This window comes from Acinonyx jubatus, chromosome B2 (genome assembly GCF_027475565.1).
Source record: "Acinonyx jubatus isolate Ajub_Pintada_27869175 chromosome B2, VMU_Ajub_asm_v1.0, whole genome shotgun sequence".
In the NCBI taxonomy this organism is placed as follows: domain Eukaryota; kingdom Metazoa; phylum Chordata; class Mammalia; order Carnivora; family Felidae; genus Acinonyx; species Acinonyx jubatus.
Window position 1 is genome coordinate 117,031,887 of NC_069385.1, and position 237,407 is coordinate 117,269,293.

At 45.1% G+C, this 237,407-nt stretch overlaps 3 protein-coding genes, 3 long non-coding RNA genes, 1 other non-coding gene and 2 pseudogenes across 13 annotated transcripts; 5 read left to right on the forward strand and 4 right to left on the reverse strand.

Annotated features, from left to right (window-relative positions):
• Window positions 1–730: 730 nt before the first annotated feature.
• On the forward strand, window positions 731–126,044 carry NUDT3 (nudix hydrolase 3). The gene is made up of 5 exons (XM_027057956.2): window positions 731–1,073; window positions 66,173–66,283; window positions 117,586–117,630; window positions 122,431–122,515; window positions 125,318–126,044. The coding sequence occupies exons 1-5, from the start codon at window positions 975–977 to the stop codon at window positions 125,494–125,496; spliced, it is 519 nt and encodes a 172-aa protein (XP_026913757.1). The 5' UTR covers window positions 731–974; the 3' UTR covers window positions 125,497–126,044.
• On the forward strand, window positions 16,740–21,798 carry LOC128315655 (uncharacterized). The gene is made up of 3 exons (XR_008298642.1): window positions 16,740–17,992; window positions 18,164–20,794; window positions 21,040–21,798. It is a non-coding gene; the product is annotated as an uncharacterized LOC128315655 (long non-coding RNA).
• Window positions 96,295–96,379, reverse strand: TRNAR-UCG (transfer RNA arginine (anticodon UCG)). Its single transcript has one exon. It is a non-coding gene; the product is annotated as a tRNA-Arg (tRNA).
• Window positions 126,045–145,709: 19,665 nt separating the features above from the next.
• On the forward strand, window positions 145,710–145,808 carry LOC113598959 (uncharacterized; annotated as a pseudogene).
• Window positions 145,809–154,118: 8,310 nt separating this feature from the next.
• Window positions 154,119–156,796, forward strand: SMIM29 (small integral membrane protein 29). 3 transcript variants are annotated; one of them, XM_015073494.3, is made up of 5 exons: window positions 154,119–154,276; window positions 155,327–155,510; window positions 155,708–155,733; window positions 156,057–156,162; window positions 156,352–156,796. In XM_015073494.3, the coding sequence occupies exons 2-5, from the start codon at window positions 155,400–155,402 to the stop codon at window positions 156,415–156,417; spliced, it is 309 nt and encodes a 102-aa protein (XP_014928980.1). In that variant the 5' UTR covers window positions 154,119–154,276; window positions 155,327–155,399; the 3' UTR covers window positions 156,418–156,796. The 3 variants fall into 3 exon arrangements, with proteins under 3 accessions (XP_014928980.1, XP_026913758.1, XP_026913759.1); XM_027057957.2 differs by having other exon boundaries at window positions 156,096–156,162; XM_027057958.2 differs by having other exon boundaries at window positions 155,327–155,450.
• A 173-nt stretch (window positions 156,797–156,969) lies between these two features.
• HMGA1 (high mobility group AT-hook 1) lies at window positions 156,970–166,149 on the reverse strand. 4 transcript variants are annotated; one of them, XM_015073496.3, is made up of 6 exons: window positions 165,990–166,149; window positions 165,630–165,746; window positions 162,179–162,324; window positions 160,340–160,423; window positions 159,623–159,673; window positions 156,970–158,343 (listed from the first exon to the last, which is right to left on the reverse strand). In XM_015073496.3, exons 3-6 carry the CDS (start codon window positions 162,278–162,280, stop codon window positions 158,290–158,292), a joined length of 291 nt encoding a protein of 96 aa, XP_014928982.1. In that variant the 5' UTR covers window positions 162,281–162,324; window positions 165,630–165,746; window positions 165,990–166,149; the 3' UTR covers window positions 156,970–158,289. The 4 variants fall into 4 exon arrangements, with proteins under 4 accessions (XP_014928982.1, XP_053078896.1, XP_014928981.1 ...); XM_053222921.1 differs by having other exon boundaries at window positions 156,970–158,340; window positions 159,619–159,673; XM_015073495.3 differs by having other exon boundaries at window positions 162,146–162,324.
• A 16,745-nt stretch (window positions 166,150–182,894) lies between these two features.
• Window positions 182,895–183,702, reverse strand: LOC106976072 (40S ribosomal protein S20-like; annotated as a pseudogene).
• Window positions 183,703–197,135: 13,433 nt separating this feature from the next.
• On the forward strand, window positions 197,136–220,568 carry LOC106976096 (uncharacterized). 2 transcript variants are annotated; one of them, XR_003419661.2, is made up of 6 exons: window positions 197,136–197,293; window positions 198,714–198,931; window positions 203,287–203,436; window positions 205,481–205,633; window positions 207,401–207,568; window positions 219,530–220,568. It is a non-coding gene; the product is annotated as an uncharacterized LOC106976096 (long non-coding RNA). The 2 variants fall into 2 exon arrangements; XR_008298643.1 differs by lacking the exon at window positions 198,714–198,931.
• Window positions 201,464–203,292, reverse strand: LOC128315656 (uncharacterized). Its single transcript, XR_008298644.1, has 2 exons — window positions 202,958–203,292; window positions 201,464–202,407 (listed from the first exon to the last, which is right to left on the reverse strand). It is a non-coding gene; the product is annotated as an uncharacterized LOC128315656 (long non-coding RNA).
• Window positions 220,569–237,407: the final 16,839 nt, after the last annotated feature.

The window sequence follows — 237,407 nt, forward strand, 5'->3', positions numbered from 1 at the left end:
CTTATGATTTACATTATGTGTGTACGTACACACACACCCATCTTCCTTTTCTGGACCTTCTGTTTACCTTAAGAGAAAGCATTTGTTTTTGCACCAATCAAGGATTGCAGGATAAACATCTGTTAATGTTTATCCCAGCCCCCGAGACTTCCACAGCTTCTGGACGTCAATTGAATGTGCAACCGCCACCCCCACCCGCGTTGACGTGCAGTGCCTAATCCTAGATAGTTTAGGTTGCACACTCCAGGGCGTTTAATCGCATCCCACTTTTTCCTCCAGACCTTCCCCTTCACCCCCTCCCAGATGAACGGGCAAGGCCGAGAGCGGGCGGCCCGACCTTGGGTCATCTTCGGCCGTGGAACTGCGGTGTGACCTTGGGCAAGTCCCCCGCTCTCCCTTCTCCAGGCCGCATAGCTGGATAGCCGGATCTCCGCTCCGGCCGCTGCTCAGCCGAGCGGGGCGACCGTGCGTCCGCACCCCTTTCTCCCCGGACTTCCTCCGCGCACGCCCCACCTTCCCAACCCCTACGCTCCTGGCGTTGCGACCGCCTCCATTCGCACGGCCCTTTCATTCCAGACGCTCGTTTACGCCGCGCGGACTGGGAGGGTGCGATTCCCGGACGCGGCCTGCGCTGCGAGCGCGCGGCCGTCCCGCAGGCCGGCGCGGCTTTACGCCGCTGACGCAGCGCGCCCAAGATGGCGGCGCGGTCGTCGTCGGGGGTGGCGGCGGCAGAGGGGGCGGCGGCCGTGGCGGCAGCGGCGACGGCAGCCGTGACGGCGGCGGCGGCGCGGAACCTGGGCCGGGGGGAATGAGGCAGCCGTGGCGGGCCAGCGGCCGAGCCGTGTAGCGGAGAAGCGGCTTCCCCTCCCTGCTTCCCTTGGCCGAGCCGAGGACGCGCGCGCGCGTCCGTCCGGAGCGGGCTCCCCACCCTCGACTCCCGCGACCCGCTCCGCACCCCCACCCGGGCCCGGAGGATGATGAAGCTCAAGTCGAATCAGACTCGCACCTATGACGGCGACGGCTACAAGAAGCGGGCCGCGTGCCTGTGTTTCCGCAGCGAGAGCGAGGAGGAGGTGAGGCTCCGGGCCCGGCGGGCCGGGGGTCGCCGGAGTCGGCGGCCACCGCCAGCCGAGGCGCGGGGGGCGCGGCCGCCGGGGGAGGGTGTGCTGCCGCCCCTGGCAGGGCCGCTCCTTTCGTCTGAATGAAGTTCCGACGGAATTTCTTGAACCGAGGAAGAGGAGAGAGGAAAAAGGACGGTGGGCGGAGGGGAAGCGGGTCCGAGCGTGGCCACACGGCACCGATCCGGCCGAGGGAGCTTCAGAGCCCGTCGCCTGTCATAGGGGAGAGTGGCGGCGGAGAGAAGGCGGTGGGTGGGGAAGTGTGTGGCTTTCGGGCCAGGCCTCCAGCTTTGGATCCAGGAAGGGCAGCTCAGCACTTGTCAGCCCGCACATGTGTGCAGAGGCCGCGGTGCACGAGGCGCAGGCCGGCCCTTTGTGCCAGAGAAATAGTCCACTTCACTGGCGGGTTTCGGGGTTGCAGAGGGATTATGTGTGTCTGTGAGCCTAAGGGGGGGGGGGGGCGGTTGGGAAGATTTAGGGCGTAGTGCAAAAGCCAAAGCTAATTGTTTATTTTACAATGCGCTGGGTAGCCCCTTCTGGTGTAGCTGAGAAGAAAGGACATTTGATAAGATAATTTTTATGGGCTGAAAATATTTCATTTTCATTGGGAAGGCCAAAGGCGGTGTTTCAGATCTGTGCCCTGACATTGCCCTATAGGAAGGCCTTTAGGATTAAATTTGCTAGCTAAATAGAAATGCTTAAAATCAGTTTTTGCTTGGGGTACTTAAAAAAAAAATCTCAGCTTTTCAGAGCCGTTTCTGTGGTGATAAAGGGAATTTAGAGAAGGCAAACGTTTTTGTAAATCCACAAAGAATTAGCTGCTTTGGAAATTCATAAGATGCCTGTGGGAAAGCGTTTGTCTCCTGTGCATGGGGGTAAAATGGCAGTTAAAGTGGAAACAATGAAGGACAGTGAAATTCAATATGCTATATTCTGGCATTCAGCAGTGAGCTATCGCGGCAGGCTACAAGTACAGTGCATGGTGTTGAAATGGGGGGAGCGGAACTTGACCCGTTAGTTATGAAAAGAAGCTGTGATGAAAGAGACAGATGGATTGCCAAGAGTTGCTGTCCAGAGATATTTAGGAGGAAGTGGGACTTTAAATTATTGCCTGAAAAAATTTAGTAAAGCAGTAATTGTGCTGTTGAGGGACTGTGTGTGTGTGTGTGTGTGTGTGTGTGTTCCCTTTCAGCAAAACAGAAGGAAATGGAATTTGGAAATATATACTTTGTGTCCTATCATATATTGTAAAAGTCCCCCAAACAGATGCCTGGTAATAGAGGTACTAAGTAGGGCCATGTTGTAAATTACATAGTTTTGGAATACATACTTGAGTAAGGTAAAATTGTTGGTGGTGTTTACTGCTCCACAGGCTTTGTTCTCTTATCATATCATATTATGGGAAATCAGATGGGATCACAGGCTGTTTTAACTGGAGGGAAAATTAATTAGCATAATAACATGTCTTCAGTACTGTGGTTAAGTCTGTGAGCACCCCAATTATAAGTAGAAGGGTGTATAATTTAGTTGTGTGAAGGATGCAAGACTTTATTCATTTTTAAAAACTCATACTAGAAATTGAGAACATGTGAGTATTTTGGATAAATTGGCAACTCTTTATAGGCCATACGCAAACTAAAACTTGATTTTCCATTTTCTGTTAGTTTTATTATGTACTGACATTAGCCATTAGCAGGCTTAATGTTAAAACATTTGACTGATTGTGGAGTTTCCTTGAATTTCTTTTTGAACATTGGTTAATGAGCAGAAGATTCATGCAAATTTTTAATTACAGATTCAGTGGATGTTACAGCTAAAAGCCCAGAAAGAACAAGAAAATTAATGAAATGCACCCATTTTAGACTTGTTCAGTTCAACTAAACAAGTATGTATTAAGAGCCTACTCTGGGTGCAGAACCCTATAATGTGGGATTTAAAGATAAACATCCTTCCCTGTCCCCCCAAATTGAGTACTTATTGATGGGATCCCTTAATTGGGAGGGATTTTGGACCACAAAATAATCTCTAGGGTGTCGTTCAACTCTCAGATTACATAATTGTGTTAAGAAGGGAAGTAATTTGTTAGTTCCGGGAGAACTTTTATGTTCTCAATAGAAGTGCCAGAAACTGGAAGTATTAGCTGCCACATATTGTGGGAATGTGAAATTCAAACTCAGTAGGACATTCAGCCTGGTTTTATTTTGTAATGGGAACTTATGGCTTTAATCAAGACAGAATAGTTCATAGAATATTATTAGTATTAATATAACAGTAATATAAATATAAATGGAACTCTGGTTAATAAATTCAATTAACCAGTGTCAGGAAACATACATACCATGTAAAGAAAAAGAGATAGAAAATATTAGCAGGTAGTAGACTGTGAATCAGACCTTCTAACGTTTTTTTTCAGCCCCAGGAAATTTTACTTATGAGAGATCCACGTTAGGAAGTGGGAACATACTCAGCAAGTGAACTGAGCAAGTTTATTGAGATAAAAGGAAACAGACATGTAGGGAGCTTGGAGTCTAGTGGGAGAGATAGAAGAAACAGGCCCACCAGCATGAAGACAAGGAATTTCCTTTCCTTCAAACCTCTGGCTGTTTTTCCTGTTGATAAATAAGAATCAATAGCCGGAAAATCCCCCCCCCCCCCCCCCCCCCCCACTTACAAGTTTTACTGATTGTTAATTTTGGGGCATTCATGATAAGTAACATATTTATTACAGTACTTTGAGCCTGGTACACAGTAGAGAGTCTTTTACCGAGCCACTGCTTTAACCAACTTGGTGCACTGAATACTTGGTGTTGCCCTCTCCGCCACTGGGTCTGATATAACCCCCCAACCATGAGGCCTCCCAGCCAATTGTGTGCTTACAAAGATTCAGTTATATTTATTCCTGTATTTGTTTATATTCATCATTCTTGTTATTGTAATTCTGCAGTGTAATTAAATATGATGTAAGCCCATGAAATTTGAATTCAAAAAGAATGGTTTTGTATTTCAAATGCTTTATTTATTTATTAAAAAATTTTTTTAACGTTTATTTATTTTTGAGAGAGATAGAGACAGAATGTGAGTGGGTTAGGGGCAGAGAGAGAGGGAGACACAGAATCCGAAGCAGGCTCCAGGCTCTGAGCTGTCAGCACAGAGCCTGACGCGGGGCTCTAACTCATGAGCTGTGAGATCATGACCTGAGCCGAAGTCAGATGCTCAACCGACTGAGCCACCCAGGCGCCCCTCAGATGCTTTAGAATGACTCAATTGCAAGTCATTAAAAGAAATTACTGCTCAGTTATATGGGTAAGCAAACTGTAAGAGTTGGAAAGGGAGTCTTGAAAGTCTAGAAGGACTCTGCACATAGATCTGCACATGAATGTTTTCAGGGTGTTTTTTTTTCTTTATAGAAACCTGAACTGGAAAACATAGGTCATGATAGGTGTGGTATGTGAAAGACAACTCACAGTTCAATAGTAGGCCTACATTTAAGATAAGATCTTGGACCCACAAAAAAGATTAGCAAATACATATGCACGTATATTTTTAATCTGCCGTATCTTCCAGTTAATATTTTATCCAAAACAGTATAGAAGACTGAAACTGATCTCTTGAGTAAGACTTTATTATTCTGGATTGGGTAATATAACATTCATCTTTGTCCTGTTATTCAACTTTGCCTCTCCGAAAGCACTTCCAGTTGTGATTTTCCTTCTTCCCCCTTTTTGGAGCCTCTATAATGACAGGAAGTGAGACACACTAGGAGTGGGCTTGCTTTGTACCCTCCCCAGAGTGGAGTGGGGGGAGTATAACAGGCCTTTTAGACAGTTGAACTGTCTAGCAGTGTGAAATACTCACAAAGGCCAGTGACACAGGCTATACACCAGATGATGTCACAGTCCCTAGGAAAGTTAAAGCTGTGCCTATTGGGTCTGTTTTTACTCAAGGGAAAAAAAAAAGTACTGATAGGATCTTTCTCAGTTAGATTTCCCTGTATATTAAAAATTAAAACTGCTTCTATTATTTTTTAATTTTTATTATTTTTAAAATTTGTTTTTGAGAGAGAGAGAGAGAGAGAGAGAGAGAGTGAGAGTGCACGAGCAGAGGAGGGGCAGACACAGAATCTGACACAGGTTCCAGGCTCCGAGCTGTCAGCCCAGAGCCCGACGTGGGGCTCGAACTCATGGACCTCGAGATCATGACCTGAGCCGAAGCCGGATGCTTAACCGACTGAGCCACCCAGGTGTCCCTAAAACTGCTTTTAATAAGAAAGGACAATACTGTCTTTAAGGGTCTTAGTTTGGTTTGTTGGGCTTTTCCATCTCTTGGCAAGGGGTTGCCGTTTCATTTTCTCAGCTCCTTGAACTCATGAGGTTGGGTGTGTAGATGATTGATACAGGAGATCCTCAGTGGGCAGAGACTCTGGTGGCCTTAGTGTTTGTCAGTAAAACTGACTCCTAGAGGAGCAGGTGGAAGGACATCACTGCAAGACCACACCTTCCCCTGGGCTCTAGACAGGGGAGTAAAACACGGGTGGTAATCCCAGAGGCGATAACCATGACGAAGAGCTTCCAGTAGATCCCAGGCTGTTTGGAGAGTCTTTTTGTAACAGATCTTGGTGATTGTCCGGTATTACATTGTTCTAAGATCAGGATGGGTGCGTTGATCCAGTCACCTGACTGGACATTTCTGTTCCTCATTTCTCTGTCTTTCCTGGAGGCTTTCTTGTGTGTGTGTTCCCCTGTGCCTACCTAATAATACCGGTTAGTCAGTTAGACACTTCTCCCACTACCTCCTTTTCTGCCTGTTTCCTGAGATGTGACTTCTGTTCTGAAATCATACTGCAATCTCCATTTTCTCCCATTCTTTGCCCTAACCTTTTTTTTTTTTTTTTTTGCTTTTGAGCAATTCTCATTTCTCCGTAAATATAGTGTTGCCTGTCTACTTTGTGTGAAGCAATCTCTATTTTTCTTCATAGCCTAGTACAGAAAGGAAGGGCCCTTGTTCGAGAATACATTAGTTTATTCATTTTTTGAGAGCCCTATTATGGACCAGTCTCTGTGTAAGAACCTGGGAATTCCCAGGTAAATAAGGCTGTGGTTCCTCATGAAGCCAGCCTGTCTGCCTGCTGTGCATTTGTATGCACCCCCTCCCACCTGCCCAGGGGCCTCACTCTGATCGGTGTCCTGTCTTTCCTGCTTCATTGCCTTTCCTTCTCTACTTTATCATTCCCAGGGCAAATAGGCTATAGTATTTCCCATCTTTAAAGAACTGCTCCCTTGCCCCATGTTCCCTCCAGCTACCATCACATTTCTGTCTTTTCCTTTTACAGCAAAACTTTTCTGTACTTGCTGTCTCCACGATCCCGGTTCCCATTCTCTCTCGAACCCATTCCAGTCAGGCACTCTTTCCTGTGATTCTGCCAAAACCAGTCTTTAAGATAACAAGTTAACAAATCCAGTTCTCAGTCCTTGTTACCCCATCTTTCCTTTCTTCCTGAATCACTTTCCTTACCTTGCTTCTAGGGTATCTTTCTAGTTCTTCCCTTTCTTTCTGGTTGTTCCTTGTTAGTATTGTTGTATTCCTCCTCATTTTCCTGACTTCTTCCATTGCAGTGCACGAGGACACAGTCTTTGAACCACCCTCCACCCCAACACGCACTAGTAGGTGATCTCATCTAGTCTTATCTTTAAGTACCGTATTTATACTGATTACTTTCGGCTGTCTCTGTTTAGCCCTAATTTCTCTCCTGAAATCAGGGCTTGAATATCCTGCAGTCTACTCAGTATTTCCATTTGGGTATCTGATAGGCATCTCAAACTTAAAATACCCAAACTGAACTCTTGATTCCATCCACCAAAAAACAAACGGCAACAAACCTGCTTCTCCTACTGTTGTGCCTCTTTCAGTAAGTGAAGTCTCCATGCTACCAGTTGCTCAGGTTAGATATCTAGGAGTCATCCTTGACTTCTCCCTTTGTCATACCCACGTCTAACCTGACAGCAGATCCTGCCTAACCTTAACCCTTCAACCTCCACTGTGCTGTCCTACCCTAACCCATGATTGCCACTTGTCTGGACTACTGCTGAATCTTCCTGACTGGTCTCCTTGCTTCTGCCCTCACTCCTCTAGTCTTGTCTACCACAGCTGCTGGAGTGATTCTTCCAACACAGAAGTCAGATCATGTCACTCCTCTGCTCCAGTGGTATTCTGTCTCTGTGAATCCACAGTCTTCACCATGACCTCTAAGGCTCTGGATGTTTGGGTCCCCTGCCATAGCTCTGATCTCATCTCTTACCACTCTCCCTCTTACTCATTCCTCTCCTCCAGCCACACTGGCCTCTGTACTGTTTGTTCTCCGTATTGCCTGCATGGCTAGCTCCCTTCTTTTGGGTCTTTGCTTAGTTTTCGTCTTATCAGACAGGTCTTTAACGATCATGCTATATAATACACCAGTCCATTGTCACTGTGTCTCTTAGGCTTTGTTTTTTCTTGGCAGCACAAATCACCACCAAGACATGGTATGTACTCATTTGTTGTTGTCTGTTTCCTCTCACTAGAATATAAGCTAGTTCATGGGGATAGGAGTTTTTGTCTGTTTTATTCACTCCTGTATCCTTGTTGTTTAGGACATGGTATATGCTCAATACTATTTGTTGACTGTGCGAATGAATGAATGAACACATTGCCCCTGTTTTTAAGCTTACGGTCTAGTAGAGGAATTGAAAATACCCCAAATACACAGAATGCTAGGGTCTACCAATAATGTGGTGATAACAATGTTTCAGGGAAGTCTTCTCTTTTTTCCAGTATCTTAGTGACAAGGTGTCTGATAATGTTGAGTATCAGCCCAATGGGAGTGTATGTGTATTTGGTTGTAAATCTTTTTGGAATCTCAGTGGATCGTCCCATGACAGGGCACTTAGGATTTCTTTCAGATGTTGAACTTGTGAATCTATGCCATCTTGCAGGATTTGTGTTGGATGGTTGATAAAATGTACTGATCCTCAATCCTAGTGATTCATCACCTGAGGAAAAGGATTTTCATTTTGCTGATAGCTTGGAACCTTTTATTTCTAAGTAAATAAATACATCAACAAACTATAATCAAGCAGTGGATAGCCAGGGCGCCTGGGTGACTCAGTTGGGTAAGCATCTGCCTTCGGCTCAGGTCATGATCTCATGGTTTGTGAGTTCAAGCCCCGCATCAGGCTCTCTGCTAGCTGCACAGAGCCCACTTCAGATCCTCTGTCCCCTCTCTCTCTGTACCTCCCCCTCCCGCACGCTCTCTCTCTCTTTCTCTCTCAGAAAAAAAAAAAAAATATTGTGGTTCATAGCCAACAGTGTATGTCAAATCTGGATTCCAAAGTTTAGTTGATAGTAGAGTAATTAATTTGAAAATGAAGGTTGATAGGGATGGTCATAATATTTTCCTGTCATCATCATTTTGTTCCTTATCTAGGTCAAAGTGAAAGATATGATGTCAAGTTTGTGAGTGCTGAGTCTTGAAGTGTTTCCTTTATGGTGGTTAATGTACGAAACAGAACAAAGGAACCATCACAGGCAAAAAAGATATGTGGATAAAAGAATAAGGAATTGGATTTGGAAATAAAATCCCCAAACTTAAAACTTAGTAATAAAACATATGCACCTGAAGACAACTTGTTGAGTGAAATCCTCTCAGACCGAAGAAAACTTCCTTGAATCCAGTTTGAGAATTTCTGCCCTAAAGTAACATGGCTCAAGAATGTCCACAGTCTTTTTCCCAGCCTTCTTGAAACCCTTGCCTCCTAGCTTACTGACCCTTTGAGTAGGGAAAAATGTTCATTCTTATATTCATTCATTCATTTTACAAACTTTATTGAATGCCTGCTTCTGGGCCAGACACTGTTCTTGGAATGCAGCTGTGAATGAGGCAGAGTGGAGGCTCTTGCTCTTGTGAAGTTTCTGGTAACAAATGCGGGGAGACAGTCAATGAGCAGAAATATCAGTGAACTTGATTTTAGGCAGTGATGGTGCTGGGCAGGAGATAAGTGTGTGATGGTGCTGAGAGTGGGGAGGGGATTGGCAAATTGTGGCTGGGTAGGCTCTGAATGGCAGGGCAGGGGAAGAGCAATTACTGAGGCCCCAAGTGGGGGACGACTTTGGCCAGGAGGAAAAGCAGGAAGCAGGCCAGAGTGGCTGGCGGCCAAGTAGAGGAGAGTGGTGGGAGATATTGCAGAGGTGGGAGGCCACCATTTCCCATGAGGCTTTGTTACCCACCCTTCCAGTTCTCCTGGTTTTCCTTTACTCTGTCCTCCTCTGTCCCTTAAAGCAACCCAGCAGACGCGCCAGCAACAGCCCTCAAAACCACCTTCTTTCCCTTGACTGTGAGGCACAGAAGTGGTGGTGACAGGATGGTGAGAGTTTATTTAAAAAGGTTGTGGTTAAGAAATGTACAAGTGGAGAGAGAAGAAAGTACTGTACTACAATCTTTTTAAAAGAGAAATCTGAAAGGACCCAAAGAAAAGACCCTAACGTTTCTTTACACAATCTTAGGGTAGTTTAGTCAGAAAAGCTACTTTGGATAGATAATATATGTGCCCAGTACAAAATTCAGAAGGTACAAAGAACATGGAGTGAAGGACTCAGGTAGTTATCTTATAAAAGATAAGACTGGTGCATTGTAAATGAAGGATTGAGGGGTATTTTTGTTTAATCGAGGCTTGCCATTTTTTCCTAGGAATATATTTGAATCCAGGCCACTTGGGCACCTATGATTTTTCAGCACTTACCTAGTTTTATTGAGGTTTGGTTACCTTAAGTGCCAGGGATCCTTCTAGAATGAAGAATTGCTGGGAATGGAGTGGTGTGTGTGTGTGTGTGTGTGTGTGTAGAATCAGTGTTGGCAGTGGGCTGTGCGTGTGTCAGGAAAGCACTCCCATGTAGAAGCTCCTTGTCTAACTGGCCTTCAGGCCCCTGAAAAGCAGCTTAGCAGTTGTCTGGGTCAGATGGGGTTTGCTGATTTCTAAGCTCTCATTGTTTGGACTACTCAGAGTCAGCCTTTTAAGCCAAAGTACCTTCCTAGCAATGTGCCTCTGTCCCCAGCTGTGGAACGGGGGGTAGGCAGCATTCTGAGTGGAATTGTGGCCTTCCAGCTCTTCCTGAGACAGACTGTGAGATACTAGAAGGTGTGTGTTGGTCTCTGGCCCCACTTCCTGGCACAGAGCTCCTGATCCTCTTGTGATTTCTTATGCGATAACATTAGGAGCATCTCTTGCTCTAATACTGGTCTTTGATCTCTATTCCTGACGCAGGGCTCCTGAAACTCATGTAATTTCCTGGGTGATAGGAGGGTCTTTGGTTCTAATGAGGCCATTCTGGGTGGGCTCCTGGATAGTTTCTGAGTGAAGGCTGGTCGCTAGAAAGACCAAGCCATGAATAGAAGCTTGAAATTTTCAGCCCTGCCCCCCATTCCCTTGAGCAGGGAGAAGGGCTGAAAATGGAGTTAATGATCAATCATGCCCGTGTGATGAAGCCTCCATAAAAATCCCGATAGTACAGGGTTCGGAGAATTTCCAGGTTGGTGAACACATACTGGTGGGGGGGCTGGGGGGGGTGACACACCCCACCTCTACCGGGACAGAAGCTCCTTGCCCTGTGTATCTCTTCATCTGGCTTTTCATCTGTATCCTTTACCGTATTCTTCAATAAACTGGGAAACATAATGAAGTATTTCTCTGAGTTCTGTGAGCCACTCCAGCAGATTAATTGAACCTACGGAGGGGTTGTTGGAACCTCTGGTCAGTAGCCAGTTGGTCATAACCAACACCGGTGATAACGTGGGCTCGTGACTGGCATCTGAAAGGGCGGTGGCAGTCTTATGGGACTAAGCTCTTAACCTGTGGGATGTGATGCTATCTTTGGGTTGAGAGATGCCCGTCAGAATTGAGTTAAATCGTAGGACCCCTAGCTGGTGTTGCAGAGACCTGCTTGGTGTAGGGGAACCCCACTCATTTGGTGACCAGAAGTGCCCGAAGTGAAATGTGCTTTGTGAGTAGTGAAGGAGACTCTCAGGAAAGAAACACACAGTAGGGAAGAACTGGGGTTTTCCCTTTTCAAGTAGGAAGAAAACTGGGGTTTTTCCTTCTCATAAACTGTGCCTTACCCTTCTTTTCTATCTCCTTGCACCAGTCCCCCAAAAGGCTAACCCAGAGTTAGGTATGAGAAACCTAACTGAAGAAGATCATCATAGTGCGATGTCCTTATTTTATGAAATAGGAAAAAAAATTACCAGAATGATACAAAAATATTCATACGTGAGCACCAAAAGTATGTGCAAAACAAACATGAGTGGTTCCCCCCCCCCCGCCATTTTTGACATTTTATCATTTGTATTGTGTGTGCTGCTGCTTTCTTATTAGCACAGTTCCCCAGAAGTGGACTGTGTGCAAATCGGGTTATGTATCTGAGACAGATAAGATCATACTTTTTGTGTGCTTTATCCAAATATACTTGAAGAAATTCTGAGGCAGTTTAGGATACTTTTTAACTCATTTTCAGAATGGTAAGTTAGTAACTCGATTATCATGAAACATTTTTGAGCACTTCCAAAAGGAGATAGAGTGAATGAATTTCTACTCCGGGTAAAAAAAATTATTACAAAACAATAAAAACTTAAATCTGACACAAGTAGAAACAAACTTATAGAGAAGACAAGACTATTATAAACATAGAAAAGAAATGATCCCTTAAATAGTCTTTCTTTGTATACACTTAGTTGATCTCTTTGTTCATAAAACAGTCAAGTCCTTTTAAAGAACTGCTTGGAGGGACTCTTGGCTGGCTCAGTCGGGAGAGCATGTGACTCTTGTTCTCGGGGTTGGGAGTTTGAGCCCCATGTTGGGCTTAGAGATTACTTAAAAAAAAAAAAAAGGCTGTGTTTTAGATGATATTAAAAAAAAAAAGAACTGCCTGGAAAATCTTTTCTTAGTTGGTAATTTAACACTATTCTGATTTTCTCTTTGTTTCTTTCATTCTTTCTTTATTAAAAAAAAATGTTTTTAGGGGCGCCTGGGTGGCTCAGTCGGTTAAGCGTCTGACTTCGGCTCAGGTCATGATCTCACGGTCCGTGAGTTCGAGCCCCGCGTCGGGCTCTGTGCTGACCGCTCGGAGCCTGGAGCCTGTTTCAGATTCTGTGTCTCCCTCTCTCTGACCCTCCCCTGTTCATGCTCTGTCTCTCTCTGTCTCAAAAATAAATAAACGTTAAAAAAAAATTTTTTTAAAATGTTTTTAATGTTCATTTTTGCGAGAGAGAGAGAGAGAGACAGAGACCGAGTGTGAGTGGGGGAAGGGCAGAGAGAGAGAGGGAGACACAGAATCAGAAGCAGGCTCCAGGCTCTGAGCTGTGAGCACAGAGCCCGACGTGGGGCCTGAACCCACAAACCTCGAGATTATGACCTGAGCCGAAGTTGGAGGCTTAACTGACAGAGCCACCCAGGTGCCCCTCTGATGTACTTTATAAGAGCAGCTTAGCAGTGATGAACAGAAATGGATATGAACTCAGACATACAGTGCTTCTACTTCTGTTAAAAGGAAGAAATACATGGGGGCACCTAGCTGGGTCAGTCAGAGTGTGCGACTCGTGATCTCACGGTCATGAGTTCGAGCCCCACATTGGGTGTAGAGATCACAAAAAAAATTAAAAACAAAGGAAAGATAGTGATTTTCCTTTGAATATTTAGGAATCCTAATAAAATATGCTTTAAAAGAAGTTATAGAACACTTTATTTTTGTGAGTAGCTTGAAATAATATATTTTGAATCATTGGAATTTTAATTATATTTCCTTCCTCTTCGCAGAAATGACTTGGTTGTTAGACTTATATTCAGTCATCATTTGCTAAATGTGCTGAGCCCTCACTCAGGGCTTTTACACCTATCACTGTAGTGATTTTTTTCCTGGGAGGTTTTGTACTTTGGGGAGACTGCCTTTAATAAGATGAAACTTTTAGATTTTATTGGTAAAATGAGTTAGAAAAAGAATCCAGAAAGTTTCTGTGTGTAATAATTATATTTCTATGTTATTTAAATAAGTTCACCAACTATTTTTTTTAAAATGTTTTTAATGTTTTTTATTTTATTTTTGAGAGACAGAGGCAGCATGAGTGGGGGAGGAGCAGAGAGAGAGGGAGACACAGAATCTAAGCAGGCTCCAGGCTCCGAGCTGTCAGCACAGAGCCCAATGTGGGGCTCGAACCCACAAACTGTGAGATCATGACCTGAGCTGAATTCGGACGCCCGACCGACTGAGCCACCCAGGTGCCCCATAGGGTTCATCAACTACTTAATAAGGATGTAGCTTGGGATCATCCTTGTGCTAGACACCATGAGTGATTTTTTTCAACAGAATTGTTTTTTAATTACAAAAATAGTTGTCATATATCTATAAAGAATACTCTAAACTGAGGAAGTTAAGATGTGTAGAACAGAATGTGTGCTCCTAAGGGGCTGTGAGCTGTTGGCAGGATGTAGTGTAGAATGTAAAATAAAAGCCTGTTAGAGAAGTGATGGAGAGGAGTGTTTAAGGGAATTTGGGGGAGTCTGTGAAGATGAGCTGAAGTGTCAGGAGCAGTTTTATGGAGTGTGTGGGGCCATACCTAGAAGTCTCGGTTAGATTTGGGTAGCTGATGAAGAATATTCCAGGTGGAGGACATCGGGCCAGATAGGTGACCTCATGGAAAGTCAGAGGCCTTTGGAAACCTGTTTGCCCTGAAGAGTCATGAGGACCACAGACTGATGGCTCATGGCTGTGTTTGGGCTGCAAGATGATTAAACAATTTTTTAAAATTAGTTGCCAATATTTTAATATTGAAAATGTTCAAATAAGAAACCTGGTCTTTAGGTTTCTTGGAAAATCAGAAGATCTGGCAGTTCTGGGCCAGCTTTCCTGTATGATGGCTGTAGCCAGAGCTGCCCTTTGGACTGTCCACCCCTCTTGAGTTGGCCACAGTCCTTGCCACTCCGCGTGGTCCCTTTGATATCGAGGCCCAGCAACAGCTACCATTTATTGTGGTGGCTGAGGTGTTACTGCCTCCCTGAGGTAGCGCTAAGAGGAAGGTCAAATAGTTCTTGTACCCTTGTAAATTTCACTCTGAAGTGGAAGGGTCGAGATAAAAGGGCTACATGTTTCAAGAAAAATGGGAGAGTGCCTATTTCTTTATGGAGATGGAAATACTCCTACCTCTTTGCTTTGGACCCATGTTGAGTCCTTGTCAGAATAGTCTGACTGACTTCACACACTTGTGCCCCCTTGCCCAGGCCTCATAGAGTAGCATTTGAGTTTTGATGTTTGCAGTGGTTAAGAGCTTGGGCCCTGGAGTCAGACAGACATGGGTTGGAACCCTGGCTCTTACACTCACTACGCCGGTGATCTTAAGCAAATTACTTTATGTCTCTTTGCCTCGTCTTCCCTCTTGTAGCAATAATAGTACCTCCCTATTTTATTGTATTGTCGGAGAACTGAGGAAAATCACTTAATATATAGAACATTTAGCCCAGGGCCTGGCACCAGTTAACACTCAGTGTCAGCTATGTAAATAGAAAGCTAAGAAAAAGGCAGTTTCTGACTTCATTGTAACCTGCGCTTGTAGTGAATTGTGAGAAGAACTTTGTGGCATTCGTGAGCCCCGGTTTGCATTTGTTTATGAGTTCGGTTTGTGCTTCTCGAGCAGTACCGCACAGGGCTGCATTTCAGTGAATGAGGCCGACACAGGCCCTGCTTTCATGTTCTTGCAGTTTGACGGTGGAGATCGATAACTAAACCAGCAATTGCAGTACGGTGTGATATTTGAAGTAGAAGATCTTAAAACAGAGTCCTTCAGTGGTTCTCTGGTTTCGTCATCTTCTATGACAGTTTCAGCATGAGGAGAGGTACCAGACGGGGCAGAGTACTTGGTGCCGGTGGGTCCTATTCATAAGAGCACGGCATTGTTAAGTAGTATACATCTTTCCTCAGATCATCGTTTATGGAGCACCTACCATCATTTAGGCAAATGTCCAAGCCTGACAGAAAAAAGAGAAAGAAGCCTTTCTCTGGATAAAGAAAGCTTTTGTCCTCAGCCTGCCTACCCCCACTCTGTCCCAGATCTGTACTTGGAGAAAGAGAAAGTAAGAGGGTCTCACCCAACCAATGTCTGAGAGAGGAATAAAGACACTTCTCATCCCCAAGGACTTGAAAACAAGAAACTCCACAGAAAACCCTACCAGTTTGGAACCTTGGAGCTGCCACTAGAACCAGGAAAATCCTTCAGAATTTAACTTTTTATTTCATGGTATCAATACTTTGTACCATTAAAAACTAGTACTTTATTGCATGTCTAAGAAAGTATTTTAGGTACATAAAAGAAAACTGATTTAACAACTTACATTTTATTTAAAATAGTCCCTGTGGGGGCGCCTGGGTGGCTCAGTTGGTTAAGCGTCTGACTCTTGGTTTTGGCTCAGGTCATGATCTCACAGGCCCCACATGGGGCTCTGTGCTGACAGCCCAGAGCCTGCTTGGAATTCTCTAGCTCCTTCTCTCTCTGTCCCTCCCCCACTCATGCACTTGCTCGCATGCTCTCTCTCTCTCTCTCTCTTTCATAAAATAAATAAACTTTACAAAAAATTTAAAAAATAATCTTTGTGGATTAGTTTTATAATAAAACAAAATTTTTAAACTAGAAATACAGTGCTGTGTGAGAAAGAAGTGGGGGGATGAATTCTTTGGTTTTATAAGGTGTGCGTCTGGGAAGGACTTGGCAGAGGACTTGATTAAGGGACTTGGGGGGAGGGTATGCTGTGGCCAGACTGGGCAGAAGAGGCCAAGGGCAGCTGAGGCAATAGCACACACATTAGAGCCTCTGGAGAAGAGTTTGTGGGCCCTGGTGCAGGGATTTAGAGTGTATTGAACGATTGATTTCTCTGGCAGAAAATCGGAGCATAGAGTGTTTGTAGAGTCATTCTGAGAGTGACTCTGCAAGTGGGTATGTCTCTGACGAGAGGGATAAGTGCTTTTTATTTCTAGGGTCTCTGGTCAGCTCTTCTTTCCTCAAAGCATTCTTTTTTTTTGGAGAAATCCTCTTTTGGAGAGGAGGAGGGCCCACACTACCATCCCCAAAACTGAATGGCCAGTGCGCTAGCTCCCTTCTCTGGTGTGCCTGTGTGGATGCAGGACTCAGGCTCTGTTAGTTGGTGGCTCAGTGCTTGGAATCTGGGTCCTGAGAAGGCTGTGGGGAGTGTTGGGGAAGGGGAGTGGCTACCTTGCTAACCAGATATTTGTGTTTTAGATCCTGGCTGAGGCTCTAGCTGCCAGTCCTGGAGTGCCTTGGTGTGGGCTTATCTTCCCAGCCTGGCCTTCTAGTCCCTGCCTCTCCAATTATCTGAGCCTGTGGTATTTCTTTCAATACATCTCCTTTGGCTACAGATGGCCAGACTTGGTTTCTGTTGCTTGCAACCCAAGAACCCTGTCTTATGCCTTGGGTAGTTTTTAAGGTAACGTCCTCACTAATTCAGTACCCCAGAAGAAATGTGTATGCGTTGAGTCCAAATTATCTTATCTTATCTTATCTTATCCTATCCTATCCTATCCTATCCTATCTTTTATCTTATCTTTTCTGGGAGAGCTTTAACATTTTTCTATTTTTTTCTGTGGTAAAAATTTCTTCCTGCTAAAGTAATGGCCAAAGAATAATCCAGTCAGATTAGAGCCAGTGTAGCTAACATTGGCCTGAACACTGGTGTTTTTACTAAATGCTTATCAGCATAATCATACCCTCCCTACCCTTGATGCTTATAGTTTCTCTTTTTAGAATTGTCCTAAAGAATATCTGAGGATGTGTGAATTTTTAATATTTTAAACCTTGTGGATGTCAAGGACCAGATTAAAAAATTTTTTTTTAAATTAAAAAAAATATTTATTTATTTTGGGGGAGAGTATAAGCAGGGGAGGTAGAGGGGGACAGAGGATCCGAAGCGGGCTCTGCACTGATGGGCTGTCAGCACTGAGCCCAATGTGGGGCTAGAGCTCACAAACTGCGAGATCATGAGCTGAGCGGAAGTTGGATGCTCAACCGACTGAGCCACCCAGGCGTCCCAGTGTTTTTTTTTTTTAAGATTTTATTTTTCCAAAGTAATGTCTGCACCCAACATAGGACTTGAACTTATAACCCAAAGATCAAGAGTTGAATGCTCTACCTACTGACTGAGCCACCCAGGCACCTGAAAAATGCTTTTTAAATGCAGGTTTATGAAAGCTCTAGGATGTTTCTTAAAATACACATTGTAGTCTCCCAAGTTCTATCTTGATCAACAAGAATTTATTGAGGCCTTTATATAAAGCACTATTCTAGATGCAGTGATGATTTTTAATACTGGGGATGTGCTCCTTGGTCTCCAGGAAGAATGCTTTTCTATATTGATAATTAAATTTTCTTTAGGCATTTCAGTGCAGTTGAACAACCGGCTATTTTGTGTCTTAAGTGGGGGCAGATAGACAATTGGAAGAGACAGGACTAAAGTACATGGTACAATTAGAAGTATAGAGAGGCTGTGCTTTGGAGGGACTTCATGTTGGAGACAGAATGCTGAAGTAGTCAATCTTGGGCTTTAGGAGATGGATAGGATTTAGGTAGGTAGGAAGGAGGAGAACAGGTATGTTTAGAAGGGGATCCAGTATGGTTTGGGGTTGATTAAGAGTGGTTTCAGGAAAGAAGTGAATTTTAATCTGAGATAGCAGGGTGGAGAAAAGAAAAAACCTAGAGCCTGAATTATATTGATGTGAATTTGAGAAAACTCCTTCCAGATGGCCCCATCATTCTGAGAAGGAAAATGTATATACTGAAAGGGGTCTGGTCAGAGGTATTTTATTTTTTTTTTTGGCACAGAGAGAGACAGAGCATGAACGGGGGAGGGGCAGAGAGAGAGGGAGACACAGAATAGGAAACAGGCTCCAGGCTCTGAGCCATCAGCCCAGAGCCTGACGCGGGGCTCGAACTCACGGACCGCGAGATCGTGACCTGGCTATCAGAGGTATTTTAGAGGCGAGAAAAAATCTGACAGACTGGTATGGTTGGGATCAAAATGATTGTTTTTTAAGTTTGGAGGTTGAATGGTATGTATCCTCACGAGCAGTTGTGGGCCTGCTGTGTATAGAGCACCATGGAGAATAAACTATAAACAGGAAGGAGAATTTTAGAACTCTGGAAATTTAAACCCTATCTTCAAAAGAGAGGCTAGAAGCATTTATATTTTTTGTATTTCCCTATGCCTTTGCATGTAGGAGCTGTAGAGAGGAAGGGGAACAGAAGAGATGTTTCAAGGGTGGGGACTGATTCAAGAGCATTATGTAAGGTCAGAGGAGTCCGTGTTTTCATCTGTAAAGTGGGAATAAGTAGCACCTAACTCATGAAGTTCTGTGAAACTTGAATGAGGGAAGATAAAGCACCTCCCAGGTACTTGTGGAGCACTCAGGAATTGTTAGCCATTGTTACTAAGACAGGATCCACTGAAGGAATCACAGTGGTCAACAAATAATTATGAGGCAGTGAGATAAGTGTTGTAAAGGGACCCTGTCCAGAATGCTTAAGGCATGGTGGGGTGACTAATACTGAATTGGGAAGTTGGAAATAGTGGGAAAGGAGTGAATCTGGGTGTCGAAGGGTGAGTAGAGGTTTGCTTCCACTACATTAATACAGATTGTGCAGATCTTGAAAAAATATCAGATCCCGATCTTAACAGCCTAGCACACTGCACAAAGATAGGCTTTAGTGTGATGTGTGATCCAAAAGCGTAGGAATTGGAAAAGAAAGAATTTAAATGGAGCAAATCGTAAAAAGGATTTATTTATGGGGTGCCTGAGTGGCTCAGTTGGTTAAGCATCCGACTTTGGCTCAGGTCATGATCTTGCGGTCTGTGAGTTCAAGCCCTGTGTTGGGCTCTATGCTGACAGTTCAGAGACTGGAGCTTGCTTTGGATTCTGTGTCTCCTCTCTCTACCCCTGCCCTGCTTTCTCTCTCTCTCTCTCTCTCTCTCAAAAAGAAATAAATATTAAAAAAAAATTTTTTAAAAAGGATTTATTTATTTACTTTTATTTTTTTTAATTAAAAAAAAAATTTTTTTTAAGTTATTTTTGAGAGAGACAGAACACAAGCAGGGGAGGGGCAGAAAGAGAGAGAGACACAAAATCTGAATCAGGCTCCGGAGTCTGAGCTGTCAGAGGGCTTGAACTCACAAGCTGCAAGACCATGACCTGAGCCAAAGTCAGACGCTCAACCAACTGAGTCACCCAGGCTTCCCTAAAAAGGATTTAAATGCAGGAAATGAAGCTATATGAGTTTGCTTTCAAAGGGCTTTATCTTCGGAAGGAGGGAAGAATCTTTACATTTGTAAGCCTGGAAGTAACCTTAGACAAAATCCGGCCACTTCAGTGAGATAAGGGAACTGAAACCAAAAGGGTGTTCAGAGCTGTCTACTGTGGTATTTCTGGTGAAATAATGTGTCCAAAAGAAGAAAAGGGCACAGTTTTTTTCTGACAGATCCACAAGAAGAAGGTGAATAAGTGGAAAGGAAGAAATGTGAATAAAGATGTATTTCTAAAGCTGTCTCCCAGCACCAGCATGGAAAACAAAACAAAAAGCAGGTGGAATGAGAGGCTGTGATACAATTATAGAAATAAAATCTATACTGACTTTAGCAGCGTCTATTGGTTATTGTCACTTTTGGCTGCAGCTGCTCATACATCCCAGAGCCAGCACATGTGTGTTGTGGGAAGAAGTGAATTTATCAGAAACATGGATATTTTTGGCAAATTTTGAATGCCAAAAACTTATTTTGGAAGGCAGTTTTATTAGTCTTTCTTACATTATAATGATATTTCACGCTCATTGTAGTGAATTTGGAAAACTTCCCTTCTTTTGAGCCCACTGGGTTGTAAATTACCAGAGATCTAATGCGTCTCTCCTGCTTCTAGTTTATCTTCCCTGGTGCCTACATGGTGCTTTACACATGGCAGGCTCACAATTGTTGGGAGGATAAATACCTACTCTTAATTTCTTCCAAAACATAGGGAGGAAATTCTTTAATCATTATGGTTTTTGTTTTTTACAGCATTATGATTGGTTTAAATACAGTTTTGTAAACTGGTTTTTCATGTATGATAAACATTTTTTTTCCTAATCTGAACTCAGCATATACATTTTAATGTCTGTGTGTCCATTGAATAGATTAAATAATTTATTTAAATGTTCCTCTGTTGTTGTAAATGCCGTGTAAATGACATTGTTAAATCACAAATATAATATTGGCAGCCACAGTAATTACTGTTTTATCTTTCTCCAGTCTCACAAAATACACATTTTTTTTGAAGATGACAGCCCACCATCTTAAAGAATTGCCACCGTCTTCCCCCAGTGCTCATTAATAAGAAACAAGTGTGAGATTTAGTGAAAAGATTGGTGGTATTTTACACTTTTTACAAATCCACAAATATTCTTAGATAATTGATAGCCGGGTTTTCATATCTGCTTTCAGTACAGGTTCAGTGTTTTGATAGGTTGTTTTGAAGTATCTGAAGAAAATTGAGTCTCACACAGACTATGTAGTGAATTATTTTGTAGAATGTTTCTTAACTTGGGTCTCATGGTTTCTTATGATTAGATTGAGGTCATGCATTTTTTTTTTAATTTTTTTTTTTTCTCAACGTTTTTTATTTATTTTTTTGGGACAGAGAGAGACAGAGCATGAACGGGGGAGGGGCAGAGAGAGAGGGAGACACAGAACCAGAAACAGGCTCCAGGCTCCGAGCCATCAGCCCAGAGCCTGACGTGGGGCTCGAACTCACGGACCGCGAGATCGTGACCTGGCTGAAGTCGGACGCTTAACCGACTGCGCCACCCAGGCGCCCCGAGGTCATGCATTTTTGGCGATAATGTCTCAGAAGTGATGTCCCCTTGTCAGTGCATCATATCAAAAGGTACATGATGTCAGTATAACTTATTGGTGATGTTAACCGTGATTGTTGGGTTAAGGTGAGGACTGTCCGGTTTCTCCACTATAACATAGTTACAAATCTTTTTTTCTGTTGTTGAGCACTTTTGAGATTTACTTTCTTAGCAACTTTCAAATAACTGTATACAACAAAGTGTTGTTGTTGTTGTTGTTGTTTTTAAAGCAAACCTCACTTTATTTAGCTCACGATTTTGTTGGTCAGCTGCATAGTTTTTGTCCTCTGGATGAGCTCAGCCGATCTACATCTCTCATACATACTTCTATATAACCTGGATCATGTCGGGGGGGGGGGGGGGGGCCCATCCGTGTGTCTGGTTGTTGGCCAGTTCCAAGCTGCGTTACCTTGGTTTCCCTCCAGGTGTCCTCTTATCGTCCTGGGGGATAGCTCAGGTCCACTCACATGGCCATCTTGGAATTTCAGGAGTTTGCAGCCATTCTTTCAATCTATGTCAATCTTGATTTAAATGTTATTTACATGGGTGTATACACATTGTCCAAATGTATACTCAAAACCAGTATGTTTTACTGTATGTAAGATTTGTCTTTTTTTTAATTGTGATTTTTTTTCTTTTTTTATTATTTTTTCAGTATATGAAATTTATTGTCAAATTGGTTTCCATACAACATCCAGTGCTCATCCCAAAAGGTGCCCTCCTCAATACCCATCACCCACCCTCCCCCCCTCCCACCCCCCCCAGAGTATTGTTAGCTATAGTACATAACATCCCCAGAACTTTTTTTATTAAATTTTTTTAATGTTTTGAGAGCGAGAGAGACAGAGAGTGAGCAGGGGAGGAACAGAGAGAAAGGGAGACAATCTGAAGCAGGCTCCAGGCTCTGAGCTGTCAGCACAGAGCCAGACTCAGGTCTGGAACTCATGAGCTGTGAGATCATGACCTGAGCTGAAGTCCGACACTTAACCAACTGAGCCACCCAGGCACTCATCCCAAGAACCTATTTATCTTGTAACTGAAAGTTTGTAGCTTTTGACCCTGTTCACACCCTCCCATCCCCACCTCATAACCATCAGTCTGTTCTCAGTTTCTGTGAGTTTGTTTTTTAGATTCCACATGTAAATGAGATTATATAGTGTGTGTTTTTTATTTATTTTACAAAGCACAATGCCCTCCAGGTTCATCCATGTTGTTGCAAATGGCAGTTTCTCTTTTCTTTGGCTGAATAATACTCTTATGTGTGTGTGTCGCATTTTCTTTATCCATTCATCCATCTGATGGACACTTAGGTTGTTCCCGTGTCTTGGCTATTGTGATAATGCTTCAGTGAACATGGGCATATAGATACCTCTTCGAGGTAGTGATTTTGTTTCCTTTGGCTATACCCAGAAGTTGGATTGCTGGATCATATGATAGTTCTGTTTTTAATTTTTTGAGGAACCTCCATACTGTTTTCCATAATGGCTGCACCAGTTTACATTCCCACCAATAGCACACAGGTTCTCTTTTCTCCATATCCAATGCTTGTGATCTCATCATTTTAATGACAGCCATTATAACAGGTGTGAGGTGATGCTCATTGTGGTTTTGATTTATATTTCTCTGATGATGTTGAGCATCCTTTCAGGTACCTGTTGGCCATTTGTATGTCATCTTTGAAAAAATGGTTTAAAATTTCCCTCCCCAACCCCTGAAAAAAATGTTTATTTAGTTCTGCCCATTTTAAAATCAGATCTTTTTCTTTCTTTTTTGTTTTGTTGTTGTTGTGGAGTTATATGAGTTCTCTGTATACTTGGGATATTACCCTTATCAGATGTATGATTTGCAAATGTTTTCTGTTATTTGGTAGGTTGTCTTTTTATGGTTTCCTTTGCTTGCAGCTTTTTAGTTTGATGTAATCCCACTTGTTTATTTTTGCTTTTGTTGCCTTTGCTTTTTTTTTTTTAAGGAGTTTTATGATTAAAAAAATATTTTTTAATGTTTATTTATTTTTGAGAGAGCATGCACGAGAGTGAGGAACAGGGGCAGAGGATCCGAAGTGCGCTCTGTGCAGACTGCAGAGAGCCCAATGTGGGGCTTGAACTCAACAACCCTGAGATCATGACTTGAGCCAAAATCGGATGCTCAACCAACTGAGCCACCCAGGCACCCTAGCTTTTTTTTTTTTTTTTAAGTAAAATCTGTCCCCAACGCGGGGCTCAAACTCACGACCCTGAGGTCAAGACTCACATGCTCTACTGACTGAGCCAGAGTGGCACCTCTGTTACCTTTGCTTTTGGTCTCAAATTAAAAAAATCATTGCCAAGACTGATGTTAAGCAGCTTATCTGCTGTGTGTTTTCTTTTAGGAATTTTCTGATTTCAGATCTCACGTTAAAGTCTTTAATTCATTTTGAGTTAATTTTTGTGTATAATGTAACACAGTGGTCCAGTTTCATTCTTTGGCATGTGGCTGTCCAGTTTAACCAAGAGTTGGACGTTTAACCAACTGAGCCACCCAGGTGACCCTCCCAGCACCATTTATTAAAGAGACTGTCCTTTCCCTGTTACATATTTTTGGCTTCTTTGTCATAAATTAATTGACCATAAATTCATGGTTTTATTTCTGGACACTCTGTTCTGTCCCATTGATCTATGTATGTTTGACACCAATACTGTTTTGATTACTGTAGTTTGGTAATGTGGTTTGGAACTGGAACTGGATGCCTCCAGCTTTGTTGTTTTTTTTTCTTTTATAAAAAAAATTTTTTTTTACATTTATTTAGTTTTGAGAGACAGAGAGAGACAGAGCACAAGTGGGGGAGGGGCAGAGAGAGAAGGAGATACAGACTCCAAAGCAGGCTTCAGGTTCTCAGCACAGAGCCCGATGTGGGGCTTGAACCTACAAACCGTGAGATCATGACCTGAGCCGAAGTCGGACACCTAACCACTGAGCCACCCAGGCGCCCCAGCCAGCTTTGTTCTTCTTAAGATTGCTTTGGCTATTAGGGTCTTCTGTGGTTTCCATACAAGTTTTAGGATTGATTCTTCTCTTTTTGTGAAAAATGTCATTCAAATTTGGGTAGGGATTGCATTCAGTTTGTAGATTGCTTTGGGTAGTATGGAGCATTTTAATAATATTAATTCTTTCATCCATCGTCATGGAATATCTGCCCATTTATTTGTGTCTTTGGTTTCTTTCATGAATGTCTTACAGTTTTCAGTGTACATATCTTTCACCCCCTTGGTTAAATTTATTCCTAAGTATTTTATTCTTTTTAATGTAATTGCAAATGGGATTTTCTTAATTTCTTTTTCTGATATTTCATTTTTATTGTATAGAAACGCAGTTGATTTTTTGAATATGGAATTTGTATCCTACAACTTCATGAAATTTATTAGTTCTAACTTTGGCAGAGTCTTTAAGGTTTGCTTACATATAAGACCATGTTATCTGTAAATAGTCACAGTTTTACTTTTTCTCTTCTGACTTGGATGCCTTTTCTTTTCTTTTCTTTTCCTTCCTTTTCCTTTATTTTCCTTTCTTTTCCTTCCTTCCTTTCTTCCTCCCTCCCTCCCTCCCTCCCTCCCTTCCTTCCTTCCTTCTTTCCTTCCTTCCTTCCTTCCTCTCTCTCTCTCTCTCTCTCTCTCTTTCTCTCTTTCTTTCTTTCACCTAATTGCTTTGGCTAGGGCTTCCAGTACTGTGTTGAATAAAAGTGGCAACAGTGGGCATCCTTGTTCTGTTCCTGATTTTGGAGGAAAAGCTTTCAGTTTTTCACCTTTGAGTATGATGTTAGTCTTGGGCTTGTCATATGTGGCCTTTATTATGTTGAGGCACATTCTCTTTTTACCCACTTTGATGAGAGTTTTTATTATGAATTGATGTTTAATTTTGTCAAAAGCTTTTTCTGTATCTACTGAGATGACAATATAATTTTCAGAATTAAAAAAAATTAAAAAAAATTTTTTAACGTTTATTTATTTTTGAGACAGAGGGAGACAGAACATGAACGGGGGAGGGTCAGAGAGAGAGAGGGAGACACAGAATCCGAAACAGGCTTCAGGCTCTGAGCTGTCAGCACAGAGCCCGATGCAGGGCTTGAACTCACGAACCGCGAGATCATGACCTAAGCCAAAGTTGGACGCTTAACTGACCGAGCCACCCAGGCACCCCAAAAGTTTTTTAATGTTTATTTATTTTTGACAGAGAGACAGAGCATGAGTGGGGGAGGGGCAGAGAGAGAGTGAGACACAGAATCCAAAGCAGGCTCCAGGCTCTGAGCTGTCAGCACAGAGCCCGACACGGGACTCGAACCCACAGACCGCGAGATCATGACCCAAGCCAAAGTCAGATGCTCAACTGACTGAGCCACCCGGGCGACCCAGAGATGATAATGTAATTTTTGTGTTTTATTTTGTTAGTGTAGTGTATTGTATTGATATGTGGAGGTCAAACTATCTTTACATCCTGGAATAAATCCCACTTGATTATGGTGTGTAAAATATTCAGTTCCTTTTTTTTTTTTTGAATGATTAGTCTCAGTATGATGCTTCAGTAATAATATTAAAAAATACTTTGTTGGGGCATCTGGGTGGCACAGTTGGTTAAGTGACCAAGTCTTGATCTTGGCTCTGGTCATGATCTCGCAGTACATGAGTTCAAGCCCTGCATCGGGCTCTGCGCTGATGGTGTAGAGCCTGCTTGGGATTCTGTCTCTCCTTCTCTCTGATCCTGCTTGTGCTCAATTTCTCAAAACAAATAAACTTTAAAAAGGTTTAAAAAAAACAAAAAAACTTTGTTGCATAAAACATAATAAGGTAGATTATTAACATCTACAAATCTAAGGGTCAGATGGCTCCCATCTTCCATATTTTTGTTTCTTACTACAGTTTCATCCAGTTTGCTTGGAGTAGACTCCTCCCTTTCATGAATCCGACAACTCACTGATATGGTCAGTTTCATCATTTTCAGCATCTTTAGACATGGATGGTGCAATTGTGGGTTGAGAAATCAAGTCTCCTAATCTTCCTTTTTTAAAGAAATAGTCTATCCTTAAACATAAAAAAGTTATAGACACATTTTCTTTTATTTGAGAATAAAATATTGTTAAAGTAATAAAATGGTAAAGTAACGGTTTTAGATACAATTTAAAAATTTAGAAAAATTTAAAAATTTGAAATATACTATTGCCAAACTAGACTACAGAATGTATTCTTTGTGTTTTTGTGTAGGCATAAGCAAAGCTTCAGAATTTGGATTAATGATATGTGTAGGGCAATATTCAGGTTGTAGGAATTTATAGCAGGTGTAAATGACTGGTAAGAGCACAGAACGATCAAACTGAGTTAATCTCTGAGAAGCATATTTGTATCCTAAACCTGTTATCTTAGAAAATTCTAGATAACAAGACTATACAAGTACACATTCCATTAACGGTCGGAGTGATGACATTGTTACTTGTCACGTAGCCTCTGGAAAACTCCACTGTACACACATGAGAGAATAAGAGTGCAAAGGGCAGACAATATCTTAGTATTAATATGAAAATAGTATTGGCCCCTCAGGGACCTGTGCCCCCCTCCCCCCAAAGGAGGTTTTGAGAACCTCTTTTTCTGAGTGATTCTTAACTGCAGCCTAATGTGAAATTTTGGTGGGAGGAAGGGCATTGTTATTAGTCAAGTGCTTTTTTGTGCCAGACACTGTTAGGAATTTTATTAGATACAATCTCATTCAGTCAAGGTCTTTGGAATGGTGGCAGTGGAGGTCATATGAAGTCACAATTGGGTTATTCTTGAAGGTGGGATTTTGTTGACTGGTTGAGTGTAAGATGTGAGTAGGGTCAAGGGGGGCCTTAAGGTTTTTGACCAGAGTATCTGGAAGGGTAGAGCTGCCATTTCCCTGGAATGGAGTAAACGACTGAAGGAGCAGGTTTGGGATGGGGAAAAGATTAGCTATATATAGAAAATGGCATTCAGGGGAGAGGAATGGGCTGGAGGTATAAATTTGAAAGTTGTCAGCCTATCAGTGGTATTTTAAGCCGCAATCCTGGACAGAATCACAAAGAAAATGAGTAGGTATAGAAGAGAAGACACTTTGAGGACTAAGCCCTTCAACACTGCATGATTTAGAGGCTGAGGAGATAAGGAAAGAGTAGCAAGCAAGGGAGCAAGGAAATCGGAAGAGTATGTGTTCTGGAAGCCAAGGAAAAGTTGATTCAGCGCAGAGTGAGAATGTCGTCATGACAAGGGCTACTGATGGGTCAAGTGGATGAAGACTGAATTGGCCATTGGATTGAGCAACAAGAAGGTAATTGGTGACTTTGATAAGGGGGAAAAATTCTGTTTGCAGTGGATTCAGGAGTGAGTGGGAAAAGAATATAGATCAGTAGTTACAGACAATTTTACTGAATAATTTTGCTATAAAGGAGAGCAGTAGTTAGAAGGGGGATATGGGGTCAAGAGAGGGTTTTGTTTTTTCTTGAGGGAGAAATACAGCATGTTTGATGCTTTGGTAGAGAGGTAAAGTCGTTATGCAGAAGAGAGGGGGAGAGTTGCTGGAGCAATGTTTTTAAGTGGGGCATAGAAAACCACTGGGTTGGTTTCCACTTGGAGCACAGATAGTGCCTCTGTGGTACTAAGAGGAGAGACCCGGTTTATGGGCTTGGGTGCAGTAAGGTAGGGAGATGTAGAGATGGAAACATGTGGATATTCTTTTCAGATTGCATCTCCATTTTCAGCAAAACAAAACCAAGAGAGCGAGGGTGGAGCAATTAAGGGCAACGTGCCGCGTCAGGTATAGCTGTGAAATGGCAAAGAAGCCACAAAAGGACAGCGTAGGGTAATGTGATATAACCAGAAGTTAGGCCGCTTGTGAATTTCACATCTGATTACCTCATGCGAATTCTAGGATTATCTGTGACAGAGCTTCCATTTTGGCTCCATATTCTCACTGAGTGAGACGTACTTACATTTTTTTAATTTTATTTAAATTTTTGCATCTTACCTTTCGTATCAAGGAGTATTTTTAAATGTACTGCCTGATTAGTGTTTGATATCTTAATATTTGTGTTCAAACAATTAGCTTTTGCAGTCATGTTGTACCTTAGAATTATCCTTGTTTTAATGGTCGTGTTATACTTCACCGTTCTTGTAAATAATATAGAAAGGTGTCAGAAAACTTTATTAACTGGAAAGCAAAAGGGTAAAAACAGCTGATTACATCAAGTCTGTTTTATAGGCTACTAGCACTAATAAAAGCAGCAGGCATTAGTTATGGAAAATGTGTTTTTGAACTTCGATACATGATGCAGATCTGTAAAACCAATGGCCAGTTGCTTTCTAGTGAAGGAAGAAAAGCAAACAAACCCATAGATCACAGTTTTGTCAAGTCACCCATGTCTAGAACTGCTTAAGGACTTTGCCCAGAGTGGTCTGTTACACATTTGAAATTATGTTGCTTAATATTTACTCTTTTGTGTGAAGCTCAAATTCATTTTCATTATTGAAGTTATATCATCATAGCCTTCAAACAGTTACCTTTAGGAGAAGCAACAAAACAAAACCAACCCTCCATCATTCAGGCTTTTGCAGCTTTTCCTCTGCTCTTGATCTTTAGCGTGTCATACATATATGGTCATTTTTTTTTTTTGTATTTGCGATGTTGTAAACTGGTATTTGATGTGCAGGTTTGAAAAGACAAAGGTGATTAGCTGGTTTCTCACTCGCTTTGTTGCTATGTCGCTAAGTCCAGGACTTACGGAACTTGTTTTGGTGGTGGGTCACCTCTTACTGGTAGCACAACCCTTCTGAAATGGTCAGGCTGATCAGCTGTCACATTTCTTTCCCTTCAGGTCACATCTCTTGGCATTGCTGTAGGTTGAGTTTCAGTGCCCTTAACGTGTTTCTTTTGCATCCTGGATTAATGGTACAGGGGCTTCTTGAGAATGATCATTGCCTTGGTTGTGTACAGGAGGAGGACAGCCTATTCTGCAGAATTGGCACTATATTGTGGACTGACAGTAATCCTGAAGATTGCCGGGTATATAGCTTAGACTTCACTGGAAAAATTACATATACAGGCAAAGCTTTTCATTGTGAGTATGGAAGAACTGGAAGCTGTCACCTAATTCCACCTGTAGGCAATATGCTGAAAGATAAAGCAGTAGAAGACTGCTAAAAAAATTCTATACATGGGGCGCCTGGCTGGCTCATTCGGTAGAGCATGTGACTCTTGATCTCAGGGTCATGAGTTCCAGCCCCACGTTGGGCATAGAGCCAATTAAAAAAAAAAAAAAAGTTCTATACACATTTTAAGAAATTGGCAGGCAAGCTGTACAGTGAATGTGATATCAAGTTATTTGGTTCTGTGCAACGATAGGTATCAACAAACCTTCTTAAGGGCCCTGATACTGGAAGCTGGCTAAACACACTGAATGGCTGATTTAAACATTTGGTCAGCGCCACCTAGGAACACTAGTGCTGTGGTCGGTGCTCCATAGGAGCATATGATTAATTGGCAATATAGGGTTATCGCTTTAAGTCTTCTAGTAACCACCAGATAAACAGCCATACCTCCTTTTTTGTTTTTTATTTAAAAATTTTTAATTGTGATAAAATACACACAATGAAGTTTATCACTATTTTGTGCAGAGTTCCATAGTACTAAGTACACTTACATTGTCAAAGTTTACATTTACAAAGTCCAGAACTTTCTCATCTTCCCAAATGGAAACTATATTCATCAAATAATTTTCTATCTGCCCTTCTTCCTCCAGGAACCAGCATTTTACTTTATTTCTGAGTTTGATTGCCCTAGGTATCTCATATAAGTGGAATTATACAGTATTTATCTTTTTGTGACTGGTTTATCTCATTTAGCACAGTGTCTTCCAAGTTTCATCCGTGTTGTAGCATGTGTCAGAATTTCCTTTTTATTTATTTATTTTTTTAAGTTTATGTATTTTTGAGAGAGAGACAGAGCACGAGCAGGGGAGGGGCAGAGAGAGAGAGGGAGACAAATTTTCTGACACCAAAAACAGCCATACTTCTTAAAGAGAAAAACAGAAGAGGGATTACTTAGTGGCCTGGTATATATAACCAACTCAACCTCCAGTAAACACCAGAATGGGACTAATGTTACCAGGGGGAATTAGTGAAATACAAGGGCAAACATTTGACCCCAGTGATAATCAGGAAATAAATACTGTAATAGGCTGTCAAGTCTTTCCTTAAAGATAGTCTCCCACTGTCTGAAATTGAAATGCAGCCTTTCCTGCGGGTAGAGAATGGTCTAGTTTTCAGGTCTGCCCTTTAGCTCTGGTTTTATAATAGCAAATAATAAAGCAGTCTTTTCTTTTTTTTTTTTTTCCAGTTTATTTTTTGAGAGAGAGAGCGAGAGCATGCAAGCAGGGGAGGGACAGACAGAGAGGGAGAGAGAGAGAATTCCATGCAGTCTCCATACCATCAGTGCAGAACCTGATGTGGGGCTTGGACTCCTTAACCATGAGATCATGACCTGAGCTGAAGTTGGACACATAAGCTGCCTGAGCCACTCAGGCACCCCAATAATAAAGCAGTCTTAAGAACCCTCCTTATTAGATTAGGAAAGAATTTCTGTTAAACCTTTTTACTGAAAATTTCTTAGCAAAAAAATTTCTAAAAATGAATGAAAATCTTTTAATGCCCTTATTCAGGTTTCGAGTAGTCTTATTCTTACAAGTTTAGCAGTTGCTTAACGTTTATGAAGAGAGGTTACCCCACATTTTTACAAAGGAATTTAAAGTTTGCTTACTCCCTTGCTCTGCATTGGGGCCAATTTTGTGTTTTTAAACAAAAAATATGTAGAATCTTTTTTATTTTTTTAAGCAGAACCTTCTTAATTCAGACTCATTTTCCAGTAATTGCGAGTTAATAGTCTGGACTACATACAGGCATATCTCATTCTGTGCGTTGTAGATACTATGCTTTTTACAAATTGGAAGTTTGTGGCAACCCTGCATCAAGCAGGTGTGATTGGTTTATTTTTCCAATAGCATTTGCTGACTTTGTGTTTGTCGCATTTTGAAAATTCTTGCAATATTTCAAACTTTTCCATTATTATATTTGTTAGTGTAACCTGCGATCAGAGATTACAACTTGCTGAAATGAAAGCTCAAATGACAGTTAACATTTTTGGCACTAAAGTATTTTAAAATTAAGATATGTACTTTGTTTTTTGAGACACAATGCTATTGCACACAGAATGGACTACAGTATAACATATACATAGCTTTTATATACACTGGGAAACCAAAAAACTCGTTTGACTCACTTCACGGAGATATTCACTTTATTTCGGTGGCCTTTGGAAACCAAACCCTTAATATCTTGGAGATATGCCTATACTATGGAGCTTTCTTTCTTTCTTTCTTTTTTTTTTTAATTTTTTTTAAACATTTATTTATTTTTTGAGAGACAAAGACAGAGCATGAGCGGGGAGGGGACAGAGAGAGAAGGAGTCACAGATTCCGAAGCAGACTCCAGGCTCTGAGCTGTCAGCACAGACCCCAATGCGGGGCTTGAACTCACAAACCCCAAGATCATGACCTGAGCCAAAGCCAGACTCTTAACCGACTGAGCCACCCAGGCACCCCCTGTGGAGCTTTCTTGATTGATAGATACATATATACATAGGGTTCAAGTATTTCCTACTGAGTGAAGGGCCCTACCAGCTAGCTGTAATTGACAAGAAGAGTAATTAGTAGTTAACATGGATTATTTCCATATGAGCAAGTGCTTGAGGGTGCTTAAATTGTTTTTGGACTTTACTGTCAGTTTACTTAGCAGGTCATAGGTAGAATAAAAGTTAAATGTGTAAGCAGCTCCTCAGTTATAAATTTGGATTAATGGTGGCTGAATTAATTGGTGAAGTCTTTTCCACATACTTGATGCAGTCTTTATTTAAAAGATATTTTGATAAATTTAGTCTCTTGGCTGGCCATAAAATTATTTCTTAGGGTCCTAATAGCACTGTAGTTCTAAGAAATATTGAAATTAATGTTCAAGATGTCACTGTCCAGATACATGAGTTGTTACCCTAAATGTTCACACGTTAAAATAATCAGAATTATTTAAATCTCATTTCTGCCTGTCACCCAGGTGTTTTGATAAAATAAAAAGACAGACCCATTTAATGTTAGAGTTTCCCACATGAATTATACAATTTAAATGGCACTGTGACGATGCCTGGAATATATTACAGAAGGACTGTCTGTGGTGATCACGAAGGAAGCAGAATGGTGAAGTCCTGGGGCCTCTGTTGAAGCATTCCTAATAGAAAGCTGCTTGCCAGCCATCTGGAGCAGGACATGAAGGGAAGTTCCTGGGGTCTGAGAGAGAATTCATCGCCATGTGTCCTCTATTCCTTTGATCTTGATTTTGGGGAAGGAGGAGAAGCAACTATAAAAAGAGTGAAAAGAGACCGGGTTGTGGGTTTGTGTGGTTATTTTTGGTGGGTAATCATGATACTTCCATGATGGGAATGCTAAGGACTCCAATATCCCCAAAGAAAGACACTACTGAGGGAATAAATAAGAATGATTCCTCTGTGCCACTTGAAAACGGAGACCAAAATGGCAAATAGTTTTCAAAACTTTAGAATGTGTTTTGTTACAGGGAGTTTGAAAGCAGTTCCATTGATAGTCTTAGATAGTAAAATAGATCATTCAGCAGCTACTCTGCTGAGTAGCTCTCTTCCAAGTCCTGGGCTAGATGCTTGGTATTCACCGATAAGCAAAAACATGGACTCTGCTCTTATGAACTTTAGAGTTGTCACACTCAGAAATGTTTGATCACAAACTAAAGTGACATTGTCTGGGAAAAGAACACCAGTCAAGTGAGTGCATTTGACAGAAAACCTTGATGTGGACGTGGTGGGCAGGGGTGTATTGGGGAAAGCCGCCCTGGTCTCTGAAGAATGAGTAGGAGTTGAGTAAGCATTGGGAAGGGCATTCCAGATTGATGGAACAGCATGTGCAAATACTTTGTATCAAGCAGGAGTGCAGTGTTTAAAGAATTGAAATTAGGCCAGTGGTGCAGAGGTGCGGAGCACAAACATGAAGTGGGGCCAGACCGTAGAGGTCCTTGTCAGCCATAGTCTTTGGCCTTAGGTCTTTGTTTCTTTGTTGTTATTTACTTTCTAACTTTTTTTTTTATTCTTGTGGAAAATCTCAGACATACACAGAAGAGAGGCTAGTATTAATACACTCATCTAGCTTTCATCGGTACTTGGCCAATCTTGTCTCATTTCTGTTTTCACCCATCTAATCACAGTTGTGATTCTGAAAGTAATGGGAGGCATTGCTTTGAAGAGTTTTAATAAAAGCAGGGATGAGTAGGATATTTGACCAGATTTTTGTTTTGAAAGATAATTCGGGCTGCAGGGTAGGGAATAGATGAGAGAGGGAAGAGCACACATACTGGCGGACAGTTGGGTAGTTTACTGTAGTGGTCCTGTCAAGTACATACCTTGAATCAGGTTAGCTGCTGTGGAGCTAGGAGAATGGACAGATTTCCGAGGTGTAGAGGGGAAGATCCCCTGGACTTGGGAACAGGTTGGCTACAAGGGATAAAGGAGAGGGAGAAGGTGACCCCTTGGTTTCTGACTTGAACCTGGGATGGTTGAAAGATCCTGAACTTAAAGGATAGTTGTGTGCAGACCAAGTGCAGGAGGAAAGAAGGCAACCAGTTTTGCCATCTCCCCTCCCCACACTTCCCAAACTCTGCCTTTCTCCAGGTTGCATGACAGCTTGGCTTCTCACACTAAGACCAAAGAACCAAGCTGATTTGAACTGTGCGCTTTTTTTAAATTATATTTTTAATGTTTTTATTTATTTTTGAAGGACAGAGAGAGAGAGAGAGAGAGAGCGCGAGCGAGCATGAGCGGGGGAGGAGCAGAGAGAGAGGGAGACACAGAATCCGAAGCAAGCTCCAGGCCCTAAGCTGTCAGCACAGAGCCCGACGCGGGGCTCGAACTCACGAACTGCGAGATCATGACCTGAGCCAAAGTCGGACGCTCAACTGACTGAGCCACCCAGGCGCCCCATGAACTGTGCACTTTAAAAAAAAAATTTTTTTTTAAGTTCATTTATTGTGAGAGAGCATGTGCGCACATGTGCAGGGGAGGGGCAGAGAGAGAGGAGAATCCCAAGCAGGCTCTGTACTCTCACACAGAGCCCGACATGGGGCTCGATCTCACAAACCGTGAGATCATGACCTGAGCCAAAATCAAAAATCAGACACTCAACCGACTGAACCACCTAGGTGCCCCTGAACTGTTTGCTTTTAATATTTCTCTGGAGCAAAAAACATGGTCCTGTTTGGGTTCAAAGAACATCCTGGAGCTGTCTCATAGAATGGTGCCATGAAGGCAGCAAAACCAAGCTTAGGGCAGGTTTAAACTGTCAGAAATATTCTATGAGTAATCTGTTTAGATTTTGAGTGTTTGCCGTGTTCGTTCAGGAGTCACCAATTCTTAAAAATAAACCAGAAAAAAAGTAAGACTTTTTAAATATTATGTTTCAGGTCCTTATTTAGGTTAATAGATTTATAATAAACTTCCTCTAGGAAATCTCAGATTTGTTTCCAGGATTTTGAGTAGTATGTATTGTAGCACAGGTGCAAGCGTTAGTCATTCCAGGAAGAGGTCAGGGTTAGAGTTCCCGTCTTCAGAGTCCATACCAGCTAGCTGCCTGATAATTCCATGAGGTTCCTTAGAAGACCATCTGGGCACCTGTTCAGCTCATTGCTAGCTGTAATCTTCTGTAGGGATTCTTAAAAATCTTTTCACCATTCTGAGGTGGCATGTGATAAATGATGTGAAGTAATTAAGATGAATCCCTTTAGATCAGTCTGTTGGTTTTTTTCTGAGAGGTCTTGCCTGGCCCTCTTTCATGTAGCATTCCATCCACATCACACACTATCACATCATGCTCTTTCTTCTCCCTAGCACCTGTGACCGTCTGAAGTCCCCTTATTTATCTGTGACGTGACTCCCTGCCTTAACAGTGGACTCCACAAGAGCCGCAGTCTCCTGTCACTTTCATCTGTGTATCCCCAGTGCCCAGACAAGAAAGAGCCTCATGCATATACATCCTCAAGAGATAATTTTTGGATGAATAAATGAATGTTAAAATCTAAATATATTTCTACATTTTCCTCATTTACCAGATAATTCACATTGCTCAATTTAGTTTAATCATGTAGGAAAAGTGTGATTTCTCAACAAAGAAATTATTTGGTACCTAATACATGTTGAAATGTACATTGAAATGTAACTGTGCATTATGGTTTTACAGAATAGACAAAAGTTGCTTTTATGTTAGGACGTTTGGATTTTTTACCTTTGAATCTTAAAAAACTACTGGTTTATTTCATATTTTAAGAATAATTTTATTTCTAAATGATGAAAGAGAAGAGATTTCAGGATGCTTTTTGGAAGAATCTTTCAGTAAGCAACATGGAAGGTATGAATAACCTTTAATTCCCACTAAGAAAATTCCAGATGCACATATTCATCATTCTGTTTTTTCTTTTGCTATTAGTTTTGAAGTGTGGGAACATACTCCTGTTATATATTAGAGATTTTGCCCAGTTGAGTACAATTTGCACATCTGATAGATATTGTGGTGAAAGAAATTCATTCTTTCTGTATTCTATATTCAACTGATGGCCTGTTATAGGTTGTGACATGTGTTGAGCCTCAAAGGATGGATAGAATTTACATATAGATTTCTGTTGTTTGGATTTAGAAACTGTCCTTAGCAGTTTATTTAGAAATTATTAGTAAAAATACAAGTATTTTAAAATTTATTTATTTTTATTTTACTTTTATTTTTTTATTTTGAGAGAAAAAGTGGGCGGGGGGAGGGGCAGAGGAAAAGAGAGAGAGAATCCCAAGCAGGCTCCGTGCTCAGTGCAGAGCCCGATGTGGGGGCTCCATCTCACGACCCTGGGATCATGACCTGAGCAGCAATCAGGAGTTGGCTGCTCAATTGACTAAGCCACCCAGGTGCCCCCGAAATACAAGAATTTTAAAATACAAGTACTTATTTTTTATTTACTATTTAAAATTTTTTTTATTCAAGTATAGTTTACATAGTGTTACATTAGTTTCAGGTATACGGTATGATTCAGAAATTCTATACATTATTCACTGCTCATCATGATTAGTGTACTCCTAATCCCCATTATCTATTTTACTCCTCTCCCCACCTACCTCCCCTCTGGCAACCACCAATTCTCTGTATTTAAGAGTTGTTTTGTCTTGTTTAATTTGTTTCTTAAATTCCACGTATGAGTGAAATCGTATGCTATTTGTCTTTATCTGACTTATGCCACTTAGCGTTGTACCCTCTAGATCCATCCATGGTATTGCAAATGGCAAGATTTCATTCATTTTTATGACTGAGTAACATTCTGTTGTATATATATGTCTTCTTTATCCATTCATCTGTGGATGGTCACTTGAATTGCTCCCATGTCTTGGTTATTGTAAATAATGCTGCAATAACATCGGGATGCACATATCTTTCCAAATGAGTGTTTTCATTTTTGGGGGGTAAATACCTGGTAGTGGAATTACTGGACCATATGGTAATTCTATTTTTTAATTTTTTGAGAAACCTCCATACTGTTTTCCACAGTGGCTGCACCAGTTTGGATTCCCACCAGCAATTTCATGAGGGTTCCTTTTTCTCCACGTCTTTGCCAACACTTGTTTCTTGTGTTTTTGATTTTAGCCACTCCGACAGGTGTGAGATGATAGCTCTTTGTGGTTTTGATTTGTATTTCCCCAGGAGCGCCTGGGTGGCGCAGTCGGTTAAGCGTCCGACTTCAGCCAGGTCACGATCTCGCGGTCCGTGGGTTCGAGCCCCGCGTCGGGCTCTGGGCTGATGGCTCAGAGCCTGGAGCCTGTTTCTGATTCTGTGTCTCCCTCTCTCTCTGCCCCTCCCCCGTTCATGCTCTGTCTCTCTCTGTCCCAAAAATAAATAAACGTTGATTTGTATTTCCCTGATGATGAGTGATGTTGAGCAGCTTTTCATGTTTCTGTTAGCCATCTTTATGTACTTCTTTGGAGAAATGTCTGTTCAAGCCCTCTGCCCATTTTTAAATTGGATTATTTTGGGTTTTTGGGTGTTGAATTCTACAAGTGTTTTATGTATTTTGGATATTAACCCCTCATCAGACATACCATTTGCAAATATCTTCTCCCATTCGGTAGGTTGCCTTTCTGTTGATGGTTTCCTTTGCTATGCAAACAAGTCCTAATTAAAACAAAAAATGTTTTTTTTAATGTTTTATTTATTCTTGAGAGAGAGACAGAGCACAAGCAGGGGAGGAGCAGAGCGAGAGAGGGACACAGAATCTGAAGTGGGCTCCAGGCTCTGAGTCGTCAGCACAGAGCCCAATGCGGGGCTTGAACTCACAGACCGTGAGATCATGACCTGAGCTGAAGTTGGATGCTCAACCGACTGAGCCACCCAGGCACCCCAAGTCCTAATTTTTCTAAAAGCTTCTAAAGAAGGGATGCACAGGTTGAACTGCTGTTGGAAATATTGGAAATGATGCAGGAGCTTTTTTAGTGCTAGAGAACAAAGGGACTGAGCTTCTAAATGAGAGCATATAAATTTAGTTATATTTGCAATGATTGACAATAAGGGCAGCTTAAGAACTATTACTGTTTCCTCTGTCAGCCTTCATTTTCTGACTTTTTAAAATCTTCTAAAATATGTCTTTTGATTCTTGATGTCCAAAGTAGATTAAAAACAGCCTTTGTGACATAATAATTTGACAACAGCGGAAAATACCACCTGAGAATTTTGTGACCTAAGGCAATTTGTGGTCAAGCATAGTTTTACTTGAAAGCTTGACTCAATCTGGTTAGTTAGCAATAGCTTCCTTTTTTAGCCTCCCAAGGATGAAGCCAGGAACAGATACTGGGGGACAACTAGGAGTCATCTTTGCCACATTTCTCTTCTTTCCCTTCCTGCTTTCCTTAGGCTGCCCCACCATCATACCCACCTGCAAATCAGATGTGGAACATAGAGGTTCCTTTTGACTGGAGGCAGGGGTGCAGGGGAGAAGGTGTATGGTGGGGGTGAACACTGTCAGGGTGGCTTTACAAGGTTACAGGACAATGGCATAGTCGGTGCTGGGCTTTGAACTTGTAATTATTTCCATGGTGAAGACGGTTGTGGGGAGAGGAATAATTTTTCTGGCATTTCAAAAGACTGGTAGCTAAACTAATTTTGAACTGGGCATATGAATGCGCAATCACTAAAAATATGTGCTGATCAGAATTCTCACCTAGCTGTGTTTAATACATCTATTTTGGGCCCTCTTTTCCCACTGCCAAGACTCCCTAATCTCCCATGACTGCTGAGTTTGCTTCTTACCCTTAAATGACAAGCCTGCTTCTCTTACTCCCCCCCCCTTTTTTTTTTTTACTGTTTATTTCTTTTTGAGAGAGAGAGAGGGACAGAGTGCAAGTGGGGCAGAGAGAGGAGAGGAGAGGGAGACACAGAATCCGAAGCAGGCTCCAGGCTCTGAGCTGTCAGCACAGAGCTTGACGTGGGGCTCAAACTCACAAATTGTGAGATCATGACCTGATCTGAAGTCAGATGCTTAATGGACTGAGCCACCCAGGCGCCCCTTCTTTTACTCCTTTTAATGGGCAAGGATAAAAATTGAGTTTTCAGTGTTGTGGGTGGATGAGGAGTTAAGTCTGCTGTTGTGTTTTTATTTCTCTTTGGTTATTTCCAACTTTTGCTGATCTGTCTTATATAGCTGCCTTCCTCTAGTGGAAATGATGAAATACCAGTACGTGTTAACTTGTAAAAGGACCCAAGTAACCCTTTATCCTTGTTGAGGTGAGCATGGGCATCTGGAGGACTCCCAGGCTATGCAAGCTTAGAACAGAACAAACCTTGGTGTGGCTGCTAGCACGTAATGTAGCCACACAGTTCCTACACCAGCTATGAACATCTGTCAGCTTTTGGTTCCTTAGAAAAATGGAGAGGAGGATGATATTCTTGCTGGGTTGAGTATTCCGATGAATCATTATCATATACTAAGCATGTTTTGCGAATTGGCACCATGTGCTATAGAACTGAAGCTACAAGTGTAATTTGCTCTTCATACAGATGCAGACTCCCAGGATTCTCGTTAGCTAATGGTGGCCAGTGCTGCAGCATTCAGATGGAGTCAGTGTGGTGGAAAGAACGTGGTTTTAGGGTCAGGCCTGTAGTTCAGGGCTGAGTTACCCTCCTAAAACCACAGTTTCTTCAAGTGTAAAATAGAAATACATCCACTAACAGCATCTAATTCCCAGGGTTATTATGAGAATTACGTTAGATTATATTTACATGCATAGCATTTAGGACATTTCAATTGCTTGTAGATACATTAGTTACAACTGTTACTAATAATTCTATGAATTTAGGTTGAGCCTTTACCGAACCTTTAAAGTAATCCAGCAATTGTGTTTTAAAACAAATCCAGTACCTTTAAAACACATTTTAATACTCTTTTTAAGATTTTATTTTTAAGTAGTCTCTACACCCAATGTGGGGCTCAGACTTAAACCCTGAGATCAAGAGTCCCATGTTCTACAGACTGAGCCAGGCAGGTGCCTCTTAATACTTTTTATTTTTTTATTTTTTTAATGTTTATTTATTTTTGAGGGAGAGAGAGAGAGAGATGAGTGTGAGCGGGGGTGTGGGGGACAGAGAGAGACACACACACAGAATCTGAAGCAGGCTCCAGGCTGTCAGCACAGGGCCCGACACGGGGCTCGAACTCACAAGCTGTGAGATCATGACCTGAGTCGAAGTCGGACGTTCAACCGACTGAACCACCCAAGAGCCCCCGCCCCTTAATACTTCTTAATAGACTTTATTTTCTAGAACAGTTTTTGGTTCACAAAAAAAATTGAGTGGCAAGTGTAGAAAGTGCCCATGTACCCTCTTACTTCACACACTTAACACCTTCCCTACTGTCAACATCCCCCACCAGAGTGTCACATGTGTTACAGTCACTGAGCCTACATGGCTATATCATTATCATCCCAAAGCCATACTTTATATTAGTGTTCACTCTTGGTGTTGTACATTCGGTGGATTTTGACCAATATATAATGACATGTATCACCGTTATAGTATCGTATAGAATAGTTTCACTGCCCTAAAAATCTCTGCTTTTCCTGTTCATCCTTCCCTGGCTCCACTCCCTGGCAACTGTTCATCTTTTTACTGTCCCCATAGTTTTGCCTTTTCCAGTATGTCATGCAATTGGAATCATACACTATGTAGCCTTTTCAGGTCGTCTTCATTCACTTAGTAATATGTTTTTAAGGTTCCTTCATGAACTTTTCATGGTTTTGATAGCTCCTTTCTTTTTAACGCTGAATAATACTCCATTGTCTGGATGTACCACAGTTTATTTATCTATTCACCTGTTGAAGGACACCTTGATTGCTTCCAAGTTTTGGTGATCCTGAATAAAGCTGTTGTAAATGTTTGTGTGCAGGCGTTTGTGTGGTCATGTTTTCAATTCCTTTGGGTGAATATAACGGAGCATGACTGCTGAATTGTATGGTAAGAATATGTTTAATTTTGTAAGAGACTGCCAGATTGTCTTCCAAAGTGCTCATACCATTTTGCATTCCCACCAACAGCAGTTCCTCTCACTCCATGTCTTCCCCAGCATAGCATTTAGTGTCAGTATTTATTGTGACACCATATGGATTGTGGCCATTCTCAGAAGTGTGTACTGGGTATCTTATTGTTTTAACTTACACTTTCCTAGTGACATATGGGGTTGAGCATCTTTTCATATGTTTATTTGTCCTCTGTATAGCTTCTTTGGTGAGGTGTCTGTTCAGGTCTTATACCCAATTTTTTTTAAGTTGTTTTTTTCTTTTTTTTTTTTTTAAGATTTTAAGTAATCTATACACTCAATTGTGGGGCTCGAATTTACAACCCTGAGATCAAAAGTCGCATGCTCCACTGACAAAGCCAGCCAGGTGCCCCTCTTTTAACCATTTTATTTTTTATTAAAAAAATTTTTTTTTAATTTTTATTTATTTTTGAGAGAGAGAGACAGAGTGTGAGCAGGGGAGGGGCAGAGAGAGAGGGAGACACAGAATCCGAAGCAGGCTCCAGGCTCTGAGCTGTCAGCACAGAGCCTGACACAGGGCTTGAACTCAATGAACTGTGAGATCATGACCTGAGCCGAAGTTGGATGCTTAACTGAGCCACCCAGGTGCCCCCCTTTGACCCATTTTTAAATCAGTTACTTATTTTCTTCTTGTGAGTTCTAAGAATTCTTTTGGATGAGTCCTTTACAAGATATGGCTTTTTTTTGTTTTTTAATGCTTGTTTTTTAGAGAGACAGAGCCCGAACAGGTAGGGGCAGGGCGAGAGGGAAACACAGAATCTGAAGCAGGCTCCAGGCTCTGAGCTATCAGCACAGAGCCCAATGCAGGGCTCGAACTCACGAACTGAAAGATCATGACCTGAGCCAAAGTTGGATGCTCAACCGACTGAGCCACCCAGTTGCCCCTCAGATACGACTTTTGTAAATGTTTTCTCCTAGTCTGTGACTTGTTTTCTCATTCTCTTGATATCTAATACATTTTTACTTATTTTCTGGGAGAAAAAGTCTACTTATTTGAGTTTTCTGTGGGGTGGGGGGAAGAGGAGGAAATAGGAGTTTAATATTTCCCATTCCTGCTTATCACTATTCTACTTTCCTTCAGTATTTAAGTAATTATTAGGACATTCTTAGAACTAGGTTTTACACTTTCCACCCACTAGGATAGCTGTAATTTTAAACATGGGAAATAACAAGTTAGGATGTGGAGAAATTGGAAGCCTTGTACACTGCTGGTGGAAATTTAGAGTGGGTCAGTTGTGGAAACAGTTTGATGGTTCCTGAAAAAGTCAAACATTAAGGAATTATGTTTGACTTAGCAATTCCATTCCTAGGTATGTACCTAAAAGAACTGAAAACAGGTACTCAAATATTTGTACATAAATGTTTAGCACTATTCATGATAGCTGAAGGTGAAAACAGTCAGACGTTTATCAGTGAATGAATAAACAAATTGTAATGTGTATGTATAATGAGCTAATATTACCCATAAAAAAGAATGAAGTACTGCTACATGCTAATGCATTGCAGATGAACCTCAGAAACATGCTAAGTGAAAGAAGCCAGACCTCTTGTCACATTGATTCCATTTACATAAAATATGCAGATAGGTAAATCTGTAGATGCAGATAGCAAGATTGATGGTTACCAGAGGCTGGAGGTCTGAGGTCCTGGATGAGGAGTAACTGCTTAATGGGTATGAGGTTTTATTTTGCGGTGATAAAAGTGTTTTGGGATTAGATAGAGGTGGTGGTTTTATGACATTGTGAATGTGTTAAATGTCACTGACCTGTTTACTCTGAAATGGTTAATTTTAGGGGCACCTGGCTGACTCAGTTGAAGAGCATGCAACTCTTGATCCTAAGGGTTGTGAGTTCGAGCCCCATGTTGGGTGTAGAGATTATTTAAATAACTTAATAAAAACCAAAAAAAAAAAAAGGTTAATTTCAAGTTATGTGTATTTCACCTTTTTTTAAAAGGCTACTTTTAAGATTATAGTAATTTTTAAGAAGTATTCTCTTAAAAGTTTTCCTTTTAGAGTGGTCTGTTATTAAATGGCAATTGATAATTTAATATGATTTCATGGATAAAAAGGCTTTGTTTTCTACATACTTCATTGGGTGGGTGTTGTTGAGGGTATTTCATTCTCCACATGCTTTGAAGTATAATTGAGAGATAAATTTAGGGTCAAATTGTTACAGTAAAAGTTTTAGAGGCACTACCAAAATGTGGCCAAATTAATTGTTCAAGAATGATGCCTTTCCAGAGTAGAGCAGAGTAATTTTTGTTTTGGCCTCTTAATGGTTGAAAAAAGGAATGTCAAAAGTAATTTATAATTTTGGTTTTCTTTAAGAAAAAGATTTGTGAGAGTTTGCATTAAAAATATATGAAACAGATCAGCTAAAAGTTTTAAAAGATCAGTAGAAGAGATATTGCAAGAATGGGCAGTTGTCCACTAAATCTAGCTCTCTTATGGGTTAGCTAAAAAGAAAGAGGAAAATGTGATGGGACTAATGGCTTTTTAGTGACTGATAAAAGAACAAATGTAAGTTAGTCTAGAGATAGACTTTTACTTTAAGATTCACTTATGTAGGGAATTTGAGTGTTCTAATGATTTTTTTTGTTTTTTGTTTTTTGTTTTTTACTGTATTCATTTTTGAGAGAGTGAGCAGGGGAAGGGCACAGAGAGGAACAGAGGATCTGAAGTAGGCTCTGAGCTGACAGCAGCGATCCCGATGCGGGGCTCAAACTTAGCAACTTGTGAGATCATGACCTGAGTCCAAGTCAGACACTCAACCAACTGCACCATCCAGGTGCCCCAACAATGTCTTTAAGTGTTGTTTATAGAAGGTTCAGAATTGTTCTTCAGTTGGTCATTTTATAGCATCTAATGAGCCCTTTAAAAAAAAATTTTTTTTTAATGTTTATTAATTTCTGAGACAGAGACAGAGCATGAGTTGGGGAGGGGCAGAGAGAGAGGGAGACACAGAATCTGAAGCAGGCTCCAGGCTCCAGGCTGTCAGCACAGAGCCCGATGCGGGGCTCAAACTCACAAACTGTGAGATTATGACCTGAGCCGAAGTCGGTCGCTCAACCGACTGAGCCACCCAGGTGCCCCCCTGTAATGAGCTCTTAAAATTAAAAATTTTAAGCTTTTTATTTAAGTAATCTCTACATCCAACATGGGGCTTGAACTCATGACCCCAAGACCAAGAGTTGCATGCTCTTCTGACCTAGCCCGCCAGGTGCCCCAAAATGAAATTTATTTTTGAATAGGCAGTACATTTACTTGGTTTAAAATTCAAAAGACACAATTGGGATACAATGAAAATTCTCCTTCCCATACCTGTCCCCCCTTTATCCAGTTTCCTTCCTCACAGACAACCAGTGTTATAATCAGTTTCTTATGGTTCTTTTATTGATGTTTGATTATATAAGATTTATTCATATTAATTTTCTATGAAGTTGAAATAATTAAAACATCTTGGGTATAATGAACCCTCGCTCTCTCTGTTTACTCCTCTTTATTCTGAGTCTTAGAGCAATGGATTGTCTTCAGGTAAAGGACTCTCAGCCAGGATTTCTCAATCTTAATGCAGTTGCTACCTAGTTTTTTCTGATTTCTGGTGATACTCTCCATCTTCTACTAGAGTAAATGAAGCATAATTTATGGTAGAATAAAACAGTTTGACAGTTCAGTTATGTTAGAAACATGGAAAGTTGTAAAATACAGTATTTGAAATTACATGAAAATTATCTTTCCGTCTTAATTTTCTCATATATAGTTAAATATTTCATTTATTCTTGGTGCACCATATGTGTTTGGCCCTTTTTTGTTTTCGTTTTTGTAAGAATGGTAAGTTGGAATCTATAGATATGTGGTCAGAATTGCAACAGAATAGTTACTTGTGACCTGCCTGCCCCCTGCTTACTGCTCATCTGACCCCACCATATGATGTGGCTTTCCTGTACATCTGCTCGTGGCCATAGCTGGGCAGCTGTAGTCATGATGGAAACCATGATGGTTTATAGTACATTAGCATAAGGTAAAAATTGCTTTTTTACTGAAAATAATTTTCTCTTAATCATTTGTGCTTATGCATGGATTTAATATAATCTTAATAGTAATCTATAAAAAGTTGGTATGATTTTTTTTTTGAAATAATAAGCAGTAGAATAGGAGCTCAAGAGTAACAAAAAAGAATAAACTGAAGAAATCGGCAAGATCTGTGGAAAGAAAACTTTAAAAATGTCACTGAGAGGATTTGAATAAGTGGAAAAATGTACAGTATTCCTAGGTAGGAAGGTTCAGCATTGTAAGATGTCAATTCTTGCTAAGTTGATCTGTAAATTTAACTTGATCCTTGTAGAAATTACAAGTCAGTCATTTTTTTTAAATGTTCATTTGTTTTTGAGAGACAGAAAGAACACAAGTTGGGGAGGGGCAGAGAGGGGGAGATGTAGAATCTGGAGCTGGTGCCTGGCTCCAAGGCATCAGTGCAGAGCCTGTCGCAGGGCTCAAACCCACGAACTGTGAGATCGTGACCTGAGCCAGAGTCAGATGCTTAACCAACTGAGCCACCCAGGTGCCCCACAAGTTGTTTTATTTAAACTACTCAAGCAATTTCTGAAGGTCAAATGGATAAGCAATCATGGAAGAATAGCTAGTAAAATTATTGTTATTTTTTAAAGATTTTATTTTATTTGCATTTTTTTTAAGTTTATTTATTTTTGAGAGAGAGAGAGAGAGAGAGCGCGCACACGCAAGGGCAGGGCAAAGAGAGAGACAGAGAATCCCAAGCAGGCTCTGTGCAGTCAGTAAGAGCCTGATGTGGGGCTCAAACCCACGAACCGTGAGATCATGACCTGAGCTGAAACCAAGAGTCAAATGCTTAATGGACTGAGCCACCCAGGCTCCCCAAGATTATATTTTCTTTTTTGAATACTCTCTACACCCAACGTGGGGTTCAGACTCACAATCCCAAGGTCAAGAGTCTTGTGCTCTACCAGCTGAGGCCGCCAGGTGCCCCTGGCCACTAAAACTCTGAAACAGAAGAGTGAAGGGTGGGAATGTTAATGTCTAGTCCAATTAAACCATGTTGCAAAGCTATAGTACTTAAAATAGAATGCTTGGAAACTGGATCAGGAGTAGGCAAACTAATCAATACAACAGAATAAGTTGTCCAGAAATAAATTGGCAGGTCACCTAGAAAAAAAAAAGTTGGATTCTTTTTTTAGGTTTATACTAGAGTAATTTCCATTGTAGATAGGAAGTGTAAACATTTAGAAAGTTAAAACCATAAATTGCTACAGGAAGACATGAGGCAATTTTGTTATAGTCTTGGACAGGGGCAGGACCTTCTAAATTTATGCCATTTAATTCGAGTCATAAAAGAAGATTTGAAGAACAGCCTACATAAGTGGAAAACTACACCTCGCTAATGAATGAGAAGACATTATCGTTCTTACCAAATAATCTATTGGTTTTCCATTACTACTAAAAATCTCAGTAGGTGTTTTAAAAAAATAAATTCATTCCTGAATATATATGGAAGTATATGGCCAAGAATAACCAAGACATTTAAAAAAAATTGAAAATTTCAAATCTTTACAAAAGTAGACCAGATAGTATAATGAGCTCCTGTGTACCTCTCACTCAATGTCAACTGTTACCAACTTATGGCCAGTTTTGTTTCACGTGTATCGTTAACCACTTCTCTCCTCTTGTAATATCTGATCAAATCTTAGACAATAATTTCACCCATAAATTTTTAGAACATACTTCTAAAAGAGAACACTCTGCTTTTAGAAATCCCGTACAGTATCATAATCATACTGTAAGAAGTTCATATAGGAATGACAAGATAAATAGCTGGTATTTCCCCCTCAATTTACCATTATCGCTCAAATTAATGAGTTACTGTACATCAAGTATGCTTCAGTCCATGAGTTCATATTGATTTTTGACCAGGTAGAGCCTCTTGAAGTTAACTTCTAAGTCTTATTTATATTAACTAAATATTAGCAATTTGAATCCACCAATATACGAAAAGAGTAACATATCATGACTATCTAACTGGGTTTATTCCAGAAATGCAAGGCTGATTTAACATTTGAAAATCAATCAATGTAATCTACTGCATTAACAGACTAAAAAAGAAAAGTCATTTGACAGAATCCAACATCCATTTATGATAAAATGCCTCAGCAAACTAGGAATAGATAGGAACTTCCTCAACATGATAATGGGCTATTCAAAACAGCTAACATTATACTTTAATATTGAAAAAATAAGTACATTGGCCCTAAGTTGTGAACCAGACAAGGATGTCTATTCTCACCACTTCTATTAATCATTTTTCTGGAAGATTAATCATTAATCTTCTATTAATCCAGTACAGTAAGGCATGCATGCGTTAATTAATTAATTAACTAATTAATTTAAAATATAAATTAGGAAGAAGTAAAACTCTTGATTTTCAAATGACTTAATCTTCTGTGTAGAAAATCCTAAGGAATCTATCAAAAAGGAACTAGAACTATTAAGTGATGTTGGTACGGCCACAAGATAATAAGGTCAGTATGCAGAAATCAGTTGTGTTTCGGTACACCAGCAATTAACAGAAATTGAAATTTTAAAAGAGCATTAAAAGATAGTGTCGGACAGGGACTGGCAGATGATGACTCATTTTTGTAAGTAAGGTTTTCTTGAATCACAGCCACATTCATGTACATATTTAGTGGCCGTGATGCTTCTGTGCTGCATTGGTAGAGCTGAATAGTTGCGACAAGGTATACAGCCCACAGAGTTGAAAATATCAACCACCTGGCCATTAAAAAAAAAAAAAGTTTGCCAACACCTGATATAGAAGAGCTTTATGATCTCAGGGAAGGGGAGGATTTTTTATACAGGAAACAGAAAACACTAACCATAAAAGGTAATACAACGTCTTCATCAAAATTAGTAACTTGTGTTCATCAAAAGATACGAAAGAATGGAAGGAGAAGTCTTCAAGAGTGGGAGAAAATATTTGCAAAATATAGCAAAAATCTATAACAATCAGAAAAGAACACAGTAGGAAAATGGACCCTAGACTTGGCCAATAAAGCCTGTCATAAAAGCAGATGGTCTGAGAATATTTTTTAAAGTACTCCAACCCATTCATAATCAAAGAAATGCAAAAAAATCCCACAATGACATACTATTAAACACTCACCAGAGGAAATGTAAATTGAAACAGCCATTATGGAGAGCAGTATGGAGGTTTCTCCAAAAATTAAACTACCATATGATCCAGCAATTCTGTCTCTGGGAGCATCTGAGGGAAATGAAATGAGCATCTCAAAGAGATAACTGTACCCCCATGTTCATTGCAGCATTATTCACAGTAGTCAAGATACGGGAGCAACTTAAGTGTCTATTGATGGATGAATGGGTAAGGAAAATGAGGCATGTGTGCACTCACACACGGATATTATTCAGCTATAGAAGGAAGGAAATCCTGCCATTTGTAACAATTATGGATAAACCTTGAGGGCATTATGCTAAATGAAATGTCAGACAGAGGAAGACAAATACTGTATGATCTCACTTATATGTGGAATATAGAAGAGTCGAACTTGGAAACACAGTGGAATGGTGGTTACCAGAGTCTGGGGGATGGAGGAAATTGAGAGGTGTTGATATAAGTGTGTAAACTTTAAGAGTTTTTGTTTGTTTGTTTGTTTAAACTAACCTCTACCCTCGACATGGGGCTCGAACTCGCGACCCTGAGACTGAGAATCTCTACCAACTGAGTCAGCCAGGCACCCAAACTTTAAGTTATAAGATGAAGTTCTGCTAATGTATCACATGATGACTCTAGTTAATAATACTGTGTTGCATGCTTGAAATGGAATATTCTCGCCACACACTCACACAGTGGTAACTATATGAAGTGACGAAGTGAAGTATTAACTAACTTTATTATTGCAGTAATCATTTTACAATATATGTTGTACCCTGTAAATTTACACAATTTTTTGTCAATAAATAAGTAAGTAAGCTAATAAACAAACATTACCTCAGTAAAACTGGGGAAAACATCTGATTGGCGGGGGGAAAAAAAGAATACAATTAATTACATAAAAACAGAAGGCTTCTACACGGCAAAATCACTATAAGGTCAAATCAACAATCATCAGGTCAGCATTTATTAAAATTACAACTATGTCTTATATTTGACATAGCAGTTCTTAGGTTCTGTAAAGAAATACCTTTATCATGATACAAATGGCCTCTATGTTGTCAAATCCAGTGGTCAGTTCTTAGCCTTTATCTTACTTGATCTCTTAGTGGCATTTAATCTAGTTGATCATTCTTTCAAACACTTCACTTGGCTTCTCGTATGCCTTATGGTTTGGTTTTCTTTTGCACTTACTGTTGGTTCCTTCTCGGACTCCTTCGTTGGATCCTTCAAAAAAACATCGAAGAGCCCCAGGGTTCAGGCCAGCAGTGCTCCAGACTTTTTCTCTAAGTGATCTCATCCAGCCCCAAATTCTGCATACTGCTACATGTTAATCTCCAGCTCTGACCTCTTTGCTGAACAGCAGACTCCTCTCTCCAGCTGCCTTCTCAGCAGTTCCATCTATGTTGTCATTTAGGCAGCTCAGGCTTAACATGTGCAAAACTGAACTCCTGGAATTACCAAACCCTGCTCCTCCCATTGTTTTCCCACCTTGTCCATTTGCTCAGGTCAGGGAACCAAAGTCATCCTTGACTTCCTTCTTTTTCTCATAGACCAAATCAACAATTCTATTGGCTCTACCTTTGGAAGAAGTCAGAATGTTATGACTTCGCACTCTCCCCACTGTTACCTCTTTAGTCTAAAACCATCTTCACTTCTCTCCTTGGATTATCGTAGATCCTCCTAACTGGTCTGATCCCGCCTTCGTTCTACCTTGCAGTCTATTTTCTATGCTACACTCTGGTGATTCTGTTCCAGGTGTTTACTTAGAACCCCTAAGGGGTATCACTTCAGATCTTATCCCAAGTGAAGAAGAATTAACTTGTTCTGGGAAGCCCTCTTTGACCTGTCCCGCTCCTCCTCCTTTTTTCCTTGCTTATTCTGCTCTAGCCACTCTGGCCTTCTTACTTTGATCTTGTGGCCTCAGGGCAGGACCTATGTTTCAGAGGGTACCTTTCCCTAGAGAACCAAAGGCTTGTTTTCCTCACTTCAGTCAGATCTGTGCTCAAACCTCACCTCTTAGGAGAGAACTTCCCTGACTTCCCAATCTAAAAGAGTACTCTGTTAATTTCTGCTTCCTTATTTGGTCTTAGGTTTCTTATTACTACTTCTGACCACCTGACATTATTTTTGCTTATTGCCTGTCTTCTCCCATTAGATTGTACATTCCAAAAGACAGGGCCTTTGTTTGCTTATTGTTGTATCCACAGTGCCTAGAACAGTGATTGGCACTGAGTAGACAGTCAGTGAATATTATTTGAATGAATGAGTGAGTGTGCGAATTCTACCAATATTTTCACATTTGGGAAGTGATTCATGTATAGGGCTATTTATTGTAGCATTGTTTAATAGCAGAAATTGGAAATGCCCAAAATGTCCATCAAGAGGTCTAATGAAATAAATTGTGGTACAACCATATAATACAATCCCCTGTATGAACTCATTTATATGAAGATCCAGAACAGGCAGAACTGATCTGATGGTATAAATCACAATAGTGATTGCCCCTGGGTTGGAGGCATTGATAGGAAAGAGTCACAGGGAACTTTTTGGGGAGACGGAAACATGTATCTTTATGGGAATGTGTGTGGAATCAGGTGCATGTGTTAGACTTTGACCATCTGTAAATTCCAGTGAATGTGAATTGTAATTCAGTTACAACAAAATGCATTCCTTAAAATGGAAAACAAATGAACTTGTGTATCAAGCTAGTGGCATAATCCTACAGAAAATCTTTCATGTGACTCTAAAATAGTGTTTTGATTGAACATCTCTAGTGGGATCTGTCCTTAGGCTAAGAAAACTACAAAGAAACCTTAAACTGTAGTTAGTAGTTTTATGGTTAATAGTGCTATTAATTTGACACTATTAAATTATATTACAGGACAACTCAGATAATTCTATTAATGTTATTTTGAGCATAAAAGATACATAAGGATTAAATCCAAAAAGTCAAAAGCTCAGTAACTTTTTGTTAAAGATTTTTAAAGAATAATGTTTTTATTTTTGAGGGGAGGTGGGGAAGGGCAGAGAGGGAGACAGAGGATCCGAAGTGGGCTCCATGCTGAGAGCGGAGAGCCCTTTGTGGGGCTTGAACCCATGAACTGTGAGATCATGACCTGAACAGAAGTCGGGTGCTTAATCGACTGAGCCACCCAGGCACCCCTAAGATTTTATTATTTTAATTTTTTTAATGTTTATTTATTTTTGAGAGAGAGAGAGTGTGCATGTGTAAGTGGGGGAGGGGCAGAGAGAGAGAGAGAGAGAGACATAGAATCTGAAGCAGGCTCCAGGCACTGAGCTGTTAGCACAGAGCCCAATGTGGGCTTGAACTCAAAAACCGTGAGATCACGACCTAAGCCAAAGTAGACGCTTAACCGGCTGAGCCACTCACGTGCGCCCCTGCCTCAGATTTTAAGTAATCTCTACACTCACCATGGGGCTGGAGCTCATAACCGCAAGGTCAAGAATTGCATGCTCCACCAGCTGAGCCAGCAAGGCGCCCCAAAAGCTCAGTAACTTTATTTTTTTTTTCATTTTTATTTTTTTACCGTTTTTTTTAATATAATTTATTGTCAAATTGGTTTCCGTACAATACCCAAAAGCTCAGTAAGTTTAAACCAGAAATGGAAATATCGGTATAACCCATAATTCATTTTTCTTTTCAATTATTCTCTTTATTGTTTTTGTTTTAATAATACACGTTTCCTATCTGCTATTGAAAAGCCATAGAGCGATGACAAGACAACAGCGCCTGTACCTAAATTGAGGTCTCTAAATATCCTTTCCCACCAAGAACCAGAGCTCCTTAGAGAAATAGCTGAATTCAGATATGGGGCAGGCAATGCTTACAATGAGCCTGAGATGTTACAGTGACAAAAAAGCAAGACAAAACCAAGATTAAAGATTTATGTCAAAAGGATATGAGATAAACAAGATTTGTGCATCATTACTGGTAGAATATAAGTGGTAAGCATATGGGTGGTTACTGTACAGTTCTTTCAACTTAGCTGTATGTCTGTAAATTTTTATAATTAAGTGCTGGAGAAAAAAAAGACAAGAGCCAGTCTGAAGCAGCTCTTGCTAAAGGTGGGGACATCAAAGGATTAATGACTGCAGTAGATTGAAACACAGGAAGTATTAAATCTACTAGTTAATTGCACAACAGTAACAAAAAATATTTGGAGACTGCTTGGATGCTATCTCATTTTTCTTTTACCCTTCCTTCCTTCCTTCCTTCCTTCCTTCCTTCCTTCCTTCCTTCCTTCCTTCCTTTTTGTTTATTTTTGAAACAGGGAGAGACAGAGCACAAGTGGGAGAAGGGCAGAGAGAGAGGGAGACACAGAATCCAAAGCAGGCTCCAGGCTCCAAGCTCCAAGCTCCAAGCTGGCAGCACAGAGCGTTGACGCAGGGCTGGAACTCGCGCACCACGAGATCATGACCTGAGCCGAAGTCGAACACTTAACCAACTGAGCCACCCAGGCGCCCCTCATTTTTCTTAAAATTAGTAAATTAGGAAGAAAAAAATCAAGTATTTAGCTTGCCTTTCTTACATTAGGGTAATCAATGAGGAAATTTCTTCGTGGAAATTTCAGCTAATAAATATAAAAGGGACAATAGAACTAGAAAATAACCATTTGCATTCCCTAATGCGATTATGGATATAGATGGCTGTCATTAATAGACGATAAAACCAATAAAAGAAAGGCTGCTGATGTGTTCCGTAGTGGACAGATCATGTGATGGTACTTGAAACCAGTTTCATCTTCTCATCACTAAAGATGATGTCAGATCTTATTATCCGACAGTGCGATCCTATAGGAAGCATGTCGCACCGTCTGTGAAGTTTTTTTGCCAAAACAAATCCAAACCTGATCAGGCTTCAAGATCTAACAACCTGGATACAGGAACTATGAGAGAAGAGATTGAGGACCGAGTTGAATATTGCAACAGAGGGAGGGCATTAGCAAATGCAGGAATGTGGGAAATCCTACAAGATAATTAAATGATCTGTTTTCTTCAACAAATAAATGGCTTGAAAACAATGAGCCATGATGGGGAACTGTTTTAGAAGACTAAGGCTTAAGAGTCCTTCTATCAGTCAAATGCAATGTATGTATGGGCTCTGTTTGGATTCTTCATTTAAATAAACCAGTTGTAAAATAACATTTTTTAAACAGTTGGAAAAATTGTCATATGGCTTGTTTACTAGCTGATTGAAGCAATTGTTCATTTGCTAGGTATGATAAGGATATATTTTTCAAAAGTCCTTATCTGTTAGTGATATGTAACTGAAGTATTTAATAATGAAATATGTTAATGTCTGGGATTTGCTTTAAAATACTCTGGCATCTGGGGTGCCTGGGTAGCTCAGTCAAATGTTGGACTCTTGGTTTCTGCTCAGGTCCTGACCCCACATCAGGCTTGTGCTGCCTGCTTGGGGTTCTCTCTCTCTCTCTCTCTCTCTCTCTCTCTCTTTCTCTCTCTCTCAGAATAAATAAACTTAAAAAAATACTCTGGCATCTAAAATTAAAAAAGGAGGGGGACACCTGGATGGGTCAGTTGGTTGAGCTGCAGACTCTTGATTTCGGCTCAGGTCATCATCCCAGGATCGTGAGATGGAGCCCCTAGCTGGGCTCCGTGCTGAGTGTGGAGCCTGCTTAGGATTCTCTCTCTCCCTCCCTCTGCCCCCCTCCCCTGTTTGCATTCTCTCTCCTTCTCTGTCTCTCTCTCTCTCTCCCTCTCAAGTAAACAAAATACTCTGGAAATGGGTTTAGGTAAATGAAACATGATAGGCAAAATGTTAATAATTATTGAAGCTGGGTAATGAAAACATGGAGATTCATATGGATTTTCCTCTACTTTTGTGTATGTTTGGAATTTTCTACAATAAAAGAGTTTTTAAAAATACCACATGGTTGGGGCCCCTGGGTGGCTCAGTCGGTTAAACTGTGGTCTCAAGTCATGATCTCAGAGCTCCTGAGTTCGAGCCCCGAGTGGGACTCTGCTGACCGCTCAGAGCTTGGAGCCTGCTTTGGATTCTGTCTTCATCTCTCTCTGCTCTTCCCCTCTTGCACTCTATCTCTCTCTGTCTCTCAAAAATAAACGTTAAGAAAAATTTTTTTATTAAAAATATTACATAGTCTTTAAAGGAAAAAAGAGGCTTTGTGGTTATCTAGTGATAAAATGATTTCTGCGATTTAAGTTAAAAAATAAGGTAGAACAGTGTGTCTGATGGGTTACTATTTGATTTAACAGAGAGAAAAGAAAATAATAAATGTGTTTCTATTTATACTCCTATATGCTAAAATATCTCAAGAAGTCTTCATAAGCAGTGCCTCTGGGGAGAGAGGTAAGAGAGAAGGCTTACTTTTCAAGGAATGTCCCTTTGTACCTTTTTAACAAGTGCAATGTGTACTATTGAAAAAATAGGTCATAAAAGAAAGAGTAGAATTAGGAACCACTATTCCAGGCACAAACATGTGTGTAAATTTAGAGCAATAGAATGTTAATACTGGGAGGGGTTTTGAGGTTATTTGAACAGTCTCATAAAACTGAGAAAGTTGAAGTATGTGGATTTTTTTTTTTTTTTGCAGTTGTATGGCTGATTGGTGTGAGGCAGACCTGTAAGCCAAATCTCTGACTGTTCGCTATAAAGTAGACAGCATACAACTGTGGTTTTAAACTTTGACATCTCTGTAATTAATATAATCTCAAATTAGATTGAAACATGATTGATATGTTGATGGCTACTGTAGGGACACAATACATACCTGTCTTTGAGTCCACTGTCAACATCTTTTTTATGAACCTGTATTTTAGAAGACTTCATTTGTGTTTGGCTCAGCAAAATCAGTGTATTGATGAACAGTGATTTTACAGTGTATTCCCACAGTTCTAAGATCGTGTGTGGGAAAATAATGCAGTTTGTGGATGTCAGGAATGTTGTTGTTGTGGCTTCGTTTGTTTTAATGACCTCAAGAAGCTTGAATGTTCTAAATATTTCATTCACTCTCATTTGGCTTTCAGAAATTTCCTAGGGAATAATGCTTGGCATTCTTCTTGGCCAAATATAAAAATCTTAAATGCTTGTTCTAAAATATTCAAGCTGTACATGAAGTTTTAAAGAAATGCCTTTAAAGCAAATGCTTTCTCCTCCTTAGTGCCACCAGTTGTACTGTTACAGAGGCAGTCTTTGTTTCTGGGGTGAATGCTTTCAAATGGACATTTAAATTGAAGCTGTGAAGTTCCCATCACATAGAGTGCAGGAAGCTTCACTTCTCCTGCCGGTGCCTCAACCTTTTTCTCTTTTCCCATCTGCTCCCCTCCTGTTTGTCTCTTGAAAACTGGGTATCTGTGTCCATCTGCTAACCCCAGTAGGAAGCCATAGCCCTTACATCCCTTTTTAAAAAAAAAAAATCTTTAAGGTTTATTTATTTATTTTTAGAGAGAGGGAAGTGAAGGGGCAGAGAGAGAGAGAGAGAATGAGAATCCCAAGCAGACCCTTCACTGTCAGTGCAGAGCCGGATGCGGGGCTCGAATCTGTGACCCATGGGATCGTGACCTGAGCTGAAATCAAGAGTTGGACGCTTAACCGACTGAGCCATCCAGGTGCCCCGCCCTTACATCCCTTACACAGCACCCTCCTTTCTGATTAATTACCAGTCCCTGCCATTGCTGCCCCCTAAATGAGACGTAACGCACTGGTTGCTCCCCATCTCCAGGGATGCCGATTATATCCAGGTCCCTAATCCTCTCTAACCAACCCCTCCGCCCCAGCTCCAGCCCATCACTCATTCAGCCTTCAGATTCAGGCTTCGAAAAGAAATGAAGTTGCCATCTTCCTCTTCAAAAACCAAGGAGGATTCCTAGTTGCCTTCTGTTGCTGTAACTCTTTGGTATGCTTACTGTATGAGTTTTTTAGACTGGTTTCCAGTCTGATTAATCAGCCTCCTCCGTTGCCCTCTTTTTCTTTCCCATCATGCACCTTACACCATTATCAAACTGCTCGAATTGCTCAGTGTTCCCTGGATAAAATACACTGTTGGAGCATCGGTGCCTTTGCAGTTGCAGTGCCCCTGTCTGGAGCACCTCTCCTTACTGAGCTCGGGAAAGCCCTCCTCTAGGCCCCTTTCACACGTTCCTTCTGGAGGAGTGTCCTGGGACCCTCTCAGAGCCTTTTCTCCTCTCTCATACTCCTTGCTGACATGATGTTGGAGCTACTTGGGCCCTTCATTAGATCCAAGGTTGACAAACTTTTTCCTGTAAGGGACCAGATAGAAAATATTTTTGGCTTTGTGGGGACATGTTCTTTATCAGAACTGTTCAGCTGTACCCTTGTAGCTTGAAAGCAGCCATAGGCTGTAGGTAATGAACGAGCATGGCTGTGTTCCAATAAGCTTTATTTAGGGATACTGTAACTTGAATTTCATGTAAATCCATGTTCCCAAATATTCTTCTTTTGATTTTTTTCAAACTTTTGAAAATGTAAAGACCGTTCTTACTTAGGTCATGGGCCATACAAAAACTGATGGATTTGGCCCATGGGCCACAGTGTACCAGCCCTTGCATGAGAGAGATCAGGGGTAAGCTTTATATATTTTTACACATCTCTGCCTTCCCTTCACACACACTGCCCTTCCTCCATGCCTCACTTCACTTAGAAGCAAATAATGACTGAACCAACCGTTGTTTATGGAATAAATGTTTAAGTAAGGAATTACTTAAACTATGGTAGTATCTAAACAGATGTGAAAAATAAGAGACTCACGTTGCAAATTAGTAGCCATTTTTAATATTTATTAATAAACACTTTCACAAAAGAAGGTTACAGAAGTTGCACAATCTAGAGGAGCTCACAGTCCCCTCTATGTAGAAGACAGCTCTGGCCAGGAAAGATGTAATGAGCAAATAAATAGTCTCTGCTCAGAGAATTTTGAAAATTGGCCCAAATCTTTGAATTCAGTATCAGATTACCTTCTCCATCTTTTCCTTCTACCTGGCCTGGAGAAAGTCGTGTTGTACCTTTTATCCAGTGGTGGTTAAGCTTTCAGACGGTTTTTCATGTAGGACTTGATATGTCATGGGTGTGACAGGCTCTCAAGTGGCCCGGTGGTCAGAGTCAGACCTGGAGACTTTTGAATCCTGGTTCAGCACTGATCTTTTATGTGCCCTTTGCCACATCACCAGATCATCTTCAGGCTTAGTTTCCTCATTGTTTATAATGGCAAGTATTGAATAATACCCAGCTTATATGGTTGTTTGAAAATTAGGAATAGTGTAGTAAAAATAGATTATGTAAAAAGCCAGCACCTGGCCCAAAATGAGCACTGAATAAATACTACCTGCTGTTGTTATTTATTTTCCCCTAGGATTGGTCTGTTTTCTTTCAGTATATACAGGAGTTGTGGGAGTGGGTTAAGGTTTACAGAAATAGCCTGGGACATTCCAGTAAGTTATGTTGAAATAGTGTGATCCAGCAACTTTTAGTCTTTGTCTTTTCCTATAACCTGCAAATATAGCCAAGTTTATTGGTTTCTTTAGGCTTATTAAAAAAATAAAAAATAAAACAGTCATCGAATACCAGGCAATATAAAGTGCTGTATGTGGTTATCTTAACATTTGGACATTAATTGAGGAAGACCGGGCAGGGCGGGGGGCAATCTGACTTCGAAGTCTAGTATTACACTCTGTACCCTGGGACTTATACTTAAGAATGCTGTGTAGGATAGTTTGTGTCTCTGACCCACTTTTTCATATTGTTCTTAAAATACCTTGTTACTTCCAAAGTTAAACTGGCAGAATATCTGTTCACAGCACAGTGTGGTAGTTCTTTGTACTAGACAGGGAACTTCCTTTCATTAAATAAACAGCCTGATTAGCTAGATAAAGTAAAGGGATGTTTATAAGGCATTTTGTAAACTGACTGTTTATGTCTGCTTGTTCCTTATGTTAGTATTTTGAGCTCCTGTGTAGGAAAAAAAATCAAAGGGTAAAATGGCTTCAGAACTCTAGGAACTGATACTACTAATGCTTGGTCCTGTGATAATTTATTGATTTATCGTGCTTGCTCATCTTTACTTACCTTTTAAATATTTTTATGAGGTCCTGTGCACAGGAACTTGTGGTGGCTGTTCTTTAAAATATCCTGTTTTCAGGGCACCTGGGTAACTCAGTAAGTTAAACTTCTGAATTCGGTTTAGGTCATGAACTGGTGGTTGGTGAGTTTGAGCCTTGCCACGGGCTCTGTGCTGACAGCTCTGAGCCTGGAGCCTGCTTCTGCCCTCTCTCTCTGCCCCTCGCCCACTGGCAGTCTCTGTCTCTCTCTCTCATAAATAAATGCTAAAAAAATTTTTTTAAATATTCTGTTTTCGGGAATCTAAGCAGCTGCAGACAATTATTCATTATTATTTCGGTCTTATTTTTCTTTTTTTAATTTGTATTTAAAAAAATTTTTTTTAAGTTTATTTTTGAGAGAGAGAGAGAGAGAGCAAGTGCATGCGCACATGCACAAGCAGGGGAGGGGCAGAGAGAAGGAGAGACAGAATCCCAAGCAAGCTCTGCACCATCAGCACATGGTCCAAGGCAGGGCTTGAACTCATGAACTGCGAGATCATGACCTGAGCCAAGATCGAGAGTCAGTCGTTTAACTGACTGCGCCACTGAGATGCCCCTTCTTTTTCTTTTTTAAGTACAACTTCTTTTTTAATGTTTCATTTATTTTTAAGAGAGAGAGCACGCGAGCAAGGGAGGGGCAAAGGGAGGGAGACAGAGGATCTGCGCTGAGCACAGAGCTCAATGCAAGGCTTGAACTCACGACCATGAGATCATGACCTGAGCCGAAGTCAGATGCTTAACCGACTGAGCCACCCAGGCGCCCCTATTTTGGTCTTATTTTTAAGAAGGAGCGTAGAAATGATTAGAAAGGTTTGTCTGTAGAAGCAGTTTGCAGGGTGTATCACAGAGTTCATAGTGTGTAGCCCTTGGACTGTCTGGGATATCCACACAGCTCTCTGGCAGTAACGGCAATGCTGAGGGGCCTGCTGAATGTAGGAGGCATTGCATTGTTGGAAATGAGACCATGTTATATATATTACTGAATGTAGTTTTCTGGGAGTTGGTAATATGTCCGAGGTCTATAGCTTACCTATCAGAATTTCCCATGATGTAGATCGTTACTGTAGATATTCTCATTTTTTGAGGAAAATATTTCCAGAATTATACCTGAAATATATTTACCTCCATGATGCTCTTGGTGAGGGAAATGGAAACTTACCTGATACCAAGGGTAGTGCACAGGTAGGGAGAACAGGGATAGCTCCTCTAGCTAGAACTTTGCAAAGATACATATTCTGTCTTGTGTTAGTCTCATCCTGGTTGGAAGAGTCTAAGACCATTTTTCCCCCCAAATCTCTTTTTCCCTCTTCTCAGCTCCAGTCCCACATTTATATGCTGGTCCACTGAAAATACTCATTAGATATCTCATTATACTCTCGATTCATGTGTTCAGAGGATAGCTTCCTATGGTTCCCTCCTCCACTGATACTTTTTTCTCATTTTCCTTGGAGGGCAGTTCCTCCTTTGACCCAGCCCATGGCTATCAATCACTTGGTCCTCTGGATGCTTCTTTCTGTTTATCTGAGAACTTGTAACCCCCTTCCCACTCCCATGTCTGTCCTCATCCTTTCTCAACCTGAATTCAGTGCAGAAACCTATTCTGCTTCCAAGCTTGCCCACCTCCAGCTCAAGTAAGAGTGACCTTTCTAAAACCCAAATTGGGAGGAATGCTCCTGGCTACTTCTGGTTTGGCGCTGCCCAGAAGGAATTAGTTTTTGTTTAAATAAACTCTTAAAAATTAAACACAAAAACAAATTGGGTTGTGTTATTTCTTTGCTTAAACAACTTCCTGACTTACCCATTGCCTTTAGGTTTCAATCCAAACTCTTTATAATTAGACCCTTGCCTTTTTGTTCAACCTCCCTAAGTAACCCCTTCTGGATGCTTTCCGTGCTCCTTTTTTCAAGCACTTGTTTATTCATTCAGCCTTTGGTCCATTCTTTCATTTGCTCATTAAACTTTTATTGGCCACTAATATGGGTCAAGCTTTGTGCTTAAGGCTTGGGTCTGAGGCAGTCAACAGAACGGATCCTTAGACATTTCACTGACCTCTCACACTGTTAATCAGGATTGATTAGGTTATGCTGCAGTAACAAATTTACCCTGAAATCTCATTGTTTTAACACAACACAATTGTATTCCTTGTACGATGCCACTCAGTCTTGGGTTGTCAGAGGCTCTGCTCTACATAGGAACCCTTCCATTTAGAGGCCCTGGCTTATAGCTACACCAGCTAGAACTCACTGTGCTCCTGGGCACTGGGACAGAGGAAGAGAGAAGCTGGATGGGCTTCTCCCTGCCTCAGCCCAGAAGTGACATGTGTCCCTTCTGCTCACATTTCATTAGCCAGAACTAGTCAGATGGCCCCACCTAATAGCAGGAGGGCTTGGAATACCATCGACAAGAACATAAAATATCTGGTGAGCATGATGGTCCCTGCCACAGGCCCTGAAGTATAGTTACGTGACTTCTGGTCTGTCCTATCCACTGGACTTCAAATTTCTCAAGAGCTGGGATTATATCTTTCTTGCTTTTGTGTCCTAAACACGTGGGCACACAGTAGGCTTCTGATTTTTGTTGAATCAATGTCCTTCTTGAGCTTGAATTTAACTCAGGTCACTTCTTTTAAGAAGCCTTCCCTTGCCATCTCTCTACTGTCCTCCCCCCAGCCTAGATTAGGTATTTCTTTTCAGTGTCTTTGGGGTATCCTGTGCATACCTCAACCAAAGCACTCCTCACCCTGTATTACTACTCTTTTTTTCTTTCTTATTTTTTCTTCCCTCTCTCCACTAGATACTCCTTTCCTGGGTAAGGGGTTTTCTTTTATATTCTTCTGAGAAGTTGTATTAAGCATTACTTTTTTAAAGTTTATTTATTTATTTTGAGAGAGACAGAGACAGTACTGTTGGGGAGGGGGCAGAAAGAGACACACACACACTATCCCAAGCAGGGGCAGAAAGAGACAGACACACACACACACACACACACACACACACACACACACTCTCTCTCTCTCTCTCTCTCTCTCTCTCTCTCTCTCTCTCTCTCTCTATCCCAAGCAGGCCCCAGAAAGAGACACACACACACTATCCCAAGCAGGGGCAGAAAGAGACAGACACACACACACACACACACACACACACTCTCTCTCTCTCTCTCTCTCTCTCTCTCTCTCTCTCTCTCTCTCTCTATCCCAAGCAGGCCCCAAGCTGCCAGTGCAGAGCTCAACGTGGGGCTCTGACCCACGAAGCTGTGAAATCATGACCCAAGCCGAAACCAAGAGTTGGGGCACTTAATGGACTGAGCCACCCAGGTGTCCCTGGATTAAGCATTATTAAAACAATTTAAGAAACCTTAAAAAATAAAACTTTACTGTTCCAAGCTTAAGTCCATTATAGAAATCTTACCCTGTTAGGTTTATTATTCCCACAGATTTCCTTAGTCTTTCATTGTATACCTGTGTCCCTAATCAATATAATGATTTTCCTCTGTGTCCATGTGGATAACAACTTGTCCCAGCCCCACTGTTGATTTTTCCCTGCTCTGTAGGGCTAGCTGCATCATGTTCATATGTGGGTGGGTTAGCCATCTCTGCACTGATATCACCTGTCTTGGTGATAAGAGTTTCATGAAGGGTCTAATTAATACCTGGTTGTCCAGTCCCCTACTTTGATCTGCCTTAAAATTGCAGGGGTTTTCATCTTTGCAACTGCCATTCCTAGTTTATAACAGTGCTGAATGAATGTTTGTTGAATAAATAACAAATTCTGTGGTTGTTTTCCTTAGTGTGTTGTTTTCAGATTTAGGAGCTTTGCCATTTGATTTCTTTTCTGATAATTTTATATTTAAAAATCAAGCTTCAGAATCAAAATTTACTGACCAGAAACACCACTTAGTGTTTTATAAGACAGGAAGGAGTAAAGCCTCTGGCTAAAGGAAAGATGTTTTGTTTTTCAGTGGGTTGTCAAGGAAACTTAGGAGAACTGTTTACTGGTAATGGTGTTTGCTTTGAAGTGTGACTACAAAGTAATGAGGCTTATTTTTCCCAATGTCTGTATTATACATAGTCTGACCTCATGTAGGCCTGCTTTGAATGTGCAAAGTAGTAGTGACACTTGCAAGATTTACTAATTAATATTTCACATTGATTGAAATTTAGAAATGAAATTATACTTTATGGTAGAGGTTTCCTTTGCTTTAGCTTTAGTATTGTCCCCATGAAGTTCTTTCATTTGGGCTATAACCTAATTGAATGGCCCTAGTCAGCCTTTTAAGCAAATGCTTAGGTTCAGAATGGCTATGTAACACTGCCAACAAGTGGGAGAATTCTAGGAAGAAAGACTACATGTTCTTTATATAACAAATCCTTGAAAGATTAACCCATTTTCTACCCTTTCTTGAGTTTTCCTTGCAGGTTGGATTGGTATGATTTAAATGCCAATATCCAGAGAGTCTCGGGAGGACTTTTTAAAAAAAACTTTTTGGGGCGCCTGGGTGGCTCAGTCGGTTAAGCGGCCGACTTCGGCTCAGGTCATGATCTCACGGTCCGTGAGTTCGAGCCCCGCGTCGGGCTCTGTGCTGACAGCTCAGAGCCTGGAGCCTGTTTCAGATTCTGTGTCTCCCTCTCTCTGACCCTCCCCCGTTCATGCTCTGTCTCTCTCTGTCTCAAAAATAAATAAACGTTAAAAAAAAAAAAAATTTAAAAAAAAACATTATAAAAAAAAACTTTTAACTTAACAAACATGATTGCGTTTGGGCTTATTTTTATTTTGAGAAGGAATTTTTAAAAATATAAGATTTGCCACAATTATCACAAGATGGGAGGAGTGTGGCAGTGATTCCCTCACCCCTTTTTTTTTTCTTGAGAGATCAAGAGAAGAGAGAACACGAGTGGGGGAGGGACAGAGAGAGAGAGGGAGAGAGAAAGAGAGAGAGGGAGAGAAAGAAAGAATCCCAAGCAGGGTTCCCACTGTCAGCACAGAGCCGGATGCAGGCCTCAAACCCACACACGTGAGATCATGACCTCAGCCAAAACCAAGAATCGGATGGCTAACAAATTGAGCTACTCAAGCACCCTTGCCCTTTTCTTTTATGGAAATAGTGTATTATTTCAGCTTTATAATTTAATATGATGTAAAACTAAGGATCACTTCTTGGAAGGCTACTCCCCTGGAATATAGACTCTGAGGAAAAAAGTAGTGGCACTGACTCCTAAATTTAGCTTTTGAAAAGTTACTGTGGCCTTAAAACCAGTTTTATTTTATTGAGATGAAGCTCACATAACATGACATTAACCATTTAAAAGTGAACGAGTCAGTGGCATTTGGTACCACTAATTCAGTGGCATTTAGCAACCTTTGTATAGTTTCAAAATACTGTGGTCACCCCAAAATAAAATCCTGCTCTCCATTCTTCCCTTCCCCCAGTCCCTGGCAACCACCAGTTTGCTTTCTCTCCTCTCTCTTGATTTACCTATTCTGTATATTTCACATCAGCGGAATCTTACAGTATGTGACTTTTGAGCCTGGCTTTTACTTCGCCTGATATTTTGAAAGTTCATCCACACAGTACTTCATTCTTTTTTAATGGCAGAATAATATTCCTATGTGTGTGAATGCCACATTTTGTTATCCACTCACTGATCGGCATTTAAGTTGTTTCTACTTTTTGGCTAGAGTAAATAATGCTGCTGTGAATATTTGTGTGTAAGTATTTGAGTGCCTGTTTTCAGTTCTTTTGGGTGTATACCTAGGAGTAGAATTGCTAAGTCACGTGGTAATTTTTTATTTAACTTTTCAGGAACCACCAAACTTTCCACAGTGCCTGAGCTATTTTACATTCTTACCCAGTGTTTGAGGGTTCTGATTTTTCTACATCCTTGCCAGTTCTTGTTATTTTTAAAAATTATAGCCATTCTTGTGGGTGTGAAGTGGCATCTCATGGTGGTTTTTCTTTGCACTTTCCTAGTGACTAATGGTGTTGAGCATCTTTTCATGCGCTTCATGGCTATTTGTAGATCTTCTTTGGAGAAATGCTGCTTCTTTTGGAGAAATGTCTTTTTGTTATTGTTGTAAGAGTTTTTATATTTTCATGTACTTATATTTTGGATACCAGACCCTGATCAGATAGATGATTTGCAAATATTTCCTCCCATTCTGTAAGTCGTTTTTTCACATTCTTGATAATGACCTTTGATGCACAGAAGATTCTAATTTTGATGAAGTCCAACTTACCTAGTTTTAGTTGTTGTTCATACTCTTGGTGTGTCATGTGAATTGGCATATCTTGCCAAATTCAAGGTCATGAAGATTATTGCTATTTTATTTATTTTTTATTTTTTTAATTTTTTTTTAAGTAAACTCCATCCCCAGTGTGAGGCTCAAACACATGACCCCAAGGTCAGGAGTCACACATTCTACCCACTAAGCCAGCCAGGCATCTCAGATTTATTGCTGGTGGGTGTACAATGAGGACTCTTATTTTAAAAACAAAATTTCGGGGGCGGGTGCCTGGGTGGCTTAGTTGGTTAAGTGTCCAACTTCGGCTCAGGTCATGATCTTGTGGTTCATGAGTCTGAGACCCACATTGGGCACTCTACTGTCAGAGAAGAACCCACTTCGGATCCTCTGTCCTCCCCTCCCTGGCTTGTGCCCTCTCACTCTCTCTCTCAAAAATAAACATTAAACAAACACCCACAAAATTTCATAAAACCTCCACATTTTACTTTAACCTCCCTTAGATTATACATTTATACACATCACCCAAAAACTGTGGGTTTCATATTATCTTAAATTACTCTGCATTATGCAAAGTAGAACCTAAGTATACTTAACAAATGAAATAGTACTTGTAAATTTAAAGACATTATTTTCTCCACCCATGGGCTATATTTTGGTGACTATATATGGATTCATGGATTTTCTTTTTAACTCCAGACCCCCTCTGAGTCAGCAGATCACAGATTTTATAGAGGAGCACCAGGGGACTGTATCATGACATGCAGAAAAGGGATTAAGGATGAAGAAGAAAAAGGTAGCATTTCCAGGGGCCCAGGTAGTTGCAGAAATGTCAAGGGAGAAAGGGGAGATGACTAAAAGGTAGGTCACCGGAAGTCAGAGGTGGAATCTGTAAGGGCTCCAGAGGATGCAGCGTTTGCTTTCAGGCAACAAGAATGACTGCAGAGTGGAAGTGAAGTTCAAGGGGGAGTGTGTTGGGATCAGGGCTGGACACTCAAAAGACATCATCAGAAAGTGATGGTTTAGGGAGCAATAGAGGATTCCTTTAGTTTTAGAAGTAATGCCAACCCAGTTCTACCTCCAAAGGAGGAGTCCACCTGACTGTTTAGCTCCTGTCCTGGAGAAGGATAAGGAAAAGGAGCTGGGGAAATCCTAGATTTTATTTCAGCCGTGATTAGAATGCAGTTAATTTTGAATTAATAATACTGTAGTCTGTATCCGTATTTTGTGTGTGTGTTTGGTTGGTTTTCTCATTTCTTAAAATTTTTTCGTAAAAAGTATCCAGTTTTCTCTCAGCTGCAAGCATGATGAGGTTTTTCAACTTGACCTGTAGATGAGGGAGTTGGGTTCTCAGGACACTCTTAGAGCTTGGGGTGGTGATGGGCCAGGAGCTGGGACACACGGGAGTGAGGACCTGGGAGGGAAAGTGTTGGGACTGTGGTGCCAACCAGGGCTAAGGACTGCTTTCCTTCTGGCCAGCCCTTCACAGCGCTCACAGGCTCATCAGCGACTTTCCACCCCCCCTCCCTGCCCCCAGTCCTTGTCAGCTCGGTGTTCAAAAGGCTTTAGAGAAAGGAGCTAAGAAGAGGATAGATAGGCCTGAGGGGAAGGCAGAGGTAATGGCCATTGGTTCACATGCCCTTCTGCTTTTACAAGGCGGATTGTCTGCTTTTTCCAATAGAAATAAAAGCTACCTTACCAGAAGTGACCTGGAGAGATCTAAACAAAAAATAGGCTTAGGTACTTAGACTTTGGTGGTGTTTAAGAGTCTGAGTTTATACAAACGTGTCTTTTTTGTGTTTTTAACTGCTCATGTAATCTCTGTGACTTTCAGGTGCTACTCGTGAGCAGTAGTCGCCATCCAGACCGATGGATTGTCCCTGGGGGAGGCATGGAGCCCGAGGAGGAGCCGAGTGTGGCGGCAGTCCGTGAAGTCTGTGAGGAGGTGAGTGTTGAGAACAAAGGGCACGGCAGTACCTTGTAATCCTGCATCTGTCACGTCTGTGTAGTTCTTTATCACCACCCACTGACTAGACATGCTCCTGATCCCAGAAGGAAGGCATTTAACAGTTACCCTGTGCTTCCTTGATGACAGGGGTGATCGGGTTGTGACGTGGTCATGTTTGTCAGGCACTCTGTGCAGGGAGAGGGCTCATAGTAGTGACTATATCTAATTATTCCAGACAGTTTTTGTGATTTCCCATGGAGCTCTTTCAGCATCGCCTCTGTCACCTGTGGCAGAAGATCAAGAACAAATAGTTCATCAGCCCTAAGAAATCAGAGGAACAGGCAGTATTGATATAAATGGCTCATTCTCATTAACCTTTAGATGAGGAGGTGGTGGCCCTTATTTTCCTATGCTTCCTGAGTCCTGGCCTTAGAACAGTGGTTAACGCAGCAGTTCTGTTAGCCAGAAGATGTTATTAATGGTGCCATTAGATAATAGCATCTTCTTTGTTATTTAGTCACATGACATTCAGCATATGTGTACTGAATTCCTGGGCTATGCCCAGTATATCTTACTAGATACTCCAGAATAAGTAGTCGGAAGAAGTAAAGTCTTGGGCCCCTAGTTCCCTTACTTTGAGGAAACTAAGAAAGAGATTGCAGTTCAAAGCCAGGAGGAAGAAACTGACTAACATTCCTCCATAGCCTGCTGTGCTCTGCTTACATGATTTCACTTAAGGTTCCTAACTTGGTGGTGTGTTCTATCACCCTCATTTACTTGCCCTCGCCACATAGTTGGTGCTTTTTAGATCTATTTCTTTGTTCCAGAGGGAATTTAAAACTGATTCTAAGGACGTATAAAATCGCACTAAGAATGAGTCTAACTCCTACAGTTCTTCCGTGTTCAGCCCTTGCTGAAGTCCTCTGAGACTGACTTACTCTTGGAATACTCAAGGAGTTCTTTGCTTGCTCTGAAACTCCTGCAGACTTGTGTTGGCTCGTGTGCCTCTCCTTCTATCATATATCTGGTGTCCATAACTAGACTATAATCTCTGGGAGCAAAGAGTATGTTTTAAAGTTTAAATCCTCCCTTCCTGTGCCTCGTACACAGGTAGGTAAATGGAAAGTAATGAATACATGCTTCCATGACAGATGGAGTAATGGATGGAACAGTAAAAGTCCTGAAGAGTCCCCCTTTCTTATCAGACCTGGGATAATGGGGAATGCACAGGGGCAGGGTGGCCTGGAGGGGCAGATGTGATTCTGTACTCTGCCCTCCCATGCTGCAGGGCTGCACATCTTTGCCTGGTCCTTGGAAGATCTCAGAGGCTTGACTGTTTAAGTAAGTGGCAGGACCAGTTGGTGGACCTAAGCTGCACACTCTTAATTCAGATCCACTTGGCTCCTGTAGGTTCTAGGACACGTAAAGCAAAAGTGATGTTTGAAAGCTTCTGTGGCAGTTGTGGATTAAGAAAGGTGGTTGGAAGGCCTGAGATAGAGGGTTCTAGAACAGAGAGAAAGGAAAAGGTTCAGAAACTTTGCAAAACTTGCTGCTTGGTTTTAGGAGTCATGGGGGGAATCTGACAGCTGTACCATTGTGGAGCACGTTGGGATTGGCGTCTGTCTCTGGAGAACTTATATTGCTGTTACTGTTGTTTGATTTTGAGAGTTACAGTTGAGTCATCCCTGACTATACACATGCAGCGAAGATGGAGAGAACTAGGAGAAATGCAGTGAGGGGCAAGAAAGGGTGTAGGGCACCCCGCTCACCTTTGTTTCCTGGTAAATGCCATCCCACGCGCCTGACTTGGTGAGAGGGAGGCTGTGGTGAAGGAGGAGGCAGAATGCTTGTGATTTGAGAAGGTAGTGGCGCAGCACCGAAATGAATCATGTCCTCATATGTTCAGGATCCCCCTCCCTCCTGTCCGGATGGGGTCCTGAGCTTGAAGTTAAGCCCTGCTTGACTCTGAGCAGATTTCCCCCCCTCCCGTCAAAGGAGAGTCCTGCCACACTATATACTTTATTCTAGCATTATTGAGAGATAAAGAATGGGAACTGCTTGCAACTTTAGAATACGGTACCGAATAAATCAAATGTTTGCACAGACAGTAAACATTAGTGAAATATGTCATTACGAAAACAAACATTTCAGTGGCTTCTATCAAAATAGAAGGGATGGTTTATCCAATTCCACATCCGTCAACAGAGTACAAGACTTGGAATCAGAGAGGATATAGATAGATTTTTTTTTTTTTAATTGCCCTTGAAAGGTAGCTTTTGTAAGCAGAAATCGCTATTCAGGGAGTTTATTTAGGTTTCAAAATGTTATGACTTTTGTAAAAGTACACATTCAAAAACTTTTTTTTTTTCATAATGCTCACAGCTCTGTTCTCTAGGTAAACATAGAAGATTTTACTAGTCACTTTTAGATAATATTTAGACCAGTTAATTGAAGACCTTCAGATGTTTCAAATTGGTTTTATACAGCTAAATGTATTTTATTGCTTTCTAAAGAACTTCAGTTATCTGATTTAAAAAAATAAAACCCTGGGGTGCCTGGGTGGCTCAGTCAGTTGCGCATCCAACTTCAGCTCAGGTCATGATCTCACGGTTCATGGGTTTGAGCCCCACGTCCGGCTCTGTGCTGACAGCTCAGAACCTGGAGCCTATTTCGGATTCTTTGTCTCCCTCTCTCTCTGCCCCTCCCCTTGTCACACTGTCTCTCTCAAAAATAAATAAACATTAAAAAATTAAAAAATAAAATAAAGCCCTGATGAAGCTCTTCAACTGAAGTCCTGTGAATCTCATACATTAAACTTACAAACTAGGTGAGTCTTAAGTTCTTTAAATATTCCCATAATATATGTAAACTTACTAAGATTTTCAACTTAAAAACACAAGTCAGAAAGGAATTATTCAATTATACTTTCAAAACTGTGGTTACAATCTAATAGGCCAAGTTTTTTTTTTTTTTTTTATAATCTCTACGCCCAACTGGGGCTCAAACTTACAACCACGAGATCGAGAGTCGCATGCTGTATGACTGAGCCAGCCAGGTGCCCTAGGCCAGATTCTTTTACATATTACAAAATCATAAAATATGCCTGGTTTCCTTTGTTTTTTGTTTTTTGTTTTCTTAAGTTTATTTATTTATTTTGAGAGAGAGAGAATCCCAATCAGGCTCCGCCCTCTAATCCCAGCGTCCGATGAAGGCTTGATCCCATGAACCATAAGATCATCATCTGACCTGAAATCAAGATTCCCTGGTCATCTTCTTAACATAGAAATATATTATGGTTTTGAGGTGCCTGAGTGGCTCAGTCAGTTAAGCGTCCGACTTTGGCCTAGGTCATGATCTCGCGATTCGTTGAGTTCGAGCTCTCTCAAAAACAAATAAATGTTAAAAAAAAATTTTTTTTAAATAAAAAAAATATATTATGGTTTTGATTCCCTTAAACATTTTTTTAATTAAAAAAATTTTTTTAACGTTTACTTTTGAGAGAGAGAGAAAGAGAGAGAGAGACAGACAGCATAAGCAGGGGAGGGACAGGGAGAGAGGGAGACACAGAATCCGAAGGAGGCTCCAGGTTCTGAGCTGTCAGCACAGAGCCGGACGTGGGGCTCAAACCCACGAACCGTGAGATCATGACCTGAACCAAAGTTGGAGGCTTAACTGACTGAGCCACCCAGGAGCCTTTCCCTTAAACATTTCTTTATTTCATTCTAAATATTTTCAGCATTGCACCAGGATAGGGTGGTTCAGTTGGTTAATTGACTGTTGATTTCTGCTCAGGTCATGATCTCACAATTCATGAGATCAGGCCCTGCTGCAGAGCCTGCTTGGGATTCTCTCTCTCTCTCCCCCTCCGCTGCTTGTGCTCACTCACTCTCTCTCAAAAATAAATAAACATTAAGAAAAAGAAAAAGAAAGAAAGATGTTTACCCACCAAAGAAACCAGGCCCTTCCTGTTAAGCGAGACCAAGACTCTTTGGTGGCCTGGTAGGAAATGCTGATCCAGACCACTGTTGTTCTGTCAAGGTATAACTGTGGGGTGCCTTGGTGGCTCCGTTGGTTAAGCATTGGAGTCTTAGTTTTGGCTTAGGCATGATCTCGCAGTTCATGGATTTGAGTCCCACATTGGGCTCTGCGCTGGTGGTATGGAGGAATCTGCTTGGGATTCTCTATCTCCCCTTCTCTCCCTCCCCATCCCCTGCTTATGTTTGCTTTCCCTCTCCCTCTCCCTCTCCCTCCCCCCCCCCTATTTATAAATAAATAAAAAAAAAAAGAGGGTAGCTTCGGGGCGCCTGGGTGGCTCGGTCAGTTAAGCGTCAGACTTCGGCTCAGGTCATGATCTCACGGTCCGTGGGTTCAAGCCCCGCGTCGGGCTCTGTGCTGACAGCTCAGAGCCTGGAGCCTGTTTCAGATTCTGTGTCTCCCTCTCTCTGTGACCCTCCCCCATTCATGCTCTGTCTCTCTCTGTCTCAAAAATAAATAAACGTTAAAAAAAAAATTAAAAAAAAAAAAAAGAGGAGGGTAGCTTCAAAAGCCTGGTGTCGTGGAGTCCACGTTGGGTGGGAATGGGTGTTGAGTGAGCACTTTGCAGTATCCGGCACACGTGGCTAACTTTGTCCTTCAGCCTGCAGGCTCCTTCCTCGATCAAGCCTTTGTGATTCCTCCCTGCAGACTCAGTCTTCTTGCTGTGTGTTTCCATTGCAGTCTGTGCTTCCTAGCGTTGTAGTGCTTATCATTGGTACTGCTTGCTTAATTGTGTCCTGTGCTAGACTTCACATTCTCTGTAGTCAGACGCTATTCTCTTTTGCTCACTGTTCCATCTGCAGTGCTTATTAACACATAGCAAGTGCTTCACAAAATAAATGTTTCCTTTGTTGACGTGACCCCTAGAGCAGCCACATAAATATGAGGTAGGCCCTTTTTGGGTTGCCAGGAGCAAACCTGACAGGTGTCTCAGAACTGTGCCTACAGGCTGTGCAGAACTGGAAACTTGGGTCACAGCGCACAGGAGGGCCTCGCTCACGGTGGGTGGAGTGACGGTGGGAGTGCAGTGTAGCTCAAGGAGCCTGGTCGCTGCACCTGTGGCCCAGCCCCTGTCTTCCACGGGGATGATGCCTTTCTAATCTCTCTCAGTGTCCTGGCTTCTGCTTACCACCTTCTGTGTTTTCCCTCCTATGTGCGCCACACTCGGCCTTCCCGACAGAGGTGACCTGTGGGCACAGCTGCCGGGTGACATCATCGGCTTCTGGCTATTTTGAAGACGTTTGCCTCAACTTTGCATCAGTTGCTGATTTCTTATTTCTCGCTGCGCTCAGAGTGTCCAGATCATGTGCTATAAAAGCATGGCGGCTGGTGCTTCAGAACACCTGCAGCAGCTTTGCCGGGAGGATCCCGTGTATGTAGTAAAAAAAAATATTTACTAACACAGGAAAATGTTTGTGACACATTCCTAAGTGGTCAAAGCAGACTCAAAAACAGGATTTGCACACTACGTGCCAAGCTCTGTTCTAAGCATTTTGCAAATGTTGCCTCATCGAATTCTCTCCGGACTCTGTGAGCTGGGGGCTGTTACTGTCTATGTTTTACAGGTGAGAAAAAACAGGTTCAGTGAGATTAAGTATTTTGTCCAAACAAATTGTGCCCAGCTAAGTGTGCTCAAGGTACAACCAGGTGCGATAACACCCTGATATCAAGGATCATGGTTGTCTCAGGAGTGCACAGGTGCTCTCTGGTTATCTCCAGCCTTACCAGTCTTACAGTCCAGAGCATCTAGTCTCAGCACGCATGCTCCTCTAATTCTATGCTCCTTGAAAGAAGCTCTACCAAAATGCTCATGGTGGTTCTCTGGGTTAGCTCATAGATTATCAAGTTTTTTCCATGGAACATGCATATATGTTATTAGTGGAAGAATTTTCTATATAAACATGAATGGAGTGAAATTATTAAGTCTGGCATGGTGTCGCCAGGCCAACGTACCATTAGACTCAACCTGTTCAGAAGGTTTGTTTAACCCGGCTTAAAAATTTCAGCATATTGGCTGAATTTCAGAAACCGATAAATCTGTAGCACTTGCAACATTAGCAGTCACATCTAACGGGCTAAAATATTCCCTTTTGGAAACTGGCATCCATTTTTTAGCTGCTTATAGTCAGAATCCTATTACAGTGACCCGTCAAAGGGCGAGAAGGATGAGGCTTTCTCCCAGGGCCAAGCAGGGGCCTTGGAAACAGTGCATCTCTAGCCCAGGGCAGCAAAGGCTTGTGTGAGCCAGCCATGTGACACCCTCTGTAATGAAAAGAAAAGCACCTCTTTGTGTAGTTTTCAGAGCTATTCTTTCTTGCTAATTCAAAAGGAAAGGTAAAACTTTTGGCTGACAGGGAGAAAAGAGAGAAACTGGATCTGAAACTGTTCTGTCTTCTGTTCGTTATATCCCCCGTTCTCACCTCAGGCGAACCAAGAGCGTTATCACAAAGGTAAAGAACATCGGAAAACAGAATCGGGAGAAAAATACGTGCATACTTTCAACTGCCTCCTCTTCAAGGATGACAGAGATGGGTACCTTCTGCCTCTAGAGAAACGTAGTCAGTGATGACACTTGACAATAGGTGGCCAGATTCCAGCTCCTTTTATCTGCTGCTTCGCGTCTGGACAGGGCCCGTATCCTCAGCACCATTTCCAGCACACCAACTATAAAGTATTTGTAGGCAGCCTGATAATTGATCTGTGACATAGACACAGCTTTTAAAAAAAATGTAGCTTGTTCTCTCACTTCCTCACTTGAGTCCTAATATCACACTTCCCTGCTACTCCTCTGGCTCTTACCACCTGTTGCTTTGCGGTATAAACTCGCCATCTTGGATATTTCTGTAGATTAGTTAGTGATGTCTTCTACTTCCCTGTACCTCTTGCTGTCCTTTCGTAAGTTTTTAATACACTGTACAAAAAGTAAAACTTTCACCACATGTTTGACTTAATTCACCTTCATTTAGGAAAGTTTTTTTTGAGCAGCCAGGTGCCGTAACATAGTATCAAGGATCATGGTCGTCTCAGGAGTGCCCAGGTGCTCTCTGGTTAGCTCTAGCCTTACTGATCTTACATCATCCCATCAAAATCTCTTGTATCCTTTCAAAAATCTGTATCGGGGTGACTGGGTGGCTCAGTCGGTTGGGTGTCTGACTTGGGCTCAGGTTATAATCTCAGGGTTTGTGAGTTTGAGCCCTGTATCGGGCTCACTGCTGTCAGCATGGAGCCCACTTCAGATCCTCCATCCCCCTCTGTCTCTGCCCCCCCCCCCCCCCGCTCACGTACTGTCTCTCTCTCTCAAAAATACAGAAAGCATTAAAAAAAGAAAGAAAAATCTATATCATCTCAGGGTGCCTGGGTAGTTCAGTCAAGTAAGCATTTGACTCTTGATTTCGGCTCAGATCACGATTTCACCACTGTGAGACTGAGCCTCACATAGGGTTCCGCACTGAATGTGGAGTCTGCTTAAGATTCTCTCTCTTTCTTGGGGCGCCTGGGTGGCTCATCTGAGTGTCAGACTCTTGATTTCTGCTCAGGTCATGATCTCACAATTTATGAGTTTGAGCCCTGCATTGGGTTCTGTGCTGACAGCAAGGAGCCTGCTTGGGATCCTCTGTCTCCCTCTCTCTGCCTGCCCCTGCTCACTGTCTCTCTCTCTCTCTCTCAAGATAACTAAATAAACACTAAAAAAAAAAAAAAAGATTCTCTCTCTTCCTGTGCCCTTCTCCCCTCCTCATGTACTCGCTCTAAAATGGAAAAAAAAAATCCGTATCCTCTTATCCCACTTCTTGTACTGTGTGTTCCCTGTCCCTGCAAAACAATCGTTGTACTCTCTAATATATGTGTCATAGCAACTGGAAGTCTCCATATGGAATCTCAGAACTGTCTCTAACAGGGAAGTAGTATTTCATGTCTCTTGTTAACATTTTGGAAACAGTTTTTAAAAAGCCTATACCTACTTGGGAATAATTTAAAATACTATTTTGTCAACCTTTTTTTTTTTCTTTAGGTCGTAAGTGTTTGACTCTATTCAGAGTGGAGAAAAACGTGAAGGCTCTGTGTGACTGTCTTGTATTTTCATCTTTATTTTTTGGCCCCAACCTGAACAGTTGGGAATGGAAGGTGGGGATATACGGTATCACAGAATTTATTAGAGAAATGACATGATTCTCTTTAAATCCCCAACATTGATCACAAAATCTATATCACAGTATCTTAAGAATATTTTTAATCAGTTTAACATGGTAGGTGAAAGGTGGGGAAGTCCTACTACAGACCAGGGAACCTCAGAGGTCATAAGCTCGTAGGGAAGTGGACAAGCAGCTGACAGTAGATGTAGCTCTAACAATGTGGGGGAGCCTGCCCTGGTCAGGAGGCGGTGCCTGCCCAGGCCTGGCCATTAGCTGTCATGTGGCAGTCAGGACCCAGTTTGGTTCTGACGTTTCAAGAGAAGCTTGAAAGCTAGATTCTCATGTGAGAGTTCCTGGTCTTTCAATATAGGCAACTAATTTCTAAAAATTGTTTCCAGAACGTTAATCAAAATAATACGTGCCTGTGCCTATGGATTAAGACAATAACAGTAGTAATACAAAAAGGCCCATAATTGAAAAACAACCAAAGGATGTGTTCATGAGGTGAATGAGGTGTGTTTCAGATTTTTACATTATTTTCAACTGTAAAGTGATAAGCTCCACCCTCTTTGAAAAAGACAGCTTTACTTTTCAGTCTCCTAAATGATAGATGAAAGCAAATAAAGGTTTTTAACCTTAGCAGTACTTTTCACTGTTTAATAGAAATGTTAATATGAGAAAATACATACAGCTGTAAATTTCTGTAAGTCAAGAGAGACCATAAATCACCCTAATTTGTTTGTTGAACAGCAGGTTTTATTTAGATACTGTGCTCTGAATTTCCATGATTTAGTGTTTAAGAAATTTCAAATTACAGGAATAGGAGTTATTAATAATAGGGTACATGTATGGCTGTGTGCACCTACAGATTTCTCTTAAAAATAGGTACAAAAGTAGGCAAAGAATTTTTCTATATATTTGAACTTTTTCAAAATAAGTTGGGCAGCAAATAGCCGTAAGTGCTTATTATGTGCCAACTATATTCAGATCTCGAGGAGGAGACTATGACGTACAACGATGTGGTGGATTCCACTTTCCTTAAGACAGATTGTGTTTCTGTAAGTACTACCGAGTTTTTATTTTTACTTGGAAAGAAGATATTTTTAGCTCATTTGGTCACAGCATTATAAAATGCAAGAATCATCATGTCTCTTAAAACATCTTATTTTGATAGTTAATTCCTCTTAAAGAATTTAATAGGAAATGTGGTTCAGTGATCAAAAATTTCAGGAAAGCCTGTGGTTTACGTAACAGGGATATACATTTTTGCGTGTGGAAGTGTCTTTATTCTGACCTCCTAAGAAAGCAAATATACAAAAGCACAGTGAAAGAAGAGCTTTTCCTTAGAGAAACTAATTTTGAATATAGAAAACGAACAGAGAGGGGCGCCTGGGTGGCTCAGTCGGTTAAGTGTCCGACTTCGGCTCAGGTCATGATCTCACGGTTTGTGAGCTCGAGCCCCGCGTCGGGCTCTGTGCTGACAGCTCAGAGCCTGGAGCCTGCTTCGGATTCTGTGTTTCCCTTTCTCTCTGCCCCTCCCCTGCTCATTCTCTGTCTCTCTCTGTCTCAAAAATAAATAAAACATTTAAAAAAAAAAAAAAAAAGAAAAGAAAACGAACAGAGAAAGCATGTTGAAAGAAGTATGTTGAAAGCATACCGTGTTTTAGCGTGGAAGCCCGTGTGAGGCTGTTTTATGTGAGAGGACAGAATGAATCCCACAGATCGCTGGCAAAGGCCCTTAAGTAAATCCGTATTGAATCTCCTGTTTCTGGCAGCTGAGAACTTGGAAAGGGCCTTTCTTCTCAGTTACAGTTCAGGGATGAAAGGAGACCTTGGCACAGACACCGCCTCCAGTGAAGGGCCTGGCTGGGGCGTGCTGTGCTAATCCTCGTGCTCAGCTTTTGCTCCTGTGCTCACGTGGCCGAGAGTGTAATTCAACTCTGGCCCTAGAGCAAGGAGGCCTCTCTCTTCTTTCGTGGGCGGGCATCTCTCCACAGTTACCAAATGGCTTCTCTTGGGTTTCTTCCATGATTACTTCGAGAGTCCACCTTAAAATGATTGGCAATTTTTAGTGACTGTCATTTTGGCTTTTGCACGAATACTGGATACTCGCAGCTTTATGAAAAGTGGTACTCAACACGTTATGACACGTTTGTGTTAGTGAGCCAAAAGTTTAAATATACAAGTGCTTCTGACTGGAATTTCCATTAGGGTAGTTTGCAAAGTTTTTAAAACTTAAAAATAGAAACAGTATAATCTGAACGGTGCTCTTAATCTGAGGGCTTTTCTGTCCTCCTTGTAGCACTTAGTGAAGTTTTTAGCATAGCCAGTTTGATCACTTGGTTAAGCTGGTGACTTATGATAGCTCACCATTTTTCTGATTATAAAAATAATTCACAGGGGCGCCAGAGTGGCTCAGTCGGTTGAGCGCCCGACTCTTGATAACCATTTAGGTCATGATCCCAGGGTTGTGGGGTCGAGCCCTGAGTCAAGCTCCACGCCGAGCATGGAGCCTGCTTACGATTCTCTCTCTCTCCCTCTGCTCCTCCCCCACTCACACGTGGTGTGTGTGTGTGTGTGCGTGTGCACAGACTCTGTCTTAAAAAATATATATGTGTGTATATGTGTGTGTGTATGTATGTTCCTAGAAGAATGAAAATTCAGAAGGCGCAAAGAAGACAGTATATTAACATAATACCATGGCTGGCTGTATTTTCCCCAACATTTGAATCCTCAAAATTTTCAAATATAAGAAAAAAAATTTTTTTAAGTTTTTTTTTTAACATTTATTTATTTTTGAGACAGAGAGAGACAGAGCATGAACGGGGGAGGGTCAGAGAGAGAGGGAGACACAGAATCTGAAACAGGCTCCAGGCTCTGAGCATTCAGCACAGAGCCCGACGTGGGGCTCGAACCCACAGACCGTGAGATCGTGACCTGAGCCGAAGTCGGACGCTTAACTGACTGAGCCACCCAGGTGCCCCTAAGAAAAATTTTTAAATAGCAAAACAAACACTGTATACCTTCTTCTGGATGTAAAATCTGTTAGCTTTTTGCAGATTTGCCTTATCTCTATATGTACTTTCTTGGCTCTGCCATTTATTTATTTATTTTTTTCTTTTAACTTTTTTTTAACGTTTATTTAGTTTTGAGACAGAGACAGAGCATGAATGGGAGAGGGTCAGAGAGAGAGAGGGAGACACAGAATCTGAAACAGGCTCCAGGTTCTGAGCTGTCAGCACAGAGCCCGTCGCGGGGCTCGAACTCATGGACCGCGAGATCTTGACCTGAGCCGAAGTCGGCCGCTTAACCGACTGAGCCACCCAGGCGCCCCTTGGCTCTGCCATTTAAAAAGAAGTTACAAGTATCATGCCAGGTCACCTGTAAATTCTGTTCTTTAGCATGCATCTTTTTAGAATGAAGCCAGTTCCCTACATCACCACATCCCATTGTCACACTTAAGAAAATTCGTAATTCCATAATGTCATTACAATTTTTTTCAACGTTTATTTATTTTTGAGAGACAGAGCATGAACTGGGGAGGGGCAGAGAAAGAGGGAGACACAGAATCCGAAGCAGGCTCCAGGCTCAGTGGTGTCAGCACAGAGCCCAACGCAGGGTTTGAACTCATGTACCATGAGATCATGGCCTGAGCCGAAGTCTGACACGTAACCGACTGAGCCACCCAGGTGCTCCCCATACTGTCATTTAATACTCCATATTCATGTGTCCCCGGTTATCATGAAATGTCTGTTGGCTCTGTTTCCTCACCAGGACCTAATCTAGGTTCACATGTTACAATTGATTGTATGTTTTTTTTAAGGCTATCTTATCACAGAATCATGATCCCAGCTTTTCCATTGCCCCATGCCCCATGATACTGGCTTTTTAAAAAAGAGCCCAGGGTAGTTGTCTAATAGAATGTCTCACATTCTGGTTTTGTTTGATTGTTTCTTCTTGGTGTCCTTTAACTTGCTTCCTTATCTGCTGTATTTCTAGCAACTTAGTTTAGAGCAGTGCTGTCCAGTAGAACATTCTGAAGTTCTGTGTATGTACGGTCCAGTACTGTAGCCACTAGCCATATATGGCTATTTAAATTAATTAAAATCAAAACTGTAAATTCATTTCTTTAGTCACACTATCTGCATTTCAGGTGCTGCTTAGCTGCATGGCTGCAGGTGTATAAATGGCCACTGTATTGGGCAGCACAGGACTAGAGGCTTGATTAGATGTAGCATAGACATTTTTTGATAGGTTGCTGCACATTGTAATAGGTGATGCCGTGTGCTTCCTAATATTTAACGTCAGGAGGCACCTAATGTCAGGTTGCCTTGCCATTAGTGATAAAATGTTCCATCAGATCATTACTGACAGATCTCTCCCTTGTAGAAGTGCATTTCTGTCTATGTAGCAGAATTGGTTAGCAATCTATTGAGTATGAATATCCACACTGTATGAATATCCTGTCTCCCAGCAATCTTTCACCTAGCAGTTTTAGTCTCTACTGATGATCCTTACCATATAGAGCCTTTCTTTCTTTCTTTCTTTCTTTCTTTCTTTCTTTCTTTCTTTCTTTCTTTTTCTTTCTTTTTTTTCTTTAACGTTTTATTTATTTCTGAGTAGAGAGAGTGAGAGAGAGAGAGAGAGAGAGAGAGAGTGTGAGAGTGTGTGTGTGTGTGTGTGTGTGTGCACGCGTGCGCGCGCGCGCGAGCAGGGGAGGGGCAGAGAGAGAGGGAGGCACAGAATCTGAAGCAGGCTCCAGGCTCCAAGCTTTCAGCATAGAGCCCACCTCAGGGCTCGAACCCACAAACAGCGAGATCATGACCTGAGCCAAAGTTGGACGCTTAACCAACTGAGCCACTGAGGCACCCCAAGATCCTTTCAATAGAGACTGAAATACAATGATTTTCTAAAAATCTTTTTAATTAGCTGAATTCTTCTGTAAGAAAAAGCTCTTCCCCTTTTATGCCTCCTGCCTTCCCATTTTTTTCTTCTTATTTTAAAGTTTGTTTATTTTTGAGAGTGAGGGGCAGAGAGAGAGGGAAAGAATCCCAAGCAGGTGCCTTGCTGTCAGCACAGAGCCCAACAAGAGGCTTGATCTCACAAACCATGAGATCATGACCTGAGCTGAAATCAAGAGTCAGGTGCATAACTGACTGAGCCACGCAGGCACCCCTTTTTCTACTTATTTTAAATACCCCTCTGGGCTCATGGATCTTAATTATTTTTTTTTTCATTGTATTACAGTTACAGGCTTTATTCTCTTTGTCTTAAATTTGGCCAGTGTGTATCCTTTCAGGTAGCCTACTTAAACAAAAAAAATTTTTTTTGATGTTTATTTTTTGAGAGAGAAAGAGAGACAAAGTGTGAGCAGGGAAGGGGCAGAGAGAGAAGGAGACACAGAATCCAAAACAGGCTCCAGGCTCTGAGCTGTCAGCACAGAGCCCAATGCAGGGCTTGAACCCACAAACTGTGAGATCGTGACCTGAGCCAAAGTCCGATGCTCAGCCAACGAACCACCCAGGTGCCCTATGTGTACTTTTGACATAACCTTTTCATTCTTTGAGTACTTCCTTGCTCTGTAATGCAGTAAAGTTATTCCAAGCACACCTTGAATCTTCCTGTCCCAAACCTGTTGTCAGCTATTTCTCCAGAGTTTCCTTTAGTGGCGAATGTTATTTAGAAACCAAGGTTGGTGCCTGGTGTGCTTACTGATACTGGAATGTCATTGCTCCTAGGCCTTTTTAATATACAGTAATAGCACAGTAAAAAAGAAGAATCGTGGGCCACATGGGTGGCTCAGTCGGTTGAGCATCCGACTTTGTCTCAGGTCACGATCTCACAGTTTGTGAATTCAAGCCCTACATCAGGCTCCGTGCTGTCAGTGCAGAGCCTGCTTCTGATCCTCTGGCCCCCTCTCTTGCCATTCCCCTACTTGCACTGTCCCCAAAATAAATATTTAAAAAAAAAAACAAGAAAAATCATGATTTCATCTTAATATTTCCACTTCAGATTTAACATTACAAGGTTTTTCCCTTGTATTTGTATCTCTTTTACTCAATAACATTGTACTGATAATCTTGTTACTGTTTTCTAGTAACATTATTTGCATTATCATATTATAAATAACATGAATATTTTTGTGTCATTGATACTTTCAAGAAAGGTATTAGCCGAAATTGTTAGGCTCATAATATTCTAAGCTATTTAATGTGAACCCATTGATTTTAGGGAGGGGTGCTCTTAAGGAGTAGAATTAGCCTTTGGTGCTAATTGGGGTTCTTTAGGGATTGTATCTGGGTTGGTTTGGTGGTAAATAACAAGACAGTATTAAAGAGGAAGTATTGGCACCAGCAGGGAGGGATCACTTTTCTTGTAAACTTGCGTTATGGTTTGACTTACATTAGGGACAGTATACCTCATATACCCTTCTTTATCCCATTTGGGGACCACTTTGAGGCATAGATATGGTAAAATAAGTTAGGAAATATGACCGAAGAACTGGGTAGGGGGGGTTGTATTGCTTCTGTGTAGATTTCTGGCCTGTAGGTGTTCTTGATTGTGTGCGTCGATGAGGCTGTAGGCATGATACACGGCGTGTGCTTGTGTGACAATATGGTTAACCATTCTCTACCTGTGCTCCTGTATTTACAGATGCTTGTTTAGATTGGAGTGGTTCTCAACTTTGCCAGTTGGATTCTAGGCTCAGATAGTTAAAAGCAGGTTTTCCACCCACATAAACGTGTGGCAGAAGTTTGAAAAGTTACACAGGGTATAGAGTTGTTGGGTGAGACGGACCGTACTTCTTATTGCAGAATATCCAGCACTTCTAGTCCCTTCCTACTAATTGCCAGTTGAGCCCTCCAGTCATCATGACAACTACACTCACACATTTCCACAGTGCCCTTGGGGACAGTCGCACTTGTAGAAAAACTTTATTTTGAATGACCTGAGAGTTCCTTTTGTCCTCCAGATCCCAGTTGCTTAGTTACTCAAGCTTAATTGGTAACTGTTGTCAAGCTCCTGCTGTAGGGTTGGGGCTAGTGTCCTGAACATGGCAGGTAATGTAGATGGAAAGAATAGGTCATGAGTACAATAGGATGGTGGAGAGCCTTGACAGCCTGGTAGAAGAGTTCATAGTTGAGAAGGTTCTAGGACGTGGGTACCTTGCTGAATGTGTAGTACTGCTCAGTGACCTGCAAACTCATGGAATGAAGAGAGAAAGGTAGTGATTGAAGCAAAGTTGTTCTTCCCTGGGCTTTCCCACTTTGAAGCGGAAAGGAAATGTTAAGTGGAAAAATATATATATTCCATCTCACTTGTCATCAGATAAAGGCCAGTTAAAATACGCTGGTATCTTGCTCCTGTCAAATTAGTGAAGATTTCAAAAAATGAATTCTGTCCACGATGACGAAAGAGGCAGCATGTATTAAACAGCTGAAAAATGTCTCTACTGTTTGGGACACTGTACACGAGTCATTGCAAATGCTTTCCATTTCAGGACATGCCACACATCGGACATAAGGCACGTGACTCCCTCCAGGGAGAAGGCTTGCCTTGCTCCCTTGCTACCTGGGCACGCCTGTTTGAGTTGTCAGTGCAGTCACTTCATTTTATGAAAGCTTTCATGACTTTCCAGGCTGATACATAGGTGCTCTGTCCACCATCCCATTGTAATGTAAGTTTCAAATATGTTTTCCTGTGTATTCTTATTCAATGTGGACATTTTGAAAAACAGAAAAGTAAAAGAAACCAATTTAAAGTTTTCTACTCCCCACTAGTAACATTCTGGTGTATTTTAACTTCTTTGTTTTTGCCTATCAGCCTTCCAGGTTGACTGTAAGCCTCTCAGTGGTATCCTCGCCTATCAGAAATAAAAGTGAACTGGGGGTTCTTAAGAAGTATGGGGAAAAAAAGGAGGCAGGGACTTTCTAACTTTTTTCTTTGCTGTCATTTTGTGTTTTTCCACCTCTTCATCCTCCTCTCTTACCACAGGCTTGGAGAACTTGACCAAATCTTATAGCTAACTTTTGGTGCCTTTTGGTTCATATTTGAGCCTGGCATTTTCGCTTCTAAGTATCTGTAGAGAAATGCTTATTCATGGGCACAAAGAAAGCATGCACAAGAGGTTCATTACAGCTTTAAAGTATAATAGCAAAAACTGGAAACAATCTAAGTGCCCCTCAATAGGAGAATGATTATCTCAGTTGTGGCGTATTCATATTTTGTATTATCATCCAGCAGTTTAAAAACAATAAAGGAAATCTACATACCCTAACATGGAGCGCTGTCAGAGTCATTTAGTGAAATGAAATGGCAAGTATGGTTGATTTATATATAACAAAATGTCCTGGGGGCACCTGGGTGGCTCAGTCGGTTAAGTGTCCAACTCTTGATTTCGGGTCAGGTCATGATCTCGCAGTTTGTGAGATTGAGGCATGCCCCCCCTCCCCGCCCCCATTGGGCTTTGTGCTGACAGCACAGAGCCTGCTTGGGATTCTCTCTCTGCCCCTGCCCCTCCCTTGCTCACACGCACACACTCTCTCTCTAAATAAATAAATACACTTAAAATAAGATGTCCTAAAGCATTTGTTTGTGTATATATGTGTATATTTATATCTGTATGTATGTATGTAAATACCTAGAATGGAGTCTGGAGAGAAAACCACTAAACTGATTACCTGTGGGGGTGGGGATGGAGGGGATGTGGGACTAGAAGGAAGCCCATGGGAAATTTTGCTTTATCTAAACTTTGTTTTTTTTACAACCCCATCACTTTTTCCAGAGTCTGGACAGAAATGTGAAGCCGTCAAGCAGTTGTAAAAGTCAGTATTTAAAGTGCTTAACAGTATAGCCACAATCCCCCCATGGAATTCTAAAGGAATATATTTAAGCTCAGAAAGGTTAAAATTAGACTTGCAGAAATTCTGTTCTGTATTGTCTTGTCCTTGCGTGTCAGAAAGTGAAAGCGAAGCCATCTCTGGTGGCAGCGGCTTCAGAGCTTCAGTTAGCTTTTTGTTTTAGTTTTTGATGCAGGCTTATTTTTAGCTTTGCCATCTGATCTTGCTATTCTTTGAATTTGTTTAGATTTGAATTAAAATGGTTGATGAAGATAAGGTGGTTGAGAAAGGGATGATTCACATGGAGATCATTCAGACAGTTTGCTGTTTCCAGATGACTAGATTAATCTTTAGAGGAGTCGGAGTAGAAGCGATCCATGAGAAGACATCAGATGTGTTCATCAGCCTGAGAACTAAAGGTTATTGCCGTCAGATAAATTTGTGTGAACTCTTTTGTTGGTTATGTGGACAATTTTGACTTTAGAAACTGTGTTATTTATTGCTGCCTAGCAAAACCTGAAACAAGACTAATCATGTTATCTCCTGATTTCTGTGAGACATGAATTCAGACGAGGTACAGCAGTGACGGCTTGCCCCTGATGACTGGGGCCTGAGCTGGAAGAAGCAAAGGAGAATACTGTTGGGGAAAAAAATCTTGAATAACTTTTTCTACTAGGCTTCCAGGACTGTATACTTTGCTGATTTTTCTCCTGCGTGTGAGTGTTTGCCGATTCCTTCCTTAAGTTTGAATGTCCTAGAGTTCAGTCCTTTGTCTTTATTTCCTGTTAGTCTTTCCATCTACTCCTTGGTGATCTGACCCAGTCTCAGGGTTTTGAATCTGGTAGGTGGGTAGTTGAGTTAGTGGGTAGGTAGGTAGATGGATGACCCATTCATCCTAGACCACAGCTCTCCTGAACCTGCCTACTTAGTATTTCCATTTGGTTGTCCAATTGGCCACTGAAACTTAATATATATGAAGCTAAAACTGTGATTCCAGGACCTTCTCCCAAATTTGCCCCTCCAGCAGTCTTCCCCCATCTCAGTAAATCTAACTCCCTCCTTCCAGTTTCTTAAGCCAAAAAACTAGGAGTTTTCCTTGATTTCTTTCATTTCTCACACCCAGTATTTCATTTATCAGCCAATCCTGTTGATTCTACCTTTAGAATACATATATATCCAGAAGCCAACCACTTCTTACCACCTCTGTCACTACCACCTTGGTCCAAGTCACCATCACCCCTCCTTCAGTTCTTACTTCTTTCAGTCTGCTTTCTACACAACAGGCAAAATGGTCCTGTTAAAAGAAACCAGACTGCAACACATCACGTCACTTTCTAAGCTGAAGCCCTTAGAATGGCCTATGATCTGGCTTCTTCTGGGACCTCATCCCTCACTTCTGTCTTGCTCACTGAGCTCCACCGGTACTAGTAGCCCCCTAGCTGCTCGTCTGAAGCCAGGCCCTTTTCCCCTCGGGTGCTGTTTCTTCTGCATAATCACCATGGTCTTGACACAGTCTCTAGGTATTGAATCTGGAGGAGAGAGACCATCCTGCTGGTTTTTTCTAATGGGTTATATGTATGGCAGTTGCCTCTTATTGGTGATGAAATACCAAGCTATTAAGGATGGGAAACTAACAGTTTCAAAACACAAATATAATCTATACTGTAAGTAGCAGATCCATGCATATTATATCTGTGCCAAATGAAATGCCATTTTTCCATCCATCTGCCTGACATTCTTGCTCATCTAGATCTTGCCACACTGAACAGTCCTGTCCTTCAGACAAGGTGGCAGTTACTGAAAGTCCCTTGAATGCCTCTAAAATGTTCATGCAGCTTGATTTCTGTTCTTCTTTACTCCCTTTTGGGTTGAGAAGTGACTTGAGGGCATAAGAGGGCAGTCTGGGATGCCATCTGAACAGCCTATTCTGTCAGTTGAGAGACCTGGTAGGGCTCCATGTCAGGCCCCAGAACAGATAGGGTTTGAGTTTCAAAGTACGCCATAAAAACACACAAAAGGGCTTTTTACTGTGGAGAGTGAGGCAGTTCAAGAAGGGAAGAGTATCGTTTTCAGCCAAGAGCTCCTCTGTGACATGCTTTCACTAAGATTTATGAGAGCTGGAAGGAAAGACGATCAACTATTTATGGCTGTGTGAGCAGCAAAGTTCTGGGTGCAAAACTGAATGAGGACATCACTGAGAAGATCTCCAGACTTGAGAAACCTGGGGGAGTGTGCCTGTCTCTACAGGGACTATGATGTTAAGAAGAAATTATTTTTATGGAGTCATAGCATCACATTGTTGACAAGGACTTCAGGAGGTTATCAGGTTTAATCCTGCACTTTTGCTCAAGCAGAGCTAAACAGCTACACCATTCTAGCCTTCATTTTTTTCCTTTTGAATATATATTTATAAAAGATACTAAATCTTGTATGTTATCTAAATGAGTAATGTCTTAAGGTCTAGTTTTTTTTTAAGTTACTTTTAATGCCACCCAACAATGAGATAATCACTACATACCTATTAGAAATAGAATAGCTAAAATAAAAACTGCATGATGGCATTTAGTAGCAGATTGAGGCTGAGAAATGTAAGTATATTTGCTCACTGCTTTCAAATCAACTGTTCATCTCTGTTGGACCAGTTAAAAATATGCAATATTTGGGGCTCCTGGGTGTCTCAGTCATTTAAGTGTCCCACTCTTGGTTTTGGCTGAGGTCTTGATCTCACAGTTTGTGAGTTTGAGCCCCAAGTCAGGTTCTGCACTGACAGCATGGAGCCCACTTGAGATTCATTCTCTCTCTCTCTCTCTCTCTCTCTCTGTCCCTCCCACCTTGTGCTCTTTTGCTCTCTCAAAGTAAATAAACTTAAAAACTATATGTAATATTAAATGTTCAGAAAGAGCAAGATACCTTTATGGTGATATTTAACAATACTGAATTTTTTTGTCATTTCAAACTGAAATTGCCAGTTCTGCCTTTAAAATAAAAGTTAGAGTATTGTTAAGAAAACCTCCTTTTTAAAGCTGGTCCTTCAAACTGATTTTCTAGATTCTCAGGTAGTCTAGAAGCCAGATTTATGTAATACCCCTTCAGTAATTGCAAACTCAAAAGATAATTTAAGGTTCCATTTATATAAGCTTGCCTGCCCTCCAGAAGGTGTCCTAATTTATTCTCTCAGCAGCAGAGAAAAGGAGGGCATTAATACATTTGGTGTGTGCACAGGCTTTGGAATCAGTCACCTGTGTTCAAATCCTAGTGCTGCTGCTTAACAGTGTGGTGTTGGCACATTATTTGTCTTATCTAAGCACTGGTTTTCTTATCTGGAACATAGGAACCACGATAATACTTGCTTTATAAGTAGACATTTAGTAAGAACTAAAATAACTAGCTATTATTATTACTAGAAAAGAGGAGTAATTTGCACCGAATCACAGAGTAGAACAGGACTTACCACACAAGAGTGTTTCCAAAAGCCCCGGATTCTCGTTTCCCCATCTCCTACCCCACCCTCTGACCCTAATCAGGAGGATCCTAGTAAGGTTAATGAACTGTAGGAGCATCATTATAGGTTACTTTAAATACACAGTTAGAGGGGCGCCTGGGTGGCTCAGTTGGTTGAGCATCCCGACCTCGGCTCGGGTCATGATCTCACAGTCTGTGGGTTACAGCTCCACGTTGGGCTCTGCTGACAGCTCAGAGCCTGGAGCCTGCTTCCCTGTCTCTCTGCCCCTCCCCTGCTCATGCTGTGTCTCTCTCTTTGTGTCAAAAATAAATAAACGTTCAAAATAAATACATACATACATAGTTAGAAAAAAAAACTAGATTTGTATTTTTGGCATTGGGTTCATTTAATTTTTTGTTACTTTAAAAAAATGTTCACGTAATTATTTTAAAATGCTTCCACTACCATCTTGCAATGTCTTCTGTAGCGTATTTTGTTGATGAAATGGAAAGGGGAGTACCTTATTTTTGGATTCTAAAATGATACTTTTCTCCTGCAAATTTTCAGGTTTGACATTTTTTCCCAGTATTAGACAAATTTTCAAACTCCCTGCCTTATTAAAAGAATTTTATTGTAAACACCCAATATGTCCACCACCTAGATTCTACCATTAGTACTTTACTGTACTCGCTGTATCACATAATCTACACCTGTTACTAAAATCTTAAGGAATAACCAGTACTCAACACAAAAATCATTTACAGTGCCATCACCTAACAATAACTAACCTTTGTTAACATTTTGGTAATTTCAAACATGCTTACAAACCCATAAGTGTGTGTATGTGTGTGTATATTTAAAAATAATACTGGAGTTTAGCCATTTCATTAGCTTATTGTGGACAAACATCCTTTTGTGGTGATAGGCACATATGTGAGCAGTTATTTTGAAAGGTCTCTTAATCGTCTATGTATAAATATGCCATAGTTTGGGGCTCCTTGGTGGTTCAGTCATTTGAGCGTCTCTTGATTTTGGCTCAGGTGATGATCTCAGGGCCATGGGATCAAGCCCCAAGTAGGGCTCTGTACTCAACGTGGACCCTGCTTAAGATTCTCTCTCTCTCCCTCTGCCCCTCCCTCACTCATGGGCTCATGCTCTCGCTCTCTCTCTCTCTCTCTCTCTCTCTCTCAAAAAAAAAAAAAAAAGAAATGAATATGGTCTAATTTGACTATTTTTTGAATTGTTGAACATTTAGTTTGATCCTAATCTTTAATTCTACACAACATTGAGAAGACTATTGAATACCTGTGGGGTTTTTTGTTTTTTTTTTTTTGGTACTCACCCAGTTATTTTTTTAATATCAGTTTCTTGAGGCAGAATTGTTGGTAATACGCTTAAGTTTTGTGTTTAAGTGTCTAGTTGCTCTCTAGGAAGAGTACCTGTTTATAGCCCATCTCCATGAAATGCCAAGGTATTTTTCTTTATTTATCTTAGCTACTTTGAGAAATGAAAAATTGTTTCTTATTCTGCTGATTTCCAAATTTGATTTGGGAAACAATAAACACTTTTAAATAACTCTTGAGTCCAAAAGAAAATAAAAACTGCAATCTCAGATGATTCCTTAATTAATCATGATAAAAATGGTGGAAAGTGGCCTATAAAATTCTCTTGAGGAATTTATTAAGAAAATCTTTTTTGGGGGCACCTGGGTGGCTTAGTCGGTTAAACAGCTAACTTTGGCTCAGGTCACAAGCTTCCGGTTCATGGGTTTGAACCTTGTGTTGGGCTCTGTGCTGACAGCTCAGAGCCTGGAGCCTGCTTCAGATTCTATGTGTGTGTCTCTCTCTCAAAAATAAACAAACATTAGAAAAAAATTTTTTAAAGAAAATCGTTTTTGCCAAGTATATGTCAGTTTTTATAAACATTTCATTTTATACACAGATTCTGTAGTTTTTGTTCATACATACATACAGACTGTTTATTGTTCCATAGGCTTAAGCTATCAAATTTTGAGATGTTCTCTTTCTTTGTAATTGTGAATTTTATTGTTTTTCCATATATTTTGCTTTCTGTTTTTATTTATGTAATTCAGCATGTAAAGAATGATGATTGTTTTATTTCCATAATGGGTCATATCAGCGTAAAATTACCTTTTTTGTCCCATTTGTTCTTTTTGCTCTGAAATTTAGCCTCTTCTGGTTTTTAATGGGTGATGAGGGATGGCTATTTCACTGGTATTACTTAACCCTTTATTTTCCTGCCTTTTTATGTAATTTTGTTTTAGTTATATCTGTTGTGACTGTACTTTGTTTTTCACTGAGTTTGAAAGTCTTTGACCTTGGAATGATGAAATCTAGCTTTTAGTAACACTATGATAATTTTTTTTAAGATTTTATTTTTAAATAATCTCTACACCCACTATGGGGCTTGAAGTCACAACTCTGAGATCAAGAGTTACATGCTCTACCAACTGAGCCAGCCAGGTGCCCCTAATTATAACTGTAAAAAAATGTATTTCTGTCACCTTTCGTACTGTCTTATTCTTATTTGCTTTTCTTATGACGAGTCTACATTTTGCTAAAGTGATTGTTCTTTATTTTCGCTAATGACATGGAAGTTATATATACTATTTCTTTACTGCAATGGTTACTTTCTTTTTTTAATAGATTTCAGTTTTTAGAGCAATTTAGGTTCATAGCAAAATTGAGCAGAGTACAGAGTTCCCATATATCCCCTACCTCCACACACACACACACACACACACACACACACACACACACACACAGAGGTAATATCCCCCACCATCAACATCCTATACCCGAGTGGTACATTTGTTACAATTGATGGTCCTACACTGACACATCATTATCCCCCCCCCAAATCCGTAGATTATATCAGGGTTTACTCTTGGTATTGTATATTCTGTGGGTTTCAGCAAATCTGTAATGATATGTATCTGGTATTACAGTATCATACAGAATGGTTTCACTGTGCTAAAAATACTATGCCCTGCCGGTTCATCCTTCCTCCTCCCGTAACCTCTAGCAACCACTGATCTTTTTACTGTTTGCATAGTTTTGTTTTTTCCAGAATGTTGTATAGTTGAAACCATACAGTATGTGGCTTTATCAGATTGGCTCTTTGACTTAGTAACCTGCATTTAAGTTTCCCCCATGTCTTTCCAAGGCTTGATCGCTCATTTCTTTTTAGCCCTGAATAATCCATTGTCTGGATGTACTACAGTTTATCCATTCACCTTTTGAAGGACACCTTGCTTCCTTCCAGTTTGGGTCATTATGAATAAAGTTGTCTTCAATGTTGGTGTGCAGGTTTTGTGTGCACATTAATTTTGTATTCCTTAGGGTAAATACCAAGGACCATGATTGATAGATTATATGGTAGAGTATGTTTAGCTTTGTAAGAAACCTCCAAAATGGCTATATACCAAAGTGGCTATATACCATTTTCCATTCCCACCAATAATAAATGAGAGTGGCTATATACCATTTTCCATTCCCACCAATAATAAATGAGAGTTCTTCCTGCTCCACATTCACCTCAGCATTTGCTGTTGTCAGTGTTCTGGATTTTGGCCGTTCTAAAGTGGTATAAGTATTTCCTTGTTGGTTGTTGTTTTTAAATAGGTTCCACACCCAGCATGGAGCCCACAGGGGGCTTGAACTCATGACCATGAGATCAAGACCTGAACTGAGATCAAGAGTCTGAGGCTTAACCAGCTGAGCCACCCAGGCCCCCCTCATTGTTGTTTTAATTTGAAATTCCCTAATACCTTATGAGGTTGAGCATCTTTTTATATGCTGATTGGCCATCTGAATGTCTTCTTTGATGAGGTGCTTATTCAGGTCTTTTACCCATTTTAAACATTTATTTATTCATTTATTTATTTATTTATTAAAATTTTTTAAAATGTTTATTTTTGAAAGAGAGCGTGTGCAAGTGGGTTAGGGGCAGAGAGAGAGACAGAGGATCCTAAGTGGGCTCTGCACTGACAGCAGCAAGCCTGATGCAGGACTCAAACTCACGAAACCGCAAGATCATGACCTGAGCAAAAGTCGAATGCTTCATCTACTGAGCCACACAGGTGCCCCCCCCCCAAATTTTTCTAATGTTTATTCATTTTTGAGAGACACAGAATGAGTGGGGGAGGGGCAGAGAGAGAGGGAGACACATAACCCAAAGCAGGCTCCAGGCTCAGAGCTGTCAGTGCAGAGCCCTATGCAGGGCTTGAACTCACAAACTCGGATCGTGACCTGAGCCAAAGTCAGGTGCTTAACCGACTAAGCCACCTAGGTGCCGCATTTATTTATTTATTTGTTTGTTTGTTTGGTTGTTTGTTTATAAGTTTTATTTATTTTTGAGAGCGAGAGAGTGAGAGAGAGAATGTGAGTAGGTGAGGGTCAGGGAGAGAATCTCTAGCAGGCTCTGCACTGTCAGCACAAAGCCTGATGCAGGGTTTGAATTCAGTGAACCGTGAAATCATGACCTGAGCTGAAATCAAGAGTTGGATGCTTAATGGACTGAGACACCCAGGTTCCCCTTACCCATTTTTTAATCAGGGTGTTCATTTTCTTACTGTTGAGTTTTGAGAGTTCTTTGTTATTTGGATAACAGTCTTTTATCAGATATGTGTTTACAAATATTTTGGCTTGGCTTCTCATTCTCTTAACACTGCCTTTCACAGAGCAGAAGTTTTTAATTTTAATGAAGTCCTGCTTATCAGTTCTTTATTTTTATGGATTGCACCTTTGGTATTCTATTCAAAAAATTGGGGCGCCTGGCTGGCTCAGTTGGTTAAGTGTCCTACGCATGCTCGGGTCACGATCTCACGGTTGGTGGGTTCAAGCCCCGCATCGGGCTCTATGCTGACGGCTCAGAGCCTAGAGCCTGCTTTGGATTCTGTGTCTCCCTCTCTGTCTGCCCCTCCCCCATTCTCTCTCTCTCTCTCTCTCAAAAATAAACATTAAAAAAAAGTCACCATCATACCGAAGGCATCTAGGTTTTCTGCTCTGTTTTTTAGTTTTGCATTTTATGTTTAGGTCTCATCCATTTTGGCTTAATATTTGTGAAGGGATGAAAGGTCTGTGTCTAGATTTGTTGTTGTTTTACCTGGAGACATTCACTTGTTGTAGCACCACTTTGTTGAATACACTGTTCTTTCTATTTTATTGCCTTTGTTCCCTGTCAGAGATTAGTTGGTCATATTTCTGTGCTCTTTGTTCTGTTCCTTTAATATATTTGTCTCTTTTTTCATCAAAACCATACCATCTTATTCACTGTAGCTTTATCCTAAGTTTTAAAGTTAGGGAGTGACAGTTCTTTGTTACTTGCCTTCGATATAGAGGTTGGCTGTTCTGAATCTTTTGCCTCTCTGTATGAACTTTAGAATCAGTTGGTTGCTGTCCACAAAAACTTGCTGGGATTTTGATGAGGATTGTATTGAATCTGTAGATCAAGTTGGGAAGAACTGACATCTTGACAGTATTGAGTCTTCCTATTCATAAACATGGAATATCTCTCCATTTATTTAGTTCTTTGAGTTCTTTCATAGAGGTTTGTAGTTTTCTTCATATAGATCTTGTACATGTTTTGTTAGATTTATATATAAGTATTTCATTTTGAGAAGTGCTAAGGTAAATGGCATTGTGTTTTAAATTTCAAATTCTACATTTTCATTATTGGTATATAGGGAAGCAATGGACTTTTGCATATTAACCTTGTGTCCTGCAACCTTGCTGTAATCACTTCTTAATTGCCCAAGTATTTTTTTCCAGTTCTTTCAGAATTTCTACAATCATGTCATCTGCAGACAAAGTTTTATTTCTTCGTTCAATCTGTATGCCCTTTATTTTGTTTTGTTGTCTTACTGCATTAGCTAGAACTTCCAATAATGATGTTTAAAAGGAGTGGTGGGAGGGGACTTGCCTTGTACTTGACCTTAGTGGGAAAACTTTTGAGTTTCTCATCATTAAGTATGATGTTAGCTGTAGGTTTTTGTAGATCATCTTTATCAAGTTGAGGAAGTTCTTCTGTATCCCCAGTTTACTGAGCATTTTTATCGTGAATAATGGGTGTTCAATCTGGTCAAGTGTTTTTTATGTATCTATTGATAGGATCCTGTGGGGTTTTTTTTCCTTTTTAGCCTATTGATGTGGTAGATTACATTAATTGATTTTCAAATGATGAGCCAGTTTTATATACCTAGGAAAATCCCACTTCATCCTATTTATAATTCTTTCTTTACATAGTGTTGGGTTCCATTTGCTAATATTTTGTTGAGGATTTTCGTATCTCTATTCATGAGAGATTGCAGTTTTTTTTGTTATATCTGTCTGGTTTTGGTATTAGGTTAATGCTGGCCTCATAGAATAAGTTAGGAAATATTGCTTCTGCTTCTGTATTCTAGAAGAGATGTAGAAAATTGGTATGGTTTCTGTCTTCAGATGTTTGGTAGAATTCACCAGTTAACCTATTTGGGCCTGGTGCTTTCTGTTTTGGAAGATTATCAGTTATTGATTCAATTTCTTTAATAGACATAGTCCTATTTAGATTGTCTATTTTTTTTTTTAACTTTTTAAGTTATTATTTTTAAGTTATCTCTACACCCGTCGTGGGGCTCAAAATCACAGCCCTGAGATCAAGAGTTGTATGCTGTACTACCGAGCCAGCCAGGTACCCCTAGACTGTCCATTCTTGTGTGAGTTTTGGCAGCTTGTGTTTTGCAAGGAATTGATTCATTTCTTCTAGGTTATTGAATTTGTGGATGTAGTATTCACTGATTCATAGTGTTCCCTTATTATCCTTTTGATGTTCATAGGATCTGTAGTGATGGCCTCTCTTTCATGTCTGATATTAGTAATTTGTATTTTTTCTCTTAATTAGCTTGGGAGACCTACTGATTTTATTGATCTTTTCAAAGAACCACCTTTTGGTTGTATTGATTTTCTCTTTTGATTTTCCATTTTGAAATTCATTGATTTCTGTTCTAATTTTATTTCTGTTCTTGTACTTTTTTGGATTTAATTTGTTCTTTTTCTAGTTTCCTAAGGTGGAAGCTTAGATTATTGATTTTGGATCTTTCTTCTCATCTAATATTTGCATTCGGTGCTATAAATTTCTCTGTAAGCACTGCTCTAACTGCATCCCACAAATTTTGGTAAGTTGTGTTTTTATGTTCATTTAGTTTATTTTTATTTTTATTTTTTATTTTTTGTTTTTTTAAATCACATTTATTTATTTTATTTATTTTAATATATAATTTATTGTCAAATTGGTTTCCATACAACACCCAGTGCTCATCCCAACAGGTGCCCTCCTCAGTGCCCATCACCTACTTTCCCCTCTTCCCCACCCTCCATCAACCCTCAGTTTGTTCTCAGTATTTAAGAGTCTCTTATGGTTTGCCTCCTTCCCTCTGTAACTTTTTTTTCCCCCCTTCCTCTCCCCCATGGTCTTCTGTTAAGTTTCTCAGGATCCACATATGAGTGAAAACATATGGTATCTGTTTTTCTCTGCCTGACTTATTTCACTTAGCATAATACTCTCCAGTTCCATCTACATTGCTACAAATGGCCAGATTTCATTCTTTCTCATTGCCAAGTAGTATTCCATTATATATATAAACCACATCTTCTTTATCTATTCGTCAGTTGATGGACATTTAGGCTCTTTCCATAATTTGGCTATTGTTGAAAATGCTGCTGTAAACATTGGGGTACAAATGCCCCTATGCATCAACACTCCTGTATCCCTTGGGTAAATTCCTAGCAATGCTATTGCTGGGTCATAGGGTAGATCTGTTTTTAATTTTTTGAGGAACCTCCACACTGTTTTCCAGAGCGGCTCTCTAGAGATTTCTTCTTTGACCTATGTGTTATTTACAAGTGTGTTTTTCAGTCTCTCTAGTATTTTGGATTTTCCAGCTATCTTTCCTGATACTGATTTCTAGTTTAGCTTCATTATGGTCTGAGAGCTTATATTATATGATTTCTATACTTTTATATTTATTTATCTATTTTCAATGTTTATTTTCTGAGAGAGAGGGAGACAGAGCGCAAGCAGGGAAGGGGCGGAGAGAGAGGGAGACACAATCTGAAGCAGGCTCCAGGCTTCGAGCTGTCAGCACAGAGCCCAACACGGGGCTTGAACTCACGAAGCGTGAGGTCATGACTTGAGCTGAAGTCAGGCATTTAACAGACTGAGCCACCCAGGTGCTCCTGACTTCTATACTTTTAAATAAGTGTGTTTTACAGCCCAGAATGTGGTCTGGCTTGGTGAATACACATGTGAGTTTGAGAAGAATGCATATTCTGCTGTTGTTGCATGAAGTAATCTGTAGATGTCAATTATATCTGATTTCTTTTCTGCCTGATGGATCTGTCCATTTCTGATAGAGAGGTGTTGAAGTCTCCAACAATAATAGTGGATTCATTTAGTTTTGTAGTCCTGTCAGTTTTTGCCTCACATATTTGGATACATTATTGTTTGGTATACACACATTAAGGATTATTATGTCTTCTTGGAGAATTGAGCATTTTATCATTATGTAACACTGTTATGTAGCACTATATAATATTCTTTATCTCTGGGAATCTTACTTGCTCTGAAATCTGTTTATTCTGAAATTAATATAGCTATTCATACTTCCTTTTGGTTTGTGTTAGTATGGCATATCTTTCTCCATCCCTTTCCTTTTCATCTGTATGTGTGTTTACATCTATATGAGCTCCTTGGAGACAGCATATTAGTTGGCTCTTGTTTTTTGATCCTCTCTGAAAGTCTTTTATTGGTTGTACGTAGGCCATGATGTTCAGAGTGACCATTGATACCATTTTCTATTTGTTGCTCCTGTTCTTTGTTTCTATTTTTGTCTTCCATTCTTTTTTCTGCCTTTTGTGGTTTTAGTTGAGCACTATATATGATTCCATTTCTGTCTTTTCTTAACATACCAGTTTTGCTTTTTTTTTTTTTAAGCGATTGCTCTGGTGTTTGCAATGTATATTTATTGCAATATGTATATTACAACTAATCCAAGTCCACTTTAAAACAACACTCTTCCACTTCACAGATAATGCAAGTACCTTTTAATGACAAAGTAGCCCTTACTCCTCCATCCCTTCTATCATTTCTGTCATTCATTTCATTTATACATAAGTTTGTTTGTGTACACATAGTTGAATACAGTGTTCCTGTTATTTCCAACTGTTATTAGATCAATTAAGAATAAGAAAAATAAAAGTTTTTATTTTTCCTTCTTTCTCTAATGCTCTTTTTATGTAAATCTGACTTCTGACCTATTATCATTTTGCTTTTCTTTAAAGAACTTTTTTTTTTTTAACATTCTTTCAGGCCAAGTCTACTGGCAACAAATTTTCTCAGTTTTGGTTTTTCTGGAAAGTCTTTCTTCTTCACTTTATTTTTTAATTTTTTTTTAGTGTTTATTTCTTTTTGACAGAGAGAGACAGAGCATGAACGGGGGAGGGGCAGAGAGAGAGGGAGACACAGAATCCGAAGCAGGCTCCAGGCTCTGAGCTGTCAGCACAGAGCCCGACGCGGGGCTCGAACCCACGGACCGTGAGATCATGACCTGAGCCGAAGTCAGACGCTCAACCGACTGAGCCACCCAGGCACCCGTCTCCTTCACTTTTAAAAAATAAGTTTGCAGGATACAGAAATCTCGGTTGCTGGTTTTTTCTTCTCAACACATTGTTTCACTCCATTCTCTTTTTGCTTGCCTGCTTTCTAAAATAAAGTCAGATACAGTTCTTAACTTTGCTCTTCTGTAGGTAAGCTGGGGTTTTCCCCCTCTAGCTTTTTTTAAACTTTTTTCCATATCTTTGATTTTCTACACTTTGAATATGATATGTCTACATGTAGTTTTTTGTGTATTTATCCTGCTTGGTGTTCTCTAAGCTTCCTGGATCTAGGTTTTGTGTCTGACGTTAATTTGGGAAATTCTCAGTCATCATTGCTTCAAATATTGCTTCTCTTTGTCTTTCTTCTTCCGGTATTCCCATTATGCAGTGTTACACCTTTTATAGTCATCACGCAGTTCTTGGATGTTTTGTTTTTTATTTTTGTTTTTTTCAGATTATTTTTTTTTCTTTTCAGTTTTGGAAGATTCTGTTGACATATCCTCAAGTCGACGGACTCTTTCCTCAGTTGTGTTTAGTCTACTGATGAGCCAATCAAAGGCATTCTTCATTTCTGTTAACAGTGTCTTTGAACTTTAGCATTACTTTTCGATTCATTCTTAGAATTTCAGTGTCTCTGGGACACCTGGGTGGCTCAGTTGGTTGAGCATCTGACTTCGGCTCAGGTCATGATCTCGCAGTTCGTGAGTTGGAGCCCCGCCTCGAGCCCTGTGTTGACAGCTCAGAGCCTGGAGCCTGCTTCAGATTCTGTGTCTCCCCCTCTCTCTGCCCCTTCCCTGCTCATACTCTGTCTCTCTCTCTCAAAAATGAAAAAATGTTAAAAAGAATAAATTTTAAAAAAAAAGAATTTCAGTGTCTCTGTTTATAGTACCCATTGGTTCTTTTTCTATTAGAACCCTTAACATATTAATCATAGTTGTTTTACATTTATGGTCTGTTAATTTCAGCATTCCTGCCATATCTCAGTCTGGTTCTGATGCTTGTTCTTTATCTTCAAACTGTGTTTTTTCCTTTTAGTGTGGCTTGTAATTTTTTTAATTTATTTTTTATTTTAATTTATTTAAAAAAATTTTTAAAGATGTTTTATTTATTTTTGAGAGAGAGAGAGTGCGAGTGGGGGAAGGACAGAGGGAGAGGGAGACACAGAATCTGAAGCAGGCTCCAGGCTCCGAGCTGTCAGCACAGCGCCCGACGCAGGTCTTGAACTCACGAACCATGAGATCATGACCCGAGTCGAAGTCAGACGCTTAACCAGCTGAGCCACCCAGGCACCCCTGCCTTAGTAATGTTTTGTTGAAAGCTGAACATGATGTACCAGATAAAAGGAATTCTGGTAAACAGGACCTCAGTAATATGGTGGTTAGTTGTGCAAGGAAGGGAAGAAGTCTATAGTCCTGTGATTAGGTCTCAGTCTTTTAATGAGCAAACCTGTGCCTTTGGGCTGTGAACTTCATAAATTCTTCTCTGTATTTCCAGCTCTTCTTCACCTCTCCTCCCCACCCCACTTGAGGTGGGACTGGATGACTAGAGGGTGCTGGAATTGGATATTACCCTTCCTCCCCATTGGCTAGGCTCTGAAAAAAACCCAATACATTAGCCTCTGGTAAAATACTTTCTCTTAAAGTCAGGCTTTGTTAAGAACAGAATGCTCTGGAGTATTTGAAAACGGCTGTTTTTTCCTCTCCCTGGAAGCAAGAGGGAGGTACCTGGAGGTAAAAACACAAAAGTATGGTGGGGCTTCCCCACTGAAGTTTTTGATTCTCAGACTTGTATACTGAGCCTCCCACAACCCATCAATTACAGTTTAGGTTTTCCTTCCCCACCCTCTCGCACTCCCATTGGTTCCCTTGGTGGCTTCTGTTCCTGTAAGTTGTGATCTTCTGTATTCGCCTGTCTCTCCAATTTTGGAGGCAGTGGTTTGCCCTTTTACTTCACTTTTGCAAAAACTCTAAGAAGAGTTGTTAATTTTTCAGTTCAGTTTTTTTTGTTGTTGTTAGGACAGAGTGGCAGTTTCTAAGCTCCTTATATACTGGACCAGAAACTAAAATTCCTTTTCAAGTAGCGTATTTGAACAAGTATTTATTTTTGTAAGCAAACAAAATAATCCACCCACAAACACACACAATCTAAAAGACAAAAACTAATAATCTCCTATTGCACAACTCTCGTTTAAATTTTTAACTTTAGGTGTAGATTATCATTATTGTTAAGATACTATTCTTTAAAATACAAAAAGTTATCATCTGGGGCACCTGGGTGGCTCAATCAGTTAAGTGTCCAACTCCTAATTTTGGCTCAGGTCATGATCTCACCATTCATGGATTCGAGCCCTGCATTGGGCTCTGCTCTGACAGCATGGAGCCTGCTTGAGATTCTCTCTCTCCCTTCTCTCTGTCCTTCCCTCACTTGTGTGCACACATGTATTCTCAAAATAAATAAATAAACTTAAAAAAAAAGTCACCAGCTGTGATATTGAAAACAATGATATCAACAATAATTTAAATTTAAGGCCAAGGTGCTTGGGTGGCTCAGTTGGTTAAGCATCTGACTTCAGCTCAGGTCATGATCTCACAGTCTGTGGGTTTAAGCCCCTTGTCGTGCTCTGGGCTGACAGCTTGGAACCTGGAGTCTGCTTGGGATTCTGGTCTCCCTCTCTTTCTGCCCCTCCCCCACTGCGTGTGCGCGCGCTCTCTCTCTCTCTCTCTCTCTCTGTCTCTCTCAAATATATAAATAAACATTAAACATTTTTAAATTTAGGGGCACCTGGCTGGCTCAGTTGGTTAAACGTCCGACTTTGGCTCAGGTCATGATCTCACAGTTTGTGAGTTGAAGCCCCACATCAGGCTCTGTGGTGGCAGCTCAGAGCCTGGAGCCCACTTCAGATTCTTTGTCTCCCTCTCTCTGTGGCCCTCCCCTGGCTTGTGCGCTCTCTCTCTCTCTCTCAAAAATAAATAAACAAAAATTTTAAATTAAAAAATGTTTTTAATCTAATGTCAATGAATTTTACTGCTATCATTGATCACACCTCTTTTTCCCCTTTCTTTCTCTCTTCATGTATTCCCTTTGTGTGTTTTTTCACCTCGTCTGTTAATTGGTTGACTACAGCATACTGGGAACTACTTTTAAGAAAAGTAAAGAGTGTTATGTGTTTTAAAATTTTTTTTCACACTTGAATGTTTTGCCTAATTATAGATTCCTTGAAAAGTAATCTTTTTCCTTAGGACTGTTGACTTCAAGCATTTGGTGTTGTAGAGGAAAAGTCTGGTATCAAATTATTTTTGCCCTGTGTAAATGCATGAAAACTTTCATCTACACTGAAACTCAGAAATGTCACTGGAGTCTGTCCCATATTTGATGAGCTTTTTTGATAAGAAGGTTTGTGTCTTTCCTTAGCTTCAGGAACTTTTCCTCTTTTTTTCTTTAATTATTGTCCCACCTTCATTACTTTTATTTTCTTTTGCTGAAACTTCTCTTTTATATTGTATTCCCTTATCCTTTTTATAGTTTTGATCTCCACATGTTTACCTGTGTGCTCAGAGAATTCTTCAAACTTTGGCCTTCCAAATCTCTACTTTTCTGTTGTATTCAATTAGCTATCCATTGCCTTCTCTGGGACTATTGGTATGTAATAATAATGGTGATGTTACTTAGGATTTTTTTTGTTTTCACATTGCTCCCTATTTGTAATAGCCTGCCATTGGTTTAGAACTGTAATGTCTTCTTCAATCTTAGTGAATAAGAATTCAGTTTTTCTTATGATAACTGTTTCTTGAATTGTCAGATTGGTTCCCCTTTTGTTTTGAACTACTGCCTTTCCCTATATTTGACTTTTGTCTGAGTGCTCATTCTTTGACTGAACTCTGAGTTTGTTTCATAGTTGTGACTGAAATAAATACTTCCGGTAATGATGGATGTTTTCATTAGGGACAGTCTCTTTTTTATGTCTGTCTCTGTTTTTCTCCAGCTCATCTGCCCTCAGCAGTCATCCATCCTCTACCAACCTGCCAAGCTTGCTCCTTACACACTGATTGGTCTGGCAGGGCCCCTGTTCCCATACACTGCAGAATTAAAGTCCCGCTGATGGTTCATTCCCTGCTTTGTGCATGCAGAGTTTAGTAAGACTGTGTGTGTGTGTTTGTGTGTCAGGGGCAATTGCACGGAGTGTCAAGGGGCTGGAGTAGAAGATTCCTTTACTTTCTTCATAGGCTTCATCTGTCCTTGATGCTTTTCCATTTGCTCCATTCTTGCCTGCCCAGTCGTCTGCTGAGATTCAAAGTTCCATGTGTGTTGGTTGTTATGGAAGGAAATTAAGACTATGAGAGTCAATATATGGGCACAGACCTGTCCATCTAAGAATGTTTCTTTTTTTTTTTTTTAATGTTTATTTATTTTGAGAGAGAGGGAGAGCACAAGTGGGGAAGGGCAGAGAGAGAGGAAGAGAGAGAATCCTAAGCAGGCTCCACACTATCAGTGCAGAGCCTGACACGGGGTTTGAACTCATGAACCGTGAGATCATGACCTGAGCCAAAATCAAGTCGGGCACTCAACTAACTGAGCCACTTGGGCACCCCTAAGAATTTTGTTTTTTTTTTTTAAGACAGACTTTTCCCCTGAGTTCTAAAATTGTATCCGAATAATATTTTTGTGTGGTCTATGGCTTAAAAATAAAATAGAACTGGAACACTTAGAAAGAAAAGAAACATTCCTTAAGTAATTCCCTAAGGAAGAGCACACACTAAGTAATATCTTATTGTTTGCCTTATACTTTCATTGTCTCACTGAGGGTTTTGCCCTTCTAGTGAATTTTTTTTTTATTTAAAAAAATTATTTAGGGGCGCCTGGGTGGCGCAGTCGGTTAAGCGTCCGACTTCAGCCAGGTCACGATCTCGCGGTCCGTGAGTTCGAGCCCCGCGTCGGGCTCTGGGCTGATGGCTCGGAGCCTGGAGCCTGTTTCCGATTCTGTGTCTCCCTCTCTCTCTGCCCCTCCCCCGTTCATGCTCTGTCTCGCTCTGTCCCAAAAATAAATAGAAAACGTTGAAAAAAAAAATTAAAAAAAAAAAAAAGAAGAAAGAAATAAATAAACAAATAAATAAATTATTTAATGTTTATTCATTTTTGAGAGAGAGAGAGAGACAGAGCATAAGTGAGGGAGGGTCAGAGAGAGAGGGAGACACAGAATCCGAAAAAGGGTCTAGGCTCCAAGCTGTCAACACAGAGCCCGATATGGGGCTCGGAACTCATGAGCTGAAGTCAGCACTTAACCAACTGAGCCACCCACGTGCCCCTACCTAGTGAATGTTTTATATCAGCAGTCACATTTTTAAGTTCTAAAATGCCATTTTTATTCTTGGTTGCTTTTGCATACATTTTGTTCTTTTTTGGGATGCCACAGCCTCTCAAATTTCTTTAAAGATAATAACTAATTTTCTCTAAGTTTTCTTTTCTTTTCTTTCTTTTTTTTTTTTTTTTTTTTTTTTTTTTTGACTAGAGCTAGTTTTCATTTGCTCATTTTGATTTTTCCTTCCTTTTGATGATGCTCCTTGGATGTTGGGTGAACCGTGGGTGTCCTGTCCCAGTTAGGACTGAGTCAGTAGCAGCACCGAATGGGAGATTTGTGTAAAGAGTGACCTGGAGGGAAGTGGGGCTGTCTTACCAGGAGCCAGCTAAAAGAATGCCACAATAGGTGGACTCCATTTGGGGGATATTTATGGATATATATGCTACAGTCATTCTTCCTGTTTCTGTTTTTCTGCTTGGATTAGAGTTGTCTAGGTGATAGATGCCTGGCTCCAGGCCATTCTCCATGTGTGGGGATGGCTGTTTGGGATGTAGACATTCAACTTTCAGGACCCCTTCTCACTTCCACCCTGGGTTCCTGCCATATGCTATCCTGGAACCTCTCCAGAGTCTGGAAGCTGAGCTACTTTTTTTGCTTTTCTTCATCTTTCCAACCCTCACTTATCACTTTGCATATTCTTGGAATTTTTTTTTAATGTTTATTTTTGAGAGAGAGGGAGGGAGGGAGGGAATGAGCAGGGGAGGGGCAGAGGGAGAGGGAGAGAGAGAGAGAGAGGGAGAGGGAGAGAGAATCCCAAACAGGCTCCACGCCATCAGTGCAGAGCCTGATGTGGGGCTCAAACTCATGAACAGTGAGATCATGACCTGAGTCAAAATCAAGAGTCGAACGCTTAACCAGCTGAGCCACCCAGGCGCCCCTGGAATTTTCTTTAAAATCTCCTTTCTTCCGATAGCCACTTTCTAGTCTCACTTTGGTTTTAATGAAGTCTCAGGAAGAAGAGATAATTTACTTAGTCTACTACTATATTTTTTTAAGTTAAAAAAATTTTTTTAGAGTTATATCTGTTTTTTTCCTTGACTCTTAAGTGATGTTATGTTTTTTCTTACGTAATCTCTACATCTGATGTGGGGCTTGAACTCACAACCCCAAGATCGAGTCGCATGTTCCAGGCGCCCATAAATATTTTTGTTTCTCTAAGAGGCTAAAGACAGATTTCTTGCTTTTAGTAGATTAAAAAAAATCTAAGTAGGTCACGATTTTTAAAATTCAGCTACCCTTATATTTAGCTCAAACACTAGCCACTTTTTAAAAGAACCCACTCTTTAGTCACAGAATTAACATTTTATTTATTATTATTTATTTTAAACTGATTAAGAGTGGGTGCCTGGGTGGCTTGGTCGGTTGAGCGTCCGACTTCGGCTCAGGCCATGATCTCGTGGTTTGTGGGTTTGAGCCTTGTCTGGGGCTCTGTGCTGACAGCTTCAGATTCTGTCTCTCTCTCTCTGTCTCTCTCTCTCTCTCTGTCCTTTCCCCTCTCATGTGTTCTCTCTCTCTCTCTCTCTCTCTCTCTCTCCCTCTCCCTCTCAAAAAAAACATTAAAAAATTTTCAACTTACTAAAAGAACCTAAAGGTTAGCCCTCTTTTACTGCAAATAACTCCTAAATTATGTTTTAATCATTGTTTTTAAAAACTAGAATAAAGGAAATCTCTTGACTCAATCTATCTGTTTACATTATCACATACAATTGCATGCTACCCATTGATGAATAGTTAATTCATTGGCTTAGTGAAGAGATTAGAATCTGCCCTGTTAGAGAATATAGTACTGTATTTAAGCTGGTTTGTGTTGGAACCCTGAATAGAAGCTGAACTGCTGGGAGTAGAGCCAGTAGCCTTCTGCTAAATGAATGGAGTCCAGATGACTCTTCCAAGCCAGTTGTACTTGCTTTCCTATCCAGCTTCACATTCCAGGAAAGGATTTTTACTCATTAGGAGGTATATCCACAGCGTACTTTCCGTTGACTCCAATGCCATCCACACTGGCTTTGGCAAATACTAAATGCAATTCTTGCCTCTGGAGGCTCCATAATCTTTAAACCAACAGCCACTGGACCTGGGTAGGTCTAACTGACCTGGCTGAGGTGCCACTTCACCAGCTTCCTCCTAATTCAGTGAACTTACAGATGCCAGCTGCCTAGCATTGAGCTTGCTACACAAATAAATTTAAGGACTCTGATTCTGATTCACCTTCAAGAGACCCCATGTGGCTCAGAAAAAGCTATGCTTCCAGGTTAAATATCACAATAAATACAACTTGGTTATACTTTAGACTTACTCATTAATAGGCACAAACTTGTATTAAAAAGAAAATAAAACTTGTCATATGTTTTCAAACACAGTAATACTAAATGACTAAGAATGAAGGGATGGTAAAAGGTGTATCCAGCAAATACTAATCAAAAGAAAACTTGGATAGTAATTACAATATTAAACAAAATAGAATGTAGGTGAAAAGCATTTAGGAGGGACAAGAGGGACATTTCATATTGATAAAAGAGACAGTCTATCAAGACATACAGTGGTCATGAACTTATGTGCACCTACCAGACTTCATCTATATAAATCAAAATTGGCAGAGTTAGGGGGAAAAGTTGACAAATCTATAGCCATATTGAAGACTTTAAAACATCTCATCTAGAAACTGATAGAAAAGGCTACAAACAGTAGGAAAAATAGATTGAGTGATACCGTCAGCAAGGTTGATCAAACAGTTATATATGGAGAGAGAACCTTGCTTTCAACAAAGAATATGTAATTTTTTTCAAGCACACATGGAAGAATTATAAAATCCCAGCTATATAGTAAGCTATAAACAAAGTATTAAAAATTCTAGAGCAGCAATAATACAGACTACAGATCTTCCTCAACTTATGATGGGGTTATATCCTGATAAACCCCCTCATAAATAGAAAATGCTTTTAATACACTTAACCTCTTGAACATCATGTAGCTTAGCCTAGCCTACCTTAAACATACTTAGAACCTTTACATTATAGCGTACTGTTGGGCAGAATCATCTCCTACACAGCCTATTTTATTTTATTTTAAATGTTTTTATTTTATTTTTGAGAGAGAGGGAGACACAGAATGTGAAGCAAACCCCAGGCTGTGAACTGTCAGTGCAGAGCCCGATGCGGGCTCGAACTCACGGACCGTGAGATCATGACCTGAGCGGAAGTCAGATGCTTAACCAACTGAGCTACCCGGGCGCCCCCTACAAAGCCTATTTTATAATAAAGTGTTGAATATCTCATGTAATTTATTGAATACTGGATTGAAAGTGAAAAACAGAATGGTTAAATGGGTACAGAATGGTGTGAGTGGTTGGTTGTTCACCCTCATGGAGCTGAGGCTCACTGTTTCTGTCCAGCATGACAAGAGAGTATCATACCACATATCGCTAACCAGGAAAAGATCAAAATTCAAGGTATAGTTTCTACAGAGTGTGTATCACTTTTGCACCATCATCATCGAAAACTCGTAAGTCAGACCATCATAAGTTAGGGACCATCTGTATATATACTCTGACACATGCAGTAAGATTAGAAATCAACAATAAAGCCAGCTTGACAGAGAAACATGAATTTGGAAACAGAAAAAAATGTTCTAAATAATTCTTGAGTTGAACCACAAATCACAATAAAACTTAGTAAATAGAGCCGAACAATTGAAAGCACTTCACATCATGACTTATTGGGTACAGCTCATTCAGTTCTTTGAGCCAAAGAGGCTTTTATTGGAAAGCAAAATAGACATTAAGTAAACTAAGCAATCGATTCAAGAAGCCAAAAACAAAAACAAAACAAAAAACACAGGATATACTCAACCTAAGAGGATGGAAATAACCAGGAAAAAAAGGGCAGAAATTAATAGAGGAAAATAGACATGATCAACAGAACCAAAAGTGGGTTACTTTTATTTTTGTAATAAAATAGACCTTTTGCAGGACTTGTAAAGGAAATGAGAAAAGGCACCAAGTAAAAACAAAATAAGAAATAACCATAGAATATAATAGAGTCTTTTAAGAGAATGCTATATAGAGCCATTAACACAAAAATTTGAAAACTTTGATAAAAATTTTCTAGAAGTTACCCCAATTTACTTAAAAATTAGAAAATCTTTATATAGATTATTAATTTTTACCCAAATTGTTATCCACCCCACCAGCAAAAAAATACTAAGACTAATTGAACTTTGCCAAAATTTCCAAAATTACGTTTTTTCTCTTAAAGAACTATTTCAGAAAGGAATAACTACACCTCATAAGACTATTATAATCTTGATCAGTGATCAGGAAACTTTTCTGTAAAAGGCCAGATAATAAATACTTTAGACTTTAGAAGCCATATGGTATCTGTCACCAAATATCCAATTCTGCTGTCATAACATGAATGAGCCGTACACAGTACTTAACATGAGTGAGCATGGCTATGTTCCAATGCAAGTTTACTTATAGAAATCGATGGCAGGGGGCACCTGGGTGGCTCAGTCCATTAGGCGTCTAACTTTGGTTCAGGTCATGATCTCGCGATTTGTGGGTTAGGGCCCCATGTTGGGCTCTGTGCTGACAGCTCAGAGCCTGGAGCCTGCTTTGGATTCTTTGTCTCCTCCTCTCTCTGCCCCTCCCATGCTCATGCTTTGTCTCTCTCTGTCTCTCTCTGTCTCAATAATAAATAAACGTTAAAAAAAAATTTTTTTTAAATCGATGGCAGGATAGATTTGGCCCATGGGTTATAGTTTGCTGGCCCCCGATCTTAATAATTAAAAGTAGAAAGAAGGCAGCTCTTTCTGTCCACGGGTCCTGTCCCTGTACTTTAATAAAACCACCCTTTTGCACTGGAAAAAAAAAGAAAAGAAAAAAAAGTAGAAAGGAGCCATAAATTCTCACTTAAGAACTTGGATACAAAAATCCCAAGCAAAATAAGAGCAAATAGAATCTAAAGCTCTCTCAAGATACCACACAACTAAATTATCCCAAGAGTACAAGTCTTAGAGAATACATTTATGTAATTTACTTCATTAAGAGATTAAAATTATCATCTCAGTAAGTGAGGAAAAATTATTAAAATTCAATATCCAGGGATGCCTGGCTGACTCAGTCAGCAGAGCATGCAACTCTGATCTTGGGTCGTGAGTTCAAGCCCCACATTAAGGGGTAGATTGTGCTTAAAATTTTTTTTTAAATCTTTAAGATAAAATTTGGGATCCATTCATCTTGAAAGTTATTAGCAAACTAAAAATAAAAGGAAGCTCCTTAACCTGATAGAATGTCTAATAAAACCTGTGGTAAACATTATATTTTGCAACGGTCCGTGTTCCCAACAGACAGGGAAAAGGCAGTTATGTTTGCTATAAGGCTACCATTTAATATTGAACTGAGGTCCTAGCCACTGAAGACAGAAATATATACAAATTACAAATATTCCAAAGGAAGCTGCAGAGGTGCCTGAGTGGCTCAGTCGGTTAAGCGTCTGACTCTTGAGTTCGGCTCAGGTTATAATCTCACAGTTCAGTTTCTCGTCAGGCTCTGCGCTCTCTCTCCCTCTCTCTCTTCTCCATTCCCCACTCATGCGTGCATGGTGTCTCTCAAGTAATAAACTTTAAGAAAAAAAAAAGCAAAATTGTCATTATTTGAAGATGATGTCATTATTAACTTAAAAAAACAAAGGAACACAACAGAAACTAGTAGATCTAGTAAGAGCATTTAGAAAGGTTGTAAAACATAAGATTAATATGCAGAAACCAGCAGTGTTTCTTTAAAAACAGTAGGGGAGCCTGGGTGGCTCAGTCGGTTAAGCGTCCGACTTCGGCTCAGGTCATGATCTCACGGTCCGTGAGTTCGAGCCCCGCGTCAGGCTCTGTGCTGACAGCTCAGAGCCTGGAGCCTGTTTCAGATTCTGTGTCTCCCTCTCTCTCTGCCCCTCCCCTGTTCATGCTCTGTCTCTCTCTGTCTCAAAAATAAATAAACGTTTAAAAAAAATAAAAAATAAATAAAAACAGTAATTGATTAGAAAATATGTGACTTTTAGGGGTGCCTGGGTGGCTCAGTTGGTTAAGCCTCAGACTTCAGCTCAGGTCATGACTCATGGTTTGTGGGTTTGAGCCCCACGTCGGGCTCTGTGCTGACAGCTCAGAACCTGGAGCCTGCTTCGGATTCTGTGTCTCCCTCTCTCTCTGCCCCTCCCCTGCTCTCATGCATGCCTTCTCTCTCTCCCTCATAAATAAGTAAACATTTAAAAATTTTAATTAAAAAAGGAGTTATGTAACTTTTAATATGGCATTCATAGCAATAAAACTAAACTAAAATGCCTTGCTGTAGACTAATAGAGTATAGGGTCTTTACAATAAAAATAATAAAACCTTCTGTTGAAGGAATGAAAAAAGACGTAAGTAAAGGGAGAGATACAGTCTGTTCTTGGATGAGAAGACTACATATTATAAAGGTATTTCTCAAATTAATCTAAAAATTCAATAATAAAACATCCCAAAACGATTTTTCAGAGATCTGAAAAACTGATTTTTGAAATTTATATGGAAGAATAAAGGTACCAAAATGGCTTTGAAGTTTTTGAAAAAGAACGGAGGATAAAGCTGTATTAATTAAAACCATGTGATATTAGTATATAAATTAATAACTAGATTAGTAAAATAGAATGATCTGTATGGGTCTATTCTGGAGTATCCAGACTGCTGGCTATTGGGGAATAAATTCCCCTATTAATTTTGGTGGATCATATTATAAAACTCTTCAAACTAGGGACGCCTGGGTGGCTCACTTGGTTGGGGGTCCGACTCTTGGTTTCAGCTTGGGTCAGAATCTTACAGTATGTCGGTTCAAGCCCCACATTGGGCTCTGTGCTAACAAGCAGAGCCTGCTTGGGATTCATTCTCTCTCTCTCTCTCTGCCTTACCCTGCTCTCTGTTTCTCTCTCTCAAAATAAATAAACTTGAAAAAACTTCAGAATGTTAGAAAAAATGTGGGAGACTAAAAGAATACTAAACAGGCAAAAGGAAAAGATAAGCAAAATCAGCAATATCTAATAAAACATGTTTAGCAAAGGACATTAGAAATGAAGATAGAAATAAGTCAGAGAAAGACAAATACTGTATGATTTCACTCATATATAGAATTAAATAACAAAGGGCAAAAAGAGAGAGACAAACCAAGAAACAGACTCATAACTATAGAGAACAAACAGGTAGTTATCAGAAGGGGGGTGGGAGGGTGGGGAAATAGGTGATGGGCATTAAAGAATACACTTAGTGTGATGAGCACTGAGTAACATATAGAATTGTTGAATCACTGTATTGTACACTTAAAACTAATATAACACTGTATGCTAACTATACTGGAATTGAAATTGAAAAACAATAAAATTTTTAAAAAATGAAGTTAAAGGACAAGTGTCAGATTGGGAGCATATATTTACCACAGAGATTAAGTGTTAAGAAGATATAATTTCTGGGGTGCCTGGGTGGCTCAGTCAGTTGAGCATCTGACTCTTGATTTCAGCTTGGGTCATGATCCCAGGGTTGTGAGATTGAGTTCTGTGCTGTGCATGGGGTCTGCTTGGGATTCTCTCTCTCTCTCTCTCTCTCTCTCTCTCTCTCTCTCTCTCTCTCTCTCACACACACACACACACAATCTCTCTCTCTCTCTTTTTCTCTCTTCCCCTCTTCCCCTCTCTGCTGCTCATGTGCTCACTCTTGCTCTCAAATAAATTTTTTAAATATGTAATTTCTGAAGATCACTGCAATCAAATAAGAAAAATGGACAACAGTATGAATTCCCAGAAGAAATTTAAATGCCCACTAAACAGGAAAAAGTACACAGAAAACTTATGCAATATAATTTCATATTCATTATGTTGACTTTAAAAGGCTGACAACAAAAACCATCCTCTTGTTAAAGAGGAACAAGAGTGATGGGAACTGGTACATTGCCTGTGTACTCAAATATACCAGGTAGTTATTGCCATATAAGAAACTATCCCAAAACTCAATGGCTTAAATTAGTTAAGTATTGATTATTACAGGGGCGCCTGGGTGGCTCAATCAGTTGAGCGTCCGACTTCAGCTCAGGTCATGATCTCAGAGCTTGTGGGTTCGAGCCCGACATCGGGCTCTGTGCTGACAGCTCGGAGCCTGGAGCCCACTTCGGATTCTGTGTCTCCCTCTCTCTGCCCCTAACCCACTCACATTCTGTGTCTGTCTCTCTCAAAAATAAATTAACATTAAAAAAAATTTTTTTTAAGTATTGATTATTACACACAGACCCATGGGTCTGCTTCTAGTGTCTACTCCGATGTCTGTGGCCAGCTCTGGGTCCAGTAGGCAGCTCTGCTGGTTTTAGCTGGGCTCTCACAGTGGGAGGTTAGCTGGCTCTAGGCTGCTTTGGAACACCCTCAGCTGAGACAGGTCTTTCATTCTTTTTTTTTTTTTTTTTTTTAATGTTTGTTTATTTTTGAGAGAGACAGAGACGGCGTGTGAGCAAGGGAGGGGCAGAGAGAGAGGGAGACAGATTCCGGAACAGGCTCCAGGTTCTGAGCTGTCAGCACAGAGCCCGGCACGGGGCTTGAACTCACGAACCGCGAGATCATGACCCGAGCATGACGCTTAACCAACTGAGCCACCCAGGTGCCCCTTTCTTTCTTCAGGAGAGTAGCTCTCGTGGCGATGGCAGAGTTCCAAGAGAAAAAGTAGAAACTACGAGAACTCTTGAGGCCTAGGCTTGGAACTGGTATGCCATCCTTCTGCGTTCTGTCGGCCAAAGCAAGTCATAAGGCCAGCCTTGTATAGGAGTAGGTTAATAGATCCTGTCTCTTGATAGGAAGAGCTGTAAAATTACATTTCAAAGGATGTGGATACAGGAAGAGGTGGGGAATTGCACTCATTTCTGCCACTGATGTACTGCATAGAAAAACTTGATAATATGTGGGAAAATTGGAGGTACCTATCATATGATCCAGAAACTCCCATACCTGGTAGGTAGCAAGGATATCTACAAGAAAGGTTTTGGGTTTGTTTTTGTTTTTTTGTTAAAAGTGTTTTTCATAATAGCAGGACTAAATGTCTAGCAACAAGTAAATGGATTAATTGTGGCAAATTCGTAAAGTAGAATACTGTTCAACAACTAACATGAATTAACTAGAACTATATGTTTCAATATATCTAAGACTCAGAATCATGATACTGAGGGGGAAAGGTTGCAGAAGATACTATCTTTTTTTTTTTTTTTTTTTTTTAGAGAGAGAGAGCAGGCACACATTTGGGGGGTGGGGGGGCGAGCAGAGAGAGAGAGAGAAATCTCAAGCAGACTCTGTGTCCAATGTGGAGCCCAGCGGGGCTCAATCCCACGATCCTGGGACTGTGACCTGAGCCAGAATCAAGAATCAGGCCCTCAACCAATTGAGCCACCCAGTTGCCCTTACCCTCATCCTTTTTTTTTAATTGAGTAAAGAAATATACAGAAAACACTATTTACCGTGAATAGTGGGTATATACCTAAGTAGTACAAGTATAAAGACATGCAGGAGAATGATAAACACCAAATTCAGGTGAGTAGCTACCTCTGAGGGCTGGGGAGTACCCAAGGGGCCTCGGTTGTACCAGCAGTTTTATTTATTTCTTTAAAAAAAAATACACAAAATGATATATTACCATTATTATTTTATTTACTTTTTTGATGTTTGAAATATTCATTTAAAAAACAAAACAGGGGCACCTCGGTGGCTCGGTTAAGCGGCCAACTCTTGATTTCAGCTCCCGTCGTAATCTCATGGTCGTGAGATCAAGCCCTGCGTTGGGCTCCTCACTGGGCATGGAGCCTGCTGAAGATTCTCTCTCCCCCTCTCTCCGCCCCTCCTCTCTTTCTCAGAAACAAAATACTCTGGGATGGGATATCACTGGACTTACTACAGTGGCTTCCCATCTGCTTTCATCTGTCTTCACTGTGATTCTTTCCTTCTGTAATTTAAGTTTGGCAGGTACCAGAAAGGTATGTGCATTAAGACAATATATTTGGGTTCATGGGTTTCCTCATACAGACACTTGCATTAGAGTCGCTCCCCTGAGCTCCTTTTGGGTCTGGGTTTATTGCTTTAATAGAGCAAGCTTTTCTACCACATTGCCCTTGAATGTTCAGAATCTTTGTTTTGGGATGCTCAGTCTTCCTCTGAGAGCTGCCTTCTAAATCAAAGGAAGTAGCAGGAAGCGTGCTGATACAGGACCACAATACCTGACTAAAAATGGGGCTTCAGCCATACTGGTAATTTTTCTCACGTGAGAAGTTCAGAAGCTGGACATTTCCCTCATTGCTTCAGCAGTTCAGCCACCTCAGGACTTTGGCTCGATTCTCATCGGTTCTCATCGATTCTCTTGCCCTCCCCCTTACAATCACAAGACGACTGACTGTAGCAGCTCCAAGTTTCAGGTCCCCGCTTCACAAGCAAGGTGTAGGGTTTCTTTTTGTGTAGCTCTTTTTATCATGGTGGGAACTCTTTCCCATAAGCCCCCAAGGGACATCTTCTCAGAAGCCATTGACCCAGAAGTGGGTCACGGCACACCTGGACCTGTCACTGGAGAGGGGAGTGGAACTCCCTGCGCCATACCGGGAGGGCCACAGCCCTCATCTGAACGGGATCTGGGTCTTACTGGCAGCCAAGTGGAAGGAATGTCTGTGGGTTAGACATCCATCATGTCTGCCAGAATGTCCGCCTTACAGTGAAAAATAGCTTTCGGAAGGTGACGATCCACTTTGTACCCCCCCAAACTAACAACAAAGCCAGACCATTTTAGGGGCATTCTCAAAGGCCCATCCATGCTAGTGCCTCTGCCGGAGTGTCGTGTACACACTCGGAGAGCTTACTAGAAGGAAAGATGGGATCCCTGGAGTCAACCTGGTTGGTACTTCCAATCTCAATAAAACACCCCACAGGGAAAAAAGACATTTGTGGGGTTTTTTTTTCTTTTTTCTTTTTAAAAAGTAGGCAGTTGGACGCCTGGTGGCTCAGTCCGTTAAGCATCCGACTTCAGCTCAGGTCAGCGTCTCACGGTTTGAGGGTTCGAGCCCCACATTGGGCTGTCAGCACAGAGCCCGCTTTAGATCCTCTGTCCCTTTCTCTCTCTGCCCCTCCCCTGCTCATGCTCGCTTGCTGTCTCTCATAAATAAATATTTTTTAAAAGAGGGTTTTCATTTTTTTTTAACTAATTTATGTATTTTGAGAGAGGGAGAGAGGTAGAGAGAGGGAGAAAGAGAATCCCAAGCAGACTCCGCACCATCAGCGCAGAGCCCAGTGTGGGGCTCGAACTCAGAACCGTGAGATCATGACCTGAACCAAAAACCGAGTCGGACGCCCAACCTGAGCCGCCCAGGCGCCCAATAAACATTTTTTAAAAATTAAAAAGTAGGCAGTTGCTCAAATTATTTTTGTTATCTAGACCTAAAGTGCTAGAATTGATGTTTTATACTTTGAAGTTCAAGGAAGCACTTGCCTGCATATGGTTGAATAGCGAAGGGCAATAGATACTTTATTTAGAATTCTTACTACTAGCTAAGATGGGCTTTTAAATAAAGACTCTGCCTCTGGATTAGGGGCTTTTGACATGTGGATTGGAATTATAACTGCTTTTATATGATTTTAAGAAGAATGGGTTCATGCCAGCATGGACTAGACCAAACTTACATATGCCCCGAATCAGATCTATCCCCAATGTCTGAGCCAACTCTCTGTCTCATGTGACCCTGACACCTACCCCAACTCGTAGGCAAGAATCATGTGAGAGATAAAAATAACTCTCTCCTGTTGCTTGTGGCAGCAGTTGAGCGGGAGCTAGCTCAGAGTTAATTGGACTATGGAGAATCGTGAAAACGTTAAATAGTTGCAGTGAACTCTGTCTTGAAGGACCTTTGCCTCTGAGGAATCTCCCTCTTGCTCAGCACTGTGACTTTAAAGAACTGAAATCCTCTTTCTTACTCGAGAGGCACCTCCTCTTAAGGAAACTGCTGAATCTCAATTTAGAAGCTGGTAAACATAAGAACATTCCTTTGCTTTTCACCATAGAATCACTGGTAGGATCACCCTAGATAGAATTCTCCAGAGTGGGGGCACCTGAGTCGCTCAGTTCGTTAAGCGTCTGACTCTTAGCTTTTTGGCTCAGGTCATGATCTCATGGTTTGGTGAGTTCAAGCCCTGTGTCAGGCTCTGCACCGGGGGCACAGAGCCTGCTTGGGATTCTCTCTCTCCTTGTCTCTGTCTCTCCCCCACTCACACTGTCTCCGTCTCTCTCAAATAAATAAGATAAAATAAAACTTGAAAAAGAATTTTCCAAAGTAGATCCCTTAAATATTGGTATAAAACTGGAAACACAGAGACAAATAAAGCTATTGTTAATTTCTACAACTTGACAGTTAATTAGAAGTGAAGAGAAATGTCACTGAAATTTAACTGTCCAGGTGTCAGCATTATTTAATTTACAGTAACCTTGATAAGAAAGCATCTGTTTTGGGGCGCCTTGAGTAACTCAGTTGGTTAAGCATCCAACTCTTAATCTCGGCTCAAGTCATGATCTCATGGTTTGTGAGGTCTAGCTCCATGTCAGGCTCTGTGCTGACAGTGTGGAGCCTGCTTGAGATTCTCTCGCTCCCTCTCTGCCCCTCTCCTGCTCGTGCATGCATATGCACATGCTCTCTGTGTCTCTCTCAAAACAAATAAGAATTTTTAAAAATGCATCTGCTTTATAAAGAAAACTGTTTTTGTGTTTTTTCCAACTGCCTATGGCACAGTAAATCATAGATATATGTTGGTATTGAATGCAGAAGATACTGTTAAAAGTTTTAAATTATATTGAGTTGTCATAATATTAAATTAGTTGTGCCCTTAAAAATTGAAGGTCATTTTCTAAACTTTTGGTTTCTTTAAGAAAAAAAAATAAGGGGCACTTGGGTGGCTCAGTTAAGCATCCGACTCTTGATCTCAGCTCAGGTCTTGCTCTCAGGGTCCAAGCCCCACATTGGGCTCTGTGCCAGGCATAAAGCCTACTTTAAAAAATAGGGGCGCCTGGGTGGCTCAGTCGGTTGGGTGTCCGACTTCGGCTCAGGTCATGATCTCACAGTTCATGGGTTCAAGCCCCATGTCGGGTTCTGTGCTGACAGCTCAGAGCCTGGAGCCTGCTTCAGGTTCTGTGTCTCCCTCTCTCTGCCCCTCCCCTGTTCACACTCTGTCTCTATTTCAAGAATAAATAAACATTAAAAAAAATTTTTTTTAATAAAAAATAATTGAACCGTTAGAACTACTGAAGAGAACTCTTTCTCTACTTTGTGGAAGAGCAATGTGAATGATGGCCTGTGTGAACCTCTGTGAATCTCCTTACCCCCCTTCCTTCCCTCCCAGCCTGACAGCCTTGCCCTTAGTCACTATCAGTGGGGACCTGTCACTGTGCAGGAGCACAGCTAAATTGATCTGAGCTTTTGGGCTGCCTGGGATCAGCGTACAGAATTGGCTTTCTAGCCTAAGCTGGCCTGCCATCTTGTCCCACTTGTTCAGGCAGCTTCATTGTTTAATTCATGAAGTACAATCTAACTTCTTAGCTCGCCGTGGAGTGCAGTTATCTCTAAAAATGTAGAGAATCAGTTTAGTAGCACCTGGCTGGCTCAGTCAGTGGAGCATGTAACTCTTGATCTTGGGGTTGTGAGTTTGAGCCCTACACTGGATGTGGAAATTACTTTTAAAAAAATAATATATTTTTTAAAAGGTGGTTTTTTTGTGTTTTTTTTTTTTTGTTTTTTTTTAATGTAGAGAATCAGTTTAAATAAGAAAGGGTAGACGTTTCTATTTGAGTAGACTCAAAAGCCACAGAGGAGAAAGAATGGGTAGGAACTGAAACAAGCATGTTGGCAAGAGAAAGGAAAAGGATTCTTTGGCACATAAATAGCAAAAATTAATTTCAAAGTATAACCTACCTAGGAGTCTCACCTTTAAATTGGCTTCTATTGTTTTTATTACTAAATATCTCTAGAGAACTTTTAGAGCACTCATTTTAAAGTTTTGTTCATTCTCTACAAACTTAATGAGCCCCTAATTTTTAGTTTATTGTACAAATAACATGGCAACGGTAATAGGAAATAAGTTACAGCATTCCCCAGGCATTTCCAGAGATTTCTCCTTCCCTTATTATCTCTCCCCACTTCTGCCCCTAGCATAGACAGATAAAAAAAATATAAAAAGCAAAAGCTAAAAAGACATAGCCTGGCTCAAAAGCAAGGTGGACACCATATCCACAGATCAGAAACAGTAGAAGTGCTGAATATCATGGAAGAGCTGCAGCCGGCCTGGCCTTGGGTGGTCAGACCCCTTGCAGTCGGGGGAGCCCAAGTTCCCAACGGAAAGGATACCAGGAGCTGAGACTTCCATTTTGAAAAAATTTTTTTTATTTTTTAAAATTTTTAAACATTTTTTATTTTTATTTTGTTTATTTTTGAGAGAGAGAGAGGAGAGACAGAGCGCAAGTGGAGGATGGGCAGAGAGAGAGGGAGACACAGAATCCAAAGCAGGTTCCAGGCTCTGAGCTGTCAGCACAGAGCCCAGTGCGGGGCTCGAACTCACGGACCATGAGATCATGACCCGAGCTGAAGTTGGATGCTCAACCGACTGAGCCACCCAGGCGCCCCAGGAGCTGAGACTTTTAGAAAGATGTGGGCCTGCGTAGAGAGGGGACACAGACCCAGTGCACACTAAAAGATGGAGCCAAACCACCCCCTAATTCCATGACTCTGCCTGTGGTATTCCCTGTGTCACCTTGGAGCAGGAGCCCTTAAACTGTCACTTTAAGACCAAGCTTTGGAGAGCTTGGTGAAAGCAGCCTCACAAGGAAGCTCTTCACTAATTGGAATATAAATTTACTTGAGATGAAGTGAATTTTGTAGCATGGCCTGACAAGGAACTGAAATATGTTCAGGGTATTCAAAGTTAAAGAAAGAATAACTTCCGTTTTAAAAGAACAAAAAAAATCATGGAAACAAAGGCATACGTAATGGAAACAGATACGTAAAGAACAGGTAGAAATGAGTAAAATCAAATGACTAGAGATGGGACAGCTCTAGTTTAGATTCAGTTGAAAAGAAAATTAAGTAATTGGAATAGACTGAAAAATTTACCTATGATGCATCAGAAAATCTTTTAAAAAATACCAAAGGGCCAATGGAAGATACAGAGTATATAAAGGCCTGCCACTGTGTAAAGTTGCCCCCTCCCTGTCACTGTTCTGTTCGTCACCTTGTCCTGCGCATCTCTGTCAATACCTGTCACTAGCAGAATCACCACATTTGTGTATTTGTTGATTTACTCTTTACCAAGTTTCTATACGGTATGCGCTCTGTTTGGGGCATACTGTATAAAGACAGCCAAGATTAAGTAAGATAAGGATCTTGCTCTCGTGGGTCTTGTGTTCTAGCCTATTCATCACCATACCTCTGGCACATACACTGTTATCTGGCTCAAATTAGCATTCAGTGTATTTGTTAAGTGAATGGATTAATTAATGAAGTAATTAATCTCTCAAAATACCTTCTGTGTGCCTTCATGGCCTTGATTATCTGCTGTGTTTGGCCAGCTTTGCAGTGGGGAGAGAGACAGGGAGGAGATGAGAGAAATCCTCCCTCCCCAGAGTACACCCTGCTCTTACCAGTCTGTGACACACAGGAAATACGGGTGACCTCCAGAGACCTGGAGTTCGCCTAACATGTGTCCTCTTGGTTTTTGATTCAGAATGAGACCAGCAATGTGAACAGTATTAATGTGTTAATTTTTCTTTTTCACTTTTCAGGCTGGAGTAAAAGGGACATTGGGAAGATTAGTTGGAATTTTTGAGGTAAGTCAGTTAAAATCTTTGGTGCAATTGGTATCATATTAGTAACCATATTGTGTTATGTATGTGTGTGTGTATGTATACACACACACATACACAATGTATATATATACATACACACATATACGCGCGCACACACACACATATATATACATGCATGTATACATGTATATATACATACATATCTTTGTCTTAGTCCATTTGGGCTGCTATAACAAAACAGTGGCTTATAAACAATAGAAATTGATTCCTCACAGTTCTGGAGGTTAGGAAGTCCCAAGATCAAGGCACCAGCAGATTCAGTGTCTGGTGAGAACCACTTCCTGGTTCATAGTTACGGTTTCTCCTGCTGTCCGAAAGTAGGGTGTTCGTATGCAACCTTTTGTAAGTTGAAGTGATAAGAAGTGAATAAGCAATTAATTTATATGCAGACTTTTTTTTTAGCATTTCCAGAACCAAAACGGTACCTCTCTCAGGCTTTTCTTATACCTCAGGACACATCTTGTTAACGGACGCGCAAAGTAAATCAAGATAAAGCACAGATGCTCACAGCCTCATTTCAAAGCCTTGGCGGCTTGATGAGGAAATGCCGAGTGTCGCTCTCGGGGAAGGAGTTTGGGGGTGCCGCTCCCCACGTTCCAGATGTGCACTGCTGCTCTCATGGCTCGCTGCAACATAAATGCTAAATGGTGGTTTTGCTTTTCACCTCTTTTTTATAAAAGCAAAACTCCTCTTCGGATTTCTTTCAGTTAGCAGAAACGGGTACTAATGTAGGTCTTCCGTAAAAGTGAAGCGTCATACCTAGAACTTTTGAACAGCAGCACATTCCAGTAGCTGTCTCTCTACATGTTCTCACATGGCAAAAGAGGGAAGGTTGCTTGCTGGGGTCTCTATCATGGCACCAATCCCATTTGTGAGGGTTAGCGCTCCTCACCTAATCCCCTCCCAAAGGCCCTCTCCTAATGCTATCCCATTGGGAATTAGGATTTGAGCCTCTGAATTGTGGGGGGGGCGTAAACATTCAGTCCGTTATAGTCTCAATCTAGCATAGATGCTGTCTTTGTTTCACTGACTTTTCAAAACAAAGCAGCACCAGCAGAGAATAACTTGCTTTCTTCTTTAAACTCCCATAGTCTCCTCCAAACAAATAGAATTATTTGTAAGTGCAGGCACACCTCAGAGATACTGCAGGTTCAGTTCCACACCACCTCAATAAAGCAAATATTGTGATAAAGCAGGTCAAATGTTTCTTTGTTTTTGTTCAGTGCATATAAAAGTTGTATTTACACAATACTGTAGTCTGTGAAGTGTATACATACACTTAGAGTACGTATGTTAACATATATACCTTTATTTAAAAATACTTTATTGCTGGGGCGCCTGGGTAGCTCATTCGGTTAAACGTCTGACTCTTAGTTTCAGCTCAGGTCATGATCTCACGGTTTGTGAGTTCGATCCCTGCATCAGGCTTTGTACTGACAGCATGGAGCCTGCTTGGGATTCTCTCTCTCTGCCTCTCCCCCACCCACACGCACACGTATGCTCTTTCTCTCTCTAAATAAATAAACTTCAAACCCTTTATTGCTAAAAAATGCTAACCATTGTGAGCTTTCATCAAGTTAAGTTATAATCTTTTTGCTGGTGGAGGGTCTTGCCTCCATGTTGATGGCTGCTGACTGATCCAGGGTCATGGTTGCTGAGAGTTGGGGTGGCTGTGGCAATGCCTTAAAATAAGTTTGCTGCATCGATCGACTCTTCCTTTCATGAACCATATCTGTGTAGCAGGCAATGCTCTTTGTTAGCATTTTACCCACAGTAGAACTTCTTTCAAAATTGGAGTCAGTCCTCTCAAACCCTGCCACTGCTTTATCAACTACCTTTATGGAATACTCTGAATCTTCTGTTATCATTTCAACAGTCTTCATAGCATCTTCACCACGGGTAGATCCCATCTCAAGAAATCACCTTCTTTGCTCATCCACGAGAAGCAACTCCTCATCTGTTAAAGTTTGATATGAGTTGGGCAGTCCTGGGTGGCTCAGTCAGTTAAGTGTCTGACTTCGGCTCAGGTCACAGTCTCGCGGTTTGTGAGTTCGAACCCCACATCGGGCTGTGCACTAGTGGTGTGGAGCCTGCTTGGGATTCTCTCTGCCCCATCCCCACTTGCGCTCTCTCTCTCAAAATAAATAAATAAATGGGACACCTGGGTGGCTCAGTCAGTTAAGCGTCCTACTTTGGCTCAGGTCATGATCTCACAGTTTGTGAATTCCAGCCCCACGTCGGGCTCTCTGCTCACAGCTCCGAACCTGGAGCCTGCTTTGGCTTCTGTGTCTCCCTCTCTCTCTGCCCCTCCCCTGCTCTCACTCTGTCTGTCTCTGTCTCTCTTGTCTCTCTCAAATTAATTAATTAAAAAATTAAAGAAATGAAGATGTTTAAATAAATAAGTAAAGTTTTTAAAAAAAGTTTGATAATGAACTTGCAGCAGCTCAGTCCCATCTTCAAACTCCACTTCTGATTCTAGTTCTCTAGCTGTGTCCACCATATCTTCAGTTATTTCCTCCACTGAAGTCTTGAACCCCTCAAAGTCCTTCACAAAGGTTGGAGTCAACTTCTTCCAAACTCCTGTTAATGTTGATATTTTTACCTTTTTCCATAAATTACCAGTGTCCTCGAGGGTATCTAGAATGGTGAATCCTTTCAGAAGGTTTCCAGTTTACTTTGGCCAGATCCATCAGAGGAATCACTGTCTATGGCAGCTGTAGCCTTATGAAATGTATTTCTTAAATAGTAAGGCTTGAAAGTTGAAGTCGCTCCTTGACCCATAAGCTGTGGGATGGATGTTTTGTTAGGCATGAAAACATTAATCTCAGTGTCCATCTCCATCAGAGCTCTTGAATGACCAGGTGCACTGTCGATGGCAGTAATATTTTGAAAGGAATCTTTTTTTTTTTTTTCTGAGCAGGAGGTCTCAGCAGTGGGCTTAAAATATTCAGTAAACCATGTTGGAAACAGATGTGCTGTCATTCAGTCTTTGTTCCATTTATAGAGCACAGGCAGGGTAGATTTAGCAGAACTTTGAAGGGCCCTAGGATTTTTGGAATGGTCATTGACCATTGGCTTCAACTTTGAGTCACCAGCTACCTCTAAACAGAGAGTCAGTCTGTCCTTTAAAGCTTTGAAGCCAGGCATTGACCTCTCTAACTATGAAAGTCCTAGGTAGCATCTTTTTCCAATAGAAGGTTGAAAATCTGTTGTTGAGTGCAGTCACCTTCATGATTGATTTTAGCCGGACCTTCTGGATAACTTGCTGCAGCTTCCACATCAACACCTGCCGCGTCCCCTTGCGCTGTGGTGGGAGGGAGACGGCGTCTTTCCTTAAACTTCATCAACCAAGGCTTTCTTCTGCAGCGTCCCCACCTCTCTCAGCCTTCACAGAATCGAGAGTTAGGGCCTTGCTCTGGAATAGGCTTCGGCTTCCGGGAATGTTACAGCTTCTTTGATCTTCTATCCAGACCACTCCAACTTTCCCCATATCGACAATAAGGCTGTTTGGCTTTCTTGTCATGCGTGTGTTCACTGGAGTAACACTTTTGATTTCCTTCAAGAACTTTTCCTTTGCGTTCACAAGTTGGCTAACTTGTACAAGTGGCCTAGCTTTCAGCCTTTTTTGGCTTTCCACATGCCTTCCTCACTGAGCTTAATCATTTCTAGCTTCTGATTTAAAGTGAGAGTAAGAGACACAATTCTTTCTCTCCCTTGAACATTTAGAGGCCACTGTGGGGTTATCGATTGGCCTAATCTTAATTTTGTTGTGTCTCAGCAAATAGGGAGACCCAAAGAGAGGGAGGATGACAGGGAGGGACAGGAATGGCCGGTCAGTGGAGCAGTCAGAGCACACACATTTGTCAGTTAAGTTCACTGTCTTACAGGAGTGTCGTTTGTGGCACCCAAAACAATTACAATAGTAACATCAAAAATTATTGATCACAGATCACCATAGCAAATATAATAATAATAAAAAGTCTGAAACACTGTGAGACTTACCAAAAGGATAGACACGAAGTGAGCAAGCACTGTTAGAAGAATGGCACCTATGGGCTTGCTCCATGCAGCGTTGCTGTAGACATTCGAGTCGTAAAAAAGCAGTCGCTGTGAAGCACAATGAAAGAAGGTATGCCCGGATTACTTATCCCGTCCCTACCTCTCTTCCTCTTCTCTCAGGGTGTGAGGAGGGCAGATAAGTGTAGAGAAGACAGGAGGAAAAAGAAGATCCGAGTCACTATCGCAGAGGTGGAAGAAACAAGGAAATAGGCCGGGGTAGAGGTTTGGAGGGAGGCGGAAGCAAGTGAGAAATTGGGAATAGAGATGAGCAAGGTTAGCAGAAGGGGAGATGCGTGACGTCAGAGCTCGCTTGTACTGATAGAACCCCCGCCACCCGCAGCCTCTTCTCCTTCTTGTGTTTCAGCGAGTTAAATTTACTTGGTGCCTTTTGCATGAGAGATCACAAACTTCATTCTCACAGCATTCCTGTGAGGTTGTACTGAGGGGAAAGGGAAAGAAAAAAGAGATTAAAGCCTCGGCTTTAGAAGCCCAGCCAAAGAGCACAACCTTAAATGCAAGTGTGGCCTGTTCTAAATAGGCCATCTGGCACCATTCCCTGTATGATTGATTGTAGGACAATTAAAAGTGAAAGGAATCCTTGTATCTGTGCTCTGGACATATGGCTAAGAGTGTGTTTCACTTAAGTAATCTCAGCTCTCTAAGGGAAAGCTGTTTCTCTGTCCTTCTCTCTTTGCCCTTCAGAACCAGGAGAGGAAGCACAGAACGTATGTCTATGTGCTCGTTGTCACAGAAGTGCTGGAAGACTGGGAAGATTCAGTTAACATTGGTAAGTTGTCCCCAGATAGCCTCCAAAATGCTCCCCACAATGGGCCCTGGCCCACAGGTCATCACCCAGAGCCAGAAGCGAGCCTGATAAAAGAAATAATAGAAGGATACGTTTAATGACACAAACATGTCCATTTTGAACTTGTGAAAGTTAGTATTTTGAAGTGTTTAAAAGGAAGTTGAAGTTGGGTACGTGGTCCACAAATAGAAACATAGCACGTAAAAATAAGAAAAGACTGTTTCTAAAGTCGAATCGGACCCTCCTCAGCAGGTACCGACCCTCCTCCACAATGCTGGCCACGAAACCCCGCTGAGAGCAGACCCTCGGCTGTTCCTTATGATGATGCTTGTTCACATGGTTGGGGAAAGCTGTTGGTTTGGCAGGGTGAGCCTCTCCCTCCAGAGTCATTTAATAGACACAGAGTCTTGGGCGTAGTTTCCAGTGTTACTCCTATTACCCTTTGGGTGCCCCTGCCTTTCTCCTAAGGAGCCGTTTTCTTTGATCTCTCAAATCAGTATTGGATGTGTATCTTTTGAACTAAAAACATAGGTGATCTAATGGTTGGTTCATGGTTTAATCTTTTGCCTCTAAAGGAAAGTATATTCTAGAAAAGTGTAATATTAATTTAACAACGTCTGTTATAATCAGCAAACGGATAATAAAATTCACTTGCTAGAACCTCTCCCTTTATTGTGTGTATGCACTTTGCCACCATGGCCCTCACACTGCTGATCGGGGCATCTCACAGCCCTTCAGCTTTTAATGGCTTCGTATCTGGTAAGGATGCAGTATGCTTAAGTAAATAAATTCAGTGGGGGGTTATTAAAAATAGACTCCTTGACAGCCAGTGCTAGGGCTTTAAAAGGAGACAGAGATGAGTGTGGTGTGGCCCTGTCCTCAGAGCACTCTGTCAGGCGGGAGTCACACACTTGTGAGAGGAATTTTCAAGGTACCATTGCTCTATTAATATCCAACAAGCCTTTCACCTTGTACTACTTCTGAGAACTGAAATAATGAAATAATCTAAAATATGGAGGCTAAATCTGCAAGCCTTCCTTCCAGTGAGCCTTTTCCAGGTGGAAATTGGGTCTTAAACAGACACCTCCGTGAAGGATAAGTGAGCTAAGGCACACTCGTCTGATGGACTGTCACGCAGCTGTTAAACGCGGACTTACGAAAGCTAGTGTACCACGGGGAGGTGCTTATGAATTGGTGTTGGTGAGTGAGGAAAGCAGGGTACCGACCGATACACACATGACTTAGAGCTACTTTAAATAGGAATTTGAAATGAAAACAAAAACGAGGGCCTGGCTTTGACCTACAGAATTGGCAGTGACGAAAGACAAGGTAGCAGTGCTGGCGGGGTGGGTGAGAACGGCATCCCAGCACACACAGGCAGCCCTGGGGCTCGGGATGGTCTTTCTGGAAAGCAGTTTGGCATTACAGGTCACAAGGTCTTCGGAGCCCAAATGTTTTATTCATCTCAGGTCTAGGCATCTTCCCCTGGGAGGTTAAAAGAAAAACAGATAAAGTGTTTTTTTTTTTAATTGTAGCATGATTTATAACAACTAAAATCGCAGACTGTTGATGTCCAGTGATGGGGACGCGGTTGTGTGAATGGCAGCACGTCCATGTTGGATGTTATGATGTAGTGCAGCCATTAAATGTCACGTTTGGCATAACCTAGAAGAGCGCTCCAGAAACGGCGTGAAGTAAAAAAAGAAGTAATAACAATATCGATCATAAGCAAGCTCTTAACAGCATGTGCTGTGTGCCAGGTCTTGTTCAGACGGCTTACATATTAATCCTCACAGCAGACTTGTGAGATAGGTGCACTGTCCCTACAGATGAGGAAAGTGGGGCACAGCTCAGTACCTAGCGCAGCCACTTATGCCAAACTGACAGTTCATGAGAGCCAGTGATGCGATGGGAGCCCAGCAGATTCGCTCCAGCAGCCATGTGTCCAACCACAGCACTCTTACTAGAGCTTCTCGGGATTCGGGGCATCTTAAAAGCACGATCCCAGTTACAGCTGTCAAGCGCAGTGCCTTCTTCCAGTTCGATGAAGGAAAAGCAAAAGGCACTAAAATATTTAGAGTAGTCCTTTCTGGTTTATAATGTTAACGGGTAATTTCCATATTCTTCATACTTTCTTCCATTTTCCAATTTTAAGCAATCCTCTTTTACTGTGAGAGAAAAAATAAAGGATTTTAAAACACGAATTTGGGCGGGGGGCGGGGGGGTAGATAAGATAACAAACTGAAAAGTTAATAGTGATGGTGTTCTGTTCTTAAAAATATTTTGTAATATGTTAGTACATAACTCTTAAACGCAAAGTTTAAATGAACATCTGATTGATGACAAGCAGCCATCCTAATAATTCTGGAAGCTGACGCTCATGTTGAGTTTTGCAGGAGGTGGGGATGCTGGCGGCGCCTCCGGAGTGTACGTGCGGGCCGAGCAAGGCCCAGAGGCCCAGCAACGCAGGAAGAGACCACGAGCAGCAGCTCTCTCCGGAGGGCGCGGTGTACCGTTAGCCCCTCACTCTTCAGATGTCAGCGTTGCACATGGTCTCTTTCCTGCATCTGACACCCGTAGTGTTGGAGGCATGGAAGCAGGCTTGCATTGTTCTTGTAAGAAAAGAGAGTAAGGAAAACTAGCTCTGTAACGCATCGTCTTAAAGTGTTGATAACCGTTGGCTTTCCTGTTTTCGTCTGCATTTTCTCCAGAGTTATAAGATCAGAAACTTTTTGTCGCTTTCCTTTTGTGCTGATTTTTTTTTTTCTCTCTCTGCCTCCACAGGAAGGAAGAGGGAATGGTTTAAAATAGAAGATGCCATAAAAGTGCTTCAGTATCACAAACCGGTGCAGGCATCGTATTTTGAAACGTTGAGGCAAGGCTACTCAGCCAACAACGGCACCCCGGTCGTGGCCACCACGTACTCGGTTTCTGCTCAGAGCTCGATGCCAGGCATCAGATGACTGAAGGCTTCGTGTAAGAGGAATGGAAATTGGAAACTAGACTGAAGTGCAGATCTCCCCTCCCCTGCTCTTTTCACCTCTCCTCACAGGCCTCCTCTTCAATAAGACATGATGGGCAGCAGAGAAAGGGTTTATTGATGATGTTGCTGTTTGGTGTTAAGTGATGGGCTTTTTCTTCTCTTTTTATGGAGGGGGGCGGGGGGATGGGCATGTAATTTGTAAGTACTTTGGTGCATGATCGGTCCCTCCCTTTTCACACCCCCACAATTGTCTAAGGAGACAAACAGCCTTCCCTCTGCCTTGGATTCTGAAGTGTTCCTGTTTGTCTCTTCCCAGCCCTGGCCAGACATTCTTCTTTGATTTTTAATTTTTTTTTTATTAAAAAGATACCAATATGAGATGACACCTTTCAAGAATTTGTCCTGTACTGCGCTGTTCAGTCCAGTAGGTTGGTCACTTCCACTGCAGGATACATTTATCTACACATTATATACTGGGCATATAATATGTAAATAAATGACTTTTAGAAGAGGAATTTAACTGTTTAATTTTTCAAGGTTTGGTCTTGTTTTTTAAATTCGGGGTGTTTCTGGAATGGAGAGCCTCAGAGTTAATTTACCTTTTTGTTTTTGATGCTAGTGGCTAGGTAAGTTTCCCTGTCCGCTCCCCTTTCCCCAGTCACTGACTGTAGTTCTATAGGGTACGGAGAGTTTAGCTACCTTCCTAGTGCTCCCAGGACTCTTCTCAAAGCTGTGTTTCCATGCCAAGAAAGAAACAGGAAGAAACCTATTTTCTTTTTTATTATCGAGTCAGGAGCAAATGGCCTCAGCTCAGACCTGGAGAAACAATGATAGAAATTGAATTCCTCCCTACATGTTGACAATAGGGATTTGAACTGGATTCTTGGGATTACTCTCGCAAAAACTGGAGCATCGAGCTTTGTTTCTATCCTGCTGGTTGGAATTTTTTCCATAATGCTACTTATTGCCAACAGTGGCCTCTCTCCTTGTGCATACATGCCTTACACCATGCCGAATGGGATACACTGTCCTTGTGCTGAAGCATCCAGCTGTACTTGGCAAGCGCCAGGGTTCGGTCCCGTCCCCATCCTGGGTAACCATGTTAAGTTCCTGAAAAGTAACACAGGAGGAAAATTCAGGTGTTGGCTTATCTTTGTGATGTTACAGCATTTGGAATTGCACCATGGAGCATGCACAGAAATATTAAATTTGTCTCCCACTGGGATGCAGAAGGTCCACCTTTTGCTGAGAAATCGTGTGGGAGAATGCTCCGTCATTTACTAGAACAGCTACATAACGCGTTGGCTCAGTGCAGCTGTCGCGTTGGTCTCTGATACAGGTTTCATGCTGGCTTCATTTGCCAGTTGTGTTGTTCGGTTGGGAGGTTTACAGAAAAGGGTCTTGAGATCGAGGGGTGGGCCTGGGAGTGGGGACACTGATCAATCCCTGGTGTAGGACAGGAGTTCGTTGCTGTCCTCTTAGTGGCATCTCCTTTGTCAAGACGTAGCCAAGATGTGAAATTGAAATCGTAGTTCTCTTTATTTAAAACTTCTAATAAACACTCAAACGTTGAAAAGTTTTGCTCTTCCCTCCCACTAAAAGAGATGTATGTATCCAGTAGGCCTGTGTCATTCAGTGTTCCACATTTTGGGGGCATCTTTCGGTGAGCTTTAAACTTTGCCGTCTGTTCTCAGTGTGCATCTTCTCCCAGTCTTGAGGCACCGATCCAACAAGTAGTGCCCACAGTTTCCTTAGGATGCTGTCCTACCTCTGGGATAGGGATGTCCCCAAGTAAGGGTCCCAGTGGATAGAAACAGTACCATGGGATTTGAGTCTAAATACCAACTCGCTGTTCACATGTCCTACTCAGAAACGAACATATTGCTGCTTGTTGCCTGATTGAGAGCATTGTAAGTTTCTGTCCAAAGAAATAAAGGAGAAAATGAATTAAATTCAACTAAGCACTGAGTGGAATCCAAAAACACATTCTTCCAACTAAATTCTACCTTTGTGATATGGATTGAAAGTACTTCGCAGGAAAACAGTCAGTACCCCTGAAAAGGGAACTGCAGCGTTCATAGTGATTTGTGCATTTTTTTAAATTGTCTAAGGATGCTTTTACTGGGCTGGTGTCACAACACGTTACCCTACCGGGTCCACTTGGGATTGATGTTGGCGTCTTTGGGTCAGGAAAGTGAACTGTGCCAAGAAGCATCTTTCAGTGACATGAATGGATCCTATTAATGCAGTTAACTGAGGAAATTGTGCTGATGCTTTCTTAACTGACAAAAAGGGGCTTTGTCCAACCAGAATTGTTGAAACTGGTGCTATTTTCTGTTGCACTGGGATTCTGATGAGCAGGGATTGGTGGTTTTTTCCTCCCTGGCACCCTTAACAACATGGCTGTCTTTCCTGGTGTGTGGTCATAGCCCTTTTGTGATAGATTACTTAGACCCCTGGGTGCAATAGCCTTTGTACCTCCCCAGAGAAATCAAGGAGAGGCAAAAGGAAGCGCAGAAATCCTGCTTGCAGAATCTTTCTTTGACGCTGATTTGCCATGAATTCTACAAGTATTCACCTGATTCAGACTTGACAGAAACCAGTTGTTGTGTACAGGGCAGGTTAATAAAGTCTCTTTCTCACAGTGAATTTGCATGTCCTAGATTCGGGTTATTACTGGAGCATCCATCACAGTCTTCCATGCTCAGGATAGAGAAAGATAGCATTGGATATTTTTAAATAAAACTTTGTTTTTAGTTTAAAGATTTGCAGCCATTGGGGGAACATCAGTGAGGTTATGCCATCTTTTTGGACCAGGACTGTGTGTGTGTGTGTGTGTGTGTGTGTGTGTGTGTGTGAGAGAGAGAGAGAGAGAGAGAGAGAGAGAGAGAGAGGGAGAGAAAGGCTACCGGGAGTCAGCTGTATTAGATTTTTTTGTAGCCTCCCAGAATGGCGCAGCCCATGAAACAGAGGAGTCTTGATTTTCCCCATAGCAAACATAGCACGATGGAAAAGTTAACGAGTTGACCATGTTTTGTTTTTACAAGTGTCTGCGGCCCCATCTGCCCTGCAGGGAGAGGGCTCCCTCACTCCTGAGTCTGAGCTGAGGCCATCTGGTGGGATCAAAGAGTGTGGGACTGTATCACCCGCCTTGAGGCTGCGGAAGGCCTAGGAGGTGGCTTCGCTGCAGGATTTCCGCCCTCTGCATCATGCTGAGTGGTGCTGTGGAGCTGTGAGGCACCTGAAGCTTCGCTTCTCGCAGCCTCTGGGGAGCAGAGTGGGTCACTGCCCTTCAGCAGCTTTTGCAGCAGTTTTGTAAATGTGTTGCTACCCGGTCAAGTTCCTTCTTGACAGATATTTTCGGTTTTGATGTTAGGAGTCAGTCTCTTAGACTTGCTTAAAAGAAAAAAAAAAATCACCTCTTGTTTTGTAAAGAAAACAAAGGTTCCACACAGGGCTGCTGTTCCTCCTTCTTCCCCTTTTGCTTCTCTACATCCAGTGCTCCTTCGAGGCTCACCCTGAACCTTGTTAACCAGAGGAGTAATCGGTCTTCTGCCGGACCCGGCTGTGCATTTCACACGTTGTACTTGTCATTTTACGGGCTTGTCAGTTCCATCTAGTGAGTGCTGCATTAATGCCTTCGTTGGTTTCCCCAACTGATCTTTTTTTAAAACTTAGCTTAGCCTGAGCCACGTTTTCTTTGTTTTTTTGTTTTTTTGGTTCACAAAGAGGATCTAATAACCACAGAGCGATTTTTACCACAACTGTGTGATTTGTAGTATTTCTGAAGTGTTCTCGAAGTCCATCCCAGTTGAGAGAAAATTTAAAGTTAGAAGAAATCCCTGGAGAAGTCTTTGCAGTGGGCTGTATTTCTGCTTTAAGAGATATGAGGATTAGTTAAAATTGTTAATTGAGCCTCGTCCTGGTCCCATCTGCATTTCAGAAAATAATCCACATCCTTATAACAAATAGATGTGTTAACCAAGTGCAAGCCGCTCTGGGGTGAGGAGATTATTCAGTGGTGATTACATAATGGGACAGCTCTTGTGGTTCTTATTCTTGAAACTCTACAAGAGGTCAGGCCTGAAACTATGCAGGTCATACTGTCCAGTTGAGGCGACAGTCACTTCTTCTGAGCCCTGCTGGGATGGAACCTTCTTCCCCAAGGCTGTGGGAATCTTCCAGACTGTGCAGCTGTCCATGTCAGTGACCTCAGCCTTGCTCCATCCGGGCACCCATCTCGCTTAGAGTAGGTGGGGAAGCACCACAGGGTCAGCTTCTGTTCTCCAGGGTGAGCCTTGCAACAGAGACCTCACCATCCCGGAAGAGCTGTATTTTCCATGTCACTTTAGATGTCACCTAAACCGACGAGACATTCGAGATTTTCAGGTAGTAAATTGGGAAGCATTGGCTGCAATCCATAAAAGATAACAGTTGTCTGTATGTTAGGTGACTTGAGGTCACCACAGCCCCTGGGAACCTAGAGATGTGAGGCAGACTCTCCTTTGGAAGCCAGCGTCCTTCTGCCTCTAAAACGGCAGTTTCACATTTTGACCACATTTTTGCATTAGCTGATAACCCTTCAGGGATGTGAGAAGCCTAATCGGAACATCGGAGGAAACAATACCTCTCACCTTCAGATTGATCAAATGGTTTGTCCTCCTAGTCCCCTTAAAAATTAATAAATTAGAGAAAGAATGCCGTTTGGTGTTGGTTTGGACACACTCCTTGAGCTGAGGCCAGTAGTCACGTGATTTTGTGAGTCTGCCAATAGGAAGCCTTCTAAGCAAAAGAGGCATGTGTCTCCCCTAACGCTTTGTTTATAGTGATGATTTGGCGAGCTTTTAGCTGTCTTAAAAAAGGCGATTGTCCACTTGGAGGGGAGCTCGGAGGGAAGCCGCGTTCACTCTGAATTCACACCAGGAGGGATTTTGCTGGAGAAGCAAGTGCCTCTGGCCAAAAAAGTAAGATTAAGATCTGAAAGGTGGACAGGCATTGCTTCTGTTCCTTCGGCAGTCGGCTAATAATTAACTCTGGGTTTCCTTTGGTTTACATTCTCAGTTCTTAACCCCAAACAGGGGCCCCTAGAACACCAAAAACGGCATTTAAAACGCTGGAGATGGCCTTTAAAAGGTACAAAAACAGCAGCATTGCCATATTCCAGGTTCATCACCATTTCCATATGCTCCGCATCCTTCCGTACGCACTGCAGCCCGGCCAAATACGGAGACCGCGTCATCACTGAGTTGAGAAACAAATTCTGGGTCTGGAACAATCACCTGCCAAATTGCTTACCGTCTGTGGAAGTTGTCTGTGGGGGTGTACCTTTCACAGAACATTTCAACAGTATAGTGAAATTGCTCTGGGCTTGACGTCCCAGTCAGGCATTTGGGTCAAAATTGTAAGTCTTTAGGCCTCCTTAGGAAAAAGGAAAGATGCCTACGGCCCAGTGCTGGGCCTTGAGACTGTACCCCCCTCTCCCTAGGGTGGGGCGAAGTGGCACCTCCAGGAAATCATTTTTCCAGTGAGATTGTCCATAAATCCCGATGGGACTTATGAACCATAATCCCAGTGTGAACCTGTCGTAGCTCTCTGATGTTCCACTGAAAATGGTATGCTAGAGCGGCTCACAGATCCTTGCAGCTGCTTTCACCTCTTTGTGGTCCCATTGCGGGGAAGAAAAGCTTTTCAGGGTTAAACCTTGGTCTTTAACCTCTGGTTTGTTGTGGAGAAAATGTGTCACTGACACATGATCTGAAGAAGACCTCTGGTTTTGGTTACTCGAGTCCAGCAGCATGACGATATGCCGCACGCCAGGGAAAGTAGAGGCCGATTGCCAAGACACCCAGACCCCAGAGTGGTCCATTTCACAGCGAGCCTCCATAGGGAATGGGTCTGAAGTTAGGTCTTGGAGAACTTCCAGAGCGCTGAGGTGAAGGAAGGACTCCGAGGGCCTTTGCTCAGCAAGCAGGCAGCTTGTGCTCATCCCCAGAACATGAAGGAGCTTCGAAGGAATGGCAGGCGTCTGGGCCACAGCCTGCAGACACGAAGCTTCCCTTCTGCCGCTTCCCACATGGCTGTGGGCCTTTTGCTCTGAATCCAGGGGGAATCTCCTCTCCAAAATCGAATTTGCTTCTGTTTTGGTTAACCTCTGAGAACCTCACTCACCCTTTCACTCCCACCTGTGGATGGACGTAGACGTGTCGCTCAGGGCCCGGATGCGTAAGTGAGCATAGCCCAGCAGCACAGTGTTGTATTTAGTAGTTACAAAAACAGCTGGTCCACTCTGTTATAAAAGAAATACAGTCTGTGGTGCAGTTTTGTAAATATCAGGTCTGTTTTATTGCTTCGTGGTCTGAAAGCTTTCCGCCGGGTTTGTAATCAAGGAAAAGGCAGATGGCTAGAATAGGTAAAATTTAGTTAATACCTCTGTCTTAAGAAAGATAGCTGCCAGTTTGCCATGTGCGTAAGGAGGTCAGGAGCACTTGAGGATGTGGGGGGCTGTTGTGAAAGGAAAGCAGGTGGCTGTGGCCTGCCCATGTGTGTCAGAGAGAGAGGACGTGGAAGCCCGTTGGTAGCATCTTTAGATTTGCTCTGGCCAGCCCAGCCTTTACTTCGTGGATCTTGTCTCCCATCCTGTCCAACGACCTTGCTAGGGAATGGGCAGCGAGGCCCCAGCTCTGTTTGCCCGGCTGCAGGGTGTGGCCTCCAAACAGTACGAGGTTTCTTGAAGGGGCTTCCTCACTACGATTCCCTCCACATCACTCATCTGCCGTCAGCATCAAAAAGGTTAAACTCCCCGGGACCATGCCAGTTGTAAAACAGGTGAACTAAATGTGCTTTTTTTTCCCTTTCGCAAGTGTGTTGTCCAGATGCAGTCCCCCTTTGGCCAAGTTCAGCAGGAATTTCCAGGGAACCCCTTCAATTGAGGCAAGTAGCCAAGATGTTTTGAGTTTTTTCCCCAAAGTACAAAGTCTTTTGTCTCTTCCCCCTAGTGCTCATACATTTTAGCTGAATCTTAAAAGGTCAAGTCTAGTAATAGCTCCCTCCAGAACTGAGACGAGAGCGAGGGGCCCATGCCCCCGGGGACCAGTCCCCCGGGGCACCCCACATGCTCGAACTAGACTGTTCTGATCCCACCACGAGTCTGCTGCTGTCCCCTTCCATCAGGGCCATCCAGAAGAGCAGACAACTTCACCTTCCCATCATTAGGTCACCTAGCCCCCCGGTGACCATTCTGGAGGGAGAGTGTGTGTATCACCTGCCTCGGCGGTGTGCCTCCTGTTTGTAGAAAGGGTAGAAAGTGGAACATCCAGTGGGCCAAGCACTGCCATCCTTGGAGAGGCTGGCAGAAATGACCCCAGCAAGCTCAGCACAACTGAGGAAACCAAGGAACGGCACTTATATGGGAGGAGGGGTTGGTTATGGTCCTTTTACCTCTTGGGACCTGATGGTGCAGTGTGTGAAACTGGATTGGGAACCCTGTCACCCTTCCCCACAGTGCAAATGCACCCCAGGACTTAGGAGCTTCCAACCCATGGGTGCACGGTCTTATTTTCCATTTCTTGTTTCCAAAACAACCTTGCTTGGTATTGCATGGAAAGTCCCATTTTCCTTCCTTCCTCCTTGGGGCCACCTGCCCAGACCTGGCCCCTTCCCCAGTATCGTCCTAGCACTCGCAAGCAAGACCCGCGCGGTGCCCGGAGGCGTGGAGGGGAGTGGAATTTGGTCCGGAGAAGGCGGCAGATACTGAATATTCTGGCTTCCTCTTCTCAGGGAGGGTGTTTTTAGGCTTCCTTCACACCCCTCCCGTGGGTGCCATCGGGTTGTGGAGGAAGGGCTGAAGAGAAAGGGAGCGGTGTCCAGCCAGCCCAGGTTTGGGTCCGAGACAGGTACACAGATGTGAGTCCCACTCTCCCCCTTTACTGGCAGGCCCGTCATATGTAACCTTTCACCTTTACTAAAGTGTCTGCTTCTGCCGTGCCAGCAACAGAGGACAGACAGACCCTTCCCTATAGTCTGGATAGAGCTTTGGTACTTGCCCTAAAGTTTCACCGTCCCCACATCCCACTCCTTTTTGTAAAAACGATGCTTAAGCCTGTGAGCGTGCTGTTCCTTTCTGTGTGTTAATCAGTTTCCTTCCATTTGAGCTGTGTGGGAGGGAAGGGCATTGGCATTGTAGGTTGTAATCTTGTGCCAACCAATAAAAACCAGTATTTCACACACATCCCTGCTCGGTGTCTGGTCTCTTCTTTCTTGAGGTTTTCCTCGAGACACCAGTCTTCTTTGGGTTTCACCCCCCGCTCTCTGCTGCGGTCTTGAGAGTCAGAGGTGGCCCTGTTCGAGGGAGAAGCAAATTGGGAGAAGCCCATGGCAGGCGGCGAGACTCGGCCCTTGGTTTCCACCAGCCCTGCTGCGAGGTGCCCAGGGAGACTCGGGTGGCCTGCCCCCCCATCCCAGTGGGGCTTTCTTTCCTTAGGAGCCCAAAGGGGTATGGAAGAGAGGTGAGCCACATCTAGGACAACACGAGAGTACGGCAAGAAGTTGCTTTCCTGTGTGGGACCAGGAGTTGGCTGCGGGAGAGTCAGGAAGCCTTTATTTCAAGGACCTTGTCTCCGTCCTCTCCGGTGATTTGGGGACGGCTGGAGAGGACGAGATGGGCTAAAGGGCTGGAGCCGCGTTCGGAAGAGGTGTGGCGGCCGGACTCGCGGGCAGAGGAGAACGGGCGGGAGCCATCGGTGGGAGAGCCACGCTGAGTAACCTGGGAGACCAACAGAGAACATTTTGGGCTGTCCTGAAAAACAAAGCATGATGAGGCCAAGTTACGAAAGACCAGGAAAGCCCGGCCAAGGAGTTTGGCTTGGTACACGTAAAGCATTCCTGAACGAGATAGTCCCGTAACGTCGCCCGTGTTTGAGGAGGAGGCAGCAGGAGAGGTCGGAGAGGAGTGGTTTGGAAGCTTGTGCTGCCCAGTCCATGAGGTGATCCAGACTCAGGGAGTGAATGAACCTGGGGATGAAGAGAGGGATATAGAAGCAAGAATAAAGAGCATGTCACGATCAGATAAACATGTCCATCCGCTGAGGCGGGCCGGCCTTCCTGGAATTCTGGTGGCATCACCACTAGCCAAGTTTCGTAAGCGAACACACTTGATGTAGTCCGGGTACCCAGAGGGTCACTACCAGGCTGAGACTCACACGGAGACCTAACTCACAATGGACTGAGGTGGATGTGCCGGGACGACAGTTGGCTCTTGTATATGATGATAAATGTCAAACCAAGTTAACCTGGTTAGTGCAGTGGCTATCTGTGTGGGTAGCCAAAAATAGGCAGGAAGTTGGTTACGGAACAATAATAACCTGATGACTTCATTCCACCAAGGGCAAGTGCCCTATCAGTTGGCCAGGGCACCCTGGGCCCCTAAACTCTGATTCCGCAGCCCTCCTTTGTCCGTCCTGTGATGATCACCCCTCCTTTATCAAAGGATTCCTTCTTGTGCCAGATTGAGTGTGCACAACGAGGCCGTGAGCTTACAAATGCTGACACAAGGGATGTGCTATACTTAACGAAACTACCAGATGGCAATCTCTAATGGGGATCTGGGGTCCCCAGAACTCTCCACTCTCCCGTGTCCGACTGTGACAGGCCATTACGCAGGTGGCCCATCACCATCACATTCACTACATGTTGATTGTTCTTCACCCTCGGAGGATAGATGCAAACTAGGATTATTTTGCTGCAGCCCGGTGTTTCTATAGCCTGTAGGACAAGAGAGAGGTCTGTAGGGTCCCCAAAACTTTGTGCACGGGTGAGGGGAGGAAATGAGCTCAAAGGACACCAGTGCAGCTCTGACCATCCAAGCCAGACTTAGGTTGGCACAATTCTCGCCCATCCCTCAGGCAGGCTGGCTCCCATCCTCTCCAGAGACCTGATAATCGTACCCAAGAAAGCCTGGCGTTGTAAACCATGGTCTTGTTTGCTTACCGGTTTCAGTCACATTTGGGGTGTGAAAGGTTTATTTTACCTCCTCGGTCTTGTGACACCCAGCGAACAGCCTCTGAGGATGCAGCCACGTGGCTCCATGTTCTGTGTCCTGAATACCAGCAACGTGCTAACCCCAGGACACACAGTCCTCACAGAGGCACCTGCTTGGGTGACAGATGGCATGAAATCGGAGAGATGACAGCCTGGGGAGGTAAGCCATTAAGGGTGGGGTGAGAGGGGACGGTGGAGAGAGCTCAAGCAGGAGGACCATAGGGTGGAAAAGAGGAAGGGACCGGGCACCCGGGTGGCTCAGTCGGTTGCATATCCAACTTGGGCTCAGGTCACGATCTCACAGCTCGTGGGTTCGAGTCCCGTGTCAGGCTCTGTGCTGACAGCTCAGAGCCTGGAGCCTGCTTCCGATTCTGTGTCTCCCTCTCTCTCTGCCCCTCCCTTGCTCGTGGTCTCTCTGTCAAATAAATAAACAACAGGGGTGCCTGGGTGGCTCAGTCGGTTGAGCAACCGACTTCAGCTCGGGTCACGATCTCAGGGTTTGTGAGTTCGAGCCCCGCATCGGGCTCTGTGCTGACAGCTCAGAGCCTGGAACCTGCTTCCGATTCTGTGTCTCCCTCTCTCTCTGCCCCTCCCCCACTCGTGCTCTGTCTCTGTCTCTGTCTCAGAAATAAACATTAAAAAAAATGTTTTAAATAAAAAAAAATTTTTTTAAGAAAAGAGGGAGTCGGAAAAGGGAGGAAAGACACGTCGAAAGGCTGCCTGCTGTAATAAAAGATGCAATTAGACCAGGGTTCAGGTCTCAGCTGCTGACAGGCTCTGTGATCTTGGACAAGTTACCATCCCTGTTCCCTCCTATTCGGTGGGAGAGAAGTCTCTTTTTGGTGATTGTCATGAGCCTTCAATAGGTGAAGGAATGTGTGGACGGGGCACCTGGGAGGCTCTGTGAGTTAAGTGTCCGACTTCGGCTCAGGTCATGATCTCGTGGTTCACGAGTTCAAGCCCCGCATTGGGCTCTGTGCCGGCTGCTCCGGATTCTGTGTCTCCCTCTCTCTCTGCCCCTCCCCTGCTCACTCTCTGTCTCTCTCTCTCTCTCAAAATCAAGTAAAATAAAATAAAAAACATTAAAAAAATAAATAGTAAAAATAAAGGAATGTGTGCAATGTCCAAGTTGGTGCGTGATCATCAAATGGTAGCCGTGAGTGGACACCTGTTTGGGAATCGCCAAGGGCCATGCCAAGGTCACTGAGTCACAGCACATAGAAGTCATCACAACGCAGAGGAGTGACAAGTGCAATAAAAAGAAGGCTGAGGGAGGGACTGAGGAGCCGCCGTCTGGGATTCAGAGGGCTGAAGGAATTCTCAGCTGAGGGGACAGCGTGTGCAAGGGGAGGCCACGGCACCGTGCTCGTGTAACGGCAAGTTGTCTGGAACACGGAGGAGAGAGAGAGACGGGAGGTGCCGCGGGAAAGGTCAGCTGGGGTCAGGTGGCTTGGCAGGCCGTTTGAACTTTACTCCGCATGACTGGGAAGCCAACAAAGGTTTTAAAACAGAGCAGTGACTGCATCGGGACGGGCATCTGAGGAAGACGATACCAGCATCTGCCGAGCGGCCCCGGTGTTCCGGGCCCTACGGCCCAGCAGTGTGTTCACGGCTCTGACTTCACATTTCGGCTCTGCATTCCCGCGACGCGTAGGACCTATATCATCGCCACTGTGTGGTAAAGGCTTAGGGAAGCAGACTGCTTTTGAAAGGAATTGGACCAACTCATTCGAAAAAACCGTAGGGTAAAGTGCCAAGGACGCCTAACGATAATTGTGAAAAACAAGGGAGAATACCGGGCTACGAGGAAGTCCTGTGTTCTGTCTATAGTAAGACTTAATATTGGGGGTGGGGGGGGCGCCCGCCCGGCTCAGCCTGTAGAGCACGCGACTCTTGATCCCGGGCCGTGAGTTCGAGCCCCACGTTGAGGGTAAAGATGACTTAAATAACAAACCTTAAAAAAAGGGAATCAGATACTATTAAAAAAAAGATTTCGGGGCGCCTGGGTGACTCAGTCGGTTGTGCGTCCAACTTCAGCTCAGGTCATGATCTCGCGGTTCCCAAGTTCAAGCCCCGCATCGGGCTCTGTGCTGACCGCTCGGAGCCTGGAGCCTGCTTCTGATTCTGTGTCTCCCTCTCTCTCTGCCCCTCCCCCACTCATGTTTTGCCCCCTCTCTCTCCCCCTTCCTCTCTCTCTCTCTCTTAAAAATAAATATGTATTAAAAAATTAGAAAAAAAAAGATTTCCTATAGGGGCAACCTGAGAGGCTTAGTCAAGTGTCCAACTCTTGATTTTGTCTCAGGTCATGATCTCATGGTTCAGGAGATCAAGCCCCGCATCAGGCTTTGCACAGACATCGAGGAACCTGCTTGGGATTCTCTCTCTCTGTCTGTCTCTCCCTCCCCCACTTGTTCTCTCTGTCTCAAATAAACTTTAAAGAAAAGAAAATTTCATATAAAGATATAGTAACTAAAACAATGGGATAGAGAAGCAAATGAGACAATAGAACAGAACAGGGGACCGAGAAACAGACCCATGCAAGTTGGTAATATGTAAAGAGCCAGAGGCAACATGCACCTGAGTGGGGAAAGACCGGGTTCTTCAGCAAATGGTGTTGGAAGAGCTGACTGGCCAAATGGAAAAAAATAGATTTAGCTCCTTACAACATACATGAAAATAAGTTCACAAATGTGTAAAATGAATACCTTTTAGAATAAAAATAGAAGTTCAGTAATATATCTGGGGCCACCCAGGTAATAAATGGAGACACTGTATCTCGTCAAGCCTGAGGGGTCTGGTGCCAGATCCTGCCCTCTTAACCCACTCAGTAGGTGCTCTGTCCCGATCCCTTCAGAGTGTTAGACCAGTGCAAACAGACACTGAAGGCAGGGCGGTGGCGATCGGAGGCTGGATTGGCAGCCGGTCCCCACATACCTTACGTGAAGGATCGCTGGGGAGGCAGAGGGAGGGACTGTCGCCATATCACCATCACTCAGTCGACAGATTGGGCACCGATGATGTCCCACCCCCTGCCCGGTGTCCGTGTGAGAGATACCATCACAAGCTCAACAAACGTTTACCGAGGGTGGTCGTGTTACCGGGTGGGTGTGAGAAGGATAAAAATAAGGCAATGGCAGTGAATCGTTGCATGGTAGGGCTGGGAGGATTTGGGAGATCAACTGTCCAGTCCTCTCGTTTTACAGATTGGGAAATAGGCACGGTGAGAAGGGACTTTTCTCTTTTTTCACAGTATTCTTGTTTGGAACCCTGAGCAAAGAACACAGCTCCCTGGCCGTGTTGTAAATAACCAGCTCCTCTGTCTTTCTTGGCGTGAAATTATCTTTTTAGTTTTTTAAGTTTATTTATTTTGACAGAAAGAGTGTGTGTGAATGGAGGAGGGGCAGAAAGAGAGGGAGAGAGAGAATTGCAAGCAGGATCCCTGTTGAGAGCGTGGACCCTGAGGCGGGGCTCGATCCCACAAACTGTGAGACCATGACCTGAGCCGAAATCAAGAGTCGAACACTGGGGCGCCTGGGTGGCTCAGTCGGTTAAGCGGCCGACTTCGGCTCAGGTCATGATCCCGCGGTTTGTGAGTTTGAGCCCCCCGTCAGGCTCTGTGCTGACCGCTCAGAGCCTGGAGCCTGCTTTGGATTCTGTGCCTCCCTTTCTCTCTGCCATCCCCACCCCCCCCCCCCCCCCCGCTTCGTTCTCTGTCTCTCAAAAATAAATAAATGTTAAAAAAAATTAAAAAAAAAAAAAAGAGTCAAACACTTAACTGACTGAGCCACCCAGGCGCCCTGAAATTAACTTTTTTTTTTTTTAACTGGTTATCCTGCTCTGGCCACCAAACACTGTCCAGCCAGTACCAGGCAGGTCGAACCCTGTTTATCACTTCATTACTCATTCAACCATTTTTTTTAATGTTTTTATTTATTTTTGAGACAGAGAGAGACAGAGCACGAGCGGGGGAGGGGCAGAGAGAGAAGGAGACACAGAATCCGAAGCAGGCTCCAGGCTCTGAGCGGTCAGCACAGAGCCCGACGCGGGGCTCGAACTCACGGACCGCGAGATCATGACCTGAGCCGAAGTCTGACGCTCAACCGACTGAGCCACCCAGGCGCCCCACATTCAACCATTATTTACTTCCATCTTTTTTGTCCCCATGTTCTTCCCTGCAGCCTTCCTATAGAATTCCTATAGAATTCATTCCTATCCCTCCCTATGCAAGAGCTGAGCCTGCCCAGAGAAAACCATATACTGTGGGGTCACCATGGGTTCTTGCCTCCCCTCCACGGAGCCTCCGGTGCCACCCGTCAGTGGCCAGCGACTGCCACATTGACAAGTTCAAAGGTCACTTTTCTTCTCATCTGACTTCACGGACCCCTCCCTTCTCCCACTGATGTCTTCAGCAATACTTCTGATTCTCCTCCCACCCATAGCTTTCAGAGTAAAGTTCCAACTCCTTGGATTAGCATTCAATATCTTTTGTGATTTGGCCCCTGCCCACCTCTGCAGACTCTTTTCCTGCCACTGACCTTGCCCTTCTTTACCCCTGGCCCCAAAGAACTTTCTGCTGTGCCCTTCTTCGGGAAAGATCTCTGCGATTCTCTCCCGTAGGTGGGGTTGTGGAATTCGGCATGTGCCTTCATTCCGAAGGCACCTTCTCAGGCAGGGAGAGTATCTCTCTGTTCTTGGTATCTGGCTGAGTGCTTCAGAGCAGGTACCTAGGAAATGGAGGTTGGAGGAAGCTAAGAGCCAAATGGCATTGTGGGAACGTCCACAGCACAAGAAAATGTATGCCTGATGTCACCCTGTACTCTACATAATACCACCAGCCGTACACACGCCCCTTCGCTTTTCCCCAAACTTGGAAAGAAGCCAGTGGCAGCCTGACCTCAGGGATGGGGGGGGGGGAGGGAGGGAGATGTTTGGACAGGGGGAGGAGAGCACCACAGTAGTCTCTTCCCTTTGGGATAAGGCTGATGCTCAACCAGCGTAGCACCCACCGAGTCCCCCTCCCCAGCTTTCTCTTCCTGCCTTGAGTTTGTGGGTTGGAGGGGAAGAGGGGGAAGGTGCTTCTTCAGGGGGGAGGAAAACCCCAGTTCCTATTCCCCTGATCTCTCAGCCCAGGATCCTGAGAACCTCAGGGCGGAACCTAATGGAAGGCTGGTCACTTCCTGTGGGGCCTGTGCCTGCGACCAGCCACGGAAGCCAAGTTGGGATTGAGACCTGGGAAGGGCAGGGCAGTTATGGGTATTTGCAGATCGAGGGGCGGAGTTCAGGGTAATTTGTGTGACTGGTGGGGAACTTGATTGGAGAAAGTTGAGCGGACCCACCTGTATAACAGCTAATATTATCTGACCAGCGCTTTCCAGTTTACAAAGTACTCTCCCATCAGTTCAAACAATTCCTTGGACACCTACCGCCCACACAGGACCAGGGGCCAGGGCCTTGACCTGCACTTATACCCTGAGAGGCGGGTGCTTTGATCCCCACCTCATTGTTGAGGGAGCTGAATGAAGCCTGGAGGAAGAGTGAAGCGCAGGAGGAAAAATAGGTCGCGTGTGGGTCAGGTTCAGAAGGTGAAGGAAAGCCAGAGGGAAGCAAGTTGGGCCTCTGGTGGTGACAGGGGCTGGCCAGTAAAAAGGTGCCTCCGGCCGCCCCTTCCTTCTGCTGCATTTTAAGACCCACTTAGTCCCTCCTCACTCTTTCAGGATGTGCAGGCCTGGCCTGGGGGCACCTGATGGCCTCCATCGCTAGCCTTGGACCTGCCGGGCTTTGGAAAGCGGGTGAGCCTCCTTCCTGATAGTTGCAGACAAACCCCCCGGGCCTCTGCTGTTTGGGGGCCCGGGGTGGGACCATCACGTAGTCGAGGCAAGCCCAGGGCTGGAGGCCAGGGTGGGAGGGACCCTACTCCTGGAACTTCTGGCAGCTCCTGTGAGGACCCTGAAGTGGAGAGAGCCCCAAAACAACAAAAAGAGACGGCCTTGCTCCGAGGCCCCGTGCCTCACCTCCTCCGACCACCGGTGACATCACAACGGCAGGAACAGGGACTATGGGGACCTTCTGCCTCAGTCCCAACCGGGCTTGATCCCAGAGTGGGGTGGGGGCCGAGGTTGACCCCGCTCTACTGGCCAGTGTCTTCTCAGAACCTCTTCCTCCACGCCTCCCTCCTTCTGGAGCTGGCCCCCCCTGCTCCCCCTGCCTGGGGGAAGACCCACAGGCTTCTGAAACAGGCAGAGGAGCAGCTGAGTAAAGGCACAGAGAAGGTGCGAAAAAACAGAGGGGCTTCGGGCAGAACGCCAAGTAACCTAGCAAAATAAAAGTGAGCCGGTGTGAGAAAAAGCCTAGAAGGAAGCACCCTCTGAAGTTGGGGTTACTGAGTACATTTCTTCTGTGTTATGTTGCACATCCTCCAGCTCTTGGTAATCTGTTTTTGCGGTGAGAAAGGAAATCATCCCTTACCCTTAAAGGAGCATTTTATTATTTACCTGATGTTTAGTCGTTGTATGTTATTCCTGCCAACCAGCCGATCATCTTATTTATGAGGTAGGTGTGATTAGCATTTTGGAGGCAGGGACTCTGAGACTCCATCATGGTGAATGACGGACTTGAAGACACAATAGCAGCCTGTGGTCTGTTCTGGAGACTGTTCTGTGTGTCCCCGAGAACAGTGCCTATTCTGTTGTCGGGAGGAGAGTCCCGTAGTCTTTTAGGTCCAGTTGGTTTCTAGTGTTTTCCAAGTACTCTATTTCCTTACTGATCTTCTGTATAGGATATTCTGTCCATCATTTGTTTTAATGTTTATTTATTTATGAGAGAGTGCAAGTGGGGGAGGGGCAGAGAGAGGGGGACAGAAGATCCGAGGAGGGCTCTGCGCTGGCAGGCTGACAGCAGGCAAGCCCGATGTGGGGCTCGAACCCACTAACTGAGAGATCATGACCTGAGCCGGAGTTGGATGCTCCACTGACTGAGCCACCCAGGCGCCCCGCCCCTGTCCATTATTGAAAGTAGGTGCCTGAGTGGCTCAGTCGTTTGAGTTGATTTCAGCCCAGGTCATGATCTCACGGTTCATGGGTTGGAGCCACCCCCACCCCCGTCAGGCTCTGGCTGACAGGGCAGAGCCTGCTTGGGATTCTCTCTCTCTCCTTCTCTCTCTGCCCCTCCCCGACTTGCGCTTTCTCTCTCTCTCAAAGCAAATAAACTTTAAAAAATAATAAAAAAGAAAAGAAAAGAAAGTAGGGGACTGAAGTCTCCAACTATTTTTGTAGACGTGTCTATTTCTCCCTTCACTTCTGTCATTGTTTGCTTCATATATTTTGGGATTCTGTTGTTTGGGACATATAGAATTGTTACAGCTTCTTCACAAATTGAACCTTAAATCAATATATAATGTCCTCCTTTGTCGCTTGTAACAGTTTTTTATTTCAAATCTATTTGGTCTAGGATTAGCATAGCCACCCTGGCTGTCTTTTGGGTGGCTCTTTGCACAGAATATGTTTTTCCATCCCTTTGCTTACAACGTATTTGTGTCTTTGGGTCTAAAGTGAGTCTCCTGGGGGCGCCTGGGTGGCTCAGTCGGTTGAGCGGCCGACTTCGGTTCAGGTCACGATCTCGCGGTCCGTGAGTTCGAGCCCCGCGTCGGGCTCTGGGCCGACGGCTCGGAGCCTGGGGCCCGCTTCCAATTCTGTGTCTCCCTCTCTCTCTGGCCCTTCGCCTCTCGAGCTCTGTCTCTGTCTCTGTCTCTCTCAAAAATAAATAAACATTAAAATAAATAAATAAAGTGAGTCTCCTGCAAGCAGCATATACTTGGATATAAAATATATATATATTTTTGGCCATCTTAAAGTTTACAGTTCAGGGGCAGTAAGTATATTCCTGTGCAACCATCACCGCCATCCGTCTCCAGAACTTTTCTCATATCCCCACACTGAAACTCCATACCCATTAAATAATAATTCTCCATCTCCCCCTACCCCACCAGCCCCTGGCAACCACCATTCTACTTTCTGTCTCTGTCCATGTGATTACTAGTGTATGTAAAGTCCTAGGTACCTCGTCCAAGTGAAATCATAAGCATCTGTCCTTTCGTGTCTGTTTTTCTCTCCCCCTTAGCGTAATGTCATCAAGGTTCAGACATGTTGTAGGCATGTCAAAATGTCATTCTTTTTTAAGGATGAATAATATTCAATATGCCGTTGTATACATATATATGCCTTAGTGGTTTTTTTTTTTTTTTTTGTCTTTTAACGTTTATTTATTTTTGAGACAGGGAGAGACAGAGCATGAACTGGGGAAGGTCAGAGAGAGGGAGACACAGAATCTGAAACGGGCTCCAGGTTCCGAGCTGTCAGCACAGAGCCTGACACAGGGCTCGAACTCACGGACCACGAGATCATGACCTGAGCCAAAGTCGGCCGCTTTACCGACTGAGCCACCCAGGCACCCCTATGCCTTAGTTTTTGTATCCATTTACCTGCCAGTGGGTGCTCGGGTTGCTTCCAGCTTTTGCCTGCTGTGAATAATGCTGCTGTGAGCATGAATGTACAAATACCTGGCTTTCAACTCTTTCGGGTATATATTCGAGCAGAACTGCTGGATCGTATGGTGATTCTATTTTTAATTTTTTGACGAACCGCGATACATACTGATGTCTATAGCGATGATACATTTTATATTCCCAGCAGCAGTACACAAGAGTTCCAATTTCTCTACCTCTCCACCAACATTTGTCTATTTTATGTTTTGTGTTGTTATGTTACATTTTAAGTAATGGCCTTCCTAATGTGTATGAAGTTTTGACTTGCGGTTTTGGCTTGCATTTCCCTAATTAGTGATGTTGGACATCTTTTCATGTACTTATCGGCCATCTGTTATCCTCTTTAGAGAAATGGCTATTCAAGTCCTTTGTATTTTTTAATTTATTTTCAGTTAGATCATTTTTTATTTTATTATTTATTTATTTATTTATTTTTAAGTAGGCTCTACACCCATTGTGGGCCTTGAACTCATGATTCTGAGAGCAAGAGTCTCATGTTCTACTGACTGGGCCAGCCAGGCACCCTGGTTAGATCATTTTAAAATCCATCCTGGGGGTGCCTGGGTGGCTCAGTTGGTTGAGTCTCTGACTCTTGATTTCAGCTCATCCCAGGGTGAAATCCCAGGGTCGTGGGATTGATCCCAGGGTCGTGGGATTGAGCCCTGCGGGCTCCACACTGAGCGTGGAGCCTGCCTAAGATTCTCTCTCTTCTGCCATTCTCTCCCCATTCGTGCTCTCTCCCTCTCTCAAAAAAAAAAAAAAAAAAAAAAAGTTAAAAAAATCCATTCAGCCAATCTGTTTTCTTATGTGTGTAGTAAAATATACATAAAACTCACCATTAAGTATATACTTCAGTGGCATTAAGTACATTTATAATGTATAATCATCACCAATCTCTGTCTTTTCATTGGTGAACTTAATCCGTTTACATTTAAAGTGAGTAGTGGGGTACCTGGCTAGCTCAGTGGGTAGAGATTGTGACTCTTGATCTCCAGGTCATGAGTTTGAGCCCCACATTGGGCATAAAGCTTACTTAAAAAAATGAATAAATAAAATAAGTGATTACTGATATTGAAGGATTTAGTTTTGTGATAGTGTTCTTTTCTATATGTCCTCTTCTTTTGTTCCCCAGTCTTTCCAATATTGTGTTCTTTTGTGTTTGATTTTTTTCTAGTGTACCATTTTGATTTCCTCTTCACTTCCTTTTCTGTATATTTCCTACTTGTTTTCTTGGTGGTTACCATGGGGATTACAGTTAATATCCTAAGATTAGTAGCTAATTTATCATCAGACACCATGAAGGCCTAAAACCAGTAGGATGATGTATTTAAAGTAGTGATAGGCAGGTGCCTGGGTAGCTCGGTCGGTTAAGCATCCAACTCTTGATCTCAGCTCAGGTCTTAATCTCAGGGGTCGTAAGTTCAAGCCCCACATTGGGCTCTGCACAGGGCATGAAGCCTACTTAAAAACAAGTGGAAGGAAGGAAGGAAGGAAGGAAGGTAGGAAGGAAGGGGAAGGGAGGAAAGGGAAGGAAGGAAGGAAGGAAGGAAGAAGGGAGGGAGGGAGGGAGGGAGGGAGGGAGGGAGGGAGGGAGGGAAGAAGGTAGGTATTGATAGGGTGTTCCCTATGGTGGCACATATACTAAAATTGGAATGATACACAGGAGATTAGCGTCACCCCTGCCCAAGGATAACATTCATGAAGCATTCCATATGTTGAAAGTTATGCTTACAAAAAAATAAATAAAATAAAGTACTGACAGTATTCTCGTATTTTTGGTATGTAACTCCTCTTTTGTGTTTCTTATATGATTTAAAAGGCAGATGCATAAAACAATAATTATAAATCTATGTTAACATGTACATAATGTATACAGACGTATTTGTACCAATAACATAAAGGGGGTATGGAATTGAGTAGGAGGAATTAATATATGTTACTGAAGCTAAGATGTTCTCAGTTCAGTCTAGATTGTTGTAAATTTATCTATTTCTTCTTAAGTGCACTTAGGTAATTTGTGTCTTTCCGTGTATCCTCCATTTCAACTAAGTTGTTGGATTTATTGGCATAAAGTTGTCCCTAATGGCCCCTCATTAGCCTTTTATTATCTGTAAAATCTGTTGTAATGTTACTCTCTCATTCCTGATATTAATGATTTGTATTTTTTCCCGACCATTCTGGCCAGAGGTTTATCTATTTTGTTGATCTGAAGCAGCATTTAGCTTCATTTATTTTTCTCTATTTTTCTGTTTTCTATTTCATAGATTTCTGCATTGAACTTTTGTTTTCTTCTGCATACTTTGGTTTCAGGTGGAAGCTGAGGTCATTGACATGAGATCTTTCTTCCTTCTTCCTCCCTCCCTCCCTCCCTCCCTTCCTTCCTTCCTTCATTCCTTCCTTCCTTTTTTTAAAAAAGGATTTTTAGGGTGGGTGCATGGGTGGCTCAGTTGGTTGAGCATCTGACTTCAGCTCAGATCATGATCTCACAGCTCGTAGGTTTGAGCACCACATTGGGCTCTGTGTTGACAGCTTGGAGCCTCAAGCCTGCTTTGGATTCTGTGTGTGTCTCTCTCTGCCCCTCCCCCACTTGTGCTCCGTCACTCTCTCTCAAAAAAAAATAAACATTAAAAAGTTTTTTTGTAAGAAAAGACTTTTTTGGGGGGGCTGCTGGGTGGCTCAGTCAGTTAAGCATCTGACTTCGACTCAGGTCATGATCTCGGGGTCCATGAGTTCAAGCCCCAAGTTGGGCTCTGTGCTGACAGCTCAGAGCCTGGAGCCTGCTTCAGATTCTGTGTCTCCCTCTCTCTCTCTGCCCCTCCCCTGCTTGGGCACTCTCTCTCTAAGTAAATAAATGAGTCAGATGTTCCTTAAAAAAAGGCATTTAGTCAAGGTGCCTGGGTGGCTCAGTTGGTTAAGCGTCTGACTCTCGGTTTTGGCCCAGGTCGTGATCTCATGGCTTCATGGGTTCTAGCCCTGAGTGAGGCTCTGCGCTGGCAGCATGGAGCCTGCTTGGAATTCTCTCTCTCCCTGTCCGCCCCTCCCCCACTCACACTACATCTGTCTCTCTCAAAATAAAGAAACAAACAAAGGCATTTAGTGCCATAAATTTCGGTAATGGAGGTGCCCCACAAATTCTGTGTTGTGTTTTCATTTTCATTCAGTTCAAAATACTTCCTATTGTTCAAAAAAATTTTTTTTTAATTTTATTTTTAAGTAATCTCTACACCCAACATGGGGCTCGAATTTACAATCCTGAGATCAAGAGTCACATGCTCTCCCAACTGAGCCAGCCAGGTGCCACTCTAATTCTTTTTTTTAAAAATGTTTATTAATTTATTTTGAGGGGGGTGGGGAGAGAGAGAATTTCAAGCAGGCTCCACACCATCAGCCCAGAGCCCAACATGGGCCTCAGTATCACAAACTGTGAGATCATGACCTGAGCCAAAATCAAGAGTCAGACACTTGGCTGTCTGAGCCACCCAGGCACCCCCTAATTATTTTTTGATCCAGAGGTGTGTTACTCATTTTCCAAGCATTTGGGGATTTTCCAAGTATCTTTCTGTTATTGGTTTCTTTTCTTTTCTTTTTTTAGAGAGAGAGACAGCATGCGCCCATGGGAGCAGGGGAGAGGAGCAGAGAGAGAAAGAGAGAGAAACTTTTTTTTTTTTAATGTTTATTTATTTTGAGGGAGAGAGAGAGATAGAGCTCGGATGGGGGAGGGGCAGAGAGAGAGGCAGACAGAGAATCCCAAGCAGGCTCTGCACGGGGGCTTGAACCCACAACCCCTGAGATTGTGACCTGAGCCGAAATCAAGAGTCGGATGCTTTACTGAACCGAGCCACCCAGGTGCCCTGAGAGGGAGAGAGAATCTGAAGCAGGCTCCATATTCAGCACAGATCCCAATGAGGGACTCGATCCCACGACCCTGGGATCATGTCCTGAACTGAAACTGAGCAGGGTACTCAACCGACTGTCACCCAGGCGCCCTGTTACTGGTTTCTAATATAATTCCGCTGTGATCAGAGAACATACTTTGTATGACTTGAATCCTTTTGAATGTTCTATGTGTCAAGTTGGTTGATAGTGTTATGCAAATCTACTATATCCTAGCTCAGTATTTGTCTACTTGCCTTATCAATTACTAAGGGAGTAGTACTGAAATCTCTGACTCTAATTGTGATCATTTTTCTTGTAATTAGTAGTCAGTTGTAATCAGTTTTGGCTTCATGTCATTTGAAGCTCTCTTACAGGACACGTGAACATTAGCATTGTTATGTCCTCAATTAATTGACCCCTTTGTCATTAGGAACTGAACTTCTTTATCCCTGGTAATATTCTCTGCTTTGAAATCAACTTTGTATTATATTATTGTAGCCCTCCCAGCGTTCTTTTGACTGAATAAGCATGGTGTATTTTTTTCCATCTTTTTGCTTTTACCCTATTTGAGTCTTTATATTCAAAGTGCATTTGTTGTGGGCAGCATATAATTGGGTCTTGCTTTCTTATCCATTCTAACGATCTCTGCCTTTTAATTTGGTTGTTTAAACAATTTACCTGTAATGTGATGACTGATATACAGTTGACTCTTGAACAGCATAAGTTAGAACTGGGCAGGTCCACTTCTGCACAGATTTTTAAAAATAAATATAGTACAGTACTGTAGATGTATTTTCTCTTCCTTATGATTTTCTTATGATTTTCTTTATTCTATTTATGTCATCCTAAGAATACAGTATAGGGGTGCCTGGCTGGCTTAGTCAGTAGAGACTCTTGATCTCGGGGTGGTGAGTTTGAGCCCCATATTGTGCATAGAGATTACTTTAAAAAAAAGAATACAGCATAAAATCCACACGACATACAAAATATGTTTCATCAACTGTTTATGTTATCGGTAGGGCTTTTGGTTAACAGCAGGCTATTTGTAGTTCAGTTTTGGGGGAGTCAAAAGTTCTACACAGATATTTGGTTTGCTCCTAATCCCCATGCTGTTCAAAGGTCAAGGGTAGTTAGGTTTCAGTTTATCATCCTATTTGTTTCCTAGTTGTCTCATCTGTTCTTTGCTCCATTTTTCCTCTTTTTCTGCTTTCTTTAAATTATTTTTTATTCCATCTTTTTTCTTTTGTTGCTTTATTAGCTATAACTCTGTTATTTTATTAGTTGCTTTAGGGTTTATACTATACATCTTTAACTCACAACAGTCCACTTAAAAAAAATTTTGTTTATGTGTTTTTGGGAGAGAGAGACAAAGCGTGAGCAGGGGAGGGGCAGAGAGAGAAGGAGACATAGAATCTGAAGCAGGCTCCAGGCTCTGAGCTGTCAGCACAGAGCCCAACGTGGGGCTGGAAGTCACCAACCGTGAGATCATGACGTGAGCCAAAGTCGGACGCTTAACTGACTGAGTCACCCAGGCGCCCCTCCACAGTCCACTTTTAAGTGATATTACACAACCTCATTTATCTGAATCTTACTATATTTCCATTTCTTGTCCAACCTTTGTGCTATTGACATAATACATTTTGTATCACGTCTGACTCCATAATACATTTCACTTTTACATATGTTAACTTGAATCCTTGTAAATTTGAGATTTGTTTATGGCCCAGAATGTGGTCTATCTCAGTAAATATTCTCAGTGCACAAACCCCACAATACATTATCATTTTTTATTTTTTAACACAATTCTCTTTTTAAAAGATGTAAGTAATAAGAAAAAAATGATATACTTACTCATGTAGTTATCACCAGAGTTCTTCATTCCTTTGGGTCGGTCCATATTTTTATTTGGTATCATTTTCTTTTTGCCTGAAGAACTTCCCTTAACAAATTTTGTAGTGCAGGTCTGCTAGTGATGAATTCTTTCAGTTCTTATATATCTGAAGATGTCTTTATTTCCCCTTTATTTTGTAATCTTTATTTGAGAGTGGGGAGGGGCAGAGAGAGAGAGAGAGGGAGAGAGAGAGAATCCCAAGCAAGCTCTGTGTTGTCAGTGCAGAGACCGATGTGGGGCTCAAACTCACGAAAGACGAGATCATGACCTGAGCCGAAATCAAGTCGGGCACTTACTCAACTGAGCCAGGCGCCCCTCACTTTTGTTTTTGAAAGATATTTTTTATTTTAATTCCAGTGTAGTTAACATGGAATATGTTAGTTTCAGGAGTACAAGATAGTGATTCAACACTTCATACATCACCCAGTGCTCATCCGGACAGGTGCGCTCCTTAACCCCCATCACCTGTGTAACCCATCCCTCCACCCACCTGCCCTCTAATAACCATCAGATTGTTCTCTACAGTTAGGAATCTGTTTCTTGGTTTGTCTTCTTTTTAAAAAAATTTTTTTAATGTTTATTTATTTTTGAGAGAAGAGAGAGACAGAGCGTGAGTGCGGGAAGGGCGGAGAAAGAGGGAGACACAGAATCCCAAGCAAGCTCCAGGCTCTGAGCTGTCAGCATAGAGCCCGATGCAGGGCTCAAACTCATGAACTGTGAGATCATGACCTGAGCTGAAGTCAGGCGCTTAACCAACTGAGCCACCCAGGCGCCCCTCTCTTTCTTCTTTTACTCGTTTGTTTCCTAAATTCCACATGAGTGAAATCATATATTTGTCTTTCTCTGACTGACTTATTTTGCTTAGCACTATACTCTCTAGTTCCATCCATGTTGTTGCAAATGGTAAGATTTCATCCTTTTTATGGCAAAATAACATTCCATTGTATATTTATACCACATCTTCTTTATCCACTCATCTATCAGTGGACATTTGGGACATTTTTCTCTTCTTCCGGGCCTCTAATCACCATATGTTAGGCCACTTGAGATTGTCCTACAACTCCCCGATGCTCTTGTAATTTTTTTCTAGACTCTTTCTTCTGTTTCATTTTGGGTAATTTCTATTCTAATGCCTTCATGTTCATTTACCTTTTCTTCTGCAATATCTGATCTGCCATTAATCTTATCCACTGTATATTGTATTTTGGACATTGGAGCCTTCATGTCTAAAAATTCAATCTGGGGCTTTTTTTTTTATATCTTCCTTGTCTGCCCTTAACTTTTTGAGCATAAAGAATACAGTTATAACTGTTCTATTTTTATTTTTTAACTTTTACTGCTTACTTATTTTTGAGAGAGACAGAGTGCAAGCAGGGGAGGGGGAGAGAGAGAGAGAGGGAGACACAGAATCCGAAGCAGGCTCCAGGCTCTGAGCTGTCAGCACAGACCCCAATGTGGGGCTTGAACTCACAAACCATGAGATCATGACCTGAGCCGAAGTCGGATGCTTAACTGAGTCACCCAGGCACCCCCAGTTATAACTGTTTTAATGTCCTCCTCAGGTCTAACATCTGTCAGTTCCGGATCAGTTTCAGTTGATTATAGATTGTGTTTTCCTGCCTCTTTGCACGTCTAAGTATTTATGAATCCATTTTATTATTTATTTATTTATTTATTTATTTATTTAAGTTTATTTATTTTGAGAGGGGCAGAGGCAGTGGGGGAGGGGCAGAGAGAGAGGAGAGAGAGAATCCCAAGTGGGGCTTGAACCCACAAAACCATGAGATCATGACCTGAGCCAAAACCAAGAGTCAGACTCTTAACCGACTGAGCCACTCAGGCGCCCGTTTATGGATCCATTAAAAATATATATTTATTTATTTTTGAGAGAGGGAGAGAGAGAGAGAGAGAGAGAGAGAGAGAATGTGGGGGAGGGGCAGAGAGAGTTGGGGGGCAGAGAAACTGAAGCAGGCTCTGTGCTGACAGCAGGGAGCCTGCCATGGGGCTTGAAGTCACGAACCTTGAGATCACGACCTGAGCTGAATTCGGATGCCTAACAGACTGAGCCACCCACGTGCCCCTGAATCCATTTTTTTAAATGGATGCCACACAGTATGAATGTTACCTCACTGGGGGCTGGGTAGTTTTGCATTCCTATAAATCTTCTTGCATTTTGTTCTGGAATGAGTTTATATTACTTGCCAACGTTTTGATCTTTCCAAAGGTTGCTTTTATGATTTGTTAGGTGGGTCCAGAGTAGGGGGACACAAGGATGAGCAAGGCATTAGTGGAAGTGGATACATAAGCCTAGGCACTCCCCGTAGCAACACGGGTAAGGGAACACTCAAAACTTGATCAGGGTGGCACAGTGCAGCCTCAGCTCTGCCCTCTCTCTCCCCTTCCTGAGGTAGCAGCAGCGTGAAGAGAGCAGAGAGGGCTGCAGTATTCCCTGGCTGGGCTTGGGGGTTCCCAAGGGATCTAAAGCCTTATCACTAGAACAAATCGGGCTTCAAATCATTTGTAAATTGGGGCCACCCCCACCTGCCCTGCCTAGCTCAGAATGGTGTTCTGTCCTGGCGGTAAGGGAAACGTGCTGAGTTTCTGACACTGAGACCCCGACATACTGGCTTAGCCAGTTGACCACTAAGCCCACTCCTAGAGGGCCCTCGAGATATGTGGTCAGAAGCTGTGGGGATGAGGACAAAAGCTGGGTATGTGAGCAGCCAAAGGGGTCTGAGTTCTAAAACTAATTATTTGCTCCTAACCTTGCAAGATGAGGCAAGCCCAGGGCATCTGGGTGGCTCAGTCGGTTTAAGCATATATTAAAAAATACATATATAGGAGGCAGGTCCTGCCTGAGGAGGTGGTTTCCTCCATCTGCCCTCACCTCTGATAGAAGCCTGGGATGGGTGGTCTCCTTACTCTCCAGACTCAAAAGACTGAGAAACACCAGGGAATCCACCTGGAGCCTCCAGACCTGGGCATTTCTGTCATTCCTTTCCTTTTATCTCTGATTTCCCACCAGTCAGATGATGGTGTCTGAAGGCAAGAGGCCAGAGTTCTCAACTGCCCTCTGGTTCTCCGTTGGGTCATCTCTGCATCAGACCCGCCCTTATCCAACCTCCTTCGGAAGGGCCTGAGGAAACTGGCCAGACCAGACCAAGTGGCTCAACCATGTCCACGCCACTGGCTGTCCCTGGCAAGAATAAGCCGATCCAGCTTATTCCTATATCTCCAGTAGCACCCAAGGACCCTGGAGGGCCTCAGCCTCGTTCAGCTCCCACAACTTTTGTGCTCTTGGGTGGCTTCCATCACCTGCCAGTCTCGAGTTTTCCTAATCGTGTGTAATGGGCTGGGGTGGGGGGCGGTTCTGGTACAAAACTACACATACCTTACCTGAGGTAATTGTAGATTCACATGCAGTTGTAAGAAATAATAGAGCTCCCTTATACGCTTTGCCTAGCTTCCCCCAATGCTAACTTTTGCAAAACTATAGTGGAAGATCACAACCAGGAGACTGATATCGGTAAAATCCATCCACCTTATTCACATTTCTCCAGTGCGTGACATTGTAACTAACAGACCACGCAAGCTTTCAAATTCACCGGTGTCGCGAGTTGCTTGTGACCCAGGGGGACTGCACCGCGCTGCTCCACCCGTGCCCCTGCAAACCACGAAAAGGTTAACGGGGCTTTTAACAGGGCATCGCATGTCATCGGTTAATCCGCACATCAGCCTGTTTTACAGACGTTAAGACTGAGGCGCACAGAAGGGTGGGTGGGTAAGTGGGCCCAGGTCCCATGGCCGGGCAGGACCTAAGCCGGGCTTGCCTACTCTATCTACCCTCTGAGCACAGCCTAGGGGGCCACTAGGAGGCTTGGAAGGCTAAATAAACATAATGGAGACCTTGTGGGCCTGGGGCAGGGTCCGGCCGTGAAGGGAAGAGCAGCCAGCCGCCCCACGCCGCGACTTGGCCCTACACCGGAGCTCCACCCAGAAGCTTGAGCAAGCCGGACGTCACACCTTCCCCAGCCACCTGAGCTCCCCGGCGGGGGCGCTCGGCTGGGGTCTCGCCCCGGGGGACGCCGGGAAGCAGCCCCGGCCCCGGCCCCGGCCCCGCCCCGTCCCTCCCCTCCCGCGCACTCTCCTCCCCCTTCTGCGCAGCGCTCGGCTGCCCTCTGCTGCCGCGGGCTGGACCCTGCAACCCGGGCCGTCCCCGCCTTCGCACCGCGCACCCCCCGCCTCCGGATTGGCCGCTCCAGCCGTCTCCGGGCCGTCCGCCTTCGGCCACTGGATTGGCTGCGCCCCTGTACTGAAGCCCCGCCCATTTCCCCGGGTCCTTTGATCACGCGCCTGCCGGCTCTTCCGGGGCCTGGGAGCCAACCGAGGGCGTTCCTGTCCGGGCTACAGCGGCGGGAGGTAAGGCATGAACGGGTTGTATGGGCTGCAGAGCGCCTGGACGGGTCCACGCCTCGGGGTGCCGGGATTCTAGGATTCCTGGGCCCCTCTGCGCACCGCTCCTTAAACCTCCCTCCCTCCCCCGGCCTGAGCCGCCCAGCGCAGTGGGAACTACCTCCCACTCGCCGATGCTGGTCCGCATCCTCGGAGCGGCCTGACACTCGCCCCACCTCGGCACGTCCCCTCGACCGTGGGACGGTGTGCATGCGACTGGGCAAGCTCGGTGCCCCGACGGACACCGGGACGGGTAGTTCGTACCTTGCCCTCCGATGGAGACCCAGGCGAAGCGGGGTCAGGGACGTTGGGGTCTGTGTGCAAGAGCCTATGGACAATTTCCTTGCATCTGTTGATGGGAGCTGACCCTGTCACCTCCCGCCTGTCAGCCCTCGCTAAGAGGGGAGGGACCTGGGCGGAGCCCCGGGTGGGGACCAGAGGGAGGTGACATCACCTCACAAATACAGTCCAGCCCTGCCCACTTGTGTCCACCCTGGCACATGAGACCAATGGGGGAGAGGCTATCCAGGCTGTATGTCTGCAGTCACACCGGGGACAGGGAGGGCACAGGGAGAGCCCATAATCTAAAATGTGGTGACTGGACCAGGACGGAGGTAGTCTCCTTCAGATGCTCCTCCCTCACCCCCTAGGCCACAGTGCAGGACCAAATCTCCCCTTTGTGCTCCACTGGATAGGTGCTGGCAGCCCAGCGTCCCAGGAGGTTGGAGCAGGACCTGGGAACCTGTGTCTAAGCTTTTCCCAGTTGAGATGTGCAAACGTTGGCCACCACCTGAGCTGGGCCACACCCTGATTTGGGGGTAGGAGCCGAGCGGGACTCTGGGCCTCCCCTGGATGCCCTCCAAACCCAGGATTTGCTGAGAGTCACTGGAGGGTTAAACCCAGCACCCTGACCTAGAGGATCCCTTGTCCCGGTGCCTGACCTAAGTTGTGATACATCACTGCTCTTGGGGAGGGATCCAGAGCTTGAAATTGATAACCTCCCTTCCTCCTCCCCAGGGAGCCCAGTGGAGGCGCCCTCCCGAGGCACTACTGCCCATGCTGACTACCCAGCCCTCCGGCTGCCGATGTCATGAGTAACACTACAGTGCCCAATGTCCCTCAGGCCAACAGCGACTCCATGGTGGGCTATGTGTTGGGGCCTTTCTTCCTCATCACCCTGGTCGGGGTGGTGGTGGCTGTGGTAAGGAGCCCCCACATCCACACATATACACCCACACCTTTGCTAAGGCAGGGCTGGGTGGGCCTGAGCCAGCCTGCACACATCGTCTCAGCTGTCCTGCTGTTTTGGGAGTGAAGGGGGTAGAGGTGGGTCCCTCTCGCTTGTGGGCCATCCTGGGCTCGCTCAGCAGCCTCCACAGTGCTGTGTCTCTGTTACAGGTAATGTATGTCCAGAAGAAAAAGCGGTGAGTGTCCCTGCCCTGTTGTTACCTCTCCTGCATTCTGCTTCAGTTTCTTCCCTTGGGATCTGGGTTCCTCTGCCTACGCGTTGAGAGGCCCCTCAGACATCCTTATACAAGCCCAAAATTCCCTACACCCCATTGTTAGGTTTTCCTGCCCATGTGCGGCTTACCCACCGGAGAGGGGCCCCTTGTAGATTCGGGCATGGATGCTTAGAACCTTTGTGTGCCCCTAAAGGCACCCACTGCAAGTGCCCCTGCCTTGGACAGTCAGGTGTTTGAAGGGAGTGGGCACCCCCCTGGGCTGAGCCCCCTCCCCTGCTCCCCAGAGTGGACCGGCTTCGCCATCACCTGCTCCCCATGTACAGCTACGACCCTGCTGAGGAGCTACATGAGGCTGAGCAGGAGCTACTGTCTGATGTGGGAGACCCCAAGGTGAGCACTCCGGGGGCAGGGACAATCAGCAGAGGTCTGTGTTCTCACCCATACTCCCCCTGAAACAAGAAACTGCTTCTGCCCTCGGCCCTCCCCATTTGGGGCCGCCACCAGTGTGGGGTGCCCGGAGGCTGTGTCGTGGCCTCTGCCCTGGAACCCAGCCTGGTGGCATGATCTCTTCCCTCACAGGTGGTACACGGCTGGCAGAGTGGCTTCCAGCACAAGCGGATGCCCTTGCTGGACGTCAAGACCTAACCTGACCCCCTTGCCCTGATCTCCAGAACCATGGGGTCTTGGGAGTGCCCAGGGCCTGCAGCCTGCTGCTTGCCTTCCCATTTGCACTCACCCAGCTCCCCCTGCTGGGTACCGGGTCTCCTCTCCTCCCATCCATACCCAGTAGCACCTCACAACCAACCCTCCCCGCCCCCCTTCCGGCCTTCAGGCCTTTGTGAGCTGAGCCTACCATCCACTCCCAAGGGGCTAATACAAGTTTTTCCTTCTGGAGTGGAAGGGTGGTTGGAGACCGTTTTCTGAGCCCTCCCCGACTCGGCTTTGGATTGGTTTCCATGGTGACAGGGCCTAATGTATAGTATTCAGTATATATATTTTGTAAATAAAAAATGTTTTGTGGCTAGGGGTGTGGTCGATTTCTTTGAGAGGCTTAAGTTACCCTTCCCTGGAGCTAATGCTTGTCCTCCCCCCCCCCCCCCCCGCAGCCTGAAGAGCACCTTGAAAGCCACCCCCAACAACTAGATCCTTAGTTTCCAGCTTTCCTACCCCAGGTGCCCACCACAGAGAAGACTCCAGTCCAGAAAAGGATATTTTTTTTTATTCAAGTAACTGCAAATAGGAAACCAGATGGGGGGGCCCCAGGCTGGGACAAATAATGGCTACCTCCTCCCCGGCAGAACAGGGGGAAAAGGTGGCCCCTACACCCTTGTCGGTCAATACAGGCCCCCCCCACTCCTCACTCTGCTGCAGCATCCTAGGGGCAGGGCCCCCACCTTCCCTGGGACTGGGGTGGTCGGTAACCCAGCCTGCTCTGCCCCAGGCCCCTTCCCCTAAGAGCATCTTGGAGGAGGGGGATGTGGGCAGAACAGGAGGAGGCAATGAGGATGAACATTTGGCGCTGGTCGCAGCAGCAATGACGGATGTCTAAGAATGGAAACATTGAACAAAAACAACACAACTGTCCAGAGGTAGTTTGTGAACAGAGGAAAGATGGAACCAGAACCTTGGGGGGTGGGGAGGAGCAGAAGGGTGGGAGTGGGCAAGGCTAGCTCCTTGTTATTAGTGCCCCTTGTGAGGAAAGGGGAAACTGAGGCCTAGGGTAGAAGCGGATAGGGTTGGGCAGTGGCTCCAGCCCACCTTAGGTGGCTGCCACAGGGAACCTGGGCCTCCTGGATAAAGGGTGACCGAATTTCCCTCACTGCAATAGATTCCAGGGTGGCGGTGAGGTGGGCTGGAACCCGTTTGGAGAGGGTAGGGGGCTCAGACCCCTCCTGCCTTCCTTCCTGTGCCCCAAACGGGGCTGTCCGACCTCGAGCAAGGACTAAGCAAGGTGGGAAGGAAGAAAAGTGGGCGTGAGCCGCACCTGGTGAGACACGGGCTGGGTGGGCGCATCTTGGGGCTGAGCACCCCTCCCCACTGGCCGTACCTGCTGCTGCCAGTGCTGTGGAGTGGGGCAGATCAGAATGAGATGGGGCATGGCCCCTTTTAAGGCCAGGGGAGCCCTCCCAGGCCCCTTAGTGGGAAGCCAGAAGGAAGAGTGGGGAAGCAGAGGGGACCCCCATACCAAGAGCCCAGTCAGCAATGTCCCCAACCACTGAGCGTGGGGACGCAGCAGGGGCAGGGTGCGGCGAGGCGGGAAGTCGGCTTTGTCTGGAAGGGCAAATGTGCGCATGGGTGAGGGGTCGCTGGAAACCTAGACCAAAGGAAACTGCTCCCCACTCAGGCCTCGGGGCCCCGCAGCGGCTGGTGTGCTGTGTAGTGTGGTGGTGAGGGCACAGGTAGGTGGCGGTGACGCGTGGGCCTGGGGGGAGGGGCGGGGGCCGTGGGAGCGGAGCGGAGCTGTCCAGTCCCAGAAGGAAACTGCTCCCCGGTGAAGGAGCAGGCGGCACGGCGCGGTCACTGCTCCTCCTCGGAGGACTCCTGCGAGATGCCCTCTTCTTCCTCCTTCTCCTGTGAGGTGGGCAGGGCAGTCAGCAAGAGTGCCAGGCCTGCCCCCCTCCCACTCAGGGGGGAAGGGGCACAGGCCAAGATTGCCCCCACCCCTCTCTGTGCTCCCTGGCTCTCCAGAAGGGGGATGAGTCAGGGCTGAGTGTGTGAGTGACTCAGCAACCTCCACGGCCCAGTTTCATTCATAAAAAAGGAAGAATTTAAAGGGAGGGAAAAAACCCACACACACGCTGCTCTCACACAGAGCCAGCCCCCCTTGGCCCTGGGGCCCGTGGTGGGTGCAGGGTGGGGGGACCCGCACAGCTCAGTGCAGCCCCGAGCTCGAGGCAGTGAGGAAGTCACTACTGGGCTTTCTGGAGGAGGGGAAGGGAGAGGGGGCCAGGGAGAGGACCGGGGAAGGTGCGGCTGCAGGGTGCGTGAGCCCCCTCTGCTGGGTGCAGTGCACGGGAACCAGGTGGCCTTGGCCCGCAGGGGCAGCTGCTGGGCTGGGGAGCTGGGCCGCTGACTGACCCCAGGCCAGGGTGGGGAGGAAGGGGAAGTGTGTGCCGCCGGGGCTCACTCACTGGGCGGGAATGTCGGGACACCACACGGGCCTGCGGCCCCCGTGCCAGGCACAAACTCCAAAACAACTTGTTTCCTGTTACTCACTCCTGGGGCCCGGCCAGCACCCTCTGACCCCCCTCCTCACCCTGGTGGTGGCTCAGCTCGAGGAATGAAGGCCTCAGGGAGTTCAGGGAGCAGGTTTGGGGTAGAAAAGGGCCAGGAAGATTAAGGCTGGGGTGGCCGTAACTTCAGTGTAGGCCTTAGGGGCAGCCTCCGGACTCAGGCCACCTTCTTCCATTAGCAGCTATTTGTGGGGGACTCAGAAATGGATAGGTGAAGGACAAACCTCACCCTATGCCCAGGTAGCACTCTTTCCTCATTTCTATTGGTGGGGGGCCGGGGGGACTAGATGGCCTCCAAGTTCTCCCTAAAAGTTGAGTCTGTTCTAGTAGGGGAAGGAGAGGCGGCCCCACCCCCCCCACCAGGGCTGGGGTCCAGTCTGGTTTGTACCTGGGACCCCTTACTGCTACGGACAGAGCCCTTGAAAAGCCCTGGGCTGGGTGCCAGGACCCAGAATCCCTTTCCCTCTCTAGGCCTGGATAGAGCGATGATGTCCCACCATACCCGGCTCTGGTGAGCCAGAGCCGTCTTTCCACGGTGAGCGCCCAGGAGGAACAGGCATCACCCAACCTCAACACCCTCCCCAGAAAAACCAAACCACCGCTGTCCCTTCACCTACCAGTTTTTTGGGTCTGCCCCTTGGTTTCCTCCCTGGAGTTGTGGTAGTTTTCTAGATGGTCCGAGAAAAGATCCACTAAGTCAAAAATGTTCCTGACAGTACTCCCCCAAATGACCAGGGCCCCGATGGTGAGGGAGAGCAGGGAGGAGCAGAACTACGTACCTCTGCTCAGGGCGGCCCAGGACTGTCACCCCGGCAGGCCCACCCGAGTCCAGCTGGTGATGACTGGCCAGCCACACTGCCCACCCCCCCCAATATACACACACGCCCCCCACTCCCTCCTCCACCCATGACTCAGAGGATATGAGTCGTGTCTCAGAAAAAATAAAATAAAAAACAAAACAACTGCTCCGAGAGGCTGATGCCACTGTGAATCTGGCCTTCCCTGCTTAACCCCACTCCCTCGGGACCCAGGGGACCCTGGAATGGAAGGAAACACTCTCAGCCCAGGGACTGGTGCTGCTGTCCCTTCGCTCTTCCTGACTCTCCCTTCTCCAGACGAGGAAAGCCGCAGGACTTCTGACTTGACCTCCCCATTGTCCTGGGCAGGACCAAGTCCCCAGAAGGAAGACCTCGATCATCACCCTGCTTTCCCCCAATTCGCAAAGACTCCCCCTGCCACCCACATGCCAGGGAAGAGGGGGCAGGGTACAGGCCCTTCCCAGAGCCCCCCACAGCCGTGGCCACGGGGACAGGGCCCTCTTCCTTCGTCCTTACCCGGGTCTTGGCAGCACCCTTGTTTTTGCTCCCCTTTGGTCGGCCCCGAGGTCTCTTAGGTGTTGGCACTTCGCTGGGTTCCTTCTGCAAAGACAGATGGGGTCATCAGGGACACAGATGCCACCTGTCCTGCCCCTTTCAAAAACACAGCTCTCTCCCGTGCCCCAGCAAGACTGAGTCAGCAAGCCATCACCCCGACCCAGAAATCCACAGGAACCATGGCGGGCAAGCCCTCGTGATGCAGGTTCTGACTCTGACCATCTTTCGCAAAGCCCCTCCCATGCTGCCCTATGACAACAAAGTGACAAGAAACCAGAAAAGGGAAAGGTGTCACCGGAGAAGAAAGACACTGTCAGGGAGCTCTGCCACCGAAGGGCTCTAAGCTCTTGGGCAAGACACAGAATGCCTGGGCCTCAGTTTTCTCAACCGTAAATGGTGACCACACTCACCTCACGAGGCATCACGAAAAGTAAAGGAAGGATGTGGGAATGTCTAGCACTGGCCAAGACTGCTGCCCACCCCCTCAGACGACACAGGCTGGAGACTGTGGAGGACGCAGAAGGGGAAAGGAGGCCCCGCGACAGTGGAGGGAGCCTCCAGCCTCCACCCGCAAACTGGACTCCCTCTAGGCTGCCTCCCAGAGCAGGAATGATGCCCGGATGTCAGAAAACAGAGATCCTGGCTGTGGTTGCCGCTGAAATTTTAATAAGCCTGACAGGATAAAAAAGCTGCTGCATAATGCATAGAAGCTGGGCAGCAAAGGCAGGTCAGCTGTGGTTTCGGGGGGACTGCCCAAAGGCTGTTTAGAACTAGGGTCCAGTAGCCCAACACTCCTTCTCAGACACCCCCCTGTGGACCCCAGCTAACTGGCTCCAGGTGGAGACCAAGGGAACCAGACTGACTTCCCTCCACATATTGTGGCCTCTGAAAGAGGCAGCTGAATCCCACCACTCAGACTCCCCACGGCTCATTATCTCCCTAAAGAGTCAGTACAGACAGCACTCTTCAACCTATAGATGCGGAAGCCGAGGCCCACGGTATAAAGGGCAAGGGTTGCCCTCAATCCCTTTCCTCTTCCTGGGGAAAGGGAAGTGAGCTGGGCCTCACCAGTTACTGCCCCTGTGAGAGAATCCAAGATCTCCACCATAGGGCAGGGGGCCCCCAAAAGGCCAAGCTGGCCTTCTAACCCCGGGAGACCTCAGCAGGGGACAGCACCAGGGTTGAGGGTTACTCTCTCACCAACTCCCCCACATTTTCAAGTTCTTGGGCTTCAGTTTTCCTTTTACAGAGCCAGAGCCTGGCCTAGGGCCACTCTAAGGGAGGCCCATGGATAGATGCTGGCCCAGGATTTTTTTGTTACAGGCCTGGGATGAGGAAGTACAGAAATTGACAGGTATTCGTAAACTTTCACGGCCAATTGACAGAATAGCCTGTACAACGAAATCTCGGGACTGAAAACGTGAACTTCTATAGACACGTAACTTCTTTTTTCTGTGTTTTATCAACACATTGGTCCACAACAGACTGGAAGTCAAGGGTGGGTAGTTCACCAGAGTGCGAGCTCTCGCCTGTGTGACTGCAAGGTCGCTTCTGGCTTGGATCAGCCGGCAAGGGCTCAGAGTTCACTCAGATTCCTCAGCCCCCACTTCTCTCCTGGGGTCTCAGCAACGGACCAGGGTGGGCATGCGCCGGGTGCATGTTGGAGGACACACACACTGAGCAAGGATCCTGCACCCCTCTTCCAGTTTTCACTTGGCACCTCCCTAGCCCAAAGGGGTAAACCGAGGCAAAGGTTCGGACACCCACCTGACTCCCTACCAGCGCCGTCCCGGGACTCACCGGAGGCTGCTTGCGCGGCCTGCCCCGACCCCGCTTCTCAGTGCCGTCCTTTTCCTGCTTGGAGGCCAAGGGCTGGCTGGACTTCGAGCTCGACTCGCTCATCTTCCCTTCTCTCTGGAGCAGGTGGAGGAGCGATGGCTGGGATGCTAGAAAAGCAGAAGTCGTTTTAAACACAACAATTTGCTTTGGCCACCTCCTACCCCCTTTACCACTCCCACCTTCAAGGTGGCCTGCCTGTAGGACCCTGCCTGCTCCCGGGGATCCAGGATCCCCACCCTGCTTAGCTGGTGGGGGTGGGGGTCCGCCCAGCCCCAGCATGTTGCTACAGGGTGGGGTCGAGCCGTTGGCTCTAATCAGCTCCTTATCTCCTGCTCAGAAGGGCGCTTTGTTGTCCCGCCACCCCCACAGGGCCCAGGCCCAAGAGGCACAGCAGGCTCAGATGTGGCTGTGGGTGAGGTCACCAGGGCAAAGGTGTGGATGAGGTGGGGGGATCCTCACACTGCCGGGGGTCCCTTCTCTAGCCAGCCGCCCCTTCTCTTAAGAGAAAGCCAAGCCTGAGTGGCTCACAGGCAACAAGGGAGGAAAAGTAAGCAGGGAATAAGCCTTGGGCTTCCATCTGGCAGCCGTGGGCATCAGTCCCTGGCCCACCTGCCTTGGCCCAAGCCTCAGGACCAGGCGCTACCAGGGCCAAGCTTGATACTCTGTACCAATCACCCAGCCAGGGATGGTGCCCACCCCACTAGCTCTCTCTCCGGATAGAGCCTTGGGGACTCAAGGATGGGAAGTCTGGGAAGGGGAAGTGGGCTGAAATCGCACGGGGGCGGAAACCTAAAGCTGAAAGGTGGATCTCCTCTTCCACCCCCGTCCACCTGGAGCCAAATGAGATTGTCCCCTTTGATGCCTGCTTTCAGGAGGGGCAGGAATTCTGCACTGAGATGGATCCTTCAGAACAGATGCTAGCTGCCCTCCCCCATGCCCCACTCCCCCAGCCTGGGCAGAGCTGGTCGTCAGTCCTCCAAAGCTTCTTGGTTCTCTTCTAGCATCTTTCCTCTTATATACAGGCCGTTTTGTGTTTAATCAGCCCCACCAATTTTCAGTTTACCTAAAACTTCCCACTGCTTGCAGCATTTGCCCCCTTTATCTGGGAGCCTCTTCCAGAAGCTTAAAAGACAGTGAGGGTGCTCCACCCCGTCTGTCTTCCCAGTTAAAGATACTCAACCTGGGAGACCTATGGCTCTACACCTTCCTGGTAACCAATCCCTGGTTGCACTTGGCAAAGGGTGGGCCCAAGCGGCCTCACTTCTAAAAGACCTGCCATCTGTAAAATGGGGGTAATGGTAAGACATCCACCTCAACCGCCTGCTTCTCCAGACTGACGCAAGATCAAACCAGATGATGGTTGAAATGTGTAAACAATGGGAAATCTCACTCCAATCAAAACGAAAACTAGAACATTTGAAAATGACTTCTCTTTCCCTTTTTCCGATTTTCAGACAATTTCCAATTTTAACTCGATGAGGGCGGGGAGGAAATGTTTTTTGCAAACTAGGGACTTTTGGAGGACTGGAGGCCCCCATCCCCAAGCATCAAGATTCTCCAGACGGCGAGACTTTGTCTGGTAATTATTCTATTTTATAATATTTCAGACTTGAAGACCCTTTTAAACAAGGTGGTTGGTGATTTATCCTGCTCCGTCATTAGTGGCTTGGCCTGCTCTGTAATTACAGGCAGTGATTAGAATCTTATATTACACCACAGGTTCCCCTTCAAACTAAACATCAAAATTAATCAGCCTAAATGAGTGCTGACCTCACATGAGGTCTGTTGAAGGCCCCCTCACAGAGGGGGTTCCAGTTGGGCCAAGCCAGCCCCTAATCCCAGAAAGCCTGGGCCCAGCAGGCCTGGGAATCCTGGTGGGTCTCTGGGGGGAAGTTCTTGCATCATCTGGTGCTTCCCCCCACTTTTTGCTACTGGGGACCCTTTAATCCATTCTCCAACCACCCCCCTCCCAATCCAGGCCTCCAGGAACTGAATGAAGGCCTGAGGCCCTCTCTGGTGAGACCAACAAATGCTTGTCTCTTCCACCTGTTTCTGAATATCAGAGGCCTAGCTGGGCGAAGCCATGTTTAGGGCCCGACCTCAATCCTTCAGTTTGTAATAAGCCCTTCTGGGCCTCAAGCTTGTCCCTCTCCATACACCGGGCGCGCAATGTGTATTCCACAAAGGCTTAGGGAATCTACAAGAACGACCCTAGGAAATCCTCATGGCGCTCCCTTGTTTTCTGGAAAAAAAAGTAGCCCAGAGAGGCCTGAAGAGTTGCCCAAGGTCACACAGCAAGTAGGCAAGCAGGATACAGTAGGTTCCTGGCGACCCCTCTAGCCCGCCACTTTCCCTACCCGCCTAGAGAATGGTTAAGTCCCTGTCGCCCCCTGCTCCAGACCCGGCCCCAGGGTGACTCTGCAAGTGTCTGCGCCGGGCCGTTGCAGGTCGGCCGGCGGGACCAGGGGCCAGAGCGCACGGGGGGAGGGGCACAGGCTGCTCTTGCAGGCGCGGGAAACTGGTGCACCCCGACCGCATGCACCGCCACGCGGGTGCACCCGGCCCCACTTCCTGCCAGAGGGGGCACCCAAGCCCGCCTTGGGGCAGGAAACCTGGCGCGCGCGGGCGCGGGGCAGAGGAAGAAAGACACCTCCCTCCGCGCCCTCCCCGCAAAATAAAGCCCCAGAAAAAAAAAAAATGAAACGGGGAGTCAAAGGGACTAGTTCCAACAGAGCCCTGCAAAGCAGAGAAACCTGTTTGTGGGGGCGGAGGGCAGGCCCGGCCCTGGGGGCTGAAGAGGCGCGGGCCGGGCCAGAGGTGGGGTCCGGGTGAAGCCCCAAACCCAGGCCCGCGATTCGGCCTCATCTGCGTGGGGGGGGGGGGGGGCACCAGGAAAAAGGCCGAGCGGGAACGGGGCCGAATTGCGGGGTTCCTGCCCATCCCCCTCACTTCTAGAACTTCCCCAGGCTGCGGGGGGCGCCCGGCCCCCCACCCGCCTGCTGCGCCGCAGCCTGTTCCTCTCCCCGCCCCCCACACCCCGGGCCCCGGCTCGGGCTCCGGCGGGAGCGGCGGCCGCGCGAGGTGCACCGGGCTCCGCCGGGTGCACAACTCGCGCTCGCCGCAGCCGCGCGCCCCCTCCCCCACCGCGCGCCTTTCCCGGGTCCCCGCCCCCCGCAGGGCGCCCGCGGCGCGGGGGAAGGGGTGCGGGCGCCCTCCCCGCGCCGCCGGGCCCCGCCGCCCGCCCCCGCGCCGCGCGGCCCTCCCCCGCCGGCGGCTCGCGCAGCCCCGGCCTGGGAATAAAGCCGGAGGCGCGCGCTGCAGCCCTGGGCGGCTTGCAGGAGGGGCGGCGTGCAGGCGGGGGCGCGGGCGCCCCCCTCCGCCGCCGCCGCCGCGGGCCCCGGGGACGACTCACCGCGAGCTCGGCCGCCGGCCTGCGGTGCGCGCTCCGGGCTGCCGGGAGCGACGGTGCTGGGCGCTGAAGACCGGCCTGGCTCCGCCGCCGCCGCCGCCGCTGGTAGCAAATGCGGATCTGAAACCGGGAGAGAGAGCAGAGGCGCTCAGAGACCGCCGCCGCCGCGTGCTCGCCGCCCAGGCCCCCACGGGGTATTTATCTGTCACATCCAGGCGGGGGGACAAAAATATTCACCCTCCCCCGAAGGATGGCGAGGGGCAGGAAGCTAGGCACGGCCCGTGCGCGGCCTCAATAAATAAATAATTTAATTAAATGATAGATATAAAAAAAAAGAAGCCACCGGAGGGGCCGCGAACTCACGCCTTCTTGGAGCCGCGCCAGCGCCAGAAATAGCCCGGGCTCGGAGTCCCAATTAGAGGAGCGCAGCCCCGGCTCAGGGGAGCTTAAAAAGAGCGACCCAGGGGCAGGGGGGACGGGCCCGCCCGCGCCAGCCGTGTCACTGTGGGGGGCGGGGCCATGCAAATGAGCCCGGGGATTTAAAAGGGCGGCCGCCCGCCAGCCGCCGCCGCCGCGCGGGTGGGTGCTGACTACGGGGAGGGGCGTGCGGTGCCGGGTGCCTGGGGGCGGGCGCGCGGGAGGCCTGGGCTAGGAATCCGAGGCGACGGCCCACTCCCCACTGTCCCGGGCCGGGAGACACGGGAAGGTGCACAGAGGGATCACCAGGGAGCTTTTCGCGGGGGAGGGGGAGGAGGGCATCTTTACATCCAGCAAGGGGGTCCCCGGGAGAGTCACCTCTAGGGGCCTTCCGGGCGTGTGGGCCTGACGCCCGCGGGGCGCGTTGGATGTGGGCGGGCGTTCGTGCCTGCGGGGTCCGCGCGGGCGGGAGGGGGTGGAGAGAAACGCGCCTGTGAGAGAATTCCGCGGCCTACCCGCCGCCCCCTGCGCCCAGATACACGGCTCGTAGATTTCCCCTGGGCGGACAGGTGTCAGCATGTGCATTTTAGTGCCAACGTGCGTGTGGCTGACTGGTGAAATTCAAGTCTTGTGAAATTCAAACGTGAAACTTGTGAAATCCAGACTTTTCATTTATTAATGGCCGCGAGTGAGCCGTAATCAAGGTGCAGCCTCCAAAGGAAACAAACGATTGGCTCGCTTGCAGGTAAACCTGAGGGAGGCTTCATTCCTTTAGGTGACTCGGATGATGTTTTGGAGACGTGCGTTTCCACTTTGTGACCTGGTCCTCTCCGCTGTGACTTTTAAGAAAAATAAGAAAGCGTGAATCAGTGGTCGCCTGGAAGCACTTTGAGGGCAGGGACTGGGTCTACGCAAGCCATACCCGCCACGCTTGGCCCGCCCGGCGCCAGGCGCAACAAAGACTTGTTGCACGTAGAAGAAGGAAGCCAAAGTGAAAAGATGGCGGGGAGGGCGGTGGGAGAAGAAAGGGCGCTGTCAGAGCGGCGCGCCCTGCAGGCCGGGCCCGGGGCCTTCTCGGGCGCACCTCCCCGCCCCTCGTCCCTGAGGCGGCCTTCCACACCTCCCGTGATGCAGGGAAATGCAATGCGGCCCAGTGACACACGGCTGTGACTCATGTTTTTCTTTGCTCCCCTTCTTCCTCCCCGGCCGGCCGAGGCCCCGGCCCAGCCCCCTCCTCAGGGGGCGAGCCGCCGATGGAGGGGGGACGCCAGGAAAACCCTGAGCCCGGAGTGGAGGCGGGGTGGGGAACCGGAGGGGCCGGGCCTCCTACTTTCAGGAATGTTTCAGGAATGTTTCCGGTGGGGGTGGGGAGCAGAGCCGGGAGTGGGCCCAGCCCCCACCCGGGGCGGCGGGCTGGCGCTCCGGGCCGGGGGCAGCACGTGCTCGGCCGGGTGGGGGCGGGGGCGCCCGGGCGGAAAGGCGCTGGGGGCCCTCGGAGCGCGTTCAAAGAGGAGGGCGCGGGCCTGGGGCCGGCCGGGGCAGGGGGTGGGCCGGGAGGCCGCCCTCCGAGCGCTGGCTCCCCGCCCCGCGCCCAGGTGAAACGCAGTTCCTGCGAAGTGCCCAGGCTGCCCCTGGAGGGGAGAGGAAGTCACCGAAGGGCGGCCGGAGGGGAGAGGAGGGTGGAGGGGAAAGCCAGGGAGAGGCTGGGGGAGGGGCGGCCTGCCCCTTTGTCTGGAGCCGGGGGTGGGGGTGGGGCGGGGTGGAAGGCGCGCTGCGCCCTCCATCTTTGTGCCCTGCGTGCGGAACGCGCGCTTAGTAGGCCGCGAGTTGAGTTGGCTGGAGGCATTGAGTTAGCTCGAGAACCTTTGCAGCGTTGAGTGGAAGAATGGCCCTTCGGTTATGGCCCTACTCCCCCCAGGTCACAGCTCCCCGCCAGCAACCCGGGCCTCCACGCCTGGCCCAGGGATAGCCCTCACGGAACCTCGGCGCCCCTAGACACAGCCTTCCCCAAGGCCGCCCGCGCTGCTAGGCCCGGGGCTGATGGCCGGGAGGCATGGGAAGGGTCCTGGTAGGCCCCTTCCCTGGACGCAGCCAACCTGGGGCAGCTCTTGCCTTTTGCTTGTGACTTGTGGCCTGTGGCGGTCCCTGAGGGAGGTGGGGAAGGGAGACGGACTTCTGCCTCGAGAGGCTGTGGGAAAACTTGGCCAACTTTTTGGCCCACTTCTAACAAAACGACTTGATCTTATTTTTCCCACTCTTATTTTTCCCCTCGTCCTGATTTTCTCACCGACTTGTTTTTTACCTTGTATTACGTGTATTTTTGTAAGCCACCTCAAACCCTCTCTGGAAGGAAGGGCAGGTATAAATAAATTTGTGCGCGAGTAGCTTGCTACTTGCATTACCCACACCCTTGTACAGAACTGCCCACTGACCCCCCATCTCCTTGCTTTCTGGATTACAGATGGCCCGAATTCCCTTCCTTCCCTTCCTCCTTCAGGAAGTAGTTATAACAAGATATAGCCCTTGCCCCAGCGAATTTCGTATTTAGAGGAATCAGAACCAGGAACACCCGAGAGAAAGCTGAGGCACAATCCAGGAGATGCCACCAGGCAGAGTCCATTCATTCATTCAATAGTTATTGAAGGCCTACTATGTACCAAGAGCTCGTCCAAACTCTCGGGGTATAACAAAGTTCCCTGTGCTCTTGAAACGGAAGACTAAGGGGTCAGGCCCTTAAACAGAGACTCAGTGGGTGCTACAGAGGGAGACAGGATGGGAGCTCTGGGTAGTCAGGGAAGTCGGCTGGAGCAGGCCTTGACCTGGCCTTGATGGGATTTGGATAAGTGAGGGGCCATGGGGAGCATGCAGGAAGAAAGAGCTATTCTGGGCCTGGGGAATCGACCTGGTTGGTCAAAGCCTGAGGAGTCCCAGGGGAATTGGTCATGTCATAACTGCTCTAACCCACAGGAAGCATTTTCTTAACTATCAGAGTCGGGTTATACGGTTTCCACAAGGACAACCCAGTGAACTTCAGGAATCCAACAGGAATGTCCAGGGGATGGGGAGTTCGGGTCACCTTTGTATTTCAGGACAGCTGAAGGGTAAGCTCATTTTCTCCTGAGCTACTGTGATTCTTCCCGACGTACGCTACTTTTCCCCCTGCCTTGCTAAGTGGCGTAGTGGGAGCCTGACAGGCTCCCAGTCGAAGCTTGCATAGTCGGTCGGGGTGGCCCTTGGCATTCCCTGGGGGTTCACGTCTCTCTGTACATCTCTCCAGTCAGCACGCTTGCTTGTCAGCTTACCTCTTGCTTCGGAGTCAACTCCAGCTCTTAGAAGAGTCAAGGGAAAGACCACTGTGAATGGTACCATGTGGTGTTTGGATTAGTCGAGGTTTTCTGAAAGTCACAGGGGTGAAGTTTGGTAATGTTCTGTGTCCAGCCCAACATGAAAGGTAGATGGGAGGACGTGGGAGGAAGAGGAATTGTTTAATCTGTGGCCCAAACCGGGATACTTTTTAACGTAAACGTTTTACGGATGAGAACTACATCCAGAAAATGCACAATCCCGTTATCAGCTCAAATGGGTTTTCATAGAGGGAACACCATTGTGTCACCAGCACCCAGATCAAGAAGCCACCTCCAGCTCCCCTTGTGTAACCGCTGTCCCCACTAGCATCCTGTAGTTTCGCCATTTATGCACGTTGTATGGACGGAATCCTGGGTTATGTACTCCTGGGTTAATTTCCTTTGCTCAACGTTATGTGTGGGTTTCATCCATGTTGCATGTGGCTGCAGAATGTTCATTCTTGCTGCACAGTTATGTGGTATGAATGTGCCACAGTGTTTGCATCTGTCCTGTTCAACGGCATTTGGATAGACTCTGGTTCGGGGCTATGACAAATAGTGCTGCTGTGAATGTTCTAGAATATGTTTTGGTGATGAGATGTGCAAATTTCTGCTAAGTACGTGCCTAGGAAAGGAATTCTGGGATCATAGGGTATGTATGTCCAGCTGTTACAGACAAGCAGGACATTTCAGAGTAAAAGGGGGTACCGTTGGTAGTTATGACCAGACAGTGGGCATAAACCTGGCCTGGCCCATTCTAACTGGGATTGGCCCAGGACCATATCAACCAGCACTGACCCACGGCAGTCGAATATAGGGTCACCCTGGTGCACAGTGTTTGACCACTCTCCTGGAGAGTCACCCAGCTACTAGTACATCTGGTCATCTGGCAGGATCAGGTCTCCAGGCCCTGCTGACCACAAGCTGTGCTGCCAGGAGGCCTGGCAGGCCTAGAATGGGAGGAGAGCCTCTTCTGCTTCCAACTTTCGAGGGAAAACCTCTCCAACGAATTGGAAGGCCCAGGAGGCAGGCACCCCCGTGCCCTGAGCCAGCCACCCACGCTGCATGGCTGCAGGACGCCATGGACTTTGTCAGCTTTCTTCTTCAAGGCTGAAACCCAGGGCAGCCCCGCTCCTCTCCAACCTCAGAAAAACCTGAGGAAAAGGAGTGTATGAGCACATACTAAATGCATATGTGTTCTCAGATCCCTCAACACTTCTACCAGGTCGAAAGTACTGTTGTCCCCATTATACAGGTGTTAAAACTGAGGCTCAGGGAGGTTAAACAACTTGGCGTTTAAACGGCTTGCTTCTATTCCCAGGCTAGGTAGGCCTGCTGCCTTCTCCCAGCCTGGCCAGATGGATTCCCTCCAGGCACCAAGATAGGCGCTGGGGATGTGGCCTTGAACTAGGTAGCTACATTCCCTGTCTTTAAGTGGTGCACTTTGGGCGGGGTGGGGGGCAGACAAGTACGTGGTAATACACTTTTACACACTGTGGTGCCTGCTGGAATCAGGGCCTGAGGAGCACAGGGCAAGGGCCCAGCGTGTGAGTGGAGCATCCCAGGAAACCCTGGAAGCAGGCAGCAGGGCATGTGATCCAGAGATGGGCTCGGGGCTGTGGCAGACGTGGTAGGCTGGATTCAGCACCATTCCCCACACGGTTCTGGATGTGAGTTAGGTCCCAGCAAAGAAAGAGTGAAATTTGGAGGATGCAAGGAAAGGAGATATTGCTGTGTGGGCTATGGAAACTCGGGGTTTTCTGTAGCACATACAGTGTCCAGTCATCAGCTTTATGGGGATCAAGAGGGTAGGCATGGGGGCAGAGTAGCCTCCTGCCCCTGGATCACAGCTCCACTGCAGGTGAGGTCTTCTGATTCATTCCCTACCCCCGACCCCCATCAGAGCAGAGGGAGGCTGTTGTGTTGTTCCAGGAGGCCCAGCCTGGAGCCGGCTCCTCCAGTTCCTCCAACGGCTTTATAACCACCTAATTCCTGATATTAAATCTCTTTCCACCTAAAACATAAGGCATGTCCCACCTCTGCTCAAAATCCTCTAACAGTTCCCATCTCAGAGTAAAAAGTCCTCATAAAGGCTCACAAGGCCCTGCAATCTGCCCCGCTCCTAACCTCATCACCTGCCTGCTGCTCCGCTTCAGTCACACCAGCCTCTGTGATGTTCCCCCGACCTGTCAGGCAAGAGCTCACCTCAGGGCCTTTGCACTTGCCGTTGCCTCTGCCTGACTTGCTCTTCCCCCTAATATCCTCAGGGCTTACCCTCTCACTGCCTTCAAGTCTCTGTTCAATATTACTGTCCATGCTATGTAAAACTGCACGTTTGCCCCTGCGGTCATTCATCCATCCACTTTACCGTGCTTTTTCCCCCATAACACTTCTCAATTTCTAACATACTGTATAACTGACTTTTCTACTTAACTGTCACCAGTAAAAATGGCATATCTGCTTCCTGTCCAGCGCTCTTTTGGAAGGCCCGAGGATTTGATGGTTGTGTTCACAGGGGGATCCCCAGGGCCTTGCAAAGTGTTCGGACCTAAAAAAAGTATTGAATGAAGAATGATCAGCCAGAGTGATTTCTGTTATTACAGACACCAAGCCACAGGGCATTAGGTTAGGGATAGGACATCTGTCCCCAAACCTCAAGGCAGAGAAAAGGGCGAGGGACCCAGTAGATCATCATGGGAGTGACAGGGTGGCCCGGCCTGCACCTTGCAAGACACCTGTTTTTTTTGTCTCACGGTGTTAAAATCATTGTACCATCGCTGTCACGTGATCTGCACACAGACTCATTTCTAGCAGGCACTACCTTCTGATCTTCTAGCCTGCCGGCAATCAGGGGAAATTGTTTTTTCCCTTGGTTTCAGGTTTAGTCATCAGGAGCTGGCAGCCACCTGACAACCATCTTGGCCCTTTGGCTGGGGCGGACCGGCTGGGTTGCTTGTTGGTTGGTGGCCCGGCAGTGGTGGCGGCTCTCCAGAGTGTGCTTTGGGTGAGTGTCAGATTTAAGCTTTGCATGGGACAAAATAGTTTCCCTTTGGTCTGGGGAGCTACCTGATAATATCCAGTGCAACGAGCTCTGCGGGTACAGTGCCCCAAACAGGAATGGCTGGAAGTGCACCCACTTTAAAGCTGTGTGGACTATGAAAGCCCATCCAGGTGAGCCAGTGGAAGGAAATGTTAGGACAGCGACTGCGGGCCTGTGACCCTGCTCTCTGGGGGCTGAGCTGTGTTCTGGAGTCCGGCTTGAGGCCCTGGGCTGGGTTTCTCTCCAGGCCACACGCCCTCTGGGGTTGGACGTTCATGTTAGTTTGTTCGCCAGCTCTAGTACTTGGGGACTCCAGTCCTGCGCCTTTGGCCACCTGCTGTCCCCCACCTCACACCCTTTTGAGAACAGGCCCCGAGGGTTCAGGAGAATCTCTTGTGGTCTTTAACTTGTTTCTCTTGTCTCTATTTCCTGCCTGCCTTCCAAGCTGTGTGAGACTAAGTGCTGGGGCTGGGGAAGGGGAATAGTGACCCCTGAAGTCTTCAAGAGTGACTGTCCTCCACAATTTGTGGGGAGGCGCCCTTCTACCCAATGTCTGGGGTTGCATGGGTCCCCGCTGGGTCCTTCTGTCTCCCTAGCGGCGCGCTACTCTAACTGGGATGTGTCCTGGGTCCCACAGTGCTCTGTCTCCTCCAGGACCCCGTGAACCTTTCTTAGGGCTGAGAGCGTGACTCTGGGGTCTCCATACTGGGGACGAGCGGGAGGACTGCTGCCTGCCTGATCCCAGTAGCACGTGGGATGCCTGGGCTCGGCTCAGGGCCTGGCCGGCCAGTCTGGAGAGAGAAAGGGAGAACAGGGTGGAGGTCGAAGGGTGGGGGCCGGGGTTGAGGAGGAGGTGGGCTAGGGGTGAGGGGAGGAGCCAACACCAGGCCCGGGATTTGTCGGAATCCTCCGGGGCTTTGTTTTGTTCTTCTCCCCACCCCCGAGCCTCGCACCAGGGCCTAAGGGGGCCTTGGCGCTCAGCACAAGTTTGGTGAATGGATGGATGAATGAGAGCCAAAGGAGCTGGGGGAGGGGCGGAGGAAGTGGGTAGCTGGGGGGAGGGGAGAGAAGCAGGCTGGGGGAGGGGAGGTAGCCACTGGCGGGAGGGCGGAGGAGGAGGGAGGCGGGCGGAGCAGGGCGAGCCTGCTGGTTTGGAATCTGGGTAGGAGATGGCGGCCCGGACGGGCCTGCCCGGCTCACCTCTCCATCACGCTGGCTTAAACCTCATTACTCCCTGCTCACCCAGCCGCCAGGCCTCTCTCCCACTCCATGAAGACCCGAGGGTCGTAGGTCTTCCTGGGCCTACTCCTTACTGAGAATTGAATGGCGCCATTCTTAGTCTTCTTACTTACTTTGTAGGAACCCAGCCGCTATGGGGTCGGTGGCCCTCTGGGGCTTGAATACCCGAACGGCCCTGGTGGACAGATGGTGAACCTGAGCTTGGACACCCCCTCCCCTTTCCCCACTCTGAGGTCTGGATGACGGAAAATACAGCGACTAGGATCTGGGCCACCTTGGAGAGTCTGGGGTGGGTCTCCAGGAGTAGAGCAGGGAGCCGGTGGGCAGAGAAAATCCAAGGGCTTGCCTCACTGGCAGCTGCCAGGGACTCCTACGGGAAGCAGCGGAGCTCAGTGTGGACAGTGCCAGGCAGGAGCTGCTGACAGCCAGGTTTCTGGGTCACCATCCAGGGTGCCCTGCCAATTCCCAGGCCTTGGGGGTGGGGTGAGGGGTGAGGGCCGTCTGCATCCCAAGCCCAGACCCTGCTGTCTCCTTTGTCGGGGTCACTTCGGGGCCTGCTCCCATCCCCCACTTCCAGCCTTGCTGGGGCCTCGGAGCCAAGGAGGAGTTGATCCTGGAACTTCCCTTGGGTTTGTGGGCCTGCTGGCCTACCTGCCCTGAAGGTGGGGTGTATAAAGGTGATCTAGAACCTTTCCCACAGCAACCCCTTGGCTTGGGTCCCTCTGTCCTCAACCCCTGCTCCTGGGCTCTGCCCACAGTTGTATGCATGTCTTTTTCTGGCCTTCTTGTCCTTGGTGGGGGGGGGGGGGGGTTTGTGAGCAGGATATCTTTTGTGGGCAGAAATCCTTCTAGTTCTCAAAGAGGGAATTGACCTTTCCAGTATCATGAGGTTGGCACCTGGGTCCAGCTTAAGCGGTGGCTTGGTCCCCAGAAGTCTACAATACTTCTCTCTCAAGAGCTCTGAGTATCCATCCCACAGTGAAACTGAGGTCCAAAGAGATTAAGCATCTTGCTGTAGGAAGGGGTAGAAACGGATAAAAGGTGGAGAGAGTGGAGGTGGGGTGGGGAGCTAGGTGGCCTTTGGTGGCCACAAAGTGTTGGGGGTGTTGGGGTGTGACTCAGAGATTGGGAGCCTGTGCGCTGGCCAGTGGTACAGACAGCTGGAGGGGTGGGGACAAAAATAGCATGAGTGCTCATTACTCCTAGATAGGAGGGGGGGGAATCACATCTCCATTTTGTAGATGAGGAAATTGGGGTTCAGTAAGGTCAGGTGACTTGGATTCAGAATACCTACAAGTCTCAGTTCTCTGAATCCTGCCCCTCCCCCACCCAGCTCTCCCCACCCCCAAACCTTGCTCTACTTTTTTTTTTGAATTCCATAGCCCTTATCTGACATCTAGACTGTGCTGCCCATTACTGTTGCCACCAGGCCCAGGTGGCAACTGAGCCCCTGAAACGTGGGGGGGTCCGAATTGAGATGCGCTGGAAGTGCCAAGTACTGTGGATTTCCAAGGCTTAGAACAAAACAACCCGCAGCAATACTGATTTTTTGTATGTTGATTATATGTTGACATGATACTATTTGGTCATATTGCCTTAAATGAAATATATATATTATTAAAGGTCATTTCATGTATTTCTTTCGACCATCTTAATAATGGCTGCCAGAAAAACTAACGTTGCATATGTGCCTCCCGTCCTATCTCCATGCACAGTGCTGGTTTAGATCCTTGGCTTTTTAGTTATTGTCTCCCCTCCACCCCCCCCAATATCTGCTCAGGGAGGGCAGGAATCAACATATTTTGTTCATGGTCTTCTTGGTCCTGTCCCAGGTTTATTAAGAGTCTGGCACTGGATTTTATTATAGGTGTTCAATAAAAATGTGTTTAATTGAATCCAGCCGATCTGATCCTAGGCCGAGGTCAGAGGGTTAGGAGGAGTGCCTGAGGAAGGGGATGTTTTACCCCGTAGGACCCCAAGTTGCCAATCCCCTGCCACCCCGCGGGGCTCCACAAGGTGAGCCTGTCGACCAGCAAGGGAGGGGGTCTTCCTGACACCGTGCCTGCGCCGTGTGTGTGTGTGTGTGTGTGTGTGTGTGTGTGTGTGTGTGTGTGTGTTGGGGGGGGGGGATGGGTGTGAGGTCCGGCAGCTACTGAGCGATGCAGGCGGGGAGAGGGGGATCTGTAAGTGTCGCCGGGCCCAGGCTGGGGGTAGCCCCCAGGCGCCCACTTTCTTGGACCCTGACTGCGCACCCGGGAGTGGTGGGCTTGGGGGTGTGTGTGTTGTCGTCTGCGGGTAGGGTGTTGGGGGTGTGCCCAGCCTGGGCTCACACAAGGTCACTGTGTCAAAGGAACGTCCGAACACTTTCTCTTTCCCTGTGATTCGATTGCGGCTCCGAAAGCCCCTTCCGTAGGGACTTCCCTCCGCGCCTGACTCACGCTGCCTCATGCGTGTGACTCAGGCCGGGCGCTGCGCCAGCCCTGCTGTCCCCGCCCCCGGGCCCTGCCACCGAGCCGCAGGGGCGGAGGGACGGGCCGGCGACAGGAGGCGGGGCGTGCAGGGACTGGGTGCCCGCGGCAGAGATGGGAGACTGTGGGGCACAGGGGACAGCCCAGAGGAGAGTTGCAGAGAAGCTGAGCTCTAGGCGGGGTGGCCGGAAAGCCAGCCATGTAGGAGAGAAAGGCTGACAGAAATGCGGACAGACTGAAAGCCAGAGACAAGAAGGCTAAGAAATTGGGAGGACAGAGAGATAAAGTGGAGAGGGACACAGAGACCCAGGAAGGAGAGAGCCCAGAGCCTTCACGGAGGCCAAGGCGGACAAGTGAGAAGCAGGGACAAGTGACCAGTGAGAGGGAGGGAGGAGAGAAGGGTGGCAGGGGCGTCTGGGCGCTGCCACCCTGAGTGCTGCTGACCCAAGGGGCCTGCAGCCTGTCCCCAGAGGCTGGGCTCGGACCATCATCGCCTCTGAGCCTTGCTCTCCTCTCCCAGCTCCACCTTACCAGCTCTGTAACAGTGGGCAAGTTTCTTCCTGTCTCTGGGCCTCAGTCTTCTCATCTGCAAAATGGGAGGTGGTGGTGGACAGTAATCCTATCCCCCTGAGCTCCCTCATCCACCCCTTGCCCTCCCCATCCATCGGTGCTCTGGCTCTGGGCCTGGGCCCCCTTGCCAGCTGGCTTTCTGTTGGGCAGCACCCACTCTAAGGAGATCTGAGGGAGGGAGAAGTGGGGATACTCCTTCCCAGGCCTGGCCCTGCTGTGGCCCCTGGTCTGGCTGTCGCTGTGTCCCTCCGTGACTCCCCTTCCATCTTCAAGCTCCCGGCGCATCTACCCCTTGCCTTTTCAGGCCTGCAGTCACGGTGACTTTCTGCCGCCACTGGTCCCAGTCCCACGCACACCCTCACTGGTCCTCTTCACCCCACGAGCACCCCTCCATCAAAGCTTCTTGAAGACCCCAGGTTGGGTTCCATTTCCTGCCGGGGCCCTGACTGTGCACAGGGCTCACCTCCCGGTCAATTGCCCTCTTACATCCTGCTCTTTCCTTCCTAGAGTAGCGGTGGGAGGAGACGCTAACCCTCAGTGGAGTGATATACAACGTTAAAAAGCACTCGGGTACCTATTAGATCTTTACATCATCAGTGCGTCTGAACAGGTGTGGAGTTAGCTTCATTTCAATGGGAAGCGCGAAGCTCATGCATCTAGGAAGCAACACAATGGAGTATGGGTGGCGATGTGGGCTGTTTTCTATGGGTGACAGGCCAGGTTGCTGGGGGGCAGCTATGAATGACACTAGTAGCAGCTAAGATATATTCATACTTCTCAAGTGGGGCTCCTGGCTGGCTCAGTCCAAGGAAGATGCGGCTTTTGATCTCCGGCTTGAAAGTTTGGGTGTAGAGATTACCTAAAATCTTTAAAAGAAATACTTCTCAATTCCCAGACACAGTTCTTTTTCTTTAAGTTTATTTATTTTTTGAGAGAGCGAGCATGGGAGCATGAGTGGGGGAAGGGCAGAGATGGAGGGGAAGAGAGGAACCGAATCAGGCTCCATGCTGACAGCAGAGAGCCCGATGTGGGGCTTGAACTCACAAACTGCAACTCACAAACACTTAACTGACTGAGCCACCCAGGCGCCCCCAGACACAGTTCTGATAATCTCTTATTTAACTCCTTAATCCTTACAACAACCCTCTGAAGTGGCTATCCTTACTGCTGTTTTACAATTGCAGTGACAGAGGCACAGAGAAGTTGAATAGCTTTCCCAAGGCCTCACAGCAGAGCTGGGCTGGAACACAGTCAGTCTGGCTCCAGATCCGACACTCAGCCTCTCTTGGGTACCTTGGGGAGGGGTAAACAGGACAAGTTCTGGGCAGAGTGGACAGGATGGGCAGAGTCTTGGAGGGAAGGCACTTTTGCAGTACGTTTCAGAAATAGCCAGCCATGCTGTAGTGCAGGGTCGGAAAACGAAGCCACAGAATTTGACAAGAGAGTAAATGGGACCTGATATTGGGGTGCCCACCTGACAGCTGGAGGCATGGGCTTTATTCTGAAAGTAATAGGGAGCCATGGAAGGTTTTTAGCAGGGGTGGGATAGGTTGGCATTTTAGAAAGGATTACTTTGAAATGCAAGGGAAATGCTGCATTTCTCCTATCAAATGGCAAAGAGCTTTAAAATGATAATTTCCAGCACTGGCAACGTTTCAGCGCACTGAGTGCTCGCACATGTAGCTGATGGGAATGAGTTAGTTTGACCTTTCTGGAAAGCAGCTGAGCCACGTGTAGTACTTGAGGAGGGCCCAGGCCTTTGACCTGCTAATCCCATTTCTAGGAATCCTTCCTCCCTCAAGAAAAGAGGTCAGAGATTTATGTCTCAGGATCAAATTTACTCCATCATTAATAATAATAGTAATAATAATACAAGGAAATCATGTCAATATCCAGCAGGAGGGAATTGCTAAACTAAAGAGTAAAGTATCATGGAATGTTTTATGGCAATTAATATATTTTTTCAAAGAGAGGAAATGCCATCAAAAGTGCTTAAAGATTTCTAGAGCTTTGGGCCCCTGGCTGGCTCAGTGGGAAAAGCCTGTTTATCTTGATCTCAGGGTTGTAAGTTTGAACCCCACATTGGGTGTAGAGTTTACTTAAAAATAAAATCTTTAAAGGGCCCCTGGGTGGTTCAGTTGGTTAAGCATCTGACTCTTGATTTTGACTCAGGTCATGATCTCACAGTTTTCGAGATAGAGCCCTGCATCCAGCTCTGTGCTGACAGTGCAGAGGCTGCTTGGGATTCTCTGTCTCCCCTCCTTTCTCTCTCTGCCCCTCCCCTACTAGTGCACCTGTGGATACTCTCAAATAAACGTTTTTTTTAATGTTAAAAAAATAAAAATAAATAAAATCTTTTTTTTTTTTTTTTTTTGAGAAGGAGAGACAACATGAGCAGGGGAGGGGCAGTGAAAGAGAATCCCAAGCAGGCTCCTTGCTGCCAGCACAGAGCTGTCACAGGGCTCAAACTCATGAAACTGAGATCATGACCTGAGCTAAAACCGAGTTGGATTGAGCCACCCAGGCCCCCCCCCCCCGCCAAATAATTGTTTGTTTTTTAAAAATGTTTATTCAATTTTGAGAGAGAAAGTGTGAGTCGGGGAGGGGCAGAGAGAGAGGGGGACAGAGGATCCAAGGTGGGCTCTGAGCTGACAGCAGCGAGCCTGATACGGGGCTCAGAACTCACCAACCATGAGCTGAAATTGGACCCTCAACCGACTGAGCCACCCAGGTGCCCCAATGAAATCTTAAAAGAAAAAAAAAAGATTTCTAGAACTCTTACAAGTAATAACTGAGTTCATCATGTCTGCAAAGTACATGATTAAACCACAAAAAAATCAATCTTATTTCTATATGCTAACAATGAACACTTGGAAACAAACAGGTGCTTGGGTGGTTCAGGTCATGATCTCATGGTTTGTGGGTTTGAGCCCCGCCTTGGACTCTGTGTGGAGCCTGCTTGGGATTCTCTCTCCCTGTCCCTCCCCTGTGTGCTCTCTCTCTCAAAATAAAGAAATAAACTTTAAAAAAAAAAAGAACTTATTAAAAAAAAAGACAATTCTATTATAACAGCTCCAGAAAGGAAGGAAGGAAGGAAGAAGGAAAAAAAGAAAGAAGGAAAGAAAAGAAGGAAAGAAAGAAAAAAAGAAAGACAGACAGACTTGTGTATAAATCTAACAAAACATATACAGGGTGTCTATACTGAAAACTATGAAATGGTGATGGAAGAAACCAAGATATAAATAAACAGGAATGGGGACGCCTGGGTGGCTCAGTTGGCTGAGAGTCTGACTCTTGATTTCAGCTCAGGTTATGATTCTAGGGTCGAAAGCCATGGGATCGAGCCCCACATTGGGCTCTGGGCTGAGTGTGGAACCTATTTATGACTCTCTTTCTGTCTCTCTCTCTCTCTCCCTCTCCTCTCCCTCTTCTTCCCCTTTCCCCTGTTCACTCTCTCTCTCTAAAATATAAATAAATAGGGGCGCCTGGGTGGCTCTGTCGACTAAGCATCCGACTTCGGCTCAGGTAATGATCTTGTGTTTTGTGAGTTCGAGCTCCACTCCGGGCTCTGTGCTGACAGCTCAGAGCCTGGAGCCTGCTTCAGAATCTGTGACTCCCTCTCTCTCTCTGCCCCTCCCCTTCTCATGCTCTGTGTCTCTCTGTCTCTCAATAATAAATAAGCATTAAAAAATTATAAATAAAATAAAATAAAATGCAAACAAACAGGAATGTACCATGTTAATGGATTGGAAAACCCAACAGAGTAGAGCTGTCATTTCTCCCCATATTGATTTTGTTCATTTCCTAGGGCCGCCTTAACAAAGTAGCACAAACTGGGTAGCTTAAAACAACAGAAATTTATTGTCTCACAGTTCTGGAGGCTAGAGATCTGAAATCAACAGGATTTGATTGCTCTCTCTGAAGCCTCTAGGGGAGGATCCTTCCTTGCCTCTCCCAGCTTCTGCTGGTTTGCCCCCAGTCCTTGGTGTTCTTGGCTTGCAGCTACAGTACTTTAGTATCTGCCTCCCTTGGCACATGGCGTTCTCTCTGTATGTCTGTGCCTCTTCTTCTATAGGGACCTCCGTCACATTGAATTAAGGACTCACCGTATTCCACTATGGCCTCATCTTAACCACAGCTATAATGGTCCTATTTCCAAATAAAATCACGTTCTGAGGTAATGTATTTGGCCCAGGTTAGGACTTCAACATATCTTTTGGCGGGGGGAGGGACACAGTTCAACCCATAAAAGTGATCTGTAGATTTAACATACTTCCAATCCAACCCCAGCAGGACTTTTTGTAGATATGGACAAGCCGATTGTAAAATTAAATGGAAAGGCAGAGAAACTAGAATAGCTCAAACAATTTTGAAAAAGAAGAATCAAGTTGAAGGAGTTATCTGATTTTGGGACTTACTACGACAAAACTTGCAACAGCAATCAAGAATGTTCATGGGCTCCTGGGTGGCTCAGTTGGTTGAGTGTCTGATACTGTCTCAGGTCATGATCTCACAGTTTATGAGTTTGAGCCCTGCCATTGGGCTTACAGCTGTCAGCGCAGAGCCCACTTTGGAACCTCTGTCCCCGTCTCTCTCCTTCCCTCCCCTGCTCGTTTTTTCTCTCTCTCAAAAATAAACATTAAAAAAAATGAATGTTGGGGTGCCTGGGTGGCCCAGCAGGTTGAGAGTCCAACTTTGACTCAGGTCATGATCTCACAGTTCGTGAGTTCAAGCCCCATATCGGGCTCTATGCTGGAGCCTGTCTTGGATTCTGTGTCTCTCTCTGCTCCTTCCCCACTCGCACTCTGTCTCTGTCTCTCTCTCTCAAAAATGAATAAACATTAAAAAAAAAAAGAATGTGGTGGGTTCAGAGGAGTGGACACAGTGAATGGATCAGCGAAACAGAATAGAGTCCAGAAATAGACCCACACAAATATGTCCAACTGACTTTGCCAAAAGTGCAAACACCTTGCCAATGAACAGTGCTGGAGCAACCAGATACCTATATGCAAAACAAAACCAAAAACAAAAACAAAAAACCCTCGTCCTAAACCTCACACATTATACTAAAATTAACTCAAGATGAATCATAGATCCAAAACATAAAACCGTAAAATGTCTGGAAGAAAACACAGGAGAAAATCTCCATGGCCTGGGGTTAGTCAAAGAGTTCTTAACTATAACACTAAAACCATGATCCAGGAAAGAAAAAAATTGGTAAGTTGGACTTTATCAATTTCTTAACAATGTCTGTGAAAGACACTGTTAAAAGAATGAAAAGACAAGTTATAGGCTGAGAGGCAATATTTACAAGGTATATATTCGGTATATTTGACAAAAGACCTTTATCCAGGATACATAAAAAAATTCTTAAAACTCAACAGTAAGAAAACGACCAATTAATTTTAAACAGGCAAAAGAGTTAAACAGACACTTCATCTAAGAGGAAATACAGATGGCAAACGAGCACATGCAGAGATGCTCAACATCCTTTGCCACTGGGCAAGTGCAAATTAAAACCGCCCAGACCCAGCAGTCTCGCTCCTGGATATTTACCTTAGAGAAATGAAAACTTACATCCACACAAACAGCTGCACAAGAATGTCGGTAGCAGCTCTGTTCAGAATCCCCCCAAACCGAAGCAACCCAAATTGGAAGGCTGGGTAAATGAACAGCAGTTCATTTATGGAATACTACTCAGCAGTAAAAATGAACAAAATTTCTCTCGTTCTCTTTACCTGCCTCCCCCATCCCTCCCTTCCTTGTGTAATTGACATACAATATCTTTTTAGTTTTATCATACAGTGTACATCATAGTGATTTGATATTTTTATACATTATGAAATGATCCCCCTGATAAGTCTAGTTACTGTCTCTCACCATCAAAGTTATTACAATATCGTTGACTATATTCCCTATGCTGTACGTTATATCCCCATGACTTATTTACTTTATAACTGGAAGTTTGTACCTTTAAACCTCTCTGCCTATTTTACCTATCCCCTCCCCCTCCCCACTCTGGTAACCAACAATTTGCTTCCTGTATCTAAGAGTCTGTTTCTATTTTTGTTTGTTGATTTGTTTTTTGTTTTTGTTTTTGTTTTTTTTTTTAGATTCCACATATAAATGAAATCATACAGTATTTGTCTTTCTCTGTATGACCTATTTCACTTAGCGTAACACCCTCTAGGTCCACCCATGTTGTCACAAATGGCAAAATTTCACTTTTTATGGCTGAGTGTTATTCCTTTTTTTTTCTTTTTAACTGATAATCAATTTATTCAAAAAGTTGATTTAAGCATCTGCAATGGTAACTTCAACTTCAACTCCTGGCACAATACTGATGGAAATAATCTGTTTAACAATCTCCAAAAGTCTGTGCAAATCAATGGGTCGCTTGTGGATCCTCACCTGAAAACAGTCCCAAGTCTTAGAACCTTCACCACAAGGAGTTTTTCTTGTAGTGACGCTCAGAGTCTTGGTAGGCATCCAAACTAGTCCTTTCACTTTGAGATCCTTTTCCTTTGTGCCTCAGATCAAGTCAGCACATACCTTCTCTAAAGATTTTATGTTGCAACTGGTTAGAATAATTCTAATTCAGTGAAACATCACCTCTAGTTCCACAGGTGTGTTCCCAGTGTCTTTGTTTTTTTTTTTTTTTAAATGTTTATTTATTTTTGACAGAGAGAGAAAGAGAAGAGCATGAGCGGGGGAGGGGCAGAGAGAGAGGGAGACACAGACTCTGAAACAGGCTCCAGGCTCTGAGCTGTCAGCACAGAGCCTGACCCAGGGCTCGAACTTACAGACTGCGAGATCATGACCTGAGCTGAAGTCGTATGCTCAACCGATTGAGCCACCCAGGCTCCCCTTCCCAGTGTCTTTAAAAGCCACAGCTGTGGCATCACTGCCTGACCCACTTGTTCCTCAGCAAGAATGAACAGTGGTGTGTCAGGAGCAGGAGAGGGGCCTCCAAAGCTCCGCTGTAGCTGCGACTGCATCTTCCTCAAAGAGTGGCTGAGTGTAATTCCATTGTGTGTGTGTGTGTGTGTGTGTGTGTGTATCTATCTATCTATATATCTATATTGTGTATCTCTCTATATATTCATATATATCTATAGATATATAGAGAGATACACATATGTATATATCACATGTATATATATGTATATATCATATGTCTATGTATATCTCACATCTTCTTTATTCATTCATGTATTGATAGACGCTTAAGTGGCTTCCACATCTTGGTGATTGTAAATAATGCTTCAGTGAACATAGGAGTGCACGTATCTCGTCAAATTGGTGTTTTCATTTTTAATTTTTTAAATATTTATTTATTTTTGAGAGGGAGAGAGAACGCGAATAGCAGAGGTGCAACGAGAGAGGGACACACAGAATGTGAAGTAGGCTCCAGGTTCTAAGCTGTCAGCGCAGAGCCCGATGCGTGGCTCCAACTCACAGACCGTGAGATCATGACCTGAGCCTAGGTCAGATGCTTGACCGACCGAGCCACCCAGGCTCCCAGTGTTTTCATTTTTTTTAAAGATTTTATTTTTAAGCAATCTCTACACCCAGCATGGGGCTTAAACTCATAACCCCGAGATTAAGAGGACTGAGCCAGCCGGGTGCCCCTCATTTTAATTTTTTGAGGTACCTCCATACTGTTTTCCATAGTGGCAGCACCAATTTACCTTCCCACTGACAGTGCACGAGGGTTCCCTTTTCTTCACATCCTCACCAGAACTTATAACTTTTTGTCTTTTTGATAACAGCCAATCTGACAGGTGTGAGGTGATATCTCAATTTGGTTTTGATTTGCATTTCCCTGAGGATTAGTTATGTTGAGCATTTTTTCATGTGCCTGTTGGCCATCTGAATGTCTTCTTTAGAAAAATGTCTATTCAAGTCCTCTGCTCAATTTTTAATTAGGTTGTTTATTTTTTTTAATACTAAGCTGTGTAAGCGCTTACTATATTTTGAATATTAAGCCCTTATTGGATGTATGATTTGCAAATGTCCTCTCCCTTTCAGTAGGTTGCCTTTCCATTCTGTGGATGATTTCCTTCACTTTGAAAAAGCTTTTTTAGTTTGATATAATCCCATTTGTTTATTTTATTTTATTTTTTTATATTTATTTATTTATTTATTTTTATTTTTTTTTCTTTTTAACATTTTATTTATTTTTGAGACAGAGACAGAGCATGAACGGGGGAGGGGCAGAGAGAGAGGGAGACACAGAATCGGAAGCAGGCTCCAGGCTCTGAGCCATCAGCCCAGAGCCCGACGCGGGGCTCGAACTCATGGACCGTGAGATCGTGACCTGAGCTGAAGTCGGACGCTTAACCGACTGAGCCACCCAGGCGCCCCACCATTTGTTTATTTTAATGTTAGTTGTCCTTGCCTGGGAATACTGGTCCAAAAAAATATTGTTAAGACCAATGCCAAATTGCTTACTGCCTATGTTCTCTTCTAGGATTTTTACAGTTTCAGGTCTTACATTCAACTTTAATCCATTTTGAGTTTATTTCTGTGTATGGTGTAAGACAGTGGTTGAGTTTCTTTTGTATGTGGCTGTCCAGCTTTTCCAACATCATTTGTAGAAGAGACTGTCTTTTCCCCATTGTACATTCTTGCCTCCTTTGTCATAGATTAATTGACCATGTATGTGTAGGTTTGTTTCTGGGCTTTCTATTCTATTCCATTGATCTATGTGTCTGTTTTCATGGCAGTGCCATAATGTTTTGATTAGTATAGCTTTGTAGTATAGTTTGATACCTCCAGCCTTGTTTTTCTTTCTAAATATTTGAGAAATAGCTTTGGCTATTAGGGGTCTTTTGTGATTCCATTCAAATTTTAGGATCTTTTGTTCTAGTTATATGAAAAATGCCATTGGCGGTTTTTTTTTAAGATTTATTTTTAAGTAATCACTGCACCTAATGTGGGGCTGAAACTCACAACCCTGAGATCAAGAGTCTCATGCTCCACTGACTGAACCAGACAGGTGCCCTGCCATTGGTACTTTGATGGAGATTTTATTAAATCTATAGATTGCCTTTGGTATATGGACATGTAAAAAATGTTTATTTATTGATTGTGTGCAAGAGGGAGAGAGCTAGGGAGGAGCAGAGAAAGAGAGAGGGAGAGAGAGAATCTCAAGTAGGCCCACTGATAGCACAGAGCCCAACATGGGGATTGATCTCCCAACCATGAGATCTTGACCTGAACCAAAATTAAGAGTTGGATCCTTAACTGACTGAGCCACCCCAGTGCCCCTGGTCTATGGACATTTTTAACAATACTACTTTTTCCAGTCCATGAGCATGGTATATCTTTCCATTTATTTGTGTCCTCTTCAATTTCTTTCATCAATGTCTCACAATGTTCAGAGCACAGGTCTTTCATCTTCTTGGTTAATTTTATTCTTAGGTACTTTATTCTTTTTGATATAATTGTAATGAGATTGTTTTCTTAATTTCTCTTTCTGATAATTCATTATTAGTGTATAGAAATGCAACCGATTTCTGTATGTTAATTTTGTATTCCGCAACTTCAGTGAGTTCATTTACTAGTTCTAATAGTTTTTTAGTGGATTTCTTAGTCTATACACACACACACACACACACACACACACACACACACAGAGGACCATGTCACCTGCAAATAGTGATAATTTTACTCTCCTTTTCCAATTTGAATGCCTTTTATTTATTTTTCTTGTTTAATTGCTGTGGCTAGAACTTGCAATACTGTATTGAATAAAAGTGGTGACAGTGGGTATCCTTGTCTTGTTCCTGATCTTAGAGGAAAAGCTTTTAGCTTTTTACTATTGAGTATGATATTAGATGTGGGTTTGTCATATATGGTCTTTGTTATGTTCCTTCTATCCCCACTTTTTTTAAAGTTTATTTATTTACTTATTTTTGAGAGAGAGAGAGAGACAGAGACAGAGAGAAAATGCAAGTGTGGGAGTGACAGAGAGTGAGAGGGACAGAGAGAGAATCCCAAGCAGGCCCCACACTTTCAGCACAGAACCTGATGCAGGTTCAAATCACAAACTGCAAGATCATGACCTGAGCCAAAGTTGGATGTTTAACCAACTGAGCCACCTAGGTGCCCCTATCCCCACTTTGCTGAGTGTTCTTATCACTAATGGATGTTGAATTTTATCAAATGCTTTTTTGCATCTATTAAAATAATCATATGATTTTTATCCTTCATTTTGTTAATGTGGTGTATCACATCAATTGATTTAAGGATGTTGAATCATCCTTGCATTCCTGAAATAAATCTCACTTGATGGTGGTATATCATCTATTTAATGTATTCTTAAATTTGGTTTGCTGATATCTTATTGAGGATTTTTGAACATGTGTTCATTAGGCATATTGGCCTATAATGTTTTTGTTTTGTTTTGTTTTGTTTTGTTTTGTTTTGTTTTGTGATGTCTTTGTTTGGTTTTGGTATTAGAGTAATGCTGGCCTCATAAAGTGAGTTCTGAAGCTTTCCTTCCCTTTTATTTTTTGGAATAACTTGAGAGAGATAGGTGCTGACTCTTCTTTAAATGTTTGGTAGAATACACCTGTGAAGCTGTCTGGACCTGGACTTTTTTTTTTTTTTTTTTTTTTTTCAGGGGAGAGTTTTCAAATTACTGACTCAATTTCATTACCTGTTACTGTTCTATTCAGATTTTCTTTTTCTCTTCTCTTCTCTTCTCTTCTCTTCTCTTCTCTTCTCTTCTCTTCTCTTCTCTTCTCTTCTTTTGTTTTTGAGAGAGAGTGCAAGTGGGGGAGAGGGGCAGAGGGAGAAAGAATCCTAAGCAGGCTCTATGCTCAGTGTGGAGTCCAACATGGGTTTTGATCCCATGACCCTGGGATCGTGACCTAAGTTGAAATTAAGAGTCAGACACTTAACCAGTTGAACCACCCAGGAGCTCTTCTATTCAGATTTTCTATATCTTTGAGATTCAGTCTTGAAAGGCTGTGTATTTCTAGGGCTTTATTCATTTCTTCTAGGTTTTTCAATTTGTTGGCTTATAATTGTTCATAGTAGTCTCTTATGATCCTCTGTGTTACTGTGGTATCAGTTGTAACTTCTCTTTTAATTCTGATTTTATTTATTTGGGTCTTTTCTCTTTTTTTCTCATTTAAAATTATTTTTTAATGTTTATTTATTTTTGAGAGAGAGAGAGAGACAGAGCACGAGCAGGGGAGGGGCAGAGAGCGAGGGAGACACAAGAATCCGAGGCAGATTCCAGGCTCTGAACTGTCAGCACAGAGCCTGATGAGGGGCTCAAACCCACAAACTGTGAGATCATGACCTGAGGCAAAGTCAAATGCTTAACTGGCTGAGCCACCCAAGCACCCTTATTTTTTTTAATAGATTTTCTTTTTTAAAGGATTTTTTAAAAATGTTTATTTACTTTTTTTGAGAGAAAGTGAGACAGAGCAGGAGTGGAGTGGTGGGGGGCGGGGCAGAGAGAGAGGGAGATACAGAATCCAAAGCAGGCTCCGGGCTCTGAGCTGTCAGCACAGAGCCCGATGTGGGCTCAAACCCATGAACTGCGAGATTATGACCTGAGCTGAAGTTGGCCACCTAACCAACTGAGCCACCCAGGTGCCCCTTAATAGATTTTATTCTTAGGTAATTTCTACACCCAACATGGGGCCTGAACTCACAACTCTGAGATCGAGTTGCATGCTCCACCAACTGAGCCAGCCAGGTGCCCCTCCTCTCTTTTTTTTCTTAATGAGTCTCGTTAGAAGTTTATTGATTTTTGTATATGCTTTCAAAAAACTGTCTTTTAGTTTCATTATCTTTTCTGTTGGGTGTGTGTTGTTTTTGTTTTGTTTTTTGTCTCCATTTATTTCTGCTTTGGTCTTTATTATTTCCTTTCTTCTGCTAACTTTGGGCTTTGTTTGTTCTTTTTCTAGTTCCTTTAGGTGTAAAGTTAGATTTTTTGAGAATTTTATTTTTTGAGGTAGTCCTGTATTGCTATGAACTCCCCTCTTGAAACTGCTTTTGTTGCATCCCATCGATTTTGGAAAGATGTGTTTCCATTTTCATTTGTCTCCAGATATTTTTTAAACTTCTTTGACTTCTTTTTTTGACCCATTGGTTGTTTAGTAGCATGTTGTTTATTCTTAAAATTTTTTTAATGCTTATTTATTTAAAAAAAATTTTTTTTCATCGTTTTTATTTATTTTTGGGACAGAGAGAGACAGAGCATGAACGGGGGAGGGGCAGAGAGAGAGGGAGACACAGAATCGGAAACAGGCTACAGGCTCCGAGCCTGACGCGGGGCTCGAACTCACAGACCGCGAGATCGTGACCTGGCTGAAGTCGGACGCTTTACCGACTGCGCCACCCAGGTGCCCCATTGCTTATTTATTTTTGAGAGAGACAGAGCACGAGTGAGGAAGGGGCAGAGACAGAGAGGGAGACATAGAATCCGAAACAGGCTCCAAGCTCTGAGCTGTCAGCACAGAGCCAGACATGGGGCTTGAACTCGGGAATGGTGAGATCATGACCTGAGCCTAAGTCGGACGCTCAACCCACTGAGCCACCCAGGCGCCCCGGCATGTTGTTTATTCTTAATGTATTTGTGTTTTTTCCAGTTTTCTCCTTGTAATTGATTTCTAGTTTTGTACTCGTGTGCTTGGAAAAGATGCTTGATATAATTTCAGTCTTCTTGAATTTTATTGAGACTTGTTTGTGGCCTAATACATCCTGGAGAATGTTCCATGTACACTTGAGAAGAATGTATATTCTGCTGCTTCTGGTTGGAAGTTCTGTATAAATCTATCAAGTTCATCTGGTCTAATATGTCATTGAAGGCCAATATTTTCTTATTGATTTTCTGTCTGGATGATCTATCCATTGATGTAAGTGGAGTGTTAAAGTCCCCTACTATTATGGTATTACTGTCAATTTCTCCTTTATGTCCATAAAGATTTGCTTTATATATTTAAGTGCTCCTATGGAACAAACTCTTGCTGCACATAATGTGATTGCAAGAACCCAATCTCAAAGGATACATGCTGTATGGTTCAATTTATGTGACATTCTAGGACAATGGTGATGAGAACAGATCAGTGGTTCCCAGGGCTTAGGGGTGGGGGAAAGCATGCCTACAAGGGGGATGATGGAATTATTTGGGGATGATGGAACTGTTCTGAATCCTTATTGTGGTGATTACATATATCTATACATGTAAATATTGTGGAAATGCACACCAAAAGAAGTCAGTATTACTGCATGATAATTTTAAAAACCATCTATATCCAGCTGGATAACTATGCAATAAAACAACTATAGCACAATGTTGTTCATTTAAAAAAGTTTTTTTTTAACGTTTATTTATCTTTGAGAGACAGAGTGTGAGCAGGGGAGGGGCAGAGAGGGAGGGAGACACAGAATCCGAAGCAGGCTCCAGGCTCTGAGCTGTCAGCACAGAGCCTGATGCAGGGCTCAAACTCACAAGCTGTGAGATCATGACCTGAGCGGAAGCCAGACGCTCAACTGACTCAGCCACCCTGGGGCCCCTAGTACAATGTTAATGGGAGAATCTAGGGGGTGAGAATAAGTGATCACTGAGCAATTCTTTTAGCTTTGCTATCTGCTTGAAAATTCTCGTAACAAATATTGGAAAAAACTATATCCAGAATGATTCTAAGTTAGAAGATTGAAGGCATCACACCTATTAACAGTGAGACTCTCTCTGAAGGGTGAAATTGTGGGTAATTAAAATTTTCTTTTTATATATTTCTGTATTTTCTATAATGAGCACCTATTATTTTATTTAGAGAGAGTAGAGGCTATATTTGATTTTTTTTAAATAGCTCTCCCTGACTCAGCATTTCGAAATCGTTTATTTATTTATTTTTAAGACAGACAAGAAGAACGCAGGAGGAGCAGAGAGAGAAGGAGAAAGAAAATCTCAAGCAGACTCCACACTGTCAGTGCAGATCCCCATGTGGGGTTTGATCGCATGAACCGTGAGATCACGACCTGAGCCAAGATCAAAAGTCAGACACTCAACCGACTGAGTCACCCAGGTGCCCCATAGGCTATATTTGATTTTAAGTCTTTTTTTTTTTTCATGTATATGTGGAATCCATGCTTCTTGTAAGGTTCAAATGGTCCAGAAATAGGTAACCCCATAGGAAAAGTCCCTTGTATCAGTCCTAACACTGTTAACATTCTGTGGGTAACTTAAAGAATAAATCTTAAATTCAGGTACATTTCTTTCATGTTATGTCACCATTTAGAAATGAAGCAGCTCAAACATATTCCATTTTTGTTTCCCATTACTATCACCTAACAATAAAAGTTTTATATTTACAAGGAAGAACACAGGCTCTTTTCTAGGTTCAAGGCAGAGAGCCTGAGGTGCAAAGAAGGTGTGATAATTTTTCCTGATTCCAAGAACTGAGCCAGGAAAGAGTTTGCCTCCTTAAAACACGGGGCCACCGTTCTTTGTTATTTTAAAAGCTGTAAGTATAAAGATTTCCTTTCAATTTTTCTTTTGTAACTTAGGTCAAAACTAGAATGCTCTTTTGTTGTATGTTTATGTGTTGCATTGCCCCAATTATAAAATATTACCTGCTGAGAAAACTGAGGCCAGAGTGGAGAGGGACTGTGGTTGGGGAGTCTACTTCTGACACAGCCACCAACTCTCTGTGACCCTTCTCTGGGCCTCCCCTTCCTAGACTATATTATTTTTATAATGGAGAACAAAAGCGAAGAGTAACAATAAAACCCTGTACTGGGCAGCAGCGTGGAGGGTGCTGCAAAGACTGCTGGTTGTCCTACATGCCATTCTTCCTGAGTACAACATTTTTTGTATTTTTAGCTGAGCACATAATTGACCCACAAAATAGACTGTTTCCTTGCCTCCCTTGCTAGATGTGGTCAGTGGAAAATAAGCAAAATGTTTTTAAAGGGAAGGGGTGTTTTATTTTTCTCCAGTTACTCCTTTCTAATGGCTGGAATGTGGACATGATGGCTGGAGCACAAGCACCTACTTTAGACCATGAGGAAACTTTGGGAATGAAAACTACACACTGCAGATCAACCAGATAGAGCCTGGGTTCCTTGTTCGGTGGTATGTCATGCTAACCCTGGACTGCATGCCTGCCTCTGGACTTCTTTTTTTTTTTTTCTTTTTTAACATTTATTTATTTTTTGAGAGACAGAGAGTGAGGAGGGGAAGGGCAGAGAGAGAGGGAGTCACAGATTCTGAAGCAGGCTCCAGGCTCTGAGCTGTCAGCGCAGCGCCCAAAACGGGGCTCGAGCTCACGAACCATAAGTTCATGAGATCATGACCTGAGCCGACGTCGGGTGCTTAACCGACTGAGCCACCCAGGTGCTCCTGGACTTCTGGAATGTGAGAGGGAAATACACTTCTGTCAAGTGTAATCCGCTGATATTTGGGGATTTCTTTTGAAAAATTTAAAGTCCAGTTAGCAGACCGTGTAATATTAGTTTCAGGAGTACAAGATAGTGATTCAACACTTCCATACATCACCCAGTGCTCATCCGGACAGGTGCGCTCCTTAACCCCTATCACCCATCCCGCCCCCCACCTCCCCTCTGGCAACCATCAGTTTGTTCCCTATAGTTAAGAGTCTGTTTCTTGGTTTGTCTCTCTCTTTCTCTCTCTCTTTTTTCCCCTGTTGCTCGTTTGTTTTGTTTCTTAAATTCCACACATGAGTGAAATCATACGGTATTTGTCTTTCTCTGACAGACTTATTTTACTTAGCGCAATACTCTCTACTCCATCCGTGTTGTTGCAAATGGCAAGATTTCATTCTTTTTCATGACCGGGTAATGTTCCATTGTATATATAACCACTACATCTTTTCTTTTTAATTCTTAACATTTTATTATTTTTTATTTTAGAGAGAGAGAGAACGCACGAGCAGCGGGTGGTGGCGGGGGAAAGGCAGAGGGAGAGAGAGAATTTCAAGCAGGCTCCATGCTCAATGCAGAGCCTGATGTGAGGCTCGATCCCGTGACCCTGGGATCATGACCTGAGCCAAAATCAAGAGTAGGATGCTTGGGGCACCTGGGTGGCTCAGTCCCTTGAGCATCTGACTTTGGCTCGGGTCATCATCATGCAGTTCATGAGTTCGAGCCCCGCATCAAACTCCCTGCTGTCAGTGCAGAGCCCACTTCGGATCCTCTGTCCCCCTCTCTCTCTGCCCCTCCCCTGCTTGCTCTCTCTCTCTCAAAGATAAATAAACATTAAAAAAAAAAAAGGAGTCAGATGCTCAACCAAGTGAGTCACCCCGGTGCCCTGACACCACATATTCTTTATCCGTTCATTAATCGACAGACACTGGAACTGTTTCATTAATTTGGCTATTGTAGGGGGGCGCCTGGGTAGCTCAGTCAGTTGAGTGTCCAACTCCTGATTTCGGCTCAGGTCATGATCCCAGGGTTGTGGGACTTGAGCCCTGTGTCGGGCTCCGGGCTGAGCGTGGAGCCTGCCTGAGATTCTCTTTCTCCCTCTATTTCTCTCCCCTACTTGCTCTCTCTCTCAAATGAAATTTAAAAAAAAAAAAAAGGGCTATTGTATAGACTGCTGCTATAAACATAGGGGTGCACGTATCCCTTTGAATTAGTACTTTTGTATCCTGTGGGTAAACACCTAGTAGTGTGACTGTTGGATTGCAGGGTAGTTCTATTTTTCACTTTTTGAGGAACCTCCATACTGTTTTCCAGAGTGGCTACACCAGGTTGCATTCCCACCAACAACCAAGAAGGTTCCCCTTTCTCTGCATCCTTGCCAACACGTGTTTTTTCTTGTATTGTTGATTTTAGCCATTCTGACAGGTGTGAGGTAGCATCTCATTGTGGTTTCGATTTGCATTCCCCTGACCATGAGTGATGTTGAGCATCTTTTCATGTGTCTATTGGCCATCTGGATTTCTTCTTTGGAAAAATGTTTATTCATGTCTTCTGCCCTTTTTAGTTGGATTTTTCATTTTGGGGGTGTTGAGTTTTATAAGTTTTTTATATGGTATTTTGGGATTTTGTTATTCGCAGCCTTGTACAAGGCAGGAGAATCAGTGAGGGGGCTGTTTCAGTAATTGAAGGGAGAGTTGATGAGGGCCTGAGCCATGGTGGGAAGCGGGTTTAAGAGATACGTGAGACATGCTAAGTGCCCATGCCTGAGGGGCCTTAATGGGGATTGCTGATTTGTTTGATCCGGAGTTCAGCAGAAAGGTCTGAACCAGAGAAAGCATATGCTCAGAGTGGTAAAGTTCCCACAGTCACACAGCCAGGAGGGGCCGGACCCTGAATGATGTGTGTATCAGTTACCTACTGATAACCTCCAACATGTAGTGCGTAGGAGTCAGGGGTCTGGAAGCTGCTCACCTTGGTGGTTCTAGCTTGGGGTCTGTCATGAGATTGCAGTTAAGATGTTGGCCACGGCTGCGGTCATCTGAAGGTTGGAAGGGGGCTGGAGGAGCCATTTCCAGGATGACTCATTCATACAGCAGCTGCCCCACCTTCACCCCGAGCCCCACCCCCACCCCGGTGCTGAGGGCCTGCCCTGTGTTGAAAGTTTTCCCCGAGTAAAGACCGATGCCACGTTCAGAAGTGCAGGGGAGAGACAGTGTAGCATAGAGGTGGCCTCTGATATGTTCCAGCAAGGGTGGCTGGGATGGGTAAGGGGAATGCTGTCTATAAGGCGTGTGGCCCACAACGAGTGTTCATGAAACACTACCTCCTGCTGGGGATAGGACTTGAGGTTCAAGTCCCAGCTTTGCCACTTGGTGGTTGTGGTGTTTCAGTGTCTCAGCCAAATGGGATGCTAATATCCATCTCATGGGGTTGGCATGAGGATTAAGGAAGGAAACACATGGGGCACCTGGCTGACTCCATCAGCAGAGCATGTGACTCTTGATCTCAGGGTTGTGAGTTCGAGCCCCACATTGGGTGTAGAGATTATTTATTTATTTATTAAAAAAAATTTTTTTTTTAGGGGCGCCTGGGTGGCTCAGTCGATTAAGTGGCCGACTTTGGCCCAGGTCATGATCTCGCGGTCCGTGAGTTCGAGCCCCGCGTCGGGCTCTGTGCTGACAGCTCGGAGCCTGGAGCCTGTTTCCGATTCTGTGTCTCCCTCTCTCTGACCCTCCCCCGTTCATGCTTTGTCTCTCTCTGTCTCAAAAATAAATAAACGCTAAAAAAAAAAAAAATTTAATGTTTATTTATTTTTGAGAGAGAGAGAGACAGAACATGAGCAGGGGAGGGGCACAGAGAGGGAGACACAGAATCCGAAGCAGGCTCCAGGCTCTGAGCTGTCAGCACAGAGCCCGACACGGGGCTCGAACCCACGAACTGTGAGATCATGACCTGAGCGAAAGTCAGACACTTAACCGACTAGCCACCCAGGTGCCCCGAGATTACTTTAAAAGAACAAAAAAGGAAATACATGTAGAACATCTAAGCTGGTGCCTGGCACATCACAATTGCCCAAATAAAGCTTTACAGACATCCCTTGTTTTATTGTACTTTGCTTCAAAGATACTGCATTTTTTTACAAACTGAAGGCCAAGCAAGTCTGCATCAAGCAAGTCTGTGGACATCATTTTTCTAGCAATAAATGCTGCTCACTTCACGATTCTGTGTCATGTTTTGGTCACTCTCATAATATTTCAAAAGTTTTCATTGGTATTATAGTCATTATTACTATGTCTGTGATCAGTGATTTCAGCTTGCTGAAAGCTCAGAAGATGGTTAGCATTTTTTTTTTTTTCAACGTTTATTTATTTTGGGACAGAGAGAGACAGAGCATGAACGGGGGAGGGGCAGAGATAGAGGGAGACACAGAATCGGAAACAGGCTCTTGGCTCTGAGCCATCAGCCCAGAGCCTGACGCGGGGCTCGAACTCACGGACCGCAAGATCGTGACCTGGCTGAAGTCGGACGCTTAACCGACTGCGCCACCCAGGCGCCCCGATGGTTATCATTTTTTAGCAATCATTTTTTAAAAAGTAATCTCTAACTTCAACGTGAGGTTTGAACTCATGACCCCGGAATCAAGAGTCACTGTTTCACCCCTGCAATAAAGTATTTTTTAAATTAAGTATGTACCTGGGGCACCTGGATGCTTCAGTTGGTTAAGCTTCTGACTTCGGCTCGGGTCATGATCTCATGGTTTGTGAGTTCGAGCTCCACTCTGGGCTCTGTGCTGACAGCTCGTAGCCTGGAGCCCGCTGCAGAGTCTGTGTCTCCCTCTCTCTCTGCCCCTCCCCTGCTCACGCTCTGTCCCTCTAAAATGAATAAACGTTAAAAAAATAATAATAAAATAAAAAAAATTAAGTATGTACATTGTTGTTTCAGACATAATACTATTGCACACTTAATAGACTGCAATATAGTGTCAACATAACTTTTTTACCACTGGGAAACGAAAAGATTCATTTGACTGGCTTTATTGTGGTGGTCTGGAACCGACCCACAATATCTCTGAGGCATGCCTGTATGAGGTTAATTATCCTGCTCGAAATCCCCAGGGGCCTGCCCGTGCTGTAGCACCAAGGACATCCATAGGTTCTTCCGTGTAACCTTGCCAGCTGAATTTTACCCCCCTGCTTAGGGCCTGGCCCCTATCTTCCTGCACCCCTTTTCCCTCCACCTGACAGGCCATCCCCACGCCCAGCCCTGTCACTCTGTTCATTTCTTCCTGGAGCCTTTTTCTGGTGGGATCTCCCAGAAGGGGCTCGCCTTCCTCTGTCCCTCTCAACGCATGCGTCCTGCCTGTTTCTTGTGCCTGGCATCGTGCTGCGTGTGGCCTGGTGGGGGGAGTGGGAAGATCCACACTGGACCGGTTTGGGGGAAGGGGTGGGGTGTGGGGAGGGGGGTGGCTGACTCAGCTGAGTTGGAGGGCCTCCAGGGGGAGCAGGAGGGTAACCCACCTGAGATGGTGAGCAGCAGAGGTGGGGGTGAGGAGGGTGTGGGTCTGGAAAGGCTGCCGGGAGGAAGCGAGCCTGAGCCCAGAGGTAAATGATAATCCCCTGCCACCTCCAGATGTCAAGCCAGCAGTAGGCAGCACTTGTGTCTTTTTCATCTGCACACTCTAGGTGCTCAATAATTGCTTTTGAATTTAATTGAGAAGAGGGTCATTTGAGGATTTGAAGAGTGATAGAATACCTGCTTTTCCCCCAAATATGCCCCACCAGCTTGTTCAAGGTGCTTGAAATCTCCCCCCATTAGATTCACGTTTGGCTTCAAAGCCAGTGCCTCCAGAAAGCTCCCTCTCAACTGTTCAGATCTGCACCCAGCATGTTCCGTGGGTGGTATCAGAGCAGCCCATTAGTCCCGACGAACTGATCTGACAAGCCATCTGTCACCCACAGCCCCAAGCCACCCTGAAATCGCCGAGTGTGTCGCCTGGCTCCGCTCCTCTTCTGGGCCTGATGGTGGTCCGAAGTCCCCTCTGAGTAACCCTACCCCCAGCACTTCCCACCTGAGCTTTCACACTGGATGGCCTCACAGCACTTGTAGGAGGGAGGCGCACCGTACTAGAGCAAGATTCAGGATGCCTCAAGCTGACACTTGACTCTCGTGGCTTCCACGGTGAGGAAATTTCTGCTTTCTCATAACAAGATGGCAAGAAGCGAAATGGTGCCAGTAGTGGGTGAGTGGCTCAACAGCGTCGTCAAGTACCAAGGCTATTTTCAATCTTTGTCTCTGCCATTGCCAACAGGTCAGCCATGTTTTTCTTTATGGTCACAAGATGGCCGCCTGTCGGCAAGTGTCACGTCTAGACGTGACAACGTACAGTGAACGAAGAGAGCTTTCCTGGAAGCTGCTAACAATTCATCTTTATGTCTCAGGGGCCATAATTACACTGCTGCTCACTCAAAATCCAATATTACTGCAATGCTGGGAGATAATTCTCTGCGGGTCTCTCATGTTTCTGCACACCTCTCAAAGAGGTGTGTATAGCAAACAGCCTTAAAGGTAGCGTTTTCGTCCAAGTCAAAGGGCAAGTTTGTTAAGATCTGGTGTTAAAAGACTCAGGTTCCCGGGGCACCCAGGTGGCTCAGTTGGTTGAGGGTCCAACTCTTCATTTTGGCTCAGGTCATGATCCCAGGGTCGTGGGATTGAGCCCCGCCTGGTGCTCCATGCTGGGCATGGAGCCTGCTTGAGATTCTTTCTCCCTCCCTTTGCCCCTCTCCCCCGCTCACACTCTCTCCCTTGAACCCTCTAAAATAATAAATAAATAAATGAATAAATGAATAAATGAATAAATAAATAAATAAATAAATAAATAAATAAATAAATGGAAAGTTTCAGTTTCCCTAAGCTCGGGGTTCCTCTCCTATAACATAGCCCACTGCAGTCACATGGCCACCCCTTACTGCAAAGGAGTTGAGAAGTGCAGTGTTTGGCCAGCTGAAATTTCCATTTCTATGGAAGAAGGGAGAATGGATATGGGGGCAATCGGCAGTCTCTGCCATAGTTACTCCAACAAAACTGTGGTTCCGTGAGGAAGCCAGGAGGAATGATGTTGGAGAGGCAACAAGAATGGCTACACAGAAGGGTTGGTGTCCTGGCCCCACTTTACAGATGAGGAATTGAGTTCTAGTCAGGGAGGTGTTGGGGCCAGATCTGCTGACCCCTGACTTCAGGTTTTCTCATCATTTCCCTGCTTCTGCATCAGTACAGGTCAGGGAAGGTCACGGCAGGGAAGGCCTTCTCTCTCTCCTCAAAACACTCAATCCTCTTGGCTTCCACGAGAGCTCTGCCTTCTGTTCGTCTCATCTTTGGTCTTGCTGTTTCCTTCTCCACTTTCTCTTCCCAGCCTGTCACTGATGGGATTACCAAGGCTCAGCCTTTGCCCTCGCGCCTGTGTGTGTTCCTTTGGCCTGTGGCATTACTAGCATCTCGTCACCATAACCCCCTCACTCCTGTCTGCCCTTTGGACCGCTCTTTGTGCTCTGGACTTGTGTAGCCAACTGCCCGCCAACATCCCCACTGGGATGTCTTACAGGCACCTCGGACGTCACAAGTGCAAACTGACCTCGCTCGGTCACCCACAAACTTACTTCTCTTCCACTCTGGTCTTGGCATCTTCAACATCTCCTCTCCCTCTTCTTCTGCATCCACTCCACCCCAACACCACTGTGCCTGGACCGTTGCTGGAGCTTCCTCCTGCCTCCCTGAAGCCACCCTGACTGGCCAGCCACTCCTTACCATCCTAAAATGAAGGTAGGACACTATTCTTAAAACCTTCAATGGCTATTATTACTTTTAGGAAAAAGGCCAACATTCTTTTCGTGGTGTGGCAGCCATGTGCCCATCCCCCATGATCAATTCTTTCCTTAATTTTTAAAAATTTATTGGGGGCACCTGGGTGGCTCAGTCAGTTGAGTGTCTGACTTCAGCTCAGGTCATGATCTCGCGGTTCGTGAGTTTGAGCCCCGCGTCGGGCTCGGTGCTGACAGCTCAGAGCCTGGAGCTGCTTCAGATTCTGTGTGTGTGTGTGTGTGTGTGTGTGTGTGTGTGTGTGTCTGCCCCTCCCTGTTCATGTTCTGCCTCTCTCTCTCAAAAATAAACAATAAAACATTAAAAATATATATTTATTTATTTATTTATTTATTTGTTTGTTTAAATTTTTAAGCGTTTATTCATTTTTGAGAGACAAGGAGAATGCAAGCCAGGGAGGGGCAGAGAGAGAGAAAGACAGAGACAGAGACAGAGATGGAGACAGAGACAGAGAGAATCTGAAGTAGGCTCCAGACTCTGAGCTATCAGCACAGAGCCTGACATGGGGCTCAAACCCACGAATCATGAGAGAACTGTGAGATCCTGACCTGAGCTGAAGTCAGATCCTCTACCGACAGAGCCACCCAGGTGCCCCTTTAATTTATTTTTTTAAATTAATTAATTTTTAAATTTATATCCAAGTTAGTTAGCATATAGTGCAACAATGATTTCAGGAGTAGATTCCTTAATGCCTCTTACCCATTTAGCCCATCCCCCCTCCCACCACCCCTCCAGCAACCCTCAGTTTGTTCTCCATATTTATGAGTCTCTTCTGTTTTGTCCCCCTCCCTGTTTTTATATTATTTTTGTTTCCCTTATGTTCATCTGTTTTGTCTCTTAAAGTCCTCATATGAGTGAAGTCATATGATTTTTGTCTTTCTCTGACTGACTAATTTCACTTAGCATCATACCCTCTAGTTCCATCCACGTAGTTGCAAATGGCAAGATTTCATTCTTTTTGATTGCCAAGGAATATTCCATTGTATATATATATACCACATCTTCTTTATCCATTCATCCATCGATGGACATTTGGGCTCTTTCCATACTTCGGCTATTGTTGACAGTGCTGCTATAAACATGGGGGTGCATGTGCCCCTTCGAAACAGCACAACTGTATCCCTTGGATAAATGCCTAGTGGTGCAATTGCTGGGTCGTAGGGTAGTTCTATTTTTAGTTTTTTGAGGAACCTCCATACTGTTTTCCAGAGTGGCTGCACCAGCTTGCATTCCCACTAACAATGCAAAAGAGATCCTCTCTCTCCACATCCTCACCAACATCTATTGTTGCCTGAGTTGTTAATGTTGGTCATTCTGACAGGTGTGAGGTGGTATCTCATTGTGGTTTTGACTTTCCTTCTTTATTTTTTGAAGATATTATTTTACTTTATTTTATTTTTTTGAAAGCGAGAGGGCGCAAGTAAGTGAGGAACAGAGAGAGGGAAAGAATCCCACAAGGGGGAGAGAGAGAGAGAGAGAGAGAGAGAGAGAGAGAGAGAGAGAGAGAGAGAAGTGGGGCTCAAGCTCATCAGATGCAGGGCTCGAATTCATGAACCGTGAGATCATGACCTGAGTCAACTCAAATGACTAACTGACTGAGCCACCCAGCCGTCGTTAAGATTTTACTTTTAAGTAATCTGTACACACAATGTGGGCCTCAAACTCACAACTCCGAGATCAAGAGTCTCACACTCCACCAACTGAACCAACCAGGTGCCCCCATTCTTTCCTTCTTTAGAAAGAGCATCCTTGCTTATAGCCAGGCACAAAGCCATTTATGTAGACTCCATTTCCCAACCTCCCTTATAGCTGGGATGGGCCAAATGATTAAATCATGACTGACTGGATGCAGGCAGGTGTTGGGTTCTAATGTGCCTTTGCCCCTTTTCTTTCCAGCTGACTAGAATGCATACATGATGGCTGAGACTCCAGCAGCCATATTGGACCATGAGGAGGAAGCTAATACTGGGGCCAGTAGAGCAATAAGACAAAAGGGGCCTGGTCCCTAACACTGCTATGCACACACCTGCCAACCTATGGGCTTTTCTTACGGGAAACAGAAATAAAATGTGATCTAATTTAAATCACTCATTTTGGTTTTTCTCAGAGTCCAACCAAATCCCATTCCAATCACATGGCCCCTACCACCCTCTGGGGTCTCAGCTTGTGGCCCTTCACCTTTGCTGACTCTGCTCTAGCCATAGTGCCAGTTTTGAGTTTTTCCTCTGCTGTGATGCAGGGCCTTTGCACATGTTCTTCTCTCTGCCCAAAGCACGCTCTTTTCCTGGCCATCTCCAACTCACCCTTCAAGCCTTAGCTGGGGTTTCACTTACTCAAGGGAAGCCTTTCCTGACTGCAGAGGCATACTTAGAGTATTTGATATCCAGAGTAGATTTTTTTTTTAAGATATCCCTCTTCTATACGTGATTTTCAATAATAATCATGACATGAATAGCAACCGTGACCAATAAAAAATGCAGTGCAAAATTTCTTTTATTGAATTTCATACATATAATCATCATAGTAAAAAATAAAACAAATATTATAGTACAATAAAATGTTTTAAGCAATGGATTAATACCTTTTAATCAATGCATTTTTTGAGGAAAGGGAAAAATGTCTATTTACATCTATTGTGGTAATAAATGATAACACTGCATTTTCTGTTTTCTAGCCTTCTGCAGACATGTCAGACTCTGTCGAAACTGATCTTTGCAGGGCACCTGGGTGACTCAGTCGGTTAAGCAGCCAACTTTGGCTTGGGTCTGATCTCATGGTTCATGAGTTCGAGCCCCACATGGGCTCACTGCTGTCAGTGCAGAGCCAGCTTTGGATCCTCTGTCCCCCTCTCTCTCTGCCCCTGTCCCCTCCCCCCCCCCCCGTGCTCTCTCTCAAAAATAAATAAAAAACATTTAAAAAACCCTGATCTTTGCATATTTTTAAAAATGTTTATTTACTTTTGAAAGAGAGGTGTGGGAGGGGCAGAGAGAGAGAGGAAGACAGAGAATCCGAAGCAAGCTCCAGGCTCAGAGCTGTCAGCACAGAGCCTGATGCGGGGCTTGAACTCACAGACCGCAAGATCATGACCTGAGCCGAAGTCGGACACTTAACTGACTGAGCCACCTGGGCTCCCCTGATCTTTGCATATTTTTATGTTCAAGAAGTAGCTCAGATTGATCAAATTTATCAATTTATCTTTGATCATAATTAACCAAAGAATATTTTCAATTAATTTTTATTTGGAAATGTTCTTTCTCACCCGAAGCAATAGACACACAAACAATTAGGGAGAGCCTTAAACATAAGGATGTTTGGTGGAAATTCAGAAAAAATCCATTTCAACAAGAAATTCCAGAAATTGCGGTATTGTCCACATGTAGTTCTTCAGGATCGATTCTAGCAGCTCTCAGATAACTTCCCTAAGTTGAAAAATTTTAAACAAATAAGAACTCCAAATGGTCACATAGAACTATGCTACCAATGTTTATTCCAAACGGACTGTTTAAATGAAGGACAGTGCAACAGGGATTCGAGACACAACATTCCTCTGAAGTGAGCATGAACAATTCTGCATCCACATGACCGCGGGTAGCTGGTCCCGGGAGTGGCTCAATGACTGGGAATTGTCCCAATTAATTTCCAAGCAGAATACAATGTTTTTTAAGGGATAAGTAATGAAAATGTACTAATTTGAAACTTACATGTATATTACTAAAAATTAACAGTAACGGAAACAATCGTTGAGGTCTTAAACCAACAACAGAACCTGGGGGGAGGACACTGTTTAGAATTGCTGGTATGCAGTGATAATAAAAAGCAGACTCACTTTTAGTGGGTTCTTATTGTTTTAAAATTTGGTACTGACGACACCCCTTCTTGCTGCCTGCATCGGGGCGGATGCTCCCTCCCCCCACCCTCGGGTGTCCTCCTCGGTAAGGCTCCTTCCATGTCCCTTTGAGAGGCACTTACCTTAATTACATGTGCGTCTGTGTCATGACTTTATCATCTGTTCCCCGCTAGCTTGTCTGCTCCTCGCGGGCAGTCACCATCCTGCTCGTGGCTGTGCCCCAGGTCCCCGCCAAGTACTTGGCGCCCACTAGGGCCCCAGCACACAGCTGTTGAACAAATGTAGGTGAGGAACCTGGTGCAGAGTATATACTCAATAAAGGGTAACTACATTCACTGTTTCCTGCAGCGTGTTTAGAGCCTGAAATGTAATAGATGTTTGAACGCCGCCACATTTAACATCAGGAAAATGCTGCCTGACTTTTGAAGCATGGATTTTCTCTTCCCCAAAGGTCATTCTCGGAGGGCAGCAGTCACATCCGCTTCATCTCTGGGATCCCATGAACACCAGCAGAGGGTCTGGTACAAAATAGGAGCTGATGAATATCCAATCAGCAGAGTTTATTGAGGATCTGCTACACACCAGGAATATTCTTTCATGGGTATGGTTTCTACCAGTTACAACCCCCTGGGGTGGGCACGAGTGCTTTTGCTTTACAGATGAGGACAGTGAGACCCAGAGAGGTTAGAGGACTTGCCCAAGATCACACAGCCAGTAAGTGCAGAACCAGCTTTATTCCAGGTCTGCCTGGGCTCTAAAGCTCCTCTTCTTTCCAGGCCTCCTGGTTCCCCAACAGGGTGTGTGGGCCGGGAGGGAGGTGGCTGCAGTTCAGGGGTAGATTGGGTGGGGGTGGGGAGCCTGTCCTTCTTCAGGCTGCAGGAGTCTGGGCTTCAGGTTAGGCGTGTGCCAGGTCCCTGGGATGACTCCTGACCCCGCACAGTGGTGAGCACTTCTGGTCCTTCCGTGGGGTTGAGGCGCCCCTGCACAGATGGGGTGGCCCTGGCTGAGGGTTTGGGGCTGAGTGGCAGACGTGAGTTCCACTGTCAGTGAGCTCCCACCACCGAGAGCTGTGCAGCCTGGGAAAGGAAGGTGGAGAATGGTTGGTAATAGGAGCATCCCTGTACAAGATTAGAAATACTAAGTCTGGCCCAGAGCTGGGCACAGGCAGAATTGGGCACCCGAGGTGCTCTGCCAACGACAAGGTCTTCTATTTCTCCTCCATGTTCTATTCCCTTGCTCTCCCTTTTACGATCCAGGAGGAACACGGCTCACATCAGGGGTTCTGTGGAGAGGGTGGGCTGCACACCTGATGGGGTCACCTTCAGGACCCCGGATATTGCTGGTGCACGCGTCCAGCCTCCAGGTCGTCCTGGACCGAAGCGGTCCCTAGGCTCCTTCCACGAGGATGTCCCGACAGCTACCCCGCTTCCCCCGCCTCCTCTCCGGCCCGCGGCCCACCGGCCAGACTCTGCTGTGAACCGAGGCCCGGGTGCGGACGAGCCGAGGGGACCCCGGTCGGCGCGGAGAGAGGAAGAGCTATGAAACCGGGCTGGGGCTGGGTTTGGGCGTCTCAGGCGGTTTCCTGGCGCCACCTCGTGGCTGTGGTCGGCGTTGCCGCGCCTGCTCTGAAGGGGCTCCAGGCTCGGGGCGTCTGGTTGGGGTTGGGACACTTTGGGCTCTTGGGCTGTGACACTGAGGCGAATCCCCACCTCTGTTCCTGTCCTTTGAGGACGAAACAAGGCTCCGAGGGCCCCTGAGGCCTGTGGCAAGCGGAAGGGTGGGGAAGGAAGCACTGAGGGGTCCAGTCTAGAGAGGCAGGGATTGGGGGTGACCCTCCCTGGGGCTCAGGAGGGGAACAGTGCCCCACTACCTGCATGATAGCTCTCTTGACCACGAGTCTAATCCCATAACCTTTCTAGATGTTCATGTGTGGCCCAGGTGAGATAACCTGGGTTGGAGAGGGCATCATCCACTCTCTCCTGATCACTGAGGGCAGGTGCGGGGAGCTGGGGCCACAGCCCAGGTCCCAACTCTTGTCTGGGACCAGAACTCAGGGTGTGGCTGCGGAACAGAGACAAGTTCCCTGGGCCCAGCCTGCTCACCTGTGGGGCTTCCAGCTCCGAGGCAGCTCCCGTGTCAGCACGACTGTGTCCATCCATTGCCCTGAGACATCTCCAGGCCCAGCAGCCAAGGGCAGCAGGGCAGCAATGTGGGAGACCCTGGGCCCCGCAGGACTCCTCACAATACCCCAGGACCCTCGCCAGCAGTGCCCATGGCTGCTCTGGTGCTCAGGGAAGTCCAGGAATGCCCCTTGGGAGAGGGTGTGGCCATCTATTGGACTGCTCTGCCTTAAAGCCCCCACGGTCCAGGGGTCAGCCCTGTAGCTCACCTGGCTGGCTTGACTTCTTGCAAACTCCCGCCTCAAACTTTCCATTTTAGGTGCACTCCCCTGTGTTCCTTTGCATACCAGCTTCTGGGACTTCATGACTTCTGGGCACATTCTTCTCTCCACTCTTTAATTTCTGCCTCAATCAAAAGAAAATCTTAGAAAATTTTATCAGGCAGGATTTGCACGTGCAGAAATGAAAATGGTAGTCAGTATACAAAGTAACAGAAGCCCGAGAAGGGCTGTCTATTTTTGGCAGGTGAAGGCTTCCAGGGAAGGTCAGCTGAACAGAGCCTCTGGTCACAGTCTGCCTTCGGCTCTCCTGAGAGGGGACTGGAGCCTCTTCTGGAGAAGTCGGTGAGGTTATGAATGGGTCCTGAAAACCCGGGGCTCCCAGCAAGTCGATGGTGAGGTCTGTGCCTGTGTGTATATGTATGTGTGTATGTGTATATGTGTGCCAATGTATATGGGGGGAGTGGGCTCCTCTGGATTTCTGCTTCTCAGTTGCCACTTGTTCAATCATGAGGTCAAAGCATGAGGGTTCCCAGCTGACAGAGGTGGTTGTGCCTGGGGGAGCAAGAGGAAACTCATCAGCAAAGGATCAAGAGCACGTGGAAGCTGGGTCAGGCTGCCCTTTTCCCTGTCATATTTTCTATAGTCAACACTCACTATTTTACCTAGGGGCGTATAGACTATATTTTATTTTATTAAAACAATTTTTTTAATGTTTATATTTATTTTTGAGACAGAGAGAGAGCATGAGCGGGGTGGGGGGTGGGGGAGCAGAGAGAAAGGGAGACAGAGAATCTGAAGCAGGCTCCAGGGTCTGAGCTGTCAGCACAGAGCCCGATGGGGGGGCTCGAACCCACGAACCATGAGAACATGACCTGGGCCAAAGTTGGACGCTCAGCCGACTAATTTTATTTTAAAAGGCAGCAGAGGTATCTCATGTGGTCTGGCTGCCCTCTCTCTGCCGGGTGCTCGGCTGGGACCCTGGGCTCTCCCTTCACCCTTCCCGATGTCCTTTCCCCTCCACTGTGATGGGCCCCCTTCTGTACCCCACATCATCCATGGTTTACCCCTTCCTATCGGTGGGACACATCCTCTAACTTCCTGAGAAGGGCTGGTGGGAGGGAACCCTTTCAAGAATGTCTTTAGTTTACTCTCACATTTGATTGCTACTTTGGCTGGCTCCAGAATTCTGTGTGGGAAATCACTTTCCTTCAGAATGTTGAAGGCGACGAGGCATTGGCTTCTTGTATCTAAGGTTGCAGTGGAGCGGTCGGAAGCCATTCTCGTTCCCGACCCTTTTTAGGAAAGTGACCTATTTTTCCTCTTTGAAAGCTCATAGAATATCCCTGTCTGAAATATCATGATGATGGGCGCTGGTGAGGGTCTATTTTTGTCCATTGTATTGGCACCTGACAGGCCATTTTAGTCTGGAAACTCCTATCCCTCACTTCAGAGAAATGTTCTTGAATGCTTATCTTTTTTTTTTTTTTTTAATTTTAGAAACCGCTTTATTGGGATAAAATTCACATACCATACAACTCACTTATTCAAAGTGCACAATTCACTGGCTTTTAGTATATTCACCAAGTTGTGCACCCACTACCACAATTGATTTTAGAACATTTTCATTACTCCACAAAAGATAGCCTATACCTCTTAGCTGGCACCCTTCCCTCCCCCCATCTCCTCAGCCCTGGGCAGCCACTCATCTACTTTCTGTTTCTTTCATTAAAAAAAAAAAAAAAAAAAAAAAAAAAAAAGAAGAAGAAGAATTTATTTTTTAAGTCATCTATCCACTCAACCTGGGGCTCGAACTTACATCCCCGAGATCAAGAGTCGCACGCTCCACTGACCGAGCCAGCCAGGTGCCCCTCCTTTACGTTTTGATAGGTTTGCTTATTCTGGACATTTAGATGTAAACGGAGCCATACGATATATGGTCTTTGTGTCTGGCATGGCTTCAAGGTTCATCCTGATATTTCGTGCTGACATTTCATTTCTTTTTATGGCGGAATGATATTCCATTATATGGCTATGCCACCTTTTATTTCCCCATTCGTCAGCTGATGGACATTCGAGTTGCTTCCACGTTTTGGCTTTCTGATCAAATAATTTCCATCTTTCTGTTTTCTGTCTCTTTCTGTTCCCTCCTCTGCACTTCCTGCAGTTTGGGTGCTGACTTTCCTGAACGGGTCTTCCATTTGAGCAGGAGGAGATAGACGTTGGAGGGGGGACAGCGGGCAGAGAGAAAGGGCAGCCCGCCCTCCACTGTTTGGCAAACGTGTGTTTACCATGAGCGGACGCAGGAGCCTTGCCAAGGCCGAGGCCTCCACAGGTAAGGGGAGTCTGAAAGCATGGGGACCTGGGGTCAGAAGGAGCCGTAGGAGAAGGGATCCCTCCATCAGACTCCAGGCCCCCAGCAGCGCCCCTGAAGAAAGTTCACCTGCCCCCCGGGACAGAGCAATGTCCCCTGGGACATCATGGTCTTGGTGTACCAGAACTGCATCCCTTTGGGAGAAAAGACTGTCCCTTCCCAGTCGCCTCTTCCCTGGTGTCCTATTCTAGTGGTTTGGGGATGGTCACTTCCGGACTATTGAGCTGCCCCTCTGGGGAATGAGACACTTGCTAGATTCCCCCTCTTTCGGGCAGCCCTCCCAGATCACCTTGGAGCCCTCTTCTTGATGGGTCTGCAGTGGGGGCCGCGGTGCAGGTGGGAACTGGCAAAGAGGGAGAAGCCTCAACATCACTTTGCGCTGGGCTGGGGGTGGGGCTGCCCGCTGTCTTCTCACGGGGGACCCTGGGGGCTGTTTGCTCTGGGAGCAGCTTTAGAACAAAGGAGTAGAGTGCGCAAGTACCTGGTTTTCCTGGTTTTGCAGCTTTAGCAATTCCAGGGCAACAGGAAAGTCCCTGTCCATATCCTGGGCCTGCAGCCGGGCTCCTTACGGTCCAGCGCGCACACAGGTCTCTGGGATTTTGCCTGAGATTCTGCATCTCTAACAAGTTCCCAGCTGAGGCCTGTGCTGCGGGTCTGGGGACCACACTTTGAGAAGCAAAGCTTTAGATAATGTTGAGGGGCGTCCTGGGAAGAACGGTATTACCTCAATCCCTAAAAGCATAGTGGCTTAAACAAGTTAGAATTTCCTTCTCTCCATGGTCAGAAAGACCAAGGGTGAGCTTTTCAAGGCTGGTAGGCCAGCTGCGCAAATGTGAGGGACCCAGGTTCCTTCTCTCCTGTTGTTTTGTCATCCTTAACATGAAGTAAAGTTACTTTCTCAGGGTCAAACAGCCAAGATGTGGCAGAACTACTGTTTGACCCCACATCTTCTGGCTTTAAATCCCATGGTCTCGGGGCGCCCGGGTGGCTCAGTCAGTTAAGTGTCAGACTTCGGCTCAGGTCATGATCTTGAGGTTTGTGAGTTCAAGCCCTGCGTCGGGCTCGGGCTCTGTGTTGACAGCTCAGAGCCTGGAGCCTGCTTGGATTCTGTGTCTCCCTCTCTCTCTGTACCTCCCCCGCTCATGCTCTGTCTCTCTCTCAAAAATAAATATTTAAAAAAATAATTTAAAAAAGTCCCATGGTCTCTGCTCAACCTTGTGTGATGAGTGATGGGCGGCCATCTAGGACATGCATCCAGTAGGAGTTCGTGGTCGTGGGGCATCAGGAGCAGGTGACTATCAGGGATCCAGGCAGTGCCAGCAAGGCCTCTGATCAGATGAGCAATGGCTGGGTCCTGGGGACAAGTTGGGGACCCTGGGGATAGTGGGGACTACCACAGTGTGTGTGGTGGGGGGTGTGGTAGTCAGAGAAACTGGGACTCCAGGCAGGGATGGAAATAGTGACCTCTCCCTGCCATCATCCCTGCTCTGACTAGCATCACCACAGGATCGTAGTACTCTTTGTTTTGCTTTTAATCACAAATTTTGAAATATTTGAAACATATGGAAAAATACAGAAAATGATGTAACAAATATCTATACTCTAACAAGGTTATTTGTTTGAAATATTTTGACTTATTCTGTATAATATGTATATATTTTAATTAAAACATTTTTAATGTTTATTTATTTGAGAGAGAGAGAGAGAGAACATGAGCAGGGGGGAGGCAGAGAGGAGAGACAGAATTCCAAGCAGGCTCTGCACCATCAGTTCAGAGCCTGATGCAGGGCTCGAATTCACAAACTGTGAGATCACGACCTGAGCTGAGATCAAAATTCAGACACTTAACCAACTGCACCACCCAGGTGCCCTTATATATATATTAAAAAAAAAAAGTCATGGAAAAAAACTGAAGCCCACCCTTGACCTCCTTTCTCCTTTCTCTGAAGTATTCTTTCCTTCCCAAACATGCTTGACAACTTACCAAATAAGTATATATCTGCAAACAATGTTGCTTTGCGTTAGAACATTCTGCATGAATGACATCATCACATTGCGTATCATTTTGCCAGTCGCTTTATCTCAACATGATGCTTCTGAGATCTATCAGTGCTGACTCGAACCCACTCCTTGTAATCTGCGTGTCCTTTATTTTCTGACGGCCACAATTTATCTACCTTCCTGCTAAGAATAGTTGCTCGCAGGAGTTCATGATTATAATCTACGCCGCAGAGAACCTTCTTGAACATGACTCCCTGGACACACAACACAGAGTTTCTCCGCGGTTGTCATCTGGAGGTAAAAATTTGGGGTCGTGATGTTTCTACACCTTCAGCTTTACTAAGAATCATCCAACTGTTCTCCAAAGTGGTAGCACCAATTTACACTCCCACCACCAACTACAATTTCTGTCTCTTCACGTGCTCCGCGAGGTGTATCAGTCTTTGCCAGCCTGTTGGGTGCAAACTGGTGTTTTCTTCTTGTTCGAATTTGCATTTCCTTCGTTACTAGTTAGCCTGAACAACTTTTCATGTGGACTGGCCATTGGTAGTTTCTTTCTTTGCAAGGCCTGTTTAGATCTTTGGCCTATCTTTCTTTTGGGCTATTTATCGTTTTCTTACTGGTGTGTAGGTGTCCTGGATATCTTTTGTTGGTTATGCTGATTGCAGACATTGTTACAGCCCTCCGGTCATCTGATCCTGGACAGGGACTGAGGATCAGTGCTGGGATGGATTAGTGATGTCTGCCACAGGTGTGGGAGGGGAAGCTGCAAGGGCTTTGGGTTAAGGCAACAATGTGGAGGCCAGGCTATTAGAGAAGGGCCATTGAGGAAACTCCATCACAAGCAGAAGGCTCAGTAATGAGGCCAGAGCAGGTCTAGGCAAGTCAAGCCAGCAGGTGAGGCCCAGGTCACCAAGGCAAACCTCTAAATCTTTCTGAGAGACCTCTGAGAAGCCCATGGCTAGAATTTCTCTAGCCCCTTAGAACTTCTCTCATTGAATTGAATTGGATACATGTATCCTTCACTAAGGGAGACTGCAGGAAAGTGTCACAACAGATATATTGCTGTATTTGTGGAAGGGATATTGTTGAGGATGCTTTTTTTTAAAAAAAATTTCTTTTTAACATTTATTCATTTTTGAGATTGAGAGAGGCAGAGAATGAGCAGGGGAGGGGCAGAGAGAGACACACAAAATATGAAGCAGGCTCCAGGCTCAGCACAGAGCCTGACATGGGGCTTGAACTCACAGACCATGAGATCATGACCTGAGCTGAAGTCAGACGCCCAAGTGACTGAGCTACAGGTGCCCCGAGGATGCTTTTATTACATCACATGATGCTATCTCAAAGAGGACCAGGGAAGAAATCTCTCTCCCATGTTAGTACAGGAATGGCCAGCTTTCTTCTGAATAACCGTGTTGTATTTATGTTTTGTATCTGATGATGTTATTACTTCCCTTTTTGCTATGGCCACCAGGAAACTCACAGCCCAATCCAGAGACCCATGGAGTAACGGGGTACAAAATTAAGGCCACTTTACCTCAATTTTGCCTCTTATTTGATGCAACAAGTCTTGTTTTGCATGAGTTTTGTTTTGTTTTGTTTTTTGTTTTTTGGTTAATTAGAATCCTTTTGAGATGAGATGGGGTAAAAATAATACCCCCCTCACTCTGCCACTGCTGTATTGTCTTGGGGTAGAACAAGGCCAGGGACTCGGAATGGGGGCTGGAGCTGAGAATAGGTGATGGGTGAGCTGCTGAGTAGTCCCAGAGAGAGAGGAGACAGGCCATTACACAGCAGTGGGAGCTGTTTTCTAAAACACCTGGGCCTGAGCGGTGCCACATTTCTGTATTTTTCAAAATAAACTTAAAATTGGCTTGGAGCCACTCCTACCTGGCTGGCAGGACAACTGGCAGGGGCTATTATTGAGTCTCTATCCCTATTATATCAGCTCATGTGAGAATCTGGAGTTTCCCTGGTCCTTGTCCTTGTCCCTGCTGCCGTGGGGCCTGGTTCCTGACCACATTAGGCACTGCTCCTCTGAGAGGGTCTTGACCACAGAGCCTGTGGCCGTTGTTTGCAATGCCCTGTCCTGTCCTGCTCTTGAGTTCCACGACATGCACGCCTTTGTTCTGGACAAAGTATGTTTGTATATTGAACCGTCTTGGAAGATGGAGATACTATCTCTCTTCAGAGCAGAGGGCAGGTTTGTTTACTGTCCCATATTGTCTCCTTCCAGGGCAAAGGTTGGGCAGATTTGCTTGTAGTTCCTTATAAAAGACTTGAGTTCGCTAAGCCTGGGGCTCCTCAGCTGTGATGCAGACCCACTGTGTGGTGGCACCCACTTGGGCTGCTTCACATCACCCCATGGGACTTGTGGGGCAAGAGGAACAGCGCAAACATGAAACTCACGATGCCCGCTCTGTTTTAAGTAATACAGTCCTTTGTCTCTGACCCACGAGTCTCCTGTCTTCTGCCAGTCTCCATGAAATGGTGGCAGGCTAGCTTGTTAGCTTGCAAGTAGGGCAAAGCCTCAGACTTTTCATAGCCTTTCCCAGGGTAATAAGTACTACCTGTAGTGGCCCCATGACATGCCTTTTGGCTGCTTGAGCATTAAAAATGTTTTAGTTATGGTAAGAGAAATCCATATCACATGAAAATTACCATCTTAGCCTTTCCAGCACCTTTTGACCACATTCCCTAAATTTGGAGAGGCCTGCCTGCTCAAGGAAGAAAGCAGAACCATGAGTCTTTCTCCCAACTAGAGCTCAGCCTCTGCCAATCAGATGCTTGTGAGGGGCTGTGAATGGCAAAAGGGTGGTAGGTGGGCAGGAGGGAGGCAGGCACCTTTCTTTTCTTTTTAATATTTATTTATTTTGAGAGGGTGGGGAGAGCAGGAGAGGGGCAGAGAGAAAGAAAGAGAGAGGACCCCAAGCAGGCTCCATGCTGTCAGCACAGAGCCTGACGTGGGACTCAAACTCATGAACCTCCACATCATGACCTGAGCTGAAATCAAGAGTCAGACGCTTAACTGACTAAGCCATCCAGGTGCTCCCTGGAAGTCCCTTTCTTGGTGAGGACAGTGGTGAGCTGGACTCTGGCTCTCAGGGATGTGGTTGTAAGTGGCTGAGGTTCTGATGCTCAGCCCCAGGGTCAGTGGAGTGACCTTGGGCGCCTCACCTGAGCTGGTCTGGACTCTCCCTGTCAGCATTCCCCCCATGTTCCACAGCTGTCCACACTTCCTTCATCCTTTCATTTCCGCTCTTGGGCAGGGCGGCTTCCTATTTGGAAGCCAATAAACAATGGCTTCCTCATTGTATATTTGTGACTTCTCTTTCTCTTGGTCAATCTCACCAAAGGGTTGCCAATCTAATTGGTCTTTTCACAGAACCAATTTTGACCTCATGGATTTTCTCTCTCTTGCATTGTTTTCTGTCTATTAATTTCTGCTCTTATTTTTGTCATTTCCTGACTGCTGCTGTTTTTGAATTTATGTGGCTGTTCTCTCTGTAACTTGGACAGTTAATGTGTTATTTTCAGCCTTTCTTCTTTTTCAAGCTTTCAATGTGTTATGTTTTCCTCTTCTCATTGTTTTCACTGTATCCCCCAAGTTTTGATTAGTTTTCATCGTTTATTGTAAAATATTTAAAATTTACTGCTAATTATTTGACACATATGTTATTCTTGAGTATTGTTTTTCAAAATCTTTTATCATGGAAAACAAATACATAAAAGAGAAGAGAATATATAATGAACCCCTAGGTACCTACAGCCAGGTCCAATTGTGAACATATGGCCATTCTATTTTCATCTATAGTCCCATGTGCTCTCCCAACTCAAACCTCGTTTATTTTGAGAGTGTGTTTTAAATGTATGGAAAATTTTTATTTATTTTTTTGGTTAATGAGTAATGATGTAATTACATTGTGGTCAGAGACTACAGTCTTCATGATACTGAATTATTAATGTTTCTTGAGACTTGTTCTATGATTACCATGTGGTCATTTTGTGTGAATATTCTATGTATTCTTGAGTGTATCTATTTCATGTGCAGGCTGGTATACATGTCCATTAGATCAAGTTTGTTAATTCTGTCATTCAAATCTTCTATACCCTTGCTGGATTTTTTGTCTTCTTGATTTGTTAATGATTGAAAAAGGTCTATGAAGTGTTCTGTCATGATAGTGGATTCTTTATTTCTCTTATGGTTCTGTCCATTTTTTCCCCCATATATTTGAAAGCTAATTAGGTGTTTAGAGTTGTTATATCTTCGAACCAATTTGACTTTTATCATTATGTAATGATTTTCTGGATCTCCGATAATGTATTTTATCTTAAAAGTGATCTTGTCTGATATTAATAAAATTACGCTAAGTTTTTTGTGGGGGGATGTTAATATTTGCTTGCTATATTTTTTTCATCCTTTTACTTTCAAACTTTCTTTGTCTTATGCCTTATAGGTGTCTTTTGTGAGCAATATATAGCAGGATTTTAAAAAATCCATCTGTAGATTAACAGAATGTGTTGTTGAGCAATATATTAATGTCCTTCTTGAATAATGCAACCCTTTGATGCTGGTTATCCTCTCCTGCCTGACCTAATTTTGTTCTGTACTTCAGGTCTGTCCTTTTTGATTGGCCCCCTCAAACTCTACCTTATTGTTATTTTATAGGGTAGGGTTTGTTTGATTTCCCCCCACATGTTCCTCATTTGATTTGCTCACTGTTTCCTCATGCATTTCAGCCTCCTCTTCTGGGATCATTTCCCTTCCTCCTGAAGTACATCCCTTAGTGTAGGTCTGATGGTATGCACTCTGGTTTGATTTTGTTTGGAACCTTTGAACAATTATAACATATAACCCATGTATAGAAAGGTGCACAAGACAACAATAGAATAATTGTAAAATTAACACTAGACCCCCAATATGTTCCTTTTTAAATCATGCCTCAGTAACTATCCTTTTATGTTAATCATACCCTTGCTTTTCCTTATAGTATATACTGATATATATTCTGATATAACAGAGGTTAGTTTTTGCCTACTTTGGACTTTATGCAGGTGGAACCATACTGCACATGTTCTTGTGTGTTTTTCTCTCAGCATATGAGAACTGTATATGAGTATACAGTTCTAGGTTGTTGCATGTAGGTACAACCCACTCATTTTTATTGTCATATTGTATTTTACCATATAATTGTTTAAATGTTTATTTATTTTTGAGAGAGAGAGACAGTGCAAACAGGAGAGGGGCAGAGAGAGAGGGAGACACAGAATTCAAAGGAGGCTCCAGGCTCTGAGATGTCAGCACAGAGCCTGATGTGGGGCTTGAACTCGTGAACCGTGAGATCATGACCTGAGCCGAAACCACAAGTCAGATGCCTAACCAACTGAGCCACCCAGGCACTCTGGAATGTGTACTTTCTTAGTGGATTTATGTTGTTCATCACTTCTGGAGACTGCACAGTCATTATCTTTTTAAATATTTCATTTCCTCCTTTTCTCTTTTCCTTCTTTCTGAGATTCTGATAAATATATGTTATATTTTCTTACTCTGTCCTCCATGTCTCTTAAAATCTCTTTTAAACTCTTCATTTTCTTGCCTCTCTGTGTGTGCTGTTTACCAGGTGATTTCTTTGGTTATAGCTTCAGCTCACTAATTCTCTCTTCAACTGTCTCTAATATCTTTTCAGTAAGGTTTTTGATTCCAACCTTTATATTGTTCATTTCTTTTCTTTTTTAATTTATTTTTGAGAGAGAGAGGGAGAAAGAGTGAGGGAGGAGCAGAGAGAGAGGGAGACAGAGGACCTGAAGCGGGCTCTGCACTGACAGCAGAGAGCCCAACATGGGGCTTGAACGCCTGAACCGTGAGATCGTGACCTGAGCTGAAGTCAGATACCTAACTACTGAACCACTTAGGCACCCCTATTGTTCATTTCTTGAAGTTCCATCTTAAAACCCATCTGTTCTTTCCTAGTTGTTTTTGTCGAGTGGCTTCTTTGTGACTGCATGTTTTATTTCATAAATGTATGTTTTATATATTTTTATCTGAAAATCCTTTAATCTTCAGTCTTTAGGGATCTAAACCTGGAGTTCATTGTTTTTTGCTGACTCACAGACACAGTAACTTGCCTCCTCGTGTGCCTGCGATCTTTGTGAGCTCATTGTTGGTTTCAAATTGGTAGGAATCCTGTAGGTCTCGGTCGAGGATTGGGGATGCAGCCCTGCAGACGGCATTTGCTTTTCCTCTTCTGCTGGTACCAGGAAGCGCCATGATCTGGGGTTACTTCCTCTCGCCTTGAATGAGGGACTCCAACACTCCCCTTCCCTGTTTTGGGCTTGGACCAAGCCTCAGTTTCCCAGTAACAGGAGGAAATTTATCTGGCTGCCTGCTGCCCCAGCCCTGGCCAGCCCCCGGTCCCTTGTCCCAGAGGGGGTGTGCTTAGAGACATGCCCTATCTCTTGTCAGATCAGTTACATTTCAAATAAATATGTTTTTCAGAGTTCAGCTGTTCTCCTCAGCCATGATGCTATAATGCCAGAAGCAGAAGATTCCTTATAGTCTCTAACAATTTCCTTTTTATGTAAACCACCCTGTATGGGTTCTGTTGCCTGCACTAAAGGCCACATATTAGGAGTGCTTTTCCCCTGGTATAAAGTGGTCATCTACCTTTTTGTCCACAAGAAGAGCAGCCCCCTCTTTTGGAGAACTAGTGGTTTCTCTCCCAGCCCAGTCACATGCCCTGTAATTACGGAACTCGGAACTCGGTCCCTCAGACTACAGGGTGGGTCACATGACCCAAGATCGCCAGTTAGAGTCCCTCCCCGGGGAATTCTGAATTTGAGTGGAGGCGAAGCTTCTTCCTCTTGGGGGCATCATAAGGGTGTGAGCTCAGTAAGGCTGCAGTCTCACTTCCCATGCGTGGGGATAAAGCCTGCAGAGAACGAAGCCAAGGTGCTGAGGGACAAAAGAAGATGCAAGAGACAGTGGGAATCATGTTACTCCTGTGCTAGCTGTGGTCTGACCATGTAAGCCAACACATCTTCCCGTGCTGCTCAGGTTTTCTGCCTTTTACATTCTAGCCTCTTATGTGGTGAGGTGATAGATGATTATTACTTTGTTTTCTGCCTTCCTGTGTTTTAAAAATGCTTTACCATCTGGGGGCTCCTGGGTGGCTCAGTCGGTTAAGCGTCCGACTTTGGCTCAGGTCATGATCTCACAGTTGGTGAGTTCGAGCCCCGCATCCCTGGAGCCCGCTTCGGATTCTGTGTCTCCCTCTCTCTCTCTCTGCCCCTCCCCCACTCATGCTCTATCTCTCTCTGTCTCAGAAATAAACATTAAAAAAATTTTTTAAAATGGCACAAAAACAGACCCTCAGATCAATGGAATTGAATAGAGAACCCAGAAGTGGACCCATAAACGTATGGGCAACTAATCTTTGACAAAGAAGGAAAGAATATCCAATGGAATAAAGACAATCTTTTCAGCAAGTGGTGCTGGGAAAATTGGACATGAAGCGACATGAAGAATGAACCTGGACCACTTTCTTACACCATACACAAAAAATAAACTCAAAGTAGATGAAAGACCTCAATGTAAGACAGGAAGCCATCCAAATCCTCGAGGAGAAAGCAGGCAAAAACCTCTTTGATCTTGCCTGCAGCAATTTCTTACTCAACATTGTCTCTGGAGGCAAGGGAAACAAAAGCAAAAATGAACTACTGGGACCTCATCAAAATAAAAAGCTTCTGCACAGCGAAGGAAACAATCAGCAAAACTAAAAGGTAACCGACAGAATGGGAGAAGATATTTGCAAACGACATATCAGATAAAGGGTTAGTATCCAAAATGTATAAACAACTTACCAAACTCAACACCCAAAAAACAAATAATCCAGTGAAGAAATGGGCAAAAGACATGAATAGACTCTTCTCCAAAGAAGACATCCAGATGGCCAACCGACACATGAAAAAATGCTCAACATCACTCATCATCAGGGAAATACAAATCAAAACCACAATGAGATACCACCTGACACCTGTCAGAATGGCCAACATTAACAACTCAGGCAACAACAGATGTTGGCGAGGATGCGGAGAGAGAGGATCTCTTGCATTGTTGGTGGGAATGCAAGCTGGTGCAGCCACTCTGGAAAACGGTATGGAGGTTCCTCAGAAAACTAAAAATAGAACTACCCTACGACCCAGCAATTGCACCACTAGGCATTTATCCACGGGATACAGGTGTGCTGTTTCGAAGGGGCACATGCACCCCCATGTTTATAGCAGCACTATCAACAGTAGCCGAAGTATGGAAAGAGCCCAAATGTCCGTCGATGGATGAATGGATAAAGAAGATGTGGTATATATATACAATGAAGTATTACTCAGCAATCAAAAAGAATGAAATCTTGCCATTTGCAACTACGTGGATGGAACTGGAGGGTATTATGCTAAGTGAAATCAGTCAGTCAGAGAAATACAAAAATCATATGACTTCACTCATATGAGGACTTTAAGAGACAAAACAGATGAACATAAAGGAAGGGAAACAAAAATATAAAAACAGGGAGGGGGACAAAACAAAAGAGATTCATAAATATGGAGAACAAACTGAGGGTTACTGGAGGGGTTGTGGGAGGGGGGATGGGCTAAATGGGTAAGGGGCATTGAGGAATCTACTGAAATCATTCCTTCACTATATACTAACTAATTTGGATGTAAATTTTAAAAAATAAAAAAATAAAGTTAAATTACAAAGTTAAAAATAAAATTAAAAAAATTTAAAAAACGCTTTACCATCTAGCTATTTTAAAAAATAAAACAGCTTTATTATTATTATTATTGTTATTATTTTAAGTAGGCTTCATGCCCAGCATGCAGCCCAGTGTGGGGCTTGAACTCACGACAGTGAGATCAAGACCTAAGCTGAGACCAAGAGTTGGATGCTTAGTCAACTGAGCCACCCAGGTGCCCCCTAAACAAAGGTATTATTAAAAAAATCCTTGGGGGTGCCTGGGTGGCTCAGTCAGTTGAGAACCAGACTTTGGCTCAGGTCATGATCTCACGGTTCATGGGTTTGAGCCCCACATCGGGGTCTGTGCTGGCAGCTCAGAGCCTGGAGCCTGCTTCGGATTCTGTGTCCCCCTCTCTCTCTGCCCCTCCCCCACTCACACTCTGTCTCTTTCTCTCTCTCTCAAAAAGAAATACACATTAAAAGAATTAAAAAAGAAAAACCCTTGCATTCACTTTTTGGTGAAGCAAATAACCTCACCCTGATTGGGTTTTGTGAGATGAAATCTCCACAGGTTAGATTCAGCTAAAGCAAGGACCCGTCCAGTGGGCAAGGACTCGCGTGTCCATTCTGTTAATGGTGAGTGGGACACATACCTTCCCCAAGAAAAGCAGCCTGGCCTTGGTGATGCCAAGTGTCTGTGGTGGCCCTGATGATGGGGCAGTGGCTCTGGGGCTCCCCGCCCCTGGTGCCACCCCCTGCGGCCTCTGCCTGTGAGGCCTACACTCTGCCTGGAGTGTAACATTTGAGGGGCTGTCTCAGTCGGCTGGTGTCCTCGGCACCCAGCACTAAACTGGCAAGAATTTTTTTTTTCCCCACCCGGCCACCCGAGAAATGTTTTGATGAAGTGAGCTAATCCAGACCTCAGATTCTCAGTCAGGCATCCCATATCCTTCTTTGACTGGTTCTGACACCAACAAGCCGTGTGGTCTCGAGCAAGCCTCAGTTTCCTCTTCTGCAACGTGGGCTTCATGCTTGGTCTTCTGCAGGGTTGTAAGGATTAGACAGAGTACAGAGCCAACATGGAATGAATTACATTGACGGGGGAGGAGGAAGGACACGATGGCGGGGGCTGACAACCTCGGGATGGGAACAAGGATGCTGAAAGGCACTTTTCCTGTTGCACTTAGGAATCAGAGTTGGGACGAAGGAAGGAGGAAGCATTTGGCTTCACATTCTAGAGAAAGAAGACCCTACTGGGCTGCAGACTCCCCTCCAGGGGCTGTTGGAAAGCGGCTGGACCTCTTCTGCTTCTCCCCAGCCACTCTGCCACTCTGCCAGTTACCAGTTACTAGCAGGGACTGTGCAGTCACTGAAACCAGCACCCTAGGGAGGCCCAACTCTGGACACCAGCCACACAGAAAGGAGACGCCGACACCCCAAGGAGGTGATTACGCCAGGGGGGCAGCGAAACACAGAGCCTCTCGTCTCTCCTCTCCCTCTCTTCCCACACAGCCTTCCCCCGCCATGAGCGTTTGATTAGCTGTGAGGTGTTTACCTTGTCACTAGATGGAGCTGGGAACTGGGTCTTTTTGTATCTGAAAGTCACCAGAAAGCCACAGGACTTGCCAAGATGGTCGGAAGGGATGGGAAGAGGAGGCTGAAGGTTGGATTTAGGGGAAAATGGCTACACCCCCACCCTTCACTGAGCTGAGCACCTTGGGAGCCAGTGACCAGAGCAGCTTCCCCGAGGGCACCCATTCTGTGTCCGGAGAGCCCAGCTGTGCAGGGGCCCTCGGTGAGGGGCGACACAGAATCCAAGGGATGAGTGGCTCCCGGAGTGAGGCTCAGGCCTTGTCCTTGCTGGATACCAAGTGGCAACTGCTGTTGTCATCAGGGAGCTCTCCTAGGTTGGCAACGCCATCCAGGAAGTGCTATCCCGGGGGGCCGCCCTCCCTCCTGCCCTCCTGTTCTCCCTCTCCAGCGTCAGGCCCCGGGCCAGAGGGAGCCGACAGCAAAGGTCCTTGGAACCCAGAGGAGCAAATCCCCTGGACTCAGTGAGGAGGTGGGAGGTCCGGGCCAGGGTGGAGACACAAGGCGGTTCTGAGCCCAGACCTGGCTGAGGGCACAAGTTCAGGAGGCAGCAGGGTGGTTTCCCATGCTGCTTTTGTAAGGCCTTGTAACTTAAGCCCCCAGTCTGCAGAGTGAATAAAGGCGGACCTTTTTTCAGAGGTGTGTGCATCGGGTGGAAAATGTTCCTGAAGACAACCTTCCTGAGCCCCGGTCTCCTCGGAGAAATGAGTTGTGAGGGATAACGAAGTAGTGCACAGTGCCTGGGACGCTGTAGGTGCTCAATAAATGGCAGGTTTTTATTCTACCTCCTCCCTTCACACCTGCCGCCTTCCTAGCACCTTGATAGGGAAGGAATAGGCAGAAAGGAGAAACGACAGGCTTGAAATGACCAAAAGGGGTGTGGGAGCGCCCTCTGTTGGTCAATAGTGGAAGGTGGCAGAGGGGGCTGCCCCGACCGCTAGAGAAACGGATCCAAGTCTTCCAAGGGCCCAGCGTGGGGGCCAGCTGAGGTCGGAGCTGTCCCATCCACTGTCCTGAGATCCCTCATGGGGACGAGAGGGGCAGCTTCTGCCTCTGTAGGGACAGGTATCAGTAGCCACCCGTGCACATTTGCAATGGCAGGGACACCCAGCCCCCAAACCTGACATTCGCACTGTGAGGGTCTCCGGGCTGCGCCAGCGCTCACTGCCGACGTGGGTGGAGGAAGGCGGTGCGCGAGGTGAGGGAGCAGGCTCCGCCTGGGCCCGGAGTGCCAAGGCGCCCGGTCTCAGACGGTGGCTTTCCCTCTCCAGCCTGTTTCCTCCCCCACCAGCTAGATGCCCCCCGCCACCTTCGAGATTACAGTGGTTGGCCTCAGCCTCCTACTCCATCCACGGCTTCCCAGTGAGAAAGAGACGTTCACTGCCGCCTGATAGCTGTTTTTCAGAACAGTTAAGTGACTTGGCCAAGGCCAAGCTTTGTGGTTGTCTCGGATCCAGGGCCCATGCTCCAAGGCCTGCGTTCTTCATGCTGCCTCTCCCGGAGAGCCTCCCCTCTGCCCACCACCCACCACCCACTGCCCTCTCTGATCTTCGGCCCTGCCCTGCCGAGTACTCCTCCCTGCTGCTCCCTTTGCCTTTGGCCCTCTTGGCTTTGCGAATGGGAAGGAACAGAAGCCCCCTTCTGGTGGTGCACAGAGAAGTCTAGTTAAGGGAAGGGAGGGACAGACACGGCCAGGCCTCAGGAAGGGAGCTCATTTCTTCCTCCTTCTTCCCTATGACACTCGGGAAACATCCCAGTTCACGAACTGTAGGTCTAGACACACCATGAGAGTCAGTCTCTCTTTCTCTGTTGTCCAAGTTCCTGGGAGAAAACGTCGGGCTGGGTGCAAGCCCACTGCTATGTGTGTGTGTTGGGGGGAGGGCAGGGGAGACGGCCCCAGAGTGCTCACCGCAACAGACTTCTCCGAGGTCTGGAAGCCTCCTTCGTCTGCCTGGACGGCTCCCACTCACCCTGTAAACTCACCTTCCCTGACTTCACCCTGGGCCCAAGCCTGGTGCTTTTCCTCTGGGTTCCCAGGGTATGCTGCCACATGGTGGACAATGACTGCTCAGAATCTCAGGGCGCCTGGGTGGCTCAGTCGATTAAGCATCCAACGCTTGATCTCAGCTCAAGTCTTGATCTCAGGGTTGTGAGCTCAAGCCCCACGTTGGGCTCCACGCTGGGTGTGGTGCCTACTTAAAAAACAAACAAAAACCAAAAACCACACACACACAGTCTCCCTGCTCTAGGAACTCCTTCCATAACACGTATAGCAGCCATGTTCTTTAAAAAAATTTTTTTTGGGGGGGGGGGCACCTGGGTGGCTCAGTCGGTTGGGCGGCCGACTTCGGCTCAGGTCATGATCTCGCTGTCCTTAAGTTCGAGCCCCGCGTCGGGCTCTGTGCTGACAGCTCAGAGCCTGGAGCCTGTTTCAGATTCTGTGTCTCCCTCTCGCTGACCCTCCCCTGTTCATGCTCTGTCTCTCTCTGTCTCAAAAATAAATAAAACGTTAAAAAAAATTAAAAAACATTTTTTTTAAGTTTATTTATTTTTGAGAGACAGAGAGAGACAGAGACTGAGTGGGGGAGGGGCAGAGAGAGAGGGAGACACAGAATCTGAAGCGGGCTCCAGGCTCTAAGCCCAACGTGGGGCTCGAACTCACGAGCCATGAGATCATGACCTGAGCCAAAGTCAGACCCTTAACTGACTAAGCCACCCAGGCGCCCCTTGGGGGCTATGTTTTAAAACTACCACAGAAACTTCATAAATTTAATGCCAATCCACTAGTATTACCTAAAAACACAGTCTCTATTTGAAGTTGTCCCAATAATGCCCTTTGTAACTCTTTTTTTTTTTAAGTTTATTTATTTAGTTTTAGTAATCTCTACACCCAACGTGGGGCTTGAACTCAGGACCCCAAGATCAAGAGTTGCATGCTCTTCCGACTGAGCCAGCCAAGTGTCCCCTTAACTCTTTTTTAAAAATCCAGGAACCGGGGCGCCTGGGTGGCTCGGTCGGTTAAGCGTCCGACTTCGGCTCAGGCCATGATCTCGCGGTCCGTGGGTTTGAGCCCCGCGTCGGGCTCTGTGCTGACCGCTCAGAGCCTGGAGCCTGTTTCGGATTCTGTGTCTCCCTCTCTCTGTGACCCTCCCCCGTTCATGCTCTGTCTCTCTCTGTCTCAAAAATAAATAAACGTTTAAAAAAAATTATAAATAAATAAATAAATAATCCAGGAACCAGTCAAGGTCATATGGTGCATCTAGTTGTCAGGACTCTGGTATCCTAGGACGCCCCCCAAGCATTTTGTCTTTCACGACAGTGCCATTTTTGAGCTGTCTTGTAGAATATGCTACAGTCCACATTTATCTGGTGGCCTCCTCATGAGCAGATTCGGGTTCAAGTAATCCTGGAGAGAACACTACCTAGATGGTATTGTGCCCTTCCTGCAGCACACCTGGGCCTCGTAATGTCAGTTTGTACCTTCTTCCCTGGGAATGCTGAGCTACCTCGCCAGGTAAGGTGGGGCCCACCATTTTCTCCCGGGGAAAGGTACTGTTCCTCTTTTGCTAGGTTTTATTAAGATTTACCCCAGAGATGGCCATTCCACATCTTTTCTAAGTACTTGATATGCCCCTTCGATATGTAGATTATGTTGCGTTATTTCTAGAAAGTTCCTTCTTTTGGGGGCCAGGGATTTCTATTTTGTTTGATGTTAGTTCTTTTTGATCGTTTTGTTTTTCTTCTTCGGGTACTCCGGTGATGTGTATGTTGTACTCCCTTTGCCTATCTTCTTTAACCATCTTTTTCTCTCTGGCACTTTTTTTTTTTTTTTCTTTTTTACTTTTTACTTTGTTACTGATTTTACTTTTGTTTTCTTGGTTCTTTCCATTCCTGGTATGATATGAGTCCCTCTTATTATATTTTCAGTTGACTTTAATTTCCCTTGAAATTTACTTTTCACTTCTGAGAAGATTTTGACTTTTTTTCCCCTTCAATTCCTTTCCTGATTTTTGTTAACTCTTATATCTGCTTCTAATTTTTTGGCCCATTTTTATTTGATGTTCCCAAATGCCTGATTTAAAGTATTTTTCAGGGGCTCCTGGGTGGTCCACTCGGTTTTATACATCTGACTTCAGTTCAGGTCATGATCTCACGGTCCGTGAGTTCGATCCCCACATCAGGTTCTGTGCTGACAGCTCGGAGCCTGGAGCCTGCTTCAGATTCTGTCTCTTTCTCTGTCTCTCTCTGGCCCTCCCCAACTCGTGCTCTGTCTCTCAAAAACAAAACAAAACAAAACATTAAAGTGTTTTTCATCTCTGCAAATGATTGTTTAAGAATACTTAGTCCAGGGGCGCCTGGGTGGCTCAGTCGGTTAAGCTTCCGACTTCGGCTCAGGTCATGATCTCATGGTCCGTGAGTTCGAGCCCCGCGTCAGGCTCTGTGCTGACAGCTCAGAGCCTGGAGCCTGTTTCAGATTCTGTGTCACCCTCTCTCTGACCCTCCCCCGTTCATGCTCTGTCTTTCTCTGTCTCAAAAATAAATAAACGTTAAAAAAAAAATTAAAAAAAAAAAAAGAATACTTAGTCCAAAAGGGCTAGTATCCAAAATCTATAAAGAGCTCACCAAACTCCACACCCGAAAAACAAATAACCCAGTGAAGAAATGGGCAGAAAACATGAATAGACACTTCTCTAAAGAAGACATCCGGATGGCCAACAGGCACATGAAAAGATGCTCAATGTTGCTCCTCATCAGGGAAATACAAATCAAAACCACACTCAGATATCACCTCACGCCAGTCAGAGTGGCCAAAATGAACAAATCAGGAGACTATAGATGCTGGCGAGGATGTGGAGGAACGGGAACCCTCTTGCACTGTTGGTGGAAATGCAAAGTGGTGCAGCCACTCTGGAAAGCAGTGTGGAGTTTCCTCAGAAAATTAAAAATAGACCTACCCTATGACCCAGCAATAGCACTGCTAGGAATTTACCCAAGGGATACAGGATTACTGATGCACAGGGGCACTTGTACCCCAATGTTTATAGCAGCACTCTCAACAATAGCCAAATTATGGAAAGAGCCTAAATGTCCATCAACTGATGAATGGATAAAGAAATTGTGGTTTATATACACAATGGAGTACTACGTGGCAATGAGAGAGAATGAAATATGGCCCTTTGTAGCAACGTGGATGGAACTGGAGAGCAAGGTGGAGAGTGTTATGCTAAGTGAAATAAGCCATACAGAGAAAGACAGATACCATATGTTTTCACTCTTATGTGGATCCTGAGAAACTTAACAGAAACCCATGGGGGAGGGGAGGGAAAAAAAAAGAGGTTAGAATGGGAGAGAGCCAAAGCATAAGAGACTCTTAAAAACTGAGAATAAACTGAGGGTTGATGGGGGATGGGAGGGAGGGGAAGGTGGGTGATGGGTATTGAGGAGGGCACCTTTTGGGATGAGCACTGGGTGTTGTATGGAAACAAATTTGACAATAAATTTCATATATTGAAAAGAAAAAAAGAATACTTAGGTCAGGGATACCTGGGTGACTCAGTCAGTTAAGCATCTGACTTCACTTAAGCATCTTGATATCATCAGGTCACGATCCCAGGGTTGTGGGATGGAGCCTCGTGTTGGCTCTGTGCTGAGTGTAGAGCCTGCTTAGGATTCTCTCTCTCACTCTCTCTCTCTCTCTCTCTCTCTCTCTCTCTGCCCCTCCACCACTCGCGCTCATGTGTTCTCTTAAAAAAAAAAAAAAAAAAAAAGAATATTCAGTCCAGGTTGGAGTGTTGTGTCAGAGTTTTCCTCCACCCAGTGGCGTTTTTCTGGAGGAAACTTCATCAGCTGAAATATTTTTCTTTTTTTTTTTTTAAAAAATTATTGAATGGGCGCCTGGCTGGCTCCATCAATGGAGCGTGTGACTCTCGATCTCAGGGTCAGTGGCGAGTTTGAGCCCCACCTTGGGTGTGGAGATTACTAAAATAAATAAATTTTAAAAACTTGAAAAAATGATTAAGGTATAGTTGACCCACAGCGTTACATCAGTGTCAGGTGTATAACACAGAGATTTGACAGTTCTGTACATTACTCAGTGCTCGCCATGGCTAAGTGGACTTGTCGACCACACATGGCTACAATATTATTGGCTGTATTCCCTATGCTGTACTTGTCATCTCCGTGACTTACCTATTTTAGGACAAGAAGTTTCAGCTGAAGTGTTTTGATTCTCATTTTCTGTGTTTTTCTTCCTTTCTTCTTCTTTTTTAATGTGTATTTATTTTTGAGAGAGAGACAGAGTGCAAGTGGGGTAGGGGTGGAGAGAGAGGGAGACACAGAATCCGAAGCAGGCTCCGGGCTGCGAGCCGTCAGCACAGAGCCCGACGTGGGGCTCAAATTCATGAACTGTGAGATCATAACCTGAGCCGAAGTTGGATGCTTAATCGACTGAGCCACCCGGGCGCCCCTCCGTTTTTTTCTTATAGCGGAACTGTATGGATGTTGTCTGCTCTGCGTTTTTCTGTTCACTCTGAAGTATCTTTTTTTTGGCGGGGAGGATCGATGTGTTTGTGGATTTGGTAATTCTTCTTGTTTCCATAAGCTTACTCCCTTCGCTCCATTCCCCAGCAAGGCTCCCAGGGCCACCTTCCCCTCCCCGGTCGCCCCTGTCACCCAGAACTGGTGCCTTTTCCAGACGGCTACTCTGGCCCCGCGCATTCAGCAACACCTTCCTTTCAATTCCAGCAGAAGCCAGTGCTCTGATCCGCTGGGCATCAGACCTATTTGAGGTATTTCCCACCAGGGCACAGCTCTCTCTCTCTTTCTCTCTCTCTCTCTCTCAGGATCATTTTATTTGTGTCCCCAAGCAGGTTCTTGCTGCCCTCTCTTCTTTTGCACGGAGTCTTCCCCTGACCTTCTCTACTCTGTGAGGTCCAGACCTTGTTCTGTCGCGTTCAGAGCTTGCTTTCTCTTCTCAGCTATAGACTGAAGTTCGCAGAGCTCTGTTTCCTGGTTATGCTGCAGGCCGGGGGGGCCCGGGGGCCTTTATCGCCCTCCTTGTTCTTCAGCAGGGCAGAAGCACGTGTGCAGAGGTCTGGATTTTGGCTGCTGTCATTATCCTAAGGGAACCTGGAACCCGGCTCAGGTCTTCTTAGTGAACTGGCAGTGGCCACTGGCAAGTTCCACAGGAGCTGCCAAGCCAGTTCCTGGTATTTATTTTTGTTCACGTTGGCCAGAGTTATTGTATTGCTTGCACCCAAAGAATCCTAGCTGTACCATCATGTTTCCGGCCACCTGGGTGGAGCTGGGTTGCAGGGAGAGGCAGATGGGAGCTGGAGGAGCTCCGGAGCCCTGATTTTAACCATCTCGAGGGCCCCAAGATGGGGTATTTCTGGGAACTGGGTGGCTTCATAATCCTGGGTATTTATTGACATTTTTACTGAAGTAAAACACACTTTCACGGAGTGAACACACCGATGCCATCAACATCCAGATGAAGGACAGAACATCCAAGTCCTCAGAAGCCCCCTCATGTCCCTTTTGGTCACCACCCCCCTCAAAGGTCACGCCGATACTCTGACTTCTCTCACTGTAGGTTATTTGTTCTGTGTTTACACTTTGTATGAATGGAATCACCAGAATCACACAGTATGTATACTTGGGTCTGGCTTCTTTTTGCTCAATATTATGACTGTGGGTTTCACCCACGCTGTTGAGTAGATTTGGGATCTATTTTGGGGATCCATCCAGCCCCCGTGGAACCACTCCCTTTATCTAAGGAGCAGAGCTGTGACTGAGAGCCCTTGAATTCGGGTGGGCCCCAGTGTGTGACCCCCCCCCCCCACATGCCCCTTGCCATTTGCACTTCCAGATTTGGAAACAGCTCTTTTCCTGGAGTGCCTGCCCGCCTCTGCTCCCCACTCCGTCCCCTTGGAATGCAGTCCTCGCGCCCCTGGAGGACATGGCCCGAGTATTAGTAAAAATATTATACAAATAACAGTGTGTGTTAAAGGGCGCCCGGGTGGCTCAGTCAGCTAAGCACGACTCCTGGTTTTGGCTCAGGTCATGATGTCCCAGTTCATAAGTTTGATCCTGAGATGGGCTCTGCGCTGACAGCATGGAGCCTGCTCGGGATTCTCTCTCTCTTCCTCTCTCTGCCCCTCCCCTGCTCATGCTTTCTCTCTCTCAAAACAAGTAAATAAACTTAAAAACAACAACAACAACAACAACAACAACAGCGCATGTTAGTGACAGCCTCTTTCAGTCGTGTGTTGTGGTAGTTTGCAGGGGCGTAGCACAGGGGGCTTGATCCCAGCTCTCTGTTAAGCTCTTCAGGATGGGGACCCCCCCTCCCCACCCCGATGTGCCTCTCAGGACCGTGGTGAGGATGACAGGGGCTACCCCATGACAGAACTTGCTGGTCATCGCCGTGCCCGTGATGCCGGATGCTGACGTCTTGGACATACTCAGACTTTGCATCACCCTGGATGACCGAGGCCCGGCCCTCCCACAGGGTCTGATTTAATAGGTTTGGGATGCGCCCAGACATCAGTTTTAAAAGTCCCCAGATGACTCTAATGTGCCACAGTAGGGTCGGCCAACCACGGGCCTGGCACATAGTGGGAGGGCAGTAAATGTTGAGGGTTCGAGCCCCGCATCCCGTGAGCACGAGCCCCGCTTTGGGTAAAACACGAGACCCCCAGGGTGATCCCTACTTCTCTCTCTCTCTCTGTGCCCCTCGCTCACTTGCGCCCTCTCTCTCAAATAAAAGGGCTGCAATTTGCAGGGAGAGAGGCGAGGTGTGCAACTTCTGTGGCTGGCGCCCCTCTCACTCCCTTTACAGGCCTCTTCATTGTACTTCCTCGTTCCCCTTGCGCTGCCTTCTGCCACCTAGGAATCCAGGACCTCCCTCACCTGCCGCCTCCTGCCCCGGGTCAGCCGGCGTCCCTCTGGACTTTGCGGGGCATCAGAAGAGGCACCCTTCCCTCCCCGCCGTCAGAGCAGGTGAGCTGGGCTGCACAAGAATCCGAGGGGGCGGCGGCCCAGCTGGGAAGCAGCCCTGAAATAGACCCCTCGCCGCCCCCGCTGCCTCCTCCCGGAATCTGCTCAGGTGAAAAACAGGCCTCTCAATCCGGGTGTCTCACCGGGCGTCGTCGGAGGGAGGAGGCGCCGAGCCCTACCCGCCGCGGAGATCCGGCCCGAGTCCAACTCAGATCCGTGCAGACCCTACCCGGGCCGGACCAGCGCTGCAGTGAGGGCTCTCGGCCACTGGGCGGCGCTGGCGGTCCGCGCTGGGGCTTAGCGTGCGGCTGGTGGGGAGGGAGGGCCACAGCGGCCGCTCTCCTGAAGGGGAGGCTCTGCGCGCCCCTTCCCGGCCTGGAGGGCCCTCAGATGGGATCTCCCTGAAATTTGGGGGCCGTGGGGCCGAATGGGCGGGGGTGGCGAGCGTGCACAGGCCGGGGCATACACCCTTCTGCAGGAGCCAGCAGGGAGAGAAACGGGGCCACCCTTCCAGCTGCTCCCCTGCTTCTTCGTTTTGTCCCACGTTTCCCACCTGCTTCCTGAATTCCGAGCTTTGGGATGGAGGGAGGTCAAGACCATCTGTCCATCTAACCATTCATCTGTGTGTCCACCCACCCGTCTACTCAGGCACCACGGGTTCCCCACAGGCGGTAAACCCACTGCACACAGGAAATAGAGGGGTAAGAGAGTCTCCCTCCCCCTGGGGGGGAGCAGACCACTGAACTGGAAGCTGGGGAATTCTCCACCAGGGGTGGTGGTTAAGCTGGGCCTTGAAGGTCAGGGAGAGGGTTTCTGGATGGAGAAGAGGAGGTGATTCAGCCACATAGGTGAGAGGGAGGAGGAGGGCCCAGGGCCTTACATGGGCTGAAGGGTGCAGGGGAGGGAGGGGCAGCCAGAGGACTCCTCGGGGACCTGCATCTAGCATCTCTCCCTCCAGTGAAGGGAGCTATACCAGCCCCTCCTTATCAGTGAGGAAACTGAGGCTGGAGACATCGAGTGCCCTGCTGTGGCCCCACAGTGACACAGTGTCATGGCTGGGGCCGGATGCAGGTGTATTAGACTCAGGTGGAGAAGGAACCTGGTCTTTAACCACGGAATGCATTAACTGGCAGCACTGGGCCAGGGGCGGCCCGTGTCAGCTCACAGTCCTGGACCCCCTGATGCCGGCCTGCCAGAAACATATGGGGTCTTTCCCGGCCCTGGCTTCTACTCTGTGACCCTGACTTTCCTCCTGCTGTTTCTCCTCCCCACTCACACTCTGCTCTTGGGAGAGGGTCCGCCATCAGCCACCACCTCTGCGGTGTGTGGGAAAAGCCTTCGTCCCCGGAGGGGCTAGTTAGGCTCTACCAGCAGGTGGGGAACACTTGGTGGGGCCAAGCCGATGCCTCAGGGTGCCCGCTCCTCCCGTGACCCTCGGGGGTTGGGGCCAGAGAAGCCATGGGTCCAGAGGGTAAGGGCTCCAGAGCTGGGGCTATGCAGAGTTGGGCCAGGGACGGAGGTCAGACGAGCTCTGCAGCGAAACTGGTATGCAGCATTGGCCTGGTGGCTCCCCCTTTCTGGGTCTCAGTGGCTCATCTGTAGCCCGAAGCGGGGGGGGGGGGTACAGACCCCTGAGGTGGTAGGGGCTAGGAGAGGCCCAGGTGTGGGGATGTTGGGGTGGGACTGGGTGCATGAGGTAGGCCGGCTGGGGGGCCCTGGGTCCTCCACTCATTCCCATGCCCAGCCCTGCTGAGAGGCCCCCACTCCCCACCTAGCCACTCGCCCACCTTCCTCCTGCTGGTCCCCCGGGGTCTTCAGTTGTGGGGGCCTCATACCCCACTCCAGCTGGTTGGAGTTCTATTAATATTTCAGTTTGATGAATTAAAGATTCTTTCTACCCTCCTTCTGATGTCCCAGGAGGGAATTAAAAACGAATCCGATCCAATCAAATGCCATTGAAATGCAGCCCACGAGGGGAGGAGCAGGTGGGTGTGGGCTTTTCTTTCCCAGCTCTGCTTTGTCCTCTTTGGGGTGTGTGTGTGTGTGTGTGTGTGTGTGTGTGTGTGTGTGTGTGAGATGGGCTGGTCTTTGTGAGGCGGGGACAAGAGGCAAGAGAGAACTGGGGCGGAGGAGGGCAGAGGGTATCTGCACGGTTGCCGCTGCCTTTAGAGGGGAACTGGATCCCGAGTGTGGCTCAGGTTGCAGGGAAACTGAAGCTGTGGGGTGGGGAGGGGCGGTGCAGCTGTGACCCCAGCCCCATGAGCTGACCACGACTGCCCCCTGCCCCTTGTGGGATGTTGGATGCTTTCCAGGTCAGCTCCACCTCCCTGGCTTTCCCGGGCTGTGCTGGAGATACCTCAGCAGTGAGGACGTGAACCTTGGAGATAGCATGAGCGGGATCGTGAGCGGGATCATGAGCGGGATCGATGCTCCTGAGGCTCCGACAGCGGGAGGTCCTGGAGGTCATTTCCAGCTTTCTGTCCCGTCAGCTGTCTGGGTTCCCCTTTGGAGGGAGCAAATGCTGGGGCTTCCTTCCCGCACTGTCCAGGAGCTTCCTAAGGGGGACCGAGGCTGGAATACGTTGGGGGCGGGACTGACAAAGGGGCTTGCTGGCAATTTCCAGCCCTGCGGTGGATCGTCAGCCAGGCCCTGTGGCCTTTGTCTCCTCCCAACGGCCTGGGGCCCATTTGGAAGACAATCTAAGGCTCCAAATCACAGCGTCCTTTACACTCGAAAAGCCTTTCTCCTCCCGTTCTTTCCTTTCACCCTCAAGGTGGCCTGAGTCCCTGCAGCATCACGATCCACACTTGACAGTTGAGGAAGGACACTGAGGCTCAAAGCAGGGGACTGGCGTGCCACACCATCGGTGCAGTGGTGCTGGGACTGTCTGCAGCTGGGCGGTCCCCGGAGTGTGTGATTGAGATTGGGGACAAGTGTGGAGAAGGCACAGCAGAGCGAAGACATTCCCTGCCACCAGGGCCAGCTGGACCGCGTCCCCTCCTGCGCCTGTCACCTGGCTGCTCCCCCTGGCGCCCAGAGCCCTGCCACTCAGCCAAAGGAGCAGGCTGGCCATGAGGCAGGGGCGGGCGGGCGGGAGGGGCTTTTAAATGTTAATTGTATTTTGACATCCCGGCTTGTGACATCCATCCTAATGACATTTGGCTCCCAGCTGACAGCCCCCGGACATGTGGAGGGAGAGGGATGATAAGTAGTTTTAAATTGCAGTGTGGCAAAGAGGCTGGAAAATCCTGAGTCTTAAGAAAAAAGAGACAGGGCCAGGAGCAGGAGAGGGAAGGAGGAGGTGAAAGTGGAAATCAAGGAGGAGAAAGAGGAAGGCTCCTTCTCTCTGGGGGGTCAGCCATTCATTTGTTTAACAAGTGGACATTTATTGGGCACCTACTGCATGCTCAGGGGCACAGTCTCAGCTGCGGGGGCGAGGGGGAGGGTGTCAAAAGCCCCGTCTGGCTGTGCGCCCCACTCCCCTGCGTGGCTCTCAGTGCTCGTAATTCCAGCCCCTCCGTCAGGGTGTAAGTGACCCTCCTCCCTGACCTCCCTTCCCTGCCCCCCTTGAGCTTGAGCCGCCGATGCCTCCCTGGCTTTTCCTTTCTCCTGTCCCCTCTCTCTTCAGCCCTATGGGTGGGGAAAACGAGGCTGAGGAAGGGAAGGGGAAGCATCATCTTTCAGGCCAGGGAGCTCCAGAGCAGCCGGAAGTAGCTAAAATTGACCTTGGACCATTTGTGTCCCTTCACCCGCCCCACAACCACAGCTCTTCCCCTGCCGTCCACTTGCTGAACTTCCCCTCCTTCCCAGCTGCCTTGATCGCCGTGCAGGCTGGAAGAGACAGAGACTCCCAGCCCAGCCTTTAACCTTCTGTCCCACACCCCCATTTTTGTGGGGTGCTCCTGCAGCATGGGTTAAGGCCTCTCTAGCAAGTTGGTGCTGAACGTCCTCTAAATCCTCACATACCTCATTTGGCTTCTGCCTCCGGTCCTGTGCACTTGGGCTTAACAGAGCTGTGTTCTGAATCTGCTCTTTTTTGCTCTCTGCTCTGTCTAGTCCCCTCTTTCCCTTTACAGGGGCCGGTGGGAGGGTGTGGGTATGACGGTGCTGTGTAACGTGGGAAGTCCTTGGTCCAAATGGAATGATTCTAGGAGTATAGACCCTTATCAGAGACCCCTGGGGCTAGATCTTTTTGGAGTTTAGAAAGATAATAGGGCGCACACATTACATATTGTACAATCCTCCAGGAGGCCTCGTAGCAGTATCCCCAAAACAAATATGCTGGCTCCTATTCCTGCAGGGAAACAGAGTGTCTCCCACCAAGGGAGCCAGACAGTGGCAATGACTTGCTCTCACATCAGGTTTTGCAGCCAGATGAGTTTGTTGAAAACTTATGGACAAGCTTGTGGTGTTCAGAGCATTCTGGACTTTGGAATTGTGGAAAGGGGACGGCAGCATCAGCCGGCCCACGACTCCTCAGAAAAATCCCAGAGCTCATAGGAGGGGTCCTGGAGGTTGGACCCACACTGGCCTAAGGGAAGAGCAGATTTCCCGGGTCCCTCTTCTGCTAACCCTCAGGAGTGTCAGGAGCCTGTCCCAGAGCCCAGGCTGGGGGTATTTCAGAGTGCCCAGGCCCTTGACACTCAGTATCTCCGTGGGGCAAAGGAGAAGGGCTGGTGTGACCATGGGAGGCAGAGTAGGAATGACTGACCCCAGGATTCTTAACCCCAGGTCCCATCCTCTGACCCCAGCTCTCCACAACTCCTCCATGCCTGCAAAGTGACTTATGAGTCTCCAGAGAGCACGGAGCCATTGCCTTCTCTTGCAGTCAGCTTTTCATCCTGGAAATGTCCCGCCATTATTGTTTAAACCAACTCCCCCATCACAGGCGTTTCTGTCTAATGGCCTGGTTTAGGGGAAACCCAAATTGAGACCCATCAGACGCTGAGGTTGAGACAGTGGCTGGGTCACCGCAACATGGGGACCCTTTATTAGGTATTCCAAGCCTGCCGGGCTCTCCCCTGCCCCCTGCACCTTCAAGTTCACTTTGATGTATTTCAACAAATTCTAAACTTCAGGATTTTCAAAGGCAGCTGCCCTCTCCTATTAGGATTCTTTGGAAATGGAGACATCCTCGTAGGAGTAGCTCAGCGGGTTTGAGTTGCCAAACGCGGGGGGGGGGGGGGGGGGGGGGGCGGTGGGAAGGGGCGGGGAAGCGGGGAAGTTGTTTCCCTTACCAGGGAGATCAGAATAAGAGCTGGAAGGAAGGATTTGCTGCAGCACGAGGGAGTGAGGTCAGACTTCAGGAAGAACTTCCAGGTCAAAAAGCTATGAAGCACAGGGCCCGGGTGGCTCAGTTGGTTAAGCGTCCGACTCCTGGTTTTGGCTCAGGTCATGATCTCATGGCTGGTGGGTCTGAGCCCTGCGTTGGGCTCTGTGCTGACAGCGTAGAGCCTGCTTGGGATTCTGTCTCCTCCTCTGTCTGCCCCTCCCCTGCTCGCTCTCTCTCTTTCAAAATAAATGAATAAACTTAAAAAAAAAGGTTCTGAAGCACACGTGTATTTTTATTTGCGTTAACATTTGTATTATCATTTTCTCTAGGACTGACCACCTCTTTCCCCTCCCCCAAGCCCCTGTCCCCCCAGTGCGAAAATGGTGTCACCTCATCTCCGGGTAAGCGTGTGCACATGGGATTGGTGGGACTGGTGGATTAGAATGACCACCGTGTTTACCCCACGAGTGTCAATCAGGTCATCCTCTTTAAGGGTTTCAGAAAGAGACCCAACCCTGAATCCCGCATCCTTAGAGAAACCTGAGCCCAGCGCCTCTTCTCACTGATGGGGAAACCGATGCTCAGAGAGGCTGGGCCTGACTGCCCCAGGCCACACCGTATGAGCACCAAGGACCTAGCCTCTTGCTTCCAGCCCTGCGCCCCCCTTCCCACACCTGGGCGCCTCCCAGTCAGGGTACAGCTTGCTGAACAGGGCATTTGGGAAGTCAGGCCCTTGCACCACCCGGCCTGGGCCAGGGCTCTCGTGACCTGACCCCTCTGCTGATCACTCACCTACAGAGGTGGCTCTGTAGCTCCCTTGTTTCCCCATGATGCCCCCAGCAACCCCGGGGGCAGGGGGCACCAATTGAAGTTCCTGGAGGGGCGTGTGTGTATTTGTATGTCCGCGTGTTTAGCTGTGTCTGAGGGTGACCGTGTGAGTGCGTCTGTATACGTGTGTGTGTGTATCTGAATGTATCTCTATGTATGTGTCTGTGTTTCTGTGTCAGTCTCCATGACAAGTCAAGTCAGCCCAAGTCAGCAGGAGGGAGGAGTCGGCAGGAGAAGCCGGCTCAAGCTAGGGCTCACAGGTGAGCGTGGGCGGCTGACCACTCAGGGGCGGGGAGGCCCGGAGTGGCCCAGGACGGCTGCCCGAAGAACTAGGCCTTCAGGCTGAGTACCTTCACACTGGACGAGTCCACAAACCCAGCCATCTGCCAGCCAACAGCGTTTCTTTTTTTAACCCCTGAAAAATATAGCCTGCCCAGCCTTCTGCCACACAGCTGGTGGGGGGCGGGGGGGCAGGATAATTATGGCCAGAGTGAAGGCAACACTGAGGGGCAGGGAGTGGGGAGAATGGCTGGGTTGGTTTGGGTTCTCAATAAACCGTGGCCCATTTATTTTCAGTTTAATTAATTAATTGATTAATTAAATAAAAGGATATTGAGGACAATATCCTGTGTTAAAAACCGTAGTGGCTCCCACTTACTGGCATGTAAACACAGGACTGGGTGCTGTGTGTACATTCTTTTATTCCCTTTTGATGACGGCCTGGCCTGTAGCTAACTTTCCATGAGTTAGACAGAGGACCCCCTTTTAGGCAGACATAGCCTGAAGACAGGACGTGTCACTTGTCAAGCCTGAGGGAGGCTGGATTTGAGCCTCCCAGCATTTCCTATTCTTGCACACCAGCCCTGCTCTGAGGTCAGCATCATGGTCCTTGTTCTATGGGTAGGAAGCTGAGGCACCCTGGCCAGGAGGACCCAGGCAGGCTGTTCCCAGGGACGAGGCCTCCCCAGGAGTGACTTGACTGTCCTGCACGCCCAGAGGAACGCACACTCTTGTGGCCTTAGCTTAAGTCTCTGTAAAATGCGCCGTGCTGAGGTGTGGGTGGCCACGGGCTGCACTCCTCAAGGGCAGGATGGTGTGCAGTCATTTGTGTATTCCCAGGGCTGGGAATGGAACAGGATCTTGGCCAGTGCTGGTTGTGTTAAAAAAAAAAAAAAAAAGAAAGAAAGAAAGAAAAAAAAGGCATGAATGAATGCATGATCCAGGCCCTTCCATCAGAGGCTTCAGTCTGACTGGGTAAATGAGACATGTATTTGGGGCCATTACATATGTCAGCAAAGGGAGTTCAGGCTTTGCCAACATTTATTCATTCACCAAACATTCACTGAGCTCACAGGCATCGTGCCAGGCACCGGATGAGCCATGGTGAACCAGTTGTGGTTCTGGCCTGGCATAGTCTGGGATACTGGAGGAGGGGGTGCCCGAGTGGGTCTCTGGGAAGGGGCAGGGGTGTTGGATAAGGGGCTTGGAGGGAGAAGGGGCAGACCAGTAGGGGGGAGGGTCATTCCTGCTATCCCCAGACATTCCTTTGACCCATAAGGGTGCTGTCTGCGGAAATTAGGGGTGGGGTGGTAAGAGGGGTGGTGGGTCCCCCCTGACCTAGGCACTTTTGAGCACCGGGTGGCACTCTGCAAATCAGCCAGGAGGACTGAGGTACTGATGGGGAGGAAGGCCACTGCGAGCCACTCTCCCCCCAGCTCCCTGACACTGTGCAGCACACCCTCCCCGGGACAAGGACAGTCACACGTCACAGCTCTAATTGAAGCCGCTTCTGCAGTCTGGGACGAGATGCTCTTGTAATCCTAAGAGGGCTGAATGGCTCCCTCCCTCTCTTCTTCCTCAGTCTGCCTCTAAGGCCAGACCTCCCCCACGAGTTTTTTCAAGCCCTCCCCCCCTCCACCCGGAAGGAGGAGAGCTGGGGCTCCAGCCTCTCCCCCGGGTTAAGGGATTCCCTCCTGGGCTTGTGTTAGCCTGCCCGCCTGGCCACCTGTTACACTTTGCAAACCAGTGCTGGAGAGAGAGGAGCAGGCTGTGGGCCATGGGCTGGGGGTTCCCCTAGCCTGGCGGGGTTCTGGGGCCTCAGCGGAAAGGGGCCTCCCTGACAGGCTGTGAGATTGGGGGCAAGTGCAATTGCCTCACTGAGCCTCAGTTTCCCCCCGCGTGGTATGCTCGAACCAGGAGCGGTGGGGCGTGCAAATGAACATGCCACATGGGGGCACACGCCACGTGCGTGCGGATGTGTGAGAAGAGGCCCTGCGGGTAGGGGTTCTAGTGACGCACGGGGGTGGGGAGGAGCGCAACCCCTTCGCATCGCAGTGCTTTGCTGTACTTCTCAGGGTGTGTGTCGGAGGCTGTGT

Bases quoted from the DNA above. Each gene is read 5' to 3' on its own strand.
- HMGA1 (XM_053222920.1), bottom strand. From the start codon at position 162,280: ATGAGCGAGTCGAGCTCGAAGTCCAGCCAGCCCTTGGCCTCCAAGCAG. The intron at 159,674-160,339 runs GTAAGGACGAAG...CGGACCATCTAG, and splicing joins AGGGTGCTGCCAAGACCCGG to AAAACTACCACAACTCCAGG. The intron at 158,341-159,618 runs GTGAAGGGACAG...ACCTCACAGGAG, and splicing joins CAGACCCAAAAAACTGGTAG to AAGGAGGAAGAAGAGGGCAT.
- NUDT3 (XM_027057956.2), top strand. From the start codon at position 975: ATGATGAAGCTCAAGTCGAATCAGACTCGCACCTATGACGGCGACGGC. The intron at 66,284-117,585 runs GTGAGTGTTGAG...TTCACTTTTCAG, and splicing joins TCCGTGAAGTCTGTGAGGAG to GCTGGAGTAAAAGGGACATT. The intron at 122,516-125,317 runs GTAAGTTGTCCC...CTGCCTCCACAG, and splicing joins GGAAGATTCAGTTAACATTG to GAAGGAAGAGGGAATGGTTT.
- SMIM29 (XM_015073494.3), top strand. From the start codon at position 155,400: ATGAGTAACACTACAGTGCCCAATGTCCCTCAGGCCAACAGCGACTCC. The intron at 155,511-155,707 runs GTAAGGAGCCCC...TCTCTGTTACAG, and splicing joins TCGGGGTGGTGGTGGCTGTG to GTAATGTATGTCCAGAAGAA. The intron at 155,734-156,056 runs GTGAGTGTCCCT...CCTGCTCCCCAG, and splicing joins TATGTCCAGAAGAAAAAGCG to AGTGGACCGGCTTCGCCATC.